The sequence below is a fragment of the Chroicocephalus ridibundus genome, chromosome 15, assembly GCF_963924245.1.
Source record: "Chroicocephalus ridibundus chromosome 15, bChrRid1.1, whole genome shotgun sequence".
Classification (NCBI taxonomy): domain Eukaryota; kingdom Metazoa; phylum Chordata; class Aves; order Charadriiformes; family Laridae; genus Chroicocephalus; species Chroicocephalus ridibundus.
In genome coordinates, this window is record NC_086298.1 from 9,726,825 (window position 1) to 10,006,298 (window position 279,474).

General features: G+C 49.6%; 10 protein-coding genes and 2 long non-coding RNA genes across 39 annotated transcripts in view; 6 read left to right on the top strand and 6 right to left on the bottom strand.

The window, feature by feature from the left end:
* The first annotated feature begins 10,317 nt into the window (after positions 1–10,317).
* On the top strand, positions 10,318–29,479 carry TRAF1 (TNF receptor associated factor 1). Its single transcript, XM_063352987.1, has 11 exons — positions 10,318–11,089; positions 12,573–12,794; positions 14,455–14,539; positions 17,348–17,446; positions 19,031–19,192; positions 22,708–22,779; positions 23,559–23,624; positions 24,342–24,779; positions 25,276–25,453; positions 26,035–26,183; positions 27,333–29,479. Exons 2-11 carry the CDS (start codon positions 12,586–12,588, stop codon positions 27,546–27,548), a joined length of 1,674 nt encoding a protein of 557 aa, XP_063209057.1. The 5' UTR covers positions 10,318–11,089; positions 12,573–12,585; the 3' UTR covers positions 27,549–29,479.
* A 1,430-nt stretch (positions 29,480–30,909) lies between these two features.
* Positions 30,910–33,364, bottom strand: LOC134523858 (uncharacterized). Its single transcript, XR_010073426.1, has 2 exons — positions 32,847–33,364; positions 30,910–31,158 (listed from the first exon to the last, which is right to left on the bottom strand). It is a non-coding gene; the product is annotated as an uncharacterized LOC134523858 (long non-coding RNA).
* Positions 33,365–37,187: 3,823 nt separating this feature from the next.
* Positions 37,188–44,005, top strand: LOC134523744 (PHD finger protein 19-like). Its single transcript, XM_063353070.1, has 14 exons — positions 37,188–37,319; positions 38,546–38,746; positions 39,005–39,086; positions 39,199–39,294; positions 39,392–39,492; positions 39,609–39,757; positions 40,073–40,168; positions 40,462–40,530; positions 41,532–41,652; positions 42,709–42,776; positions 42,869–43,039; positions 43,125–43,212; positions 43,665–43,750; positions 43,906–44,005. Exons 2-14 carry the CDS (start codon positions 38,555–38,557, stop codon positions 44,003–44,005), a joined length of 1,419 nt encoding a protein of 472 aa, XP_063209140.1. The 5' UTR covers positions 37,188–37,319; positions 38,546–38,554.
* A 105-nt stretch (positions 44,006–44,110) lies between these two features.
* LOC134523746 (PHD finger protein 19-like) lies at positions 44,111–44,833 on the top strand. Its single transcript, XM_063353076.1, has one exon. The coding sequence runs from the start codon at positions 44,111–44,113 to the stop codon at positions 44,690–44,692; it is 582 nt and encodes a 193-aa protein (XP_063209146.1). The 3' UTR covers positions 44,693–44,833.
* Positions 44,834–46,989: 2,156 nt separating this feature from the next.
* CUTA (cutA divalent cation tolerance homolog) lies at positions 46,990–57,587 on the bottom strand. Of its 5 annotated transcripts, XM_063353074.1 has the most exons (6): positions 57,377–57,587; positions 54,715–54,863; positions 51,040–51,099; positions 49,752–49,797; positions 49,359–49,408; positions 47,749–48,789 (listed from the first exon to the last, which is right to left on the bottom strand). In XM_063353074.1, the coding sequence occupies exons 1-6, from the start codon at positions 57,455–57,457 to the stop codon at positions 48,687–48,689; spliced, it is 489 nt and encodes a 162-aa protein (XP_063209144.1). In that variant the 5' UTR covers positions 57,458–57,587; the 3' UTR covers positions 47,749–48,686. The 5 variants fall into 5 exon arrangements, with proteins under 5 accessions (XP_063209145.1, XP_063209144.1, XP_063209141.1 ...); XM_063353075.1 differs by lacking the exon at positions 51,040–51,099 and having other exon boundaries at positions 46,990–48,789; XM_063353071.1 differs by having other exon boundaries at positions 48,693–48,789; positions 49,359–49,797.
* Positions 51,106–57,716, top strand: LOC134523747 (uncharacterized). Its single transcript, XR_010073389.1, has 3 exons — positions 51,106–52,910; positions 53,129–53,233; positions 57,580–57,716. It is a non-coding gene; the product is annotated as an uncharacterized LOC134523747 (long non-coding RNA).
* A 2,085-nt stretch (positions 57,717–59,801) lies between these two features.
* PSMD5 (proteasome 26S subunit, non-ATPase 5) lies at positions 59,802–68,023 on the top strand. The gene is made up of 10 exons (XM_063353295.1): positions 59,802–60,057; positions 60,279–60,423; positions 61,113–61,226; positions 61,678–61,806; positions 62,561–62,670; positions 63,133–63,275; positions 63,748–63,939; positions 64,766–64,875; positions 65,547–65,687; positions 66,185–68,023. Exons 1-10 carry the CDS (start codon positions 59,864–59,866, stop codon positions 66,440–66,442), a joined length of 1,536 nt encoding a protein of 511 aa, XP_063209365.1. The 5' UTR covers positions 59,802–59,863; the 3' UTR covers positions 66,443–68,023.
* An 865-nt stretch (positions 68,024–68,888) lies between these two features.
* B3GALT9 (beta-1,3-galactosyltransferase 9) lies at positions 68,889–71,166 on the bottom strand. Its single transcript, XM_063353427.1, has 2 exons — positions 71,161–71,166; positions 68,889–70,720 (listed from the first exon to the last, which is right to left on the bottom strand). The coding sequence occupies exons 1-2, from the start codon at positions 71,164–71,166 to the stop codon at positions 69,620–69,622; spliced, it is 1,107 nt and encodes a 368-aa protein (XP_063209497.1). The 3' UTR covers positions 68,889–69,619.
* A 9,271-nt stretch (positions 71,167–80,437) lies between these two features.
* KCNT1 (potassium sodium-activated channel subfamily T member 1) lies at positions 80,438–170,763 on the top strand. Of its 13 annotated transcripts, none has more exons than XM_063352841.1 (32): positions 80,438–81,014; positions 96,420–96,599; positions 143,163–143,242; positions 144,506–144,605; positions 145,822–145,878; positions 146,210–146,258; positions 146,769–146,828; positions 147,680–147,754; positions 148,099–148,182; positions 148,686–148,780; positions 150,522–150,702; positions 150,798–150,962; positions 151,794–151,930; positions 152,161–152,224; positions 152,599–152,707; positions 153,220–153,328; positions 154,249–154,398; positions 154,559–154,797; positions 155,936–156,152; positions 157,092–157,197; positions 157,314–157,486; positions 157,704–157,775; positions 158,062–158,196; positions 158,462–158,573; positions 159,234–159,335; positions 159,449–159,532; positions 159,923–160,051; positions 160,408–160,428; positions 161,205–161,508; positions 163,503–163,565; positions 166,590–166,674; positions 167,065–170,763. In XM_063352841.1, the coding sequence occupies exons 1-32, from the start codon at positions 80,869–80,871 to the stop codon at positions 167,183–167,185; spliced, it is 3,804 nt and encodes a 1,267-aa protein (XP_063208911.1). In that variant the 5' UTR covers positions 80,438–80,868; the 3' UTR covers positions 167,186–170,763. The 13 variants fall into 13 exon arrangements, with proteins under 13 accessions (XP_063208911.1, XP_063208912.1, XP_063208916.1 ...); XM_063352843.1 differs by lacking the exon at positions 80,438–81,014 and adding an exon at positions 95,999–96,213; XM_063352848.1 differs by lacking the exon at positions 80,438–81,014 and adding an exon at positions 96,000–96,274.
* Positions 170,764–177,923: 7,160 nt separating this feature from the next.
* CAMSAP1 (calmodulin regulated spectrin associated protein 1) lies at positions 177,924–214,904 on the bottom strand. Of its 5 annotated transcripts, none has more exons than XM_063352829.1 (19): positions 214,712–214,904; positions 205,319–205,481; positions 195,267–195,529; positions 194,910–195,071; positions 193,983–194,063; positions 192,960–192,992; positions 189,306–189,447; positions 188,224–188,363; positions 188,027–188,123; positions 187,426–187,603; positions 186,722–186,816; positions 185,834–185,918; positions 183,064–185,500; positions 181,795–181,931; positions 181,496–181,704; positions 181,306–181,408; positions 180,821–180,936; positions 180,451–180,569; positions 177,924–180,117 (listed from the first exon to the last, which is right to left on the bottom strand). In XM_063352829.1, exons 1-19 carry the CDS (start codon positions 214,778–214,780, stop codon positions 179,815–179,817), a joined length of 4,932 nt encoding a protein of 1,643 aa, XP_063208899.1. In that variant the 5' UTR covers positions 214,781–214,904; the 3' UTR covers positions 177,924–179,814. The 5 variants fall into 5 exon arrangements, with proteins under 5 accessions (XP_063208899.1, XP_063208903.1, XP_063208900.1 ...); XM_063352833.1 differs by lacking the exon at positions 214,712–214,904 and adding an exon at positions 206,286–206,420; XM_063352830.1 differs by lacking the exon at positions 214,712–214,904 and adding an exon at positions 205,963–206,043.
* A 4,639-nt stretch (positions 214,905–219,543) lies between these two features.
* On the bottom strand, positions 219,544–245,220 carry UBAC1 (UBA domain containing 1). Of its 2 annotated transcripts, none has more exons than XM_063352942.1 (10): positions 244,785–245,220; positions 238,063–238,183; positions 235,879–235,952; positions 234,517–234,624; positions 233,328–233,445; positions 232,505–232,613; positions 230,807–231,038; positions 229,601–229,687; positions 228,580–228,718; positions 219,544–226,002 (listed from the first exon to the last, which is right to left on the bottom strand). In XM_063352942.1, the coding sequence occupies exons 1-10, from the start codon at positions 244,920–244,922 to the stop codon at positions 225,887–225,889; spliced, it is 1,242 nt and encodes a 413-aa protein (XP_063209012.1). In that variant the 5' UTR covers positions 244,923–245,220; the 3' UTR covers positions 219,544–225,886. The 2 variants fall into 2 exon arrangements, with proteins under 2 accessions (XP_063209012.1, XP_063209013.1); XM_063352943.1 differs by having other exon boundaries at positions 233,328–233,430; positions 244,785–245,219.
* A 17,684-nt stretch (positions 245,221–262,904) lies between these two features.
* Positions 262,905–279,474, bottom strand: part of NACC2 (NACC family member 2) — a 63,136-nt gene continuing 46,566 nt past the window's right edge. For all 7 annotated transcript variants that reach the window (XM_063352903.1, XM_063352906.1, XM_063352905.1 and 4 more), the window contains 4 exons: positions 275,084–275,251; positions 272,018–272,123; positions 271,632–271,729; positions 262,905–268,518 (listed from right to left, as the gene is read on the bottom strand). In XM_063352903.1, coding sequence (XP_063208973.1) covers positions 268,019–268,518; positions 271,632–271,729; positions 272,018–272,123; positions 275,084–275,251 — 872 coding nt within the window. In that variant the 3' untranslated portion in view covers positions 262,905–268,018. The remainder of the gene's footprint in view (positions 268,519–271,631; positions 271,730–272,017; positions 272,124–275,083; positions 275,252–279,474) is intronic.

Sequence of the window (279,474 nt, forward strand, 5' to 3'; positions counted from 1 at the left end):
CAAGCTGGAAATGACATGGGATTGATTTTAGAATCTGCTGCCATGCTAACCTTAGTGACTTGTAGTCGGAGAGTTCTGAGGTACTAAGCAACTCTCAGGATTAATCCCAGCAAAAATGGAAATTCTTGGAATAATCACAGTTTAGATGACTCATCTGTATTATGAAATGGAAATTATTTCAAAACACATTCTGTACTTCCATGCTTACTGGGGATCCTGGACATCAGAAAGATCCTTTTATATGTGAATTGTACACAGTGTTTTTCTATTTCTTGGTTGTTTATATACATGGTGTGCAAGTCTCCAAACGTTCCAGGCTTTGAATCACAGGCTAATAGCTTCAGTGGTTGCAGAAAAACAGGCATTCGACTGCTACACTTTTGCAGTCTACCCAAAGGCCAGCCAGCCTCCGTATGTGGGATTACTGGTCTGCCTACATATTAATGCATTTGCCCAGAAAGCTGTGTACTTTACTCCAAATTTATTCTCGCATCTCCTAGAATAGAGATGAGTGGCCTCATCTGTCAGTTCTGGCAAGATGCCAAGGGCCATGTATAAACAGGATTTTTAATGTCATTTATTGGCATAATAGCGTATCATAGTCAAACTAGCCTCCGAGGTGAACTTCAGAGCTGCTCCTAGTGATATGCACAGATAATCTCTGAAAGCAGGACCTGCTAAAGTCAAATAAGTGAGTTTGGTCGTTATACTTTTATTCCTTTTTAATGTATTTCCCAGATCAGCCTTTGAATAAGAAAATTCGCCAGATGCCATTCTAATGTGATTCTCGTTGAATACTCTTGGCAGATATGTAAGACCTGAATTAGTTGGATTCCTGAGATAACAACAATTCTAAGGGTTAAAACAATGTAAACCTTTTAGTTATTTTTTAAAATACTTATTTCTGTAAGTTTCCACTTGTATTATACTGATTTTTAGATAGCTGAGTGCCATAAAACGAACTGATTTCTGTCTTCACTTCATTGCAACTAAAAATTAATCTATTGATTCAAGCCAGTAAGTGACTTGAATAGAACAAATTCCACCCTATTATGCATAGTGACACATGAAACTCGCACTCCTTTGGTCTGGTCATGAAAGCCGCTGTGCTGGATCTAACTACTGTGACTAATTTAGGAAGAGCGCCAAATGGTGCCGTTAGCTGGCCATTGCTTTACTAGCAGTGCAGAAATGATGCTGTGTGTATAATCATTCAGGATATGCCACAAGCTCTAAGTAGCCTTAGCCAGACGGGTGCTCTGTCAAATTTTTTTTTTAATTAGGAATATCCTACAATTTTAGAAGAGGAATGCTAAATCCCTGTAGCAGATTAAAATTCTTGCTTTTTAATACAGCCATACCTTTAAGTCACTGTCATAATTCTGTCTTGGCTGACCTGAAAATATATCATATTAAATACCAGGTGAAAGAGAAAATTGCTAACGTGAGCTGGTAGAATGCAAATGCAAGTCCCACTTACCACATCTTTTGTTATGATGGTACACTCAGAATCTGAAATCATCTGGAAACGGAGAAATATTCACTTCATCACACTGAGTTGTTTGTTCAGTGTATTTGGGAAAGGTAACCCCAGAATATCACACCAAAATGATTTTCTGTCTTTGTATAGTGACAAAAATATAGGCACAGCCACTCTTCTGAGTCAGCAGGTGGGATCCTGCATTGGGGCGAGCAATACGAAATCCTAGGATTGTATCCGTAGTAAGATTCCTTTCAAGTTCAAAAATCTTTTTTCATAAATAATCTCAAACTCTCATTTCCACAAAGAGTTGTGGAATCTACTGGCAGTGGTCAGTAGATTAATTTACAGTAGGGGTGTGGAAGAGATAAGTGAAAACATACTAAGGAAATCCATTTTTTCTTTTGAGTGAATATTATTTTGTAATGTAAAGAAATCACTCTCTCTCTGAGAGTGTTCATCCCTCAGGAGTTGTCTCACTTGACCCTACCTACAGAGGCTCATTTGCAGTCTATGTAAATGTTCATGTTTATGCATGTCTCCTAGCAAAATGTGTTCTTAATCTCCTGATGAATTCTTACATCAGAACACACTGAAATTTGGCATGGCCATCAGTTATTTTCCAGTAAAAAACCACCTTATAGGAGTTACATATGCTTCCAATTTTTAAGATATTTAATAATGTTTTCACCTCTAATTAGGAGAAATATCTGGGTTTGGCTCTTTCATTCTCCTGGGAACGAAGAGTTTGGTTTTGCCAGTTGCTGGGTCATTACAAAATTCCATTCTTCACGTTAAATTTTGCTTTTCAAGTTCTGAATGAACTTGGAATTTGGATACACATTAAGCAGCAACTGATTTCCTGGAAAATACAAAGCTGAATTAAACACCACAACTATCATAAAAAGAACATTCAAGGTTAGAAAACAATAGCAGGGAAATCTTGAGTGAAGGCTGCTGTACTCAACCCTGTCTTTTCTAACCCAAGAAATATTTGTTACACGCGGGTGGTTATTTATAAAATAGTTATAGTTACCCATGTTCATAGCCAGAAGTCATGAAATGTAGCTCATTCCTAAGGTGCTGCAGTTCACACTATGTTTCCTTTATTTATTTGCTACTTGACAACTACAATGGCAATTTCTTTTGCAAGTAAAACAAACAAAAAGTTATATTTGATGCACTTTGAATCAGCTGAGATATTAAACCACGAAAATTGGGGTTTACAATGGAAAATCAATTTTTTCTTAATGACAGCAGCCCCACTGGCGCCGGTTAAAAGTACTCCAAAAGAAACAGAGAGAGGTTCAGAGTCTGGGTTTTGTACGCTGCAAGCTGGTTTCAAGGAGCCCTGTCATGGGCTTGCATTGTCTAATTTGGCTTTACAAGAGTAACCTCAACAGTGCATTCTTTCCACTGGATATTATATGTTCTCTGCAGTTTATACTGTGAGGCCATGGAGCACATCCTCAGCTAATGCAAATCAGCGTTGTTGCAATTGTTGCGGAGGAGCTGTACTTTTTACACTTGATATCTACATCTGTAGATGCAGCATTCCTTTAACTGAATCACAAAAAGTAAATATCAGCATTTCTTTCCAAAGAGAAAATATTGTATAAACATCTCACGTATCCACAAACAAGGAAATTCACATCTCACTATGCCAGTTTATACCTGCTGAAATGTGATTTACAATACATAGACGTAAATGCTAGTGTTGGTGACAGACCGGGCATAAACTGCAGCTGTAACTGCAGACTCGCGCTTACTGCGTGCCTGCATTGTCTGTCTCTGCCAGAATCTGATTAGCCAGTGTTCCTTCATTATTTATAAAAAGCAATATGCCATAAAAATGTCATTTTCACTGCCCAAATCATAAAATTTTCCATAAAAGCCTACTGCTGTAAGTTCTTAGGGAATATTCAGCCCCAGGCTCTGACAGCTAGGTAGAAATAGGTATTAGTTTCCACCATTAGTGTAATTCCAAAAATTTGGAGTCACCAGGCTATGCAATATTACAAGGTGTTTTGTTTCTAGCCCCAGTTAGTTGGGATATCTTTGAATAGCATGTATTGAATAACTGTTTTAAGTAACATTTGCAGTTGCTTTTGGAGCAAAGGGGGTGAGCCAGAGACACAGTTATAAAGTGGAACTGTAAGTCAGGAGGTCTGTTTTGGTCCTGATTTTCACTAAACTTTCCCCTTCTTGCCAGGTTCAACGACGGTTTTGGGAGAACCCCCTTGGGTGATAATCACAGCATTAATCCCCAGAGTTTAATGTCTGCCGTCAGACAAGAGCTTTCAAAGCAGCCAATAAAAAACATTAGTTTGGTGAAATGTCGAACGGGGGGCAAGGACTCTTGTAAAGGCCTGTGCTCCCATTGACAAGAGAAGTCTGGAGATACGTTCACAACAGAGATTTCAGTTCCTGGGATAAATCTCTTTGTACATAGTGACTGAAAAGGCAGCACATGCGGGTTTTTTTTTTCCTGCACCAAGTACCCACACATAGTCAGAGATGTATTTTCATGCTAAAACTTTGAACTCCATGAAACTTGCCCAGCTTGTGGTTATGCACAATTACTCAACCCAGCCTGTCGGGGGAATCTTCTTTATGTCCCTGGTGTCATTTGTGGCTTCCTATCAAAGCTAAATAACTTCACCATTTCACAGTTTCCATGTGACACTGAAGCAGCCTGGCAGGATCAGCTAAACTTCTCTTTTGGTCAGGAATCTCAAAAATAAGCTGGGATCCAAAACTTCCCAGGGAAACATGAGGAGTCTAATTAATCCGTGATGTAATTTAACAGGTTTCCACGGACTCATACCAGAAACTGGGGGAATGTATCTAAACCCACATGAGTTCAAAGCAAATTCTTAGAAAGCCGTGCTCCTGCGTATCCCCCCTCTGTGTCCACTGGCCCCATGTCGGTGGTGGTCCTGCCGATCTCTATGCCCAGTCCCAAACTGCTCCGGGGCAAGTCCTGGCAGAGGGCAGTAGCCCAGAAACGCTCCCCAAGGCCCTGCCTGCCAGTCCTGGGCTTTGAAGCAAAATATTCACGATAAGGGAAAGCACTAGATGTGATTTTTAGATAACCAGATTAAAAAATGCTGAATTTCCTTCCTGCGCCTATCTTGCCACAAAGAAAATACAACCTTAGCTTGTGAAAACTTGCCACAATTCTGAACTCTTGCACTATGAAGCCAGTCTGTATTTTGATTTCTTCCAGGATGAGCCATTGTTACTGAACCTGAACAGATGGGAGCATTCATTTCCTAAGCGCTTTGTGCCCCATTTACTTGCTTTGGGGTTTCGACATCCAATTTGTGATGCAGATGTTCGACACGGAGTTACAAGTTTTGTTTTCTTGGCTGAATTCCAAGGACACTGCTAGGATTTTGTATGTGATGATGTGCTTTTGGAGTCCCATCACTGGCAATGCTGCCAAGATACTTGGCCTCATGAGAAGACTGTTTCTGTTCAGGAATTTAAACACTAAGTCTCCTTTCCTTGGTTCAGAATATAGACCTCTCTTTCTCTATGCCTGCTTTCTCCCACATCCTTTTCATACAGGCTTCTCCTATGTTTAAAATATATTTTCCTTTCTCCTTCAGATTTCTCCTTAAAAACATCTCTTTTTGTGAACGCTCGGGAGTTTCCTTTCTGTGGCAATGTTTTGATGGGGGCTTTGGTTTTCTTTACAATAGCATTTTCCTCCTGTGAAACCTTGGGTAACGCTCGGAATTTCTGTGCTCCCTGAGTTTGTTGCCCATAAAATACAGGTACAAATAGACATTGTCAGTCGTGTTGTGGAAATTATTTAGGTTTATGAACCATACTGAAAAATATTATTGGAAATATAAGCCCAATGCTATTAGTCACTCTACAATAGCAAAGTGAATTATGGTCTCAGTGGGAGAGAGATGCAAGTTAGTGCGTAGTCAGTCTCCTTCTGCTTCTATCACATGTAAAAGAACATCTAAACTTCTCAATTTTTTTTGCCCATTACTAAAATGAGTAACTTCTGAAAGGCTTGGTGGAAATTTACCATAGCCTTCACTCTCCCCTCAGTTCTTGTCATTAATGAGAATCAATGAAGATAATATTAAAGAAACCTGTTGTTTCCTTTTTCTGTTTCCACTAATTAGTCCTACTCAAATATACTGAGTTTTCTGATAATTACATGGGTTTCTATGGATAATTGTATGGGTTTCTATAGCACACCGGACAAGTGACCTGAGCTATCGATAGAATATCCGTATTTTGCCAGCTGTTTTACACTCAAAAGATGTTGAATCTGACCTTGTTTTTTCATGTTACATCCAGAGCTTTGGAAGAGTGTTTTGGCAGGCTTCCCGGTGGGCACAGCTCCCATTCCCAGCGTTCTCTCCAAAGGATTAAGAATGGAAATAAGCAGCTAAGAATTTTCCAGTTTAGATCAGGCTCTGTGTAGGTTAAGAGAAGCAGAAGCATAACCACAAGTACCAGCATAAGCCCTTAACGGAGACGGGCTGCAACAGAGCTTCATCTGGTGAAACTGTCATGAACTGCTCCGTGTCGGCTTTACACGTCTGTACCCTGTGTTTTGTCCTGACACGGAGACAGGGTGACCGAGACAGGTATGCCACCAAGAAGCTTCTTAATGTAAAGAAGATCTGCCTAGTTAGGTTGCCTGAAGTCAGAGGCAGGCTCAGTAATCTCTTACTGATATTTCACTCTGGAGTAGTGTTGCTTGTAGGAAACTATCAAGGCCACTATGGGAGAGAGAAACACTTTTCTCCAGACTCTTCTCTCGAGGGTTTCCTTGGCTTGTATTGTGGGAACTGCTTTAGTGAGTGACTGAAATAAGATAAATGGTATATAGTGTCCATTTTATGGGTGCTTTTTTTCTGACAAATGCTGAAGAGGTGCTCCAGAACATCTATTATTTGAAAAATAAATAAGTAACTAACTAGGAAGCTGAGGATACTACTATGTCACAGGGAACACACTCTGGAAAAAATCTTGAGGCAGAGCTGGGATGAAGAAAAAAAATAAAATTGATTCCTGATGTCTCTTTGAGGATTACAGTCCGACTCTTGTGGAAGTTAGTGGAAAACTTTCCAGCTCCTGTAATATGAGTTGGGCTGGGTCCTCGGGATATCACCATAACACAGCAGAGCTACAACTGGTAGTAGGCACAGGCAGATATAACAAAAACATTTCAAAAGATTTTATTGTAGACAAGAGACTGAATTTTGGCAAAGCTCTCAAGTTTGCTGAGAATAACAATATATCAAATTTCATGATTCTTCATGGTTTTTTTTTAATCCTGAAGATGAATTGATGAAATCTCACAGCTACTCTGTTGTACTCCTATTTCCTGCGGCGCTTAAGTCAGAAAAGAAGTTACAGCCTAGAGGTTAAAGAACTAATTAATATCAGAGCTATGACCAGGCACGAATCTTGACTTGGAGCACTCTGCTCCAGTTCCTAGAAGTACTGCATCTCATGGGGACTGGATCTTTTATTAACAAGTTTTCCTTCCTGTGTTTTACCAATTTTTCAGGGTTTCCTAGAACATGTGCGCATTTCCAGATAACTTATAATAACTGAAAATTATGTTTTCATAGAATGAGACATCCCTATCTCAAGGATCTCTCTGAAAAGAGATTCTGAGCCCTGGAAATACTACTTGCGCTTTGACTACAATCTTTAAAACACTTAGCATCTGAGCCTAAATTCCATATTTAAATGTACTAAGAAATCTGTTTCATTAAAAAAATCAAACTCTTGGATTATTTTGAAAAGATAATACTCATATTAAATATATTCCCTTATGAGCTTTTTTTCTTGGATGTAAAAATCATCATTCACCTTAAACAGTAAACCGGTGCACTGCAATGCTAAGCACTGGGGGAATGGCTCTACCATAAAGTTAAGCTTCACATTTTAATCTCTCTCTGAGCCACATCCTGTTTTCGGTTAACTGATCTCATATGGGGGAAATTTACCAGAGGAAATCTCTCTAGTTTGGAAAGTACCAAAAACTTATCTTTAGTTTCTTTGTGTAATTCAGCACCTTTTAAGACAGAGGTGTAATACTTTCGAGAAGTCTCAAAGCAAAAGAAAAGGAGCAAGATAACAGCACAGAGAGCAGGAGGCACATAGGTGCAGAACAGAAACTGACCCACTGGTGTAACACTGATCTTTCTGAAATTATTAACTTACATATCTTTATATTCTGAATGTTTAAAAAGCCATATCCAGAAATATTTTTAAAACTTTTTCAGACGTTAACTCACATCCTGGCAGAAACTGCTTGTGCCAGATTAACTTGCCATGAATTTTAATAACCCTAATCATAAAACACTGAAGCAAATGTGTCAGGCCATAAGGACTACTAAGACTGTATCCCACTTTCCCCATAGACCTTTAACTCTAGTTAATACATGGCCCTGATGACTCCGCACTTAGAGCACCTACAAATATATTTATAGCACAGAGAAGTAGAGAGAAGGAAGTGGAAACGAGGAGACTTTACATGTGATTCTGCAAGTACTGGTAGGGAACGTCTTCTCGCTCGCATAGGTGGATGTTGACATTTAAACTGGAAGCCTTAAAAAGAACTGTACTAATCATAGAATAGTTTGGGTTGGAAGGGACCTTAAAGGCCACCTAGTCTAACCCCCTGCCATGAGCACGGACATCTTCAACTAGATCAGGTTGCTCAGAGCCTCATCCAACCTGGCCTGGGATGTTTCCAGGGATGGGGCAGCCACCACCTCTCTGGGCAACCTGCGCCAGGGTTTCAGCACCCTTAGTGGTGAATAAAATAATAAATTTAATAAAACTGACATCCTTTTCCTCTTCCACAACTTTATCACCAAATCATATTAACAAACTAGCTCTTAGAAAAGGTTACACAGGCAGGTACCGTGGCTGTACACGATCAGATAACCGCACACCCCCATTGCTAAATTAGTCATTTTCTTGTGCTGTGACAGCGTTACTGAACTGCACACGATGCTTTTCATCTGGTGAGATCTAAGTGTTTTACAAAAGGAAGCAAATGTTATTCCCTCTTTACAGAGGAAGGTGGAAGCGTTTACTAGGTGAGCGGTTTATCCAGCAGCACTCCAGTGATGCATGGCAGTGAGCCAGATGGGGATACCTACCACTGACTCTGCAGTTGGCTCCATCAGCCTTATGTTTGCTTCCCTCTATAACCACACTTTCCTTTGCATCAGCATTTTTAAACTGTTAAAGCTTCAGAAGAAAATCCTGTCACTTGTCAAAAGCCTGTCTAATTCACGGGAAAGTACATAAAGGATTTTCTAACAAATTCTTCTTTTGGAAACGGTCTTGCATCCTGGTTCCCGTGGGACTACAGGGTGGAAAATAGCATTTGATGCACAGGTGAATTTTTAATAAAACAGTTAAAGAAATTGTGGACATAAATGTAGGAAACTTTTGGGATAAACTGCTTGCAAGAATGGGATTTTTATTATTAAAAATCCACCAGAAGATGATCATTATTTGGCTCCAAGTCCCACGAATAAAGTAGCGAACGGCTGCGACAAGCCATTGCCCGTGCAGCACAGCAGTGAAGTCTGTTCTGTTACAGACAGCAGAGCTGGCAAGGGCAGAGAAAGCTCCGCAGCCTTAACGAGACCAGGCACAGTCTTACTGTGTTGTGAGGATATTTCTAATACTTCCTGTTATTTTCAATTTACCGCAAAAATGATTGAAATTTGCAATCTCGATTATTTTGTATAAACATTTTTCATCCTGTTTTCTGGTAGCATTATGGGTTTCTTTAGCCTCTGTTCTGCAAACAGTGCCAGGCTTGGTGCTTTTAATATCCTCACAGTACTGTATACTGACAAGATTAATTTTTACTGTGTCTACAAAGACTTTGAGTATATCAGCTCTATAAAGGATAAATATATATCCTACCCATGGACCTGGCTATCTTTTTAGAGGTTTTTTCCTTAGGTGTATTTAGTTTTAAACTGAACTGCCCTTTTGAAGTCTAGAAAGATGTTTATTCCTGCTTTGTTTGACATTGTCCTTTATGAGCCAAAAAATTAGAAGTTTAATGGATATTTTTTTCTGGGAAATCATCAGTAAGCACAGTATGTGTGTAGCAGAGGGACGCATGAAAAAGAATGATGTTCTATCAGAGGCAAACAAAAGAGCTGAATCACACAAACAAACAGCTGCGTGAACAAAGTTTATGGATATTCTTTGCTTCTTCATGAAAACATGAACATAGCTGTTTATAACAATGTGAGGAGAAAAAAGTTCTGGAATTAATTCCAGCATTTCTCTTAGCAATGCAACAAAGCACTACAGCATATACTTCACTCACGTGAAGGAGGGCTATGTCTCCATCCCGGGCACTGCCCTCCTTCCCATCTATTATTCAATATAGCTGTAGTCTGTCTGGTGTTCTATTTGCTAATCTGTGATCACGTCGGGGTGCAGACACCCAGGGCAGCTGTTCCAGATGTGGAACTAGTATCTGTGCACACACAACGCAGGAATGTGTTGGACCTCAGGCAGACAGTGGTGAATAATAACCTCCTCGCCAACTTTCACGCAGTCACAAGGTGCCTGGATGTGAACACTCTTGTAAATGCAGCAGAGTAACAAGCCACGCGAACCATCTAGGGAACCACCTCCGCTTTTTATTTTTAATTTTCAGCTAGGACTCACCCCCAGTGGTATTCCCCAATTTTGTTTCACAAGGAAGAGCTAACAGATTTGCATCTGCAACTTTCTCTCTTCTGACCGAATCCTAGTAGACAAGGTTGCCGCATGTGATTTCATAGCGAATTTCTCAGGGGAAAAGAGGACCTTCTTCTGACAGTGAAACCTCCCTTTGTAGAAATCTTCACTGCTCTGCGAGCATCTTAAAAGGATTTGCATACATTACTTAACTTGCCTTGTGTTAGCTTTGGGTTGTAAATACGATCTGCGGCTGAGGGCAGCTGGAGCGGGAGGCAGAGGCTCACTGGAGGTTCCTGTAGGGCTCAGAAGGAAAATCAAGCCTCCCGCTGCTTTACCGGGGGTGGCGGGTTTCCCCGAGCAGGCAGAGGCGTGGAGGGGACATTTTTCATGGCCACAGTGCTCTGGGTAGGCAGGAGTTTCTGTCTGAGTTAAAGGGCCGCATAGCCATAATCACACCACTTTCAGGAACCAGCCACGCGCGCAGACTCTCCGTTTCAGCTGTCCTGGGGGGAATTTACTCCCTCGGGCCTTTCCTTAGTCAGTTCCCCATCCCTATCCCCCTGGGTCGGTGCCGGTCACCCCTCCCGGGGGCTGGGGACAGCCCGCGGCTGCCGCCCGGAGCCGGGCTGTGCTCCCGCGGCCCGCGCAGGCCGCATCGCCCGTGCCCCGGAGGCGCATTTCGGCTCTCCCGCTCCTCCCGGCCTGAGCGAGGCAGCAGTCGCCGAAATTCAGACGAGCCGCCCGGTTGCATTTCCTCTGCCGGCGGCACGCGCTCAGCACCGCCGCGGCCGCCCCGCTCCGCGCCCCGGGGCCGGCACCGCCCCGCTCACCCGTCACCCTCCCTCCGCTCCGCGCCGCGGGGCCCGGCGCGGCCTGGGCCGCCCCTGGGCTCAGGTAAGGGGAGCGGGAGGGAGAGCGGGCCCCGCCTCAGCCGCCCGCGGCCTGGGCGCCTCCCGCCCGCTGAGGGGGCACCGGCCGCGGCCCCTCTCGGCCTCCCCGCGCGCAGGGGCCCGGTCCCCGCAGCGCGGCCCGGGGAGCACCCGGAGGGCAGGGGGGGTGTGCGGCCCCGGGAACGGTGCTGCCTGCCCGGGGCTGAGACGGGGATGGAGGGTGCCGGGCCCGCTCCCTGCCCCAGGGCGGCCGTTTTACCGGGCGTTATGGGTGTCACCCGCGGGGGCGTCCAGCCCCACGGGAGCGACGGGCCCTGTCAGCGCGGCCAGCCGACACCGGCCGGCGGTTTCTCATCTGCCCCGTCCTCACCTGGGTACCAACCAACGACATCTCTGAGACGGCTTCATTAACCATCGGGTGCACATTGAGTGTACATTAGATTTTAATTTATGGTTCCTGGCAGGCTGAGCAGCCCCTGCGTTTGTTGCTAAGCTACCCGTCACATGCCTGGAGAAGCCAAGGAGTTGCTTAAGCCAGGCGGCAGAAAATGCTGTTTGTTCAAAGAGGGGTGTTGTAAATGCGGGGGATGCCCCGTGCCCCGTGTGGCAGTCACACCCCTGTCCCCATGCCTGGCCTGGCCCAGGCAGTCTGCCTTCGGTTTTTGAGAGACTAGGTAGCCATTGTCACTTTTGACAACACTGAGATAGGTTATTGTGTGTCAGTACTGTTATGGGAAAAAATAGATTTATAAAGGATCAAACCGCGCCAGGTCCCGGTGTGAAAACTTTTTTTGAACTTTACAAGCGACTGTGGAGACACCGGAATCAGTTTGGGTTGTATGTCCGAAAATATTCAACTGCACAGCTCTTAACCAAACCAATACTGAATGTGCACAACATCTTGGCGTGTGCGGCTCAAGGTGTATCTGGCTCGAGCACAAGCGTTAAGCTTTCTATGGACTTGAGTTTTCCGTTTTCATTTCGCCACTAGTTTTATGACTTCAGGAAAGCCACTGAAACATCTCGGTTGCTTAGTTTCTGCATCTATAAAGTGTAATCGTGAATTTTGGCTGCTGGGAATTGGAGGTGGTTGGGGATTTACCCTTCAGGAAATAATTCTCTGTGGTATGGACCACTGGGATTGTAACTCTGAGATGATGTCAGTATTTACTTCAACTTTCTACAAGCTAAAAAACTCTGGAAAGAAAACCCCAACCCTTCATTATAATATATTGTCCATTTTCATGTTGTGTTTGAGGGAAATTTTAAATCTGTACAGTAATTTCCTGCTGGTAATAGTCAAACCCCACTGTGACATTTAGTCAGGCATGTCAGCTACAGACTCAATTAAACAGATCACTAGGTTACTGCACAGGTTTGGAGCTGCTTGTGGACTTTGATGCCTGATATATGCTCTCAGATTAAGGTGAGCGTGTGCCTGCTTGTTTGAGCTCCTATTTATTATTTTTTTTTCTTATCTCTGACAGTAATTTACTTCAAATGGCTGAGAAAACAACCAGAGGCCCGCAGGACGTCCCCGGCTCTTCTCCTGATGAAAATGAATTTCCTTTCGGATATCCCACTAACATCTGTGAGGATGTGCCTGATCAGAAGTACCTGTGCAGCAACTGCAACAACATTCTGAAGAAAGCCCTGCAAACGCTCTGTGGGCATAGGTACTGCTCAGCCTGCCTCTCCTGGATCGTACGGTAGGTCCTTGCTACAGAGGGTCACACCCCTGTGGCTGCAAGCGCTCCTGAGGGCTGCGTTGTGCCACTGTGCTCAGTAGATGACTCTGTGGCTACCTGGCCCGCTGGATCACTGTCACTTTACCATCTGGTGGTACTTGCCTGTGGTGGACGGCAGGCTGCTCTCCACCTCCTTCTTGTTACTGGGTTTGACAGATGTCAGTCTTTCTATGTGTAAGTGTAAGATAATGATACGGATTTAACCTTGAAGAACTAGTGCAAGGCTGACTTGATACTTCCATGGGACTTTACAGTCCTTTGCTAAGTGATATAGGATTTTAATGAACATTATCTTAGAGTTTTATTTTTAATAACTCAGCTGGGTCACTACATGTTAAGGTGCTGCTGCCATTAGTGACAAACAATGACAGCCATTGTCCTGGAGAACCCCAAAACCAGGGGCTAGGTGGAAATTTGCTGTGATTGATTAGCTGCTTCTATCCTGCCTTTTCTTTCGACAATTATGCCTTGACCCAGAGCCTTTGGAAAAGGTTCTGTCTGCCCTGCAGGTGAGAGGTGAAACTGCAGTACACTGCCATGAATATGAGCTGACTTTAGCTGTGAAATTTTGGAAAACAGCAGCTGTCAAGATTCAGGGTCTGGGTTTTAGTACTGGCTAAGTAAGTCTAAAGCCTGTTAACTGCGCTTTCTCATGGGTGTTATTAGTAAGCTAGTTTGTGTAGTCCAGTTCACGTTATTAGTAAGCTAGTTTGTGCAGTCCCAGCTCTGATCACAGTGTGGGGCACCTGAAAAGCTGAGTCAATGCACTGGCCACTTGTGATTTGAAGATCAGTGTATATTAATGTAAAAATGTATTGAAATTTATGTATTTCACCAACTTACTGTAAATCTGTTACTGTAAATCTAGAAAAAGGCCCCTTAATGAAGCTCCATAAACTGTAAATTCAGAAAACTGTCAGCAGAACATAGCCAGAATTGTTACATCTTCCCACTAGAGTCTTATAGTTGGACTCAAACGAGTCTAATGGCTCAAACAAGCTAATTAGGACAGTTTGAAATTAGTTACGCTCTGGTTGGTTCGATGCTTTTCTGATGAACTTCTTGGTCTATTATTTGCCTGGATGCTAAACAGCACTGGGAATGAAATAACACCTCTAGTAAAGTTTTATTTTTTGCTTTTCCTATATAAAACTCTATGCTAAATGTTTTGAGAGTAGATCAAAACCTTTTTTAGGTGCAGTAGGATGTTAACTGTCTAGAACTCAATTCTGCACTGGTTCTACTAGATCTTTGTACTTTGAAGTCCATATATCTATCTTGGGAAAATGGGCATTTTCTGTGTTTTAAAAGACTTTAGTTTTCATGTTACCTTTCCTACATGGTGTTTTTGCATAATTCATGAGATAAATAGGTTCCCAGGCTGCTCTTATTTTGCTGCAATACAGATAAGATTTATGGGCCTAGTCCTACTCTTGAGGAATAGAACAGCGGGGTTTTTTTGACATCAGTGTGTTCAAGAATTGGCCCTTTAATGAACAAGGATTATGGATTCTGAGTGGAAATTACAATTTCCGTGTTTTTGTTTGTGTCAGTGTCTATACAAAGACATCCTAAACTACAGTACACCGATTGTCATTTCATTCTTCTTTCTTTTTGCCAGAACCAATAAAAATGCGATTTGCCAGAAATGTAAAGAGGAAGATCCCAGCACTTTAAGCGAGGGAAGCCTATTGGCAGAAGAAAGGGTAAGTTGTAGTTCACAGTTCATAAATTTATCATTAACCATTCTCTGGGCAACTCTATCATCCTTATTGGACTACAGTTTGGGAGGGAATAATATAAAATGTGATGGCAAGTGATAGTTACACATTCTAACTTATGCTTTAGTCATTTGGATTTCCCACAGTTTTTGATTTAAAAAAGTATAATGGCAGCCCGAGGACTTTCCAAGCCCATCAGGTTCTGCAGCATAAAATCCCGCAATCTTCCATATAATTATCTTTTTATTGTCTCAAAGTAACCAGTGCTTTCCTACTTGTAATAATTTGTCTTAGCTGTTACTTACTATCCTCAGTAAGTATCCTAGTGGATTTTCAAATCTCATGGTTCTCTCTAGCCTTGAAAGATGTTACCAAACTTACAGGTGGAGCAAAATGCTTAAAGCAAAAAAAAGAGTGTCGGCCGGCTAGCCAGCTGAACGGCCTAGAAAGTGTTGTGACAGCCAGGGTATCTGGAGGAAATCATGGAAGACATAGAGCTGAACATAATAATTGATAGAAACTATGCACTGGCAAACGTTTCATCTGTAATTCAGCAGTGTAGATCTCTTTTGATGTTGTGTGGTTTTCCAGACAGACCACTGCACTATTTTATATCCTGAATAAAACTGGACCGCAGGGCTCAGTCCCAGCTTGTCTTTTTCCCTCCTTTCTGACTACATGCATGAATACCAAGAGACACACATTCTGTCTAAATTTGTTAGGGAAAACCGAAACCCACTAGGCATCTGGCAGTGAGGTAAAAGGTGAAGTTTAGAAAGCAGCTGCAGCAAACTAATGAATCTGTAGTTGATGCTGAAATTGGTAATATCTCAGAAAAAAATCCTCAATTCTGCAAAAATTTCCCAGTAACAAGGTCATGCATCATGTAACCACAAATAGGTACAGCTAAAACCTTATGAACTTATTCTATGTTGACTGTCAGTTCTCTTATAACTTTGGGATTTCTCGGCTGTGGGATTCTCACTAAGTCTGCCGGGACTTTCTGCAAAATCTGTGGGTGGGTTGTTGCAAACAGGGCCCCGCTTCTGCAGCCTGGTCTGCCTGAGCAGGTTCTTGTGCCTGTTGGGAGTCCAGATGACCCAGAGCACTTTTATGTCAGTGAGAGTTATCCCACTTACTGTATGAGGGTCTGACTCGGGTCCCTAAAGAAGTTCTGTGCAACCTCAGGTTCCCAGGTAAGAAGGCAGAGGCGCAGGTGAAGATTTCGAAGCAGTGACCTGTGCAGATCAAAGAAGAGATGTGGATTTCCTGCCTTGTCTTTTATGGAGTAGTGTCCGTAATGATTTAGCAACTACAAATGTGAAACAAAAAGCACAGGGAATGCACATAGCAGTAAGAAACCCATGCTCTGCTGGGACTGTCCCTGTAGTTAAATGTATTTTAAATGATCTATTTTGTAACGTCAGGAAATTCCTGGAGTTTTTCTCTTATGACACAAGGGGAAAAAGCCACCATATGCCTGATAACTTGAATTTCTTTTTTCTTTGATTTTGCTCATAAATTAGACTAGAATGTTTTAGAGGATGGGGCTGGTATGCTTTCACTAATTGTACATTGATTGCTAGCTTTTTACATAAACTCTGCCATACATGCAGATGGAGCCATACATGGTTTTGTGCAACATACATGATTATTTCTTAATTCCTTGTTTGTGGAGTTGTTTGCAGTTTGTGTGCAAAGTTGTGGACTTTGCTTGCAGGCTGAGATTAGGAAATGAGTTTCTATGAGACTCTGCATACAGAAATCTGTCTCATTGTTCCCATTCGTAGAATTGGCTGTGCTTCTTTTGTGTGATTTAATGTGACAAATATAGGTAAGTACAAACATCTTGTATATAGATAAAAAAAAAAACAACCAGGAATGTTGATTCTGATAATTTTGTTTGCTTATTTTTTTAGCTCGTTGTGTAGAATTTCAGTAACTTTATTGAAATGTGGGCATCATTTGTAAATACGTTCCTCTCTCTATTTGTAAGGCTTCCCCCCACCCCGAGTTCTTGCCTTGCTCTGTGTTGTTGCGTGGGACACCTGCAGTCCTCTGGGATGAGTACTTACCAACAGAGTATCTAAAATCATGCTCTTAACTTTAGTAGGGCTTGTTCTTGTGTCAGTGTACCTATTTTGATTGTGCAAGATGTAATCTTAAAAAGTCTGTAGTGTTTCATAATTTACATAATAATAGTACAATTTTTCGTGGTTAACGTAATAAAAAAAATCTACGTACTGCAAAAAACCCCCGCTCACATATGGTTTACATTTCTTCAGCGCACAGTGCCATACTAAATAGAAACAGCCATGGTCTGAGAAATGTACTCTCACTGCAGAACAGTCTGGAGTCCTCTCTGCAGCACGTTTAGGAGGTGTTAATGACCCCAATAATGAAATGCAGTCATTAAGAGTGGCACATGGCAGCACCCTGTAGTCAGGGTCCTGTCAGCACGTTCATTGCATGTGACATATTTCAGGCTTCTGTGAAAAGAAACTTAAAATAATAGCTGTAGTTGGTTGACTAGGCATATTTTCAGTAAATTTATATCACATCAAATAGTTTATTTTTGAACCATAAGAAAGAAATTATTTAATAATTATTTGGGCTTCTGCTACACTAAGATTAACTTGCTAGGTTAGAGAGTCTTATGGCAGTACAGTAAATTTTAAAAAAAATAGGGATTTATCAAGATCTGAAATTTTGACACAGTCATTCCTATGTCAAAAATACATGCTGGAGTACTTTCTGACCAGTGTTTTTTTCCTTACTGTGTTTACTTTCCAGGCTTTTGGTGATGCTGCCATTAATAAAGAGATTTCTGAACTCAAAGTACACTGTGTGACCCTTGGATGCAGTTGGTCTGGTATCATGAAAAATTTTGAGGTACGTTTAAAGGCAGATTATTTAAATTAACGTGCTCTTAGTTGAATGGGGACAGAAAGACAATGAAACTAGGTTCTCAGCAAACACAAATTAATGTGTCATTAGAATCAGCAAAGGTATCGTGATTTATACCAACAGAGTCTCTAAAAACTTGCCATTAACTTTAGTAGGGCTTTGACCAAATCCAGAACATCCTGAATGACTGTGAAGTTCATGTTGCACAAATTTACATCAGCTATGCCTTTTTTTCCCTGTGGGTTTACTTATTTTTTAAGTGCAAGTAGATTTTGACAGACCAGAATACTTCAGTCTCCAGGACTTTGTTATAGGCAATATCCTTAGTGTGCTTTTATAGAAGAAATCATTTCCTCCCACGTAAATTACTCCTATTGATTGAATGTGTTCATCATTCTTTTCAGACTGATGTGAAGTGCCTCAGGTAAAATATTTAAATGAGCTAGGTCTGTGAATCTGCCATTCAAATTAGAATAATGAAGAAATGCAGATAATTCTGATACTAAAGCAGCTCTATTTTGGTCCCCTGGTGCAGGAACAGAGGGTCTTTCTGCATTTATAACAGGGAGTCTGCTATGTACCTTGTGTGACTGCGTATCTAATAAGCATCTGAGGTGCTGCTGCCTTTTCTTTGATAATTTTGCACAAATTTTTTATTTGAGTTTACTCCTCTGAGGAAAAATCTACTCAGTTTGCTTAGCTTCATAGTTTTGAGAATTGGAGCCCCTCTCAGCATGAATACACGGCAAAATTGATTTGAGAGTTGGGCGTGTGATTCAAATTGGCATTTCTGAGCCTGTTCTGTAGGGGACAGTCATCTCCCTTTAACGACAAAATCAGTTGTGACACAGTGCCCGCAGAAGCTTCGGTAAAGAGGTCTGTGTAAATAGTTTTTATTGAAATACTGTGTTTTTAAGAATCTGAAAGTAGACCCATTAGATGTAGTTATGAAAGAAGTAATGCTGAGATTTTTCTTTGTTGAGAAGAGAGGATGAAAATAGTGAAAAGGAAAAGTTTTAAAGTTATTTTGAATATAGGTAAGCGTTGCATCCTAATTGTTGCGTGGAAGTTGTCAGATGTCCATTCTTTTATGCTCTGCAGAGATGGCAGCAGGCGAACCGCATTCATCCTACCAGCCAGAGCAGGATGGTCTCGGGGCTCAAAAAAACCAACACAGAACCCCACAAAAAAAGTCAAAACCAAAAAACCACCCCAAAACCCCCCAGGCTAAAAGTTAGGGATCCTCTAAGACAAGGGAAAAAGCTGGGACCAGGATCGTGTTACTTTCAAACAAAAACACTAGAGAGAAACAGTTCAAGGGGGACCATATGTTTAAATTTATCAAAAGTTTTGTTTGTTGTTGGGGTTTTTTTAAGTTAAAAATTAAAAAAAAAGCCCCAGTAAAGTTGGTGAATTTTTCACCAGTAATCTCTGTAACACTGTGGAGTGGGACTTTACCTAAGCTTAGGAGAAATGCAAAGCGAAGATCTGGGCTGGCAGAATGGAGAGCATTGATAGATAAATGTGTATCTGCAGTTTACGTTGTGGTTTCTAACTTTTTACTTCCAGGAGCATCAGAGTTTATGTGAATATGCTTTAATCCCTTGTCACACTGGTTGTGGACACATGGTGATGAGAAAGAAACTTGCAGATCATTTGGAAAATGGATGTGCTAATAATGTGACAATGTGTCAGAAGTGTAAGCGGAGCTTATCCAGTAGTGAATACCAAGTAAGAACATTTCTCTGTTTCAAGTGAGGGCTTTATATTAATGGCTTAAATAATCTATCATGACATTTTTCATCCTGATTTCATGAATGCTAGTGCACTTGGAGAATATTTAGTTTTCCTGAGTTCGCGAATTTTTCCACACCTGTGTTGGAGGGGAAAATGAGCTGGATTTGATAGTCTGCTTGTGATGTTAAAACAGAGAGGGAGATACCTGTGTGCTCATCCAGGGCTTGGGCAGCCCAGGTTCTAGCTCCTTTCTCAAAGCATGTGTCCCAATATCAGGTAGGTAAGAAGCACAGACAGTGGCAGGGAAGAGATCTTGAAAGTGGATGGAGTTTTATTCAGACTAAAACTGCCCACAAATTTGTAAGGCATGCTTTTGTCAGATAGTATTTCTATTAGATCTGAGCAGGTATAACTCTCCAAATTAGCAGCAGTGTCCATATAGACCAGGAAGAGCATACTCCGAATCTGTCAGAAATTTCTCAGTGACTATTTAAACATATTTACTTTATATTTTTTTGTGTTAAGTTGTCTTTCCCACTGTTGGGACAGGGACTTGCAAAATGTATGTGCATATATACACACAGGGTAACACTGGGGTGTCCCCAGCATTTGCTCAAAATCCTCTTCAAAGCAACCTTTTTTGCCCCCAAGATTGTAGTTGATCATAAAACTTTGAAGTTTGTGTTACTAAACTTATTGCATTCTTCCTTGAAAGTAATGACTTTCTTGGTCAATGCTTGAAATTACGGTAGCAGAACAATGTTACGTGTTACTGACTTGCAGATTGTAAGTACCTTTATACGTTCATTTTAACTTATATAAGAGGTGCTCTTTATTTTTACCCATTTTTGTAGATGCAGCACGGTACAAATTCTGGGAGTGGTCTGAGGGCATAAAGTGAGCGAGTAGAAACTCTTCTGTGTTGCTGAAGGAGGAAGCGGTGTGGTGGGGCAGATGAGAAATGATAGAAAAATATCTGTTCTTATATGCAGAGATTACCAAAGATAGAGCTTCAGTGGCACCACTTCTCAGCCTCACGATGCAAGTGCCTCATCTGTTGTTTAGGACGTTTTGTGATTAAAAACCCCTGGACCAAAGCAATAGCCGCATGAATGAGAGACGCCCCACACCTGCTAACGCTGCTGTGCGTGTTTTCATTTGAAAGCTCTGAAACGTTCTCGTCCCAAACCCACATAACTTCTGACCCTGTGGGCTCTGTTAACACAGAAAATGTTGTTGGGGCAACACTCCTTTGGGGTGTAACCTAGTGAATATTGTTTCCTCCAGATGATTTAAAGAGAATAATTGCCAGCCTTGGAGTTTTGTCCTGGAATGGGGGCATAGTGATATAAGACCTATGTGGCAGGAGGGTTGTGAGTATCTCAAAAATCTAGCCTGAAGTAAGTGAGTCTAGCCTGAAGTAAGTAGTAGTGGATAGCTTTGCACGTCGTAACTGTCACAAATTTATGCCTTTCCAAATACTAAGCTGTAAGAGTGACTCAACATGGGGGTAACAGCCCCTCTGGGGTAAGAACAGGGCGCTCTTGCTAAAACACGCTTCTTGGGAAGCTTTTGCCTGTGCTTTTCGTATCTTACTAACTCTTACAGAGAGAAGAATATCTGGACCCAGGCACATTTTACCAGTGCTAAATTCAGCGTATGTTTCAGAGAGACTGTAAATACCAGAAGGTGGCAACACTTAATCTTTCAGCCTTCTGGAAGTGCTGTAGGGAGACTGGAGGAGGAAACCTGAGCTGCCTGAGCGTTCCCTGAGCACCTTTCTCTTTTCAGAGGTCTGTGATACGGCAGATCCACCTCAGCGGGCTCCATTTTCCTGCAATAAAGAACTGTTTTCCTCCCACTCATTCCGGCTAGCTATCATCTAATTAATTTTTTGGTTAGGAAACCTTGGCAACCAAGCAGGGGATTGGCCTTGAGATGTTGATCTTTCTCTGCCTGCCTTAGTTAGGATTTGTAAAATTGGAATTTTGCTGGTTACATGATCTGCTTTAGTAAATCTGCAGTTACGTGGCATAAAAATTTTGATTATTTGTGCGTGTTCCATGTATCCACAATCCTCTGGGAGCAAATAGTAAGTTTTGAGCACTGCTCTTGCTCTCTCCCTCTTAGCCAATCGGTTATTGGTCTTGTGATTTTTGTATTTCCATATTTTAAAGAAACTTCTTAGCAGCCCCTCTCCCCCCTCAAGAAATCAGCGATCTGAAGGAGTCAAATAGCAGAAAGGAAGAAAATAAAGGCATACTTTGTGCAATAGCTGAGGTACAGGCTATTAAAAATGAGTGAGAAAAACTTATGGCTGTATTTCTGAGGACGGAAAGAGAAACCTTAGGACTCTTTGCAGGGGAGACTTGAGGGTTGCTGCAACGGCTTTGTCAAAAAATTTCTAGACTGCTATAGGAAATGTACTGGCATGCAAAGGCGTTTGTAAAGATTAAAGACAGCTCCCCTGAACAGTATGAATTGAAAGCTGACAGTTGCTGTGTTACGTACACACATTACCGTTGTATGAACCAATGGCAGGAGGATTACTTTACCCTTCTTGGAGCCAGAAATGGCAGGAAGTCCCGTGTTAGCGGTAATGCATTTTGCATTAGCACATCATGATGGAAAATTTGGATTCCAGCCTTCAAAATATTAATAAGCAGGATGCAAGAAGGGTCTGCACATTAAGGAAACTATATGAAGTCAGTGCAAGAAGAGTTTATATTTGGGTTTCCTGTATATTTGCGTTCTGTTCTGTAATCCACCTGCACGTCATTGTGTATATATGTGTGTGTACATATGTGTGAGTGTGCGCGCATAACTATGGCTTGAACTGGGCAAGACTTGCACATTGCCAATCTCGTATCAGATTTCCCAGGGTGACCTTGCAGAGCATCTGTAAGTAGTTTCCAAAAGCTTTGGGCCCCATAAGCCAAAGATCACACTTTGTACTTTCACTTAACAGGTATTGCATCTGGAGATCCGTCACTGAACACGCCTGCTAGGCTGAGAAGGAGAGTAATCAGTTTAGAGGCTTAGCTTGAGAAACCTCCGAGTCTGCAATTCATTGTACAGGGGACAGCAGCACCTGCTTTTCGCAGATGTGCTTCAGTCCCAAATTTCGGAACATTATTTCCTCTAAAAAGAAGCCAGAGAACTCTGCAGCCCATTGTGTAGTGATGCCCAGAGCGGGCACTCTCTGGACAGGGGTACAGGATTTTGCACTGCGTGTTGTGGGGCTTGTAGCATTCCTGGGGAGGTTATCCTTCCTTCCTTGCTTTACTCGTCCTTAAATCCACACCTTCCAGGAAGAAAGCAGGAAACTTATTGTAAACTTTTTCTTCCATAACACAGAATTTCTTCTAGAAAAGCCTCCCAAACCCCCAAGTTTCTCTAAAATAGGAATAGCATTCTCAAACAAAAGCTTTGTTTCAAAGACTCCTAAATAAAGATGCTCAATGATTTTAATAATGTACTGAATTATTTTCTTCTTGTTTTAATGACAGGAACATTCATGCGAAGGCAATTTGTGTAAGGAACAAAAACGTGTGCAAACAGAAACACCATCAAAGGAAAAGGTAGGTAAAAGATGAGTGAATGCAATATGGCTTTATTTCAGGTCATAAAAGTATCACTTGTTCATTGAGATTAAATGAACATCCGAGAACATCTTCAGATATGGCAGTGTATCTGGATGCTTTTTACATCCCAGTATGGCTCTGCTGACTACCGTCTCTTCCCTGCTCCCACAATTAACTTTATTAAATCACCTTCTCAATTAATCTTACAAAAATGGGGAAATGTCTTTTTCCTTTCAAATATTCACGGAGACCCACAAGAAGACGCTGTATAGCAACATATTTGAAGAGACATGCTTTTTGTTGTGAAGGGGCCTAAATCTGAATATCACTCAGAGCATTTGGTCTGATAGATCCATTCATTCCCAGGACGTGCTGTACGACACAGCTCTTCTGTGGGTTCTGGAAGAGCAGGAAGAGGGTTGGAGTGGCTGTGTGCATGGTGTTGTCCACTGCGGCGGGACGCTTTGCTTATTGACGTCTTATTTATGAGAGGTTGTTACTAGGGGATCACTGTGGTTTGTGAGATCATTATGGAGTCTGTTAGATGGACACTTCACTGTCGGGCTGCATGCAAGAAACTTGCAATCAGCCACACTCTTGATTGATTTACTAATGAATTTTCAAGCTGGTTGGATACTGTAAGCAGCGGTAGTGCCTTGAGTTGAATTAACCTGATTTATAGCTGCTGGGATTGCAGCCTAGTTGTTTGCAGATAAATAAAAGAATCCTTTTCAATTGCTATTTGATTATCTTCTTTCCTTTTTTTTTCCCAACAGAACTGCCCCACACCCTTAATCAGCAAGGATGGATGTCGTTTTGCTGAAGCTGGCTGTTCATTTAGGGTGAGTGAAATGTCCGCCTTCAGGAAGGTCTCAGATGGTGTACAACTCCGCACTGTGCCCCTGGTCTAGCCAGCCGTTGTGTTCAAGGTAGTAGGCTTCCATCTAAATAGATCTTTAAGGAAAGAGAGAAAGTCTGCCCACTTTTAGTAGATCAGCAGAGGCAATGTTGGAACTGCCATGGTTACACAGCAGGTGTAAGGTGCAGTTCAGCCTGTGATACTCTTTATCTCGCACTGTGCATTCACTTCAGATAAAAATAGATGTTTATTACAATTCTGCTGGTTTATCAGATGTGCTGTTCTGCTCTGGTTTGGATATTCCCTCCAGGGTAAAGCCACTTAAAACAGTAACGGGTCTTTTCTGCATTTCAGTTGGCATCTGATGCCTTGTCTGGTGTATTAAATATTGGCTTATTTGAGAATCTTGCTGGGACTCTGCCTGGCACCCTGTTTAACACAGGAATTGTAGGCAGTTTTCTTTTTATGTAGCACGTGTACACGTGCTAACACGTAGCCTAGACTGATCGTTGGAGGGCTTGTTGGTTTTGCTCGCTCCGTGTCTCCTCTGAGAGTCGGCTGCTATGTAGCTGGACCTCTGTCTCGCAGTTCTTCCATCTCTGTCTCTCCCAAGAAGTGGACGGGAACGTTGCTTGATTTGGCCCCAGGCCCATTATGGTAGCTGTACGCAGAGTGTATTGACAGCGTCTTCTTCTTACAGGGAAGCAAAGAGAAGATAAAGGAGCATGAAAAAACTGCAGTTGGTGCCCACATGCTGCTTCTGCTGCAGCACATAAAGCAACTGAAGGCAAGCTTGTGCACTGCTGCCAAATCTGCAAACGGTTTCATCCCACGGTCAGACCTGAATGTGAATGGTGCCGGAAAAAGCGTCTCTGATCTGCAGATCCCGGGGGGGCTGGAAATCAATGGGGATCTGGAAGTAGACTGTTTTCCTGAATCTTCTGTTTCTGAGGATGAATCTGTTCTGCAACAACTTGTGAGGGAGAAAGTGATTTCTGAGCTAGAAAATAAGCTGCATGTGTTTGAGAATATTGTGGCAGTGCTCAATAAAGAGGTGGAGACCTCTAATTTGGAAATCACAGCCTTTCGGAGACAGAGTGAACTCGATCAAAATGTAATACGAGGCCTTGAACTGAAGGTAAATAGTTAAGATAAGCATTGTCTGTGTGCTTGTTCTATAGCTAACAACTATTTACACATATCAGAGAGAGGTGGTGTAGAGATCAGGACAGGGATGGGCACAGGAATTTGAGCTGTGAAGTGTTAAGTTCTGGACACATCTACAGGTCCTTTTGTTGTTTTGGATAGATGAGGATCTCTAATATTTGTTACCTAAATCTGTGTTTAGGTACCTAGATATTCCTGAGAGTTTTGAATGTTCACAATTTGCCATGATCGTACTGTGAGCCAGCGACAGTTGTTTAATTGACAAATCCTCTTCAAGCAGCATTATGCCTGGAGGACCAAACAACCATCTCTCCAGGTGTTTGCTTTATGTGTTGATATGTAACTGTCGCTTAAGAAGAAATCAAAGGAGACTCCCCAGAACGTGAGGTTTCCAGAACGATTCTGCTATTTCTGCAGCACAACAGCCTGGAGAGGGGGGTTGATTGAAAGCTATTTGTTTTTTCTAGATTGCAGAGTTGCACCGGTGCCTGACGCAGAAGGATGCAGGCCTGAGCAGTCTTCATAAGACTCTTCTGTTCTCTGAGCAAGCTTCCTATGATGGGGTCTTTCTGTGGAAAATAACGGATGTTGGCAGGAAGTTACAAGACTCTGTGACTGGAAGAGCAGTCAGTTTGTATTCACCAGGTAAAACAAGACATATGCATCTGTTAGCAAAACCCAGTCCTTTCGAAAACCTACTGATTTCCCTACAACGGTGCTCATGTGGACAGATCCTTTCAAATAGCACCTTAAACTAAGATGCTGCTTATGCAAAGCCCTCATGCTGTCCTGCCTGTATTTCAGGGCAGCTGTGGTGTGCTCTTCCACAGGGTTGTGTTCTGTTCCGGGCTTTCCTTTTGCAATTTGCCCTCCGCCACAGCTACTTGCAGTGACATCTGCTGGATCCGCCTCGTCTAACCCACGGCTTGGTGCCTGCGGTACCGAGTGGCTGTCTACCGCGGTAATCTCCCATGTGAGAAGTAATTTGATTAGGTAAAATATGCTTGTGTGGCTAATAACAGGTAATTTTCACTGAGGCGTGAGGCACTAAAAGTATTTCAACCACTGGATTTTCATTGCTTCTAATCTCCAGGGTGTGCTGATTTGCCTGTTCTCATCTCTGTGATAGCAAAACACCTCATACACTATCTTTTCCCATATGTCAGAACACTCATTAAGTCTTTTTTTCAAAGGAGGCTTTGCTAATGAAGAGTTCTGATTTTCAGCTTTCTACACTGCGAAGTATGGCTACAAGGTCTGTCTGAGGGTTTATCTGAACGGGGATGGGACGGGAAAAGGAACCCACGTGTCCCTGTTCTTTGTTGTCATGAAAGGAGACTACGATGCTCTGCTCCCGTGGCCTTTCAGACACAAGGTAAGGAGGACAACCTTCTGGTGTCTGATCCGAGCACAAACCCACCGCTTCTCCCACTGAACACAAGGGGACTTTTTCTCTGGAATTTAGTGGAAGTTGGAGCGTTTTCCCATTTTCCTCTCTGATGGCTATTAGCCATCTTGGGTAATAATTTTTCTCTGAATGGAGTGATCTACACCCAGGGAAAGCTGCTTTTACCGAGATTCCATGCTTTGCCTTGTAGGATTTTCAAGCACCAGAACACTGCTGTTTGATATCTCCCAACCTGCGTCCACCTGGGCTAAAGCCAGAGACACATTTTTTCCTGGCCCTTGCTATACATAGATAATCTCAGTTTATGAGGGAATTATGATTTGCTGCCTGAAGCACAGGTGTCAGAAACGTGAGGTTAGAGTTCTACTTACAAACGTGCCATAGATGTCTTACATGATCCTGGTCTTGTTTTTTCTCATCGTATAAGTGTAATCTGATAATGGCAACAATGGTTAAAAAAGCAGTGAAAGTACGCACGGGCTTCTGATCTCTGTTCTAGCACTTGCCTTCGTGTGGTAATAATTCCGTAAGCCTTTCATATAAATAGCCTTGCTAGCATTTAGCGGCCAAAAAAAATAGAAATCAAAGTCCCGAATCCTCAATGTATTAAAAATTATTACACGGATTTCACATTTAAACCTAAAGAACAGGGAGTTAATAAAAGTGGTAATGAGATGGGGAGATTCTATACCGATACTTAGGTTGTGTCTTTTACATATTTGCATACAGGCCACTGAGCTGTTTCTTTTGATTCCAAACCACAATAACAGAATGAACGTAATGACTGTAACCAAACTCGGGGCTTGTTTAAGTTGTCAGGAGAGAGAGGAAAAAAAGTCTTTGGATTGTGCAGTTCTCTACCAAGAAAGAATTCTTTATTTTATTTAATTTTATTTTATGGGTGGCGGAGTTCTAAATACTTCATCTGGGAACTGGTACAGTCCCCCTTGTTCACATTAACAGAACCTGCAGGTTGCAAAACATTGATTATAATTTGTACTTAATTATCAATAGAGCATCCAACTGCTTTTGCTGGAGGTTTGCACTTCTGTCTCTGATGTTTTCTGGTTTATTTTTCAGTTCAATAACTCATCATTGCCGTGTTCTGTTTTTCAGGTTACATTTATGTTGCTTGACCAAAATAACAGGGAACATATTATTGATGCGTTTCGCCCGGACTTGACTTCTGCTTCATTTCAGAGACCAGTGAATGAGATGAATGTTGCGAGTGGCTGCCCCATGTTCCTTCCTCTGTCCAAGTTACAGTCACCTAAATATGCCTATGTGAAAGAAGACACGCTTTTCCTTAAATGCATTATAGAAACAAATTAGTGAATCTTGAAATAGGAGTATCTGCTAAATCACCTACTGAGCTTCATCCGTCCACAAGAAAAAAACCCATCAGCTTGAGACCTTATATTAGTTTTCATGTGCACAAAATGCAGAGAGCCTGAGCCTGTGCTCCACCGAATCAGTTCACGTCAGCCGGGATCTGCCTGCTAGAGTTAGCTGCTGCCGAGCATGCCGAGTACGCTGTCTGCGCCCCGCCAGTCTGCTATTGCGAGCGAGAACTGTGGTTATTTCATCAAAACAGCCGATGCTCCCGGTGTAGATGCAGGTTGCAGTCACCCCCCTGCAGACGCTGTTCTTCCTAACGCCCGGCCCAGCTCCCTTCCAGCTCCCTTCCCTGGGTCGGTGTGTTTCTGGGGTGCAAGGGATGAAGCTGAGCTTTCCCCAGCAGCTGCCTTTCCCGGGAGGTGCGGGGCGAGCACCGGCGCGACGGCGCTGGCTGGCAGCCCTAACCGGGGACTTTGGCTGTTCCCCCACCAGGGACAAGGGCAGATTCCTTCCCCTGGAGCACCGATCGGGTGTCTCTGTTTGTGCTTATTGATGACCTTGAAAGCAGTGCGTTGTGGAAAGCATTTGTAGCTTGAATTCCTTATACCGGATGTTTTATTTCTTGCTATTTATTTTAGACCTATATTTATGTGCTCTGTAAAGAGATGTTCTGTTGCCTCAGGAATCGGTGACCAGATAACACTGTGCCTTGGGAAAATCGCCTCTGGTATTTCCAAAGGGGTCGTTTGACTTTCCCATTTCAGACCTGGAGCTCTGAGGGTCGTTAACCCTGGGAATTCCGGAGCTGCCAGTCCAAGCGGCGGTAAGGACCCCTCAGTAGCTTTGTTTTAAAGTGTTCGGTCACTTCCTGAACCTTCAAGGCAAGTGATTAGAAACTATTGATTTTTTTTTTCTTGCTTAATTCTTTTTATGTGCTCTGATATTTAAGTCTTTTCACACGCTAAAATAGAAGTAACTACTAGAAATCGTTTTGTCTTCTTTTAAAAATAGAGGTAAGGAATGATTTTATCTTTTTTTTTTTTTATAAGCCAGTCCAGCTTGCAAATGTCTGGATGCGTGCAAAGTTCAAATGCTACACTTTATCCCCAAAAGCAGCGAGCCTTGCCCCCTTCATTCCCCGCTTAACCACTGTTTGACAGAATCGGTGGAGATGAGCTTGGGTTGGGTGCAGCAGTTTCTGAATTTCCAGCGAACTCTCCGCGGTACAGCTCGTGTGTCCTGGGCTGCGAGCTGTTCCGCGGGCTGCAGCGTGCGAACCCAGGGCCTGATCTTGCAGAGAGAGGCAGGTGTGTATTTAAAGACCTTTCCACAATTACTTTATTCATTTTCCCCTTGCAATATTTCCCGTGGCTCAACTGAAAACACAAAGCCGACAGACAATATTGTGCCCGCTGTGCGAGGAGGGAGAGGAGAAACTGTTTGTCCACTTATATTTTGCAAACCATGGAAACCGCCGCCGTCTAACAGAGCTGGTGAAATGCCATGTGCTGGGACTAACCTCCAGCCTGACGGCTGGCCTACGAAGAGATTTTGCAAATCTCTCGTTTCTATCTTGACAGCATCCTTTAAAATAATTAGTTGTGATAAAGTATCAAATTTCAGAAAAACTCACCCCATAAACAAACATCTATCAAGGCTTGTTTGGGAAAGAACTGGATATTCTTTGCCATCGCACAGAAACAGTCTCTCTCTCTCTCTTTCTCTCTCTTTTTCTCTCTCCCATGTTTAGAATGTTTTTTCAGCGACAGAAACTTATTTTTCCAAAAATGTTCCAGACCCTGTAACCACACTGGAGTAATATGCCTAAAAATATTCTGCTTTTCATGGCTGTGTAATTTTGACAAGTGCTGTATTTATTACAATCATTCATATTTTCTTACAATTTTATTTATTTCCTAAATAAAGCTCACTAACTTAAAAAAAAAAAAAAAAGTTTGTGTGTTATTTTTCACTGCAAAATAGGCCATTGGGCGACTTGGAGGGCGGTTTGCTGTAGAAGCAGCTGAGCGGTGCCGCAGAACCCATTCATTTCTGCAGCACCCGGTGGTTCACCAGCGCGGGGGGGACCCGGCTGTGCTGGGCGCTGCTGCCCCCGAAATAACCCCCCTGCCCCGCAGGGCTGGCGGTGCCGGCGGGCAGGGGACGAGGCGCCTCACCTGGGTCCTGCAGGAAATCCCTGGAAACTTTGGGAAGGAACCCTAAAGCATCTCTTGTCGGTGCCACGGCGTCACCTTGTCGCTGCCTCTGGAAGCTGGTGTTTGTATGGCAGACGTAGCGCCCAATAAATGGGGGTTTGACCCGTAAAATTGAGCGAAGGGTTGTACGACTCCGACCCCCGTGGCTCTACCCCCCGCCGGCCGGGCTCAGCGCGTGGGGGGATGTGGGCACAGGGATGGTGGCACGGTCGGCACAGCGAGCTGCTTTCCACAGCCGCGTCTGGCTACTGCAGCCGGAGCAGGAGGGAGGCGGCGGCCGATTTTGGGAGAATTACTGGAGATTAAGCTAGCGCTGTGTGCTCTGCCTGGGTGCCAGGGGGGTGGGCGCTGCTCCACACCTGTGTGAGCTTTCCCTGCTCCTCGCTGGCCGTGGAGATGCTTTTCCACTGGGTGCTTTTAATTAGCTGCTTTTATCATAGTGGGCACTGACTGCCCAGGGCGGCTCGGCTGCCTCTTTCCTCCACTCTTACTTTTCCTGTGCAAAATCCTTTTCCACATAGAGCTGTTATTTCTTCAAAATAATTAGGAGGGTTTTCCTTGAGTGTGAGAGACAGAGAGAGAGAGAGAAGGTGTGGGAGAAAATGAGTAAAACTGTGCGTGGGTGGGAGCTGGGGAAAGAGAGAAAGTGTGTGGGAGGGAAGATGTGAATATGTGTGTGCGAGAGAGAATATTTCTGTTTAAGTGTCTGCACCGAGGGAAGCACAAATGTACGTGTGTGCGGATGTGCCTGCGCGGGGTGAGAGGTACATCCAGCGGAGAGTGAATGACCTGACGCCTTTGTGCTTTTCTCTAGCTGGATTCTACCGGGAACAATTACACTGATTTCCTTCAAATCCTGTGCCCAGCCGGGATTTCGCTGCGGCAGGAGCCCGGGGAGGTCAGGGCACAAGCCACAGGGGAGCAGAAGCCTCCACACTGGCCCGATGAATATCCCGGAGAAAGGATGCTCTGTCCATCCTGGTGTGGCCGATACCAGCCTGTGCCTGACCTGCCCCAGGCACCAGGACGGGGTGGGCTGGAGACCAGGGGGCAGTGGGGGGAGCCTGCGCAGCCCCCGCCGGGGCAGCCTCCTGGGAGGACAGGGCTGAGGATGGAAAAAGGGACCCGCTTGGTAAAAATCAATTATAAAAGTTTATTGGAAGCGCTGTAGTTCCCATTTTCTTTCTCCCACGGATTCCCAAAGGGGAAATCCCTGAGGGGACGCGATCCCGGGAGGAGAGCTGCGGGGCTGCAGGGTTTGCAGGACGCTGGGCTCATCGTCCCACCGCGCGGGGCTGGGGTGCCTCTGCCCGCTTCGGTTGGAAGTCGCCAGAGCAGCATCGCAGGGAGCCACATTTTGGGATCACTCAGGCCTGGATGGTGAATGTCTGCAAAGGGGGGACATGAATTACTGGCTGTGCTCGTGGGGCCGACAGTTTGTTGGTGTAAAACCATCCCCGGGACGGGATGTAGATGACGCGTTGCTCATTTCCAGCAGGTCGCAGAGGCAAGCTGAACTGCCGTGAAACTTGTGAAAGTTTCATTTATCGTGGGCTCTGTGTTGCGTGCAATTGATGGAAGAGTCTTGAGGTTACTCGAGGCCCCAGACAGCAGCGAGGCACCCTGGGGCCACAGCCTGAAACCACGGCACGGAGCCTGGAGGAGCACCATGGGCTGGAGGAGCAGCGGATGGAGCACCATGGGCTGGAGGAGCAGCGGATGGAGCACCGTGGGATGCCCCGGGGGCTCCTCCTGCCTCCCCGAGAGCAAAAGCAAGGAGTTGGAGCCTGTCATTGCCACGCTGCAGGCTGGGGGGCGGGTCGGGGACACCCTGCTAGAGGAAAGGGGGAGCAAAATCCCCCAAAGCAAGCGAGGGGCTACCAGAGCCACCCGTGGGGCCGTGCCCTGGACTCAGGGGTCTGGTGGCACAGGGGGTCCCTGTCTGCACAGCATCGCACCGCGCAGACACTGCCCAAATTCTTGAACACCAATAATTACAGTTGCCCTAAGAGGCATTTGCTTATTGCAGTTTTGTAGCTGGGTCAGCAATGCAAACACCCCCCCGTAAATACCGATCTTCACTCGCTGCTTTTCACTTTGCCCCACTTTCTCTTTCTTTCTTTTTCTTTCTTTCTTTCTTTCTTTCTTTCTTTCTTTCTTTCTTTCTTTCTTTCTTTCTTTCTTTCTTTCTTTCTTTCTTTCTTTCTTTCTTTCTTTCTTTCTTTCTTTCTTTCTTTCTTTCTCTCTTTCTCTCTTTCTCTCTTTCTCTCTTTCTCTCTTTCTTTCTCTCTTTCTTTCTCTCTTTCTTTCTCTTTTTCTCTTTCTCTCTTTCTCTCTCTCTTTCTTTCTTTCTTTCTCTCTTTCTCTCTTTTCTCTCTTTCTCTCTCTCTTTCTCTCTTTCTCTTTCTCTCTTTCTCCCTTTCTCTCTTTCTTTCATTTTCTCTTTCTTTCTTTCTTTCTTTCTTTCTTTCTTTCTTTCTTTCTTTCTTTCTTTCTCTCTTTCTTTCTTTCTCTCTTTCTTTCTCTCTTTCTCTCTTTCTTTCTTTCTTTTTCTTTCTCTCTTTCTCTCTTTCTTTCTCTTTCTCTCTTTCTTTCTTTCTCTCTTTCTCTCTTTCTTTCTCTCTTTCTTTCTTTCTCCCTTTCTTCCTTTCTCCCTTTCTTCCTTTCTTTCTCCCTTTCTTCCTTTCTTTCTTTTTCTCTTTCTTTCTCCCTTTCTCTCTTTTTTTCTTTCTCCCTTTCTTCCTTTCTTCGGGGGATGTCTTTTCTGAGCCGTGCTCAGGAACTGCAGACGTGTACATAACATATCTCTGTCAAAATTCTGTAAGGGCTCCATTAATATAAGACGTGCACAGCTGTGAGAACACTTACAAGCTCCTCACGTCTTATGCAATTGCATAGAAGCACGCAAAGAAAGTTACGTTAAAAAAAAAAAGAAGGATATGGATTAAATTCACGCTAAATAAACAATAAAAAGAAATGAAACCCAATGCCTAAATGCTCTTCCTTTTAAAGGCACAGCTGGCATAAAACTGCCAAATGTCAGATTTAACGACTCTGATGCTAATTACAACCATACCTTTGTTCGAATATGCCCTTTGGTATATCACTTTTCTCCGAAAGGGCTCGAAGAAGAGCGAACTCCCCCTGTGCCGCGGCGCAGGCGGCGCTGCCGGAGCATTACCGCGTCCGTGAGGAATGCGTCCAGCCGCCACACGTTCCAAACACGGGGCTCCGCGCCGGGCTCTGGCGTTCCTGGAACAGTCTCCCGATTTTCATCTCCAAAACCTTCAGCCACAAAACCGTCTTGATAAGGAAACGGATGACACTTACCGGGAAAGAAGCTGAAATCGGAGCGATAGCAAGAGTTCTCTAATCCCACAAATCATTTCTGTTGCAGAAATAAAGAGCTGAAGTGAATTTTTTTTTCTGGTCTGGACCGAATCAAATGATGCAGAAAAATCAAAGAGTTTTAGTGAGCTAAGTCAGGACCGCTTGCTCCGTGTTTAATGGCCAGGTTGGCAGAGAGTCATAGTGCTTCGGTAGCTACGAGCGTCTAAAATAATCAAGGACAAGGTTTGTAGGGAAAGATAATATTTTTTTTGAATCAACTAATAAAGCTGAAAAAATCCAGGCAAACTTTCAGGCTTATAAGCCCTTCTTCAGGGCAGGAAAAGAGCTCAGAACCTCGCACGCGGTTGCTTTGAGCTGAACCTGGTTGTGTTGGTCAGTCGGGTGGTTTCAGAGAAAAGGTGGCCGAGACCCGTGGAGCAGAGGGAAGCGTTGGCCAGGAGGGAGAAAATTGTGTCAAGGGCTGCAAGCTACTGCAGCTGTAGCTACTTTTATTGGCATGGATGTGTTGCATTTTACCAGCTGAATCCCCAGATGGAAATGGCACTCGCAACTTGTTCTGAGCAGCGTCCGAGAGCTGCCCCGGGTCCCGCGGTCCCTGCGCCGCAGCCCCGCGTCACTCGACCGCCGGAGGCTCCGGAGCAGGAGTCGTTCCTGCAGATCCTATCTCCACCTCGGGCCTGCAGCTCACAGGCAGCTTCATGTTTGGGTTTCCATTCAATATTCCTTGCCTTCGGTTTCCAAGACTACAAGCCAACATACAACCCCTCCTCCCACTCCTGTTTTCAAAGAAAGAAAAACACTGTGAAAAGAAGCCACCCGATTTCTGGGCGGTTTTCAAAGCAGAAAAGAAAGGCAGCGGCGGGAGCTGCTCACCCCGCGCTCGCCGCAGGCTCTGCTCCGGCCAGGGCTCCTGGCCCCGCTCTCCGGGGGCTCCTGCCAGCAGGGCAGGGAAGTGCCTTCCCCACCTTCACAAGCGCAGGGTGCGGAGGAGCAATGGGAAGTTTTTAAGGACCAAATGGGGATGTTGGGGTAGTGAGCTGCCCGGGGCTCCGTTCAAACAGCTTTGCAAATGCTGGTTTTGTTTGGAAATTCAATGGCGAGGAAGGAGCCCCAGGGACCAGCCCTGGGAGCCCGCGCTGGCCCCACTCCCCAGGCCGGGAGAGCGGAGGATCACCGGCACTCGGCTTTGCACTTCGCTTGGGGTCTCACTCATTGCTATTGATCTGGAACAGTGTGCTTCCAACGGCTTGATTGAAACAGGGCTTCCGTGCCTATCCAGCAGGGAGAGCAGGGCAGCATCTTCTGCCGGCTCTGCACCCCGGGCACCGGGGGCTCTTCAGACGGCGATGTGAGTGCGCCATGGAAATCTTAATGTTGGCATGGTCCCAGGTGGGTGCTCCTTCCCCAGCCCAGCGTGTCAGCCATCATTCCACCGAGGTCCCTGGAGTCCCACCGGAGTGAAACCAGTCCCTCAGCCGTGTCTGACCACTGGGCGCTGCCAGCAGCCCTGCACCAGCCTCTGCCAGAGGCCATGGGGCTCCGCACCGCGACAGAGAAATGGGGTCTCCAGCGGCTCCCCCGGCTCCCCAGGGGTGTGTGGGAACAGCTGGGCAGGTGTGCAGAGGAGGAGGAGGAGGAGAAGGAGGAGGAGGACGAGGAAAGAGAGGAGGAGGAGGAGAAGGAGGAGGAGGAGGAGGAGGAGGAGGAGGGCTGCACCCAGTAGCTCACTGCAGCAGGAGCTGGGGCCAGGCTCGATGGGGATGGCGTGGCAGGAGCACCCGCAAAGAAACCAGCGTTAAATGAGAATGTGCAGCTCTGTTTGTGTTAGGAAATAGAGGATGCATCTCAAATTCCTTTCTTTTTTTTCTTTTTGTTTGGGACTTTTGTTCCAGGGCGATGTTACTGTGCTCTTTCCATTGGCAGGTGCTGGGTTTGGGCTGCCCTCTCTGTGTCGGAGGGTTTTCTGTAAGGTTACCCCCGCTTACACCCATGGTGAACTTGATCCCAAGTTTGATTTACGTGTCGCGTCATCCGCATTCCCATATGGCAAATGACCAAGATGCTGCAAACATGAACGGTGGCGGCTGGGAGGAGGGTGTGGGGACGTCCCCGTGTGCTGCTCGGCCCCCCGCCGGGACAGGCTGGGACGGGAGAGCGGCTCCGCCATTCCAGCAAACGACTGGCTTTGGGTCAGACCCAGCACCAGCGACTGCGGCGAAGTGAGCAGCGGTGTTTGTCCAGGGGGAGAGTTATGGTGCAAGAGCTATTTTAGTCCTGCGGTGACTCACGGCTAAGACATCCTGACTCACCACAGAGTTTGGTCGTTCGGCTGTTTTGAAGATGCGTCAGGTTCCCGTGAAGGCGAAGGACGGTGTTTCACGCTGGGCAAATGAGCTGCCTTTTTTTTTTTTTTCAGCTGCCTAAACCTCTGCAAACGCGGGCTCGGGCTTGGGCAGTCAGGCAGAGGCACAGCCTGGCAGGGCTGGCACGGCGCGGCACGGCATGTTGGGCCCCTGCCCGCCACCGTCTTCACGTTGCGCTGGGCTTTGCCGTACACGCAGAGAGCTGGAAAGCAAAGAGGAGAAGAGCCTTACGGTGCCCATCGCTCAGGGAACCACATTTCCCATCGGGTTCACACGCGCGGCGTCGCCCTCGCACCACCAAGGGCCACTCGCAGTGCGGGGAACGCTCAGGCGCCGGTGTTTTATGAAAAAGTTTGATTAAAAAAAAAAGATTTCTGAGATTGCAGAATTACACAAAGTTGTTTAAAAGGCATTTGGCCCCATGCCATTCACTCCTGGTGACCAGGGGAGCCACTCATTTTTGCAGGTGCGCATGAACCCCAGCACGGGGGAAGCCGCCCCATGGTGCTGCACAGAGCTCATCGATTACGGGCAACAAAATTCATATCAACTCTGCTTGTGCTTGGCCCAGACCCAACACCAGGAATCAGATCCTCTGCTGCCTGAGCAGGCCTGAAAACATTTCATTTTTGGCAGCACTTTTCAACAAACAGCAAATCCTTAAGATTTCGTCTTGGCATCATCCGAAGCATTTTTGCAGGGATTGATTTTCTCTGTGGAGATTCGGAGAAAGGCTACCCCCGTTTCTAGGAATCCCGACGAGCACAGGTTGTTCCCTTGCGTGGGACAGTGCTGCACACGGGGGGCACCCCTGCCCGCACCCCGTCCTGGGGGACCCGGGGATGCCCCTGCCTGGCTGCAGCCACCAGCCAGGGGCAGGACAGGCAGGGCTGTCCCTGTGTGTGGCACACGCTGACGGTGCCCTCCCCACGGGCAGTGGGTGCAGGGACGGCCCTGGGTGACCCCAAGGGTCTTGAGGACCCCCAGGTGTGTGGGTGCAGACAGAGGGTGGGTGGGGTGATGCTGCATGTGGGGACATGGGGCGCCCCGGAGGGGCTCTGGGGTGTGATGGTACCTGCGTGGGGCAGTGGCAGATACCCCACAGGGGGGGTAGCAGGTACCCCATGGGGGGGGGGGATGTAACAGGTATGCCACAGTGGGTGTAGCCGATATCCCACGGGGGTGGGAGTAGCAGGTACCCCACAGGGGGGGTAGCAGGTACCCCATGGGGGTGGGGGGATGTAACAGGTATGCCACAGTGGGTGTAGCCGATATCCCACGGGGGTGGGAGTAGCAGGTACCCCACAGGGGGGGTAGCAGGTACCCCATGGGGGGGGGGGGATGTAACAGGTATGCCACAGTGGGTGTAGCCGATACCCCACGGGGGGGGGAGTAGCAGGTACCCCACAGGGGGGGTAGCAGGTACTCCATGGGGAGTTGGGGGAGGGAACACGTACCCCACGGAGGAGGGGCAGCAAGTACCCCACGGGTGGCAGTGGCAGGTACCCGACGGGAGCGGGGGGGGGTTGCAGGTACCCCCCGCCCCCGCGTGCGCTGTGCCCCGGCACCGGGGGTGCCGCCTGCGCCCCGCGGGGCTCCGGAGAGCTGCGCCCCCGGGGCCGTGCCCGGCCGTGCCGCTGCGCTGGGGGCGGCGGGAGGCGGCGGGGGCGGCCCCGCGTTAATTGCATAAGCGGGAACGTCAATGCCCGCGGGAGGCGCGGGGGGAAGCGCGGGAAGATGGCGCCCCGCGCCCTGCCCCCGCCGCTCCCCGCCGCTCCCCCCCGCGGCCCCCGGGCGGGCGGGCTCTGACCGGCCCCGCGGCGGCGGCGGCAGCGGTAAGGGCAGCGCCGCGGGGGGGGCCCGGGGCCGGGAGCGCGGGGGGCGGCGGGGCCGGGCGGGACGGCGGCGCAGCGCCTTTGAATGAGCCAATGGCGGCGGGGCCGGGGATGCCCGCGGCGGGGCGGGGGTGGGGGGGGACGGACCCGGCAGGTGCCGCCGGACCCCGGGGTTGGGGAGGGAAACGCGGCTCGGTGCCCCCCGCCGCCGGTTGCCGGCGGTTCCCGGCGGGGGATGCGGCGTGGGAGCGCCCGCCCGGGGCGGCGGGAGGTGCGTGTGTCCCGTGTGTGTCCCCCCCCGCCCCCGGCCTCGCCGGCGGCTCCCCGGGGCTGGGTGGGCGCGGAGCTGCCGCCGCTTTCATAACCGCTCCCCGGGCGGGGATCCGTGTGACATGTCGCAGCTCGCTGCCGCCGCTCCTGCCACCCCCCGGCCCGCGGCAGATCGCCCGGGGTTTTTTTTTTTTCGGTCGCACCCGGTTTACCGTAAGTTTAATTGCTGCCGCCCGTTCGGGGGAAGCGGCGGGGGGGGGGCGGTTATTAACAGCAGGGTCCGGGCAGAGGGAGTTTGTGTCGCCTCCGGCGCGGTGAGGTTTCGTGTTGCGATCGCGGCGTGGGGTCACGCGTGTCGCCGTGAGGGGAGCGCAAAGGAGGGAAAAAGAACTTTTTAAGTTGTTTTGCTGCTGGCCGTCGGGGTCGCGGGTGCAGGGACGGCGCTGCCGGCCGGGCACCGTCTCTTTGCCTTCTGCGCCTCGAACCCAACGGCAGCCAAACGCGGCTGCTCGGTTGCGCTCGCTGTGGGTCGCGCTGCCGCCTCCGTGGTTTGGGAGCCTGCAGAGCTGCCAGGAAGTTGTGAATTAAAAATCACGTTAAGTTTAAAACTGCTATCCCTCGCGGGCCCCTCCCCTGTGCAGGCCCGTGGCGTGTCCCCGTGCCCCACGGCCAGGTGGCTCCGTGCCGCGGGAGCCGAGGGCAGTTGGGGAATGAATCCGCTCTTGCTCAGCAGTAGCAAAGATTGCGGCTGCTCCCTTTGATTTCACGTAAATTACACGTGGATGGACCTGGCTCATCAGCACTTACTCTGTGGGTCCTGGGCACCCACTGGCGGGGCTGAACCATCCCCGCGCTCGGTGCTCCTGGGCAGAACCCTCCGGGATGCCGTGCTCGGTCGATGGGTGCGTTGTGTCGTGATGTGAGGGCAGGGTGACAGACGTGTGCATCCCCTCCAGGCTCTGCTGATGGAGACCGCCAAGCTCAACCCCATCATCCGGGATGTCTACGCGGCTGCCGGCCGTGTCCAGCAACCACCGGCTGCTGCCGTGGCGCGGAGGGGCAGCGGCTGCCGCGAGCTCATGGTCAAGCTGACGGAGGGGCAGTACGTGCTGTGCCGCTGGACCGATGGGCTCTACTACCTCGGAAAGATCAAAAGGGTAACGTGGGCACCCAAAAGGGTAACGTGGGCACCCAAAGTGTAGCTAGCGCCGTTCCCTGGGCCGGCTCACAGCTTGGACAGGTGCTGGCCTGGGCTGCATTGTGTGTTTGGTCAGCAGGGCATTTTGGATTGATGTCCTGTCCCTGGGTATCACACCCCAAACCCAACTTCCCGCAGCCCCGCAAGGTAGGGAATACAGGGAAGGGCTGGGAATGGGAGCTGATGCTTGGCGGTTCTTCCCACTCTCTCCCCGCAGGTGAGTGGCTCCAAGCAGAGCTGTCTTGTCACGTTTGAGGACAACTCCAAGTACTGGGTCCTCTGGAAGGACATCCAGCATGGTGAGTGCCGCCCCATCCTCCCTTCCCACGCCATGCTGGGGGGTCCTTCCTGGCACCGCGGAGATGTGGCTGTGCCTCGCACATCTCCGACACTGCTGTCCCCGTCCCGCAGCTGGCGTCCCCGGGGAGGAGCCCAAGTGCAATGTCTGCCTGGGAAAGACGTCAGGCCCCATGAACGAAATCCTCATCTGTGGGAAGTGCGGGCTGGGTGAGTTGCGGACGTGTCACCCCGGGATCTGCCGCATCCCACCCTGGGGATGAGAGTCCGGCCAGCCCAGCGGTGCTGACCCCGAGTCCTCCCGCAGGTTATCACCAGCAGTGCCACGTCCCGGTGGCGAGCGGTGGTGAGAGCCCGCTGGGGACGCCGTGGTTCTGCCGCCGTTGCATATTTGCCCTGGCCGTGCGGGTGAGTGGGGCTGCGGGGGGTCACCAGCTCCCTGTGCTGCCCGCCCTCGGCACGGCGGTGCAGGATGCGTCCCCCCCAGGCGGCTGTGCTCACCCCCATCCCGCTCGGTCCCGCAGAAGGGGGGTGCCCTGAAGAAGGGAGCCATCGCCAAGACGCTGCAAGCCGTCAAGATGGTGCTGTCCTACAACCCCGACCTGCTGGAGTGGGACTCCCCCCACCGCACCAACCAGCAGCAGTGCTACTGCTACTGCGGGGGCCCCGGAGAGTAAGGCCCTGCCTGCTGGGGGGGTTGTCGCGTTTGGTTTTGTGGGGAAAAGCATTCGCAAAAGGAAGATGGGATCGGGGTGGGGATTTTTTCCCCCCAGTTTGCAGGGCGTTGCCCTGGGGCCGGAGGCTTTCTGCCATCCGGGTCTCTGCTCGCTGCCGGAGGCACCGTTTGCACCCACCTCTGCATCTGTGGAAAATAGAAGTTAGGGCCAGACTTTCTGTCCCTGGCTGGGGGTCTGTGCGTGGGAGGGGGCCAGGGTGGTGGCTGCTGCACGCTGCTCTCGCCATCACCCGCCTCCTGTCCCCCACCCAGGTGGTACCTGAAGATGCTGCAGTGCTACCGCTGCCGGCAGTGGTTCCACGAAGCCTGCACCCAGTGCCTCAGCGACCCCATGATGTTCGGAGACCGGTACGTCCCCGCTGGACTTTGCTGGGCTGGTGCTGGATGTCGGAGCTGGCTTTCCGGGGGGCACTCGTGCACGGATGCATCCCCAGTCTGTATCTCCCTGATCCAGCTGTGGCACTGGTGTGGATCAGCCGCTCCGGGGACGAGCGGGTGGCCCCATCCTGCAAAGCCCTGCTCCTCCCAGCTGTGCCTGTCGGCACCCGGAGCACTCTCCTCACCCCAACCTGTCCCCAGGCCCTGCAGGTCTGCGGGGACAACCCCCACCCCCAGTGCTCTCCCTCCCTGCTGTTTTCCAGGTTCTATGTGTTCTTCTGCTCCGTATGCAACCAGGGACCTGAATACATCAAGCGCCTGCCCTTGAGATGGTAAGAAACGTGGCTGGCTCCTTTGGGACGTGCCGGGGTGGCTGTGGGGCACCAGGCTGGCCGGTGCCCGCTGCTGCCGAGCCCTGGCCTTGGGGCCAGCCCCAGAGCTGTTTTCAGCGGCATGAGTTCACGGAGCACCTTCTGCTCCTCCCGCCCGGCCCCGCGGGGCTCTTTCCCGGGGAAGCTGTTTCTCAATAAGCCCCAAACCGACTGTCCGGGAGCCGAGGCACACGTTTGCCAGAAGATAACTGCAAAAAGCAATCGGGTGACAAAGTCATCAAATTCTGAGTTTAAATACAAGTTTGCAAGTGGTACCTTCTAGTGTACCTCGATAGTCTGAAAGCACTTTATAAAGTGTATAAACAGTGCCAGCAGCCCAGCTTTTCCCTGCTGTGCCCCTCGTGCTCGGCCGTGTCAGACGTGCTACCGATGCTGGGCCGCGGCTGCCTCGGGGACATTGCACGGAGCAGCGTGGCAGGCTGGAAGAAGGGAAATCCTGCAGGATATGTTGCTTGGCTTTCATTTTCAGAGACAGAAGTGTAAAATCCCACTGGATAGCTTGGGTTGTTAAAATAGTCTGTGTATTTTCATGTGAGTAAGAGCCGTCCTGCTCCTGTACGTTACTGCAGCAGGAGCACACGGCTGGGGCTTATTAAAAAGGTGGAAAACTGGGCATTTGTCCTGGGAGCAGCATGTCCTCCAGCTCCTGGGCTTGGGGCTGTCGGTGTTTGGGGTTCCCCCTGGCTTCGGGCAGCGTCCCACCCCTCCCCAGAGCTCCGGGGATGCCATCCTGGCTGTGGCAGCATCCACTGGGATGTGTGTCCGGGCCAGGGCTGCTTCCCCCGTGGGTGTGGGAATGGTCCCAGCTTCCAGCGAGGTTTTGGGAGGGTTGTGCTGGGGGCTGCGCTCGGGTGGTGCTGGCAGAGCAGAGTGTCGTGGTGGGTGCCGTCCTGCCGGGGAAAGGGTGGGCTGCCGACCCGCTCACCCCTTTGCCCCCGCAGGGTGGATGTCGTCCATCTTGCCCTCTACAACCTGGGCGTACAGAGCAAGAAGAAGTACTTCGACTTCGAGGAGATCCTGGCCTTCGTGAACCACCACTGGGATCCGCTGCAGCTCGGGAAGGTAAAAACGCGCAGCCTGGGCTCGGGCTGGAGAGCAGCCGTGGGGAGGGAGAGGTGCTGCCGGGGACGTAAGTCATGTCCAGCTGTCCCCAGAGCCTCGGCTGGGAGGGAATGGATCCTCCTTCCCTTCCCCGCAGCAGCCGAGCCCCCGCGGATGGGGCAGGTTGGCCGGTGAAGGGTGGTGGTGGCAGTGAGATGGTGGGGCAGGGAGCTCTGCCCCTTGGCTGGGTTGGCTTCCCCTCTGGGCGGCCGCCGACCCCACGCTGTGTTTGCCTGTTGCTTGTTGGGAAGGGGTCGGAGCTTTGGGAGCGCCCGCTCGCCGCGGCCCGAGCTGGCAACTCCTCGGCCGGTCCCCTGCGGGGAAGGAGCTTTCAAACACCATCCTGGTTTCTCCGGGTGGGCAGGAGCACCCGGCCCACGGCGTTTGCACCCACTGGGAACACGTGGCATCTCCCGTGTGCTGTTCACCCACCCCTGGGATGGCAGCGGAGCGGGGCATCCCCAGCCGGCAGCGTGGAGGGTGCTGCTCCCTGAGCCGGGAATGGTGTCGGCCCCTGGGCAGAGCTGAGGGACCTTTCCTGGGGCTGGGGCAGGCAGAGGGTGGGTGGTGGAAAGGGACATGCCCGTGGGTTGGCAGTGCCCCCGCGCCAGCAGCCCGGCTGCATCGAGCATCTCGGCAAAACCCCGGTTCATGCAGCACTCGGTGCGGGCGGCTCCCGCTCCAAATGAGCCTAATCCCCTTCCTCTGTGCTGGGATTTCCCTTTTTTTGGGTGTTCTACGTGACAAGTTTCCCAGTTGGAGCTAGGGCTGGGAGAAGTGCTTAAAGCAAGGCGTGTTGGAAGCCTGTCACCGCCTTGGGACGGCTCCGTTCTCCGCAGCCGCCTCCGTCCCCTACACCGAGGGCGGCTGGTGCCAAACCTGGGCAGCTCCAGCGTCCCTCGCTCCCTGACCTTGGGCGGGAGCCGAAACCCGGAGTTCGGGTTCCCCCGTCTGTTTAGTTTTTGCATAACGGCAGCGGGCGCCGAGCCCAGCCTGACCTCCGCCGTCTCTCCGCAGCTGACGGGCACCCCCATCTCCGAGCGGGGTCCCCACCTCCTCAACGCGCTCAACAGCTATAAAAGCAGGTGAGCCCCGGGGCAAGGGACGGGACGGGATGCGGGATGCTCCTGTGCCCCCCGCCCCGGCTGAGGGTTGTTTCCTCCCCTCTGTCGCCCAGGTTTCTGTGTGGGAAGGAAATCAAAAAGAAGAAATGCATCTTTCGCCTGCGGATCCGCGTCCCGCCAAACCCCCCCAGCAAGGTGCTGCCAGAGAAAGCCCCCGGCGTGGGCGAGAGCAGCTCCTGCGAGCTGAAGAAGAGGGGAAAAAGCAAATACGTGCATAAAGACAGGTGAGTGGCCAAACTCACCCAGGCACCCCGCACTGCCGCATCCTCCTGGGGCGGCCCCGCAGCCTCACCCCACTTTGCTCCGCAGCCTGCTGCCGCGGCAGCTCCAGCAGCAGAAGCGGCGAGCGGCACGGCGCAAGAGGGCCAAATTCCTGCTGGAGGATGCCATTCCCAGCGTGAGTCCTTCGCCCCCTCCTCTGCATGACTGGCCTGGGCTTGGCACTGGGTGGGACCCCACAGCCCCCGTCCCTGGGGCTCCCCACGAGGTTCCCTGCTCCAGTGGGCATAGAATCACAGAATTGTCTCGGTTGGAAGGGACCTTTAAGATCATCAAGTCCAACGATCAACCTAATGCTGCCAAAACCACCACTAACCCATAACCCATGTCCCTTAGCACCACGTCTACCCATCGTTTAAATACCTCCAGGGATGGCGATTCCGCCACTTCCCTGGGCAAGGAGAGCCCCCATCCCTTGCCCTGGGGTTTGCAAATGTTCTGTTCCAAGCCCGCTTCCCGGGGGCCGTGGGAGGGAGCGTAGTGGTGCCGGGGCGGAGGGTGGCAATGCCGGGGCCACAGGCAGCACCACTGTGCTCAGCAGTGACGAGTGCCCTTGTTTTCATGGGGCAGAGTGACTTCACCTCCGCCTGGAGCACCAACCACCACCTCGCCAGCATCTTTGACTTCACACTGGATGAAATTCAGAGCCTGAAAAGGTCCGTGTGGCCAGGCCCGGGGGTGTGGGCAGTAAGGGTGGGCGTGTGGGGGGGCGGTTTAAACGCCGAAGTGTGCAGGCAGGGCTGGGGACACAGGGGACCAGCCGCCGTGCCCTTTGCGCTGGGCTGGGGTTGATGCTGCCTCCTGTCCCCAGTGCCAGCTCGGGACAGACTTTCCTATCGGACGTGGACTCCACGGATGCTGCCAGTACCTCGGGCTCGGCCACCACGAGCCTCTCCTACGAGTCCAGGTGAGGGCTGTGCCCGCTCGCCCCCTTCCAGAGGGGTCTTGGTGGCAGAGCCAGGGGGGCGAGGGGCTGCCCCTCTGCCCCCGCAGCACCCTCGTGTCCTGGCACAGGGATGTCCTGCACCAGGGACCCTTTCCTCCCTGCCTCCCAACATGGGCTGGTGGTCCCAAAGCGGCACTGCCGCGCTGGGCACACAGGGTCGGAGCCATCGGTCCTTGCTGGGCTCTCCCGGATTCCTGGCCAGCTCCTTCCCGGCTCGCAGGGCAGTGGGCACAGGCAGTGCGGTGCGGGGGCACCTCTTGGGTGCTGCTCTCACCCCCCGCTCTGTCCCCTCCCCGGCAGCCGGAGGACTGTGGGCAGCCGCAAGCGCAAGTTGGCAGCACCAGCCTATGCCTCGGCGGGGGCGAAGAGGAGAGGAGGGGAGGCGGGCGGGCGCCCGGCCGGGGGCACCCCCGAGGGCAGCGAGGCAGCCTGCGGCCCCGACCGCCCCGACGACGGCATCGACAGCCACACCTTCGAGAGCATCAGCGAGGACGACTCCTCGCTCTCCCACCTCAAGTCCTCCATCAGCAGCTACTTCGGGGCGGCGGGCAGGCTGGTCTGCGGCGAGAAGTACCAGGTGCTGGCGCGGCGGGTGACGCTGGAGGGGAAGGTGCAGTACCTGGTGGAGTGGGAAGGCACGACCCCCTACTGAGCCCCGCCAGCCCCCAAACCTCTCCCGGAGCCAAACCAGAGGAGATCAGGATGACGGGAAAACCCTCGCCACGAAGCGGAGGAGGGATGCTGGCCGGCGGGGAGGGCTGGGACCCCTCCGTGCTCAAGGGTCCCGGCTAGGACCGGCTCCCTGGGAACTGCCACGGGTGGAGGCAGTGTCACCAGTGCCATCAGCGGTGCTGCCCAGGGGTGAAACCCGCAGCCTTGCCGCTGTATTTTTTTAATTTAACAATTGTTATTTTATTGGCTGTGTGTATGCAGAGTGTGGCCCAGCCGCGCTTTCCTGATGGAGCCTTTGGCCGAGCCCGAGGCGCCATCACGGTGGTGGAAAGAGCAGTGAGCGGGTCTGGCCTTTCCAGAAGGGTCTCCCCGCCATGGCTGGGCAGACCACAGCCTGGTCGCGCAGATGGACGTCGTGCCGGTGCCTGGCGCACCCTGACTCATCCCCACGTCCAAGCCCTACAGAGCTGACTCGAGGGATTCCTGCTGCTAAGCAGAAAGGAGCTCCCTCACCTGAGCTTTCGCAGCCCGTCCCTCTGCCCGTAGGGAACAGTGGGCAACTCTCGCCAGAGCCGGTGTGCAAGGTTCTCCTCCTCCTCCCAAATCCGTTCATTAAAAGAATGTGGTTTGTTTTAAATGAGGGGAAGAAGCCCCGTAAACAGCCCACGTGTGGCCGGGTTTTGCGGCCACGGGGCAGACTTTATGTGGTTGCTCTTGTCCTGCGACCTGGATGGTGTGTGGTGATGCACCAGCTTCATCTCCCTGTTCTTCTGACAATCACGGTCTTAGAAGAGATCAGCCAAAAGCTACGCCCTTGCCTTAAAACCACTGTGGGCTTTTCACAGACTGGAGCCCGAGGCCTTTATTCCCGCAGGAATCCTCATCCTGAACGTGCCAAACAAGCAGACAAACCAAAAAGGCCAAAGAGGAGAGTGGGGCCAGAGGTCCCCGCGGCCATCCCCGTGGCCTCGTGGCTGTGTCTCGCTGGAGGGCAGACAGGCTTTCTGATACCGGGGTAACGTCAGTGTCTGCGAGAGCGTGGGGTCGGTTTGTCTGCAGAAGAGAAGGAGCAGCCCCTTTCTTTAACTAAAGCAATACTGCCAGGTTGTGCAGGAGCAAAGCAGTTGTCTTTTTAAAAAAAATTCTAGTATCATCAGACATATCAGACATATTTGTTAGATTTTTTTTTTTTTTTTCTAAGAGAGAGAGAGATATATATTTTTAATGTTGTCCTTCTCGTCTCTCCCCCATCACCACCGTGGCTGTCCCATGGGGACGGAGGGTGGGCGATGCTGGGGGGGCTGTGTGGTCCTGCTCTATCAGCACACCCCGTCCCTGTAGCCCTGTCGTTGTTCATACGTGTGTTTGCGGGACCTGCCGACCGGATGGTGAATTGAAAATGTTTCATTGAAAAAGTACCTAGGAAAATTTGGCGGTGTGATCGGCATGAGGGAGCAGGTGGTGTTTGCAAACCAGATGCCAAAGCATGGTCCTCAAAAACAAACTCCTCCTTCAGCTACGGCTAAAATCATGTAGTGGGACACCCACGGGGGGGTGTTACTGGTTGTTGTAATTCATCTAGCAGGCAGCAGGCCTTTGCGTGGCTTTGAGGTGCCGGTGGCAGCGACGACGCCTCGCACGGGGCCGTGGTGCAGAGCAGCAGCTTCTCTGCAGCCTCGGGATGTGCCCCGATGGTTTGGGCCAGCCGTGAGCTGCTTTGGTGCCCGCAGTAAGAGTGTGAATATTTGGCTCAGCAGGTAAAAGCATTTTAACTCCTGTCTGAGGAGTTGCCGGGTGCTGTGCAGCTGGTGGCGTGCGCGGTGGAGAAGCTGCTGGCGTGAGGTCTGGGAGAGGAGCCCCTGTCCAACCCCAACCACGAGATGGTCTGAGCCGAGCGGGGTCAGCCGCGCCTTGGGGAGAGGTGCGTGGCACCCTCGGGATCTGCATCCCGGCTCATCCGGAGGGGTCCCGTCCTTTTGGGAGATGTGCTGTAGGACTTCCAATCCTTGCAAAGAGGGATCAGCTCCTGCAGCCAGCCGGGTCACTCCCCATCCTGCCTTGGCTTGTCACCAAAGTATTTCCCTTTCACGAGTGCCTGTGAAGTCCGTGTTATTGTCCGAGTTGCTGCCTGGGGCTGGGGGGGGCTGCCAAGGGCCGCACCACAGCTGAGCAGGGTTATTCCCATGGGATGTGCCAATGGCCATTGCACTTGGAGCACCCGCACTGCGTGGCCCTGGTTCCCCTCCTCTCCCTCTCTTCTCCCTCTCCTCTCCTCTCCTGGCTTCTTGCAGAGAACTGAATGTGGAGCCTTTAAAAAATATTTTTGTTGCAGAGTATATTTTGCATTAGCTGTAATAGATGTTATAATGACTCTGTGCACCTTCTAAAGATCTATGAGTTCAGGTTGCTGCTTGTAATAACCAACTCTTGTTATACCCAAGTTGTAACTAATATGTCTGATGTACAATTAAAAAGCCTTGTTTTTTTAACATCACTGGTTCTTTGCAGCGTCAGGATGATTGAGTTTGGGTGCTGGGGGTCAGTGTGTGCTCCCAGGCAGGCGGCCGGTCCTCCCCGCGATGCAGCGGGTGCTGCTGGGTTGTGCTCCGTGCCAGGGTGACATGTGCCTTCGGCCGGAGAGATGCTGCCCCGAAGCACAAGAACAGCAGAAGGATGCGAAGGGGCAAGCAGGGGACAGGGACACCCCTTGCAACGATGGGTTTTGTAGAGAGGGGCTGCCCTCACTCACAGTCCTACCGACTGGTGAGGTCCCAAATGGCCCCATCCACTTAATCTTAGCCTAAAACTTGCCCGTTGCACAACGTAGCCCTGAGGGGACTGAACAAAGCTCAGCGTTGGGTGCGGTGCAGACCTCACCTGGGGGCACTGGTGCTCGCTTCACCTGCTTTTGTTCCGTTTTGCCAGACAAGGTGCATAGCTGGTACCCTCTTTCTTTGGACTTAGCACTGAAGTTTCCTACTCTCAGAGCTTGAAAGGGCCACAACAGGCCCTTCCCCCTGCCCAGCTCACTGCGGACTCTGCCCCAGCAACTGCCACAACACGTGAGCCTGCCCAGGTAAGAAACGCTCCTGTTTATTCCCTTCCCAGTCACATAAATAACTCAATATTGTTCCATAAGTTATATCCCATTGAACTATTAACATGAGCGTCTATTTACAAGGTTAAACTTGGCCTGGGTAGAAAGCCACCGTTCAGGCGTGGGTAGGGGTGCAGGGCCGGGGTGATGCCATACAGCCGGGCGATGCCCTGGTCCTGCCGGCACTTGATTTCCCGGAACTGGCAGTGGATGTTGCCCAGCTCTTCCCAGCTCGGCAGACTGGTCAGGGTCAGTGCGTGTGCTGCTTATGGCTCCTGGTAAATGCTTGTAGCGCCTGTTCAAGTTTGCTGTTTCCTTGGATTTTCTAAGTCTCGAATCAGCACGTTGCATGACAGCAGGAGAGGGCGTGAGCTGATGCATCGTGGGGTGCCCAGCCACATCCTGCTGCCTCGGGGCTGGGGAAGCAGGAGGCAGAGCAGGGCAGGATGCTGCAACAGCCACTGCGGGGGAGCAGGGGGGGCACGCAGGGGTTCAGGCGCTGGCTGTGGGGATGCACGGCACTGGAGGGGCTGCCGGGGGCTGCCAGGCCATGGCTACCAGCTGGCACTTGCTCCTGGGGGCCTGAGACAGCTGCCACGTGCTGCAGTGTTCTGATGAGCATCTCTGTGTACCCTCAACTGCAATGCTGCAACAGCCCTTGGTGCATGTAGCCCTTCGAGGGCAAGTATCCCCAAGGAGGGGATGTTTCAAGTGCAAATGAAATTCCCAATCCCAAGCTTCTGTGTTATAGCAAACCCGTGAAGACATCGGCTGCCTCCCCGCGTGTGCGTAACTCCTGCCCGCACGGGCAGACCACTGTGGCCCAGCATGTTTCACCTGGTCTCCCCAAAAGTGAGGTGCTTTCTGCACTTTTCAGTTAGTCCCGTGGGACATTTTCCTCTATCCATTTGAGGTAGAGAGGGTTTCCTTGGTCAATAGGCAGGCTGATGATTTCAGGAATTTCAAAGGGGTGGATGGATCTAAAGTGGAAACAGACACAGAGGAACAGTGTCACCAACAGTCCTGCGGCAGAACACACCCGCTCCCACTCGCAGGCGCAGGAAGCAGAGGTCTCTGCTCCCAGCCGTGCGCGCCAGCCCTGCCCCACGCTCTCCAATGACTTCAAAGCACCCGCATCGTCTTTCTGCCATGTGAGAATTTTGCTTGAGTTTAGGGTTTACCACAGCCAGCAGCTGACCGCCAGGGGCCCTGCCCCAAAGCTGGCTGCACTCACCACACGGTGCTTGGGAAACACAGGAAATCCTGCCAGGAGGCAGCCAGGGAATAACCTGTGTTCGGAGAAGGACAATCCCTCCTTGTACCCAGTACGGAGGGGCCGCTGAAGCCCAACAGTTGGTATTCCCACCGACACTTTTTTTTTTTTGCTGATACCATCTCTGGTTTTTGTGGCTCACAAGGTACATCAGGAGCACTTAAGCTCTCCCTGGGTAGGAAATGGCTCAAGGAATTTAACTCCCAAAGCCTGAGCAGGAGATGGCAGCGTACCTTGGATAGGAAACCCAGTGCTCCCATGGAGCCAGAGCCTCACCTGACGTAGTTGGACAATTCGCCTATTTTGGATGTTCTTGTTTTCACTATCTGCGGAGAGTGAAAAAACAAAACAAAAGCCAGGAGAGCAGTAAAGGGGACGGAGCAATCCTGTATTCACAGTTCTACTGCGCCCATCCAGCATGGCTGGTGCCTGGCAGCCCTTCCTGGGCCCTTTCCTATGGAATGCCCCCTGTGGTGGCAGGATGAGGGGAAGAGTCAGACTCCCACCCTCAGCCATCACTGCCATGCCTGCAGGTGGGTGCTCAGGGTCCCTGGATACTGTCCCAATCTCGGGCAGGTTGGTGCTATCCTCCCCAAACCACCCTGCAGCCCCTTTTGGCTGGGGCTGTCTGGGATGGGGATTTTCAGGACGTGGGGAATTGTCACTTACCAGTAGTATTTCAGTGGATTCTTCCAGTTGCCCTTTCCAGAAATACCTGGATTTAAAAGAAAAGAAGCATCAGCAAATACGGCCCTGTGTGCAGACATGGTGCTTCCCCTGCTTGATGCTTTCTGCACGTGGCCATTCCTTTACAAGAAGCATCACCGGCCCCCAAAGTCTGCTGTGCATGTGATTGAGCACCCTGGATTTACACACCAGAGCCTCCTTGGCTGTGCCAGGCTGGAGAGAGCTGCCCAGGGGGGATGGCAGAGCAAAGGGGCTGGGAATGGGGTGTCTGGGGGGCTCTGTGGTGGTGGCCCTGCTCCAAGCAGTGCCTGGGGGTTGGTGTCTGCAGGGACCACGGCATGGCTGCAGCTGGGAAGCTGAGCATGGCAGCATCATGATTTTTTCCTCCTCTTTTCCCCTGCAGGAGAGGAGATGTACTTCTCATGAGTCAGATATGACCTTTCAAAACATTTATGTTGACAGAAGGCCATCGTGATTTCATCTGTGCGCTGGGTTCCTGTGCCAGGAGGCATTTGTAAGCGTTGCGGTGTCTCCTGAGCGGGGCATGGAGGGGAAACCAGCTGGAGCGGGCAGGGCTGTGCATGAGCAACTCGGTTTCGGGCGTTGTGGCTCACAGGGGGCCAAGTATAAGGGGAAAATGGGTATTACTGGGTTTGCCCTGTCTCAGCAGCCTCAGCTGGACTATGGGAGAGCTGGGGGGGCTGTGCTGGGATGAAGGAGCCCCTCCTGCAAGGGAGGCTGTGATGTGGGGCCAGGCCAGGTGCTCTTGAGAGCAAACAGTTGTTCTGGGGATTTGTTCTGTAACCTCTCTAAAAAGTGCAATCCCTTCACGTAGATGGCTGAGGATACCTGCACAGCAGGGCTGGTCATATTTCAAGGTCAAAGATACTGTTCTTCCTTCCTGAAAGTGCTGCTTAATATTGTAAAGGCCTCTTCTGGTCCCTATCTTGGCTTCTTTTTACATCCTCTAAAAGCAGGCATCATGTCCTCAGGACCATAAATCACCTTGCTCTTTGCTTGATCTCCGTGTAGCTAAGTAACCAATAAATAAATGGTCCCCACCGGCAGTCAGAGCATCTGCACTCCTTAATGAGCTTAGCGCACTTTGCACGGGTCAGGATCATCTCTACCATCTGCAACAACAAACAGACCCAGCAGCCTTCTGGAAACTGCCTCCTCCCCCCGGGGCCGTGGGGTGTCCATCTCCTCCTTCCCCACTCTGGGAGCCTGGGTTTGCCTCCTCTGTTGGGGAATATTCAGCCCAACTTACAAGGCCGAGCTCTTTGGCAGGATGTTCACGTAGGCAGCCAGCTTCTTATCCATGATGGCCCTGGGTGAGACAGGAGGGGGAGTTAGTGCCTGTCCCCAGCTTGCTGCGGCTCAGCGCTTGCCCCCATCCACGGGGACATTCCCTCGTGCTGCCCCTGACTACCAGCACCGGCTTTGACATTGGAGATGGGGGAATTGGGGTTAATCATTACCCTCAGAAAGCAGAGACAAAGGTGACCTCCAGCTGGAGCTGCTTCAGCTCAGGTCCTCCTGGCACAGCTCTGGGACTGTCCTCACTGTCCACCCCCACCAAGCAGGAAGGTTTGGTGTTGCTCCTGTCCCAGAGCAGCACATGGGACCTGCGCCTCACATGGTACAAGGACTCTGCCCAGCGTCAGCCCCGTTGCCCATCTCGCTGCAGGGACACGAGGGCAGGGGCTGAGCTGCGGGGCTGTGAGAACCGGGGCTGCGACAGACACCAAGGGGTTTTTCTCCCAGTCCTGTATTTATGCTGTCAAACTGTGCCTCTTCCTCACACAGCAGACTAAATGTGAATCTTGTTAAATTAACAACATCAAGGTTTTTCTACCCAAAACGTCCTAGAAATCTGAAGCCCAAATAAATTCCTTCCCTCTGGCTGCCTCCTTCAGTTGTGGGCTGATTTGTTATTGCAGAGCGGCTTGGTCTGGGTCTGCCAGCAGAAGTGATATTTAAGTGATTAAAGAGTATCGAAACAATCTCAGGGTGGATTTTTAGAAGAACTAGGTCAAATGTTGTGTTTTCTGACCACAGCAATGTCTGGGCCCTTCTCATGGAAATGGCAGCCCTGTCCCTCTTGCCGGCAGCTGTGCTGGTGATTTTACCTTCGGATTTCTTTAACACTGGCATCACCAGGCTCTATTTTGTACCAAGTGCTTTGGCAATGCAAATGTTTAACTTCTAGCTGACCTTGAATTGCAGAGAAGGCAGGAGTTATTAGACGCTGGAAAGGTTGATTCAACAACTTGCAAAAATTAACCCTTAGTGAGCTAAAAAATTAAAACCATTCTGATTGACTACCACTCCACTCCAAAATGCTCTTGAGAATGCTTTTTAGCTCAGAGCAAGTTAAAAATTTATCATCCTTGCATCCAGGGTATGGTACAGACTGGAGGTGATTACAAAACAAACTGGCCGGTGTGACTCCAAAGACGAGCAGAAGGAGCACAAGAGGTGCCTCCCCCACGGCAGCGACCTGAAGATACCCCGGCCAAGGCGCTAATGTGCAACTGCATCATGCCTTGTGATCTGGCCTCTGACCCATAAGGAAAGATGTGCTCTTGTTTGAACGTGCATAAGCTCCTCTGCACATCTTCGTTATCAGCCCTGCTTTCTCTGTTTGTAGAGGTTTATACCTTGCGACTGTGAGTGCAAGGCAAATCTGTCCTCGTGCAGGGCAGGGAGGAATCCAGAGCAGCTTGGGCACTGGGAGGAAAGCAGCCATTCCTAACGATCCTACAACGTCTTGTCACTCCAGCAGTGCACTGGAGAACCAGTGCATGGACCCAGTTAACTCGCAAGATCCGGTTTAATGTTTAAGCACAGCAAGGCAATGAAGATGGACTTCTCTCTGCTCATGACTCTGAGGGACCATGGCCTGAGAAGACAGCCATCCAAGGAGGCTCTGAGTTCTTTACTCTCACCATGTGTAGCCAGTTCTAGGCATTTAACGCTTGTAGAGCATCTTGAGTTAATCTGTAGACCAACAAACTGCAGCAGCATGAGCGGAGATATCCCCGCTGTGTTTATCATGTCAAACACATGGCACAAATCATTTTGGTTTTGCTGCCTGCAACTTCCAAGTTGCTTTATCGCAGGAACCTTTTGATTTGGGTGAGTACCTTCTAATTGCTTCTGCTCTGTCCCAAACTGTGATCCTAACTGAGATCCTGAACTTTGTTCTGGCAAGCTGAGAGGAAACAAGCGGCCACCATGGGAACGGGAAACATTATAAGAAGTTGAACGTGATCTGTGGAAAAACGTCTGCATAATACATGATATCTTTGGGTTGGGTACTTAATGTGTGTTTCTTTGTCCTTGCCTCACAATAGGATCTGAATTGAGACAGATGAAATATTAATAAGCAGAAAAGCAAAGAAAATGATATGCAGAAATCTAAGGCAGAACTGGAGGCTGACAGGCCGCTCGCGTGTTAGGTAAGTTATATGAGGTGCAATTGGCAATACCATCCAGCCCAAAGGGGTCAACTTCTCACAGCAGGCACAGGGGAGAGACTAGATCTCCTGTGTCGACTTGGGGTTTCTTCTGTGTGTTTTTAAGTTAATAGTAATCCAGATAAACTGGGTTAGAAGTGATGCAATGAACAAGCCAGATGCTGAATTCTACATGCAGCTAATCTGCCCTGAACTCCTCTTCCTTAAAACCAGCAGAAAATTTCCTTGCAGTCTGATCCGTCAAAGTGAGTGCTCCACTGAGCAACGTAAAGGAAGAATAAACACGAGAGCACCAGGAAAACGGTGGGTGGGAAAATACGTGTAGAAGCCCTGTGTCATCTCTACAACCACAGCTTATTCATCCAAATTCTGAAACAAAGGAATAATTACTCCACCAGCAAAAATGCAATCAGAGTACATATATCTCAGCAATGGGGAGTGATTTATTTCCTCTCCCTTCCCTGCAAGATAAGGAACAAAGAGTGGAAAACACTTTCAAAGCTGTTAAAATGAAGCATTTTCAGGAACTGAGGCTCTTTTCACCGGCCATGTACAGTTACTCCTTTTTTCAGAAGACATCAAGTGGTACAGATATTATTCTATTTGAATTTCTTAATACAGTTGCAGTATTTAAGGTGACACAAGATCCCTTTCAGTAGCCTGTCAGTTCTTGAAAGACTGTTCAGGAACACGTTACAGAAGACGGAGAGTTTTTGGCAAGCAGCAGGGAAAAGAGTGTAAGAGGTGTTGCAGGAAACTTAATGGTCCATCATAAACATTTCCCCAGTCAACACGGTTTCAGTACTTTGAACAAACCATCTATTGAGTCAGGGACTGACGGATATGTGAAAAAAATCCTCTGCATGCAAAATATCACACAAAGTATTTCATACATTAAAAGAGGAAAAAAAAATCAAGGTAAAGCCCTCTTTCCCTGAAGTTTGTCTGGTGGGAAGGGTGCAGGCTCCCCGGTGGTATCCCCCAAGTGCCTGTTCTGTGTTTGCCGTGGACCGCTTTTATTTATTTTCATGGCAGTGTACTGTGCTTTGTCCCTCTCTATAAACACCTCTCCTGGCATTTGCTCTCTCTGTTGTTCTAGAGAAGAAGAAAGACTGTGGCAGATCAGAGAACATGGGCCTGGGGCTTAATCCGAGGACCCAGAGATTTAGGGCCATGGCTTTAAAATGGGCCTTGAAAATGAAAGGCAGGGGAATAAATTGAGAATTGGCTTGATGTTACTGTGGCATTGACTTCAGAGGCAATTGCCAGCCTTTTAGAAAGCACAGCTCTCGGTAAGTGGATGTGTGGTACAGAGAGAGTGTAAGAGAAAAGGAGCACCGTTAGGATAGAAGTGCAAAGTACAGAGAAGTACAGATCCTCTCGAGGGACAAGGAAAGGTTTTCGTGAACAAGAAGCTGCTTTTGAGCAATTCAAGCAGACAAGCAGGGGCTGTGTCTCTGTACCTTGCAATATCCTTGGCAATCTGCTCGTTGAGACAGTTGATGAAGGCAATGGAGTGGGTCCCGGAGACGTAGCTGCCGGTGATGGCAGAGTGCAGCTGAAGAGCGAGACTCCTCAGCACTGGGTACATCAGCAAAGACAGGGTCACCACCTAAAATGCAAAATATATGAGTGATGATGTTGGGTGAAATACTGCATTTTGTAAAACTAAGCATTTACATTATCTGTGGCTCAAGGGAAGTCTCCAGTCTTCTTTCTTTCTTTCAACATTACAGTAACACTCGTTGTAATTTCAGTGAAAACATGCTCCTAGGGAGATTCAGTCCCCTCCAATGTGGCCAATCTAGTACTGTGCCAAGTGCTCGGGGCAGGAAAGGGTCAGTTTTTGAGGCTGTATCAGCTCAGAGGTGCCCAGACCTCTGCTGCAGGAGCTCCCACCCCAGACTAACGGGGATTACAGACCCCACCACATGGCCTCAGCAGCCAGGGCTGGTTTGCCGAAGAAGAATAAGGAGGCAAGTCACTGGCTGCCTCTGTTAAAATACATTTCTATTGCAAAAAGGGGCGAGAAGGGAACCGCCAGGTGTGGCTCCTACACCAAGCGGATCTTCTTTCCCTCTGAGGACACATCTCGCAGCCATCCTTTGGCTGTGTGCCCAGGCGAGGCATGTCCACCCCTCTGGGAAATAGTGGGGAAGGACCCTCTGCCTCCCCACTGATGTGGAAAGGAGGAGAGCAGCAGGTCAGGTACGGGAAGGGATCTGACCATGGGAAACAGATTTGGGCTGGAGCCTGATGCAGGAGCGGAGCCCTGGGAAGCCTGGGGTAATACAGACTGTGCCGGGACCTGGAGAGCTTTTGTCCTGCCCTGCCAGCCCGGGACAATTATTCTCTTATGCTGACAGATGTTGAGCAGCCCCCCAGGCTACGATACAGACTCACATGGCAGGCAAGGGGGGATAAGACTCAGATGCAGGTTTTAAGTTCATTTCATCTTAATTATCTGATACTAATAGGACAGTGACATCGCATCCTTTCGGGCACAGAAATCCTAATGGACACAGCCCAGGTCTGTAGGGCTGTCTGTCCTGCGAGGCTGCAGAAAACAATAACACCCTCTCCATGGACTGGCAGCGCAGAGGCAACAAGTTGGTTTTGCTGTACATTAGACGCTATTCCTGGCAAGACCCTTAGCTGCTCTTTGTACTCACATGCCATAAACACAGTCACATAAAAATACATAATTATCTCAGCAGGGACATTGCTGGAATAGCAAGGTTAATTTGGCGTGCTGAGTAATAGGCGAAGGATGGTGCCCGTACCCGGGGCTGCAGTGCTTGCTCTGTCTGCACAGCTGCTCTTCTCTTTGTCTTTTGTCTTGTTTTAGAAATAAACAGCATCTGGCTCTTATTCAACCACAGTGATAAAAAAATGCTTATAAGACTAAGAATATATTTCTTTTGTTCCTTATTTCCACCCTACTTTGTCCTCTGAAAAACCTCCCATTACAGGGCCAATGTCAGAGGTTTGGGTTTTTTTTTAAAAAAAAAAATTCTTGTTGAATTGAATTAAATTGAATTAAAAATTCTTGTCACCACAAAGACAGGAGCTTCTTTCTGTTTGGAAAATGACTGATGTGCTATATTGGTTGTGTCCTCTTTTCCGATCCATTTGAGGAAATATTCTTTGTTATCACAAGGTTTCTCATCATAATTTTTAGAGCTTCTTTTGTGCTCTTTTTTTCCACTAAGCCATTTAGCAAATATTATGCAACAAATCCCAGAAGCTACCCAGATAGTTACAAGCCAAACAGAGATATGCTGGTGTATATACTTTTCCAGATTAGAATGTAATCATGCTGCCTGCTCAGGAAAAAAAAATCCAAACTGTTCAGCACAGCAATCATTAATCTTCTTGGAAGATGTATGTGCATGTGATGAGGAAATCCCTATGAACATTTGTGATTGAATATTAGTACAGAGTGACCACTCTCTTGTTTTTTTAGGGTCCCCTCCCCCCTTTTTTTTTAAAAGAAAGATAAAAGCCTCCTTTTTTTTTCAGAAGAATTGTACTTGCCAAGGGATGGTACAAAAGTGAAGGAGTGAAACTTCAGGATTCCCACCTGATAAACAGAATAAACTCATGACTGCCAAAATGTTAAAGTGAACAACATTTAAAAATCTGCTGTGAGATTTCAAGTATTTCACTGAAAAGCACTGACCAGCAAAATGATAGCTGAGTTTAGAGAGAATAAGATTTCTGCAAGATTTGTTTCTGTCTAAAAACAGCTTTAGGGTTTAAAATGACCACGTTAGGACTTTTTGCCTAGTTTTGATGAGGTTCTGAACAAAACAAAAAAAAGCCCAAAACAAACACCCCAAACACAACTCGTGGCAATTTTGAGTAGGCTGTGAGCTTCCTCAGCAGAAGTGGAAAAAAACTCCTAAGAAATTTGCTTTGCTCTGCAGAGACAGAGAGTACATTCCTCCTGCATCTTTTTCTTCCTTTTTATTTATTTTGCAGAGGTTCCCTTATGAAAGTATAGACAGAGGCATTTCCACGGTTGCCTGGGTTGGCACCCAGCGCAGTCCCCAGCAGGTCACCCACGTCCCCCCATCCCAAGAAGGCAGCCAGCCCTGGCAGCGCCAGAGGGCTCCCACTTACCAGCAGCAAGGTGCCACGGCCCGGCCGGGGGCAGCCCTGGGCAGCAGGCAGCAGCGGGCAACGCTGGCTCAGCCACTCCATCTCCTCGGCCGGGCGAGAGCCTGCGTCCTCTCCGTCCCTCCACCTGCTCTGCCCAAGCTGGGAAGGCTGCCTGGGAAGGCTGCCCACAACGAGCACTAACTCCTCCTCCTCTTCCTCCCCAGCTGCCTGCGGGCTGGTGTCCGGCTGCCTGCCCCAGCACGGGGATGAGGATGGGCCCGTGGGCCAGCGCGGCGTCCCCACGGCTCTCCTGCTGATGTCGAAAGAAAAGTTAAAATTTTATCAAGAAGTTTCAGTTGGGACATCGCAGAAAATACCTAACCTTGAATGGGATGTGAAACAGAACAATGTGCTTTTGCAGTTGCTGACTTAGACACAAGATAAGAAAGTCGAGCCAAAAGTATATCCCAAACTAACCTTGTGTAATTATAACGCTAAATCACTCACCTCTTTGTGAATAATAAGCATGCTAATCAGGTAACCTCCCTAATGTTTAAACATGAGCTTAGATGCATATGTATAGTTAGGAGTGGTGAATGAATCATTATTAACCAATCAGCTGTATTTTCTCGTTCTAAATATTGGGCGGTTGGAAACATGCGATGTGCTGGCTGTTGTTAAACGCCTGGCACCTGATTCTGTACAATTGAAATAAAAACAAAGATCTCGACTCAGCGTGTCGGCTGGCTCTCGCACAGGGGGTGAAGAACCCCTATTTAGGGACAGCACTGCCTCCCCCCAGCCCCTTCCCTGCCACCCCCAGCCCCAGCATCCCTCTCTGTCTGCCTGCAGCCTCCTCCTGCAGAGCTGGGGTGGGCAGATGCCCGGGCACGGCCAAAAGCAAGGACAAAGAAATCCTGCCAGCAGCATCGGTGTGCTTACCAACACCGGCTGCACCACTGTCTGCTGGAGAAATCTCTCCCTCCAGTGTAAGCACCGGGAGGACAAGTGCTCTGAGACACTTGCTGATACCCTTTGGCACTTTTGCTTCCATTTTCCCATCCATAAAAATAGTTCTTTTCTCAGACTTACTATTATTTGGGCTCTGTACTCTTTGGATCGAAACTCCTAGAAAGCTGGTAAGTCCTGTTGGGGTGTTTGGGCCTAAAAATGCTCCCGTAAGCACTCCAGCGCAAAGGAACAGAGAGCTCCATTCTGCCTCACACTGTAATTTTATTACATTACTGTCAGTTCTCATAAGCTATTAGGAAAATATAGAATAATAGAATAGTTTAGGTTGGAAAAGACTTTTACGATCACCAGGTCCACCGGTTAACATAGCACTGCTACAGCCACCACTAAACCATGTCCCTAAGTGCCACATCTACCTGTCTTTTAGATACTTTCCAGGGATAGTGACTCTACCACTTCCCTGGGCAGCCTGTTCCAATGCTTGACAACCCTTTGGGTGAAGAAATTTTTCCTTGTACTCAATCTAAGCCTCCCCTGGGGCAACTTGAGGCCGGTTCCTCTTTGTGGGAGATCAATGCCCCCTTGCTACAACCTCCTTTCAGGTAGTTGTAGAGTGTGATAAGGTCTCCCCTCAGTCTCCTTTTCCCCAGGCTAAACACTATATATTTATTGTCAGCCCGCAGAGTACAGCATTCTGGTGCAGCAGCCTGAGGCTGGGTTTAGCCGAGGGCTGGAAGGCTGCACCTCCCTGCACCGTCTGGGTGGGCAGGCACTGGAAGAAGCCAAAGACGCGCTGCCTGCTTGGAGGCCTCAGGGAGGCGTGAAACACCCCAGAGCTCTGCAGTACCGTAACAGCTGTGTTATTAGCTACACTGAATTGTTTCCCCTGTTGTTCATGGGATGAAAAAATGACATTTTGCTCTGCTGGCCTGAAGCAAACCCTGTGTTTCCTTGGAGCGTGCCCCACCGTGAAGCGGCCGAGCTGTCCCCACGGCCATCAGCAGGGACAAGAGGCAGCACATGGGGGTCCCGGCACTGTAGGCCCCTCCCAGACAGCGGGACCTGCCCCGGGGAGCAGCTCTGCCACCTCAGGCTCTCCAGGCCGAACTTCCACGTCCCATTTTGCAAGTATGACAGGCCCACCGGGCCTCCCGCTTATTTGGCCCTGGAGGGGGTCTGTTCTCTGGACCTCGCGGAGCACTGCTGCCGAGGCTCGCTCGGGGTGCGCATCAGGACGGCGGCTGGCCCTCCCGGTTGAGCCGGTTTCCATTCCCGCCTCCACACGAACCCAATCTTCCCCCGTTTCCCCCAACAGCGCCGCGCCCCACAGTCCCCCCGCCCTCCCCTCAGCCGCGGCCCCGCCCCCGCTCCACCCCGCCCCTAGCCCCGCCCCTGGCCCGTCTGTCCAATCAGAGCGAGAGGAGGGCGGAACCAAGAAGGGGCGGGGCGCGACCGCCATTTTCTTTACGGCGCGGCGGACGTGAAAGGGACCCTTAGCGACGGCGCGGCGGTTGTTAGGGGTAGTGAGCTCTCGCGATGCTTTCCGGCGGCGCCAAGATGGCGGAGGCGGTGGTGGAGCTGTTGGAGCGGGCGGCCAGGCGGGAGGTGCCGCTGGAGGAGCTGCGGGCCTTGCGGCTCGCCGTGCAGGCCGTGCCGCCCGCAGCCCTCCGCGCCCGCCTCAGCGACGACCACCTGGGAGCGCTCTTCGCCCTCCTCAGCGTCAATGACCGGTGAGCGGCGTCTCGGCTCTGCGGGCCTGACCCGGCTCTGCGGGCCTGACCCGGCAATGCCGCATCCCCTCTCCCTTTTCCCCGGAGCATGGTGACTCCTGCTGCTACCCCACCTCCTTCCCTGTCCCCCTTTGGGGTGGGGGCTGGTAGAGCTGGGGATCTGGGAGCACCCAGTGGCGTCCCTCTCCTGAAGGGCTTGGGTTTGTCTCTGTCCCGCCCAGGGAGCAGGTGTCTGCCTGTGTTTCCATCCTGGAGAGGCTCCTGCAGGCCCTGGACCCGGTCTACGTGATCCAGAACCTCAGAGAAGAGCTTCAGAAAGGGCTTTTCCACCCTGATGACTCCGTGAAAATCCTCACCATATCTCAGGTACAGGGTTTTGCCCCAGGAGAGGGGGACAGAGCTCTGTCTTGAGCCAGGCTGGGTTAGTCCTAATCTGTTACTGTTGTTTCATGTCCTAACTTGTGACAAAAGCACTACATTAAGTGCTATGTACAGGAATTGTGCTCCTCTTCCAAGAAGAGCCGTGCAATTTTGGATAAATGCTGTGCAATGTGTTGGTATATAATGCTTTATGACATGTCTGTTAAACATAATGTATAAAACTATGTCTTGACAGAAGTAAATTGTAAATGAATCTTCGGTCATGTGTTCTGGATAAAGCTTTAAAAGCCAGTGCTGACAGCAGGTGCCATAAGGATCAAGTGCAGCAACATTTTGATGTTCAGGATACTTTGAACAATATCATAGAAACATTGAAGAGGAATAGGCTGTAGTAGCTTGACACTTGTTGCGTTAATTTAGAAGAATAGAATTGTCAAACATTGTAGTTTTGAATGGACTTCTAGAGGTTTCAGGTCCAGCCCCCAGCTAAAAGCAGGGTAACCTTGCGGCAGGCTATGCAGGGTATTGTCCAGTTGAATTTTGAGTATCTGCGAAAATGGTGATTCTGTCTGTCTAGGTAGCTGTTCCAGTGCCTGAATGTCCTTATAGTAGAAAAAGTTTGTTTTAATGTTATTTTCTATAGTTATTTACAATTATTTTAATGATGTCTTTAGGTTGGGAGGATTGTTGAAAATTCAGATGCTGTTACACAAATTCTCAATAGTCCTGAACTATTACGGCAGATAATAAATTGCATTGGTGGAGAGAAAATAGCGGTGGCTAAAGAGGTAAGCATTGCTTTGTTTTTTTCTTCCTCTACAAGGTGATGTAGACGCTGCAGAAAATACCTTTTCTACTGTGTCTGTGATGACAGCCTCTGCTCTTCTTTTTTCCTCAAAAAGAGTTGCTTGAAAGGTGTTATAACCATGTAGGTGCCCTAAGCCTAGAAATTACTTAGATGTGATAGAGAATTTACTTAGAACTGTTATCTTCCAGTAGCTGTTGATGCCAAAGTGAACTCATAGATCTGAATTTAATGGCAGAGACTTGGATCACAGTAACCGTAACTAGCTCTTGTCAGTGATACAGTAATTCTTATTGAAAAGTGACTAGCAATTAGGATTTTAGATGTGTAACATGATTAATATGTCAGTAAAGAACAGTGAAACTAAGTCAGATTGTCTTGGATTTTCTTCTCTTTATGTTTTTCTTACAATGCATTGCTGTTTTTATTTCCAGGCCATCAAATCTCTCTCAAGAATAGCACAGACGCAAGATGGCTTAGAGGCTTTATTTGTGAGCAATTTGTTGAGTGACTTGAAAAATGTCATGGCAACAAATGATATTGTTCGATACAGAGTGTATGAGGTAGGAATGCGATCAGTGTTAGCATTTGGATGACGTGATACTGCATTTCTCTTGGACTGTAGTTCTGAATTACAATCTGCATTTTGTGGCTAAATTATTATTAAATTATTATTAGGATTCATCCCTGCATTACAAACTCTTCTTCCTGTCTGTGTTTTGTCAAGACAAGAAAGGAGCAGGAAAAGTACAGCAGTGTTGGTCCTCAATGTCATATGTTCTTAGTTTATGGTACAAAGGTGCAAAGTATTGTTTACATCTTTTATTTTCTAACTCATCGTCCCTAAGGCATTGGAAGGGCTACACAGAGTTACTAAAGATACAATAAAGTGTTTGCTCCCTTGAAATTAAAAGTCAAATAGCTGCTGAAGTCTCTCAACATTTGGATGTGAAGTGCTATTGAAACTTGTGGAAGGGGAAAGAGATCAGGAGAGAGCTGCCAAGTGCGTCAGTCTAGATATGTATGGCAAAGGAGAAATAAAACAATTTAGCCATTTTAGAGCTTAATGGGGATAGTAGTGATGATCCTCTGAAGAAAAGTTGACTGTGTGTAGAAATCAAATGCATGTGCTGTAAACTTGGAACTACTTATGAACTTGTTTCAAGCAAACATTTAGGTTAATTATGAAAACTTCATAAAGTTCTATATTTAATCTATATTGGGTTATTCAGCATTATAAGATGTATTTGGCCACTCCTGTGGATTGTTAACATTATAATATTTTCATAAACCAACACTTTTTCTTCTGCTTTTTAGTTAATTGTTGAGATTTCTTCGGTGTCGGCAGATTCGCTGAATTACTGTGCAAACAGTGGGTTAATATCAGAGTTAATTGGAGAGCTGACTGGAGATGATGTGCTGGTCAGGTATGTTGGTAGTGAGTTTGCCAGCGAGATTTCCCTTTCCCCTCTTTGTTAAAACTCTGATGTTCGGACTTAAAATAACAGTCTTTAAACACGTTTGTGTGTGTTTCTTGTCAAACCCTTTTCAGGAAAACGCTTTTATCTGCCTCCTCTTAAACAGCCTTGAGTGTAAAATACTGTATACTTAAATTTGAAAACCAGGTTGAAGTTTCCCCAGTATGCTGTGATAATTGTAATGCTGGGCTGCAATGTAAACACTTTAGAACTCTTTCCAACTGTACACCTAAAATAAGATAGCTGAGTGAGCTTGGAGGGGTGTTGGACAGTTGAGGTATTTTGGGTTTTGGTTTTTTTTTTGTTTGGTTGGTTTTTGTCCTAAGGGTAGCAAAACCTGTTTTTTTCTTAATCACTGAGTACTTGAAAACCCATCTGAAATAGGCTAAAATAACTGTCTGTCTGTTACAGAGCTACATGTATAGAGATGGTGACCTCACTGGCCCATACACCACATGGGCGTCAGTACCTTGCTCAACAAGGAATTATCGATAAAATTTCGAACATCATTGTTGGTGCGGAGTCTGATCCTTTCTCAGGCTTTTATTTACCAGGTTACATCATGCGTTTCTTGTTTCTGGTGTTTGCTTTTATTAATGAGTTAAATTGAGAGGACTTAAGCCTCTGTTTTGAAAGCTCATGTGAATTTTTGAATATTAGAACATGATGTGCACAAAAAGGACAGTCTAATACATGAATAATATTACTCATTAACAGTGGTAGTACAGGTAAAATCTGGCGAGACTGTACTAAAGGTTTGAAGTTTGTGTTACTGTAGTCTCCTGAGGTTTTTTCTTATGAATTCAAGAAGACAGCTGTTACTTCATTAATTAAGTAAATCCCAAAATACTGACTGGTTCCTTAGTTCTGTCCTTATTCTGATGCCTTTCACAAACAGTATTCAGATTTAATATCACTAGTTTAGCAGTGAAACAATCTTATGTTAGTTATCTTATTTAATTTTGACATTGCTAAAGTTACTGGTTTTCCACTCTGAATGCTTTTTTTTTTGTCTTGTTCTCTCAGGTTTTGTTAAATTTTTTGGAAATCTGGCTGTTGTAGACAGTCCACAGCAGATCTGTGAACGATACCCTGTCTTTATGGAAAAAGTCTTTGAAATGGCAGAAAGTCATGATCCAACCATGATTGGAGTGGCCGTGGACACGCTAGGAATCCTGGGATCAAATGTGGAAGGCAAACAGGTTTTACAGAAAACTAGTTAGTATTTTTTTTTTCTTTAATAAAACTTTCTCAGTATGTCATAATATACAGGAGTGAATTGGTTTGGTGTAGTACAGAAAGGAATTGAAAAATGTATTTATTTATCTGATAATCAAGGGTGTCTGAATAGCTGTGCTATAGCAGATAAGGTGTTTTTTAACCATCTTGCCAAGCATGGCCGTGTGAAATACCTGGCAGGTAGAATTCTGGTATCACAAGCGTGATTCAAACTATTCTTTTCTAGTGAGCTGCATCACTAGTAATCAGTAGTTGTACTTCAGATTCTTCTGTTTCTACTGATGCCATGACCTCCCTACCAGCGTTAGAAAAACATGAACTACCACATAATGATGCTTTCTGTAAAGACTGCATTGTTTCTTGTCTTATAAAACTATTCAGAGGATTCAAAGTAGGTGCTACGCTTCTTGCTGCTAGTCCAAACTTCGGGGTTTTTTTAAGTGGAAAGTTTGTATTGCAGATAGCTATTGGAGTGTTGCAGAATGGCATTGAAGACTTCTAATGACAAGTGTAGTAGGATCCACGCTTCCCAAGATAACTCAGTTATCTGTGATACACAACTTCCTTTTCAGAAATGTTTGGATAGTCTGGAGAATTCACGTAGAAATTTATCTTGGATCCATGTGAAGCAAAGAGTCTTACACTGTTTTTCTTATAGTAGATCAAGAAGCTGCCTTTCTCAGGTTTAATGTACAACACTCTCTTTCTAGCAGTTAATGTGGTATAATGTGACTGATGGGTAACTCTGTACTCCTGTAGAGGTCTGTCTGAATTAATTAAAAGCAATTTGTTTTTATTTTCAAAGGAAGTAGATTTCAAAGTCTGTTAAACAGAATAGGGCACCAAGCAAAGAATGCCCCCACAGAGTTACGACTTCGATGCTTGGATGCAATTTCATCTCTTCTTTACTTGCCTGTAAGTTTGTGGTTTGGATTGTTGTCTCTTTTCTCTTTTTCTTTTTTTTTTTTTTTTAATCTACAAGAATTAAATTATTGTGTGAAGACCTTTTGCAGCCTCTAGCTTAGGTAGAAGTGGTAGCTTTCTAGTATTCAGAATCATTAATTTTACTGTTTTGAGATTCCCTGATTTATTTGTTTGCTTAAAGTTTGAATTTGTTTGTAAGAAGCCAGGTGTTCTGAAATCTGTTTATAAAACACGAAGTCCAGAGATGATTGGCAAGGGAATGGGAGTGAACAGTTTAATATTCTTGTACTTTAAAGAGATAGTGGCAAACTGCTGTCATCCCTGTGTGTGTTCTTTAGATCCAGTCATCTGGTTTTAATAGTGTAGCTCTAAATGAGCAAGTAAGCCATTTTCATTTGTCTTGCAGGACTGCATTCCAGCACAGCACTTATCTCGTGTATCAAAATCAATTTATTTAAATCTGTCCTTCAAGCTAAATGAAATATAGAAGGCCACTTCTTCATTCATGAACATAAGTTAAAAATTTAAACTACTTCAGTTTAATCTCCTGGTGGTGTGTTTCAGATGACTTCCTTAACCGTTGAACGTATACTGAAAACTTGAAAGCTTTGCATAATCCTAATCAAACTTTTGTTTTTTGCACCTTTCTCTGATGCATGTAGCCAGAGCAGCAGACAGAAGACCTTTTGAGAATGACTGAATCGTGGTTCACATCCTTGTCTAGCCAGCCGTTGGAGCTCTTCAGGAGCATCAGTACTCAACCATTCCCTGATCTCCACTGTGGGGCTTTACGGGTGTTTACTGTAAGTGCTTCTTGTTCTTAAAGATCAAGTAGCGAATTGTGTTGCCATTCAGTCCCAGATTTTTTGAAGCGAATGCCACAGACTTCTTGTTGAAGCCCTGAAGTGGTCAGAAATAAGGCCTTTTTCGTTATGCCCCACTTGCATCCACCATTTGAGTAACGCAGCAGACATGTCATGTCTGTAATGCTTATTTTCTTACAAATTGGAGGGGGGGGGGAAGGCAACAGCTCTGCTTAGGGTGCTGCTTTGATATCAGAAGCACTGCTGTGATAATTCACTTAAAACTTTAAAGATAAGCACTGAACTGTACTTGTTTTCCAGTGTTAAACCCTGCTGCTTGATTTGAGTGGTGGTTGTGTAACTACCGTGTGGAATGAATATCCCATTTCATTTTTTCTATTCCTTGGCCGTTTGCATAACAGCCTACTGTGTAACTGGTTTTGGGGTTATTAAAATGAGGTGTTTCACCCGCTCCCCTCTTTTGTCTTTGTGTTTAGGCTATTGCAAATCAACCGTGGGCCCAGAAGTTGATGCTTGACACTCCAGGGTTTGTGGAGTACGTTGTTGACAGATCTGTGGAGCCTGACAAAGCTTCGAAGGATGCCAAATATGAACTTGTTAAGGCCCTTGTAAACTCCAAAACAATTGCGGAAATCTTTGGAAATCAGTATTACTTGAGGCTTAGGGCTTACTTGCGTGAAGGCCCTTATTATGTTAAGGCAGTTTCCACTACAGCAGTGGAAGGAGCAGAATAATGTCACTGATGTCTTGGTTCCCCTTCTTGCAAACCATGTTACTGAAATAGGTGTTAAGATATAAGGTGTAAAGACTCTCCACGCTGGAGTCTTTTGAGATTGTCTCTTTAAAGGAATGTGAAGCACTTCGACTCTATTTAAAATGAGGGTGATGAGAGCGAATCAAAACCTCTAGGGCACAGCATAATTTCCCATAGAATGTAATGGCAGAAGTTCTCTGTACTGTCGTGAGACAAGTAACCAAGGTAAGCACTCTGTCAGCTGCTGACTGTCTCTTATTTTGCAGAAAGTAATCAGTGTTTAGTTAAACTGTTCTTGGGTTTGGAGTTCCTGTAGTATTTTCTCAGTAGATCACAGTTCAATTAAAAAGAGAAAAAAAACAACAACAAAAAACCAAACACCAAAACACCTTGAGGTTTGTAACTTCAGATGCTGCCATAGTTTCTCTTTTTTTAAATTTTTTTTTTGTATCTGCCAAACTTGGCACTCACGTAACTCTCTTAGCCAGTTATATTCTGTCAGAAACCCTGTTGGTAAGAATAAGGTAGTAACATTCTGTCCACAGGAGGGAGTACGAACTGGATTCTCTTCTATTTTCCACTTGCTGGATGTGAATCTTGCTTGAATAAATAATCCTAAATATTGTTTACATTTTATGCTGAGGATGAAAAAAAGCTTTTAGCCCTTTTAAAAACAAAGAAATGCACGCTGTAGTGTGTAAAACCAAATTGGGAACTCTGTCTCCCTTGTTGACTGCGACATTGTGTGACAGCTCAGTTTACTTGCTCAAAAGGAGCATGAGCTATAGCACTACAAGTCTACTTCAGAACCAAATCTTAAATTGTTTACACTATTTTTTAACAGAAATCCATTTTTTAATTTTAAGTGTTATTTAAAAAAATGTATAATTTTAGTTGCCTGAATTAGAATAAAAAGGGTAAGAACATAAAGCTTTCATGTTTAAGGGCATGAACTGAGTTAGGGGTGTGGAAATGTAGTACCTTACAAAGTTGTAATCTTCTTTTGAAGATGGTCAGTATCTCAGTGGATGAGATGCGAGACTAGCTGGACGCTCTAGTGATGTGTCTTTGTCCACAAACAGAGACCACAATGTACTTTATACAAAAGGTTTATACTATTTTTGTTGAGGAGATAAGAAACTAATCTGAGGAATGGCTGGGGGGAGCATAATAAAACCATAGAATTACTACTTCTGGGCTTACTTTAGTAGCGTGTCAAGTCAGGAATACCTTTATGGAGAGTACTTGCTCTGTGCCCCCACTCTACGAAGGGGAGTGGGATGATATAGTTGTGCAGTAACTCTCCTCTTGCTCATAGCATTGAGCTGCAGCAGAGGTGATGGTATTGCCTGCCAAAAATTGCTGGCCAGGAGTCAAAGTGGGCTCAGAGGAGCCGGGTGGTTGGGGAAGATCCCTTCGTGTTTAATAAGCTGTCGGAATGCAGGTGATCTGCCTTGCTGCTTATGATCTAATATGTACAAAAGTTGTTGTCCAACGTTATACTGCTGCTGACGCTTTCACCCTAGATGTGCATAATAAACACCTGCTAGTGAGAAATGCAGTACACAGTGTCTCATTTGTGACCGGAAAGAGCATGGAAGCTTCATGAATCCCACATCCAGAAAAAACATAAAAGCACTAAAAAGGAAATGAAAAGAGTATAGAAGTCCAGAGTTTGCACCCATATTGGACAGTTCAGCTTTGTTGTTTTAGGTGGCTTTGTGTGCTGGTAGCTCTGTATGAGCCATATACTAAAATCTCAGTAAAAGAAATCAATATATAAACCTTTTCTGCAATTCATGAGCCTCTTCCATGTGTGTTTTCAGCTGTTGCTTTTGAAGGCCATTCTTTGTGCTAAGTCTTTAGCATCTGCTTTGCATGGTACGTTTGCCAAATACAATATTTTGGAATACACAGAGATGCCAAACAAGGAGATTTTTTTATATATGCACATATTCTTTATTTTGTTGAGCTTTGAGCTCAACATTCTGATGAATTGATCACACGCTTACTTGTTATTCACATGTAGTTCCCTACCCATCCTGTGTATTGCTGTATGGTTTACATGTTGCTGATGGTGTATCTTGTATGCAAAGGAAAAATTTAAGTGTGGTGTCACAGTCCTTTTCCCTGGAAAGTAGGAGATAATTGAGAATAAGACAGAAATGGAATAGCGGAGAATGAGAGTTGAGGTAACACACTAAACTTGATGAACTTGGTTTAAAAAAAAAAAAAAAAAACCAAACTCGCAACCCCAAATCATCATTTGACCCTGGTTAACTTGGTACTAAGTGTGGATCCTTCGGAGCACACCTGTGATTCCTTCCATCACAGTGGGAGGAGTAGTGGGGCTTTGAAGGTGCCCGTGTGTGTCCATCACAGCTGTAGAACCAATCTGTCCGGCTCGTCTTCCTGCTGCTGGAGGAGCTGATGTGGTTGAGTTAATCCAGAGGGTGTAGGCACAGCTGGGCTTGTGTTCTGTGGCTGGTTACCAATTTGGGGAGTTTTTACCTTGTGAATAAGGCTGGTGTTAGCAGTGTGCTGGTGAGTTTGTTCTGAGCGGGTTGCTGATGCGGTTCTCCAGCATGTTGTGGCGTTGAGGTGCTTGTGTTAGTGTTTCTCTGATATCGTGACTGACAGAAATACAAGATTCTTTAACAGGTAGGTTGGATTTCTTGCCTAGAATCTCCCTGGTCTGTTTACTGAAGCGATTCCTGCGATGGTTCAATGGCTGTTCCCACTCTAAGCTGCTCCCTGGTTTCACTGGTACTGTAAAACGGGCTGCTCAGAAGCAGCTCCCTTTTGTGGACGGAAAGATTCCGCTTTGTTCCAAAATACTTTGGAAATAGGTGATGCCTTGCTCAGATGAAAAATGTGGGAGTTTTGGCATAAGGTAGAGGACTTCAAAAGTGTGGAAAACACTGGATACAGACAAAATCTCTTGGAATAATCTCTTTTTTTTTTTTTTTTTTAAACTTGCATGCGCTTGTAGGTACTTTAGTAGCTGAGTACATCCAGTTGTGCTGCTGTCACACACTACAGCATTGAGGATTCGTTTGCTGTTGAAGAGAACTAACTTTGAGAGGAGATTGTTATTACTGAATGTTAACAGGATAAAAGAGCTGGTAATAGAAAATTCAGACTTTCTCCACAAATGTTAATCGGCAAAATGAAGAACCTCATTTTTAATTCTATCTAAGTTAAACTGCTTGAACTTATCAATATAGGTCAAAACCTTGCAGGACACCAGACCGTAGTAAGTTTCCAGTAAGGAGCAATCTTTGCCATTGCTTGTTTCCTTCCAGTCTTTAAATAACTCGTCCTCTTTCATGTTGGAAGAGGTGAAAATGAATTTATAGCAGCATCGATTGTAGCTGATGTGCTTTTCCCCGGAGAACCGAGAGCTGTGGATGGGAGCGATGCCAGCTCTTTTAGCACAGATTCCAACAAAGATGTCGGGGGGCACCGAGAGTGCCACCTCCTTGGCGGCCACGTAGACCTTGCGAGCGACGTCCTGGGACATGACAAAAGCGCTCCCTTCGCAGTAATCTGGGTAAAACTCTTCTGCGTATTGATGGATGGGAACAAACCCAGGGCTTCTGGGGTCTCTGTCAGGCGCTACTTGATGAACGACCCTCCCCATGTAAACGTCCTCTAGCTGCGTTAAGCTAAGCAAGTGCCCAACCAGACTTGGAATACTGACAAACAGGCCTTCATCTGCTTTAAGAATATACCTTGCATGGGGACAGAAAGTCACCGTCCACTCCACGCTCATCACCATCTTCTGTGTCTGCGCCGCGGGAGTATCGATGAAACTGCCTTCGATAATGTCTCTGTGCTTTTGAGACTCTTCATTGATCTCCAGCTGGGTGGTTACTGACGCCGCCTTTCCTAAAGCAAACAGAGTAAGGACAGCATAACCGCTGGCCTCTGTCACGTTGCCCCATGTCTGCCTGATCACGTTGCGCCTTGTCCTGTTTTCTGGGCTACTGCAGACAAGAACGAGTAAAAATATCTCTTGATCGGAGCATGTTGCTGCGCTGCTGACGGTGTAAGAGAGATTGGCCTTTAGAGGATCCATATCCAGCTTCCTGGCCCTCTCCCTGATTTCAAGAGTCTTTGCATCGGTGTAAGAAAGAGGTAATGACCGCAGGAAGTATTCCTCCAGTAAATCTGCTCCAAAAAGCAGCATGTGGAAAAGCAAGACATTAAAGAGGATGAAGCACCACTGGTGAGTCCGGAGCCTGCAGGGTGTCAGCTGGAGAAGAGAAGACACAGACACTGAATTCTCTTGCTACTAGAACAGAAAGGCTTTCCTTCATTTTATAATACATTCATGGAAAACAATCATGACTTTTAGACCGTGGTCTTTGTATTATTAGTGTAAGGCTCTTTTCCTGCTAGAAACTTAAGCAACCCTACTCCCTGTGGCACAGCGAGATCCCAAGCTGAGGACATTACCACGCTGTAGTTTAGAAGGCTCCTTTCCATGCATGGAAATAAGGAGGAATAACTCGCTATTAATATTTTCTGACTGTTTTTAAGCTGTTACCGAAGGCCTGAGATGCTAATGAGGACCTGTAATGTTAATATGTGTCCTCAAAGGAGAGCCTTTGGTGCTTGGCCTGACAACGCCGTATGAAAGCTGTCAGGGTAAGAAGCCAGAGGGAAAGGTGTTCGCCAGCCTCGAGCACTCACCTGCATGGCGGTGGGAGTTCTCCCTGCAGCAGGGTCTGGGTTAATGTGGGAGGCAGTTCCTCCTCGGCAGAGGCTTACGGGGCAGCGGCCGTATCTGGGTCTGCGGGATCCAGTTACTGCCCAGTACCCAGAGGCGACGGCTTCCACCTCACCTGCCTGCGGGGAGGAAAGATGATCCCAGGGGATGATCGTGTTGCAGCTGCGTAAAACACAGAGCAAACAAAACTCTAGCCTTTCCCTTTATTAATTTCTGACACTTGGGGTTGGGTCTCTGAGAAAGAAGTGAAGTAACTGCTAGAGTTTTGATAAAAGGGGTCCTCGGGGACCTTTGTGAAGCTGTGCTGCGTCTGCCAGTGTGGTTTTGACAGCCGTGTCATTTTGGTGGTGTTTCTCCTGTGCAGGGCAGTTGACCCCTGCGCTGAGCACTCTGCATCTCCCCAGATGGACGTTTGGTGCCTGAACTTGGTGGGTTTGCCTTGTGTGGGGTCGCCGTGGACGCGGAGGATGCGCGAAGGCGGTGGGCAGCGCTGGGCCAGGCTGTCTCCAGCGCGTGGGGCTGAGCAGGGAGAGGGGTACGGAGAGGCTTTCCCTGTGCTGGGGCCCTGCTCCGGGCCAGGCACCTCGCTTGGCTCCCTCCATGGCTCCTGCAGCCAGGTAAGCGCAGGACACTGTTTAGTACCAGGTGTGTTTTTGATGGGCACCTGGGAGCAAGACACAACTGAGGGGCTTTGCAGGGGGAGCTGATGGTGCTCAGCCGGAGGGCCCATGGCCAGGAGGCTGGGGATGTTTTGGTCTGTGCCCCCACCTCCTGCCCCTCCAGCATCCATTTACGGAAGCGGGGATATGAACACTAACGACCTGAGTTGATGGTCCTCTGCTTTCTGGCAGCACAACGTCATTCCGTGGTTTCAAATGACTGTATGGATTTATGATTTTGGGGTGGTTACGTGTCCTGGTAAAGAGCCGTGATGATCTACCCCTGGACACCCCTTCGGCATGGCCTCGGCTGCGCCGGATCCTCCGCGTGTTAATGTTGGCTGAGCGGCGGCTGCGCTGGGGCTGGGGAGCCGCAGGGGACTGGAAGTGCTGGAGGGGGGAGTGCCAAAGACACCACAAACAGGATGGAGGTGTCAGCAGGGGTGAGAGTTGGCTTTGGCAGCAGGTCCGCAAGCCTTGGGGCCTGTGGAGCACCGAGGGGGGAGAGAGGGGTTGCGGGTCCCCAGCAGCCCCCGGGGGAGAGCAGGTGGAGGAGGTGGGCAAATTGGGGTGGGAGGTGTCAGCCTTCATCAACACAAGTGTGGGAACTCCAGCCTCCATGTGAGAGCAGAGAGAGCGTGATTTTATTTTATTTATTTTTTTTGTTTGTTTTGAAAAGATTTCTCATAGTTAAGGGTGGATCTCTGATACGGCATCCCCGGGTGAAAGGGTGCAAGGAGAAGGCAGCGTCGCTGTGTTTTGCCGTGGCTGTGTGCCTTGTCAAGGCTCTGACCATTGCGATCCTCCCTGAAGCATCCTCTGGGGACTCTGCGTCAGCCAAATGTCCCAAGGAGATGGAGAAGAGCTTTGATTTCTGGCTTGGGGTGACCAAGGGCTAATCCCCCAGCTCTGGCTGAGCCCCTTGGCTCTCCCAGTGCCTGCCCCTGGGTCTGCGGCAGTGGGGGGAGGCCTTTGCCGTGTGTATTGGGAAATCTGTGTTGATACAGGTTGCAGCTAGAATTAACAGAAGAAACCAGGTCCCCACAATGTGGTCACAGCTGGGAAGTGCATCACGCCCCTCTGAAAGACAACCCAAACACACGCAGCGTGTGTGTCCCAGTGCAGACCTCGGCTTTAGGCTCTCCAAAATTGGGAAAAACGCCTTTCACAGAGCTTGTGTGTCAGCTGGGCTACAGCTTCATTGGGACCAGCCCCGCAGTCATTATAAATCCTTGCTGAAGTTGTGCTTTGAAGCTTGGCGAGCTGTCAGCATGGGAAATGTCAGTTAAATGTGTTCTCTGAAATAAAAAGCAAATACAGAAATATTTTTCATGTATAATAATATAGCACTATAGCCTCAGACACCCAATCTGGGAAAAAAATTCTTCCTTTGAAGATGCTCCGTCTCCAGCTAAACCATTTAATAAGCAAATAAATACTAGCATTTGAAACCACTTCCATTAAAAATATTGGCTTTCCCAATTGTGCGTTTTTAGAATAATAATAAAACCCACATGTGTATCATCCCTGTCGCAGTTACGCACAGCGTGGTGCTTGCAGCACTTCTGAAGTCATTTCTTTAGCACGGCTTTGTGGTGGCAGCAGGAACTTCAAACAGTCGCCGATATCACGTATATAAGTTTAACACTATACAACCGCAGTCGGGACACGGGGTTTTGTTTATCTGAAGAGCCTGGCTGAGTCCCGCGGGGGAAGGCTGAGGAGGAACAGGCAAGAAATGACTGCTGAAGGGTAAAATAACTGATCTGGAGTGACACAAACCCCTTGGCTTCGGGGACTTTGCCTGGGGGTGATCCCTCCATCCTTTGAAAGCCAGGCTCCAGGCAAAGGTACTGCACAGCCGCTTATGCGTGACCTTGTCTCACTTTTCAGATGGGTGAAGTCAAGCATGTTCTGGGAAAACCTCACTCCCAGTGAGATCCAAGAGCTTCCAGAAGAAGGGTGAATTCAGGATCCCCGGAGTGACTGAAGTCAGGTCGGTCTGGGGAACGGAGTGCTGTTCCTACGGCTTCACTTAAACCCTGAAAAATCTTGTGGGTGTAAATTAGGGAAACAACCAGGAAAGCAGGTTTTCCTGAGCCACACGGCTATAATTTGCTTGATGTAAGCTCTTTTCATGTTTTCCTTAAATTTTGCATCCAAGCAAAACTCATAATGGGAGCAGGGATGTACCGATAACGCTGTGGACGACCTACCGTATGAACACTGAGTGTTTAGACTGAAGGATGCTTGGGTTTGATTTTTTGGGGAGGACGGGGCCCTGAGCTCCTGTGGTACCCAAAGATAAAAGCAGAGGCATGTGGAGGGCGGTGGGAGATGCTGCTGAGCAGGACGAGCCCGGGGCTGCGGGGCGGGCAGCCGCGGTGCAACGTGCTGCAGGGGAGCAGCCGTACCCACAGCTCCTTAAAACGCCTTTTAAAGCCTCCTGGCTCCCCTCCCGATGCTGTGAACATTTGGAAGGGGGGAGCAGAGCCCGGTTTGTCTCAGTTCTGCTCGACTCCGCTTCATGAAAATGCGAAGGCTTTGGATGACGCACCGTTCTCAGGCGATGGTGCGGGCGGATGGGGTTTATTGGAGAAAACCAATGAAAATTGGTTTCTCCAATACAGAAACCCGAGCTCTGCCTGCCCCAGGTGTCCGTGCGGTCGCTCCGAGCCATGTGCTGCCCTTCCCTGCAGGGTGGACACCCCTCTCCATCCCCACCACGGTCCCCCCTACTCCCAGGCTCTTCCCAAAGCCGGATGGATTCCCGCAGGCAGGATTTCAGACCTTCACTCGACTGCAAACGGGCCAGACCCTGTTTGCGTAGCCCGCCTGTTGGCAGGCGATTTTCCTCGCACAACGGCCTCTTTCCCGAGGAATTCCCTGTGCAGCCGCTTGTCTTATTCTAAGGGTCAGAGCCGACCCCTGTGACAAGGCACCCTCCGCAGGGCTCTGCCAGGTCCCCAGCTGGGATCCTCCTGGGAGCACAAAGCACCTTCCGCCGTGTTTTGGACCCTGCCCAAAGTGTCCCCTCTATTTACAACCTGCCTTTTGCTGTGTTTCACCAGCGCACGCAGCCCCAAGAGCGCGAGGGGCTGGGAAGGGACTTGTCTGGTTTTTAATAACAGCATCAGTTGCAATAAATAAAGGGAGACAATTGTTTTGGTCTTAGTCACCTAATAGCTATGTTTTTGCTTAAAGATATGATTCAGCTCTCGCAGGCAATTCTTCGCCTTAAGTTCTCCATGAGGCTTGGGAGATGATGGAAGAGGAGGCTCTGTAAGAGTTACACAGTGTGCGTTTCGTTTGGGTTTTGATATTTAACATCCCTTCGGGTGTTACACATAAGTAGAAAACCTAAAAACAACGCGACAAACTGCAGTGCCGACACGCGAGACAAAAAGATTAGCCTCTCCTGGTACGCAAATGAGGATGTCTTTTCTTCCTATTTAATGGCTCAGTTGACTAGGTTAAAAACATGCTGTTATAGCCAAGTTCCTATAATTCATTTTTTCTTTGCATACATCAGTCTCAGAGTTACAGAGCTCAATCTTTTTGTATGGGTATGTTTGATTATTACTTCTTGAGTTTAACGACAGCTTTGACAACTAACTACCGCTGTATTTCTTGCTAAAGAGAGCTTAAACCCTCTGTGCGTTCTGCAAGTGCCGCATTCAGCCTCAGAAGGTTTGAGCTAAATGTAAACTGAATGGAGAAAGCATGAGCTTGTGAAAAATGTCGAGTTGCGAGGCCACAGGGCTCCAGCCCTTGGGCCAAGCTGGTTCCCGAAAGTTTGTTTCTCTGCCAAGATGTCAACTTTTCTGTAAAGTCACCTATTTTGCAGTTGACCAGAAGTTTTCCCCGTGTTATTAAATTTCACAGTGTGCCATGCAGGTTGCTTTGCCTTGCCCTTTCATTCCCTGGAGTTAGACGGAGGCTGTGTTTGTACCTGGCAAATCTGGATTTCACGTGAAAGTCGTTCGACACGCACAACATCCGAAGCGTTTGCAGCCTCGAACCAAGCTCAGCTTGGATTAAATTCAGTCCACGCTGACGATATTTGCAAGTGGGAGCAAGCCAGGCCTGACTCCACGGCCGCTCCGGGGCTGCGGCGACGCTGGGCAGCCAGTCGGGGCATTTCTTCCTTCTGGGGAGCTCCTTGCCCTGGGGCCGATGGGGGTGCGGGGGTGTGCGCGTGTATGTTGTACCCAAAAATGCAAAGCTAGTCTGAGGTCATGGAGGGAAACAGGAGCTGAGCGCAGCTTCTGGGGCTTGTGGAATGCTCCAGCCCATCCTCTCCGGGTCCCACGGTGCTGGATGGATCCAGCCGTGCTCCAGGCGCATGGACCTGGGGATGCCCCGGGGATGGGGCTACAGCCCCCAGCCATGGCCAAGGCTCCAGTTGGTGGGGCCATCCCCCATTGCCCTCCTGCCAGGGGGGTGTCAGGGAGCTCGAGCAGGACAAGGACACCCTCCGACACAAATCCTCACTTGGCTCTGGAGCACCGCAGCGTGCTGGGCTCGGGTAAGATGTCCCTCAGGAGGTGACTTGCTCTCCCTCTTGCCTCTGACTCATCCCCACTGTTGCCTCCCACAGATTTATTTATTGCTCTCCCAGACACAGGAACAGCAGAGTTGAGTCTCCGCTGCCCCATGCCATGTCCCTCCTTGGGCAGCCGGAGCCGTGATCTGCTGGGGGGAGTCGCAGACTGGGGGGTTGCCTTTCCCAGGAGCCTTGCACAAGCCGCCCCCGGCCATGCCGCTCCCCGAGCCTGGCTCTGGGATGGGAAACTCCCGTGTGTGCACATACAGCACGTGGCCGTGCAAATGGCTCTCGGCAGCCTGGGGTGTCCCTGTTCCCCAGCACTGCAGCCTCCACGCTCCCTGCCCACGCAAGAAATGGCCCCGTGGGCCTCGTGCTCTCGCCCGCTCCGGGGTGCGGAGGGGAACGCCGGGATGCTGCAGGGGCTCCCCAGCAGAGCTGTGGGACCTGTGGGAGTTGAGAGGAGGAGGCGCAGTGCCGCAGTAGGTATGTGAAATCCTGTTTAATTTATTTTTTTTAATATAAGACAACTGTTGGGAAACAAGGAATTGTAGCATTGATGGCATCTTGTTGAGCGCTGCAGCCGAGGGCAGGGAGGACCGGCTCAGCCAGACCCACATCCCCAAGATGCCGAATGGTGCCTTTGCCGGGAGCGCCTCCCTCCTTCCCCCTGCGGCTTTGGGAGCGCGGGGCAGGTGTGACAGCCCCAAGGCAGGTACCCGCTGCACCCTGCCCCACACCTGAGCCATCTGTGGGGCTGAGGGGCTGAGCACCTGTGATATATTAATGATTAAAGATGATGTTAAAGCATGGCAGCTGGGAAGAAAAAGGTCTTTATCACAAAGTAGTGCTGGCTGGGACATGAAAGGCCTAAAAGTGTTTCCAAAGAGAAGTGAAGTTTACTGCTATTGATCTTGGAAGTGAAGGGTCAGAGAGGAAGGGCAGCATCTCTGGTCGGTGCTCCATTGAGCCGGTGGAAACAGGAGATGTGAAGAGACCCCCAAGATTTCTGAAGGATGGAGAGATTGCCTTGGGGAGGAGGGAGAGCACTCAGCTTGCTTCGCTCTTCACGAAGAAAAGGAAGAGGTGTTTTGTGTTGCAATATGTTTTCATGGGGAGAAAGCGCAGGATAAAAGCAGACTCGATCTGGTGGGCAGAGGCAGGCTCTGCTGCGGCTGGAAACTGCAGTCAGACGAATCCTCGTTAGGAGGAGGGGGTGCGGCTGACTAATGAGCGAGGCGGCGTGCGGGGAAGCCAGGGGAAAGAAGTACCAAGGAAGGGAGACGTAGTGATCTCAGCATCCACAAATGCCTTCCCAGAGGTCAGACGGTCCCGGGGCTGGCGAGGGCGGGATGTCATCACCTCCGTGTGCTGGGGAAGGGACAGGAGGGCCAGATCAGCCCCTCTGGGCTCCGGCATGGCCAGTTATCCTCTGATGGGGGAGTGTGAAATGGTCTTGCCGGGTACTGTGAGGGAGTAGAAATCCAACACGGACCCTGACCGAATGTTCACCTTTCCCACAGGCACCCGACTCCCAAAAACATCCAACCATCCGGGCTCCTACCTTGAGTTTAGGACAAAATCAGACTGTGTTCTGCCAAATGGCAGAGGAAGAACAAGCAAGCTCAACCCTGGGAGCTGACACTGCTCCCCGATAGTCAATGTCAGAGCATAAATAAGCCCCCATCCTCTGGTTGTTCTTGGTTTTACAATACACATTATGCCCTGAAATACTTTCTGGAGTTAAATAATAGCAGGGCAAGAAAAAAATGACCAATGTGGAAGGAAGGAAAGTATTTTCCTTGTTATTCTGTTCACTACAGGTTGTAGAGTGGTTCGTTACGGAGGATCCTCTTGTACTTGTTTAGCAGGAGGGGAAGCAAAGGCTGCCAGTCCAGCGTGGCTGATCCGTGCCGGAGCGGGGAGCGGTTCCCAGGTAGGGGATCTCCTTTCTCAGGTAGGATCCCAGCAAGTGCCATCACCGGGACAGCTTGTCCCTGTGCCCAGCGGCTGGGCCTCTGCCTCAGCATCCCCCCGGCTCCATGCCAGGACCAGGGAGGCGCCAGCCCTTCCAGGCACCGCTCCACGGCTGGTCCATCGCTGGTGGCAGCGCCAGGGCGGAGACCAGGTGGGACCAGGGACCTCCCCGCTTGAGCTGCAGCATTTGGGTGGGGATGTCCTCATCTTCTGGCTCTTTCTCTTTCATTTTTCATTTCTCTTTTCTCACCGTCCACACCCCCACCGAAGCTGTTTTAAATAATTCCTCCTCCACGCCTGTGTTATCACCTAGCATGTGAATACGCTGCTGTGCCACCCACCCCTCTCCTCGCAGAGCTGCACGTTAACATTTTGCACCCGATAATGTGAGGCAATTAGTGAATGAAGAATAACTTTCCTACTTAAAAGCATGATGGGTCGGGAAGTATCACAGGGATGGATTGCATGGGGAGTATTGCTTTTCTCTCAAATGACTCCTAGTGTAGGAGAGTCCATATGGAGAGAGAGGAGGAGGAAGTGATGCTGCGGGAGAAACGAAGTCTCTGGTCCTAGCGAGAAGCGTAAACCCCAGTGCATCTGAGTGGGCACTTTCCTCTGGAGCTGGAGGCTGCGGCAGCGAACGGGCATGTAAAAAACACCATGTACCGATGCATCACGCGAGGGCCAGGGCTCCCAGGAGCAGCAACTGGGGCACGCAGGGGGTGGGGGGCGGCAGGGGGCAGGGGGCAGCAGGGGGCCAGTGGCTGCCTGGAGAGAAACCGTTACTCTGGAAGCAGCGAGTTCCTGGCCCAGGTGGCGTCACCCTCCCCTGGGGTCTGACTGAAGTGGGTTTTGGTGTTTCGGGTGGCTGAGCTGGCAGAGGAGCGTTGCACAAGGCATGGGGGTGTTTCCTTCGTAATAAACGGGCGTCACTGGGAATCTCTGCCCACCTGAGCAGCCCTGGGGTCCCACAGCGAACTCCCCAGCGCTCGTGCAAAAGCATGGTCTCTTGAAGACAAATCAAAAAAGAAGCAAAAGAGGAGAGGAGCGTGCCAGAGCTGGGGCGGAGCTGCTCCCCTGGGACTGTGCTGCCCCACAGGCTGCACGGCCGCCCCTGCCATGGGGCTGGCTCAGTCTCCCCTATGGCCCTGGGCCAGTGTGGGCCGTGGGAGCCTGTGAGGGGGCTGCTCTGTTTGCAGCCGCTTTCATCCAGCACCTCCGAGGGGGGACACAGCTTTGGGGCACTTTGGGTTTGGCCACATCATTACGGATGGCTCCTCCTGACTCCTGGCACAGGGCTAAACTTAATGGGAAGAGAAGGCACCTTGGACTCCCTCCCGTTAACCCTTTCCCAGAGGTGGCCAGCCCGTTTCCAGGCTGCCCCCGCTGTACCTGGGGCGGGGACGTGCCCGCAGCGGGGCCATGTTTTTGCAGCAGGGCCCCCCTGGAACATCAATGCTCCCCGGCCCGGCCAGCGCAGCACGGCACAGGAATTCCCCAGCAGGCTGGGGCTTGGCCGGCCTGTTTGCTTTCTGTACAACCCCAAGGCGCGGCAGCACTCAACACAAATATTTATATGACTAGTAGAAAATAAAATAAAATAAAAAATTTAAAAATTTTAAAAGAAAGAAAGGAAGAAAGAAAGGAAGAAAGAAAGAAAGAAAGAGGGAAAAAAGGGGAAAGAAGGAAAAAAGAAAAGGGGAAAGAAGGAAAAAAGGAAAAGAGAATAAAAGAATAAAGAACAAAAAGAAAAAAGAGAAAAGGAGAAAAGAAAAATAGAAATAAAAAAGGAAAAATAAAAATAGGAAAAAGGGGTGAATAAAAGGGGAAAAAAGAAAAAGCAAAATAAACCTCAAAAAGCAAGGGCCCAGGAAGGGGTGCGGGTGGCGGCCGGGGGGCGAGGGGTCCCGCCCGGTGCGGTGCCGGGGTGGGCTCACGGTCCGGGCGGGGGTCGCGGGGCCGGTGGGGGGGCGGCGCCGAGTGCGGGTGCGGTCGGCAGGGGGCGCCCTGGTGCAGCGGCGGGGCCGGGCGGGGGCCGGGGGGGCTCCGGCGGCGGCGGCGGCGGGGGGAGCAGCGAGGTGGCGGCTCCCGCGCCGCCGCTCCGCGCCATGGGCTGCCTCGGCGGGGGGCGAGCGGAGGAGGCGAGCGGGGCCACCGCCGCGCCGCTCCGCCGGTGCGCGTAGGGCAGGACTCCCGCCCCCGGCTCCCTCCCGCCCGGTGCCCCGCAACTTTCCGGCACCTGTTGCTGCCCGCCCCCCGCCGGGCTCCCCCGCGGCGGCCGCCTCCTCCCCGGTATGCGGAGCGCCCGGCCGGCCCGCGGGCTGCTGCGGCGGCGGCGGGGCGCGCCGTGATGGGCGGCCGGCAGCGGCAGCGGGACGGCGGCGCTGGCTCTGCCCGCGGCCGGCAGCCCCCGACCGGCGCCCTCGGCAGCGCGGGGGGCCCATGCTCTGCTCCGCCTCCCCTCTCCGGGCACCCGCGCCGCTTCGCCGATGCCTTTCTCGGGCGAGGAGCGGAGCCTGCAGGGGATCTACAAGCCGGCGGGGCCGGCGGAGGGCAGGGCGGCCGGCGGGGCTGCCGTCTGCACCGAGTGCTACACCAACCGCTCCTTCGTCTACGACGATGGCAGCGCCCACAGGTACCCGCCGGTGGGACGCGGGGGTCGGTCCGGGGGTGTCGGGGTCGGGTCCCCGGGGGCTGCCTGGGGAGCCGCGGGGCTGGGGGGGCGCGGAGACCCCTGCGCGGTGCCGAGGGGAGCCCCTTCCCTCCCGTCCCCCCGCCGCGACCCCGCGGGGGGAGCCGGGCCCGGCCCGGCAGGACCCTCGTCCCGTGTTCCCACCGCCCTTCCCATGCCCCGAGCCTGGAAGAAAGTTTCTGCGACACTTCCAGGCCTGGCTGGGGTCCCCTGCGATGGCCGGGGTCCCCTGCGAACGCCCCTCTGGGCAACATCACCTTGGGAATGGGTAGTTAGAGGCTGCCTGGGTACAGGGGATGCTTGGAGATCCACAAGTTGTTCCCGGCCATATCCTTTATGGGAAAAGGGTCGATGCTGCCCCTCTGTTGTGCCTGGCATGGATGGAGGCTGTCTGCCGTGGTGGGTGGGTCAGGCAGTGTTTTGGAGGAGCTGGTTTGGCTGAGCCCTGAAGCCACCCCAAAGCCAGAGGACTAAAATGCACGCAGGCAAAAAGGTGACATTTCCACAGGTGCGTCGCAGCCCACGCTCCAGCTTTAGGCTGTTTTTATGCCAAAGTTAAAATGCTCGGTACGAGGGAGGGGCTGTGGTGTAGAAGTGAGGAGCTGCTCAAAGGGTATCACAGGGACCCAATGCCACCGTCCTCTTGTGCCCAGCAACAGACGTGTCTCTCATGGAGATGAGTGCTTGTTGCTGAAGTATCCCAGCTTTTCCTGATAACTCCTTTATATTATCATTGATCTGATTATATTTATTAGCGTGGCTCTTCTGACTGTCACACTCATCAAATTTCAGCTTAAATGAGCAAATGAAATGTGTGTATCAATTCGTTCTTGGCAGATAAGGACCTTGGCTGGGTTTGTGCCCTGGGCTGGTCCGCTGGGGTTTTTTATGTTGACATCTGCTCGCTGTGAGTTAGGAGGACCATCTTTTATTCCTAAAAGCCATACGTGGAAGAAGAAGGAACAGCCTATTTGGTGAACTCTTTAATTTTCAGTACATTGCCACTGACTGGGTAATTGCTAAAATCCTTGAATATTGGTTCTTGGGATTAAGTCCCCCGTCCTTCCCCTGCCCTGTCCTCTCTGCCAGAGGCACGATGTCCGATGTGGCCAAGGCACCGCAGTGCCTCGGGAACGAGGAGCACCTGATGCCCGAGAACACCTGCCAGGGTGGCTGCAGAGCCACGGGGCCTTCACCAGACCCAGTTTCCTCATTTTGCAGCTGTACTTGGTGTGTTTGCAGAAATGGCATCCTTGAGGAGGTTATGGAACGCGTCTGTGTGTGTGTGGAGATCAGGGATCAGGCTGGAGACAGCAGATTGCCGAGGGTTTGGACTCCAACATTACGGGAAAACGATGAGTTGCTCCGCTCAGACAGCGGTTATTGCTCCTTATTACTTACACTGCAGTGCTGCTCGGGGTCATTTATCCTCATTTAATGCGCAACAACAAAATCCTTGTCCAAAGGTCTGCGCCTCTCTCTCTCTTGGTCTGAATAGAAGAGCTTTGCTTTCTAATTATTATTATACAGCTCAATGTGTTTCTCTAACCCCCTCTGGCTCCGGAGAGGTTGAAATGCCGTTACTTTCCGTGGCTTGTCTGGCCTGCCTCTGCGTTCAGCCCCTTTGCTGCCCTTCCAGAGATATCGAACGAGCTGGTTGGAGCCCTCAGGACTCGGCAGCTTTGCCCGTAGCTGCCTGTTTCTCCAGCTCGGAGCAGTCTGGATCTCTAATGTGCTTTTTTAGCGCTGTTCGGCTGAAGAAGCAGAAAATGATTGTTGTAAACAGGCTAAAGAGGAACGTGCAGGAGCAGGCAGAGCAACCACCCCCATCTCCCCCATTAGGAGATCCCGGGGGCCCACTGGCTACTCTGCTGTTTGGTTGCCTCTTCTGCAGCTCAGGCTGGGGGTGCGCATCCCCTTTGGGTGGATGATCGCATTTAACAACCTGCTACCACTCAATCTCTGCCTGCTACAAGAGTTTCTTCCTCACCTCCGGTGGGTTTTACCTCTGTTCAGCTGAAAGGGCCGTGAAGGCAGCACCCGGCCTGTGGCCAATGTGGGGTTTGTGCCCGGCGGGTGCGCAGTCCCCCGGGGCGACCAGGGCTTGGGTGTCCTATGCAGGCTCCTGCGCTTGTCTCTGCTCCGTGCTTCCAGGCATGTCCTCGTAGCTGTAGGTGTGATGGCAGAGAAGCAGACCTGTCACCAGAGGTGTGTGCGAAGGATGTGAGAGCCAGAACATATCTGAGCAGCAACGATGTACCACGCTTTCAATGTACCTTCTGCTAAATGTTCAAGGGGACTTCAGCTGGGCTGGCCCCAGTAAAATAAAAGGAAGCCTCAATTATCCCCTTAACAAATTTAGAGGTGGCTTAAAAACTGTTGAAGAGAAATTCCATCTTCTCAGGTGCCCGAGCATGGAGGCACGTGTGCAAATGTCTGTGTGCTTTCTCCTGGCCCTCTTTATAAGGGGACAATGGTCCTGAAAGTCCCTTCCAGTCAGAAAGCAAGGGGTTAACCTTAAAAGCACTTGAAAGTACGTTTGGAGAGCAAACACACATTTCTGGCACCCAGAGGGTACCAATAGCCTAAATTTTACTTTCCTGCCTCGTGGGAAATCAGGGTAAATGTTTGTACAAGGAGCTAGTCTGTCATTTAGGGGAATACAGGACTTCCTCCGGCCAGCAGCCCTGCTTCCTCTGCCTTGCCCATGTAAGGGCACTCTGGGAAGCAGCAGTGATGGATGAGCGGCCATATGGAAGGACTCATGCAAAAATATCCTGCACAAGTAAGGGGGCCTGCGGGAGAAGCAGGGACGTGCGAGAGGAGACTCGGTTTTTCCATCCGCTCCATCCTCCCGCTGCAATGGCTTATTTAAGAAGAAAAAGGTGAAAGAAGGCGGCACGCACCATGATACCTGGGGAAGCTGTGTAGGAAGATCGCATCTTTGCATTAGACGTATGTGGCTTTTCTCGTGTCTGTTTTTAATGTCCCTTACAGGACGTCTGTCTGTCTGCTAGACTGCTCCACTGCGGGTTCCCTGCTGCTCTTTATACTTGGAGTAAACAGTAGATGTCCTGTGCCATGCGGGGCCGGGGCGGGGGCGGGCGCCTTGCCATGGATTTGGGAGCGGAATGTGGAGGGAAGGTGGGTACGGGCTGGAGTGGCTGCTCCCGTGGAAGTGCTTGAGAAGCCGAGGCTGGGGGCTGGAGAGCAGCAACCAGAGACACCTGTGAGCAGGGCTGGCGTGGCAGCCCGGGACGTGGCGCCAGATAGAGGGGGCTCGGCTTGATAGGGGCTGTGGTGGGGTCTGTCCTCCCTCCCACCCGACTGGGCAGCCAGGACAGATTGTACTTTCTGGCCCTAGAAATCACAGCAAGATTTGGAGCAGTGGCAGAAAGCCTAGAAATGCCTATAGGCATCTTCTGCTGCTCTGGTCAAAGCCTCTGCATGCCAAGGCAGGTGTTTGCCTGCTGTCCTCGCTGAACCCGGGGTGATCGGTGAGTTCCCAGGGCTGTGTCTCTATGGGAGAGCTTGGGAAAGTTGATCTGAACCCATATCTGAAGGATATGAATGCAAAAAAAAAAGAAAAAAAAAAAGAGAGAGAAAAAAAAAAAAAGCACATTGATTAAACTGGATTCTTGCTCAGTGAACACTCTCATCCAGACTTGGGTCGACTCTCCCATGGCTTCTCGTGCTACGCTTCAGATGTATCAGATGGACTGTCTCAGCTTAGCACAAGGATGGTTCCTGCAGCTGAGAGCCTGTTGTTGTCTCTTAAGTTTTCCATTTTCTGGAAATGGATGGCAAGAGGCTTCTTTGGCAGAGCGTGCACTGAACCAGGCTCTGTAGCTAATTAATAACCAGTTCCTCCAGGCAAGATTACTAGCTTAGACATTTATCAGCTTCCAAAAAGTCAGCCTTGTGGATTGCAACAACTGTTGCTCTGGCTGCCTGTGGGGATCCTGGTCTCACTGTTCCTGGAGGAATTGCAATAGGGAGCCATAAAACTAGAGGGCCAAACACCCTGTATTTTCAGCGGGTTTATGTAGCAGGGACCAGCTGTTTTCCTCACCTGATTAGGAAAGGGCAGGAGTCTGCCTGCGGCCCCGGCAGCAATCTGAAATCCGGGGCTCGACAGGGCTGTCAGCAGGTTGTGCTGCAAAACCCTCCACGGGAGGGCACCCACCAGCACCTGGGTCACTGGGAAGAGGTTGTGGGAACCCCCCTGCTATTCCGTATAACGGAGGACCCCCGATATGCTGAACGTCCTCCTTAGAAGCTGCCGTTGGGTTCTGGCAGGGCTGTGTCACCCTTCGCTGGAGAGCAGCAAAGTAGGTCATTGCCTGTGCTCAAGGCGCTCTCTGCTCCGCAAAAATATTTACAGCATCTATTTGAATCCTCCCAATTCTCCATCAGCGACCTCTTCCTGACCTCCACGCCTGGTTCCCAAGCGCTGCCTGCAATTTGTTTTGGAGCTTATTAGCGTTTCTCTTGCATCCCTGCCAAACCGTGCTGGAGTGTGGAACAGCTCATTCATCCTTCTTATGAATAAAAACAAGCAAAGAGCCGAACGAGGGCTGAGCCCAGGTGCTTCTGGTGTTCTTTGACAGGGACAGGGGGCAGGCACAGAGCAGCCCTTCCCGGGGCTGTGCTGCTGCAGCCTGTCGGATCGGGATCCTGGGCTGGAGGGTGTACGCAGCAGTCGTGCTTGGAAGACAAGGATGGATGCTTCCCCCAGGGTTTACCTGGTTCCTCTTGAAGCCGTTGGTACTTTCTGCCTCCACAAGAGGATGTGACTTGTCCGATGCAGCTGCGCTGTGAGCAAACCTGCTGCTTTTCCTTTGAGCCTGCTGCCCTGTGATTTCCCTGGGTCCCCACAGCTCTTGTGATGTGCTTGCTCCCTGGTTGTCTGCTCGGATTTCACCTGCCTTTCATCGTGTCTCTTCCCAGGGTAAAAACTCCTCCTGATCTATTTAGTCTCTCCTTGTACAAACCACTTTATAACCCTGCACTTACCTCCGTTGCCCTTCTCTGTGCCGTATCCTCTCTGAAGAGGGGAACCAGAAGTGTGTGTGGCTCCGCAGTGGGTTTGTCTGTAGTATAACAGCCTCTCCTAACGTTTTGGGTTTTGACCAGCACTGACAGTCAGCTGTTGGCTTTGTGGTATTATCTGCTGTGACTTTGGTACTTTTCGGAGTGCTAATTTGCAGACCTTCTAGTGCCTGTGCAGGAAGGTGATATTTTTTTTCCTCCCCTTTAGGGCTGGTTGGCATTTATTGATGCTAATTTTTGTCTGGCATTTTATCATCGGGTGGCTCAGTGCTGCGAGATCCTCCAGCAGCTCTTTACAGTCAGGTTTAGGTTTGACCGTACTGGATAATTTGCAGTCATCACCATCCCTTCTGAATCCCTGGAATAGCAGAGCGCCTTGTGGGACCCCACAGAAGATGTTCGCTTCAATGTTCCCCTGCTGTTTGTCTCCCGTCTTCGAATCCAGGAGACATCCCCCTCTTCGTCCCGTCGCATCCTGGTCTGGCAGGTGGGCTGACAAGCCTCTCGGGGTTTATTTCTGTAAGTCTTTGTATCCTTGAACAGTGTGAAAAGACTCTTCCTCCTCCCACGTCTCTCTATTATTTTCTGCTTTCAATAGAAGGGAGTGTTCTGCAGGGGTCTGGAGCGCAGAGAAGTTTCTTCTCCATGCTTCATCCCTAGCTGCTTATAGCAGTTTGGGGCTGTGCAGAAGGGAGAATTTCCCCAGCAGATCATTAGCAAAAATTAGCCTTTTTTTTTTTTTTCTTTTTTTGACATGAACCTGAAAAATACTGGGCACTGGTAGATTTGGTAGCGGGTAAAACAGCTTGGGGTGAGGGGGAGTGAGACACCACCAAGATCGTGTGCCATGAGATACCGGGATACACCCCTGTGAATAATGATTCCGGAGAGTAACGAGCTCTGTCTTGGGAGCATCTCCTTGCTCATCCTGATGAGAGCTGGGCACAGATAGCATTGTCCTTCTTGCAACCGGTCATCTACCAAGATGAGGGTTTTGGCTGGTTCCCAAGGTGGAGAGGGTGACATGGGTCCCAGGTAAGCTCCGTGTGGGAGGGGAAGCCCCAGGAAAAAAATGGATTGGGCAAGAGCAAGAGGGCAAAGGACTTTTAAGCCTTGCTTTAGTTGGAGGAGAGCTTTTCTGTCCCCTGGGCCAGAGGAAGGGGAGCTGTCACTGCCTGCAGAAGGGTGCACTGGCAGGAGTGAAACTGATGGAGCGTTAGGATTTGTGGGGACTAAGGAGAGTCCTCGTGGGAGAATTATAACTGGCCAAGACCCACTTGCCTTTCTGGCCTTCCTCACGATGCCAGCTGCTGGAGCAGGGACCTGAGGCACAGCCGAGGGGTGAGTCTGGGTGGTGAGCGGAGCTGCACTGGGATAAGTGGTACCTAGTGGCTGCGAATGGAGGAGCAGCTAAGGTGTAGAGACTTGCTGTAGTGTCGGTGGGAATTATATTCCTCTTCTTGAGCAAGTAGGAGTAGAGGGTTGGCTATCGGCTCCAGGAGCAGAGCCGGAGGCTGTGACGAGTGAATTGCTCTTTTTTCTGTTTAATAATCTGTTTAGGTTTAAGGTTTTTTGCGGTTGGTTGACGTGAATCGTGAGCCTCGTGTTATCCCCGCGTGTGACAGCATCCTGTCGTTAAAGGCCGGGTGATGTCCCAGGGGACTCTGGTGTGCACAGCCTCTGAGATCCCCTGTGGGACTGATGGGGCCTCCCAGTGAAGGAACATTAGCAAGGGATCCTTTCTCACTTCCAGCAGCGGGAGTCCTGGTCACTTGATTTCTTGAGCATTGGGGATGATTCTGCTTTTAAATGTGCCTGTATGTGCTCTCAGGCCACCTTGCAAACCCAACACCGTGATAAGGAAAGAAGGGTCATGTCCTTGCTGGGGAAGGGCTGGGTACTCTGGGAAACTTGCTCCTCAGCATATAGCTCCTGTGAGGAAGACATAGTTTAATGTTGAAATCCATAAATAGCCCTGGAGATTGCTGGGTCAGGAATTTCCCAGCAGGGTTGGTGACCTTGGCTCAGCAGGCTAAGCGTGTTTTGGATTTGCCCCTCCTTCCGAGGATGTTCACAGCTGAGGTGCTGGTAAGAGTGTGTGGGTGCTCCGGAGCCTGTCCCTGGTGGGAAGGGACGGGCTGGATGGGTGGCTGCAGGCAGAGCTTGGCTGGAGTCTCGTGCCCGTCCTGTCCTTGGGTGCAGATGGCTGGTGTAAGTGGTTTGCTTCCAATGGGGAGTTGAATCTTCCCCTCTGGAGGAAGACAAGCGAGTGAGGTCCTGCTGGTCCTCCTGCGGCAGGAGCCCTCCCAGCTGCAGGAACAAGGTCCTTGGGGACCTCTGCCCAAGGGCGCTGGGATGGGGAGCAGAGCTGTGGCCTTAAGAAAGCCCAGGCTGGTTCCCTGCACTAGCCACTGCAAACGCTTTCTTCAGCTTTTTCTTTTGGTGCTACTTAATATTGCCGAGCAAAGAAGAGGAGATAAGTGCCTTGTCCTTCCAGGAAGCTCTTTGGGAGAGGCTGAAGCCTGTTTGCTGCCAGAAGCTGGGGGATGTGTTTTGAATTGCGGCATGTCTGCAACGCAGTCCTGCTAAAGGAGGGGGGTTTGGGGCTGCTCTGGGTGGCCCTTGGTGCATGTCTTCTCCCGCGCTCCTCATCCTCCCTGTCAGCCCTTCCCTGCAGTCTCCAGCCTGTTCTTTGTCCCACACGGTTACAACTCTCACAAACCTCTGCAAAAGGGAAGGATGGGACATGCAACGCCAAAAGTAAATTAGCAAGGGTTAAACTGGAAACTTGGTGCACATGTGGAAAGGGCTCCCAAGGCTGCGGGTGTCCCTTCTGTCGCCTCCCCACCATGCCATATACCTGCGCCTCTGGCAGAGGAACAGGGAGCGGGAGCGCAGGGGCTCGGCGGTCAGGAAGGCGCTGGGATGGAGTCAGAGCGCTGCAGAACGAGGTGCGTGTCAAGAGATGAACCTGGCCGTGTGCCGCCGTCTCGCTTCGCTGGCATGGCAGCCCCAGCCCCGGCTTGAGGAGCGGGAGCCGGTCCCCTCACCTGCCAGGAGCCGTGTCACGGGTGCCTGGGGTGGGCTTCCCCTCCCTCCTTTCTCCCAGGGTTATTTAGGCTTTGCAGTCACCCGGGACATCACCGTGGCTTGTTTACCTTTGCTTCTGCTGGGAACACCCCCAGCACTGCCCGGGCTCTCCTTGAGGATGCTCTTAAGGAACGGGCTGGCTGTGGCTCGCTCCTCCTGGCCCCCTCGGCTGGGCCACTGACGGATATCTTCACTGGCCTCCCAGCCGTCGGGTGGAGGAGCCGAGCTGCCGGCCTGTGCCGCTCCTGTGCTCCATGTGGAGAATGATCAAAGAAGATGATCAAAGAAGAGTGAAAAGACTCCTCAGCGGGGCTTTGCCTTCCCTGAGTTTTACCCCGTCGTACAAAGCGTACGTGTGGATCAGGCCAGAAGGGAATGGGGAGATGTGGGGCTGAATTGCTAATACGGGGTTGTCTAATAAGAAAAACGGCTCTGGACCTGGAAGGCACAATTTCTACTTTTATCTTCTAGAAAATAGCATTGCCAGCGGGGGAAAGGCTTGTGGAGCTTTGCACTGACTCACGCTTCCTGTTCATTTTCAACGTGAAATACACAAAATGCTAATTTTTCCATGAGGCCTGTGGTGCTAAATTGCCTCCGCACGTTGAAAGCGAAGCGATGGATGGATTTGTCACAGGGCTCAGCAGTTCTGGGGAAGTTTTGAGCAACAGCAGCCCCTGACGTGGACGGTCCAACTCTCCGTGGAGGTGCGAATTTGAGTGCAGCAGTTTCATCTGGAGACTGAGCACTTCATATATTGCGTGTAGACGTGTGGATGTGTGTTCTGCAGCTGGTGTACCCACAGAGCATGACTTGGGCCAAAGCTGCTCGGAGGATCTGGAAATCATGACTTGGGTGTTATTATGGGCCTGTTCGCAGCACTTGGAGCACTTTAAACTCTTGGAATCAAGAAGTATAAGATCCGTGACCATCGTACAAGTAACAAGAAGCTGACAAAACAATGAAATGAAATGGAAGGCAGTTGCTTGTGGATACACAAGGGTTTGCGAAGTAGAGAAAATGATCTTATTAAAGGAAATAGACCCCCTGTCTTTCCCTGATTCCCCTTTTCTGTACCAAACTCAGGGCGTTAGTGCCTGGGGCTTTAGCGCTGGTCTTTTTAGCTCTTGCTCATACATTATCAGAGAATAACTTTGCAAGTTCATTCGTTCATCATTCCTGTCCCCTTGGTTTGGTCTGTGGGGTTGCCTGCAATAAATGCTCCTTTCGCATGGCTGTTCCACGCAGGTGTGGCAGGGGCAGCTCCTGCTGGCAGCATTTGTGCTTCTTCTTGATTATGTTTAAGGGTGGGAGTCGTTCTGATTGCAATGATTTATCACTTGGTCGTGGGACTTGTGCTTAGAAAAATGAAGAGATGTTTTTGAGGTTGTATTTTTTGGGGGAAAGAACCCTGCCGCTTGGTCTGTGTGTGTGCTTGTCCCCACCATGGCCCCTCTCAGAAGGCTGGTCAGGCCACCTCTTGGTGTAGAAGATCCTCCTGTGGCTCTGGACACATCGCCTGGGTCCCAGGACTGCTGGTATCTATGAATGGCATCAATGAGTCGCCAGATGACCTCTGTGGAGGGAGAGGGGATGGTGGGATAACAATCAGGGGCTCATCCTCTGACAAACCGAGACATTACTATCAGTGACGTTAGCTGGTGCTCACAGAGATAAGGAAGACGTGCTGCTGAGGCGGTGGCAGAGAAAGCAGCTCTGGGCCTGAAATGAGCACCCCAACTCCTCCATGGGGATGCCCCTGCAGAGAAACCCTGCACCGAAAGGTGCTGAGGTTGGTGTCTGGGGAAGGGTGATGGTGATCTGGGGTGCAAGGCATGCCTGTGGTGGGACCTAGCCTACATGCATGGCTGCCCACGCCTGTGCAGGTCTGCTGCTTTCCTTCCCTGCCTGGTCTTTGCCCTCTCCTCCAGCGGGGCTGTGTTGCGCTGCCGTGCTGGCTCGCTGCCCCTCCTCGCCAGGAGAGCGGTGCCAACGTTGGCAGCAGCCGCGTGTCGTCGGTGCGGGAGGGGGGTGCTGCCTTCCAGCCCGGCTCTAGAGACGGAGCATGCGTCTCCCCACGCACTCGGGCCATTAGGAGACCCCACAGGGATGTCACTCAGAAGCAAAAAACAAAAAGAGAGGGGGGAACAACTGTAACCCGGTAACCATAAGAGCTGTGGGAGGAGAAGCAAATAGAAGATGATTGTATATACTTTAATAAATATAGAAAAAGAAAGGGCAGAATTTCCTGCATGGCTTTGTTCATCGCAGAGGCTCTGAGAGCCTGGCAGCGGCTGAGCTTGCCTTTGCTGATGGACCAGGGATGCAGGGCCAGGCTCTGCAGCCATGGCTGGTGAGACCCTGTGGCGGGGAGCAGAGGACGTGGCAGGGTCCTTGCTGTCCTGGGGCAGCCTGGCTCCAAGGGCCATCGTGAGAAGCGTCCCATCCCTTGAGTGCAATCTAGACACCGTTGCCCTGTGATGAGTCTGGGCCAGCAAAGAGCAGCTGGGGGCTGCTCCCGCCCCACCAGTGTGTGTTCGCTGCCCAAAAGGCTGGGTTTAGCCGAGCCACGGGGATGGCCAGGCTGGCTTTGCCTCTCTAACGACAGGTTGTGCTGCAGCCCCACGTGTCTGCCAACAGCAAGGGAAAGGTCAGACCCTGCATCTTGCTCCACCATTGCCAGGGATTGTCCTTCCCATCCCGGTAGAGGTGACAGGAGGCACAGCACCAGCTGGCTGCGGTGTCGCAGTATGTGCTGGGTACCAAAGCTTGAGGAAAGGTGGCTTTGCTCGGGGAGGGGATGTTGAGATTGGACATGAGGTACTTGCTTTCCTGGCTACGTATCCGGACTCCCCAGACATCTTCCTGGGGAAAGGATGGAGGTGGGACACAGAGCTGCCGGCAGGACCTCCTCCCTCCGTCTCCTTTTACAGCGTGGAGTAGTGGGAGAGGAGGGGGTTAGACTGTAGGTTATGCAAGAATCTGCCCCAGATGTAGGTTCAGCTATTTCTTCTGTTTGCGCACCCCAGCCCCTAGGAGGAGGAGAGGAAGAGCATTCTGGGAGGGTCTTCAATTATTTTTGGTGCTGACAGAGCAAGGGGTGTCACTGAGAGCTTTGGAGCTCCTGGTGGTGCCTGGCAGGTCCGAGCAGTTACATCATGCTGGTACCAGGATGTAGGATTATGGGATCTGTAAGTGACCCCAGGTAGTTTGGGATTGGTTCATGGTGGGAAGCAGGAGGGTGCTCTGTGGTTTCTGTGGTGCGTAGTGAGCAAAGAAGCAGAAGAGGAACTTGGCTTATGCCCTTCTTCTTTGATGCATAATAATCAAAAAGAATAATAAAAATCCTAAAATATATTGCAATGAGCTCCCATCCTGTGGAGTTTCCTCTGAGGCAGAGCCGTCTGTTGGGTGCTGGGAACCTGAGCAGCCTCTGATGAGCTCCGCAGGGCACGCGCGTTGCAGAGCCCCCGTGGCCAGGCGCAGGCGGACGTGTGGGCTGTCCCTGGTCTTCTGCCTGCGTTCCCAGTCTCGGGATGGTGCTGTCAGCAGCGTAACTTTCCTGGGTGCCCCAGGTGGAAATACAGCAAGGGAATAACGGGATTGTGGCCAGCCCACGCACGAGAAAGCTTACTGAAGAAACCCAAGGTTGGTGCAGCTCCGAGGCTTCTGCTAGAGCGTGCTCCAAGGGGCAGCTGTGTTTGCGAAACTGGGACGGTGGTTGTGTCTGGCTGCAATTTAACGGTAGGAGAGATCAACGGGGAGATCTGGTTGGGATCACACTCGCCTTGATCCCCGTTCCCATGTTCCCAAAAGGCTGAGCAGTAGGGTGTCCCCCTCCCGGCGTGCCGATCGCTGCCGGGGAGCTGGCCAAGCTGGGGGAGAGACGGTGTCGTAGCAAGAAAGTGGAATAGTGTTGAGGTTTCCATATGCTGATTACAGCGTGCATTTTTAGTGGTACATGGTTCTGGAGGAAGGAAGGAAAGGGAAGATAAAAATAAAGCTGCAGTCCTGTATTTAGCTGTAAACCACTTTGGGATTTTTTTTTTTTTTCAGTAGTATTTGAAGACTATGCAATAAACAAGCCTGTTCATGAATTTTTTATTTTATACCACTAGTGCTTTGAAGAAGTAGCCGGGTTGCTGTGGCTTTTCTATAGCTCAGAATCCTTATGTTTGTGGGGAGAGGAGGGTTGCAAATTCTCTGTGCCAATGTCAGGAGACGCGTGTGCAGCGCAGGAGCGCTTTTTTCTAAGACACTGATGTGCAACGTATCTGGAAGTCACTGTGTAATTGATAAAGACATCGTTATTAAGTAGGTGCATGCAATATTTGTTTTACTGAACCTCCATCCAGAATAAACAAATGCGCCAAATCTTAAAAATTCTGAATGATTTCATATGCGAGAATAAGAGAGAATATATTAAAAATGTAGCTGCGACTGCGGATGGAAGAAGAAACTCAGATGCAAATACATAGCAGAAATTGTGTTTCCAGAGATACTCATATAATTGGATTTTACTACAATTTCTTAACATTAATAAAGGATAGGGGTAAATATTTGCTTTGTTTTATGAATCTAACACACGATGTGGGGCCGAGAGAGATGGATTAACTTGGTTTTAAAAGAATCATGTGGAATTTAAAAAAGAAAACAACCCAAACCCCAAAAGATGAGCATTTGCCGTTTGAAGAGGATGGCTGTGTATAGACAGGAGTGTCTTTAGCTTTCGGTGGGTGCAGGGTAACGGTGGACCTGCCGTCCTGGACCTTGGGCGGTGGGAGCTGCGGGGGGGGTGTAGGGCAGGGCGGTAGCTCTGGGTAAAGGTGCCCTTTCCGCATGGCAGTCGGTGTGGCCGTGGTTGTGCAGCCGTAGCACTCGGCCTTTCCTCCCGGAAAGGAAACAACGTGCTCCTTTAACTTAACTGCTCCAACAGGCACTTAATAATCAGTGGAGATTACTGTGTGTGACAGTCTCCTTCAAATGCAATTATAATTGCCCATGTTTGGAGTTGGGCACCTGCGTCCCTACTTTAAAGTATGCATTATAAAACTTATAAATTTTTAAAATGTATTTTTTCTTTCCCTGAAAGTCCAGTTTTAGGATGCTCTCCTGGCCTCGCAGCAATAAGAAATCTCAACCAGGCCAGAACTTTGCTGGAGGTGGCCTGGAGAGAGTATGCTTTTGGCATAATTTATCATAGTTAAGCTCCAAGAGTAAAGACTTAATTGTGGCTTTTTTGTGATTAGATTAATGTTAGATCCTCCTTTGCAATGTGAGCTAGAGATGATCAACTAACTTCTGTGCTTATATCAGTTGATCCACAGGGAGTCCTTGAGCTGACAGGAGTTCAGCTTGATTTCTCTTAAAGACGAAGTTTTGGATCAATGCATATCGTAGAAGAGCCTCCCTGATGCCCAAGGCCCTGCACAGATGCATTACTCAGTGCAGAGCCTCGGTTGCAGTGTGCATATGGCAGCTAAAAGGAATTGAAAAGCTCTGAGGGTATAGAATTAAGTGGCAAATAACATCAGTGAAAATCATCTGAAGTGCTGAGAGTGAACTGTGTTGTCTTCTGGGGCTGTGTTCAGCAGAAATTTTGTATGCTGGTTGCTCTTCCAGAAACTTGGGAACAGCAACTGATCAGGAACCTGATCACCTGGGAACTTATTTACAGGGGTTTGAGTTGTTAGAGGTAAAAGATGGTCTGAGGAGCTTCAGATCACATCTCTGCAGCTAGCAGCAAAAACCCTAGATGTATGCTTATTGCCAAGTTAGTATTCAGCTGTTTGAAGCTCTTTTGCCTGTATATAGCTTATGCACTACGTACTGGAGGCAAAGCTGTGGGAAGGTGATAGGAGTGGGCTGGAGAGGCTTTGGGTGAGACCCTTGGAAGTACATCTGACAGGATTTTGAGCCTTTCGGCTGTTTGCCTGCCTTGCACTCCAAAGTTAAACATGAGGGACAAAGAATCAGCTCACTGCAGAGGCACTACGTCTCCTCTTCCAAGCTCTCTCTGTCCTTCCCACTTCCATGAAGGGTCTGTGAAATTGGAGTTCCTGCCATGGCACAGATAAATTTCACTGATGAAGCCAGAACCCAAAGGATTAGGACCTGTGATCTTGCCTTGTGTGTCTGTGCGCTGGCTTTACAGCATTACATGGCTTTGTTGCCTTGTGAAGGGAAGTTTCAGCTTAACCATGATCTGCTATAATTAGTAGCTCTAGCTGACATGGGGAGCAGTGTCATACCCGTGTTCTTGTTGGTAAACGTGGTTTGAAAAAGGAGACCAAAGGGAAGCTCTAAACCCTCTGAAATGATAGTTTGAGAGCTGGTTGAGCTTCATCTCTTTTCTGCGTGGCAGGGCAGACTGCATGTAGCTGGCCATACACAGCTCTTTGTCTGAGCAATCACCTTGGGTCTCTCCCAGGCATTGTGATCCCCCTGACCCTTGATCAGAGACATCAGCACGCCGAGGGATGGGTGATATATCCTCTCGGCCACGACACTTGGCAGCTGGACAGATGACTGACTCATCAGTGTTCGTGGTTTCTCATTTAATACTGGGGCTGTTCAGATGATTTAAGTGCTGGCAGTCCAGTGAGGAGGTTGTGCTGCTGCTTCCAGCACGGTTGCGGAGCCATCGCCTTGTCTGCCTCCCATCCATACTTTTCTTTGCGGGGGGGGTGGGGGGTGGTGGCTAGGGGGTGGATCTGGGTTTGGTTGTCAGCTGTAGATCTATCTTGTGAGCGGTTTTATTTCCTCCTGGCGATTGAGCTTTTCCATTGGCTCCTCTTGCTCTCTGTTGTTTGCCTGCTGAGGAGCAAATGTCCTGTGCACAGCGCTGCCCTGCGCAGCGGGCTGCGGGGCGCTGGGGGGGACGGCGCTGCGCACCCTGCTCACCCCACCGGCCCCTCGCCTGAGGCCGGCAGAGCCCCTGGCCACCCATGCCCCCGGGGGGAGCGCTCTGCAGGGGGGGCACCGCCGCCTGCCCCGCAATGTAATCGTGGACGCCAGCCTCTCCCGGGGCGGGGGGCGGCGGTTCGGGGCAGCGCCGGGCGGTGCGTGCCAGGGTGCGGGTTGCGCGGGGCCGGCCCCGGGGGAGGTGCCGGGGCGGGCGGCGGGGGCGGGCAGGGCAAGGCAAGGCAAGGCAGGGTGCCCCCCCCTCCCCCCCCGACATTGCCGCTGCCCCCTTCTCTCCCGCAGGCTCTCGTCGCCCAGCGGCTGCGGCGGCGGGGACGGCGGCGGGAGCCGCAAGAGCGGGGTCATTCTGGACATCGCCGCCCTGAAGATGACGGAGCTGGAGTCCGAGGTGCTGCCCCTGCCGCCCCGGTACCGCTTCCGCGATCTGCTGCTGGGGGACCAGTCCTTCCAGAGCGACGACAGGTTCGGGGCGTACCGGGAGCGGGGGGGGAGTGGAGTCGGGGGGCACGGGGACACAAACACTCCGGCAGGAGGGAAGGGAGGGGGACGCACACTGGGAACACACACTGGCCGGGCTTGGGGACGCATACCTGGGACACACGCGGACCCCCCCTCCGGGTGGGACACCCACGGGCCCCCCGCTCCGGGTGGGACACCCACGCAGCGGGGCCGGGGGGCACACGGAACTCTCGGCGGCTGAAGCCCGCCCGGTGCGGAGCTCTCCGCGGTGCTGAACGACGCGGGGCGCGGAGCTCTCCGCGGTGCTGACGGCCCGTTCCCGTCGCCGCGGGCGGGGGTAGGCACGGGCACCCTACGGCTGGCGGGCAGCGGGATGCGGGAGTATGTGGGAGCCCGCGGGCATTGGGACGTGTTTTCAGGAACCAGTGGTCATGCCAGAGCGTGGGTGTGCTGGGGATGGAGGCCATGGGACTGTGTGTGGGTATGCCTCAGAGAGCAGGCACCGGGGACCTGTGGGTATTCCAGGGCTCGTGGACATTCTGGAGCTTCTGGGTGTTGGGAGTTGTGGGTATACAGGGCCAGCAGACATTGAGATCTGTGGGTATGCTGGGCAGCTTGCTGTGTCTGGGAGTCCCATCGGGGTTGGCAAGGAGGAAAAGGGACCGCTGTTTGGAAGATGCATGGGATACAGTTGTTGAGGTGAGGGGCTGGTGAAACTCCCTGTTAAGACATATGCAGAGTTTGGGCTGAGTGCATACATTTATTTAGGAGGTAAGGCTCATCCAGGCTGTGCTCAGAGGCTGTCTCTGCAGCGGGGGATGCTGATGGGAACAGAGTAAGTCTAAAGAGCTGCTGTGGATGTGGCACAACTCTCCCTTTCTTCGTCTGTCTCGAGAAATGGCCTCTATGGGTTGAGCGCCAAGTCTGCTCTTCCTGTCTGGCTGACAGGGATTTATTACCAGGTTGAGTGAGCTAAAGCAAAAAGAAGAATGCCATGAGTGGCAAGTGAATTACATGAGCAGAGCAGTTAAATGAAGAGGAAGAACAGCCCTCCCTTCAACTCTGTTCCTATCATAAAAGTCAAGGAGCTACAGTGCTAATGGGGAGTCAGTAATATTGTCATCTTTTCCCACCAATTAACTGCATGATGTAAACAGAGAGAGATGTAATTCTGGTTGAAAAAAAACCTTAAATTGCTGGTGAGTTAGCCTTTGGCTAGCTGCTGTGTACACCTGCATCAAGGCTTTTGTGCATCTGTGTTAAAAGGTAATTTCATTTTTTTTTTGTGTACAAGTGCTGAGCAAAAAAAAAAGGTGAATTTGAGAATGTGGGAATATACAAATGTTCTAAATAAGCATTCCTAACTTTTATAGCTGCATAAGAATTGATCTGTCTTGAAAATGAGTCTGTGTTCCTCAAGATTTTAAAGCCCAGATTTCCTTAACAGGCACTTAAACATTAATATAGTTTTATGGCATAAGATGAGGGGTTGATAGGAAATTCCTGCTGCAGAAAATGTCTGGATTTCAGAATGTTTATGATATGACTCACTTGGATAAGTTTAAAGTTTAGAGTTTTACTAGTTTTCATATTTAAGTATTTGAGCGGATCTGAAATACAGGAGATGGCGGTTGCAGATTGTGTTTTTTCTGCATTTCATTGGTATACCCCTTAACCTTCATTTTCACCTTGATTTGAGTGTTTCTGATTCAGAATCTCTCTTTAATTTTAGTGTGGAGGTACTCTGGATTATTTTGTTACATTCATTAGCCTTGTTTCTCAAGATATCTTTGTTTCACTGGCTTTATGTGCTGCTATCCTTAGTTGTTTGACTTTCCCCTTCATCTAAAAAATATTGAGAGCTTCACAGTGTGTTTAGGAATCTAAATCTATGAGCAGACATTTGCTGTTCACATTTAGTCCTCTTGGCTTCACTGGGAGTTGAGGTGAGCCGCTGCCATAGGCTTTTGAAAATGTTGCTGTTAGGCCTCAGTTTCAGTCCAAGTTGTTAACGATACTGTGACCTTATAGATGAAGCAAGATCAGTGGAGTAATTATGAGTAGCAGATTAGTCTATTCCAAACCAACTGAGTAAGGAGCTGATTTAGGCTAGCAAAAGAAAAGCAGAAAGCCTTTTTGGCTTTGCTGTGCTTATAAATACTAAGCAGCTCAGAGATGTGCTTTGAAGTGCTTTGTTACAGCACTGACAGGAATGTGCTGAGGAAAATTCCCCCACGTAAACAGTATGGGGAACCGTGAATGGTAAAATAGACCTCGCTGGACTTAAAGACTTAGTGCTGAAGGAAAACACCCATATAACTAAATATCTCATTTATTTATAAAAGAAATGCTGAAAACATTAGCGTCTCAAATACCGGCTTTTGAAAAACTCCCCGTGAATGATAGTGTGCTGATGAAAGTATGGAGGTTTCTAGGGATAGCAGAAGACTAAAAGGATGGCAGGCTGTAAGGGGATCCAGGTTTTGCTGCTTCTGGGCAATTAGAACTGCTTCTGTTAGAGATGTATTAATCCATCCTCACCACAGAGGATGCTGAGGAGACACCAATGCTGGACTGAGGTAAGAGAATGAGGTAATGCTGGAGCTTGAGTCGTCAAGAGCTTGCTGGAACAAGTAGATAATTAGAGAGCTGTGGTGTAGCAGGAGGCGAGAGCATGTGCTGATAACCCACAGAACTGAAAGAACTAATCAGTGAAGATGAGGTGCAAAAGGTAAAATAGGCTGCTCTTAATTTCCTTTTCTTTTAAGAATGCGGAAGGTGAAGACAGCCAGTCTAACTAAGTAGGGCTTACTCTTTGGCAGGTAGACTGATTGACGTGAGAATTAAAATAATACTTGGAATGTTGTGTGGAGGATGGCAATAAATCATCCAGGAAGCAAATAGGAAAAGACCGACTAGAGGAGGAATGGGGGAGGTAAATGGATTTGTGCAACAGAGAGAGAAAAGCCTAATGACAAGCAAATCTAGAGTTGTCAAATGGAAGTGCTCTTTCCAAGATCTTATTCATCTTTGGAACTCGCCACCACAAGGCAACTGGAAGGCTTTGGGCTTAGCTATATTTCAATGCAGTGCAACTGTACTTAAATACTGTGCTTGACATTTTTGCAAGGCAGGTCTGTAGGTTATAGAAGCAGGATTAACTGTCATTCATCTCTAAATTTCCAGAGGATACAAACTGCTGGCTCAGGGCACAAATCTGACTGAGAGGGACTGGGAGGTAATCTCTCCTCTGGGGAGAGAAGGTTCTCTTTGCGAACCTTGCAGTTGCCTCAGCTGTCTGGCATAAGTCCTGTCTGGTTCAGAAGTTTCTTTCCCTCTTTTTGGAAGGTTCTGATGATATCAATACAAGGAGAAAAAGACATTTGTTCTGCTCTCTTATGGCAGTATTGCATTTCTTATCTCCCTGATGTTTTGTTGTCGTGAAAATATTCAGAGCCACTGTAATATAACAGTAAAGGCAGAGTTTAAGATGTTTTTATAACAAAAAGAAGGTGAAGAACTGAGGGCACGAACACTGCTTGTGCCTGGCTGCCCTTTCACCCGCTTGGCTCGTGACTCCTCTGGTTATGGGAATCCTCTGTGCAACAGTACCCGGGTGTGTAGGAGCAAAGCTGCTGCTGGAAGGGAGAAGGAGCTGAATGCAGCATCCCATCGCTGCTGCAAGTTTGGGCTCTGTAAGGAAGGCTTCTATTTTAAACTGATGTGGGTATTTGCTTATTAAAGGCAGCTGAGAAAGCACATCTGCTGAATTGATAAATATTGTTTTATACCACAAGCTGTGGCATCCCTGTGATCTTTGCTGTCCTGACTGTGGCAGTTTTTGATCTCCTGCATTCTCTTTTCTTGGGCAATGCTGACAACTGGGATGGGGCATGTATAAAAAAAGCCCATAAATAAAATTAAACTGTATCTCGGAGAAGTGCCATTAGGAGCTTATTTTTGCCTAATTTAAATAGTCTGAATACTTTCCAGAAAATCGTTGTCAGAAGTCACAGTCCTATTTACAGTAGCAAGAAGTAATGGATGTCACTTTGATTAAGTGCATTTTTCTGAGGCTAATTATCAGCAAAGAATCATTTTGATGGATGAGGATGTTTGGAAAAGCTGCTTGTGCAGAAGAATTCAGCAACGTCTCTATTAAAATTTTAACATCTCCTGTTTCAAATCAAAGATTTTTTCAGATGTTGCATAATCAAGAAAAGAGAGGCTTTTAACAACTGGGGCACATTCTGCTAAATTTATACTTCCAGGTTAGATAGATTTTGAAAACTTCTTTATCTCTTAACTGATGTCTGGTCTTTGTCTCTTAAATTTGTGTCCTGGTTTGAGGTATCACTAGGTGGTGGCTCTAAATCATAGGTTGGATTATACTCGGCACAAGCAAACTGGAGTGCTGAAATATCAGGCTGGTAGGATCTTGTTCTTGCAGTTTTCATGCTAACAGGCCCCGAGTGGCTTCCTCATCAAATGCATCATTACATTAATGGAGCCAAGCAATTTTCTGTCCCTCTGTCAGGTTCCTTGAATATGTCTGTGGCTGAATCCCCACTTCATTGTCATTTGATTTGATGGGCAATTTCTCTCATTTTATTTGGAAATGCAGATGCTAATTTGAAAATTCCAGTTTGTAGCCAGAAGTTAGAGACATCTGTTTCTGTGATGGAGAGGTAATGGCCAATATTTTAGGTTCTGGACCGCAATGTCTGTTCAGGCTGTACCATCTGCGCTTGTGAAGGTTTGTACCTGGGTTTAGGAGATCCAGCTCTGACGCCTGTGTGCCACAAAATCCCTCTGGCAAAGGCTCTTCATCTCCCAGCAGCTTGATCCCTTGTAAAAGCAGGATGAAGGTATTTATTCTCTGATACCCATTCCTCAAGAAGTGTGTTAAGACCTGGTCTCCCACCAGAGAATCTCATAAGGGGTGACTCAGTCTCAGTTGTGATGCCTGAGCCCAGCTCCAAATCACGCAATAAATAACACTGGGGAAGATGGTGGGATCCGAAACAGAAACGTAGGAGTGCCTGTGTGACCACTTGAATTGAATTGCTTTTTCTCTGCTTTTGCCACCTGGCAAAGCAAAATCAAAACATTTATTAATTGGATTAAGCCATTTTCCCGAGTCAACACTTTGTCAGAAAGTTTCTGTCTGACCGTACCCAAGCAAGTGTCCACCCCTGAACACCCAGCCAGCCTGCGGCAGTAACCCTGCTCCCGGCTGGCGCGATCGCTGCTCCCAGTGGGCTCCTGCTCCTGAACCGGGCAGCACAGCGAGTTGGGTGGGTGACACGTACTGGTGTAGCTTTTTCCAAAGCAGATGCCTCCAGCTCTGCTGTGTCAGCCGAGGCTGTGGACAAGACCGAATTCAGTCCCCAGGTACCATCTAAGGTGTTGGAGAAGCTGCCAGCTCTTTCTTGGTGGAGGGAGGCTAGGCACATGGGTCTTCTCCAACGGGGCTTGTTCCTGCTCTCTGAATGAGTGGGCAGGGGCATCCCAGGCCACCAGGTGTGGTGCCACCAGGCTCTGAAGCACGGTGCTTTAGGTCTAGACTAGCAGAGCTTATGGCGATGTAGAGAAAAAGCACCTGGGGCATGGTGCTGGTGCACTTAAATCAGTCGCCAGTCCCATTCACCAGCGTACATGGAAGAGTAACCAAGAAGCCTGCAGTCCTGGGTGGCCAGGTCCTCTCCCGTGAGGGTGGCTGTAGCGGGTCCTCTCCCTAACAGAGGCAAAATCAACATATATTGCCACTGGTTTCCTCAGCCTGGCTATAGGTGGCATACACCGGGTTGAAGAGCGTGTTGGAAGCTTGGGACAGCTTTATAAAAAGGATTTGGGTCTTCTTGTGTTTGTAGATTTTTTTTCTTTTAATGATAGACAGCATTCCTAATTGCGGATTGCTTTTTCAGTTGTTCTGAAAGGCTGCAGTGGTGATTACTAACGCGGTGTCTTAACTGATGCGCCGTTCAGCATTTTTTAAATGGATATTTCCTTGTAGCTATTGGTGTGCCTTTGAGTATTCATCTTAAGGCAGCAACCCCTGGACATCAGCAGGAATATTAGGAAAGTTATGAAAGTAATAGAGTAAGAGAAGATATGCACTTCTTTTATAATTATGTCTATTTTTTTTTTAAAGATGTTATTACTCTTTTCAGGGATATTGCTTTTACTGTCAGTAACGGACCCTTGCTGGTAATAAAAGTAAGTGCACGTAGCAGTCTGGTGGAATGAGCGGAGGTGTCCCTGGAGTGCTGCAGTACGGACAGTTGTGTCCTGATGAAAAAGGAAGAGCAACATTGATTTTCAGTTATTTAGCGCAATTTAACACTATGGGCTCAAGTTTCCTTCCCTCCCTGGTGTATTTTCTCGGTTTGTTTACTTTCACTTTGGTTTCTATTCAATTTATTGGGAGGATGGGCATGAAAGGGAAAACGCAGTGTTTCAAGTTACCTGAGAGTACGTGTCCAAGGGAAGGGGAAAGCATGAGCAAGGGCGGCAGAGGGCCATGTCCCTGCTGAGAGTGGTGGGGGCAGTCCCAGCAGGGACTTGTGCCAGCTGGTTTTTTGTCTCATGTTGGTGCAAGAGCAAAGGGGAAGGGCAGGGCCATGGGGAGGAGCGACAGCCCTCGCAGTCCAGCGGTGAGCGCGTGGTATCAGGAGCTTTCTGAGGTGGGTACGCTGTCAGGAGAGCCCCTGGGTGGCTGACATTCGCCTTACTGAGGGAAAATTAAACACGTTGGCAAAATGAAGATTTTTTACTCCCCTCGGCCAGTTGTACAGGACACGCAGAAAGTCCTAACTGAAAAGTTTCCTGCAGTGAAACTGAAGAAAAAGAGTGCAGAGTGGCATGAAAAATGTTGGAGTCTTGGGTCCTACCATGGTTAACTAGGGCAAATCTCCTTCCACGTGTCCTTGGATGAGACTGAAGCCCAGTGGGGACATGGCCAGTTGCTCCAGCTGTGCATGGGCCTGGTGCACCTTTCTGCCTGGGGCTTCTTGGAGCTCCTGTGTCGGATGGACGGCTGCCTGAACTTGCCAGTAAAGAGCAGAGAACAGAAATCACACGTGAGCCAGCGGAAGTAGCTTGGTTGCACGTAAGATCTTGGCACAGATCTACCAGAGACGTGGTCCCTTTTGCACCAGGGAGGTATCATGAATGTGAGTCTGTGTCCACAGATCTGGTGAAGAAATGATGATATTTGTCATCGCAGCAAAACCCTGTGTCTGCAGTGTTGCCGTTGGCTTGGATGAGGACGGAAGGTCAGGCTGAGAGCGAAGCTGTCACCGCTGCTGTAGTGACAGTATGAGAAACAACTTGGCAGCTGTAGCTGTAATTGCAGAGAATGCATTAAACTTTTCCGCTATGTTTTCCCACCGCTTTATCTCGTCACAGTTGCATCTTTGTTCCCAGGGGAAATAATTTATTGCTGTTCTGAAGGTGGTGCTCATTCCTTTTCCCCTGCACAACCTGTTTGGTGACTGACTGACGGCGTGTGGGGGGCTCCGGCTTCCCCCGCTCGCCGCCTCGGGGGAGACGGGGGCTCGGCTCCTGCCGCGCCGTCGCTGCCTTCTGCAGCCAGCCCTGTCCCGGTGCCAGTCCCAGTGCTCTGCTTGGGCGTCAGCTGCTCTCTCATAGAGCCCTCTGTGGTCACGGTAAAACAGACCACGAGCAGAGCCTAAATAAATTGGTTAGTAAATCCTCCGCGTACGTTCTCCTGTAAGGCATAGCATCTCAGACTTCATTTTGTGTTAGATAATGCAGCAGAGGGGCTTAGAGAGGAAAAGGCCTGAAATTTGAATCAAGAATTCACTGTTTCAGAGAAGTTCCATCAACAGAGAGGATTAATTCTTTATTGTCTACTATTTTCAGCTTTGCTTATCAAGAGCGACGTGAACGCATTGCCTGCTGAAACCCCGCAGCTAGTGCAGATTTCCTTGCCGTGCTGCATTTGCCTCTGGTCCGCTGGCACTTGCTTGGATCTGTAGCAGAGATGTAGGTATTAATTTGCAAAGAAAATACCTCGTATTCCTCCTTCTGACTGCCAGCTCAGTGAACGGGTCATAGGGGCCCCGGACAAATCTCTTGGCAGCTCCTTACAGAACTGTGCTGGCCGCAGTCTGCGCCCCAAGGGTTGGCAGCGCAAGGCTGAGCAGCACCAGCCTCCGAGTCCCCGAATCTGGAGATTTCTTCTATTATGAGCCTATTAATTTGCTACTTTGCCTAAAAAAAAAAAGAAAAAAGAAAAAAAAATTGTCTTCCATTCTTTCTTATCTTTCAGAGAGTTCAGAGTTTAGATTACGTTGCTGCGCCCCACTTTGTATAAAATTATATTGTTGGATTTCATCTGCCATCATGACCTTATTTCCTTCCTTTGTGGAGCATTCAGTTGCAATTTTAGCACATTCACGGCTGGCTGTTTTACTGCAGGGAGACGATCAAAGTCCAACCTGCTGGAGAACGCAGGTCCCTGGGGGTGGAGGTCTGTGGGGAACAGCAGTCTCTGCTCTCACGTCCTGTCCCAGCAACCTTGTTCTGGGTGTCTCACCATCTCCTCTGCGGAGTCAGAGGGCTGGGAGGAGGTTTCCAGGATTGTAGGTCCCCTGGGTAGGCTTCCCCCTTCAGTTATTCTAGACAATAAATAATTGATAATGAAGGAGTTTGTGGTGATAGAGTTGAAATGCAGGGCTTAAGTCTTGGTGGGACAGATAGGTTGTGGGCATTAGCACGTTACCGGCAGATTTAAGTAAAAAAAGGCATGTTTCCCAAATTTCTCAAACTCGGAACTTGTCAGTTCAAGCAGGAAGCCTGTAGTAGTGGGTGAAGCAACGCTTTGCAACAGTTACATTCACTTGCAGGCATTTTAAAGAGTTATTTTCTGTTCTAAAACGACATCAGACCTTTGTTGCAGGGGGGCAGGCGTGCTCTCCAAGGGCCATCCACAGCTTTCTGGAAGAACTCCAAGAGCTTTGGCTTGGTTTTGCCTCTTAGGGCTTGCACCGGGGCCACAGTCGTGTGCTCTTGCTTATGTCTTCTTCCTAAAGATAGATCACCCCGTTCTCTTCTGATCGTCTTTCTTCAAGAGACGGTCTGGGGCCGTGCTGCTTGCTGACAGCCGAACAGTGTTTTGTGAGCGGAAGCTATAAAACGAAGCCTACAGACGGGAGAAACACGTTGGGATCGTGACGTCTCCAAAGCAATCACTTTGTGGTCAATCCCAACGTGCTGGCTGCCAGCCCTCTATTTCGGGAGTGAAAGTTTCTGCAGTCAGATGGTATCTGCTGCGTGCGAGGGTACCTGTGGGCAGGCGCGTTTTCCCCTGTGCTTTTCTCTGGTATTTCCCCCATTGCATAGGATCCCTGTGCCATGGAGAGGGTGCAGCTTGCTCACGCTCTCTCCCATCCGATGCCATCATTGTTTTTTTCCTGCCTGCTTTTTTTGCAGCAGTTGTGTGGGTGTGCGTACACGCGCAGCACGATGTACAAGTAGCCACGGCCGCAGCCTTGGAGGGTTCAGAGCCGGGCCAGGACGTGGGCGCAGCCGGAGGGAAGGAAGGAAGGCAGGCAGGCAGGAAGGAGGAATTGTGCTGAAGGCTGAGGCCAACAGCATACGCTGAGCGAGCCCATTAGCCAGGGGGTGGGTAGCTCATGGGTCAACTGGGTAATGTAAATAGTGAAATGGCAATGAATTAAGTGGGTGAGTTGAGTGATTTGCTTCTAGGGTGAAAGACTGTAGTGGGGGGGGGGGAAACACACGCATAGCGAGGTGTCACCTCAGTGAAGCCCAGAGGTTCATTCACCTCTTCGCTTTGTAGGGTTACTGTTGCGATGTATTAAGGTATGTATAAAAATTAAAATTCTATGTATCAGTCTTGCTTGATGCGAGCTAAAAACCAGCGTCAGGGTTGGTCTTGTGCCGGAATGGGTTGGTTCAGTGATAACCCGCTTTTGCTCAGTGTGCAAAGTTGGGCACGGAGAGGTGCTGGCTGCCTCGTTGGCATGCCGTTGTGCTGTTGTGTCACTGTCCCGCTGTGCCGTTGCGCCTCTGTGCCGCTGTGCACCTCGGCACGCTCCGGCAGGCTGGAACTGAAGCTCCCCCAGCTCCCGGCTCTGGATCCGCTCCCAGCTGCGGATGAGGAGCAGCGCTGAGCCCTCGCCTCGTCCCTCAGGGGGCAGAGCAGCCTTCCACCGCCCGGGGAGGGGTTTGTGTCCCCCGACGGGGTGTCAGGTGTTGCAAGGAACTGATGGAGAACTGATGGAGAAGGGCGCAAGTGTTTGCTGTGGCCAATGCAAACCTCCTCCTGTTGCTCGAGGGTGTCCATCTCGGACACGAGCTGCTTTCTCACCTGCATGGCATCACTCCCCTGACCCGCGCGGGGCTGCCCGGTGTCTGACCCTCGCTCTGTGCACCGCCACGGCCGGTTGACTGAGCCAGGTTTCACGTCTACTGTTGTCAACAGTTTCTTTGTCACAGCTGATTGCTGCTGCTGCTCTTTCATAATACTGCGGTAGAGCCCTCTTGAGGCCAACACAGACATGACTTGTATCCAGCAAAACTCCCCAAGTCCAGGGCAAAATTGTGATTTTATTATTCTCTCCACGACTCCTTGCTGTTACCCATCTTCTAGCTTTTGACCGTAGCTTTGCATAAAGCTGACAGGTGTGGTGTGTTTGCATGTGAGATGCTGGATATGCTGTCTGTGGGGTGCAGGGGGGGGTTATGTCCGTGTCTCGAATGCAACAGCAGCTTAGCCAAGGCTGGAGGCTGGGATCCCCCTCCTCCTGGCCTGATCCTGCCTGGGGACGTGCGGGGGTCCTGGGGAAGGTGCTGTCATCCTCCTGTCTGCAGATCCTTAAACTCTGGGAGTTAAATGACGATCTGCAGGTTGTATCCCCCTTTCCTTGAGTGCTGCTTGGTCTTCTTCCTGGTCCTGGTTTGCAGAGGACAGTGACAAGTTCCTCGCCCCGGGCTGGGGCTTGCTGCCCTCCTGCAGCACTGGGAATGCACACGGACACTGTGTGTTGGTCAGCCTCTGCTATCTGGTACAACAGCAGGATTTTTTTTTTAAAAGTTTAATTTTAAGGTCGGGCAAAACCCACCACACCTTCTGTGATGGAGCTGTGATTGAGACCTGCTGGATTTTGTTAAGTTTGGGTGGTGATTTCCGCTGCATGGCGAACACCCCTGCTCTCTGCGTTGCAGGCAGCGGCTCCCGCGGGGCCTTTCGCAGCTTGTTGGGGCTCTGCGCTGCTCAGCCCCGGCCTCCGGCCCACGGGCTCGTGTGGCCACCATCCACAAGCTCTGGAGGTCGGCACGGCAGCGGGTCTGCGGCACCTTCGGGAAGGAGCCGTGGGGGAGTGCGTCGGGGAGGCTGCGGAGCGAGCGCCGGCAGCGCGGCGGCTGTGTTTGCATTAGTGACTCCGCCGCGCTTCCTCCAGCCCACGCAGGCTCCTGCAGGAGCGGGAGTGTTGCACTGCAAATTTAGCAGCTACCTTTAAGTGGGGAGCAATCACTTTTTGGGCCGTGGGTAGAGTCATCGAGCTTTTTTGCGTGTCTCATATCCGTTCCCGGTATGCCGGCGGTGACTATTAGCAAAGCCATCGCCTTGGCTGAGCTTTGCTGCAATCGGTTTCTGACTTCGGATCGATACAGGCAGATTTGTTTGGGAATTGGACTTTTCAAATGCCGTGCTGCTGCTGTGGCCTGGCCAGCCCTCTGTGAGCCTTGGCCATGGGTCAGCGCCCCGGTGAATCCAGCGCCCATTGCTGGGGTGCCAAGCAGCAGTCAGAGCACGAAGCACAAACGCCGCGGCTCAGTGGCAGAGGACGTGCTGGCTCCCCGGTGGCAGGAGCTGTCAAGAAAAACGTCTCCTCTGTCTAGGAGAGAAGAACGTTTCTGGAGAGCAGGTGGTGAAGATGTTTAGCAAATGTCAGCTTGAGACCTTGCCATCCTGTGGGCAGAAGTGACATCGCTGAGAAATGTGTTATCCTGTCAGAAAGCAGCAAAAAATCCACCAGCTAAATGTTTACGAGCAAGGCAGGCCTTTGCCAAAAGCGGGTGTTTTTCCACCCCTGAGACTCATGGAGTGAGAGCTCCTCGGAGCTGCGGGAATCCTGCTCCTGCACACGCAGAGCCGTCGGCACCGGGTGGGCAGGACATCGCCCTCCCTCCTGGGCAAAGGCTGCCAGCCTCTGCTCGCCCCCGGCCCGCGGCTCCTGCCTTCTCTTCTGGGGTGTTTTTTTTTTTTGCTCCCTTGGCTCCTCTCTGGGTTTTAGCAAGAAGCAGCCGCTGAGCTTCCCCCTGTGTCTGCTCGGGAGCCCGGAGCATCGCTCCGCGGGGGCGGCGGGAGGATCTCGCCTCCTTCCCCTCGGCGCTGAGCAGGGAGCAGGCAGGGCCACGCCAGACGAGCAGCTCTGGCGAGGCGCAGATGCCTCCGTCTGGTGAGTGGAGGCTTGGCCTCGCAACTCCTGTAACTTGGGTTTCGACGGAGCTCGGGTGGCTGGGGCTCAGCCAGCGCTGCCGTTTATCGCTGGTGCCGACGTCGTATCTCTATTTTTGCCGGAGAGATCAGGCAGCTTGTGCCCCGCTGCAGGCAGAGAGGAAGCGAACGCTCTCGCTTTAGAGATTGTCTCAAGTCTTCTGCTGGTTCAGCTGGGCTGGTCTTGTAACTGTTACCGTTAGGACATAAGCATCTGGCCAAGCCACGCTGCATTATTTCTGAATGCCTTAATCAATCCCCTAGAGCTATTTAATTTTAAAGTGGCCTCCTTACTGCACGCAGTGTGGTGTTTAGTATGTGAGCAAAAAAGCTTAAACAGAAAGGTTCAGCCGGGTGCTAAATACAGTTTTTCAAAGCTATAGCACCGTTTAAAACTTTTCCTTTCAGACCAACTATGGATGTGATTGCCTGACTGGGAGTGGGGAGAGCTGCAGAGACCGAAAGAAACTCCTTTGCCCAGTGTCAACGTGCGAAGCGCATAATTACGTCTGGGCTAATAGCTCCGTATGGGAGTATTGTTTGAAAAATTTCTAATTTAATAAAATGGGTAGTAATGGGTTATTAGGAGAGAGTTTAATTTAAATAATTGGCATGGACACTAGTGTGCTAATTTAGTTTGGTATTTATAATGCACAGTCACAGTGTTTGTTCAAGGACAGAGAAATGGTATTAGGTGGTGCCCGTATTTCTCAGCAAGAAGTTACAGCTGGTCTCTGGAAAGACATTTATTCGACGAAGCTATTTAGTCAGTGCTCTTGAGCTTGGATTTTGAAGATGGATTTGCTTTATTACAGTTGGATGCAATTACACCCACGCTGCTGAGAGTGAAGGCCTTCTCTGACATCTCAGTTCCCACTTCGGATGACTTGAGATTGGTCTTTCTAGTCATCCGGAGCAGCTCCACCTCTCTGGCACAGGGACATACCCTTTCCTGAGGCGCTCGCACACACATACGTGCATGAGTGTGCTCGCCCACGCGCCGGCATGCAAGCAAGAAAGGGGACGTTCGTCTTCTCTGTACACCCTTTCGTCCCTGCTTGTGTGAAGTTCCTCAAGACCTGTACACGTGGCATCCGTTCCCACTTGGTAGATCAGCACTGTGAGGTTTTCCCATGTGGAAAAAGACTTTATAGTCTCTTTCCAGGGTGAAGATCCCTCAGGTTGCCATCTCTGAGCTGTTGTACAGGGTTTGCCATGAGCTGGAAGGCTGCAGGAGCTAGTAATCTGTCGGGTCACTGAAAGTGTTACATGGTGAAGCGGTGGTGACACGAAGAGCCATTACATCTCATCAGCCTCTTCCAGAGCTGACATGCAGTGATTGTTCCTTTTCATCTCTCTCCAAAGTGCTTTTAAAGCTCAATATTGTCACTTGGTTTGGATTCTTCCCACACAGTATCTGCACTTAGAACTGCCCAGTGCTGATGGAGAGGTTTATTGCCAGCAGCTATTGTGCTAAAATTGAGAGGAAAAACAATTTCTAGTCAGCTCCTGTTATGGTCTCTAATGGGAGATATTTCTTTCTTGCTAAAGAACTTGTAAATGCATTTTAATGCCAGATGCAGTGCTCTGTGGCTAAGAAATGTTCAGCCTTCCAGGGTCCAGCAGTACAAATATTTCTGCTTACAGACATGTGCAAAATGCATTGCACGTGTACGAAGGACAGATGCCTTCCCAACGGTGCGAGTTAAAACAAAAAAAACCCCAACAACTATGAAAAAGAGCACAGCCCAGCTATGAAAGCCCAAATCTCGCTCCCCGAGGCCCAGGGACGGGCCTCGTACAGCTTCGTGAAGGAGTCTGGGCTGGCAGAGCTGTGCAGCAGGTTCAGGTGAAGCCCCAAAGGTTAATTAAGTAAATCCAAAGCCATTGTTTGCGTAGCAAGGCTGCGCTGCTGAAGGAAGCCCTGTGCTGGTATGTAGAGGAGGGAAAGTGTCTTCTACCAACAGGGTAGGTTTAGACTGGACATTAGGAAAAGATTCTTCACAGAAAGAGTGGTCAGACACTGGAATAGGCTGCCCAGGGCGGTGGTGGAGTCACCGTCCCTGAATGTGTTCAAGAGACGTTTAGATGTGGTGTTGGGGGATATGGTGTAGGGGAGAACTTTGTAGAGCGGGGTTGATGGTTGGACTCGATGATCCCAAGGGTCTTTTCCAACCTAAATGATTCCATGATTCTTTGATTCTGCTCTGTCGGTGACGTGCAGGTTTTTGCAGGAGAAGCTCCAGGAAGGCATCCAGCTTTGGATGCAAGGGGCAAACTTTGTTCACCGCGTAAGCGTGCTGAAGGAGGTGGCTCTATGCCAGGCGTGGCTTTGCCTTGCTGGATGAAGTTGGCATTCGCACCCCCGGGGATTGCTTTGCCATCGTTAGGTGTGTGACCGAGCTCCCAAAGGGCTGCGCTGCTTCGGAGGGAGCAAGTTTGGGGAACGCGGATTGGGCCTTTAGCGGGAGGGAGAAGGCAAAGGAGGGACATTCATCTCCGTTGCGGGGAATTGCGAGAGGCTGAGATGAAGCGCGTGTCTAGATGAGTCCCATGCCCTTTTCCAGCATTGTGGGTGCTTTTTTATGTGCTGGTGTGATCCCCCGTTCCCTTTTGAAGGAGGATGATTCACGAGAGGCACAGTGGGTGCTGCTCATCCGGCGGCTATTAGTGAGGAGCAGAAAGCGCTGAGATCCGCTTTAGGGCCCAATGGCTGCTTTTCTTGAGCAACTTTTGAGAGCCGGAACAATTATCCCACCTTTAAGGCCCTCTAAGCTGCCCCGCTTCCCACTGTCAGATCTTAGGGAGAGAAAGGAGTACAACTGAACCTGCTGGTGCAGATATTAACACAGTCATGATATAATTTAGTCTTGATCCCATTAAACACCCTTAATAATCAGAGAGTTTCTCACTTGGTTTAATGGACTCTTTTCCAGATGATGAGGCTGCAAGACCAGACCCTTGTTATAAATGTCTGTTTATTAAACAATCTTTCTTCCTAAAAGCTTCTGCCCGGCCAGAATGAATATAAATGGAGAGGATGGTGTTTGTACTTCAGTCTTTAAGGAGACACACTGCGTAAAATATGGGGCCTATTCCTTTTTATTTTTGTGTCTCTTTATATGAGAGATGAGAACAGGCCAAGATTTTTTTTTTTTTTTTTTTAAGTGTGCTTTTTACTTTAAATGTATGAGGCAGTCGAGACCCGGCATCCGTGAAATAGCATCTGCTGTCAGACCGACTCCTGGAGCGGATATTCCCTTCCCGACAGATGATTTGGTCATGGGTGTTGAACCAGAAGCTGACAGGCAGATTAAGACCAACGGTGTATAATAACCTGATTTAGAATCCTTTTCCATGGCTTTAGTTCACCTTTTGCTCTTGACCGGCCGTGCTCAGCAGAAGGCAGCGCGGCTCTTGTGCGTGCACTGCAGCGTTTGTCTCCTTTGGGGAGAATTTCAGGGCTTTTTGTGCAGAAGAGGCCTCTGGAACCTCTTACATCGGTGACATGTTGTTTAACACAGTTATCTGCACACTTTACTTATTTATTTCAGAGTACACAAAGTGTGTAGGTACCCAAGATGGTAGAAGACCTTCACCATTGCCTAAATGCTGCGTTAAGGCTATTGGGAACATGGTGCCTGGTCACGGTGACAATTTCCGTGGCCCGAGCAGTACACAAGAAACCTGTCTTTCCCTTTTAACGTCTCGATTTTGGCTGAATGTGGAAATGGAGAGACCCTGTTTGTCAGATCCCCTGCGGCACCTGGGCGCAGCGTGAGCTTTGCCTTGGGCACTGGGCATCACCTGGCTGGCAGGGACTCCTGTCGCACGGCACAACTCTCAGCGACAGCGCGCTATTGCCTGCTAAGCACGTTTTTTTCTCATTGAAGTTAAAATAAGAAACGTACTTGAAGACCAATGGTCTGGCACAACCCCTTGTTCCAGTCCTTCCCACACACCACGACGAGCCTGTCGGAGGCTCCGTGGAGTTTATGCCTCATTTCTGCAGCACGTTGCGAATTGCTCTTTATACGGACTTGTCATTTTCTCTATCGTATATAATGTATTACAAAATGAATGGTGTCAGAAACGGAAAGTGTACGGCAAACGGTACCTAGCCCGATCCGGCGACCCTGGGGAGGGAAGAAAATTTTATTACCGTGACACACAGTTGGCAGAGCTGATGGAGAGCCCCGAAGCCTGAGTTTCTCCTTTGGAGATTCATCTTTTAAAAAAAAAAAAAACAACAACAAAAAAAATGTTTTAAGGTCTTTAGATGCTAGAATTCCCCACATTTTAAGCAGAAACTCTTAGAGCCATTTAATAAGTAAATAGTTTTGCAGTTTAACAGAGCATTTCATTAGAATTTTAATACTTTAGTAACAAAGTTGCCACAAAAAGGTCATGCAGAAAAGGCTCGGAGTGCTTTAAAACTGCAAAGTAGGAATCACTTTGGCATTTTGGAAGTCTCTGTGATATTGCTTCCTGGCGAGCTGTGCCAGGGAGCTCTGCGAGGTGTTGTGCGGCAGCGCGCGAGCCGAGCCGCCTGTGCTCCCGGCTCATTTAACGCCGTCGCGTGTCTCCATCCGGAGCCTCACCGGCTCCTGACGGCATTTTGCCGTTGGGCTGGAAGTAGCGAGCACTCGAGGGGCTGGTGAGGGCTGCGTGGGGAGGCACAGGGCATCTTTCCAGCTCTTGCTGGCAGTCACATCCCCTGGGAAAAGCTGGGATCAGGGTGTCCCCCGGAGTGGAGGGTTGTTGGAGAATGGGCGGCAGGAGCTGGGGGTGGACGCGCTGCTGTACCCGTCCTGCCCTTGCTCAGAGCATCCCTCTCCTTCCTCTGGGTCTCGGCTCAGGCACCTGCACAAGGAGGGCAGCATGGGGAAGGTCCTGGCCTCAGAGGGGAGCCACGGGGCCGGAACCCTTGGAAAGGCTGGAGGGAAGTTAGAGAATCGCCATGGTAATTATGCCACGCGACGTGGGTTTGTTGCCTCCTGAGCGGCAGCTCGGGCACGGGGACCTCTCCTGCCCCGCTCCTCCTGTGGGAATCGCGAGCAGCACCCAGGGGTGTTTACAAGGTGTTTTCGGTTTCCCGGGGGGGAAAGTACTGCACAAATGCTTAGAGTAATAAACATTTATAGTGCAAAGATCATTACGCCTGGGAGGCAACAAATTGCGGTTGATGGCAGCGGAGGGCAGTCACCTGCCCCCCAGTCACCAGCCTGCTCAGCCCCGGCACGCAGCTCTGCCAGCCCCGAGCCCTGTGCCTGGGGGGGCCCAGGGGCCCCGGCTCCTCCCGGCTGGGTTTGGGTCCTGCCCTGCCGCCTGCTCTGAGCCTCGCTGCCTTCCTTTCCGCTCCCCGCAGCGCTCTGCCTCCCCGCACGGAGCCGGGGCTGACTCATGCTCTGGAAAGCGCTGCCCGTCCAGCTGCCAGCTCTGCCTGGGCCAGGACCCCGGCGCTGGGCTCATTAGATCTTGGGAAGTGGATAGTGACCCCGTTATGTACTCACCTGGAAAAGTGACTCGGCCGTGCCTGATTACTGTGCTCTGCCTGGAGACTTTTCGTGCTTCCCTTGCAGATATATTTTTAGATTTTACCCAAGAGCTTTTAATTTCCTCCCTGGCTTGAGCAACTGTGACAGGTATACAGATACTTTCCCTTTTTCCTCCAGCCATTTTAACCTGTCATCAACTTTGTTAAGAAGAAGTGAGAAGAGATTACAAGTCACTGTAAAGCTTCAGGGTCTCATTGCTCTGCTTGTACGCATGTAAAATGCACCACAGAAATAGGAAACTGTTGTTGGCGGTACCGTGGCGTCGTGGGGATATTGGTTGAGCATCTGCTCGAGTCTGCTCTATTTCTTCTTCTCCCTGCTAAGCAGTCCCAAGTTAACATACTGGGTTTGCAGCTTTCCTGTTCGTCGCTGATGAGCCACACTTAGAGAGGTAAAAATGGGTTTGCAAAGGCTGCGATGACAGTTCTGGGATTCGGCGCGCGAGGCTCTTGCGTCGCACTTACATAATGGCTCTCGCCGGCTCTCCGGGTGGCTGGGGAGTCACTTGGCGAAGGGGACCTGCCGTCCCCCTCTGGGGTAGGCAGTCCACCCCTGGGGGTCCAGCCGAGCCCCCCGGCAGTCGGAGCGGCAGGGAGCTGGGGCTGGCGCGGGCGCTGCTCGGTGCACCGGGCAGGGGGGAAGCCGCAGGGCACGACTGCCTATTTCTGGGCAGTTACTGAAGTCCTGGGTCTGGAAGGGCGATGCTTTCCCCCCTTCTAAACGCTAACGTTTTGAAATTGTTAACGTTTGAAATGTTAATGCAGAGAACTCGGGGAAGAGGAGAGAAATCAAAGGCTCTTCCACTATCAGACACACCGTCCCCCTCTGGGCTTGCAGCCTGCCTGCAAGCTCTGTATGTATTTTCTTATTTTACATAATTTTTCCATCTCTCTCCATCAGCCCAGCTCTTCAAAGGCTTCCTTCTGTTTCCAGCTCTCTTGCTGCTGCTAAATATCCCTCCTCCATGTTTTCTAAAATGTTCCTTCTTCCCTGAAACTCTAGTGCTCTGGTTTATTAGAGAAGTCTCCCAAGATGCCGGGCAAGGCAGGGAGCTGCTGCCAGGTGCCGTTGCCTGACTCAGCTGCCAAGACTAAAGAGGGGAAGTGAGGGAATAAAACGCAGCCAGTTAATTTCTGCCTGTGTCTTGCAAATCTTTGAGGCGCCTTCGAGTGCCTGGTGTCTGGCGTAGCACTGGTTGGCCAAAGATTTCCACAGCTGTGTGATGGGGTTGGTGGATGTTGGTGTTCCCTTGCTCCGGGCTCTCTCCTGTTGAGTTTCTTTGGTTTGCCGTGGTGCCGAGCGCCCTCCAGAAGCGCAGTGGGGATGGAGCAGCCCCCCAAGCCCACTATGGTGGGAGATGGCCCCACGGGGCGGTGCAGCTGGGAGGTCCTTGGAGGTGACACCCTTCCAGAGGTGGAGGTGGCTGCAGCGGTGGCACTGACTGCAGAGAATGGGACTCCTGAATGGGGACAGGACTTCAGCATGGTTGTGGTTTTGGCAGTAACCGCTCAGCCCAACTGCTGTCCCAGCCAGCCGCTGCGATGACAGAAATCCCTGCAGTTTGTGAACTTCTCCTGAAATGCTTTTAATGACAGTTTAATAATAACACTTAGCGCTTGGTACAGAGCTTCTCACCCCTGGAACTGAAACGCTTTACCGAGAAGGGTAAGGACCATTATCCCCCATATTCACAGGGGGGCAAATAGCTGGATTTTATTTGTGAGAATAATTATAACAAGTGGAATTAATCAACTTTTCACATGAATGGTGTTGCTTTTTAAAGACAGACTTTGGGAAAGAGTCCCAGATACAAAGGAGAACTCACAGTGGTGTAGATCCATCTGACGGCTTCTCGGGGAACTCGTCAGTGCCTGTGGTGCAAAGGCATTAACCCTGCCAAGGCAGCGTGCAGAGGGAACAGAAACCAGTGAAAATAAATGCAAGACAGGGCACAGTGTTTGACTGCTGGTGCCCTAGATCGTGGTGAGCGGGTGCTGCAGAGAGCTGCTGTTGCCCAAGTCCCAGTGTGTTTTGCTCCTGCTGCCCTTTGCCCCTCCATCCCCGCAAAGCCCCGTGGCTTGGGAAGACTCTCCCAACTCCTGAATGTCCCCTGGGTCTCGGTGTGCTCCGCGTAGTGCATGGAGAAATAATTGGTGTTTCTAGTTTCTTAGCTGGAGGGCTCGGAGCCATAACCTCTTACAAGCTCCTGTGAAGTCGCTGAGGATTAGGGCTTTTTTCCTCTCCTTTTCTGTCCTGCTTTACATCTCCCCCTTGCATCTTGGCCCCCTTCAGACTGCAGGCTTGCGGGGGAAAAGGGCTGGGTTCCTGTGCGGAGCCCAGGGAAACAGAGGCTTGTTGTGGCTGGGGCCTCTTGGCGTGACGGTAGTGCTCATGGTGAATGGTAATGCCTCTGTGCACCATGAACGCAGCTGGGAGTCGCTGAGATGCTTTCTCAAGTTGCTGCCCTGCTGCTTACAGCCTATTGCTGGTTCTGTTTGTGGAGATGCCAAGACACGGATTCACCTCAAAGAAAACCGAAATCCTGGGAAATCCTCCCATGATCTTTGGCAATCTGCTGCTGAGGGCCTCTGCTCGCAGGAGAGGGAAAGGCAGGAGCCACGGTCCATCAGATACAGAACGCTACGGGAGCTTAAATGCAGAGCACGTTTGCAAGTACTTTGAATTGCAAAGTGCTGCTGTGGACTTGCCTGGCCCTAACCTGGCACGGAGCAGCGGTCTGGCCGCACCGGGCCCCCGGCCACTCGGGGGATCCGCGTCTCTCTCGTGGGCAGCATGCCTCTGGGAAGCCCCAGCTCATCTGGATGCACGTCTCTGTGAACAGCAGGTAGGAGTCACCATCCATCACTGGCTTTCCCCCAGTGCCTTTCAAGAAGGATTTGGTGATCTGTGTCTTTTAAACCCTGATTTTCATTGCACACTCATCTCTGAGAAAGATCTGCTGGCACTCCTCAGCAGCTGAGTGCTGAGGTCCTGCTCCCGTGCTGGTGGCCATGTGCCAGAGAAGACCTTCCTCCCCAGGCTAATGGAACAAAAATGGAGAGAAGATTTTAAATTGCCTCTGGATCAATACAGGCGATATTTTCTAAGCATTTTTATTAATAAATACACACATCCTTGCTATCCAGAGAGGACTCCCAAGCATCTCCTCTATATTCTAATATCTCTGCAGTCTGAAGTACTCGGTGTATTGGTATCGTGTTTTTGACTGTAGAAGGAATTGAAACTCTTTGGACTTTCAACACTCATTAACTGCAACTCCAGCTACTGATTGACAGTCAAAAATATGGGCAGAAGGTCCTGCCTTGTTTGGAGAAGAGTTGCTTGGGCCAGTCTTGTGGGTGGTTCAGGGGAGAAGGCGAGGGGCTCGTGGGGGTCTCTGGGGTCTCTGAGTGTGTCCCTGTGCTTCCACCGTGTCCCTGTGCTCCCACCATATCCCTGTGCGGAGGCGCAGCGCTGGCACCCAATGGGGATGGAAGGGCCGAGTCCTGCGCAAAGAAAGACGACGGAGCATCAGCATATTTTTTTTTGCGTTTTTTTTTTTTCTTTTTGACAAATTTGTTATTTTAACTGAAACAAATGTCAGAGGAAAAAAATATTCTAGTGAGGAAACAGAAGCTCCATCTTCTGTGATTTTAACTTCCCGTTGGAAAACAGTACAATTACTAAGCAGAAAAAAAAAATTAAAAAAAAAAATATTAAAAAGCTTTACATTTCCTCAAAAATACTGACATTTCCAGCCAACTCTGTTGAAGAGGGGTGCTCTGCTGGTGCTTAAGCAACACTGCTTTATGCGGCTGGGCGCAAGGCTGGCTGCGGAAGCCTCGCGGTGGGGTGGGGAGATGTTTTTGCAGGGCTGTGCCTGAGCCTTGGCAACCTCGAAACGTTGGCAGCTTCTGAAAAGCTATTTTGCAAAAAGCATGGTGACAATGTAGGGCATTCCCCGGCGACTAAAGGGCAAAACTGGTGCATGTGCACTTCTTGAAAAACACTTCTGCAAATAGCCGGGCCAGAGAGGTTTGTAACCTTTGTCCAAGTATTAGTAGCGCTCTAAAGTTTATTAAGCCATTAATGTCATGTTATTACATTTGTTGGTGTCTTGAAATATAGGAAGTGTTTGTGGTGGTAATGAAATTGCGTTGGACCTTGCTTTTCCTTGGAGTTGTTAAATAAAGGGGAGGTCAGGGCTGCCCTGCAAAGGCAGCGCCAACACGAACCAGCCCACCGAGTGCAGGGCGCTGCTCCTTGGGAGCCGGGCTGTAGCCCGATGGAAAGGTGATTTTCCTAGAGCTGCTCCTCAGTGGGTCTATAGATAATGAACCTTAATGACTTTGCAGCTCGGGGTCCCTCGAATTATCGCTGTATTTGTATGAAGGCAGCCCCTCCTGTAGAGCAGCAGCTCTGCGGGGGCTGATAGAGTCTCCCGTGCGATGCTGACGTGCTCGTGAGCGCAGACGTTTTCTAGCAAAACGTGCTCCCCTACCCCAGTTACCTTTTGTGCTCGTTGGAAGTATCTTTACATAGTTGTTGCCTTTCAGGGTGGCTTTTCAAGATTTTTAAAGGTATTAAACCAGATTTTCTTACAGAAAGCCTTGCATACTAACAGTTGTGGGTTGTATCTCAACAGGTTTATTTGCCAGAAGAATTTGGGGAAAAAAACCCAACTCCTTCCTGTTTCATCAACTAGTTTTAATGGGCTAGGTCATGCTTTATTAATAAGTTGAATAGCTGCGGAAAAGTTTGGGCAGTTGGCGATGAAAGCTACCTAGATAAAAGGAGAATATTTAACAATGCAGTTGCTGTGGATTCAATTAAGACTAATGAAAAATCTGCTTCTTTCTAAATCTTATTTTCAGAAATATTATTACCACTGCAACTGCTGCTCAGCAATTCCCAGCCATCTCTCCAGCCCCCGGCGCAGCAGTGGTCTCTGCATAATGCAGATGCTGAAATGAGAAATCAGCAGTTTTTAATGGGCTCTCAAACTAAAATTAAACATTGATTTCCTGGCTTACGGTCAGATGGTTGGCATTCAGTTAGCCAGGCAAGTGTTTTTCGAACAGAGGGATTCTTATTCGGACTTTGATGTTAGCAAGGTTTTGTTTTGTTGTTTTTCATTCCTGGATTCCCTTGGAGAAGGCGCTGTACAAACAAGGTGTTCGACGTGTAGCTTACCCGGTATACCACGGGTGGAAGCACAGGCAGCGCGTCCCTGCAGAGCAGACTCACCGAGCTGTCCTTCAGGTTACATTTACAGCCATGGCTCTTTCTAGGAACACGCAGTTTCCCAGCAAGAATGAGCGTTGTGGATGCACCGAGTGATGCGTTTTGCCTGTTGCACTATTTGAGTTCTGGGTAGGCGTATAGCAGCCCTAAACAGGCACCACCAGCACAGGGCACCTGCAATTAGTCTTAAATGTCTTTTCGTCGAACAGCCCTTCGCTTTCAGAGTTACAGGAAAGCTGCTTTACCTATTCCATGGGACCCTTTACCCTTTGACAGACAGTGACGTGCTCCACTGACAACCCAACACTCCAGTACTTTTATTTTTCCTTTTTTCCTATCAGTGCCCAGGCTTCCCCTTTCCCAGCCAAGAGGAGCAGGGCGTTTTTCCTGCCTTGCTGGTGGCTCCGGGCTGCCTTTGCTCTGAGTTCCTGCCTTACTCCTCCTCCTTCAACTGCTCTTACCGACAGGACAGTGCTCGGAGCCTGTCTGGGAGGTGGCTTGGGAGGAGAGACGCTGCTGGGGCTGTAGGTCTTTAGGTGAAGAGCAGAACACATTGCGCTGCCTGAGAGAGGAGTATTTTTTGACAGAACTATGGCAAAGGCTTTGCCTCAGCACAGCCCAAGGCAGATCTGAGCAGCCTGGGTAGTTCTGTGGGATTCCCCAGCCTCGGAGAGGTTGTCCTCAGCATCAGGCGACCTCTCTTCTCCCTTGGAAGGGAAATGGCTATTGAAAGCAGCAGCCCTGTTTGCAGTTTCTCATGACCCTGCGTTGAATCACTCCCCTGTCATCTGTTGTTTGTGTCTTGGTTTGTGTTTAAGTGCTTAATAGAAAAGGCGTCTTCATATGGAGGCTCCCACAAGCGGGAACTGAGTTTCTTAAAAAGTTCTTTGATGTGTTTTTTATCATCTTCTGTTCAGCAAAAGTATGCCAGGAGAGTTTCCATTTTCTGTTAAAGTTCCCCAGGTGTTTTCCTAATACCTCTTCTGTTCAGTGCTGCTGATGCTTGATGGCATTAGTGCCGAATTATAATTTAAGCATAAACGACTTTTCACATCAAACCTCAATCCTGAAATGAATGTTCTTCTGGAATTAGGAGTACAATACAACGTAGAATTTGCAAATAGCTCCCTAAAAGAGAGACTTGATTGCCCCAGTCCCAGTGATTCCTGTTGTCCAGGAGGATTCATCGAGCCCTGAGGTGGGCACAGCCCAATTTGGAGGGCTGAGAGCAGGAATTATATTCGGGGCTTGAGAACAACACCCTGACGTAGACAGATACGGAGCAAAAAGTTCAAGAGGAGTCTGAAGCAAACCATGAAGCAGAAAGACTCTGTTAGAAAATGAATGCATTGAGCTAATGAATCATTTTGAGGCAAAAAGAGAAATTAAATGTATGCTGAAAGCTGGCACGTTAGTAAATGGGCTGTGGGTTTTTATCCATTTTGCGTTTCAAAATGCTGAAATAAAGTATGTCTTATGGTGAAATCCCATTAAGAAATAATACTCTAAGTAGGGAAACAAGGGTTTGGTTAACAGGAAATGGGGACTTGATTTCTTTTCCCAGATGAGCTGGGGATTGCCTTTGTGTCATGGGGTAAGTCACTTTTAGGTACCAACCTTAGGGGGAAGAACAGCCAGCAGAGCTGATGCCTGACACTTCACTGAAAGAGAGTAGAAGAAAAGGATTGGCCTTTTCTTCCCAGAGTTTGGCACAGGACAGTGGTGCCGGGTGCCCTGATAGCCCTGGGGGTACGGAAGTGTGCAGTGTGGTTAGGGCACACAGCTGGTGCTGGCGGAAAATGTCGGCTTTTCATTATGAAACTGAGGTACTTTGGATCCCAGGTTTCCCATTTCAGGGCAGCTTCTTCCCTCAAAGACAGCCCTCACACAGCTGGCCTTTCTCAGGCTTTAGGAAGACCTTTGCAGGTATCAGTATGTTGAGTTTTGTACATAATATTCATTTTAAAGAAATCCTGTTGTGGACTTCAGTTATTTGCGTTGTCTTTTCATGTCATGATGTCTTGCTGGTGACCAGTCAGTGAATTTAGTCTTAAAGTATGCAGTGGGACAGCATTGCCATGCAACGGTGGTGTGCAGTGGAGCAGCATCGGTACACCACGGGGCAGCATCGGTGCGCTGTGGGGTAGCGTTGACGCGCAGTGTTGGCGTGCTATGGATGGGGTGACGTTGGCATGCCGTGGGGTGGTGTTGGCATGTCATGGGATGGTGTTGGTATGCAGAGGGGTGATGTTGGCGTGTCATGGGGCGGTGGTGGCGTGGTGTTCGCATGTCATGGGGCGGTGCCGTGGGGCGGTGCCGGGCCTTCGCTGTCCGTGGTGCTGATCCCCGTCCCCTGGGGAGTGGCTCTAGCCCCGCGCGTCGCGGCACCCTCCTGAGCCTCTTGAAGATGCTCTGGGTTGAGGGCTGCCACCAAGCACGAGCAGGAGCAGCTATGGACTGGTGGCATCTCTAAAACAGGGCGGGATGCAGGACCACCCCACCCACCCCATTTCCAGTCCCACCTGTGCATTGGGGGCGACTCACAGGTTTATCCTCTGGCCACAGTGAATTCCCTTTCCTGTTTGATACCTTGAGAACTCGATGCCAAGCATGTTCAAGGAGCAGCAGCTTTTTTTCTTGCCTGAAGAGGGAATTCTGGGTTGTTCTTGGACAGGTAGTGTGCGCCTCTGCGGGCGCCGGTTTAGCCTGGCTAGGGGAGCAGTGGTCGAGCCCCTGTGGCCACTGGTAGCTCCGAGGGAACCAGCAGCGAGTTCCTCTCTGCTCAGTTCACAGCGGGTGTGTTTAGGAGGGGACCTTGTTCTGCTGCTTTGTGTCTGCGAGCCAAGCACGCTGAATCTATTCTCTGGCATGCAGTCCACACACTGCTCTTTACACAGAGGAATAAGATAAAATAGCTTCCTCCCCCTCACGTTGCTACTGAAAAACAGGGATGGGGAAAAAATAATCCCTCAGCCCCTGCCCTGCTTGCGGTGATAAGACCAATGCAATCATTTTTTTGAAGGAGGCAGCCAAGGCAATTACATTATTTACTGCACAAAGCCGTTTCAGAGATTTCTGCATTGTGGATGTTTTCTCGGTCGTTTTGCACCAAATTCGTTGCAGCAGCAAGGCCAGAGAGTTTGCCTTGACTCCCCTCACTACCAAAATAAATGTACAGGGCAGGATTGTTCCACTGAGCAGCCGCGAGTGGGGAGAGAGAAGAAGGAAGGAGATGGTACGTGCCGACAGCTCTAAACTGAATGCGGTGAGGATTGCTATGTATGAGAGAGTTCAGGGGGGAAAGAGGAGGAAGTCACAGAGGCAGCTGAAGCTCGCAGGATGGCGAGAGCCAAGCTGAAGAATTCCCCTTCAGAGAGCAATTCCCATGTAAAAACTGTCCCACCAGCGACGACAGAAGATGTCCACGGGGTGAGCCCCTTGTTACCGGCTCGGAGGATGGGATCCTTGGCGAGTGATGTCGGACAAAGGTATTGCAGGACTGCAGTGGTGCGTGGGGCTTTGTGGGTGGGGGAGGCAGCACCTTTTATCTTTTAAATGAGAGGGAAAGGATTAGTGCCACCACGGGCTGGAGGGGTGGTGGATCAAATCCTTCTAATAGCGATGTTAAAGAGCCACACCAGCTCCAAAGTTGTGTTATGAAATAGGTAGCCGGAGCAGAAGAAAGCCAGTTCCTTTAAATTTTTCATAAGTGCTTCTTGTTTTTTCATATGCCAAAAGCATGTCTGAATGGCAGCCCTGAGACTGTGGGGCTGCCACACAACACTGTTAACTTGCGTTGCGCCTTATCTGTGCAGTATAAGACTGAAGCTTATTTACACTGCTAACACCACAGTATGCACAGTACATAAGCACCATGTTTGCATGGAAGAAGAGATGCTCGATCCCCCATCTGAGGAATAATTTATTTGTAACTGCAAAAAAAAAAAAAAAAAAAAAAAAAAGGCTACCATACAAAATGCTGCAGCCTCTTTCTGCAAGCACACAGCTGATGTCTACAGAAAGAAATGAGCTGCTTTTCAGGAGGATAAAAACGCTTTACATTGCACTTGAATTACAGTGTTTCAGAAGAAGCCAGGTCCCCTAGTTATGATGAGGATGCATACATCATTAATTCAGTTCTTGTTCTGTTCATTCCATTTTCTGTTTCATTTTTTCCCCATCTATTCAGCCTTTCAGCCCATCCATGCTGTCTTCCTTCTCGGCAAAAATTGCCTCACCTGTGATTGTGTACTGTATATCTTCTAGGACGTAATTTGGTGCCGCTCGTAGCTCCCGTTTCCAGTGCAAATGAGAGCTGTAGGAAAGCTTCTGCTCATGGTGAATTTTACTTGTTTGGCTTTAGGTTGGAATGAATTAACGCCTCAGCTTCAGTATCTTGGTGTTATCTCACTGGTGGGCTGGGGGGAAGGTGGCAACAAGCCAGGATTAGCAGATGTGGTCTCCCCGGGGGAAGCCAAGGAGGGAGGTGTGCGTTGCGGGAGCCAGGCAGGAGCATTGGCGTGGTCCTTCCCCCGGTGCCGAGCTGTGCCGGGCACATGCTTTAGTCTCCAGGTCTGGGAAGCAGAGTCCTGGTGTACTTGCGGAACTGAGAGTGCACGTCTCGGTCTGATGTGTGGTGTGTCAACTCTCCAGATGGCACCGATGCTGGTTCTCTGGTGAACAGACACTTAGATCTTGTGGGTCGTTGCCTTCTGACTTCGTGAGGCAAGAGCTTACACATTTGTGTCGTTGCACTGGAGATAAATCCCTGAAGCTTTTGGGGTCTTGGCGCGTTTTGTCAAGCAATCTGAATCTGCTCCCAGCATTGATCAGGCTGCTTTCGCTCTGGTCTTGTGTCTTGCTTTCATTGCTTCAAAAAGACGTCGAAGATGGACCTGTTCTGGGGGTACCTGCATCTCTGGAGGCACATCCTGAACACTACCATTGGCAAAGCCTTTGGAGTGAGCTTGCTTCCTCTCTGTGCCCTTTCAGGTACTGTTGGTGTACCCTCATAACAGTGCCAGTGTTCAAATCCAGGTGCACTGGGGCTAGAAAAGGACTCATACTTGCAACTGGGGGACTCTTATAAACTCATCCCAACCACTGCTAATCAGCTGTGATGAGATGTGTAAGAGGGGCTTCTCCTCTCCTGTGCTCAGGGGCTTGGTGGGTTCCTGCCCAGGACCAGGGAGCCAAACCCTCATCTTCAGCTGACCCCCGTTGTCTCCTGGGGGGACAGTGGCACAAAGGAGGGATGCTGCAAGTCATGATTGGATCTGGGGGGTACAGGGGGCAACAGTTCCAAAAATCACGCAGCAACAGCTTTTTAGTGGACCCTTGCCAGCAGGCCAAGTGTGCAGAGCACAACGGGGTACCTCAAGGCTTTATAAAAGAACCCAATTCCCTGGGTTTCACTGGAATTGCAATCTGGTAGTAAGGAACTGATGCTGCTGAGAGGCAGAGGAGTTGATAGCAACACTTTTACACTCCTCTGCCAGCGGGCAGAGCCCTGCGAGCTGCCGCTTGCAGTGTCTGAATTCCGCCTGCTGGGCTTTCCTTCTTCTCTGTGTGCTGCTTCCCAACAATCGAGTTGGCAATTAAGATTAAGATTTGTGCACTTCTCTTTCACTGCGTATGTAAGCAACAAAGGCAGGAAGATTGCTTCAGAAACGATGAATAGCGTGTCTGAGATGCTTCATCTCCTCCAAAGCCAGACACAAGCAGCGTTATCAAGTTAGCAGTGACAATTGTCCCTGGGAGTTGGGAGTGAAATTACCAGGTGATGGTGGAAGAAGATGCTGTTACAGGATGTTCTCAGGGATGCAAATGAATTCTCTAGACGACTGAAGCCAGTGAAGTTTACTCTCACCTACTTTATTTACCTCCTTACTCTGTCTCTTAGTCATTGTAGCATCTCAAAGCTTTTAGGGATTCTCAGTCAAAACAGGAGGCAAGGATCTGAAGGAAAAACACTCCATAGCCATGCATTATTCCACACCTGGAGGCAAAAAGGGGGAGTTCAGGGCTGGCTCTGGGTATGCAGGACAGGGATGCTTTCCTGTGGCTGGGGAGCTGCGGGTGGGATGGGACAGGCTCAGGCTGCTGATGCGGAAGATGCTTGGAGCATCAGGGGCTGCTCTGAGAAGGGGATGCACCCAGGGCAGCATCCCAGGGAGGGCAGGCTCTGCTGCCAGACCTGCTGCCTGGGCACTGAAACTCTCTTTCCCCTACGAGCTGGGCTTTTCCTGGGGCAGGTTGGTCCCGTGTGGCTTGTGTTGAGGGGTGGAATTTGAAAGAGAAAGGTGTGATAGGGAACAAAGTCACAGAAAGAGCCCAATGCCGTGCTGTGCTCTCCATCGAGCGGCTCTGTGTTTGGGAGGAAGCTGCTGGCGGGCATGAGGATGTGTAAATATCTGTATTTGGATCCCATTACATGGGCTGGTGATCTCTCTGTAATACCGGGGATGTGGGTTTAAAAACACAAAGTTTTTTACAAGATAATCATGTCCTGTTTATGCAGCTCTGCTGGAAGTAGGGGAAACTCTGACCAATACCCGTCCTGGGGCAAACTGATACTCTTAAAGGATTGCAAACCTACCCGTAAGGTATCTGGTTTGGAAGCTCTGCCCTAAGCCCTGGGAGGGCCAGAGGCTGGCAGTGCTGCGTGTCCCCTCCCTGACCCACGTTTCCACCCTCTCCCCTTTGAGTCGTGTTTGCTGAGCTGCCAGTAGCTGAAATCTGAACTGCTGGGGCTTGGGGAAGAACATTAGCGTTGCAGAAGAGTTGGGGTTGGAGAGGACCTCTGGAGGGCTCTGCTCCAACCCCTTCTCAAAGCTGAGCTAACTTCAGTTGGCTTGGCTCGCTCAGGACCAGTCCCGCTGAGTTTTGAACATCTTCCAGGCTGGAGGTTTCTCAACTTCTCTGGGTGCCTGGTTCAGGGCTTGGTCACTCTCGGGATGAATAACTTTTCCCTTGCTGCATCTTGTGCCTCTGTTCCCTCGTGTCATTTTGCTGCGTGTATCCAAGAGAAGGCTGACTACACCTCATCCATCAGGTAGCTGAGGGCAGCGATTAGATCCTTCCTCCCTTTCTCTCCTTCAGACTGCACAGTCCCACCTCCCGCAGCCTCGCCTCGTCTCTCGGTTCGAGATATTTTTGGCAGGAATAAATGGGACTTTGCTTCAGCCATGTTACAGTCAACAAGGTGGCTGGAGTCTACTCAGTGAGAAGTAGCAGCACTCTGCTAGGGTGAGTTTAATGCAACGTTTTTTGGAGGTAAAGCACTTTGGAGAGTGAGGAAGTCACCCAAACGTGTCTGAAAAAGTAATTTCTGACCAATCGATGTTTGTCCCCTCAAGGGGCAGCCAGGCAGTAACAAACAGGTCTCGCTAAATGACTTTTCATTGCCTGACACTCGCACACAAGCAGACCGGTGGAAAGGTCCAGTCTCGCCATTGAAACCATTAGAACCTCTCTGTCCTAGCAGCCACATTTCCTGGTGATGGGCTCTGCAGCCGATCACAGCAGCAAATGCCTGGGTGCGACCCCCCTGCTGTCGAACCATTGCCGTGCCGTGTTGCTGAATCCCCTCCTGGGGGAACAATAGGTCAACAGCTAATTCATTTTTCTTTAACTAACGGTGTTTCCAACAAAGAGCTTTGGGAGACGTGTCTCTGTCTTCAGTGAATGACACGTGCTGGTTTGCCACTTCAGCTTTCGGTGAGGTGTTTTCGTGCAGGAGAAAGGCTGTGGCAGGGTGGGCAGGGACTTTCCCTGAGCAGGGTTTGCCCCCCCCGGCTTCTGCCAACACACACCGTCCAGCCTTGGTTCTTCTGCTGCTATTCTCGTGGCTGCCCACTGAGCCCCCGAAAGCAGCTCCCTTGGGCTGTGCCGCAGGGTCTGTGCCGGTCCGTGCCCAGCCACCTCCGAGCCCTGCTTTGCCAGGGGCATTCTCCGCTGGAAGGGCTGAAGCTCCTGTCCTCGAGCAGGGTTTCCACAAGAAATTGAGAAGTGCTGAGGCTGGGGTTGTCGGGATGGTTTGGTTACGGGAGGATTTCTGTGTCTGTGCCAGACCCAGCTCCTGCACGTGTCCTCTGAGCCGGGACCGTCTGTGCCACTTGGTGAAGGCAGCGCTGCCACATGTCCCCAGGGTGGGCAGGAACCGGCATTGCTGCAGGTAGGGTCCCTGCGGGAGCCTTTGCAGAGAGGACCTGGAAAAGACCCGGTTCCAGAGGGTTTTGCTTACAGGGTGCTTTGGCCTTGATCCGCTTTCCCTCTGGCTGGGCTGGGCAGCCCTTCGTGGGGATGTATTTCTGGTGGTGGGTATCTGAGCCCACGCCAGGGCTCGCTGCACCGCACGGCTCGTTGCTGACAGGGTGCTGATGCTCTGCCGCAGTTGCCCAGACGGGAACGTGGCATCTCCGAGCCTTTCCCCGGCAGTAACCCAACCGCCGGCTGCTCTTGTGGTCCAGGCGCCCAGCCTGCCTGCGGGTCCGTGCCCAGCGTCCCCGTGGGAAGGTGCCCGCTGAGCATCGCCTCTCGCAGCCTCGGGTGTAGTTCCCTTGGGTTGTTCTTCCAGGCACCATCATATGGCTCTGCGGGGGCGGCACCGCTCGTGTGACATTTAACCTGGGCATTTCTTTCCCACGTAGCCTCGGGCATCGCTGGGTGGTGCCGATCGTGGTTTCAGTGTAGGACCACTGCAAAAACAGGCAGGGTGCGCTCGATTGCTGAACTCCGTTACAAGGGCAATATGCAAATGCGCTGCTTGATCCCGATGAACAGGAAATGATCCCGGATCCCGGCTGCCGGCACAGCGAGCTGACAGCTGGCATCCTTCGCACCAAACAGAGCCGTTCGTAAACACAGCCAGAGATTTCATCCCGGGCTGCGGCGCTGGGGCTCAAACCCGGCTATTTCTTCTGTTTGTCTGGGAGCTGCACTGGAGTAGCCCCCAAACTCTGCTCATCCTCCCTGTTTTGTACCCACTCCTCTGCGCGGGGACAAGACCCACATCACCGTGTCCCAGCGGGAGCTCAGCTCTGAGCTCCCTCCTGCAGGTTTCAGATGTGTTTCGGTGGCAGGTCCCGTATTTGTGGTCCCCGTCCCTCAAATCCCTGTCCCTGTCCCCAGGCACGCTCTGGCAGAAAGCGTTTGTCCCCCCCGGGGGGCGCGGGGCGATGCTAACCCCCGAGCTGGCAGCGCTGCAGCCGGGCGCCTGAGGGGCACAGGCTGCGTTGTGGAAGCGCTGAGCTCTCCTCCCACGGCCGCTGCTGAGACGCCAGCGCCGCTGAAAATCTCGGTGCCCTATATAGACGCTGACATGCAGACGAGGCGCCTAACCCGAGGATGCCTGCACTCGAAACACGCACTCGGGCTTTTGCTCTGTTTATTTTAGGTCCCTCATTCCCATCAGGTCCCATCCGGGTGCGGGAATTGGCACGTTTCGCTTTCCTGCTTGCGGTGAGAGCGGGATGCCAGGCATGGCCGTCCCTCTGAGTGGGCACCAGCTGCCAGCCCGGCCGTCGGGGTCGGGACTGCGACACAGCGGGGTCTCGCAGTCCCCCTGCGAACTCGTGCCCAGTCATTCCTCCGCAAGCCACAAGGCTTGGCAGGACCGCAGGGACTCGATTAGCTCATTAGGAAAAGCGGGGAGGTGTGCGTTAGAGCAGCCTCAGCATCCACAGGGCCTTTTTGCCCAGCGGGCAGAGCCCAGTGCCCAGGTTTGGCAGCTCTCACCTGTTTGGGAGAGCCAAAACGTTCTGGAAGGTGATTGCTGGCAGCGCCGGGAGCTGCCGGGCATCGGGCTGGGAATGCCTTGCTTGGCTGCGGAGGGCGATGCTGCGGTTTTGGCACTGCACCTTGTTTGTTTCTAAACTTTTATGTATTTTAGTTGCGATGTGCGTTTTTGCAGACGAACGCCGAGAAATAACTGCTGCTGGGATTAAACAAGAGCCCCTCAAGGTGCCGCTCGGCTGGGGAGGAGGCAGCTGGGCTCGCGCTGCCGGCGTGGCTGCCCGCCTGCGTGGCGTGCGTTGCTGCCGGTGGCGGGAGGGCTCGTTCGCGTGGCACTTCCCAGCCATCAGACAGCTGTTCGGCGAGCGCCTGGAGCAGTCGGTGGCTTTTCCAGGTCCCTCCTGGAATCCCTTCCCTGGGATCATCCCTGCTCCGTCCCACAAGCGGGGAGCTGGGCTACCCTCCCGTGTTGGCGAGCAGGACGCTTGCATCTTCCTCTCCCTTTCCCCTTCCTCTTGCTCGTTCCTTCTCCCCCTCTTTCGCTTCCTTTCTTTCTTTCTTTCTTTTTTTTTTTTTTTTTTTTTGCGTCCTCCCATCTGTCCTCCTTCTCACGTCAGGCTATTTTTGGGGGCTGAGTTTTCTCACTGTCAATACGGTAGGAACCATGGGTGCAGCTCTCATGTCTTTAGAGGATGAACGCCGCGTCGGGAAGCCTTCCCAAGCAGTTACCTTGCTTGGTTCATCTTAACCCCCCTATCTTGGAGGCGTTTCGAGACCGGGGGCTAAAGGGGACTAAATCTGATGGCTCTCTCCTGCGGCTAAGCCGCAGGAGAGAGCCATCAGATTTAGTCCCCTTTAGCCCCCGGTCTCGAAACGCCTGTGAGCCTTGTAGGTGGTTATTAAGCAACCTGAATCTGTGTGGTGTTGGCAGGTCATTAGTTGTGCCTTTGTAACTTCCAGGGGCTTTTAGTCAAGGCAGAATCATTATTTTTTTTTTATTTATTATTTCTTTTTTTTTTATTTATTTAAAAGTAATAGGAACTGCAGGGCCCAAAGTGAATTTTTTAATACACCTTCGTTTACCGGAAAAATCAGGAGGCAGCGGCAAAGGCGCGCAGAGCTGGCGGGGGAGAGTTTGCTGGGAGGGAGCGGATCTTTCGGCTGAGCTGCCGCCGTGCTTTGCGGCTCCCTCCTCCGTCCGAGCATCTCCGAGCGCTTCAAACACAGGGAAAGTATTTAGCCTCGAATTATCTGCATGAGACGGATGAGCTAAATGCTGTCTGCATCCCGCAGCGCCCTGGTAGAGCTGGGAGGAGAGCTGGGGCGCGGGGCCGGCCCCTTTCCCCCCTCTCCGGAGCGAAGGGGATCGGTTCCGCAGCCCGAATCCCTGGGGGAGCGGGGCTTGGGGATGCTGCCCGCATCCCTGCCCGCATCCCTGCTCGGATCCAGGGAGGAGACCTGTCTTTGGCGGGGTGTGCGGAGCCAGAGCCGAGGAGGAGGAGGATGGGGGTGAAAAGGTGGCTGCTCAGCCCAGGAGCTGCTGCACAGCGTGGGCGGGCAGGTGATTGCTCTCTCTTATGCATATGCAAAGTTTATTAGTGACTTTTGTTGTAATAATAAATCATAGAATCACAGAATGGTTTGGGTTGGAAGGGACCTTACGGACGATCTAGTTCCAACCCCCCTGCCCTGGGCAGGGACACCTCCCACCAGCCCAGGTTGCTCCAAGCCCCGTCCAACCTGGCCTTGAACCCCTCCAGGGATGGGGCAGCCACAGCTTCTCTGGGCACCCTGGGCCAGGGGCGCACCACCCTCACAGCAAAGAATTCCTTCCTCAGATCTCACCTAAATCTCCCCTCTTTCAGTGTAAAACTGTTCCCCCTCACTCCCCTCCCTGCTCCAGAGTCCCTTCCCAGCTTTCCTGGAGCCCCTTTAGGGACTGGAAGGGGCTTCAAGGTCTCCCCGGAGCCTTCTCTCCAGTGGCACTGGATGATCTTTAAGGTCCCTTCCAACCCAAACCAGTCTGGGATTCCGTCCCCGACCCTGGGCTCTGGAGGGCAGTGAGGGTCGGGCTCGCTGCCTGCGTTGTTGTTACCTTCCATGGTAAGAATGAGATGAGTCAAGGTTCGTCTGCGCGGGGATGCTCAGGGAGGCTGATCTGGCTGAAATAAAAAGGTGAATTTAAATTAGATTATCTAAAACACATTAAAAGCCAGTGTCACCTTTCTGACTCAGTTAAATGGCTTTATTCTCTCTATTGTAAATCTGCTCTTTCCTTTCAAGGGAGACTGTGCACAAAAGGGTTTCTGCCGCTCTGCTAATCCCCTCGAGCAGTTGACCTGGATTAATTGTCAGATAAGTGACGCTGCAGAGTCCACAGTGGCCGGGGGGCGGTTTGTGAGGAGCAGCACCGGAGGGGGGGATGCTGCTGGGGTGGCAGCTCCGCTGGGGCCAGTGCGGGGCTGATCTCTGTCTGCAGCCAGGCTCGAAACCCAGGTGAGGGGCTGGTGCCTGGCAGAGCTCTGGGGGGAGCGGGGCCGGCTCGGCCATGGGGCAGTGCTGGGCATCCCATGGGTCTGTCCGTCCGTCCTTCTCCCTGCAGAAAGTGTGGCCTTTCCGTAATAAACCAAACTCTCTAAGCTGAAACTTTGTAAAAGTTTTTGGACTCTGGAAAACAACTGTTTTTTAAAGGAGAATTGGAGTGATTTCTAGTTTTCTTAGAAGTTTTTCTATGTTTTCTCAGCATTTAGAGTAGTTATGAGAATTCGTGTGCCTGCTGGGAAGGAGAAGTTTCAGTATGACATCTCAGGGTCGCTTCTTTCCCCTGGGATTGGCATGAAGGGGTTTGTTCATTTGGAAGCCAAGAGCAGCTTTTTGTTACTACTTTATCGCACGTGCTTTAACTGTGGCCCAGAGTGGGCAAAGCCACAGCTGGGGAGGTCTGTAGTCTGCCCATCACTTTGGAAAACCCTTTTATTCGTGGTGCCTTCTTGCGAGCAAGATGTTTATTTGCCTCTCTGGCCCGTCGCTTGCCTGTCTGGGGAAGGTGTCCTGGGAATTGTGTCAGCTCATCCCGGTGCTCCAGGACCCATCCCGGTGACGCCGGACCTTTGGGTTCTGCAGGATGCCACCAAGCTGAGTGATTAAATGTGCCATTGCTGTTTGGTTTTCAGGAACGTTCTTCTGCCTTGAGGAGCGGCAGCTGAAATAAGCCCCAATTTGTACAGTTTTCCCAGTTGCCAGCTGGCAGTATGTTAGGAGAAAACCAAATAATTTGCTGTTTCTTTCCCATAAATGTCTCTGCGAGGCATAAAAAGCTCCTGTGCAAAACCAAACGTGAGCGGAGGGGCTTGAACAGCCCCTGCTGTTAACGTGGGATAATCCAATTTGGCAGGAGGCAGGCTGAGCCGCTTGGGCTCCTGCCCGGGGCTGCGCTCGCCTCTGGTTTGCAGCTGGAGAAAGTCTGGGTTGTTCGTCATTAATAAACACCAGGGCTGTGCCGAGCGCCGGCGTAGCTGATAGACCGACCCACCACGGGGCTTGTGATCGCTGGGAGACGTGGCACGAGGGGCCGGCTGGGCATGAACTGACTTACTGCTCCGTAGCGGTCGCACCAGCAAGCTAAAATTAGCAGGGCAGGAGGGGAAGGTGGCATGGAAATGCTTTCTTTTTGCAATATGATTATTTGCGAGGGGCAAATATTGCAAAGGGCAAGGCTGGGTGCGCAGCCCCAGGGGCACAAACCCAGGCTGGGGGTGCTGGGCTGCCCACGGGAGTCCCCGTGGGGCGGTGGCAGAGGCTGGGCCAGGGCTGAGCCTGCGGAGCAGCGATGGGGTGGGAGCCCCCGGCACCTCCTGCCCCCCAAGCAGCTCCCTGGGGAGGGCTCTCCATGGGACTCGGTGGGAAGCGGGGCTGCGTGGGAGCCTCTTGTCTAGACAGAGCATCTCCTTGAGCCCCCGTGCTGGCTCCCCCGGCCCCCTCCCCTCAAGGCCCCCGGCATCTCTCCCAAATTGAGCATCTCTCCCAAGTTGAGCATCTCCCGCACACCTCTTGTGTCTGATACAGGGGGACATCGCTGTCGGTGTCACCCGGGACGGCGGCTCCGGTTGGCACAGCCTGCGCTCTGCTGGCATTTCGGCTCCGGGGCGATGAGCTCCTCCCTGCAGCCTTCGCACAGATAATGGAAGAAGAGTAGTGGCAAACTAAATCACGTCGCAGGGAAGCTGCTCAGTGTGCCTTGTAGCTGGGGGATGAATTAGCTTTCCTTCGGACTCGCGTTTTAATTGAAATGAGGATTTATTGCTTTTATTTAGTTTGAACTATGCTGGAGTGCTGTGGACTCATAAAGCGCAAAAGAAAAGAAAAGAAAAACCTTTATGAGCCGCAGCTGCCCCCTTTGCTTTGGTTATGTTTCTCGATTGCCCAGACTCACGTTAAATAAGGACAGGAAAGAGGGCAATGCTGGGCACTGGGCGGCAGGGAAGGGCTCTGGCTCAGGTGACAGGGACCCGTGGCCATCCGCGGGGACGGATGTGTCTTGAACAGGGTGTTGTTTTTGCAACGGGAATTTTTTTCTTTGCAGCTGCAATCGCTTTGTTTCATAGCACTGTGCTCCGGTGTCTGTCTGCGGGATGTACAGTACACGAGCACAGTCCCGTCGCCTCCCACCCGCTCCCGGACATCGCTGTCTTCTTCTTTCTGCCCCTGCCATAACCCCCCATGTTCCTGTCTGTTCCTTTCCTTTCTTTTCTTTTATTTTATTTTGTTTTCCCTTCTCTGGTCATCACCTGTGTCTGTAAAATCAACTCTGTGAAGGTGTGTGTAGGAGAAACACAATGTCAGGTTCCTAAAACTACCCCAACCAGCATCTTTCAAAATCTAATTGCTCTGTAGAAAGCGTGACACCGATTTGAGACAGAGCAGCGATGTCATTTGCAAGACTCATTAAAAAAAAACCAACAAAAAAAAAAGCATTAAAAATGTTATTATCTGTGGAGCTGAGTCCTTAAAGGGGCCATATGCTGGCAAAGCCACCAGAGCATCACCGGATCCCCAGTGTCCCCACCCTGGGGACCTCAGCAGGGACACGTCCCAGGTGTGGTGCAAGCCTCAGCCAAGCACTTGGGTGGCTCTTTGTCTCCCTGGCGCTGGCGTTCCCAGTGACACGGCTCCGGCTGTCGCGCCGGTTTCTGCCCGGCAGCTGTACGTTTCCCTCACCTCCTGTGATGCTCTCGCTCTGTAGGCCTCACGCCGAGGACTTCAGCGTGGATTCCTCCTTCTCGCAGTAAGTGCACCGCATGCATTTCCCTGCGGGGAGGGGGCGAGGGCGGCCGTGGCACCACCGGCCCCGGGGGCCATCACCCAGCCGCCGGGAAAAAGCCAACCGCGTTCTCCAGAGAGCAAAACCTCTTGAAATTTGGGGTGTTTGTGCAGCGCATGTGTGCATGGTGTCTTGCGAGTCAAGTATTTTGGGCAGTGCCAGCTGCCAGGAGCAGTGGTGAGTCTAGACTTTAAATTAGTGATAGATTGTTCTGCTTTTAAGGGAGCTGATAAGCACAAGGTTGGTCCTTTACTGCTCTTGGCACCGAGGAGTTGTGCACGGGACCAGCAAACCCTTCTGGGAAAGAGTGATGGTTCCCACCATGGGGAGGACTATCTGCGCTCAGAGACAGACAAGTTTCTTGGGGAAGAAGTGATATCCTTGGCAGCAAATTGATGATTACCCATTAGCGATGAGCGCCATGCGCAGACTCTAATTAAACAATCCAGATTCATCAGCAGAAGCAATTACAAGAGCAGACTCATGAGTGTCAATCTCCAATGTTGCAAAACAAATCAGCCAAACAAAACACAGCATGTTATTCTGTTGCATCTTCTCTTTCTGGGTTTTAATCTTTATTATTCTTATTTCATTAAGAGTGAGTGGTGCCAGTGCCCGGCCGCGAGCAGAGTGGGGCCAGGGCTGGGGCCGCTCTGTGCATCCGCGAGGCTGCCGAGACCTTGGATGGGAGATGCAGTGGGAAGGTGACTTGGGAGATGAGCGTGTCCTTGCCCAGGGCCCATGGCTGGGGATGTGTGTCCTTGGACAGTGCTGAGCGAGAGCCCCCTGCCCCCGCAGGGAGAGGTCTGGATCAGGCCCCCCCATAGCACACCCAGGGGCTCCCTGTCCTGCCAGGCTCAGCACCCAGCTTCGGGAGCAGGTTGTGGGCCAGGGTCCATTCCCGCTTGCTGCGGGTGTGTGGGTAGGTTTGCATGTGCTTATTCCAGTGGCTGGTTGTTCTCACTGTGAAAATTTTTCCTCTCGTGTCCAATCGGAATCTCCCCAGGAGTAACTTGTACCCGTTACCCCTCGTCTTTTCCATGGGACTCCTTGTAAGAAGGGAGTCTCCATCTTCTTTGTAGCCACCCTTTAAATAATGGGATGTGGTGATAAGGTCTCCCCTGAGCCTTCTTTTCTCAAGGCTGAACAAACCCAGTTCTCTCAGCCTTTCCCCATCCAGCAGGCTTTCCAGTCCTTTCATCATCTTTGTGACCCTTCTCTGGATCCTTTCCATCCTGTCTGTGACTTTTTTGTGTAGCGGGGACCAGAACTGAACGCAATATTCCAGGTGTGGCCTGACCAGTGCTGAGCAGAGTGGGATAATGACTTTGTCTCTGCTGGTGGTGCCCTTGGTGATGCAGCCCTGCGTCCCGTTGGCTTTCTTTGCTGCAACAACACACCGTTCACTCACATTGAGCTTCTTGTCCACCAGGATCCCCAGGTCCCTTTCCACAGAGCTGCTGGGTAGATCCCAGTCTGTGCTGCACTCCTGGATTATGTTTTCACAGGTGCAAGACCTTACGCTTGTCCTTGTTGAACTTCATAGGCTTCTTGTTAGCCCACTCTTCCAGCATATCCAGGTCTTCCTGCAGGGGGGCTCTCACTTTGAAGTTTCCATCTCCCCACTCAGTGTGGTGTCATCAGCAAACTTCACCAGGGTACACTTGATCCCATCATCCAGATCGCTTATGATGGTATGAAACCTTCCCATGGCGCATACATTTGCCGATAATCAGAGCAGTGTTGTCCCCCGGGAACAGCCCTGAGCTGGGGCTTCCCAGCCTGGCGGGGCACCGGAGCAGCCGTGTCTGTTGGTGTAGGACTCAATTTTGCTAATCATCGTCTGGTGCCGAGGTGGCTGTGATGGTGCCTGGGAGAGGCTGATGCGGGATGTGCTGAGCACCTCGGGGCTGGCCGGTGGGGACGCAGGGGACAGCGGGGCTGCGGCAGGAGATGCCACCTGCAGCCCCGTGTGGTTTTGAAGCCGTTTTCTTGCACACTCGCTGGCGCTGAGCCGGTGCAGCCTTGGTGAAACCCACAACCCTCCTCCTTTGAGTAATTGTTCAATTACTGCTTATTGAGCGTGGGGGCAGCCTGTTCCCTGGTTCTCACTTTGGCAGGTGCCCAGGTTTTCTATATGCACACAGCCATACATCTATTCCCCATTTCCATCTCAAAACGCTGTGCTGGGGGTGGCTCGTCGCGCCGGAGCTCCGGTGGGAAGGGCTGTAGCTGCCCCTCGTCCTCCGCTCGCCCCGGGATAGATGGAGGATGGCAGACGGGGATCACAGAGGTGGTGTTCAGTACGCAAAGCTCAGGGGGTGTCATCCGTCTTGCCGTAGCTTCTGTACCCGAATGGCTGTTACCATCGAGAAAACGGTGGAAAAAAGGAAAGAGCATCTCCAAAGGAAATCAGGAGGGGTGGCAGGTGCGGGAGATGTGTTTGTCTGGGTAGTTGGTGTGGTTGCCATCAGCAGGTATCCTAGCACCATGCTGGCTGGTCTGGTGGTTTATTTAGGAAGGACTTTGGCCGCTGCTCAGCTCCCCCCGATGCCCCGCGGGGTCCTGCTGGCAGTGGCTGCCCTGTGTGCCGGGCTGGTGGTTCAGCGCGGGACCGGAGGCCTCCCGGGGCCGCGGGGCCATTAGCAGCATCCTGCCTCTTGCACAGTGTCCTCTGTCACTTCTGGCTCTGCTGGGTGCTGAGGGAGGAAACGTTGCAGACCTGCCCGTCCAGCGCTGCTCCTGGCCTTCCTCTGCCCTGGGCTCAATCTGGTACCCGCAGCCCGTCCCCACTGAGTCCACCTGGGCCACCATCACCGTTCTCTCTTTAACTCCAGTCTTGGCCACAGCCACACTTCTTATGTATTTGGCCAGTGTGGTTTTGCATGGAGGATGGAGAGCTGCCCTCGGGGCTGAGCCGGAGCCGGGGGATAAAGCAGGGTCTCACACATGAGGCTGCGCTACCTTGGCAGAGGCGGGTGTTAGCAGCCATCAGATTGCAGAGATTTCTGGATTTTCTGTTGTGGCTTTGTGTGGGTTTTTTTTTCTCCCAAAATCTCTGAAGAGTCTCGTTTGCATCCCATTACACGATGGGGAAAGGTTCTTGAGAAATTTCCCGGGATGAGAGCATCCTTTCCCACCCAGCCAGAGTACGAGCGCAAGGATTGGAGCTGTAGAGAGATGCTGTGATTTTTTTTCTTGTCTTTCAAGAGACATTTTTATTTGAAGATGCACTTTTAACAGCAAGAATTCCCTATATGAAATAAAGCAAAAGCGTCCTGGGCACCTAAGCCCTTCTTTGGAAAGCAGCAGGGAGGCTTTGGGCAGTGTCCCGCGCAGGGGGTGGCCGTCTCAAATTTGGAGCGGTCTCAGTTTTCAGGCCATGCCGGGTGGCTGTCACATGCCGCAAGGACCAGAGGGGAGCTGCCTGCGCCCGACTGCCCATGTAAGTCCCCCGGGGACGCAGAGCTTGGGGACGCATCTCTGTCCCCTGTCCCTGCCTGTGCTGCCCATGCGGGTTTGCCCCGGCGTGGGACTGCACGTGAGTTGCTATTTTTCATGTTTTAGTTGTCTTTAAGGGGGGTGTGTTTATCCCCAGCTCTCTGGGGAAGGTACAAGTATGGAGCTGGGGCTGTGCTCCTCGGTGTCTATTTTAATGCTGGCAAGCCGGGCCGTGCTCATCCTGGTCCTGCATCCTGCACTTCTCTGAACAAACTGTTGTGTCTTTTTTGGGAGCTTATCAGCTTAGAACAAATTGTCTCTAATCTTAGATTAATAAAGTACAATAAATAACCAAGCAAAGAAAATGAAATTGCTCAGGCATTATGAAGTGCGTAATAGCGGTAATTACACTTGCAAGCAAAGGGCTTGTAACTAAACTTGTACCGTGATGATTATCTGTGCAGCCCGGGGAGGTTCAGCCGGGGCGAGGCGGGGGGAGCAGCATGCTGCCGGCTCCCTTCCCGCGGAGCGAGCTGCTGCCTGCGCCCCTCCATGCCGCCCAGGCTGGGCTGGCATCATGCTGCCCGCCCGGCGGGAGGGACGCCCGGCTGGAGGGAGGGATGCCCAGCCAGTGGGAGGGATGCTTGGCTGGCAGGTGGGATGCTCAGCCGGCGGGTGGGATGCCCAGCCAGTGAGAGGGATGCTCAGCTGGTGGGAGGGATGCCTGGCCAGCAGAAGGGACGCTTGGCTGGTGGGAGGGATACTCGGCCGGCGGGTGGGATGCTTGGCTGGCGGGTGGAATGTCCAACCAGTGGGATGGATGCTTGGCTGGTGGAAGGGATGCCTGGCCAGCAGAAGGGATGCTCGGCTGGTGGGAGGGATGCTCGGCTGGTGGGAGGGATGCCTGGCCATGGTAGCAGGGAGAGGTTGGTTCTGATGGACCAGCTTGGCTGAGCTGCTGTGAAGGCAGAGCCTGTCAGGGTGTTTTGAGGCGGTTAATGCAGTCAGAATTTAGCTTGATTTTTTTGTTTGAAGTTAACTCCTTGACAACAAAATTAAAGGGTGCGTTTTAGATGATATAATCTCCTTCCCTCAGCTGGAAATGGAGTAGGAGCTTTGATACTTTCTGATGGTTGCTGTTGCCTGGTAAAAGCTGTCAGTTGACCAGCCGTGGGTCGGCTCTGGCGTGTTGGTGCCGGTGCTGGAGCGGGCTGTCGGACCACGGCAGCGCCCTGGTCCCCGTCATGCCGAGCCCTTGTCGTGCCCTCCCTCCTCCTGGGGCCAGCAGCCCCAAGGGACCCTCACCCCGCGGGCACTGCCGGGGCTCAGCCGGGACATACGGCTCCAGGGGCGCAGCCCAGGAAGCAGCAAGGGCAGGTTGTCTCCACGGGAATATGTTCTTTCTACATGCTTTTATTTCTTCATCTCTTTGCAGTGATAAACACCCCTTTCCCCCGCTGAGATCCGCTTCAGTTGATTTCCCACTGTTTCTTCTTCCTGCAGCCATTATGACGGGTTAATACATGGGCTACTTTGTCATAAAAAGTTACATGTCTTCTAATCATTCAGTTCTTTTATCTGTCAGCGTTTATATTCATAGTCTCGAGGTGGGCTGCAACGCTATAGATCAGCAAACCATCTGTCTGGCGACAGAGATTTATGTTGCTGTTTGTTTCTTTGGTACGGAGGCAAATGTCTGGGAGAGGAATCGTGCTCCCTGAAATCTCCCTCTCCTCCATGCGCTTAATCCTCAGGAACTCTGATGAATGGGGTGCCCAGCGCCCACGACGGAGCTGACGGCCAGTTCCTAGCATTTCCTGGGCATTTTTAATAAGGAGAAGGAGCAATTAGCTTGTGTGCGCAGTTGATTTATGCCCTGACACAGATAAATCGTTTGCCAAGTCTGGCTTTGGAAACAATTAATTTTAACGCGTGTTAAAGCTGTGCTTACGAAGCTCTGCGTTTATGGCCGCTTGCTCCTGCGACATCGCGCAGGCTGAGACAGCGCTCGTAAATTCTCCTGCTCTCTCCCCAGCGCTGCCGTCCCCGCGGCAGGGTCCGTGGTTGCCCACCCCTCTCCCTGCCGCCTTCTCCTGCCAGCGATGCGGCTGGTGAACACGCGCCGGGTTCGGTGCAAAGCCACCCCTGGTCCCCTGCCCTGCCCTTGGGCTGCTGCTCCCCGCGAGCGCGGGGGCCCCGGGGAGATGCAGGGTCAGCTCCTCTCCCTGCCAGCTGGGCACGTTTGGGGTGAGGCACGATCTTGGTGAAACCCCGCAGCTGCCGCCACGGGTGCGTTTGCGTTTCAGCATTTTCTTCGCTTGATGCCATTCGACGTCCCGGTGAGGAGCGACGTGCTCGTGTCGCTGCCGATGGGTTTGCTGAGCGCTGCCAGCCGGACCTGGGCACCCTTCCCCTGGGTTTTGCAACCAGCACAGTGCCAAATGTCTTAACAGGGTTGGTGACTGCCCCACTGAGCCTGTTGGTTATTGTCACCTCTGTCACGGAGCTGCTCGGTGCATAACGTCCCGCCAAGGGACCTGGGCAGGACAGAGGGTTTGCAGGGTGGGCGATAGGAGCTCAGCGTTTGCTTCCTAGTTAAGGCTCCCGATTACTTTAATAGCTAAGGCTCACAATTTCTTTCCTCTCCGGCTACACGGATGGGGAGAAGATGACCCCGCAGCATGGAGCCCCTCGGCTCTGCCCGCAGCAGCTCCGTAGCCGGAGGGGCTCGGACGCGTGTGTCTCACCCACCCCCTGGTCCAGGCTGTGCTGCTCCGCGGCGTTAGGGAGATGCTGAAGGATGGGCTCTCGGGGCGGATCAGCCACCCCAAGCACATCACCTGGTCGCTGCCAGCCACCAGCCCAGGCAGCTGCCGGTGGGTTCCCACTGTGTCACTCCAAGGGAGGTTCAACCAGAGAGCAGATAGAGGCAGAAGCACGCAAAGTTTGACAGTCCCTATAAAATTTTTATCCCAGCTCTCGTGCCTGAGCAGAGGGCTTTGTTTCTGTGCATTTGCTTTTTGCACGTAAGAGCCTTGCGAATTAAAAATCTGACTTTTCAACCTCATAAGAGAGTCCACAAGAAGCCCCGAGGAGCTCTCAAGGGTGTGTGACGCTTTTTACATGTTGGGCAGTTTCCCCACAAGCGGTCAGGCCGGCTGGGAAATGCCAGCGGGTGCCGGTGGGTACCAGGATGGGGGACTCCCGAGCAATGAGGGTCTCATAAAACCCCTTCCCAGCTTGCTGCCTGATCAGCTCAGCACTAACGCTCGGTAAATATTTGTTTATCCCTCTGTTGTCAGAGCGAGTAGCAGCTGCTTTCCAATAAATCACGATTCGGTGGCGTGCGGCAGGCGGCACGCTGGGCTGGAGCCGGCACCGCGTGCGCAGGGGGGTCGCACGGGTGGAATAGAATGGGGTGGTGTGTTGAATGACTGACGCTGTGGATTTTGCTCACCTTGGTCTGTGCCTTGGCTTGGTAATGTGCCTGATTAACGAGATCTTGATGACCTCTTCCAAGCAGTTAAAAAGACAGTGATAATAGTAGCACTTACTTAAGAGACTTGTTGAATACAGTGAAATAGGAGAAACGGCTAATTCATTGCACTTAACTCCATTAGCAGCTGTAGCAGTAATGAGCAAACTTCGTCTTGCTCAGAGTCTAAAGCCGAGGCATCAGAAACCAATCCCTTTGAGCCTGCTCTTAGCAGGCGTGTGATTTATAACCCTGCCTGGTGTGAATAAGTAAGTTTGCAAAGGGCTGCGGGTGTTCGTAAGTAGGAGGAGAGGTGGGTGGCAGATGCGCTGAGCAGGGATCAGTCTTCCCTGCACACCCTTAGTCTGGGTGTGCTTGATCCCAGACCCCACTGACCCCCGTGGGGAGGAGCCTCCAGCCTTGACGAGGCTTTTCCCAGTCCACGCGGTCATGGGCATCCACCCGGCACGTGGGGACCGGCAGGAGGGCTGTGGGTGGGAGTCGGTGATGGAGACCAGAGCGACTGAAGATGAAGAGCCCGTGGTGGTCACGGCAGTGAACGGGGCAATTTCGGTTTCATCTGCGGCTCCTCCCGGCCGGTTTCTGGGAAGTGCCCCGGCGGGTGGCTCTCTGCCACAGCGCCTTGTCCCCGTGCCACAAGTCACCAGCGGCTCCGAATGCCAAGTGACGTTTGGAGTCGGTTGGCAGCTCCTGGGTTTTTCTGGAATGGCCAAGTGTGGTATCTTAGCAACAAAGGGAATTTTTCTCATTTTAGATCAGATTTGTTTCTTAACAGCTTCAATGCTGAATGTTGCTCCTACCCGGGCAGAACCAGGGCATGGGCGTACCGGGGCTGTCACCCTCGCTGGCTCCTCTCTGCTGCAGCCACGAGGGGTTGGAGCAGATAAAACATTGCTGGGGGACACTGCTCCAAGGCCACAACTTCTCAGAGAGGCTTTGGATGTTGCAAAGTGTGTGGGAAAGGAGAAGTTTGCAAGTCAGATGTCAACCGGTTGCACGTGAGTGAAAGCAGAGCCCTTAACCCGAAGTAGACGTGGCCCTGTGGGTCGCATCGGCTGCTTTGGTAGTCACCGGTGTGCCACGTCTTGGTGCTCACGCCTGGTGGTACTGGTGATTTCATATGGTGGGAGCATCTGGGAGCCCAGGGCTGAGCCCGGGGTCTGCTGTAGGCTGCTCTGGGGGGGTCACCCAGCCAGGACCGGGGGGACAGGGCTCCCGGGGGGCTCCGGGTCTGACCTCCCACCCTGCTGACGGGCTGCTCTGGGTGCTCTCCCCACAGGGTGCAGGTCGAGTTCTACGTGAATGAAAACACCTTCAAGGAGCGTCTGAAGCTCTTCTTCATCAAAAACCAGCGATCGAGTGAGTGCTCCGTGTGGGGAGGCCAAGTGTTTGCCAGGAGAAACCAAACCCTGCCCGAGCTCGAGAGCTGTGCTCCGTCCTCCTGGGACGAGAAGCCATTGCCATCTGCTGGTGGCTGTTTCCCCGCGTGTCCCCAGTGCTGGCCACCCAGCCCAGGGCTGCTGCTGCCTGTTGGCCTTTCTGTTGGGTGTTGGCCAACTTGGTTTGGGGGGACGTGGTTGCACGGGGAGGAGGGGATGCTGCCTGCCACCGCTGCTCGCTGGGGACAGACACAGCATGGGAGCCAGCTGGGAAGAACTGGCCAGGAGCAGGATGGGCATCAGGAGCTACCCAGGGGGCGGGGGGTTGGGGAGCAAATGTCCCTGCCACGGAGCCAGCGATGCTGGAGGTCAGTGGCTGTGGGGACGGCCGAGGCTGGCTGTGAGTTACCTGCTCCTGCTTCAGCCATCCGGATTAGCCTCCACTTGACTAATGGTGTTTTTATTTTCTTTCTCTGAGATGTCATTAGCTGTCTGGAGGGAATCCGCTCGTTAATTTATAAATTCACATTTTCTTTTCCTCCTTGCATCCTGTCGTCTTGTTAAAAAGCTGGAGCGCAGCACAACAGGGTGCCCACGGGGAAGTTTTTAATGAAAATGTGATGAATTTCTCACTTGTAATTTGAGTAATAACCCGATGAACTGGCTGGGGAGGGAGAGCGGACAAAGCAGCAGCTTTTGCTCGCCGTCCCTCCTCCCACAAGCTGTTTGCAGCGTGGCGAGCGGAGCGGGGCCCTGGCCCTGCCTGTCTGATGCTTTTTAAGGCATGCCTGCTAACGAGGGGGATACAGTCCAGCAGCTTGTTTGTCTCTCACATCTATTGGGGCCAGCAAGGAGCTGACTCATCGTTATTTATTTCTGTATTAGTCTCCTATATATCTGTCCCTGGGTAGGATGCGTAGAGCCCGGGGCAAAGCGTGAGCAGCGTTTGTGTGCTGCCCTGGGGCTTCTGCGGCTCGCCTGGGGCTCAGCGGCGTCCTGCGGTGCCCGGGGCCCTGCAAAGCTTGGGGGGGAACTGAAGAGGCTGTGCTGTGGGGCGCGGGGGGGTGCCCGGAGTGCATGGGGTGTCCAGGGTCCCTGGGGCACATGGGGTGCATGGGGTCCGTGGGGTCCCCAGCTGGGGGATATGGGGTGCCCAGGGTGCATGGGTTGCTTGGGGTCCCTGGGGGACATGGGGTCCCTGGTGCGCGCTGCCTGCCCCACGCCGTGTTCCCCTCTGCCACAGGCCTGAGGATCCGGCTCTTCAACTTCTCGCTGAAGCTGCTCACCTGCCTCCTGTACATCGTCCGCGTCCTGCTGGACAACCCGGAGGAGGGCATAGGCTGGTGAGTGCCGCTGCCGCCGGGCTCCCCACGCTGCCCCGTGCCACGGGAGCACAGAGGCAGTGGCAGCCGCTCGCGGCAGGTGTGAAGATGCACGACGGATGGTTTTTCTCACTCGCAACTGTTTGAATTGGTAGTTCTAGCCAAACCTGCCGGTCTGGTGGGCTTTGCTCCCTGCTCAAACCCCGTGGACAGGTGTTGGGCATCCACTGGCCCTGCACAGCGCATGGGGGGAAGGTGCCGGAAAAATTCAGCATCACATTCATTTCCAAAAGCTGTCTGGCTCTAACGGTCAGGGCGCAGCGTGGCCTTCAGACACAGGCAAGAGCTCACGATTACAGGGCATCACATGCAAGTATTTTCTGAATCCTGACGCCCTTGAAGACCCTTATGCTAAATCCCATTTGAGCATTTGGGAAGGAAATATGTTTTGCCATTTAGATCCCCCGGGTGACAGATGATTACATACATCAGCTTTGCTCTAGGTTTCAGTATAAACCTATTTTTAATATGTCCTTGCTTTGTTTAGCTCACGTACAGTGTGGGGGTTTTTTCAAGAACTAGGAGAATTAGCAATCTGATTTTCTCTTTGTAAAGGAGACTACCAAGTGGATCTGGTTTGTCCAAAAGTGGTTTCAAATCTGTAAGAATTAAGTGTGACTGGAACCAAGTGTATCCTGGTCAGGCTTAGCCCAGCTGCAGTTCAGGGCGTCCACTTCCCCGAGGATGTGGGGCAAAATAAAGGCTGGCCGGCGGGAACGCATCCCTCGCAGCATGGCAGGGGAGAGGTTGCCTTGTGCTGCCTGCCTGGATGGCTGCTGGGGGCCCAGCTAGCCTTGTCCCAGAAGCCGATGCTCGTCAGCTTTTGCTAATTGTAACCTGGTAATTCCCAGCTGCAGCCCTTTGCCTGAGCACTGGGCACAGGGATCCCATTCCCAGCGAGTCGCAGCATCTCTGGTACGGGTTGAAGTACCTGACTGGTCTTATTCTCCAGTAATAACGTGTTAAAAACTGCCCAGGTGACACAGTCTCCTGTGGAAAGCCCTGGCTGTAGGGACCCGTGTGTGTTTGGAGCTGTGGGAGTGTTGTCCGGGCGCCCCCAGCATCAGGACACAGCGGTGAGGGCACCCCATGAGCCTGGGGAGTCAATGCCGGCACCCCTTTTCCTTCCTCCCCCCCGCTGACTGCTTTCCCCTGCTTTGTCTTTCTCTTCTCCTAGCTGGGAATGCGAAAAGCAGAATTACACCACGTTCAACCAGTCCACGAAGATAAACTGGTGAGTCAGGAGTTGCTCCGGCGCTGGGGATGGGGGAATGCAGTGCTGGAGGTGGCTGGTGCTGGCAGCTGCCCGCGGCCATTTCCTGGTCGCGGGGCTGCTCGAGGGATGCGGAGCAGCATCCCAGGATCAAATCCATTGACAGGTGCCTGTGGCTGCACCCTTGGGAATGGCTCATTCCCAGTGCAGAAGCTGCCGGAACAAACTGTGCAGTAAGGAGCCAGCGCCAGTCCCGTGCTGCATCCTGCATCAGCGGTGCATTTGGTGGGGGGTAAGGGCACTGCTCGTTGGGCTACAGTTCAGATCCGTTTTTTTTTAATTTTCTTTGCAGGTCACACATCTTCTGGGTGGATAGAAAAATGCCGCTGTGGGCTGTGCAGGTGAGTGCCCAGAGCAGGAGCCCAGCAGGAGCTGGGGTTTGAGCTCTGCCGCCAGCGGGTCTCTGCATCCTCCGCCTGCGCCAGCCAGGGGCAACGGGTCCTCTTGGGCAACAGAAAATGAGCTGGGGCTCCTGCTGGGAGCAACAACATGGCCCTGGGTGAAAATCCTAGGGACCGATAGGAGGGGAGAAGCTGTAGGAAGATAAAATCCTGAGGCTGGCTCAGCTCCTGCCCAGCCTGGATGCAGCTGTACCAGTAACGGGCTATTTTCAGGCTGGGCGGCTGCCTGGGGAACGGCTCGTACGAGGGTTGAGCACCCGTCAAGGGCTGCCCGTACGCCTCTTGCTGACGCTCACATGTCTAACCCGAACGGGTGCAGGGAAAGCAAACAAACAGGCTTGTGTCTGCGGTACCCATGGGCTCCTCATCGCCCAGGGCTCGGCAAAGCTCTGGGCGACCCACGGTGCGTCGAAGGAGCCCTCGGCAGCCTTTGCCTGTCTGTCTCCGCAGGTCAGCATAGCTTTAATCAGCTTTCTGGAGACCATGCTGCTCATCTATCTCAGCTACAAGGTAGGTGCCCGGGGGCGGGCGGTGGACAGTGATGCGCGGTCTGGGTCCGATCCCCCGCTGTGAATTCATTTCTCTCTCTCTGAGCTGTCTGAAGCCTGCAGCGTCCTGAGAGGACGTTTGTCTCGGCGATGTCTGAGCTGGCTGTGGCTGTTTTCCTTTCTCATTCCCCCTCGGGCTGCTGGATAAGTGTTTGGCAGAGCGGAGCTGGGAGATCTCTTTTTTTTTTTTCCTGCCTTCCTTTAAATTCAGACCTGTTTTACAAAGGGTCGCTGCTTTTTTTTTAGGGGGGCCAGATTGAGACGCGCTGAGCTTCCTAAGGCTGAGGACCTGGAGCTGAGCTCAGCAGCGTGACCCCTGCTTGTGCCGAGGTCTGCTGCCTCCGGAGGCGGCCGGCACTGCTCCAAGCCAGACAGGGAAAGGCACAGGCTGGCTCCTTTGGATCGAAGGCCCTTAAAATGGCCAAGAAAAGTCACCTTAGCAAATGGCATCTTGTCAGGGTCCCTGGGACAGTTGGCAGAAAAGGCTCAGACCCTGTGTCACCCGCCTGGTTTGGGGCGATCACCAGCGATCTGTACTCGTCACTCTCATTCTCTGTCCTTGCACGAAGCGTTGATGTCCCCTGGCTTTGGGCAGCAGCGGTGATGGACAGGGGGACATCGTGGGAAGGACCCATGGCCATGGGAAGGTCGTTCCCACTCCAGCGTGTCTGCCACCGGCACTGCAGGCAAACCGGAGCATCTTCCTGGCTGTTCCGGCGTTACTTCCCCCATCTAGCAGGGTCTGGGAGCTTTTAATTGCCCTTTGGAAGATTTTAAAGCTTATTTAATTTTTATTTGTTTTCAATTCCTCAGGGGAACATCTGGGAACAGATCTTTCGCATTTCATTCATCCTTGAGATGATCAACACGGTGCCATTTATTATCACGGTGGGTGTTTCCCAGTGACATTTTAAAGCAAATTTAAGTTTAATTAGTACTGTAGTTTTGGTGGTGAAATAAAGAAAAATGGATGTCTGGCCAAGTAGTTTTTAAAGCTGGCAGTAAATTTTTTTCTTCAATATTTTCCAACATAATGACTTTCTCTGGAGATTTATCCCAAAAAACATCATCAGTTTTCTGCTGCTCCGCTGCAGCCGAGGGAGGGGGGCCACTTTTGGAGGTCGGTGCTTAGTTTGGAGATGGATCCTTCCCAACAGGGGCTGAATTGGCTGTTTATAGCTTTTTTTGTTGAAGAGCATGGCTTTTTCTCTGAGTAACTCTTGTTTTTGTAGATATTTTGGCCTCCTTTGCGGAATTTGTTCATCCCCGTGTTTCTGAACTGCTGGCTTGCCAAGTACGCCCTGGAGAACATGATTGTGAGTGACCGGACGTGTCCCACCCCTGTCGCCCTGCGTCCCTCTGCCCTGGGGACGCCGAGGGCGGTGTGGCCGGGAGGGGGGACCCTCACCTGCCGCCGGCTCTGGGGCAGGTTTTGGGTGCTCGGTGGGTGCAGCCGTGCCGGGGCTGGTGGGAGGTGAGGCTTGGCCAGCTGGTGATGCTGGGCTGTGGACCTGAGCAGGAGGCCTTCGGTGTCTGAGCCGTGTTGACTCCGTTGGCTGTGTATTGACAGGGACAGCCTCTGGCTGTCCCCGGGATGTGGTATCACAGCAGGATGAGCTATTCCAGCCATTCCCACGTGCCCACTCGAGCTGTCTCTGCCGGCAGCAGAGCCCAGGCCCGCTCACAGAAATGTGCATCTCTTTTCAATGGCCAAATTCTGGCCTGACCTTCATCTGGGGGGGCATTGCTGGAGCAGCAAGACGGCAGTTGGTACCCTCAGCCTCCCTGAGCTGGTGGGAGCCCTCTCCTCTCTTCCCAGAACGACCTGCACCGAGCCATACAAAGGACACAGTCTGCGATGTTTAACCAGGTGCTCATTCTGATCTGCACCCTCCTGTGTCTCGTTTTCACGGGGTGAGTGTTGCTTTTCATTTCACTAAACCATCTTCACCCAGGGGAACCAGCTTTGCACGTCCCGGGGGTGACTGGCGGAGCCGGGCTCTCGTGGGACTTCCAGGAGAAGGAGGTGGGGTGGGACCTTCCCAGCTGTGGTGGGGTGGCATTGCCAGGACATAACGTGGTGATTTGGGAAGGCAGAGGAGTTTCTGCCTTTAGGCAGGGTCTTCTAGCCCAATTTTTCAGCCTGGGAGGTCTGTGCACACTGAGGACAGCATAACTATTCAGGGCTGCTGATTGGATCGAGCTCCCACATCTCTGCCATCTTTCCTTCGCTAATGGGGCAGTCCCAGTTCCTTGGGATGAGTTTTGGAACTGGGGGAGCCATGGCAAGGAGTGTGGCCCAGGTTTCCATGTGTGTCCATGGGCTTTGGCTTGGGCGCAGCTACGTCTGCTGGAGCTTTGGGAGGACCCCCTGCACCACCAGCCCCCGGCGCCGGGCTCCTCCCTGCCTTGCTTCGTTCCCCGGCGCACTGAACACTGGGAAGATCAATTCCTATTTTAGAAACTAATTATCCTCCCTAATTATATGATTTTAACAGAAACATTTTAACGGGCGCGTATGCGGATGAGGGCGTTGTCGGAGGGAGACGGGTGATGGGGACACGAGCCTCAGAGCGGGGCTGCGAGTGCTGCGGGGTCGAGGGCAGGGACGGCAGCTTCCCGCTGGGACGTGTGTGGTGGCCCCTTCACCGGGATCCATTGCACCCGCTGGCTCCGACCGCGCTCTTCCTCCCCACCAAGTTACATGGCTGCTGAGCTCGTTTGTGTAACAGGCCACTGGAGCTCCCGCTAATTAACTGGGCCCTTTACCCCGCGCGTTGCCAACAGCAAGGGCATCTCTTTTTGTAAAGGAGTCAGTTCTCATCGCCAGGTAACTTAGCTTTGAATTAGGCTTCTTGAATCTTCCTCTGGCTCCCTTGGTCTGGATTTGAAGCACGTAATACCATTAAGTTGCTGAACGACAGGAAATGAAGCTTTTAGGCTCATGAGTCTTTGGCAATAAAGACGATTCTCTGATGTGAGTGACTAATGCAATTTCGGAGCTCATCAGTGCTCCCTGCCCGTGGCACCTCCTGCCCGCGGGGCCGTGGATGTGTTTCTTGGTGGATGCGGCAGGGCTAAAATTCAGGTCCAGGACAACTTAGATGAGACTTGTGTTTAGCAAGATGACTTTGAAACTGCAGCGATGGGGAGTTACGCTGCCTGCCTTATCTTGGGGAGCGAGGCAGCAAGGCGGCACGGCTTTGCAAGAGCAGCGGCACAGGGCCGGGAGCAAGTGCTGGGATCTGCCTCCCGCATCCCCCCTTCTCATGGGCTGAGTCCCCCCAGAGCCTTACTGGGACAGCTGCTTGCTTCCACATTTTGGTTTTTAGCAACGCAAGGGCAGCCCCCAGGTGATGCTGTCCGTGGCACGGCCTTATCATGACCCATCACCCGGGACCTAGACTTCCCCGTGCTGCTTTGGTGAGCAGCCACATCAAACTCACTCCTGCATCTGTAAGCGCCGTTAGCTGTATCACTTCTGTTGGTGACATAAATCCACTGCTGATGCTGACAGCGTGTTACAGGCAAATTTCCTCCACGGACATGGGTGTAAGTCACCTTCTAGGGTTCCCCACTGACCAGCAGGAGCTACGGGCGCTGCCCGTCCCCCAGGCAGGGAATTGCTCACTGTGACGTGTGCTTTTCCCTGCAGGACCTGTGGCATCCAGCACTTAGAAAGAGCAGGTGAGAAGCTCTCCCTCTTCAAGTCCTTCTATTTCTGCATCGTCACTTTTTCCACCGTGGGCTACGGAGACGTGACACCAAAGATCTGGCCTTCCCAGCTCCTCGTCGTGATAATGATTTGCGTCGCCCTGGTTGTGCTGCCGCTGCAGGTTAGACCCACGTGGCCGAGGATGGAGAGGGATGCAGAGCCTGCAGCCGGACAGCCCCACCGATGGGGACGTCAGCTCTCTGCTTTCGTTTGCAGTTTGAGGAGCTCGTCTACCTGTGGATGGAGCGGCAGAAGTCGGGGGGCAATTACAGCCGTCACCGTGCCCAGACAGAGAAACACGTTGTCCTTTGTGTCAGCTCCCTCAAGATTGATCTCCTCATGGACTTCCTCAATGAGTTTTACGCCCACCCGCGCCTGCAGGTGAGGACCAGGCGTGTTCTCATGCGTTCGGCCAACGCTTGCCCTTGCTGGGCACGGCCGGGTGGCTGCTGGTGGCGAGTGCCCTGCCCGGCTACAGTGGCTGTCACAAAGAATGAGGTAAAAACCATCCAGCCCAGCACCAGGCAAGGAGAGGCGACAAGTGGTACCCGAGGGCCACCTCACTTTCTCGTCTCAGTGGTGGGGCGCTCTCTGCCCCGTTTTCTGGCCAGGCCTGTCACAGCACTGCGTCAGCACATGGAGAGGGACCAGAGGGACTTTTCTAAATGTAATGATGTCTTTACTGAATGAAGAATCTCAGACCGAACAGAACATGTAATTGCGAAACCTCCGTGGATTTACCCAGCTCTAACTGGAGTATCTCCACGCAATAAGTGATCTTCAAGCAAGTGACTGTGCCTTTCCATCTCCCCGGGACGAGAGCATCACGGTCGTGTTTCAGATTTGCATTTCGTTCCCACACTCACTTATGCTTTGTTACCATCGCCCGGCCTCGATTCCACACGTTCAAGCTTTAAAATCCTGCTTCTTTCTGTAATTGCAAGAGGCTCCACTTTGCCGTGGGCATGCAGAGGTGCCTGCGTTGGCTGTGTTATGCAGAACGGAGTGGGGAAACTGCTGATGTGTTTTCCACGACCCTTGCAGGGCCCTGGGGCGGGGGCAGGGGGTGTCACACATGGGAACAAATACCAGAAGCCCCAGAGAGCTGTTTGCTCAGGCAGCAAAGCCCCGTTTCTCAGCTGGCTGCGGCAGACGTGCGCGGGACGCCCGGGATGCCCAGCCTGCCCACCCACGCGAGCCTCTCTCTTTCAGGATTACTACGTGGTGATACTTTGCCCGACAGAGATGGACATCCAGGTGCGGCGGGTCCTGCAGATCCCTCTGTGGTCGCAGCGAGTGATCTACCTCCAGGGCTCTGCGCTGAAGGACCAGGACCTCATGAGAGCCAAGTGAGCAGAGGGACATGCTGCACATCCACGGCGAGGCCGGTCCTGCCGCGCTGCCCTCGGAGCCGCAGAGAAGGGTCCCCACTAATGCCAGCCCAGATGCATGATGATGGGCGTCCCTGTGTGCCTTCGCTGGGGTCTCGGAGGGGGCTGGCAGTGCTCTAGCTGGTACACGCAGATGCTCGGCTTCGCTGGCCCATGCAATTGATGGGGTCACTGCTCTCTGTTTGCAGGATGGACAACGGAGAAGCCTGCTTCATTCTCAGCAGCCGGAATGAGGTGGACCGCACCGCGGCGGTAAGCCAGGGCTGGGGGATAGCACAGTCAGAGATTATTCATTTCTCAGGCTGGAAGGGACCGGGGTGATCACTGCATCTTGCCTCTGCAAGGGTCCCGGTGGGCAGGCAGTGACCGCAGAGAAACACAGAGGTGGCATGGGGACCGCACGGGGACACGCGGCAGCATGTTGCTGGTTGAGCCCCTGCGGACTCACCTTTCCTCTGCTGTTACAGTTTCCCATCGGTGCTGGGTTTTGGGGAGCAGGGAGGGAGGCTGTCCCCCGTTAGCAGTGGGTGTTGGAGGAGCTCTTGCCGTACAGTTTATCCTGGGTGGAGAAGCATGGGAGAAAATAAGCCATCAGACAAGTACTTCTTGCGCTTCTCCTTGGCTAGGACCACCAGACCATCCTGAGAGCCTGGGCTGTGAAAGATTTTGCTCCAAACTGTCCTCTCTACGTTCAGATCCTAAAGCCTGAAAACAAGTTTCACGTGAAGTTCGCCGGTGAGTCAGAGGGGCTGCATGGCCTTCGCTGGTCTGGACTGTCTTACCTGCCATCGCAGACCTTTCCAGCGGTGTTTCCATCCCGGAGGAGTCCGTGACCTGGTGCTGAGACTCCTCCCGATTGCTGGAAGATATTTTAGGGCCGTCAGCCCCTTTATTGTGCTGCACACTGAAGCCTGCAGCAATGTGGATGGGGCTGGGGTAGGGCTGGCTCCGGGCTGCCCCAGTGTGGGCTGCGTGTGGGCGCACCAGTCCCATGTGTGACTGCGTGTGTGTCCCCACAGCGGTGGTGGCCTCAGTGGGCTGGTGTCCACCTGGCTGGTTTCCAGCCTTCATCCCTGTTTTCCTGCCTGCATTAATCCCATTCGTGGTGTTCCCTGTGGGCTGTTGATCAGCTGAAAACCCTCCTGGACTGGCAGGAGGAGGAAGCACCCAGTCCCCGCCACCATCCCAAAATTACCGGGTCCCTCGGCATCCCCCTCCCTGCCGTGACGCTCCCCTCTGCCTTTCAGATCACGTCGTCTGCGAAGAGGAGTGCAAATACGCCATGCTGGCGTTGAACTGCGTCTGCCCCGCCACCTCCACCCTCATCACGCTGCTGGTGCACACCTCCCGCGGCCAGTGAGTCCTGTCCTGCCTGCCCCTGCCTCTCCTGCCTCTCCTGCCTGCCCCTGCCTCCCCTGCCAGTCCCTGCCTGCCCCTGCCTCCCCTGCCTGCCCCTGCCTGCCCCTGCCTGCCCTCTCCTCCGCCACCCCAGCCTGAGCATGGAGGGACAGCAGAGCTGGTGGTGGGGGCTCCGGGTGGAGGAGGGTGGGAGTCTGGTGGGGGTCTCGGGGAGCACGCTGGGACCTGGGATCCCCCAGCCAGGTGGGGAGCAACAGCCAATATCATAGGGGGGAAACACCAGTGCAGGTGGGCTGCCCAACACCGCCTTTCCAGAGACTGGTGATAAAAATGTCTTTATCCTGGCGTGGTCCCGCTGGAGGGAAGATTCATTCACAGCCCGTGCGAACGCTGCAGGGCATTTGGCAGGTTTATATAAAGCACAGCTGGAAGGAGCTCCGCTGGCCCAGTAAAGTGGTGGCGTGGGTCCTGTGCCCCTTGACTAGTCAGAAATATCTGAATTTTGGGTAATGTCACATCAAAAAGTTATGAAACATCCTTCCCAGGTGACTCCCGCCCCAAGCTCAGAGATATTTGCCAACACGGGCTCTGAACCCTGCCTCTGTGCCCCTCCGGGAGCCCTCATTAAATAAAAAGGCCCTTAAAATCAGAAATGAAAACGAGCTCATCCTCAGCCTGTGAACACCGACAGCTTGTGGGAATGTGTCGCTGTAACCTCACCCCCCTGGGTCTAAATGGCAGCTTCGGGGTTTATTAGCATCCCGCCGTGCGGCTCTGGCCCGGGAGCTGGCTGTCTGTGCCGGCACCGGGGGGATCCTCTCCTTGCACCCAGGGGGTTCCTGTCCCAGCACAATGGAGGGGTCTTCTCCCATCACCATGGGGGGTCCCGTCCCGGCACGCTGCTGCTGTCGTTGCAGGGAGGGCCAGGAGTCGCCGGAGCAGTGGCAGCGGATGTACGGGCGCTGCTCGGGCAATGAGGTCTACCACATCCGGATGGGCGACAGCAAGTTCTTCATGGAGTACGAGGGGAAGAGCTTCACCTACGCCGCCTTCCACGCGCACAAGAAGTGAGGGCGGGAGGGGCGACGGGCAGGGTGTATCCGCCAGTCTGCGTCCCTGGGGGCTCGGGGCTGGGGCTGGAGGGTGCTGTGGGGTCCTTCGTGCAGGGACAAAGCCCCGAAGGGGTTTTTTCCAGCTGTGAATGCCCACGTTGTGCTCCTGGCACAGGTACGGCGTCTGCCTGATCGGCATCCGGAGGGAGGAGAACAAGAGCATCCTGCTGAACCCTGGCCCGCGGCACATCATGGCAGCGTCCGACACCTGCTTCTACATCAACATCACCAAGGAGGAGAACTCCGCCTTCATCTTCAAGCAGGAGGAGAAGCAGAAGAAGAAGGGCTTTGCGGGGAGGGGCACCTACGACGGCCCGTCCCGCCTGCCCGTGCACAGCATCATCGCCAGCATGGGTGAGTCGGGGGGGCCTCAGCGGGGCTGGGGGCAGGGTAAGGTCCTTCACACACCGCTCCAGCTCTCTCCACGGGTCTGGTTTCATCTCCTTCCCCAGGTTTGGTTTTATTTTACAAACTCCTTGCCATGCCCCCCCACCTGGATGTTGCTGGGAGCCACTGAAAATCCCTTTCCGTTCCCTGTCCCGGTCGTCTCACCAGTTAAACCCACGCTGCTCCTTCTACCCTGGGTGCTCTCAGCAAGCTCAAAGATCATTACTAAAGCTCGTGATGTCCATTATCATTAACAGCATTTGCATAAATCCCCCAAGCCCTGGCTGGAAGAATAAATGCTGTTGGCCACATCCTAAATCCCGTTTATGATTCACAACCCGACGAAGGGCGTAGTTTGCTCTGCAGCGAGTGGTGCATTTTTGCAAATAAAAAAATACCATGAGTCATTACTTCCAGCTTGTATCTGGGGAGAGCGAGTTTCGGGGCTGCCTGGAGAGGCTGCGCTACACGAGCAGATTATATTTCAGGGAAATAATTTATGCGTTTGTACTCATGAGCAGCAATTTGCATAGATTATCCCCCAGCAGGCCACAAAGCACTTCGCTGAAGAGCGTTTGTCAGTGTTCTCGTTACGTGGCTCGTTCGCAGCGGGACCTTTGGCAAAGAGTAACGAGAGGGAGGGAAATCGCGGGAATGCAAGCAGGGCAGCGGTTCCCGGCGAGCCCGGCACCTGGGCTTTGCTTGCTGGGAAGCTCCCCGTGATCCTGACCATCTGACAATCACCGTTTGGCCAAGACTCAGATGAGACCCTCTGCAGGAGGTGGCTGGGGGACAGGTGGGGTGATGCTCCCCGGGGCCAGCAGCCTGCATCCACCATGGGAGCGCGGTGCCCCCGGGGAGATGCTCCACAGCAATGCCCAGGTGGAAGTCGCTGGTGGGTGCCGTGCCAGCACTCCCCGTGCCCACGACCGGGTTAGCTTCATACGGGCTGTACTTGACAGGCAGGATGCACAGTCCCGCACGCTCCACCTCGTCCCCGCGCAGGACCGCCTGGGCACGGTGCTTTTCCGTGCTGCTTTGCCGACGCAGCTCTTTTCACCTCCTTATAGCGTGTTCGCTGTGCTTCCTTCCCCATCGGGTCCAGGTACAGTAGCCATGGACCTGCAAAACACGGAGTGCCGCCCCGCTAACAGCAGCAAGCTGACGTTGCCGGCGGAGAACGGCTCGGGCAACCGCCGGCCCAGCATCGCGCCCGTCCTCGAGCTGGCCGACACCTCATCCCTGCTGCCCTGCGACCTGCTCAGCGACCAGTCGGAAGACGAAATGACGCAGTCGGACGAGGAGGGCTCGGCCGTTGTGGAGTGAGTCGCCCGCCTTCGGTTGAGCCGTCCCGCCTTTCCGAGGGATGGGGACCATTGCACACGACGGGCGTTCAATGGTGCCTGAGGGATGCTCAAGTTCAGCCCCTCTCGGCTTTTTCTGAGCACACCAACATCTGTAACACGGGCAATCCCTGCCTTTCCTGCTCTTTTGGAGGAGTCTCCTCTGGGTATCAGCGAATTTGCGCTGAGCCAGACACCGCTGGGGATGGGCAGGGTTGTTCCATCAGTCCTCTCGCCTCCCGTCACTCACCAACGGGACGAGGATCCTACTCTCCATTGCACAGAAAGAAAAAAATGCAAAATAAATATTTACTCCAGCTTTAAAGCTGTTAGTTTATGGCAGTCAGCTAGGCACTTGCTTTACTGGTTACCTGTGTGGAAGCTGCCGGAGTGATGTGAGGAGCTCACCGACTATCTGCAGACTCACAAACTGGCTTTTAATTCATGCCCACGTGTAGCTGCTCTTTAAATGAAAATTTCTGCTTCTGGGGCCATCAAAAATACAAATGGTGATTTTTTTTATTTTACTTTTTTTTTTAAATATCTGCCCACCAAAACAAACTCTAAAAATGGACCGTGGGTTTTTTTTGCTTTTTTCTATGGCTCAGCATCACCCCCCTCTCCTGGAGCGCTCTGCTCTGTCCCCCTTCAGCTGTGCTCAGTGCTCCTACCTGCTCCTCTGCCCACGCTGGGGACACTGCACATTTACAATCTCATGACCCTTTGCATAGCAAAAGAGATTCCTAAATATGTGTATTTTGTAAAATTTCCGACTACTGCGGGAAAGTTTTGCAAGGCATTTGCCAGGGATGTGCTTGACCCCTGGGTCTGCTGCTTTTAACTGTTTTTCCCGGCGTCTGAGTGTCGTGGGAAGCTCTCCCCGTGTCCTCACGCTGCTGGGTTTTCTCTCCGCGGCAGGTACGTGAAGGGCTACCCACCGAACTCCCCCTACATTGGGAGCTCCCCGACTCTGTGCCACCTTTTACCGGAGAAAGCCCCTTTCTGCTGCCTGAGGCTGGACAAGGTACGATGGGGCTGTCTGGTGGCTGCATCCCCCCCTGGAGCAGGACGACTCCGTGCGTGGTGGGTGGGTGGCCGAGAGCCCCGCGCTGAGTCCCTGCGCTGCCTTCCACCGCACAGGGCTGCAAGCACAACAGCTTTGAAGACGCCAAAGCCTACGGGTTTAAGAACAAACTGATTATCGTTTCGGCGGAGACGGCTGGGAACGGACTGTATAACTTCATCGTCCCCCTTCGTGCGTACTATCGGTCCCGCAAAGAGTTGAATCCAATTGTGTTGCTGCTGGACAACAAGCAAGTACTTTTCCGCGCATGTTTTCCATCGCACCGAGCCCTCCCCTGTGTTTTCATGGGCATCTCATTCCGTGGGGATGGGAGCGTGGGGCAATGGCGGTGCCACTGCTGGGTACCTCAGCTGATGTTGGCCCTGGGGACTCCTGAGTGGGTTTTGTGTCTGTCTTTGCCCCATGGACTTGGTGAACCACCTTGTTCTCTGTTGCTCTTCCTCCAGGCCCGAGCACCACTTTCTGGAAGCCATCTGTTGTTTCCCCATGGTTTACTACATGGAGGGCACGATCGACAAGTAAGTGTTTCCATGTGTGGCTGTACAGCAATGCTTAAATGTGTTACATTTACCCCAGCCTAGACTTTTGGGTCATCCCGTGAGAAGCCCCCGGGTTGGTACCGTAGAGTTGAGCCCACCCTTGGCTTCTCGGTTTGTTGAACATCCCCCAGTAGATGGGAGCAGGGGAAGAGCTGGTGGATGGGAGCAGCCTGGGCTTGCTGTAGCGCTGCGCGTCGCAGCGTGCTGCTTCCCTGTGTCGTTTCCAAGGGCTGACCCTGCGCTCTTCTCTTTGGGAACTGCCCAGCCTGGACAGCTTGCTGCAGTGCGGCATCATCTACGCTGACAACCTGGTGGTTGTGGACAAGGAGAGCACGATGAGCGCTGAGGAGGACTACATGGCGGATGCAAAGACGATTGTCAATGTCCAGACCATGTTCAGGTGAGGGGTGACCACTCTTCTGGCTTGGTCATAGCCACTTACCTCTGCTGGAGGTAAGACCAGGAAGGGTGGTGATGGCTGGGGTGGTGGCTATGGGCAGTGGAACACACCTGTGGTTGGGCTCGCTCTAGGAAACAACGTCTAATCTGCTATTTCTGACCTCAGAGAGGCACAGGGATGGTTTTGATCTTCCTCAGGCTTTAAATGCAGGGAGCGCTCTCACTTCTGAGTGAGCTGCAGGACAACAGGTCTCTTTCCATTGCAGGCTCTTCCCCAGCCTCAGCATTATCACGGAGCTGACCCACCCCTCCAACATGAGGTTCATGCAGTTCAGAGCAAAGGACAGTTACTCTCTTGCCCTTTCCAAGCTAGAAAAGGTAAGAGAAGGTCTTCTCCTGTGCATGGGGCTTGGGAAATCAATGCTGAGAGCAGCTACCTTTGAGCTCCTCAAAGTCCTGTGCTCTTCTGCGTGCTGCAGCTACTGTAGTTGGTGTGCATCTACCTGAGGTAACCTGCAGCAAGCAAATACATGGGCAGCCAATCTTTGGACCAGCTACCTCTTTCTAAATATTTATGTATTTATTTGGTCGTTGGCGTTTGGGCTGCTTTGCCTACCGCTGTGCTGGGCACACTGGACGTCTGAATCAGGTTTAATGCTGTGACTGCAGCGAGGGGGGCAGTGGGGTCACTGTGCTGAGACAGAGCTTCTGACAAGGGGGAAAGTACCCCTGAACCAGACACTGGGGCATGTGAAAGGGCCCCATCCAGCCCGTGTCAAAAACCCCAACCATGTCTCACATGTTTCCATGGAGGAAAAAACCTTCTTTCACCCAGTGTAAGGATGCTGCCCTGGTTCCCTGCTGGCACAGCCACCAGAAATGCTATGCTGGTGTCCTCCCATTTTCGTGAGTCTTCTAGTTGCTGTGCACGGGGGAGGCTGCGTGGTTTTGCTTTGCTGAAGGCCCTGGAAGGTTGTGAACAAGCCCCTGCCAACAGCGTTTGCCTGTGAGTGCTCACGTCTCCCCTTCGTCTTCCAGAAAGAGCGAGAGAATGGCTCCAACCTGGCCTTCATGTTCCGGCTGCCCTTCGCGGCCGGGAGGGTCTTCAGCATCAGCATGCTGGACACGCTGCTCTACCAGGTGAGAGCCCAGTGGGCTCTGGGTGATGCACCCCTGCAACTCTGGCCGCCCCTTTGCATCTCGCAGTGAATAACCGAGCAAACCTTTCTTCCTGCCCAAATGTCTCCCCCCAGTCGTTCGTGAAGGACTACATGATCACCATCACGCGGTTGCTGCTGGGCCTCGACACCACGCCGGGCTCCGGCTACCTCTGTGCGGTGGGTGCCAAGTCCCTCTGGGTTGAAACCATGGGGCCAAATTGTCGTGGATCTGGTGGGATCTGTCACAGGGGTGGAGGGTCCCCCTCTTCTGGGGAGTCGGGGGGAAGGCAACATTGGGCAGAACATGCCAGGTCATCACTCCCCTCCATCGCGTGAGGGGAACCTCAGCACTACCAAGAGCCCAAAAGTCCAAGAGCTGCCAAGGACCAAAGTCCCCGTTCTGAAGGCTGAGGTTGGAAATTGCCCCTGGTCTTTTTGTGGAGTCCAGCTCGCTTTTGGGATTGACATTGCTGAGCTGGGGTGAAGCTCAGGAGCAGCCCTGGGGTGCTCCTCAGCAGGCTTCTCTGCACGGCACAGGGTGGTTGATGTTTGTCCTCTGTTGCTCAGATGAAGATCACTGAAGATGACCTGTGGATCCGGACGTACGGCCGCCTCTTCCAGAAGCTCTGCTCCTCCAGTGCGGAGATTCCCATTGGGATTTACAGGACAGAGTCGCACATGTTCGCAACCTCTGAGGTAGGGGCTGCTGGTGGTCCCAGCCGAGCATCGCCGCCCGGCAGAGATGTGGTCCATGAGGCTGGCTGGGTCCATGAGACCCCTCGGACCTGGTTGCAGGTGGGGAGGTGAGAAGGAGCGAGGGGAGGGGAAGCTCTGCCTTCACTTCGTTAGCGACCCCACATCTGCATTACGCTGATGGTGTCCTGGTTTCCCAGCGGGTGGGTGGAAATGCCCGATCCCGCGGGCAGCAGCCTGGCTGTGGGCAGGCGGCGGGATTTTCTCGGCACAGCACGGAGTCCCCGGGGAGCGGGGGGATGTGGCTGCCCGTTTGCTGGACTAACGCTTTATTTTTCCTTCCTTTTTCCCCGCCGCAGCCCCACGACATCCGAGCGCAGGTGAGTGCCGCTTGCATCTAGCCCCGGGCGCGTGGCCGGTGTCGGGCATTGCCCTGGCTGCCCGCGCTGCCTCCTGCTCCCCTCCCTGACCCAGAGGCCGACCTGTAGGCAAGCGGCTGGGCTGGCTTGCCCAGTGGTCCTCTGGCTACCAAGAGCCGCTGCATGCCTTGTCCTGGCTGTCACCTGCCAGCACGGTGCTGCCTGTCCCCGTGGAAGGGCGATGCCAGCTGAGCCGCAGTGGTCCGGGAAGAGAAAAGTCCTCGGTGCCTTGAAGTGTAATTAACTGGGATAAGGAGCTGGAGAGTGAGCCAGGCTCCCTTTTAAATACCTTCAGTTTTCAGCTTCGTAGGAAGCAGCTACAGGGAGCCGAAAGTTGACATTTAATTAAATGCAATCCACCTCTTTCTTAGAGATGCTTTCAACCGCTTTATTAATAAATTCCTGCTCACCAGTGGGGATTGCTGTGTCGGAGATGCGGCAGCACGTCTGCCGTGAGATGATGGAGAGGGAGACAAGGGCACGGCTGTCCCTTGGGCAGCCCAGGGATAATCGCGTGAGAAATGTCAGGCGTCCATTAGACTCCACTCGACAGTGCTTATCCCAGATCTGCCGGCCAGGTAGTTTTAGGAGTACAGGGATGATGTGCTGGGAAAGCACGTGTGGGTCAGAGGAAGGATCCCATCCCATGGGAGAGATCCCACCCCATCAGGGACAGGACAGACCCCTTTTGCCCCATCCCCCGTCGTCCCCCCCTCCGTGACCTGCTGGGCTTCCAGTCACAGATCTCAATCAATGTTGAGGACTGCGAGGACACGAAGGATGTCAAGGAGCACTGGGGCATCAAGACCAGCCACCACAGGAACTCGTGCTCCAGCGACCAGTCCGAGCACCCGCTGCTGCGGCGCAAGAGCATGCAGTGGGCTCGCCGCCTGAGCAGGAAGGGCAACAAGCACTCCAGCAAGACGGCCGAGTGGATCAGCCAGCAGCGCCTCAGCCTCTACCGGCGCTCCGAGAGGCAGGAGCTTTCCGAGCTGGTCAAAAACCGTATGAAGCACCTGGGCTTGCCCACGACCGGGTACGGTAAGTGCCGTTCGGTTGCACTTCTCTGCGGTGGTGCATCCCGCTGGTGGGCTCCTCAGGTAACCCTGTGCCGAGCCGAACCCCAAGCTGATCCGAACCCCAAGCTGATCCGAACCCCAAGCCGAACCTAACCCCAGGCTGAGCCGAACCCTGCGCCAAGCCAAACCCCAAGCCCAGCCTAACCCCACAGGCGCTGCCGGGCCCGGCATTCCCCAGCTTGCTTGTGCTTCTGCAGACGAGTGCGTTCGAGGCTGAGGTCCCGCAGCGCAGACACCCCCTGCCCTTGCCTGCCACCCCCGTTCTGGGGCTCTGGGACGGGGCCAGGCAGGAGTTTGCGGCGGCAGAGTAACTCTCTCCCTTCTGCCTGCAGCTGCCGTGCAGCCTTCGGGCGTGATGCCCCGCTTGCCCCCCCCGCTTTCTGGCCGTCCAGGAATAAATGGTGGTTCAGGACACACTGCCTCCAAGTCAGCAAAACCCGTCTGCCCGAGAGCCCCCCCAGTGCGGCAGGGAGAGGTGATGCCCCGTCAGCTGGCGCAGACCCCTTTTGTTATAGACTTTAATCCTTCATAAAGCTCTTCCATGGAAGACATTTCGGTAGCTGCAGGGCTGAGTGGTTTGCTCCATTGTGTGTGAAACCGGTGTCTCCGGCCGCGATGAGCCCGCGCGGCCCCGGGCGCCCGCAGCGCTCAGGGTCCCTCTGTGCAGCCGTGTTTCTCGTCAAGCTTCTCACCCGCCCGTTGGTGCTGGCGTCTGTGTCCCCCCCACCGGACAATCCCCCACCCCTTGGTTACGACAAAGTCTGTAGCCCACAGCTTCCTTGGTTGGTTTGGTTTGGTTTTTTTGGTCCTTTTTTTTTTTTTTTCCCCCCCTTTCTTTCTTTTAAGCCATCCTGTGCTGCTGCCTGTTTGCTCCATCCTCGAAGAGCATCCGTCTGCCCTGCGCTGGCCCCTGCCCGCACGCAGGCTGGCACTGTGCCCCGGCCGGGACGGGAGCTGATTTGGGGAGGGGTGTGGGGGGGAATTCCTCCTCTCCCATCTTGGCTTCTCCCTCACAGCCCTTTAGGGAGGAGAAAATGTGAAGAAACTCAGCGCAGGAGGGGCTTTGGAGCGGAGGGCAAACGGGCTGGCTGTGGGCATCGCCAGCCTCCTGGGGGAGGGAGGCAGGAGAGCCGGCTTCCAGCGGGGCAGAGGGGACACAGGGCACGCCAGGCGAGGGCTTGCAGCCGTGCATCACCCCCGGCTCTCTTTTTTTCCAGCATTACTAGTCCCAGAAGTTTCTGCTGCTTTTTCTGGGGGGCTTCCAGCTCCCTGCAGCTCTGTTGCAGAGTCCGGAGCGTGGCTGATGGCATTCCCTGCCTTAAAAAAAGCTGGTTTTACGCAGGTGCTGGGCGTGGGAAGCTGGGGAACAGGGTGCACCCGAAGCAAGAGCTGACGCAGCTCTTGGGTGCTGCTGAGGACAGGCCATGGCATCCCAGCACCGGCGGAGGTTAAGGCAGAGGCGGCTTCTCCCCCCGTACGGCCTCGGCTGAGCATCCCGAGGGGCCGCCCCACAGCCAGCGCTGCCGGGATGCTCGGGGCACCCTTGGCTGGGTTAGCGTCAGGGTTCTCACCCTTCTCCTGGCCGATCCGGCAACTCTTGGCTGGAGCAAACCGGGGGAGCTCCGGCAAGCGAGGAGGCAGCGGGGGGTGCAGGACCCGTCGGGGCGGGAGGGCGATGCCTGGCAGGGACGGGGGTGTTGGGGACCGGCAGCTCCCTGGCCCCTGCGGCCGGCTGTGCTGGGACTGTGCGTTGTCACCATGTGTCACCCTCAGTGTCTGGACACCCATGGCGTTTTGGAAGAACACGTTGCTCTGCCTTCTCCCCATTTCCTTTTTCTTTTGCTCATTTTATTGCTGCAGTGCAGGAGCTCGTCTCTGATATTTGCCGAATCATGGCTTGCTGACCTCTCTCTCTCTCTCTGTTTATGTCTGTGCCTTTCCCTGTATGTTCTGTAGAGGATGTAGCAAATTTAACAGCCAGTGATGTGATGAATCGGGTAAACCTGGGATATTTGCAAGGTAATTCCCTTTCCCTGGGAGTCCCGCGTGACTCATGGTGTGCAGCGTACAACAAGATCATGCCAGCTAAGCCCAATCCACACCCTTGCCGGTTTTCACCTTAGATACCCGAACCTTTCAAGCACTGATTAGTTGGGTGGCGTTGGAAAAATAAAAGACCGTCCTGCAGCGGCAGCGGAAACGCAGGGCTCCGCAAAATCATGGAGATAAAAACCTCAGGGACCCCTTTCTAGCTGAATTCTTACAGGGAAATCACAGCCCTCAGCTGTCATTAAAATAAATCATCCCTCCACTGCTCTGCAAGTCGGTTTTGGTCTGCAAAGCCAGTGGCAGTTCGAGGAGGGGGCTCGGGGGGGACAAGCAGAGCGGAGCTGCTGGTGTGTGCTGCGGTGAGATGCTGGAGCTCCTGCCCCGGCCCTGGGTCAGCCAGAGCTCGGGGGCAAGGCAGCCCTTGGAAAGCCCTTCCCAATCCTTGGTTTGCATTCCTGGACATCTCTCTAGCATTAGGAGACCCTGTTTTCTAACCGGGGGGTGCTGGGCTGGGTGCGAGGCAGCAGCCGCAAGTGCTGCCTGTGCTGCAGACCCCCCCAGGGCACCTTGTCGGCATCCGCGGGAGCTGTGGGGTTATTGCACCATTTACCCCTTTACACACGGGTGTAAAGTGCCCTGGAAAGGCCCCTTTTTACTGCAGCAGCCTAGAGGTTAGCAATTGCCCAACCTAGCTGTATTTTAGGCATCACTAGCCCTTGCTTAAGGTGAAAAGTTGGCATTTTTCCTATAAACTGTGTCCTTCATCCGAGAAGCAGCCCCAGCTGGGGCTTATGGAAGCCCCGGGCCAGCAGAGTATATTGCCGGCTGGCCGGCGGGTGCTGGGCAGAGCTCAGACCCGGCTGGTTTCTCCCCCTCCCGCGGAAGCGCCGGGGCTGAGCGAGAGCCCGTGTCCTGCTGCAGAGGGGCCCAGCACCGCGAATGCCCCCACCCCGGCCGCCTGCTGAGCCAGGAGACCCCAGAGGTGAACCTCCGACAGGGTGGCATCGCTGCCGGAGGCTGCGTGTGTCTCTTTCCCCCCCGAAAAAAACTTGCTGGAGGATGTGGAGGAAAAAAACTATGCCGTAGGGGACAATATGGCAATATACTTGGGTTTAGCAGTGCCTGGCTCGGCTGCATGGGGGGGGTCAGGAAAAGGAGCTTCCATGGAGCAGGGAGACCTGCCGCGAGTCAGGGCCCTTCCCCGCCTCCCCCGTCATGGCAAACCCCGTGTCTCCCGTTGGGTCCCAGGGTCCGTGTGCCACCCGCGCCCCAGCATTGCCACCCCCTGTCCCCGCCTCGCTGTAAGGCTGAGCACTGGGACGGCCGAAGATCTCCGGCAGCTCGAGGGACCTGCCGGCACCTGGGGGTGGGCACCCCAGCACAGGACGGGGAGGGGGAGGTGTCCTGCACAGCACCTCCCCCACGCAGAGGTGCCAGGGAGGCGTCTGAGCAGCAAAACAAGGGTCTCACGTCTGCCAGTGAGTGCCACTGCGTGCGGTACCGATGCGGTCCAGCCGCAGGGATGCCCTGGGGCCCACCTGGACGTGCACTGGCCAAATGCGAAGGCAGCCTTGGGGCGGCGGGGGGGGGATGACACCTGTTTGCATCCCTGTGGGGGGTGCCAGACCAGGTGGCTATGGTGGCTGGAGGTGCTGTGGCTCGTCTCACAGCTGGAGAAAAGCCCCACTTCAGAGGTTTCACATCCCTCCTGAGGCTGAAGAGCAGCCGTACTCCTCACCCATGGGCTGGCTTGGCCACCCGCCCCCCATGCCTGGGGTCATCCTGCATCTCCAGGTGCTTTTATGGCTGGGGGGCTCGGTGGGACAGCCTTTCAATGGGGACCTGCTCCGGATCGATGCCGGGGCAGGGGAGCACAGGGACGGGGTGGTGGCAGTGGCAGCACAGGTGGCAGGGAGGAGCCCCCAGCCCGAGCTACCGCCTGTCCCAGTGGCCGGTCCCTGGTCCCACTGCCCATCAGACCAAGCTCCATTTGCCCGAGGTGGGCAAACATCTGGTGTGTGGCGACGCTGCTCAGAGGGAACTTTCTGATAGCCCGGAGAGGCGTCCCAGTGACGAGCCTTGCAGCGAGCTGGTGTCCCGCCGCGCTCATCACGCTGCCCCTGCCGTCCGTCTGTCCATCCCCCTCTCCATCCTGTCCATCCCCACCCCGTCACTCCGTCTGTAAATGGTGTTATCTGTCGCAGCTTCCACCCCCCTCCCCGGCCGCCCGCAGCCTTGCACCCCCCCCCCCGCCATTCATTTCACCCATGATCTTGTTCTCAGCTATTTCGGAAAGCACAGGGCCGCCCCCGGCCTCGAGGCCCCCGTTCGCCCTGTGCAGCACCCATGGGTGCAGCTCTCGGTGGCCCCGAGCCTCCCCGGGGAGGTCACCGTAGTTCAGAGCCGTCCCCGAATACCATCGATGGCTCTGAAACTCCACGGAGGTGGTTTCCCTTGGGCTGGAGAAAGAAGCAATCGTTGAGCTAAATCCTGTTGCTGGATGATGCTAAATTAAGTCATGCAAGAAAGGGAGAAGTGGGCAGAGCGGCCTGGGGAGGGGGGGTTTGGCTGCCCTGACCCAGTGCTGTACCTAACGCGGCAAGACTAACCTCTTCCCTTTTTTGTGCTAAACCAAGGTAAGACATCTTACTTTTTTTGGGATGGGAAGCGGGGACTTTTACAAAAGTTACATCCGCCAGTCCCCTGGGCTGTGCCGTGGCGGGGAGCGGCCGGGGAGGCACGGAGGGAGGTGGCAGAGATGTTCTTGGTGCTCTCCTGGCGGCAAAGCCATTGCCCGTGGCTTCCCTCAGTGAAGGGACCCATTTACTGTCCTGGGGGACGAGCTGTGGCCCCTCGGAGCCGGATGCCTGGGGACGCTGCAGTGGGGCTGTGGGAGCGAGGGCCGCTGGGGGGGGGTGTGTGTTTGTCTGTCGGAGCGTCCGTTGGGGCATCTTTTGGGCTGTCCCTCACCAGCCCTTTCCCCTCCTCTCGCAGACGAGATGAATGACCACCAGAACACGTTGTCCTACGTCCTGATCAATCCCCCCCCGGACACGCGGCTGGAGCTCAACGACATCGTGTAAGTGCTGCCCCCACCCACCCCCTGTGCCCCCAGACCTGCCCCAGCACCACGGGCTGCCCCCGTCACATTGCTTTCCATGATTTCTCATAAAGACCGGCATTTTTTGCCTCCTTCCCAGGCGATTCCCACTCCCCCTGTTCCTGTGCGGTGCCCAAATCTCTCCCCCAGGCAGCGCAGAGGTTTTCCCTCGGCTTTGGCCACTGCGCAGCACCAGGAGAAATAATCACAATTATTTCAGCAACAGCTCCCAGCCCCCCATGGGGCATCCTCACGTGTCCCGGCCTTGAGGATGGGCCAGACTCCACTTTAGGGTTTGCCCCACTCCCTCCTGCCATCGTGGTGGTGGTGGTGGGGGCCCCAGTGGCGTAACCAGGCTGTGCCCCGCAGGTACCTGATCCGCTCCGACCCGCTGGCCCACGTGGCCAATGATGGCCACAGTCGCAAGAGCAGCTGCAGCAACAAGCTGGGCCCCTGCAACCCTGAAACACGCGACGAGACCCAGCTGTGAGCAGCGTCCCCCCCCAACCCCATGCCCCGTGTCCCTGCCGGGGCTGGCGGGCTCCGGGGGGAGGCGGTGAAGAAGAGGATGGCCAGGCAGAGGGGAAGGCTGCTGCCGCCTGCGGGTGCCTGTTGTGCTGGGGGAAGGCGATGCCCAGCCTGGCTTTGGGCCACCAAAGGGGTGCCCGGACCCCCAGCGGGACGGGACAGCCGGACAGACCGACGGTCGTACGCCCCGTGGCTTTTAACCTTTTATACGAATACCGCAACTAGTGAGAAATTCTTCGCTGGTGCTGGTGGGACGTGGCTGAGAGCAGCCGCCAAATGACCCTGTGCGAGCAGGAGGACGGTGGTTAATATTGCCCCCCCCATGATGCACGTTGGTTGCATTTGATGGGGCTTGTCCATGCAAGAGCAAAACTGCACCGACACCCTCCTCCTTCACTGGGTGTCCCCGGGGGTACCCAAACTTCTGCTCTTTCACCCAACCCGTGTTCTTCATCCTCCATTGGTTTTCCATTATGGGTGTTGATGTGAGAGCGCGTGGAGCTGCACGGGATGGATGGGACAGGGTGGCACAGCCCCCCCCCCCGGGTGCCATGGCAGGGGCTGTGCTGCCTCCAGCACATCTTGGCATCTCACAACCCAAAACCCACCAACCCCAGGTGATGGAAAGCCGTGCCATCCCTCCTCACACGTGCCCGGCTCTGTCTGGGGCACGGTGCCCCTGGGTTTGCGGCCCCCGCCGGGCTCGTCCCCCATCACTGCTGCTGCGGGAGCTGCCGGGGGGCGACGAGGGATGATGTGGCGGTCCCTGTACCGGGGGTGGGACGGGACAGGCTGGCAGGGTCCTGCCGCCGGCAGCTCCATCTGTCTACGCCGGCCACACACTCCCCTCTGCATGGGCCACCCCGCAGGGAGCGTTCCACAGCCGGAGCACGAGATGTATTTTCCACCTATTTTTGCACACTTTGCAACCTTGATGTGTAAAGGTTTTATTTGACTGCCAAGTGAATAACCGAGTTGTTAACTTTATATACTTCTACGTTCATATATTAAAACTCTAATGTGATTTTTTTTTTTTAAATGAGAAGCCTGTAAAGCACAAAGTTGCCATGAAACCCCGTCTGCCATCCCAGACCTGCTGCTGCTGAACAGTTTCTTGCCATTAAAATTCACCATCCCCAATAAAAGTTGTTTACAAGAAAAAAAAAAAGAACCAAACCTGTTTAAAATTGCGGTTTTAAACAGTTGGTGAGATGCCCCCGTGGGGACCTGCTGCCCGTGCTGTGGGAAAAGCAGCGATGGGGGGAACCGTGGGTGTGGGATGCCCGAGGATGCCGGGGTAGGACCCGCACCGAGCCCCGCATCACCTGGAGATGGGGTTGAGAAAGCCCTTCTGTGCCTGGATGGGGTTTGGGGGTGAATATGTTGTTTGGGTTTTTTTTAAATTGTTATTTTTTTTGCCTGATGTGCTGGCCCCAGGGCCCTGGGTGACCTGCCCAGGCACCGCCAGCCGAGGGGACATCACGGGCTCGGGGAGGTGCCGCAAGGAAAAAGCTGTAAGCTTGACCCTTCCCAGCACGAACAGCAATGTCTCTGAGGCTTTTTTGGGGTTGTTTTGGATTATTTTTTTTTTTACTTATTAATTTTTTATCTCTCTGGTTAAGGCAGATAGATAGATGTTTTATTTATTTCCAATTGTAACTTAGCTTGCCAAAAATATCATTGAAATGAATAAAAGCAGGAAGGTCTTGCAGGCTAACAAGCGAGCGCGGCTGAAGTACAAGAGCACACGATGGGTCCGTGCCACCTTTTAGAGCCTCAAGATGCTGAGATACCTCCAGAAATGCCAAGGGTTAATAGATTTAATTGCCTAGGTTTCAGACAGATGATGTTCTAATCCCCACTTAGCTGTCAAGGGAGAGCGGAACAAAGCAGTGGTACAAGTTAAAAAAAAAAAAAAAAAAAAAAAAAAAATTAAACCAAACCCCAAGCAGTGTGCGCGATGGGATTATCTGCACGTGTTTCGCTGCGCAGTACATAACAGGTTTTAATATATATTTTTTTTGCATTTGCCTGGCTGCGGGGGCTGCGGGCGCCGAGCAGCTCCGTGGTTCTCGGCCCCTTCTTTCCATGTGCCAAATGCCCCGGGGCAGCCCCGGCGCCCTGTGCCACCGTCCCCGACAGCGGCTGCCACCGCCGGAGCTTTGGGCGCTGCCTGGGCACTCGGAATTCTTAATTCCAGGCGATAATTAACGTAAGAGGAAACCCGCCTACCAAAAGGAGTACAGACTAGCCGTGGTTTGCGATACTATGAAAATAACGAGCCTCGCAATTACTGTATTTTGACAACGCTTCTGTTTGTTTAATGTATAAATATATGTATTTAAAAGGAGAGCTGTGTGTATAAACCATCCGCGTTTTTGCATACATCCTTTCTATGGTGTAAATTTATAGCAGACATTCTAATGGGATGTTGAAATAAATACTGTAGATACTTACCTGTGGTCAACGCAAGTCTAAGAACAAACCGTTAATTATTTTTTTTTTTTTTCTAATGCTTTAGACTCAGTTACGATACTAATGTAAAAACAAAAGCCTTTTATTTTTGTAACGGCCCTGGGAAGGTTGATGCGCCGAGGAGGGGTGTCTCTGCTGGGGAGGACCCCCCCCGGGAGCCGGCCTGGCACAAACCCCTCTCCGGCACGTTTCAGGGGAGGGAAACAACCGCTGACAAGAAACTTCTTAGAAAAATACGATTTTTTTTTTTTTTTTTGGAAGGAAAAAAAAGTCGTGTTCCAAGGCAGAGACATGACAGGCCCTGGGGGAAGCGCGGAAACGAGGATGGCTGCGATATTTTCAGGTTTACCAGCAAACGGCCCCATCGCATGTGAGGTGCCCACGACCGGTTTCGTACACTAAATACGGACTAAACCCCTATAGCGTGCATTAAAGTAAAAAAATCAAATATTCAAACAAATGTTAAGAGTATATTTATTACCCTTTTTTTACTTCAACCTATAGAGAACATGACAGTTTTATTTCCCTGGAGAGGGAGGGAGACCTGCCATCTCTCGCGCCCGGCTCGCGCAGGGGTTTGGATCAGCGAGAGCGGAGGATCCCCCCCTTTCTCCCCGGAGCCGAGTGCGCCGGGCGCTGGGGACAGCCCACCCGAGGCGGTTTTCTACAACTCTTGTGAAAATGAAAATAAAAGAGCTGCATGCAGCAAGAGTAGAGACTGCTGTCTGGGGTTTTGTGTTGTGTTGTTTTTTTTTTTCTGGGAACAAAACTTTTATTTTAAAACCCACGGCAAAACGTGGCTTTAGAGCAACTTCTGAGCCCGCATTTCCATCTTCCAGCATCTTCCAAAGCTGGGGCACATGAAAACTACTTTTTTTTTTTAACCTCAGTTGTCAAAAAACGGGACACGTTAGATTTGCTGTTGTGCTACAATAACAGCGTAACTCCAACATTGTGTTTAACGGCCATTCGTTTGATTTATTTAATCCTTATTTTCTATGATTCAACAAATGTATTAAATTTCGCGGCTATTTAATTGGAATTTTTTTTTTTTTTTAAACTGACGTTTACTTAAGTTACTCAGTACGTGTTCGTCTGCCTCTAAACACCAGAATTTTTCCCCGCCTCTCCGGTTCGCAGCCACAGCCCGAGATTTCCAGGAAGAGACCCCATTTCTCGAGCACGCCGCACACACGTACGCACAGATTTCTAACTTTGTGATCAAACACAAACAGCGGAGCAACGAGAGGTTGTTTTTATTCGACGCTTCAAGAAAATACTATTAAGAAAATAGAAATATATTTATTTGAAATCGTGCAGATGGATACATATATATACCTTTTTTATATATATATATCTTTTTTATATATATATATACACACACCTTAAATGGTGCAGATAATTCCAGGCTTACCGTCCGTGTACAAGCCCTCACCTCATTTTGCTGTGAATTTACCCAAGGCGAGGGGGACGGCAGGACGCTCCCTATTAAAATTATTTTTCAACTATTGTCTTTAAAGCAGACAAATGTGTACATGGAGAACGAATGCCTTCCAATTTCCCGGTACAGCTGAATTATAACGATTACCGCCAGAAGAACGGCAGGTGGCCGAAGGTAATTTCAACACCACCAGTGACGGCCCTCCCTGGCACGAAAAGCCACCGAAGGCTGCGGGACGGGATTTCATACTCTGTTCCAGCAGCCCCGGATAACGGCTCCTTGGGAACGAGCAATTCTAGTTGCTGGACGTGGTTAAAAAAAAAATAAAATAAAAAATATATATATAAAAAAACTGACTGTGATGTTTCTAGTAAAGTGAAAGCTCGTCCACGTCCCCACACGGCAGCGCTCTTCGTGTCTTAAGGGGGCTTGGGTTTTTGTTGCCTCCAGTCTCCGAGATCCCTGGTTGGGAGATCGCCCCCCAGCTCTCTCAGTCTCCCCGGAACCCCAGCCGTCCTGCGGTAGGATCGCCAGGGTTGTGCCTGTCTCTCTCTTTGCGTCACTGTCACCAGACGCTGTTTCTCGGTTGCTTTGTCACCACGCCAAGAGGACTTCAGCCCTTCTCAGCAGTGGGGTCTTCGCCTGCTTGCGCCGGCTTTTTCTCTCGCTCCACCTTCCACGGCGAGGGAAGCGGTAAAAGAGGAGGAAATAATAATGCTGCAAAATGAACCAAAATTCATTTAAAACTTCGCCCCAGTTGAGAAAAAATTAGCTTCCAACGCTTAAAACTTCTTTTAAAGGAGAAAAATCTAGAGCACTAAAATATACATTACAAGGGGAAAAAAAATGGTATTGATGCGGCTGGGAAACAAAAAGGAAACCCAACCCATGAAGGATTTTTTTATTTTACTGTAAATTCAGTTTTTTATAATTATCGTCTGAAAGACATGCATTCAAAGGAAGCAATTTTTTTCTTTGGTAAGATTTGCATGTAATGCCATGGTAATTCTGGGAGGTTTATACGCTTCAAACCGTTCTTTCAAGTGCCTCATTTGAATTTTAACAAACGCTGTATATTGAATATTTAATCATTCCTGCTGCACACATCGGTTTAAGACGCTTTCCTCAGAGCTTTTTCCCCCCCCCGTATAATAAATATATGTTCTTTCTGAACCAGTTCAGAGGGATGCATCAGAAAAACGTGACAGTATTTCAGGACGAAGATGTAACTTGAAAGGGGGTTTATATTTAGCACAGGCAAGCAAATAAATCCATCCTGTAATTCTGCGGCAGGAACGGGACGGCGTTGTTCAGCATTCGCTGTGCGCACCAGGGTTCCACGGAGACGGCGGGCTGGGGCTGGAGGGAAGGTGGCCTGCTTTGAGGTAAAAACAGAACCGATTCTCCGTCTTGTAATTTTACTTTTTGGCTGGGCCTCTTCCAACCGCCTCGGCTCGACATTAACGGCATATTGTTCAGAAAGCGTTCGCTCGCAGAGTGGGAAGACCTGGTTATGCCAAGGAATGGTGCGCAGAGAGGCTCTTGCTTATACTTATTGCTTTTTTTTATTTACTTAACAGCCCCCGGCAGCCAGCTCCGTTGTTTGCCCCGTTGGAGGGCGGGAAGCGGAGCAGCGCAGAGGGGTCCCACCTGCGGGGAGTAGCGGAGGGAACAGGTGACCCCAAAGCCACCAACAGGGAATTCCATCCCGTCTGCCCCATGCTCAGTGTCAAAGCTGAGGGATCAAAAGGTCTTCTCTCTTCCTCGAATGGCCGACGTCCCAGGAGGACGCTGTCTGTTCATCTGCTTTTGACCCCGATCCGAGCATTCCTGACTCCAGATCCAGAATCCAGCCCCTGTCCATCACTGACTCTGATGGGACTTTCCCTGTGCCTGCTGGTGACGCGATCGTCCTCCTGGGAGCTGGATACGGTTTTGTATATATTGTATACTTTAAAAAAAAATTTAAAATTATTATTTATTATTTCATTATTTATTAATATTTTCATTGAAGTAGTTTAGTTCTTTTTCTAAACTCGTAAATCTCCTTCTCTCTTCCTCTCCTCTCTTTGGAGAGGGAGGGAAGGGCCATCTGTCATTCCGATTGGCCAAGCCGGCCAAAACCATGACAGAAGGTTCACAAAACGTCACAGCGACCCTCGCTGTCACAAATCGGGCTTTTTTGAGAAGCACAATGTGCAATAACGTACTAAACCTTCAAGGAAACGGTCCAGGAGTGGGCGGCCTCTCGCCCCGGGGCAGCTGGAACTGGGAAACGTTCCCAAGAGCCGCTCCGTCCACCGCCGCCGGGCTCCCAGGTCCGACAGCCTCGGCCAGGGGGAGGCGTTCGGCAGCGCGGTGAAACCAGAAAGCGCATCCCTAAGAAAATCTGTCACTTAAATGCCTAAGTGTGCTCTCGATAACGGCCGCAGAACAATCCTCCAACGTGAAGCAGAGGGCGAGGGACAACCCAGCAGAATAGAAGGGGAATAGACTAAAACTACCTCACGTTTCAGTTCACGTTTCTATCATAACGAGCCTTTCAATTTCTGGAATTAACCCTTTTGCCATACAGACTGTATTTAATGTCCTAGCTTATTTTTGTCATTTATTCCACCCAAACATTGAGACAAGAACAGCTGATTGTAAGATTTGGGATCATTTATGATCTGGAAAAAAAAAAAAAAAAAAAAAAAAAAAAAAAAAAAAAAGCGCAGCATTTTAATTAGGCAATCTTTTCAGTTAATTTGACCTTCATCCAGAAGGGACATTCCATTTCCTTCATACGAAGATCCACAGTTACAACAGCAGTTTTCTTTGGATGATTTCATATTACGGACTTTTGAAAAGTCCGACCATCAATGTAAAAAAGAAGAAACAGGCCTTTTGCTGAGCTTTTTACAGTCACATCCTCCTCTTACTCGTCAATATTACCCCAGGCAACGCGCTTAGTACGGAAGTACATCTATACTACGGTACCTAGAATATATCGCTATCTTTAACGCTCGGTACTATACACGGAAATGACTTAAAATGATACAAGGCGTTAATAATGCACGTTGCAATCTTGAGATCCTCAAAACCCCTAACACCAAAATAAGCCTTAATACACCTGCGAGACAGAAAGCTCAGAACCACGAGGGAAATATTCTGCTTATATAATAATTTTATACTGACAACGTATCCAAAATAAATTTTAAAAAAATATATATATTCTTTCGCTCACTACATGAAAATAGCACTCCATAGTCTGAACAGTGCTCTCAAGTTAATTGCAAAATTTTAAATGCAACGTGGGCAATTTACTTAACATTTCACGACGTGCAATGTTCCTCTAGTGCTGGTGCTTCTGTCCTGACAATTTGGCCGAGACGAAGGACTACCACAAGGCATGTCATCGCCTTTTGTCGAAAAACAAGTCAAGATTTACTGTTTTCTTCTCTTAGTTTCTAAAGTGTGTGACAGAGGGGGATGAAACCCACCTTTCTGCTGTGAGGGCTCACGACGACCTGGGGAGGATTCCCTTGGTTCCTCGGTTGCTGCAACAACGTGTTACAGCTAAAGTCACCATCAGACTCGCCACCCATCGCCATTTTAAGTATATCATAATATACGCATAACACCAAAAAAAAGTTAGAGGTAAGGTGAAGTCAACTTTTTCTCATGTTTTTAATACTCAGTCTTCATATATAAACAATAGAACATATGATTGGACAAGAATTCAAGGTTTTTTTGGCTTTAATGTGTTGAAAGATGTATTTTAGACATCTAAAAAAAATGTACTCAAGTTGACCACACAAATATCTCCATTTCAAACTGTCCTGAAGAATATTATATAAAAGTTTTCACGGATCAGAAGCGCACACAGAACACCTCCCCCACGAAACGCTTCGCAGATGTCTCCAGTTCTGCGTGTGGAACGTAGCAGTAAAAACGGGTACAAAAATCAGTCCTCCGAAGTTGGGAGAATTCCGCTCCCGTTTGGCGGCCAAACCACCAACCCCGCGGCAGAAACTGTCCCACCACTGCCATCCTCAGCCACACCAGAACGTGGCATCTGCATCTTGCTCCACTGCTTAAAATGAGTTGCATTCAAAACCCTAATTAACTGAAAGCTATTTAATTGGATGGGCATAGCATGGCTAATAGCCTAATACCCAAGGAAGGCCGGCTATACCAGTGCACGACTGAAGAAAAAGGCCAGGTGTGACCCTGCCGTCACAGCGCACACCAGACACCAGCCTCCAAGGAGCAGCAGCCCAGAGCCAGGATGACGCATCTTGTTTGTTGCTGTATTTAGGAAAAAAAAAAAAAAAAAAAAGGCAAAACAAACCAACAAAAAACCAACAAAGTGAGAGGGTTTTGAGCGTTCTGACACTGCCTCTAGTGATCAGTTCTGAAGGCTTGTGGGGAAAAAAAGCAAAAGGAATGGAAAATTCAAGTCCTGACAACTCATTCACGTTACTTTTACACTACAACCCCAAACCCTTGGTCGCACTAAGTGAAAACCCCCCAGTGATCACCACTTTCAACGGTCCCAGCTGCCCAGCACGGAGTGTTGAACTGCATTAGGGTTTTCACAGTCAGTCAGTATTTTCCTAACTCAGATTATTCGCACTTGAACTCTCACCCTAGAGAGGATGATGAAAACGAGACAAGACACGTTAACTACAAATGCAAACAGCACGTGTAAATACACAGCAGACTGATGGATGAAAGTTTGAGGAAAAGAAATTGCATTTAAAAGCACTTTAAAGATGTACATTCTTGTATTTATTATGTGTAAGAAATTGAGAGAGGTCAGAAATCGAGATCTACTTTCATACTCCTCTATATGGGAAACTAATTCTCCAGCCCAGAGCGAACACAGCGACCGCGCTGCGGTCCCTTCCCAGGGAACGCGACAAAAGGCTTACACAGAAAATTCAGTGGGGGAAAAAAAGAAAATCCCTTGTTTTGAGACAGCTATTACAGTTTATTTCCCTTCTGCAGTCAGCAGGAAAAGCTGATACTGTGGCTGTCGCTAAAGCTCCCGCTCTCTCCTGCTGCCCCAGCTCCCAGGAAGCAGACCGAGAACCTCTGTGAGCAGCTGACGGTTTTTGTTAGCCAAAGCCCGTTCTGCTTCCCTTTACACGCCTCCAGTTAATCCTGGGGAAAACCAAACTAAACAATCAGCTTAAGCTGCAGAAATACACAATTTCTATTTATCTACAGGAGGCACCCAGAAGGATAGCATAGTACCACACTACTGAAACAACCGATAACTTGCCATGCATTTCAGCTGTAAGGGTATGTACAGAGTGCTCTCAAGTGGCTGTGGAAAGGACAAAATTTCATATTTTAAACAGTGATTTTTAGAAGAAGTGACACCAGCAAAGAAGATGTTGGCACCACTCTTCCATAACCGTTGTCAGGGTACAGATCACCTAACTGTTCCTACGCATAATGATTTTCAGTCACTGAAAGCAAAGCATTAAGCACGATCTCACTGAGACCACAGTTAGAAATCCTGTGTGTTCAGAATTCGATAAACTTAAAACAAAAACCAACGCTAACAAAGGTATGTAGTCACGGTCCCACGACCACATCTTACCCTCGCCTGACAGGGTGTGAACACATTTAAGTTGACATTTTGGGCTATACAAAACCTATTTAAGTAAATGAATTATTCTGCCTTCTACAAAACACTGCCTGCATTTACCTACACACGTCTAGAGTATTCCTACATTCCTCTGCACATTCACCCACAAATTCTATCTTATGTTCTTTACAAACAAGCTTCTCTTCCTGCTTTTCCAGACTCAATTAATACACCATATTCCTTGCCAAGGTGTTTGAGATGAACCGTTTTTTTGATAACTAAAACTCAAGACTATTAGTTTTTCAGAGAATTTAATCTCTTAGAGAATGACTTACTCCTCTACTTCCTCTATGATCCTCAACCTGGGACTTGGGACTACCTGCTCCCTACGGATGAAGAACGCCCAGCCTCATCTCCCTCTCCCATGGGATGTCACCTCCTATTGCTTCCAGCAGTAAATGAAGCCACGTTGCAGCAGGAACAGCAAGGCCCTGATCTAGCACAGTGAGATCCAGGAGGACACGGAAGGTGCCATCACCTTCTTTCAGTCCAGTCCTTTCTACGGGCAGCAATATTCCAGCCCGAATGAAATACAGAAAAATACAAATCACTGGATTCACTGATTATTATTTTCTTTTAATCTCTACAAACAAGGACTACCTTCTTTGAAAAATTTACTGTCCAGTCACAGAAAGTTATTTCTGCAGTGGAAAAGGCTGTAGTTTTGAGAATGTAAATTTCACTTGTGTAACCAATATGGATTCGTTATGATGCTTAAAACAACCAGCTTATTTCTAAATTCTAGAGGCAGCTTGTCTTTACAAACCACAAGCAAGCTAATACTGGAGAGCCCAACAAAAGAAATTCTCCTGGTGCTTCCAAAATTCTGTCACTAACTGAATATACAGACCAAAGAAAACCCACCAGCCAGACTGAAGAGTCTGAAGACTGGTGAAATAAAGCCTTAAAGAGACCGTTAAATTACTTTCCAATTTTCTGAAAGCCTTTTGCTCGACATCCTGGACAATGCAGTCAGGGTTAGGAGAACGAAGCTCTTGTCATAAAGTTATTACAGCTACTTACAGGTGAAGCTTCCTAAGAGCACAACTGAACACAGAATAGCACATCTTTAAAGCATATTAGTTTTTTGAGGGGATGAAGTGTCACAACAACAACAAAAGTACACATGAAATAAAAAGGAAATCAGTTAATGATTTTTATTAAATTTCAGTGTTTCATAAAATAAATATGGTATATAATATCAAACAGTGAGAAATAAAGCACAAGCATGAAAAGCATGGTAACAAAAGTTACACTCATGACGGTGTTTAATACTTCGCACTTTAGAAACCATAAAGCCTTTAATTATTTACAAGCAGCAAACTATCTAACATAATTTACAAAGTTGCAGCAGCCTAGTCAAGGAGTACTGGAAGGGGAAAAAAAAAAAAACAACGGAGAGACCGCAATGGAAGACCTTCACTTGGCTCTATCTAGTTAGCACTTTATTCCGTACCCTATTTTCCCCTTATGTACATAATTCTTTGTAACCTCCATTATTCTCCAAGTTTAATAATTACACTGTACTGTACTTCAGAGCTCAGTTCATCTCTAGGGTGGTGTAGTGCCTTTTGCACTTCAGAGATACATATTCAAGTAACACTTCAAATAAAAGTAAACATGTGCAAACCGAAGTTATGAGCCTACATGACCCTCAGGTAGTAGTGTCAAACCGGATGTAGCAGGCGCTCGTTAGCAGACTAATTAGGCAATAGCTACAGAAACCTACTCGGAAGTCTAGCCGGGGCCAAAAATGAGAACCAGGAATATTTTAAAAAAAAAAAAAAAATGGAACTGAACTGCAAATATACCCTGTTACCACAGACAAAAATTTAATCTGCTGAAACACAAAGACTTTTAAGGTCATAACTCAAGGTTTAATATTTCAACATGAAAAGAAATCCAAGCCATTCGACTTATTTGGGCTTTTGAAACAAATGCAAATGTCTCTGTTTAAAAATTGCTTTTAAATGAGAAAAACAAATCAATATATATTAATATATCACCCAAAATAAAAAACATAACACACTCTTCATTTTAGAGCATGCTGCTCATTCAGAATAAAGACAGGACAAAGAAAGTAGAATTACATTTCATGATGTAATAAAAACATTAAAATTAGTGATCATTAAGTGCACCGTTGTACAGGAGTAGCGTGCTCAGAGTGGAAATGTTCTATACCTACCAGAATCCATCTTTATTAAAGCAAACAAATCTTTAGGACACTACCTGAAACTGAAATCAGTAATAACTGTGCTCCATCCAGCTTGCCGTAAATTTCAGTCAGGCATATTCCAGCCAGTAGCACCTGTATGCCTCTTCATGATTGTATTCCAGAAACCTTTACATTTGCGAACAATTTTTTATTTTTTTGTTTAAAAAAAAGAGACTGGCTTTTGCAATCCTTGCAATGCTTATCCTAAACAGATACTGCAAGTAAACTCTGTTCTGAGCAGCACAAGTTGGGGCTTTTTTTCAGAAATCTGAGAGCTGGACTTACGTTGGCAGTAGATACAGTACAACAATTTGATGTACTAAACAGTTCCTCAAAAAAGTCTGAAAGGAAGATTTCCCTAAAGACTGTTTAAAAAACCAAACCAAACCCAAAACACTTCACCCAAGATCTGTTCAATCCTTCTACTGAAGTTCGGAGCTTGCCAACTTTAAGAATGACAGGAAAAAGGAGGGAATGAGGCAGAGAGGAAACAGCACTAAATTATTCCCAATTTGTACCGATGAAAAGCTTCAAGTAAAAGGAAATCCACTTGTTAAAGATCTTGCTACATGCACAGTCCCTCTTCAGTTGAAAGCCACAGTAGTTAGCATTGGGTGTAACAGCAGATTTATTATCCATAAAAAAAAACACTGGCAACGTTCCTTCATTCTTAATAACTTGCATCCACGGTTTCTGTTTAGAAGCTTCTTAAAAAATGTTTATGGTTCTGCGCATTTCATACCAAACTGGAGGAAAATGGTAAACGTGTCTTCTTTCAATGCAATCCCATTCAGCAACCTTCTCCCCAAGAGCTCAGTGTCATTTACGAGTCTGAGTCTTCTTTGGCACTGCAGGTCGCTTGGCTTGCCACAAGTGGTTATGAATAGTAAGAGCATCCACGCTGACAGACATGGTTTTGGCTGGAATCACGTTAAACTGTTTTCTGTCCGAACTGTACTTATAAAGTTTGTCAATCATTTTCTTGGTGATGCTCTTTGGCCCCGTTCCAGTCAGCTTGTAGATTTCTTCAGTGTCAGGATAGTAGCAATAAAGTGCTCTAAACTGGCAGCCAGCATCACGGAACAAAATGATGTAGTGGTTGGCATCACATTTTTCTAGTTCCTGCATTAAAAATAAACAAGCAAACACATACATCGATTGTTCACAGCGAAAAATCTCGTATTACGCCAACCTTGAAGCTTTCACATAGAGCTAAGTAAGCGTTTAAAGCTTTTTGAAACACTAGATCAGTAACTGGCATTTTCAGTCTTTCTATAAACGTACGGGTTTAACTCTGAATACAGGATCGTGTATTCCCCAAGTCCCTACAGTCAGGGAAATAAAGGAGTCTCACTACAGGTACGTTCACTGCCCTGCATCAGCAGCATTATGAAACGAGCACTACAGATACATTTTATTGTGAGTGCATTAATGATTTTGAATTTTAATGTTTACCTCTAATATTGAAATCTTATGTGGTTCGTTCACTTTTCCAGCAAGACAGCAATGAGATATAGCATTGTGAATAATGGGTTTGTTTGATTTGCTGCTGGGTTCCTTAAATAATTTTGGACCTAAGGAAAAAAAAAAAAAAAAGAAGTAAAAATTATTTGCCCTACATTTATAAACATTAAGATTTTCATTCATCAAAGTGAAAAAAACCAACCCTTAACTATTTTTCTACAATAACTTACTTTTAGAGATATCAACCAGAACAAAATACACCTGACAACTTCTCAAAAGTAACAACGTGTCACATCAAATATACCACAGCTTTTTACGACCTGCTATTCATAACAAACGCTCGAACTAAAACAAGAGTCACCTGTGTATTCTGCCACTGAAGCAATGGAAGATGCTGTTGAAGCGTTCTCCCAATCTCTTTCTGTGTTTCTGCTAGGATTTCTGCTCAGTATTGGTAAGGACTCCATTGATTCAACTCTGTTGGGGAAAAAGAAATAAATAAATAAAGGTACGCCAAGATTCTGGGTTTTTTCCCCTCCAACCTTAAATTCACCAGTTGTTGGCCCTGAATGGAACAGGATATTGACCCTTCTCCAACTCCAAACCAGCCAGATTTTCCCTGCTAGATTATCAAAGCAAAATTCTATTATTCCTTTGTGAGAAAACAAAACAAACCCACAAGTTTGTACAGAACACTGGAGTTGGTAGCCTCATGAAACAGAAGACGACTTCACTCATTACTGTTGCGCCTCTATGCCAGCGAACTGAAGCAAACAGTACTGAATCCCAACACTATTTCATAACATAGTAGAAAAAACCAAAAATTTAAAGTGAGCTTATCTCTACCTCTGAGATGGCGTGCCACCAGAGTGTACACTTTCAGGTTCAGTTGTTGCTGCTGAGGCCAAAGAAAGACTGGAGCCAGACTGAGCACTGCTCAAATTATCAGCTACAAAACAAAAGAGAAAAACGTGAAACACGTTTTGTTAAAGCAGGTTTGCAGACTCAGTGAGAGCAAACAAATCAAAGTTCTTACGTGTGGAAGAACACTTTGTGCCTGAATCACTGTAAGATTCTTCACGATGGACCGACTTTGGCCTGGGTTTTTTGGGCTTGGATTTGGGCTTTCCAAGCCCTTGCTCCTCTAAAATTTGCTGCTGTTTTTTCCTTAGATATTCTTGCTTGATAAGTTCTCTTCGAGCCTTCTCTTCTTCTTTCCGTATTCGGTCCTCCTCAGCTTTGCGACTGAAAAGCAAACACAGCATTACATTCAACATATAATAATTTTCCCCATGTTAAAGACAAAAAGCAGCATTCTTTTCCACATGTTATTACCGAGCTTCGTCTCTTTTCTGTTCAACTTCAGCCTCCAACTGCTGTTTCCGAATCCGAGCCTCCTCCGCTTTGCGCTGCTGTTTCAAAAGGAACGCTGCGCGTTTTTTTGCGAGCTCGTCTTCTGCTTTCTGTTCATCCTGCAAAATTCATAGAGATAGAGAGTTTGAATGAATAAAAGAAAATATTTTAAGCTGGACATCACCAGATTGCTGAAGATTACAGGAAGATTTTAAGAAAACATAAGCTATTACTTTTGGAAATCTTTACATTTTTAGAATTAACAAGTGTAAAGTAGAACTGAACTTTTTGTTGCTCAAGAATTATTTAAGAGACAGTTTTAGTGTTCTCTTAAATCTGTGAGGTCCCTTAAGACCCGTGCGGAGGTCTCACCTTACTCTAACTTGGTTTTTAAGTACGCCCAACTAGCACAAAACCTTCTAGAACTGCAAAGTACAATGCAACTACCTGTGTGGGGTAGGATGGACAGCACAAATAACCCCAGCATAATGATAACTATTTGGAGTTTGAGTCAATATTCCTCATACTATACAAAAGCAGAAGTCAAATTCACTGAGATTGAGATAGCCTAGCTCAACTTTCTTGAAACAGGAATTATTTACAATAATCACTGCTAAGCACCAATGAAGAGAGCGTATGTTCTGGTGGCAGTTCTGAACTTCACTAGAAGTAGACACACTCGCATCTACAGCCATACAACTAAACTTGCCAGTAGAGCTCTTGACTTTTAGGCTGTTACGCTGCTCAAAATCAGAGAAATTTGGGTGCAAGTGCCAAAAAAAGCCAGTTAAGACTCTCAGCTCCCTGACAAGCTTTAAAACCTGTTCAGCAGGCTTTTATTAGATACCTGTGTTCCATTGGAATTTTTTCTTTCAGTTGATAAAGGTTCACAGAAAGCTGGGATTACAAAACAGTAATTTCTTCCCATTTTATTCTGTGATTCTTTTGTGCTAAGTCTTTACAACACGTTTGTTTGTCTGTTTCTCAGATAGAAAAAAACACAGGGAAAGAGAAGAAAATCAAGGTTAATCCTGGTTCCTAGTAAAGTTAGCAAGGGCCAGGATTTCATATATTAAGTCAAGAAGTTTTTCTCCACCAGCAATTCTTTTCCAATGCAGTTTATTAAAATCCTAATATTGCAACCAGAACACACTGCTTTCCATCAGAAGACTGAAAAATGAAGTGGAAAAAAGAAGTTCTAACACTGGGCAAATGCGTACAATAACCAATATACAAAGGTAATATATTTACCTTGAAGAAAAAACCCACACCAGACTTCTGATCACCTTCACTAATTATATCCGTAGAGCTATCCTGGTTTTCAAGTTCTCCTTCCTCTGGAGCTTTTAAGTCAGACAAGTCTACTTCAATGAGATTAGCCTTGCTTCTCAGTGGCTCGTCCACTGGGACATTTTCTTTTCCTGAGCCATCAGAAGAATTCAACCCCATTTCCTTGAAGCTGTTATTCACCTCTTTGCTCATTTCAGAAATAATATTTGCATCTTTGGAGGTGGAGAGTACAAGCGACCGTTGATTGCTCTCATCGTGAAGCCTATAGGTATCAAAGAAACACTTTTCTTGAGAACCACTTCCATGATCAGGACTATTTTCCAAGGCGATTTCTGTTGGTGTCTTTGACAAGCTATTGGGTGGAAACGGTCTTAAGTGTGGTAAGGTTTCTAGACTCTGTGTTGGGGTTTTAACACGTGCTGAATTTTGTTGTCTGTCTTTAGGGACTTTCAGATCAGCTGGTCTTCCCGATCGAGGACTCCTTCCTTGACCAAATCGAGGTGGTTTACGAAGACTGTTCATTCCAGTTGGAGATAGGGGCTCAACAAAATGAATTGATGGTTTTACCTTTTGGTCCTGAGAGTTACTTCTGGTTCCTGGTGATGGCACTGTTGGAGATTTCATGAGTAGTTCCTGTTGCTGAGAAATCTTTAATATAGCCTGCTGAAGCGTACTGATTGTTTCATTTAGTTTTTCAATAGAAAGATCACATTCATTTATATCCACTTCCGTAACATTGTCTTCTAGGAGGGCAACAGAAATAATTTTACTTTTTTCCAAATCATGTATAGCAGCAGAGTCTTTTGGTTTATGTTGCTCAGCAAAAGCTAGGCTTTCTTGCATTTTTACTGTTGTTACGTCTTGAGAATCATTAAGCATTTCTTCTCTCTCCTCCTCTTTCACAAGAAACTCCTCAGATTTAGAACCCAAAGACACTTCATCCAAATCTTCACCATTGTGCCGAGAATATTCTTTTGCAAAATGTTCTGGTTTAAGTGGTTGCGGAACATCAGGAGATTTCCCTTTTTTAACAACATGCAAGAAAGCAGCCTTGCCCAATTTTAGTCGCTGCCTTGCTGACAAGGCTTCCATCTTCTTCTTCTGAGCCTCTATTGCTCTTCGTTTCTCTTCCAACTGCATATGAAGCTGCACCAATTCAGAAGCTAAAAGATTAACGTTATCTTTATTTTGTCTGTTGGGGCTTTGCTCTCGCTTTTGTTTCCATGTGGTCAGTGGTGCTGGGCAGCTTTCTGATCCATCTGGTGTGGTCTTTTGGGAACTACTTGTGCTGGACTTTGTTTCATAGCTATTAAGTCTCTGAAGCTTTCGTTCTGCGAAATTGGTCATTCGGACACTCCCACTAGTCATTGACACGCTGCTCACTTGAGAAATTGTACTCAAACATGGGCTGGAACGTCCGCTAGCATCATCCTTATCTTCATGTTCTTTTACCTTCATGTCTTCTTGCAATTTTGCAGATTCTTCCTCTCCAATGTATTTAGCAACTATGGGATGGTCATCTATGACTACCAAATCCTGTTCAGCGTCTTCTATGTCTAAGAGATCTGAATCAGAGTCCTGCCTCACCATAGTCCACGTAGTATCTGGAACATGCGAATTGAGACTTTTCACATAACTCACATTGACTTTACTTGCTATGTCATCATCAGATTTAGCAGCATGAAGAAAAAATCCTCCAGTGGATAGCTCCTGAGTGGAAGGATCTAAACTGCTACTAGCCAAAGGTCTGGAAGCTTCTAAACCTGCCTCCGCCAGTGCCATTGAATCTGCAGTACTAGGGTCTGCAACTGGAGTGAAATCAGAACTAGAAATTGGAGTAAAAGTCCTATTGAGGTCATGCTCACCATGACTGCTGGTTGTTTTCTTGCGGATCAAAGGCAAGTGTCCTTCATTTAATCTCTTTGTTATAAAACTCCTTTGTTTCCCCTCCCCACATTCATCCTCTTTATTGATTATCTGTTTTTCCTTTGCTGGTTTTAGAACGGCAGGCATTAAAGGCTCCAAGTAAAAACTGTCTGGTTTGCTTTCTGAAGTCTCGCTATTTGTTTTTGGGGACCACGCAGTCGCAACTATGCTGGGCACCCTGGCTGACGCATTCTGCAATTCAAGATCACCACGGTTTGGCCTTTCTTCAGATCTGATTATTGCAATAAGCTCTTCATCTTCATCCTCCATTTCAACATTGTTCAGCAAGCTCTTCCCGTTCGTTTTCATTGACGGAGGATGGGGCTGATTTTTTGGCGTTACATTAACAATGTTTGAAGCAAGACTGTCTTTGCTGATTGATCTAGCCAGACTAATGCTATCACCAGACCCAGGGTCCACATCACTGCTGGCAGAATGATGAAGAGCAAATGGTGTCGGCTGAGACAGAGGCCTGGAAAAGATAAGAACAGGCTGCTGATGCTTAAGCACAAAAGGTTACTATTTGTTGCACTAAGGACCATGACATAGAGAGTTGAAATTTTTGCTCCATTTGAAAAATGTATTCTGTATCAAAAGTGAGCAGCAACACTAAATAGCAACTTCAGATACTTAAATTTTTAACAGTGCTTACTGAAAATCCTCATCTCTGAAAATGTACCTTAAAGAAAATAAAATTAAGTGACTCTCGGTCCAGTTCTAAGGAAGTGATACCACATTACTACAGTGAAATTGTCCCAGTATCCTTTCATTAAACAGTATTGTAATACTTAAATGCATTTGTTACCTGGGTTTCCTCTCTGGCCATGCAAGAACTGAACCTCGTGGCTGCCCGTCAACACGGGTCAGAGAATTAGAACGATGCCGATGACCTAAAATATTTTTTAAATTGTTAACAGTTTAGAAGTGGTCTTTAAACTGGCACTTTTACTTTATTTAATTGCAAACATAATAAACTCTTTCACCAAGAGATGGCAGCAAAAAATAGATCTGCTGAAATATTAACCTTTTGGCAGACAGACAGGTAAAGCCTGAAAAAAATTACAATGAAAAGTGACCACACATATGTATCTGACTTCTGGATTTCCAAACATGAAACCATTCAATTTGCTTTCCCTGTCAGCCCCTCAACCTTAACAAAAAAAAGTCCTCAGTGCACGTTGTTAGAGCCCAAGCAGTTGGAATGTTGGGTTGGTACCTTAGCTAATAAAAGAAAAGAAATTCTGAACATCTCTGTGTGAGTATAAAACCTAGGTTTTCAGGAGTTAGAAAAAAATCTTTAGGCAAAATATGTCAAGTGTTAGAGTGAGTTTGACAATCTTAATTCTTAAGACTTTTGCTAGTTTTATGAACATTTGACATGTGGCTTTTTCCTTTCTTTTCACAGAATTGACCCTATTAGCCTTAATTTCTTGATTTCTTGCACTTGAGATTCTGAGAAAGATGTTCATTTGTGAGAGAGAAAAAAAATAAAATGCAGTAACTTCCTCAAAAGATCTTTAAAATCTTTTAACACAACAGATGATTTACTCAAACTAAACATATTTACCACTCATCTGACTGCAGTTTATTTCAATTTTAGATCATTCACATATATGACCTTCTGTCTTTATTCATTACTGTATTGACATCGATGGTCACTGCCTGTTGAAATGCAAATTCAAGGTAGACTTACCAGGGCTGTCTTCTCCCTGTAACGATTTTTGTTGCTTTTGTCTCAAAGGGAGCAGTGGATGGGAAGGGCTAAAGGCAGGGCTTCCTCCTTTGCCACTAATTCAGAAACGTAAAAGTTCATTAGTATTATGAATAAGAATTATTTTTTTTCTTTAATGACAGAAATCATATAGTTGTGAAGTTACGCTGGTAATAGTTACCCCTGTCCTCTTTAAAACACAATAATATATCATTAATATTAAAGAAGTTACTTAAAGAGAAGAAAAGGTTTTCACATGAAACAATTCAAAAGTAAATCTATTACCTGAAATCAATCTGTTTAAGTTTCTACATACAGCAGATTTAAAATGTAGCTTATGTAAATAGCATATTAGAGACAAAGTAAAGGATGAGATAACTTATTGGTTACGGCTAGTGAAGATGAACCGCTTGGGCAGTTTTCACATCTCGCATTTGTTTCAAAATAGAAGTTAGAGTAACTTTTTTTTTATCATGCATGGTGACATTTACCACACATTTGCCAAACAAAGATCAAACGTAACAGTGCAAAGTGTTTCTCTGAACTTGAGAATAGTTTAGAGACTGACGGCACACAACTCAAATTCACTCCGCTTGTAGCAAAATCAGAAGCAGCAGAAATTGCTAGGTTATCCAAATGGAAGTATGAATTGAAGAATAATCTAAACAACATGAGAACAGACTTACAGATAGTCGGGCTCCTCAGGGTGCAGGTAGTATCTGCTACACGCTTCAGGGCCTGCTTGAGCCGAGGGCTGCAAGTCTGCTGGACTCGTACTAGCAGGGCTGGCCATGAAACTCCGCTTAGTTGCATTGGAAATAGGAACGGGCGGACGACTGCTCTTCTGCTGCAACACTGTTTTAACTGTGCATATATTTATAACATTAACACAACTTATACTAGCCATTAAAATAACTAAAACAGAACTGGAAGCTTTCAGATTGCAGTACATTAGAATGAAAACTTTACGACATGACACTAAAACGAAACCTTACGTATCAGTCTATTTAAAATATGTATCTTATGGTGACTTTAATGGAAAGAAAGTTACAAGTAAATAATTAGTGCTTTTAGGGAAAAAATTACCTATTTCATTCAAAAAATTAGAACTCAAGTGGATCTAGGACTAAATTTCCTTCCGTTTTACTGCTTTCAAAGATCTCCAGCAAGCAGAAAGTTTGGGTAGAAACAAAACTCCAAAGGAAACACTGCTGTGCAACAGTTTCATTGTAACGTTAATTATTTTTTAAATAACATGCTAAGATTTATCACGAGCTAAAAACTTACCATCTTTTATCTCCTGAATATCTCTTGGTTGTACAAAGTCTGGTTTGACATTCTCAAACCACCAGAAGAGTTCCGCAATGAATACCATGACGTTAGGCTAAAATGGGTAAAAAAAAGAAAAAACACACCTCAATAACAAAACACTTATGATTTACCCTCATTTTATTTAAAAATATAGCCTTCATTCTGTTTCTTACCTTTAAAACCAAAGGAGCATATAACATGTCCTCCAATGTGAGGTAAAAGCATTTGTTTAGATATTCATTTGAGAATTCTCTCAAAAGTTGAATATTATAGAGGCTGTCTGCAATTGATGTTACCTCCTTCAAACAAATATCTAGAAAGGGGAGAAAGATAAGCCAGTTACAACACTATCACGACGTATTAGCCTTCCATCCACAACTAACAGAAAAGCTACAAACAGGAACTTCACAGACTGCTTATACACCATCATTTAATATTTATTGGCTACCAGTGACATTTCTCTACCTGTTAAATACCAGAGGGACAGAAAAAGGAGGAAGAAAAACACAAATAAGAGAGTATCAATTTTGCATTCATTTTATAATCCATATAGGATTTTGCCTATCACAGCAACAGAAAAGGTAAGCAGGCTACAAAGAACACACATAATGACAAAATACAAAAGCAATTAAAAACACACATCTTGATTTGCAAATAATAAAAGGTTACTCCTAGGATTCACAGTGCTGGTTCCTTCTGAAAACATTCAGGAGCTCTGCAAGGTACAACATATCTGAGAATTTAAAAACCAATACAAAATGTTGATTTGTAGAAGTTAAATGCAACAAGGACATTGAATTATTAAGAAAAACATTTTATGGGAAAAAGAACTCATGTTTGCAATGCTGAAGACTGGGAGAAAAATATCTTAAAATCTAGATTTTAAATGTCAAATTATGTACTACTACAGAAGAACACGAGAATTATCAGCTAACAGTAGTGGACATGTATTCCTTTTTTATGGCGTATTGAAACCAGGCTCGGTTATTTGAACAAAGAAAGCCATATCATCTAGATCTATAAAAGAAAGGATTATTTTGTAGTTCATAATATACAGAGCAGATCCTTCTAAATACAGCAAGTAAAAAAACCCCAAACCAGAGAGGTTACTTTTTGAATACACTGACGCAGAATCCATATGTGACCTGACTCTACACTACCTATTACATGTGTTGCATTTTTATTTGATAATGTATTTCTAGTTCAACTTTCAAAGACTAAATTTTTTTTTTTTTAAGAAATCTTTATTACATACCATCTAGTTTCATTTGCTCTGGACAATAATAGTGTATCACAGCTAGAAGAGCAGCACCATCGCTACCATCCTTCATCAAATCTTCAAGCAAAGGAAAGTACGGTAATTGCCTGCTTGAAAGATGGTCTCTTCGGTAACGCACCTAACAACAGAAAACAATGTTCATATGATGCTAACAAAAAGGAAAAAAAAAAAAGAAAAAAGAAAAAAAAAGGATTGTTTGTTAAGCACTGAAAACTCTTTACGGTGGATCCTTTATCGCATTCTGCTCTAAGTCAAAAACAATTTACAAGGTTATACTTTCCTCTCAATGGAAGCCAATTCTGAAGACCACGGTGCTTCCCTTTTAATCATTCTCCTCATATCTGGAAGCAATCGTGCTGCTGAATTTCTAGCTTCGTTCACACATTTTAACTTATTACGAGCAATTTAAGTCAAAATCCTTCCACACAGATGCATGAATGCAGCAGATCCAAAGAAAGAGACATGGATAACTACATGAAAACACTGAAAGCTTGGAAAAACAAAACAAAACACAGCAAAAAAATAATTCAGATGAGCTAGTGATTTCTCATACGTTACCTACATCCACAGACTTGCCATCATGTCCGCAGATAGCAAAGTTCTCTCAGAGAGATTGAGAACATCGTATGTCTGGCAAGCCAGTACACAATATTAATGTCATGCAAAAGAAAAAAACACGGCCTTTTCCAAAAGCAGTCAGCAAAAGGAGCAAGTAGGGCCTTTTAAATCAATGGCAAAACTCTCCTTGATTTCACGATGGATCAACATCAAACTCTTCTGCAAACCACCCCCGAGCCCTCAGGTAATTTGGAGCAGAGCTGAAGAGCAGCTAAAGCCAGTCAACTAAAGAACAAATCTTGGCATTGCTTCTTGCAGTTTTTTTGCAAGAAAAGTTTTAGTGTTGGTATTTACTAAGCACCCACATGCCAGCTAGGCGAGAAAGCTGTACCTAAGCTTGAGTGGCAAAGCGATTGGGCAAGGAAAAGAACAATTCACAGCAGAGCCTAGCAGAAATACCGTTCAGTGCTGGAGAAAGACTCCTTTGACACTTTAGCGCATTACTATCACTTAGCATCTAACAAACTATCTTGACTGATGTGCTGGCCTAACGTGCAGATACACAGTGAATGTATTCAACCATCAGAGGAAAGCTGGGTTTTACCAACAGTATCATACACTTTCCAAGATGACCTGGGAAAGCGCTCTCTACACACACAACAGATTCATACGTGTCAATTTAAGATGGCACAGGCTGAGAAAAAATCTGTTCAACGGAATGAAGATCACTTACAATCAAGAGTAATAAGAACCTGTTTCATTTATTTTGCACAAATATAAACATGCTACGTTAAGTTTCTCTGGCAAAGGCAAGTAACTCAAGGCTATGTCTATATGCTACTGCTATTCTTCCCGTCCTTTTACCAGGTCTAAATTATTTTTTCCCCAGCCTGGAGCACTCCACAACTATGTAATGGAATGTGAATCATACTGTACCACACGAGCATATTCCACTGGTTCCAGCATGCAGTGCGATATGGCATGCATCAGATCAGGCTTACACAAAAAGAAACAGTGAGATATACGAGGGTGATTATTCAAATGAGAAACAAATCAAATGCATTAGCAACATCCATTAATGCACTGGAAATGTGGTCATTAAGTCTGGTAAAATAAGTATGCACACTAAGGTGAACTGGTTAGCTTAAAAGGTTCGTCGTTTATCCACTTAGTCAAACCAAGCACGTTAAAGACAAACTTCAGAAATTTCTTTTTAAGCTTTAATTCCTCCTGTATGTAAAGTAGATACGAATACTTCCTTTCCAATAGGCTTAAAAGGAACTTAAGCCAACTACAGTCAATCCTGAGAACTAAAATCTATAAAAATTCCTTGTTTTAGCATTGGTGAAAAAACTCAAATTTATCATCAAGGAAGTTTTTTTTATGGACTTAATTTAATTCCTTATTTTTTGCTCAACTATTCTTCTCTTAACTATTCCAGTCTTTTATACTGAATAATCTGAATTTTTTCTTATATTCTAAGCAGAGTTTTGTGGTTTGTTCCCCCACCATGTATAAAATTAATGAGATTTGTATGCATTAAAGTGCAGAAATGGGTGCTACTGAAATAGAGATAACTCTATATTTAAAAAAAAAAAATCACAAAAGATGAAAGAAATACAGAAGTGACACAGTATGACAACTACTACGGAGACTGCAAAATCTGTCAGTAAACCAGTATAATCTAAGTGGCACTGGACTAGCAGTAAGACAACCTCTATTTACTCCTTCCTTTACCAGCCACTTGCTCAGTGGTATCCTGCAAGTCCTGCAGTTCCTTCTACTCTCACCCAGCTGTCTCTAAATGAAACATAAACCTGCTCAACTTCCTTGAAAGGCTATCAAATGTATGCCACAAATACAGATGCGACCTTTAAACACACCAGAAGGTAAGCGATAAGCGCTATGTCAATACTTCCTTACATACTGGCACAGGTCATTAAAAGAGGCTGGAAGACAGGGCTCTGTCACAGATTTTATCAGTCTGCAGGTTCCCATTCGAATTTCCTGTATTGCACATTATTTAAAGTTTTTACTCTGGTCCGTACGTTTGGTTCAAACAAATAAAGGATTATAAGGCAGAGGAGTGGGACTGAGCTCTCTGTGCTGGCAGAGAGATTGTGGGGAGAGGTGACTCCCACATCACACCTGCCTTCTCCAAGCACCGCTCTTTGCAATTTGCAACCGAGACAACAGCTCTCATCTTCCCAGAGAGAACATGGAAACCACCAAATCTGGCAAGTGCAGGAGAAAGGGTATCGAGGCAAGGAAAGCAGAGGAACAAAGAAAAATCTCTGCAAGTTGAAACAAAACCAGGAAACTCAGCCAAAAGAAAGTAGCCTTGTATACCAGAAGTACAATTTTATTACTTTTGTATATATAGTGGAACTGATATTCCATTTTCACACTTCATCATAAAGAAAATAAGTATTTTGTTCTGATATGTAAACTCTCTTTCCTCCCACTATGCCAGCTTCAGCCTCATTAATTTAGCATACAATTCCAGCAACTGTCGTAACGGGTCCAAACTCGTTTGTCAAATCTTCTAACCCCATCTCAACGAATAACGGTGTTCTGGTTTTGACAGATTTACAAGTGTGTGCAAGAGCAGGCACAAGAGCAGTGCAAGAGTTATTTAATGAGCTATGGCAAACATCTGGGTATCTTAACTATGGATTCAGAGATTAAATAGCCATTTAAACCGACCAGCTTTTATGTCACCTTAGTGCTGTGATCAATTGCCTACTTACAACAAAAAAAGTAAATGCAACCATTTCAACTCTGTTCATTTTCTAGTTTTTTTGCTGCTACTCCACTCCATATCCCTCACTCCTGCACTGTGGAAACAATTTTGAAATGCTGTAAAGTGATTATGCTGTATGCTGTACAGTATGCAAAAATCACGTTATGAAAACTAGGCCTTATGACCCAGAAGCTTACACAGGTGGTTTTTTGTTTTGTTTTTTTTTCAAAGACCATCTAAGAAGCATTGTAATGGAAGCAAACACTCTGAAGAAATTTAAAAAGCCATGGTTTTGTGGATGACAACTGGTGTAAAAGTAGTTCACTTACAGGTACTAATTTCCAATACCATTTGGAAGGAGACTGCTCAGGAAGCAAGGAAAGGAACGTAGGAATAGGAAAGGAACATCAGCAATGCAAGTTAAAAGCAGTAACACTTAAATGCACTTCAGCAATAAACACTTTCATATTTTAGAGGGGTTGTAGCCTAGAAATTTAGATTTAAAAATATTAAAATGAGACCCAAAAGTCAATACAGAGTCAAATAGTTAGAGGGATCCTTCAGACCACACACCAACTTGTAAATTAAACAGCTCTTTATCCCTTTATCATTGAAGCATATTATTTTACATAAAAAGCACACAAACCTTTGCCACTAACGTGAAAATTAAACATTTGTGCCTTGTTCATAAGTCACACTTTTACGTCCTTTGCACAGCAAGGCCAATTTGAGGAAAGAACATAGCATTTTTTCTTAACATTTTATCAAATCATAAATTAGGAGCTCAGATAGCCGATACACATTACGTTTGAGGAAGATCTATTTTACGTTCTCCAGAAATGAAAGTGTACTATATTTTGCAATGTTAGTGCATTGTGATATAATTTCAAGGGAAAAACGTGGAAAAAAACTACAAACACACACATATAACATCTGAATGCCAAGAGTATGCTTACTAGATAGAACCTGAATAAGCCTCTGAATAAACATTAAACAATTAACCCATGCAAAATGAATATGCCCCAAGAGCTTTCAAAATATATTACATATATTTTGTGCTGTGAAAGTTGAGTCATATTTACCCATGTAAAGTTGACACAAGTTATTTTAAGTTGGAACATGTTATTTTAGTCCAACTGAAACTTAAAGGAAAGTCAGAAGATACCACTGGGCTTGAAAGATAAGGAAGGGCACTGATGATAAGACACACAAAAATTGCATGCACAAAATCTCAGGATTTTCAAGGACTGGATGCCTCACATTTCCCTGACAAAGAAAATACTGAGAAGTTTATATTTAAACCCATTAATCACCAATACACAAAATCACAACTAAAGACAAATTTGTTTTACCTTTTGGTGTCCTGGACTTTCCATTAGTTGCTGTTTTAATTTAATCTCTTTCTCTGTTATCTCTCTCATTTTAAGGTTCACCTAAAAGGGCATAGCATAGAAAAGATATTAAAATACATCTGAGTATATGTTTCCACAAGTTTTCTTCTTCCTCCACTTAATGGTCAATCCATTCTACAAACATAAAAAGTTCACAGAATAATGTGTTACAACAGTTTTCAAGAGCAACTATCTTATTAGCAGTAGCTATAATCACAGCAAGGGAATGCTGGGTTTGCAAAGGAGACATTCTCTTTGGAATGTGACACTGTTGTCACTTGAAAGGGTTTCAGTAACTTAACCTCTGCCCTTTGACAAGTTTCAGTAATTCTGTTAGCTGCATTCAAGCCAGTCAGGATTAAGCCTATCCTGTTATTTAACATGAAACAATGCTTCACCTAAAAAAACCCCCAACCCCTCATGGCAGCTCGTCTGAAAATAAAGAACCCAATTTCCATAGTTTTCCTAATTTAGCTCTTAATTATATTCTTTATTTTAAAATTTGCCTTGAAAAATTTACCAGCCTTATTACAGCACCCTTAAGAAAAATAAATTGCATTTTGCTGCTAGTCTGATTCTCTTCCCCAATGCACATGGAAACCTTGGGAAGTCAAGCAAGAAGATGAAATTAGAATACGTTTCAGTAATAAGGGAATCAAATACCATTAATAATAATCTGTATTAGGAGGATATTATACCCAACTACCATTGCACTTAAGGTAACATGTAAAACCACAGTAATTAAAGTAGTTCTCTTCATCTGAAGTGGAAAAGATGATAGAAATGCGCAGGTAAGAAAGATGGAGGGAATACACTCATCAGAACCTTTTGAAAAATCTGCAAAGTGAAAATAAGAAAGAGGCACGCTTTTCTCAAAGTAAATTTTACCTTGTTAATCCAGAAAACCATCGCATCCTCCAAATCATAGGGCAGTTCTTTTGAGGCACTGAATGTAGAGAAACGCTTGACACTAGCGACAACCTTTTCGATGCTGATCATTTCTACAGTGTAGGCCATCATAAGGGCGTCAATCATTGCCATATGAGAACTCTAAAAGCAGAAAACAATGAGTACTGAAAAATAAAATTCTTTAAGAAAAAAAAATCACTTGTATATTCTAACTGTATTTAAAATGAAAAATTCCTGAGGTTAGTAACCTAGAAATTAAGAGCTCTTCATTCCATTAACTATTTTAAATAGTGTTAAATAAAAAGAAGATCATTAGGTGGATTTAATTAAGCTAACCATTTTGATTGGTGCGCAGCCCAGATCAGATTCAGACACAGGTGTATCATCACTCTCCATGACGTAAATCCCTTTTCGAGACAGAGCCTGGATCACTGACTGGTGTCCCTGCAGAGAAGCCACCTGATCCCCCTTCAGAATCAGGCTGCAGACGCGGCAGTACAGCTCGCTGGACAGCAGCAGCTTGATGACGGGTGGCTTAATATGTTCTTGCTCATATTGATCTATGTAAAACGGGTCCTTCAGCTCCTCTGGGACATTATCTGAAACAACGAAGAAAAGTTGCAACAAGTGGCACCAGTTACAAGCGAAAAGTTACTTTAATTCACAGATAGCATATGAAAGAACAAAACAAAAAATCAAGCACAAAAAATAACGATTGTAATTAAGTCTGTGCTTTCATATTGCAAATGGCTTTCAATAGGTCTTTGTGCTTAAATTCTAATTAAGTAAAGCATACATAATTGGCTCCTGCCCAGTAACAATCTATACTAGTTGGGTCTCAAGATGCTAGAGACCCTTTCAGGAAAGCACTTCAACATGGACTGAAGTCCCCTACACTTCTCTGTTTCCTTGAATAAGACCCACCTTAATCAGAATAATACACTGTCACCTCTACGGATTAGGGCATATTATTAGTATTTTAATTTTATTTTGAAATAAAAATCATTTACTTACATCACAGGCTAAAACGCTCTGTGTATCAGATGAGCAAAGTATACATCTTCAAAGCAAAATTTACAGCTACTTTAAGCTTTAATCCCAAAACATTGGCACAGAGCAATTAACTAACTGCAACGCCCAGTCACTAAGAGGGGCGAGCCAAACATTCTCAAACTGAAAAAGAAAAGCAAGCCACCTATTTGTTGGTTCTAAACTGACAAAGTTCATAGAAAGACCAAACTATCTGACTAAAACCGTTTTACAAATGGTTTGCAAAACAACTGAGTCTCCCATGAGCTGATTGTCTGTATTTTTGAAGACAAGAGTATCGCAGCAGACTACTGCAGCTTTTCAGCCTTTAAATAAAAATTAAAGCCTATGAAGCAAAACCGCTCCACTTGGATTTGGATTCAACATGAATTTTAAACCAAGTCTAAAATTAACTTCTTTCGGAATGGCACAGTTTCCACAAGTTGAGTTATTTTATCAAGCTGAACACAGATCCCGAGTGTAGTATAATTTACACGCAAGTTAAAATTAACAACACAGAAGTCTTCATCCTTGCGCACCGCTTCTTCCCCACCGGTTTCCAACCCTCAGAAAGGCTTCCACTTTTGCTATGCTTCAGCACAGCTTCATAGCTGGCAGGAAAGAAAGGCACTAACACCAATTAATACTCTGATCACTCTAAACACATCTAAGCCATCTCAAATCCACGCGTTGCTTGCTGAAGTCCTGCCACTGTTACAGCCTGTAACACTGCAACACAAGGCAAATGTCAACTCATTATGACAGCTGAAAGTGGAAAGAAATGCTGTTGTAAGCAATATTTCTTGATATTATTGAAAAGACATAAAACAAGTTAAAAATAGATATATCCCCAAATAAATACTTCTAGTCACATTCAGTAATCAGACTAGAAGCTATTGATCTTTGTAACAGCCTAGCACTAATAAGGAGTCTTCAACTTTTTAGCCTCAAGTGTATTGTCTTAATAGAAGCCAAACGTTTCATAATTTTCAAACACAGAATTCTATCTTATGCTATCCAGTGACTGAAGATCTTCCCCCGAAGCCACTTCAACAGTTCATCTTAAATACGTACATCTAGAGTTAAAAGAATTATTAATTTGGCAGCATATTTACTTTTCATTCAGCTCATTTCCACGATAATTTAATTTCCCCATTCAAAAAAACCTCCCACCCATAGCATATCTTTGAACTGCAAAATAAGCTGCAGAGTATAGAGTATTTGTATACTGCAGAACACTTAATGTTCATAAAGAAGAGAAACTGAGACAGAATGTTATCAATTACACGAGCCAGAAATATATCTCACTTAAATAAAAATATGTAGTAAACCAGTGTTGTTGTAACAGCTTTAACAGCTCCTCAGTTAGTCATACAGTACTGCCCCTGTTTTCCAAAATGGAAAGCTTTTTGAAATTCTTAAAAATTAAGATCATTGTTTTTCCTTTATGTGACATTGAATGCTGTAATATACGGAACTACACACTGAAAACGGTTGGAAGAGACAATAAAACCCCACTGGCACTATTTAAATAGTATTTGCTAAGATGGGTGTCCATTTTTAGTGAAATAGATAATAAATTCAAATATTTTAATCTTCTTAACATTAGCCAACCTGACCTAAAATCAAAGGCTCTTGAAAGCTAATTCCATTTAATGGTCATTGCCATTTCCAGAAAGAGTATCGAAGCTTCCATTTCTAAAGACCAGGGAAAGATCCAAAAATCAAAACATAAAGCGGCTCAAATAATTCAACATTTGAGTTTCATTACAAGCAGCTACACCTTTAACAATCAAAGATACATTGCTTTTTACTAAAATTATTTGTGAAAGGAAATAATAGAGTACTAGCTCATAAAATATCCATCAAGAAGTACATTTCTGGTAAGAGCATTAGCACCACTCCAAGTTTTGAAGGCTTTTTTTAAAACAACAACAACAAAAATATGCAAATTCAGGATGTCTGAAATCTGAAGTACTTAGATGAGGGGTTTAGCAAGAACATCTGCCCTCCACCAGCTCCCCGGACCCCCGCAGGGCCGGGTAACCGAGGTGACTGTCTGAAACCGCGCTGTGAGTAATGGCTGGACAAAGAGCCCCCAGTGCCCCCCCAGCAGCCCACCGCCTGCCTCCTCTCAAAGCCCCCCAGCAGGCCACCGCCCGCCTCGGCACAGGCAGCTCACCACAGTGCTCCCTAGCTCCCTTTCCACAGGGCAGGATGTGATTATTTTATAGACTGTTACTACAGAAAGCAAAAAACATTCCTTTCAACACTAACACACCCACAGGGGATACAATGGATGTACAGCATTGGGGGTCTTTACACCAATTATTAAAACAGAAGTGACTACTGGAACATGATGCCCCCCTTCCTGTGTGACAGGGGCAGTAAGTCCTCCCACATTAATTTTCGTTTAAACTAGCAACATTTTAATGATTTTTAAAAGCCTAGCAATAAATGGATCTAGTTCTTAGTGATGAGATTCCATGTCACAGAAATCGATATATTAAAAAAAAAAACCAGACACAACTTTTAACTTGGCTACTGTTCTTTAGTTTGAACGTTCAATCAAGAGATCCGAAATCTTTTTCTTCTATATTGAAGACCCCTCTAACTTCATGTTTCTGATCTCCATAGAATAGCTTAAGGACTGAATGGATTTGGATTGACCAGGATTAAAGGTATGGAGGGGAGGGGGTGAAGAACTTCTAGTACCAGGATTAGTAATTTGAATACTATCATAAGAAGTTACTCATAAACGTTAATCCTCCCATAATCGAAACTTATTTCACTTGCACAGTTTTATTTTCTACATTAGTGTATACCACACTTCTGCCAGCTAAATTTGCCTGTGACAGGAAGGAACCGTTTTGTAACTAATTTGATGTTCTCACTGAAGGCCCACAGAAATTTTAAGGTGTAAAAACCACACCAAAGCTCAAGAGCTGCAATATTTACTCTTCAATTCAAATGTATTTCATACTGGACATAATCATACTATCCATCTGGCGGGCACGAATAAATGAAAAACAAATGGCAGGAAAAATCGTAATGCAAAAAGGATGCTATGTAAGTATATAACTCTGAGTTGAGAGCCTTCCAAATACCATAGTTGTAGAAGTGGCATCTCACACAGCCTTCCTGGACAGCCACAGACACTAGAAGTGCTCTAATTGTGAGATATCTTCAATATTTGAAAGTTGCACTTTCAGATGCGGATTAAGAGACTTATCTTATCTTTCACATCTCTGCTAATTATTCTTATCTGCAGTATAACGACACATAAACCACTTGCAGCACCCAGGACTGCTCATTCTCCAAAACCCCCTTAAAAATGTCAAAATTCCACATTGCTGAACATCTCAGAAATACAATTTTAGAACAATTATACACCATCACAGTTAACCCAATGCTAATTTAAATAACACACTATGGATACACAAGTAGCCACTGGTATTATGGATAGCTTTTCTCACCAATTTTTGTGGATCTGGCAAACTCCAAACGTGTCACACGCTTTTTGCTTGCCTCACTACATACAGAATGTGTCAATGCTCTGTTTGAAGTCTTTGTCCCAGTCTTTCCAAGTCCCAGTTTCTATAAGCATCTTTTTCAACACCTTACTTTCATGACCTATAACTGAACTTAGATGTTAGAAAAATTCTGTTTATTAAAAGTTGTATTTTCACACATTTATGCTCTGGAAATTTGGAAAAATCAACAAGAAAAATTAACTTCTGAGCAATTAGCTTCTAAGCTATAGCTACAAAAATTTCCGCTTGAGCAGTTTAACAAATCATACCAAAGCACACCAAACCCAATTAAACCATGTCCTTTTTTTTGTTTATAAAAAAAGTCTCCAATACCTTAATTTCAAAAGGAAGTCACTTTCATGTTACTATTGAATGTTATCGAAAACTTTGCAAACACCTTCTGTTTCCCTAATGTGCTTTCCAAGTTGTTACCCCAGAAAAAGTTAGCATCAACTTCAACCCAAGCTTTACAGTTGCCAGTTTTAGACAAACTGAGGTGTTCAAAAGACATAAAGCTTAAAAACTACCAATGTTTTTTATAGTAACTTAAAAACAATGACATATAACCTGATAATCAGATCTGTGAAGGCAAACATCATTAATGCAGTCCAAAGTTTGCTATCAAGAATTGTCAAAGAATTGATGTGTACCACGCTACACTCAGTATCAGAGTCGACAGAATCTCTTTCACGCACAGATTTTATGTACATTACATACCACTTTACTTAGTTGCATGCAGTCAGCTTATCATAGAGCAAAAATACTCATTTTTCCTGTTTCCCACACTTACAAAAAAACTAAGTAATAACACCTTTTTTCCAAGTTTCAGCAGCAGAAACTCTAAAGTGTTCTTGGCCCACCGAGCCTACTGGAGAGAGACCTCTACCAGCTATTTTTATAAGAGATGAAGCGCTCGACAACAAACTATCATAATTTCTCATGGAGCAATTCTTTTGGTTTGTTCAATCATATCAATGAGTTCTAATCTCTCAAAGAACTGTCATTTCCAAGTATAAATCATTGTGTACAACGTAATTTAAAAGATTACAAAAATAACTTCACTTGTAACAGCTACCAGAGAGACAATTATTGCCAGACTCTCCTCGCTTTAGGGTAGGAACCATTTCTTTATCATCCCACTTAAAAAACCTGTTCAAAGACAACTACCTGATTATGATTTGATAAGGAAAAATAGAGCAATCTGAACAAATTTCACTTATCCCTTGAACTGGAGAAGTGGATACACCCCAGATCTTATTTTACCTCCAGAAGCACGAAGAACTGGTTTCACATGGAAAGAGAGCCAAAGCATCACGGTAAACAGAACAAAGCTTACTCAAATTCTGAGTAGGATTTCATTAGTATCAGTATCTGTTCACAGAATTATTTAGTACAGTATGGATGTCCTCTAAGCTGCAGATCATGTGCAGAAGCTACATGTTCTCAGCAACTAAGACCACCTGCATTATAATAAAAACATTCTTTGTGGGCTCTTACTACAGAACTGTATTACGAACTCCGTAAGTGTTCTATAATACTACACATGAAAATTTACATACAACAGGCAGAAAAAACACAAGCAAAAGACTTTGTATACTGCTGGTGAGAGTGACCGCACTCTCATTATCATATCTTTTGATCAAGCATAAGCCACAAACCTGAATGAAGCAGAAGAGACAAAATAATAATTATGGAGTTCTTCACCTCTGTAAACTTCACACAAGTAATATTCAGTGTTTATTAAACTGGCATTATTAAATAAACAAAGGTTTAACTACTGAATATTTGCAAAACACAACAGCTTGCTTAAAAATATTTTTATTATGGACCTGAAAAGGAAGCTGGCAAAGAATATAAGCAAGGAACTCAGGGATTTAGGCTATTTAGCCCAGGAAACATGCTCACACTGCCTCTATCAACCTGCAACTGTGGGTAGCTATTGCAGTACTATAAAACCTTATTTAACAGGTAAGTATTAAGTACTTCAAAGGCCAAAAAAAGCCACAACTTAGATTTCCCCTACAATGCATTACATTAGTGCTTGGCTTTCCTGCCTGTATCTTGCCAAAGGTCTCAGGCTAATGTTAGCATGAAGTCTGGAAATTATGTAAAGCTCCTAGCCCTAATAAAAAAGCAAAACCCACCAAGTTCATTTTGAAAAATCTGCATTTTAGGAACTGTTTCAAAGAAGCAACAACATTTGTTATGGAAAAGGCTGCAAACCCACTTGCTCACAGCAAGCTGCAACCCTGAAAAACTTCCGTGCATTCTTTCCTTATCTAAATTTTAACATATGACGGAAAACATAATTTCTACACATAAATTGATGCTGTACCAAGTCTGCTGAGAAATCAAAATTTTTCATTTCCATTGTCTATTTTACCAAGTCATACCAAATGAAAATGTATGAGTTGTGTTCACTCTGACCGCTCAGAGCCCGAGGGGGCAGTGGCACTTAGGGACCAGGTCCATTTCCCCCTGCTCAGCCCTGGGCAGCGCCTGGCTCTGTCACTGCTCGGCAATCTGGTTCATTCCGCTGCCTGTGAAAAAGCAATCTCTCCCACGGACAGCTTGCCAAGCCTCTCCAAACCTCCCACACTCGCCTCCTGTGAACCGAAGTTCCACAAACTCAGCGGCACCCTTGCTCCTCGGCCACTTAAACGTTATGAATTGTATTTTCACACTGCCAGCAGAATTCCTTAAAGCGCACATTTGGTTCTAATCAAAGTTTGCTGATGAAAAAGATAATTCTGTTCTAATCAAATTCCATTCCCTCAAACCACTGTCTCAGCTAAATGGACTTTATCATCTCTCAAGTGTATAGAGGGGTTTCCAGATGTTTGTGCACAGACTTTTAGAATGATCCATCACAGGACCCCCAGATTCATTTGGGGAGACAGGTGATATCAAATGAAGAAACACTTTCCTTCACAACATGCCCCCCCCCGCCTTCTGGAATTCGGACAAACAGTTGTAAGACCTCCCTCTGGAGTCCATCTGTGACAACCGGGCAGCCACCACAGACAGACAGGAGGAGCTACGGACTTCAGAAACAAACCATTCAGCCCAATTCCCATGCAAGAAGAGGGGCTGTCTCTCTAGCAGCGTTTGTGCTGAAGAGACGAGGGAGCTGCGCTCAGTTGTTTGGCTACCAAAATTCTCTCTTTTCATGGCCAGAAGGGAAAAAAGGAAGAATGCATCATCAAATGAAACAAAGCCCAAATTAGGACTTCAACTTCAAATTATGTCTCGTGCATGCTCTCAGTAATTTGTCCTTGTGGAAAAAAAAAAGAAAGGATGAAGAATTTTCCTACTTAAAGGCCAGCTGAGATGTGGAGAATTCAAATATCCTGTAACAGTAAATAGAAAACACAGTTTCAGGTAAAACCTGCAGCCATGAATGACTTTTAGTAACAGTCTACACTGGAATGAAATCCCTGTTCACGACCATTTCCACACTTCAGCATGAGCTTAGCCTTACTCAGATGAAAATGAAATCCAGGCTACACACCAGCATTTGAAGGGCACAAATTTATGTCAATTCATATGTCAGTTGCAGATCTAACATTTCCAAAAAACACTCCTAACTTTGCCACTTGAAGGGAAACCCTATCAGATACCCTTCAGGACATAAGACAGCGTTTTAATATTATAAACAGAGAAGCATTTTTTTCCCCACCAAATTGACCAGAACTAAGTCTAAAATAAGAAAAAAGCCCGCCCCCAACTTTCACCTTCCTAGTGAGATTTTATATAACAATTTCACAATTCCATGACAGCTGCCCACTGAACAACATCCAATATCTTAACACAGCAAAAAAAACCTCAAGAGGTGACAAGTAATGCATTAAGTTCAAATATTATTCAAAATGATAATCACATAGGAAACCTTTTTAAACCCATCTCTCTATGAATTAAAGAGGCTTATAAATTTCTAAGTATTTTGCAATGCTATTCCATAAGTAATGGTTACTATGTGACAATGCCTTGCAGGAGCCATTTCAAAAATCAAACTAAATTTCATGGGCCATGGTCCTGCAAAGATACACACACACACACACACACAAACTTATGCACTGCAGCTAACCAACAATGCAACACCCAAAGCCCCAGCAAAAATATTTTTCTTACTACTCATGATTTAACTTCTATTAAAATGTAATCTGAACAAGCCCCAATACAAGCAGAAAAAATGGCAAACGCTACCACAGCCTTCTCTACACTAGAGATCACATCATTGTCATTATGAAGGGTGGGTTTCTTTTCCAAAATTTTTAGTCCAAAGAAAGCCAAATACTTATTCAACGTAAGTCTGCACCGTCAAGTACATAAATAGACTTGCTGTTAACCCCTTATCTGGTCCAAGATGTATAGACACAACCCCGAGTTCTGGAGCCCCAGAGGACACTACAAAGAGACACGAGGCCAAAAACTTTCTCTGCAGCGTAGGAGCCATACCAGTCAATTCTAATTTAGGATTAGCTTTCTTTCGAAACAAAGTCATAATATAAATACTGCGCCCCCATGTCTGGAATATCCATTTTATCTCTGATCACTAAAAAGTCTTCAGAAAACATTACAAACAATTCCAGCTACCGAAAAATTTTTACATGAGGAAATGTTCTTTAGAGTTATCAATGTTTTACTAACACCCCCCCAAAATTCCCACATTTTTTTCAAACATCATCTGATAAATAGGGGGGGGTTTGTCTCTTGTTGCTTGTAAAGAAATATTTCACTAATATTAACCATAAAGGCATGATTTTCTGTTTTCCCCATAAACATTAAGATGATGAGAACACTGACAGAGCCAGAAATATTAAAAAATAAAAATAATTGAGAAAAATATTCCAACAAGGATTAATATTTAACTACAGGAATGGACTGCTTTTCTTCAGCCTTGTCACAAAGTAAGCTAGTGCTAATCCATTAAGCATATTATGAGTTTGGCGAATTAGACTTAGATTAACAGGGCTACCTCATTTTCCAAAACAAGATTCTGTACGTTTTTATTATATGTTTTATTCTGGATAAACAAAAATGTAAGTATTCCTTCATATTTCTTCATAATGATGCCACTTAAACTCAAGATATGTCTAATAACAATAATTCAGAATGGACAGATAGATCTAGTTCAAAACAAAACAGCAAATTTCAGTAGATGTCAGGAAAATACTGCACAAATGATACTCCAAGAATCTTTATTTTTCTGCCTTTGATTGTAAAGGTTGATGACTACTATCACCTACAACTTGCTGTTTAATGTCAGAGAACACAGACAAACTGTACCTGTTCACTCAACATTTCTTTTACATAAAAGAACGTTGCTGATCATAAATTGATTATTTTTTAGTTAATTTTGAAACCAAAACCACAATCTGACAAAAAACCCCACAACCTCCTGAGAATACAAAGAGTATCAAGGTCCTAGCATCCGTTGGCCAAGATGACTAGACAAGGAAGCACGCTAAAGCCTTCACAGCCTGGAAGGGACTCAGGGCCTGCAAGCAGTGACATACAGTTCTGTGCTGGAAAACCCACCTAGCTAAAATGAGGATTTAAACATTTTGAGGTATGCATTCTTCGCAAACACGATCTGTGAGCATTCACCATTAAGGTTTGCTGATTCAGGGTATCTCATATAGTTCCATTATTCCTGTCGAAGGTACCAGGAAACATACAATATTACAGGAAAACAGATGGTCATATTATCGATATTTAAAACAAAGGTGACTTAAGCCAAATTTAGCTACTTCTGGAATGGCAAGGGAGACACAGAAAGCAAGAACAAAACCAAGAATGACTCCCTGATAAAAGTGATCTTACCTATTCCGTAGGCTTTAGCACAGATCCATTGTAGATTAGCAGCTATTTTTGCTCTGGCTGAATCATAGAGCTCCAAAGGGACAATCTCAACTGCACTATCTGTCAGGGCATCCATTTTTCTTCTGGTACTATCTCCACCCACACAAACATCAACATCCACCATCTAAAACAAAAACAAAAGACAGCGGACTTTTACACAGGCATTTTTAAAACCATTGCATTTTTAAAACGGCAGAGGAGAGGAGCTGGCTGAAGGGATGGCCAGCCTGCATCATGCCAGGCACAATACAGCGGGCGGAACACCAACAGGCCCGACATCCTTCAGCATTTACATTAGAAGGGCTTATTTAGCAATTTAAAATCCACTCGGAAATCAAAAGACATCCGAGCCCAGGGCGAGCATCCCTTTTATTGCAAGCCGCGGATTTGCCCACAAAAAGCCCTTTGCCAAGGCTACGGGCGGGCGCTGGCCAAAGAAGAAAGGAGCAGCCCATCACCTGCCGCCCGCTAGAATAAAGGCAGGCCGGGGCGCTCCCGCACCGCCGTCCCCCCCCGTCCGCCGAACAATGCGGGCAGGTACGGCGGCCCCCGCCCGCACCGCCCCCACCCCGCGGGGCCGCGCCGGGGCCGGCCCGGGGCAGCACCTGGGGCTCCTTCCCTCGCCTCGCCCGGGAGGAGAAGCAGCAGAGGTTTCTCGCCCGCACCCCCATCCCCGCTGGCCCCGCCGGGCGGCGGGAAGCCGCGGAGGAGGGCAGGGGGGACGGCGGCTCCCCCTCCCCGCCGCGGCCCAGCCCGCATCCCCGCCCCCACCCGGGAGGAGGAGAGGAGGGAGGAGGAGGAGGAGGAGGGAGAGGGGCGCAGCCCACCCGGCGCCGGCAGGCAGCTCCGCACACGGCAGCCGCCGAGCCCCCGCCGCCGCTCCCCCCTCACGCCCGCCCGCCGCGGCCTACAGGCCCCGCCGCCTCACCTTGCCGCGCTACCGCTGCCTCATCCCCGGGGGCGGGGAGGGTGTTAAGGAAAGAGGGGGGGGGGGCACCTCCGCGGCGCCCGGGGCCCCGGCGGCGCGCCGAGAGGCGGGGGAGGCTCGGTGGGGCCGGGCCCGTTGCCGGTACAGGAGGGCGGCGGGGAGGGAGGGACGGAGCCGCCGCCGCCGCCGTCGGGCCGCGGCTGCCGACGCTCGGGGCCGCGCGCGCGCGCATGCGCCCGCCACTCACGCGCGCGCGCGCGCCTTCCCCCCCCCCCCCCCCAGCTCCCCTCCTCTGCCGGCCGCGCCGGGGCGGCGCGCGCGCTCGGCGGGAAAGGAGGCGGGGCTCGCTCCCGCGCGCGCCGCCAGGCCCCGGCTCCCGGCACCGCGCAGGCGCGGCCCGGCCGCCCGCCGCCCTCGCTAGGCAACGGTTGCCAAGGGAACGGGGACCGGGCCCGCGCGGCGCAGGGCGCCCCGCTGCCCTCAGCGCCCCGCCGGGCCTGGGCCAGCGGCCCCGGCTGCGGTAGCCCTGCCCCAGGACCGGGGTAGCCCTGCCGCGGGGCTGGGGTGGCCCTGCCCCGGCCCATGTGGGAGCCGGGCGAGCCTCACACCCTCAGCGCCCCGCCACGCCCCGCGGGAGGCGCGGAGACCCCGGGTCTGAGCAGGCCGCAGAGTGTTTTTCCCCTTGTGAGGGAAGGAGGGAGGCCAGCCGCCTCCCCGCGGGGTGACACTGTGGCTTCCTGGCCCTGGCTGCCGTTCCTGAGCGGCGGGGTCCACTGTGGAGTCAGGACGGTGACGGAGAAGGAGCCCTTCTGGTTAAAAGGGGTGAGCAGCGAGAGTGGCTTGGGCCGCTTCCCCATCCATATTGCACAGCAGCCCTGGCAGGCGAGTCCTGCTCCTCGAAACACACAGTGCGGGAGAGATGCGGGGTTTGCGCGGGTTTAGGGAACCAGCTTGCAGGCAGACTGTCGGGGTCAGGGGCTCCCAGTGACTGGTGTATGGCTGAGCGCCGCCACCGCCAGCCCCGTGTTCCTTCCTCGCCCTGGCAGCCCGGTGTGCCTCTTCCACAGCAGCGTCACAACTCGGTGTCATCTTCACTTGGTCTTCCGTATGGATGCAAGGAAGCACAGGAATGCCAAAAAAACTTTGTCTTGACAAAAATCACTAGCTGTGGAAACCTTTAGGTACACGATAGATTCCACCGTACATGTTTGCTTAATCACAGGAAGGATTAAAATCTTGCTCTGCTGCCAACCACACTTGACAAAACATTGGTTTATAATCAGCAATACTTTTCTTCAGGTTATTACAAATAATTTCCCCCGAGACTCGATGTGTTAGTATCTGCCCGTCATCAAAGGATGTCAAAGATGGTTTTCAGGCAAAAGCTTCTGCATTTATGTGTTTCTTAGCAGATAGGGAATTTCTTCACCTGTTTTATGTCCTGATCCACAGATAACAGCAAGAAATGTTTCACAGGTGTAAGGTGTTGATTGTTGTTCTTTGCTGGGTGCAGTTAGACTGTCAAAATCACCTGAGGGCCATTCTGCTGGGTGCAGTTAGATGCTGCTCTGCGCTGCCTTGGTGATCGGCACTAGATCCTGCAGAATAACTCGCTTGACAAGTGAATTTCAGGGCTCATCTGAAAAGTGAAGCTGCATGATTGAGTAGAGGTTTGAGCCTTTAATGCCTCTGCTAGATGGATGAATTATCTTAACATCCAGCCACTGAAAATGTGATTATAAGTTTAGCTGCACAACAGGGATAGCAGACTGACCTTATTCTACCTAATTTTCTTTGTTATGATTCTCATAAATTATTTTTTGCCGCATGTAACTGGTAGATTACATAAATGTTTCAAAATCATTAAAGATTAATTTGTGTCTGTCTTAGGATTCCACATTTATTTCCTTATATCTTCTCAAAGTGCAAGCAGAGGGCATTCTGGTTTGTGGCATCAGGAAATACGATCTGGCGTTCAAAGGTTATTCCAGCCTCTATCAGTCTTCCACGTTGCAAGACTGTGGGCAATTAAAGTAGATGTCCTTTGCAAACAACTTGTTAGTTGTTTTATAATCTCTGTTTGAAGAGTTCGGTTTTCAATACGGTTTTTTCCAGGCTGTCGTTTCGTGACGTTATCATTATAACAAGCTGCTCTTGTTTTTAGATTAAGTATTAAGGCCCAAACCAAATCCCCTTAAACTCAAGAAGAATGTTTTCTTTTACGTGGTGGATCGGGCATTAAAGGGATTGCAGAAAGAAAATGGCCCTTTGACTCTCGGAGCAGGTGACCTGTATGCGAGGGTGAAGGTGCATCCGGGAGAAAACTGACCTGCTTTTTCCTCTGACATATTTTTGCTATAGGTAAAGAATGGATCCAGTTGTCAAACTCGTCAGAACCACTTAGAAATATGTTTTAAGAGCGTGGCAGACCACCCCTGCAAAGCCAAACCAGTATTACCCGGACCCCTCAAACTCTCTGAATAAAAAAAGTGGAAAAGTTTGGCTCAAGAAAATGAACATTGTGGAGAAAAAGCATCGGGGGAAGTCTGGCAGTAAGGAGAATGCTCTCCTTTCACAGGCTTCTGCTGCACTTAGGATCCTGGCCTTACAATTACCTCTTGTCCTACCCCTTTCACTCATACAGCGCTGTCCTCCAGAGCTGCCTTCATGTTCCAGTCCGATGTGAAATGAGCTGCCACTTCTTCCTCTGTGGTAATACCCTGAAATCCTCCGTGGTAATACCCTGAAACCCTGTTACTGAGGGCATGCATTTGCCTGTCCTTAAGTGGATGCTGAAACTGATGTTTTGGGAAACTTTGTAGCTGATGATGAAGTGGTTTGTCAAGAACTCGGCACCAGCGTCCTCAAAATCGTCCTGGAGATAAAAAGCCTGCGTTTAAAATGGGAGGGCCATCAGTGGATTGCTAAACGTGTTTGCTTTTTCCATGAGAAAATAAATGACTCTCCCTTATTCAGTAGCAGCAAATTCATCTGCAATTTGCGTACCGCGTGTTTCTTTCCTGTACGCCTCTATTAAACATGCTTCAAGGCTTTTCTTCTGGAAAATGTTAATACATTGCTTTTCTATATGAAATAATTTTCCTATTGGTCTCCTGGATTCCTTAACCATTCAGAGTGGGCGTACACGTGAACTGACAAACACTGCGCAACTTGTCTTCCAGCAGAACTCTGAGATTAATTACTAGGAGGTAATACCTTTGAGAAATTACCATATTCAAACACGACACCTGTTGCATGGAACACAGCTAAAGCCGCGTGCTTGTTTTCTGCCGTACTGGAAGAACGCCTGGGATTTCGGTTTCTTCCACCATGTTCCATTTATCAGCCTGGGGACCACATGTAGAACAAGAATATCAGTCCCTTGTCATCCCAAGGACTTCTGATCTACATTTATATCGTAGTCTGTAGAAATATCAACATGCTGTGCACTGGGATCCTATAGGGTGGAGATACTTCCTGGGTACATAGAGAAAGCGAGAGAGGACCCGGCAGCGGCACCAATTGGCACCTTCCAGTCAGAAAGGCCAGCGGGGAACTGGGGTGTGCCCTAAGCTTTACAAAAAGCACCTTCAGATGAAGGAAAACGAGTATCTGCCGGAGAATGCATGAAAGCCCGTGCTTCACTGTCTCCCCGTAGCTGTTTATGGAGGGGGAGGACTCCATGCGATGTCTCTACCCATGACATAATGCTCTTAGTGCTAAAATCAGCAAAAAAAGCAGAGCAAAGGGCTGTGACCCAGGAATTTTGTCGCGCTGGGTAGCCTGATTTCTGCTTCGTTTCCTTTCCTCCATGAGGACTCACCACACTTTCCAAAGTGGTGATTTCCCATCTTTCGCCTCCTTTCTTCCTTTCCCCAGGACAAGAACAGGAGAGAGACTTTCCCTCACCACCCGCTCAGGCACTGCCCGGGGGCAGGCAAGGGTTACCCTGCCCCGCTCCCGCGGCACAAACGCTGCACAGCGAGAGAAGATGGTTGAGTGAATCAACAGGATTTTTGTCCTGTTATCCTTGCAAAATATCCATGATGGACACAAGTGCTGAGGATGGCCGTGGCAGAGCAGCGAGGAGCCGCTCGTGCATGCCTGCAGCCCTCTCCTTACGGCTCTATTTTCAGCCCTGGACTAATTTTGAACACCGCTGTAGCTGCTTCCCCGCGCTTAGTTCTGCAGGGCCTCGTTTGCCCTGGTGCTGAGCACTTAATATCCCTGGCTGGGATCGACTTAGAGCCCGGGCGCTTCTGGAGGTCACTGCATGGGCTGAGGCTGGCACCACCACCACAGGAGGTGAGGGGAAGCAGGAGGAGGAGAAGTCGGCCTTCTCGGTGCCGGTGGGCTTTAGCATCCCCCAGCACAAAGTTCAAAAAAAAAAAAAAAGTTAGGTCTTCCTAGAAATTCACTAAGGAAAAAGAGATGTGGTCAAAAAGACATTTAAAATATTGCCCGGCTGAATGGAGCTGGGCTCCTCATCCAGTTGCCCCTCTGACAGCTTCAAAATGTCTTTTTCTCCCTCGTACAATATAGTTTCCCATGACAGTTCGTCATACAGCCAGCCTTAAGGAGAGCAGAACATTAGTCTTTGTAATAGACCAGTCACTTCAGCGCGATTACCAACACCACGGGAACAGTTTCTACAGCATGATGTTGTCGGTAATTCCTTATACCCAGCTCTGTAACTCGTGAGGAATATGCAGTGGCATGGCCTTGTGCACCGGGGAACCGCATGCAACAAGCAATGTTTTTCATGTAAATAAAGAAAACAAATTAAACACGGATAGTAGGACTCTATTTCATTCATGCATGCATTCGTATTATTTTAAAGGTAATGTGCGTGCAATTTGGCTATTATGCTGATGAGCACAACAAGTTATTCAGATTTATTTCTTTTCCCCTTTCTTAAAACGTTTGATATGTATGAAATGATGCCAGGGGAGGTGCTGCTTCACACCTCCGCTGCATGGGCTCCCCCCGGCAGTCCCCGGGGCTGCTTCTGCCCCTGGGGACCCCGGGGCTGCACAGCTCCAGGAACAAACACCCCAGGAAGGGACCTCGGCAGCTCCGCTCCTGGCAGAGAGGGGCTGCGCGCAGAGTGGGGACGGTGATCCCCATCGCGTCTGAAATAATCACAGAATGACAGAATGGTAGGGGTTGGAAGGGACCTCTGGAGACCATCCAGTCCCACCCCCTGCCAGAGCAGGGTCACCCAGAGCAGGCGGCACAGGAACGCGTCCAGGCGGGGTTGGGATGTCTCCAGAGACGGAGACTCCCCCACCTCTCTGGGCAGCCTGTGCCAGGGCTCTGCCACCCTCAGGGTAAAGAAGTTCCTCCTCGTGTTGAGATGGAACTTCCCATGGTCAAGTTTGTGCCCGTTGCCCCTTGTCCTGTCACTGGGCACCACTGAGAAGAGCCTGGCCCCATCCTCCTGACACCCCCCCTTTCAGTATTTATAAGCGTTGATAAGGTCCCCCCTCAGTCATCTTTTTTCCAGACTGAAGAGACCCAAATCCCCCAGCCTTTCTTCATCAGAGAGATGTTCCAGTCCCCTCATCATCTTGGTAGCCCTTTGCTGTCCCCTCTCCAGCAGTTCCCTGTCCTTCTGGAGCCGGGGAGCCCACACTAAATACTTCTATTTAGCACTTAGCTCCGAAGTGCTGTGCAAACATTAATTAATGACTCCGTTCTTGCCAGGGGCAAGAGCTGGCGGAGGGAGGGGGCACAGCTCGCCCTGCCTGGCTCTCCCGCTGGAAGCCAGACTTGCCTTTGCCGGCTGCGGGGTGCGGGATGCTCCCACTCCGGGCTCGCGGTTCTCTGCAGCAATTACAGCTCTGGAGGCACTGGCAGTGGGTTTTAAGTGCCTGCATTAATCATAGGAGGGGTTTTAGCACATAAGATATTTTTATCTATGAGATTATTTACTTTTGAAGTCCCTAGGCTCTGTTTAGGAGGATGACGGGTCAATAGCACTTACAGCCCACCAGGTTTTCCAGAGAGATTTCTGTACCAAGAGGGCTGGTCCCAGCCTTCCCTCCGCCTCGTCCTTCCTGGAGCAACCCCAACCGACGAGACCCCAGGGACCAGCTGGGCGAGCGCCGAAAGGTTTTTGAGTGGTGCCACGATCTAATTAATGAGAAAATGAGATTTCTCTTTATTTCCATGTATCTTTATATACATTAAACCCTTTTTAGCAGGCATATTTGGGTAGTGTTCAGACAGAAATCACTTTCTATAGGAACTGCTGATTTGCGTTACCCAGGTGATTCCCTTTTAAAAACTCGCTTTTTTCCTAAGGACACTTTGGAAAGTAAAACTATATTTACCACAAATGTATAACTACACGAAGAAAGAATGACTTTTCTCTAACTTTTTCACCACTATTTAAACATTATTGGAAAGCAGTGAATAACTGAAAGGTAAAAGACATGAATAAGAAAAAAAAACCCCAACTAATTGAATTCCAAAATGCAACACCTGCCCCCCGCTCCTGGCTGCGCTTTGCGAGGTGCATTGGCCAAGAGCAAGGTTGGACGTTCTCAGCATCTTCATCCCCAAAAATGCCGTGGGGTTTGCGGTTGGAGCTGTACAAAGCCCTGGCGCCCCGATAACCTGATTTCCAGCAAAACAGTGTGTAACCCTCCTTTCTCCCCATGAGCCGGCGCGTGGCTTTGTCTCAAAAACAACGTCCTGAACCTCTGCTAAGCGTCACCTTTGGGATTTCACAGCAGACTCCAGCCAACCTTTTCCAAAACTGCGTTACAACATCGTTATTTCACCGAAACGTTTCACATTCGCTGCGCAGAGGGAGGTGTTTGCGTGGGAACAAAACCGGGGCCGCCTTGTTCCAGGTCCCCTGGGGACGCACGAAGGCAAAAGCTGCTGCTGGCTCCTGGAAAACTGCCTCTCCCATCCCAGGCACGGGAGGGATGTACCTGGCCCAGGCATTTCGCCTTCCCTACAGCACGTTTGAATTCTGGTCTGGAGATACAGAGGATATTTTGAGGAAAGGGCTGCCGTTTCTGTATTTTAAGGCTTTCCCCTCCATAAATACAACCCACGCGGCCCCAGGTGGGGAGGACGGCACCGCAACGCGCTCCGGGTGATTTCCACGCGTGAAGGTTCAGCCCACATTGTTTCTAAAGAGCAGAAACTGCCTCAAAAAACAAATTACAGCTCCTCTAATTCTACCACCAGCAGGGTCCGGCGGGGGCGGGCGGCGGCTTCCCGCTGCATTTTGCCTCATACCCTGTTTGGTATTTTTAGCTCCTGCCATTCCGGTGGGACGCGGCTCCTGGCTCACCTCGCTGCCGGCGCCGCACCGCAGCCGAGCCCTTGCCCTGGCAGCCCTGTCCCCTCTCGCCCGGCCTCCAGAGAGGTGCCAAAACAAACCACGGCCTTCCTCACCCCCTGGGGTCCCTGCCAGCTCCCACACGCCGCCGCGTCTGCACGCTCTTAAATCTGCAGCCAGAGAAACGCGTTAAAGTACAAATTAGTCAAGAGTAATTGAAACATCTCAATCCGGCTTGGCCGGGTCCTATTTACGGCGAGAACTTGACTGTAAAGCTCAGATGCCGGGCAGGAACCCCAGCCATGCCGGCAGCTCCGAGCCGCCGGCAGCGAACCCCAGCTGATGGACCTCGGCGCAGACGCCTGGGCCAGGCAGGGGGTGGGCAGGGGGTGGGCATCCTGGTCCCCACGCTCCCAGTGGGGATGCTGCCATCCTGGGTGCGCCTCCCGTCCCTCCCTGCCGCAGGGGTTGGCACACAGGGGTCCCTGCGCGCCCCGGGGTGCCCGGGGCAGGGTGTCCCCTGCAATCCCTTCCAGAGGCTTCGGCGCATGCCGGGGTTGGCAGGGGCAGGCTCTCGGCGTGGGCAGGACACAGCCCTGCGCCAGGACGGGTCTGAGAGGGGCCGAGGCACCACAAGCAGCACCCACAGCTGAAACGCAACACGGCTCATGAGGGTGCCATTGCGCTGAGACGGGGTGACCACGCTGTCCCAGTCGAAGCGGGCACAGTGCTGGTGACCTGGGCCATTGGGCATGGACGCTACCCACACATGGGGGGCTGTACGGCCCTGGTCCCCCATGTGCAGTGCCGTACCACCCAGGTCCCCACGTCTGCCGAGGCTGATTCCTGCCCAGCACCGCTCTGCCCCAGGCTCCCCTTGCTCCCCGGGGTTCAGGGCTGGCTGAGAGCAGCCCGTACCCCCCCGGCTGGCCCTGGGAACTGGGGTGACGAGGCCCCCAGGGCTGCCAGGAGCACACGGAGGAGGGGATGCTGCAAAGGACACCCATATCCATGGGGCTGGGACATCGTGTGCTGCTGCCTGTCCTGCTGGGCAAGACACACGGATGCTATAAGACCCCCAGCAGAAGCCCCCCGGACAGGCAAATCCCTGACAGCGCTGACTTACCGGTGGCAGCCGCCGGCATCTTCGCAGCCTGAGGGGTCGCCGGGGGCTCTGGGCAGCAGCCCGTGGCATGGGAGCCCGTGGCACGTCCCAGGGGCTCAGCGCTGGGGGGCTTGGTCCCCTCCGCTCCCCAGGAAGAGCCGGGGGGAGCAGGGCAGCGCTGCGCTCCCCAGCATCACTGGCGTCGCCACGGCAACGGCTGAATGACTCATTTATGAGTGACATCAGAGATGCGGAGGAGGGGGCCGGGGGCTGGAGGGGCTGAGGGTGATGCTGGGAGCAGATATTCCCGATTTGGGTTTGCTGGTTAAAGCCGGAAGGTTTTGTGCAGGGAAAACATCCAGAGCCAGCCCCGCAGCACACCCTGGGCTGCGTCTCGCCGGGGTCCTGGCGTTATTGTGCTGGAGACCCACGGATTCGGCAGGGCAGGAGATGCCGGAGCCCCTCCACACATTGGCTCGGTGCTGGGGCAGGGCAGGAGGGACACCCCGGACAGATGGGGCCCCGCCTGCCCTCGTGACTTCAAAACGCAGCCAGAATAAGGAAACCAGTTTAGAAATCACTTGCCTTGACTGGCTTCGCCTTCGCGCTGGGCACAGGGGCAGGGGAGGCTGCCTTCAGGGGGTTGTTTGGCTCCTTGTCTCCGGTGATGCTGCGGCCGCGCACCTTCCCCGGGGGACCCTGCCTGCACCCAGGGGCCGATGGCAGGTCCCCAGCGCCTGCCCGGCACCGTCACACCGCGGGAGCCGAAATGGGGCCTCGCTCGGAAACTCATCAAGAAGAGAGAGAAGCGTCAGCTGGACACACACACACACACACACAGGGGGCTCAGGCACCACCACGGGCAAACACCCCATTTTTCAGAGCATTTTGGCAGCACTTCTGCCCGCAGCTGTGCTGTGGGGGGCTGTCAGGCACCGTCAGATAATCACAGCCAGAAGTGCCGATGCTCCCTCCCCTCTCGCTCACAGGCTCCGTTAGTCTCTGATGAGACAAAATGAAGTATTTTAGTAGGACGGGAGTCCTGCACAAGGCTCTGCACGGAGCCAGAGCAGTGCCAGGTCAGACAGCGATGCAGCAGCTACACGATCTCCAAGAAATAAACTTTCCTCCATGGGATCAGCATCACTCAATCCCTTCCCCAGACACCCTTCGGGGCTCCCGGGCATCCCTCCTTACGTGAGGCTGGGATCAGGGAACCCAACACTGGAGGCTTTTATTTTTAGCCCAGCAAGCTATAAATACAGCCCATGGTAACCTGTGGAAATCTGAGCGACGGCTCAGCGCGGGAAGTGACGGCACCGGGGAAGCCCGCGGCGGCCAGCGCTGCACCGATGGGTCTCCGGCAGGGAAAGGCACCATCCCGCTTCCAAACACCCGGGCTGGACGAAAATACGAAGCATTTCAAAACGCTTATGGGCTCAGCTCGGGCACGATGCTCCTGCAAAAGGGGGAAGAGGGGGCTGGCAGGAGAAGCGGGCTGCTGCCGTTCCTGCCTGCGCTGGGGGAAGCGGGGAGAGGAATGGGGAAGAGGGATGGGGAAGGATGGCTTGGGGGCCAGAGCCCAGATCGCAGGGAGGATTGTGCATTTTTTTTTTTTTTCCTTGATGAGATTTGCGTGTGGGAGCAGGGGAGGAAGGTGCCTGGCTGCGAGGAAGCTGGGCGAAGGGGGGTGAATGTGGAGAGCACCCCGTGATTCATCGCACGCAGCCTGGCAACGAGCTGCTGTGTAGGGGAAAACACAGATGGAAGAGGGCTGCTGCGCTGCCGAGCCAGCAGCACGGAAATAGTCGACTGGTGTCCTTTTAAGGATGGTTTAAAAGGGTCCAAACTATTTTCCTTCTCTTGCATACTTCACGGAGGAACTATGGGGGTCCAGCATCCCACACTGCCTGGCTCGCCCCGGCTGGGGCTGTGCGGATCACGTGGGAACAGAGCAAAAAAATAAAATTCTGGGTGCCAGGAAACCCAGAGAAATGCCCCAACCCCCCCCTACTCCGTCCCTCACGCTGCGGGAAGGGGTCGATGCTGGAGGCAGCGGGTTCAGTGTGGCACCGGGGCTGTGCTCTCCCCAGGGCTGCCCTGCACGGCAGCGCCGCGGAGCTGAACAGTTCAAGCACCCTCTGGGTGCTGCCGCGGGTACGGGACGCCTGGGCACAGATTCCCTGCGGAGCAGCCCTTCCTCAGAGGACAAATAGAGGTTCACTTCAACATAAATGTGGTTCATGCCCAAGCTATGGCTCGTAAAAGCCAAGTAACCGCATCATGCATAAGCGCTCCAAGTCTTCCATGAATAATTTCTTTTTCAGGGTGCACAGGCAGCTGCTGACACCTGCACAGCCCGGCACCGAGGTGTTCACACACCTCTCACCAAGAATTAAGCACAAAGCCACCGTGGCCGCCACGCACGCAGAGCCCTGGCGCGGAACCAGCTGGACCAGCTCAGCGCTCCGGGCATGCCGCTTCCCAGAGCGGGAGAGCTCGTTACGCAACTAACGATGGCATCCTTAACGAAACCTGTTGGAGAGCTGCAGCTCTTCCCTGTGACAGCCGCGGGGAAGCGGCAGTACTGACCTCATCCCGGGGTGCAGGACCCCAAGACGTGGGGTTTGCTGGGGGTTCGCATCCTCCCAGCTGCTGCACCCACCACCCGCAGCCAAGACCCGGCGCAGGGGTGGCAGCGGCGGCGGTGCTGGAGCCCAGGGGGACTCCCCCCACAGCCCTGGGCACTCACAGACCCTCAGCTCAGGCCCTTTTATTTGGGCAGCAGCTCCTCGGCCAGCCATCTGATTTACACCCCTGGGTCCGAGAGAGCTGGCCACCTCTCCAGGTTTATTTTGGTCCGGCGTGGTCTGGTCCAGCACATCTCGAGTTACCGATGTCCCTCCCCCAGCTCCACCAGTGACCAGATTCCTGGTGACACTGGATACAGAGGGCTCGGGCACTGCCGTCCCTTCTCGGGTCACCCTCACTGGCAGTCGTACCAACGCTGCTCACACATGGACGCTACAGACCTGCCCAATCCCAAGCCATTTTTCATGATCAAACCACGGGAGCGATGGCCCAGCTCACAACTGCGAGTCTCGCACTTGAAGTGAAGGCTTTGACCGGCAAGAGAAAAGAATCTGCTCCGTTAATTCTGCCCCAAACCCACTTTCCCTGTAGCAAAGCATCCCTGCAGCTTCCTGGGCCCAATTCTGCTCTTGTAGTAAAACCACCATTAAAAAAATAGAAAAGAGAGTGAACGGTTGGGTTGTCCCAGCGGGGACTGCAGCCTTGATCCGAGCGCATTGGGCTGCCAGAGTGCAGCAGCTCCCAGTGGCAGCATCCGCCGTTTCCACTGAAACCCACTCCAGGCAGACGCCACAGAGGAGCCGCCAGGGAATTGTACAAGATTCTACTCCTTTTTATGGGTTGGTGCCACTAGTGACCTCCGATCTGTGGGAGAAGAGGGAGTGCATGGAAGGAGAACGCCCAGCCCCTGCGCCGCTTGCTGGGAGAGGCCGCGGTAACGCCCCACGGCGGGGACGGGCACGACTCCTGCCACAGCGTTTGTGCCATTGCTGATGTCTCACCTCGCCAACGCCGAGCTGGATTTTCACAGCCAGGTGTGACCTGCACTTACCTCCCGCACCCTCCGCAGCACGGGCACGGGCTTTGCTGGAGGCAGCTCCCAGGACGCAGCAGCATGAGCGTCTCTCCTTATCCCGGTGGGAGAACGCCAGCGCCACGTCTCCACACCGAGAGCCGAGAAACACCGCGGCAATTACAACCCTTCCTGTCACTCCGATAGCAGCACTTTTTAATTTTTAAGGTGTGGATTTCTGCCTAGACCTGCTGTACCAGTTTAGGTTGAGAAGCACCATTATCTAATGATACACCATAAGCTGCTTTAAGGGTTGGGGTTGTCTTTTTTCTGTGTGTGTTCTGTTTTAATTTTACATTAGTGGAAAGCTGGCCCTTTGAACCGTCCTGCAGCCTACTGCTACCCTGTGCATGAAAGGAAATGTGAGTTAGGGGCCAGCAAGAGAACACCTGCACTGAATGCCACCAGATTTAAAAGCCTGCGCTGAACAAGCAGCGTTTAGACGTCTCACAGGCTAACGCTCCACCTTTCACGGGATGCAATGAAAATTACTCTGAACTCCTCACCAGTTGCTGTTAACGTGCGCCTAAATAAACAGGCTGCTGGCAGGTGCCCTTCCTCGCCCTGAACATTGTGTGAAAATGCTAACGACCCCACCTCTTCTTTAGAGAAATAAACCTCCCGCCTTTACGCCCTTACTCAGTTGCCTCCAAGGCAACCACACGCCCCTGGGCAAGGCCTGGAGCTGCCCGGCTCGTTGCCAAACAGCCAGCGGCAGCACCAGCGCTGCCCAAGCCGGGGGACACACACACGACATCCTGGCTTTGTCACGTCGCTGCATCCCACCACGCCGCCAGCTGCCGTCGCTCAAGCGACTTCCCCTTCCGAGGGTTCCCCGGCCACGGAAGAAAAGGCTTCCAACTTATCAGCCAACCACCGTCAAAGATAAAGCCCTCTTAAATGGCATCAGTTCGTCCCAGGGCATCACCAAATCTTGTTTCGCATGGCCCTCGCAACGCATCTTTCCAACGCAACTTCCCAAAGAAAAAAAAATAAACAAACAACTTCCAGGTGCAGACCCAGCTACTGAACCAGGATTTTCTACACAATTTCTGGTTTCTTGACCAGCTATCGAAATATCTGGCTTTCTGCCAAACAATTCCAAGCAGTCTGCAGATACAAGGAACGCTGAACGATGGGGATTCATAAGCCTCTGCTGCTCCTGAAAATGATGTTTCAGAACACCTCGTAATAAATCCAAAAACTTTATTTTTAAGATATATTATAAATTTACAGCACACACAACGTCAGTGTCTTCAGTGTGTATGTGTGAGCAGGTTTAAAGACTCAGCGTTCATTCTAGCCTCACCCGCGGGTACGGCTTCTCCACACGCTAAAGAGACGCGACCGTTTCAGTTCGAACAGGTCTGGCTTCGCCAACAACCTCCGTAGCTTCCAGGAATATTTCAGCAGACAACGACGACTGCTGAGAAGGATAACAAATTAGTAGCATTTCTTACGTTTTGCCTCGAGGCTGCTGCGCAGGAGCAAAGCCTGCTGCTTCTCCCACTCGGGGGGAGGGCAGTGACCCACGGGAGCGTGTCCAGAATGAACCCTGAATTCCACAGGCTCAGTGACGTCCGCCCTAATTAAGCTTCATAAAAGTAAGGTTACATCTTAGAAACAGCTGTGCATGCCACACGTCAGTGCCAGTGCCAGATCAAAATTATCATATGCTGTACCTAATTATTTTATACACAGGTGAAATGAAAAAACATGTTAAGTCAGTACCTTGCAATAAAGTTTTACTGATGCTGCCTGGTGCTAAGTGCTGGATAGCAAATCACATTCTCGTACAGTTCATTAAACTATGATAAAAATATGCAAATTAAAAATCTCTACAGGCCTCTGTTACCTGCTGCAACAAAGACACTTTGTTTTGTGGGGCTTAGTTCAAAACGTGATCCAATTTCTTCCCTCTCCCCTGAGCACGATATAAAACTATACCCAAATTCAGTAAGAATTTAATGCATTTACATTTATTGAAGTTCACATGCTGCGAACGGGATCTGCATTAAGGATCTTCAAGTCTAGGGGGGTCCTTAAAAACCCCTTTTTGCTACACCTCAGCGTGAGGATGCAGGTGAGAAGAACCACCACGAGAGCACACTCACCCGACGCAATACGCCGCTCGCCGTGTCCTGCGCAGCAAGGTGGGGGTCAGCCTGGCCGAGCCCCCCCCGTCCCACCCCCGAGAACCAGCACAAATCCTTCAGAAGGAGAATCGGTCCAGAGAGGAGGCTACACTCAGTGGTTTGCTTATGCCTCGAAGCAAAAGGACTTGTGATCGGATGGAAAGACCCAGCTGCAAGCGCCGCTATTCCGCTAGTTAATAAAAACGCTATTTATTAAAAGTAGAAAACCGGGGTATTTACTTTGGATGAAACGCTCGCTGCCCTGTGCGCGCTACTCCCGTAGCATTGCCGCTGCAGCAGAGATGAGCGGTGACCTCTGAACCCCTTCCACAGGCAATACTTGCTGACGGTGTCACTATACATTCGTTTGGTGCAATGCTTATTTCAACAACTTTCAAAATATATTAAAAGATCCTCAGCCCGTGAATCACAACACCTAAAAAAAAAAAAAAATTGTAACAGTCCCAACTAAAAAGGATTTCAATAACCACTCAAGTGTTTCTTGGATATGAAGATCAATCACCAAAAGACAAGTTTGGTTCCAGAAGAGTGAGGAAAGAAATTGGGGGTCAAGGTTCTGGGACGCACCTGCGACAGGGGCCAAAAAGCAGCCAAAAAGCAGCATTAGCTGAAGGTTTCCCACCTCTTGCAGGATGGAACCTTGCAGCACCCCAGGAGAGCAGGAGCGCGCTGACATCTGCTTTAGAAACCGTGCAAGTTCATTTTCCAGCTGCACGGAGAGCAGAAGCATCCTTGAAACGGTTGTACGGATCAGCAAAGCGTGAAGTTTCGGGGCAACCTTGTGTGACCATTTCCAGAGAGCGATGCAGCAACGTGAAAGGAAGACTCACGTCGCTGCTCACAGGGAGAGAGAGACCGGCAGATTCTTTGGACTGGACCAGACAGGAGAGGTTCGGTAGGAGGGGGACACTAGCTCAGGCTCACAGGTCAAGACAATCAAGGTCCAAGTTGTAAAGTGGCCGAATTTTCCAAATACATCCCTTTAAATGCATCCCCCTATAAAGAGAGTATAAATACGAAGCCCTGAGAACAAACTTCCGTATAGTACATTTCTATTAAAGATATCAGTGTTCTGATGACAAAATTATAAGTTATATATATTTAAATAAATAGCTAGCTTTCAAGAGTCACGTAATATCAAAAGGTAGAAGATTGTCCGTATCAACCAACGGGGCAAAGAGCTACAACTGTAAGACTTGTATTAGCCACCTACCAGCCCATTGCCTTACTTCTTGACTCCACAGGCTTCCAAATATTCCCACGACCGTGTGATGAGACACTTAAATATGACATGTCCTTGCTGGTTATAACTTGAACACCGGAGATGCAAGCACAGGACCTGAACCTGTAAATCCTTACTCCTGTGAGTAGTTCTTCTCACAAAAATGTCTTTTTTTTTTTTTTTTTAAAACCTGAACCTCCTGTTCCCACGTGCTTAGGGACCTCTCGCTGGCTCCCAGACAGATCGCCCTGTCCTCTGCCCTTCAGCCACCGAACAGGACAGTTTAACACCGACAGGCTGAGAGAGCTGGGGGGGTTCAGCCTGGAGAAGAGAAGGCTCCAGGGAGACCTTCCAGCCCCTTCCAGTCCCTGAAGGGGCTCCAGGAAAGCTGGGGAGGGGCTGTCTGCAAGGGCATGTGGCAATAGGATGAGGGGCGATGGTTTAAACTAGAGCAGGGCAGGTTTAGATTAGACGTGAGGAAGAAGTTCTTCACACTGAGGGTGGTGAGACACTGGCCCAGGTTGCCCAGAGAGGTGGTGGAGGCCCCATCCCTGGGGACATTCAGGACCAGGCTGGATGAGGCTCTGAGCGACCTGATCTAGTTACAGATGTCCCTGCTGACTGCAGGGGGTTGGACTAGGTGGCCTTTAGAGGTCCCTTCCAACCCAACACATTCTATGATTCTATGATTACCAGGCAAAGCTCTTACTGCACACATCCTGCTTGTGCCTGGAGACCCGTCCGCACATTCTGACTCAATAGCAGAGATCTATCATTTTTTTTGCAGATTTTGTAAAAATCGGGACAATCAATGCCTTTGCAAGCACAGTGGACTTAACTCCCCCCTCCATTTACTGTGCTGAAGCAGGAACGGACCCAACAGGCAGCTCCCTCGTCTGCTACCAGTTCCTACCCTAACACCACCACTGATGTCTTCATCAATTCAGCAAGTGTTCCTTCAACCTCAAGGGTAGTTTTGCTTGTTTTAGATCAACTCCTATGCCTTGCTGCAAACATCATGCCTCCTAAGTTCTGGCCTCTTTCAGCTATTGGCCACTGGAAACTGTAGGTTTTTGAAAGACAAGCAGGGCCATGGACGTTAAAGCCATACCAAGCAAGAGAATGGTTTGGCAGATGAAGAACACACTCTCCAACGCTTCAGCTGTTTTAAGTGCTGAGCTCTGGAATAATGAAATCCAGAAATAACCACATATTCTCAAAGCCTTCAAGCATTTTAAAGATGCAGTATTCCTTTATCCCTAAGATCTCTAACCGCTTATTAGGTTGTGTTGTTGAACCTGGGCATTCCTACCTTTTTCTATTACCTAAGCATGATTTGGTTTACTGATGCTTCCCCCCCCCCCTTACTTTATATAAGTTTCAGTGGCAGCAATTGCGTTTTGGCATACCAAGGGAGGCAGCTCTGCTAGCTTTTATCACCCTGATCAAACTGACACTGACGAACACGCACAATTCGTTAGCAGGTCCTGGCAGCATCACACTCTGACCCCGTTGCTGTGGGGTTGAAGCAGAGATACACAAGCAGCAGAATCTTTACCCTTCGAAGCGAGCCACTCTGCTCCTCCCAAGTGGGTCAGACACGGCATACCAGGAATGTGCCCAGCTTCAGCCCCCTCAAAGCCGGGAGCTGGTACAAGTTCATCATCCACATTGCCCTGGAAGCAGTAAGAGACAGCCCTGGGGCAGCTCCTCCCGTGCCGGTACGGGCAAGATGTGCTGCTCGCTCCTGCCATATGGCCAGGCCCCTGGGTTCCGCCAGCAAACCGGATGCCAAACTTTTAAATTACTCTAAAGTTGACAGATGATCCTCGCCTGGTCTGTCTGGAAGCTCTACAGCCACTTCAGAGTCTGATAAACGTATTACTGAAATCAAAAGCATTTCAACAAGCCTTCACGTTCTTCAAAGACCACGACTGCTACCAAAGTATCCGTTCGATAAGTCTGGACCTGCACTTACTCGGAAGCCAAAAAACTCCCATCAAACTACAGGGTAGTTTTTCCCAGCTTTGTCTTCTAAAAACACTCATTAAAAGGAATATTTACAAGAATCCTGACTGGTAGAGAAGGACTTGTGCCTCTAAGAGTTTCAAGTAATAGTGTCTTCTGGTAGTATTACAGGCAAAAAGCTACAGGGAGTAAGAAAAAAATGGACAAAATAATCAAAAGCTTTCATAACACTACAATACTCAGGCACAGCTACTCACGAGTAGTTGTGCTCAGTTCACGGGGCTGCAGGATCGGGTTCCCAGCTTTTACGGTTCTAGGACACGTTGACAATTTAATGTCATCCTGTCAATCTGTTATTAGCAAGAGGCCGGGAAAATGGTTTTACCGTTCAATTTGAACAGAAGCAGTACCTCTATAAAGCGTGGAATTTCTAACTGTAGAAGTAAATATTTCAGCAGTCATGAACTGTAAAGCTTAACATGAGCTTACAAATAACAAAAAAAAAAAAAACACTGGGATAGTAAGTCAAGATAAAATCTCAAGCTGTCTTTATTTCCCCACCCTTCATATTAATTATGTGAAATTGGCAACTCCAGTGCCTCAACTGAGTAACAGCAGAGATTAGATGCCAAGTTCAGGCCAAAACTTGTTGTAGGGTTTCGGGTTGTGTCTTGTTACATTTTTGTTTAAAAAAAACCAACCGCACCAAAAAAACCCAGGCAAACCCACACTTAAAGAAAAAAAAAAAAGAAAAAATAAAAGACTTGCAGAGCTTTTTGGGATGTCTCTGTTTGAGAGCAGCCCTTTGTGCTACTTAAGGACAGGGTCTCCATCTGGTTACTCTGCATTTTGGAGGGGCAGGGCTTGCTGAGCCTTCCTTTCCAAAAAAAAAAGCTGTGAAAACACAAGACATGGCAGGGATTATGACAGACATCAATCATGTTTCACTAATTCGACAACAAAACCCCATTTTTGTTCAGATTGTTAAAAAAGTAACACCTGCAGAGCCCAATCCTAAAAACTAGCTGGATATTTACCAGTGAGTTCTGCTCTTAAGAGCTCACAACTCCTGTCTGAAATCTCAAGTCAGTTTTCTGACAAAAGAGGAAAGACACCGCCTGACATTCTTGGTATTTCCAAGGTAAAAATAAGTGTCAAGAAACACCACTTCTATCTCAAAGAAGATAATAATTTCAAGCGTGCTCTTAAATACGTTAAACAAGATAAAAACCTAAGCAGTTCTGCTTCTTTACAGATCACCAGTGAAAAACCCATGCAAATTAGCTGCTTTTTTGTAAACAGTTTGAAGCAAAGTCATAAACCACAAGTCTCCCTTTCCAAAACCATGCACACAGAAATGGAAAAACCCCATTCCATGAATACATCCTCGCGTTAGGATATGGCAGAGTACGAACGTATGAACTGTAGCCAACTTGAGAATCCAAGCCTTGGTGTAGCGAGTTCTGCCGTGAAAGAGATACTGCATCTTTGACATAGCTGACAGAGAACCTCCTACAAGTACAACCACTGTGGGACTGGAACAACACTAACGCAGAAAATAAATAGGAAAAAGTAATGCTATTTATTAAAAGAATTCCATCTCTGAATTACTCTGTTTAAATTATAACGTACGATAAACAAGTTTGGATAGAAATGTGCTTGCTCTCCCAATATTTGGACTTTTAAAAAACATTTCCTAAGAATCAATTTAAAAAAGCATTTTATAATTTGATATAGCCATAAATTAATACTGTATGGAGATGATTAATATCCTATGCTAGTGGTCAGTGACCTTTTGTAAACACTAGCCAGATGCTAGCAAAACTGGCTAGAAAACTATTGTCACAGGCCTTTTTAACAAGCAATATCGTATTTCTTTCCAACAATCAGATTCATAATCGTTTTCACAAAACCTTTTCCTATTTTTTGATATACTTTATTTTAAGCCTAATACCTGAAAACATAAACAAGTCTTCAAACCTCTTCCACTAACACTAAATCCACAAGGCAATTAACTGCAGTTGGCTGTAACTACATAAGCTCTCGTGCGAGAGACCCATTCAGACGGGATCGCCCCCCCTGCCCTTCCAGCCGCCCCCCTCCCCAGACAATCCAAGCACCCTCCCGGTGAGGAGAAGGTGACGCGAGGGACAGTAGGAAGTGGCACAGTGGACTGGCATTCCCCTCTACGTGCGATTCAGCGTCTGGAAGATTCGGGAGATCTGTAGCATGACAGGCCCAGTTTCTGGATCGTTCATCCACTGAGTGCTGTTCAAGGGGTTTTCAAGCATATCCTCGAAGGCTGCCGAGAGATGGAAATTGCAACACTCAGTCCTTCAGTCAGCAAAGGCTTCCGCGTTCGGGATGCTTCAACAACAGGACAGTTAGAAATAGCTGCAACTCAAAGGCAGTGGGCAAGCATCACCCAAAAACGGTGGGGATAATACATTTACCATTTGCGCTCCTAAGTCTCCACAGCCTGGGATGCTACAGGCTGTTACGCTTCCCCCATTCCCCAGCATCAGATTCACTGCAGACAGAGGCTGATTAAGTACTCAGCCTGGATTATGGTCCATCTCACAAAACCTCAAGGACACAGGTTTGAAGAGCTAAAGCCTTAGAAGTGTCCACCTGCAGGAGCAGGGAACCTGCCGTGCAATTCACCCATTTATGAATGCCCATCGTAGAACTGGGTCATTCGCTGCCAATACTCCTGGGGGAAGAGTCTTCTGCAACTCCACTCTTGCGATCGAAGATCTTCCATGTCCCAGCCTAGATTTCTTAATGGCTAGTTCTTGCACCAGTATCTTTTTCCTCTTTGGTACTTAACCAAGACAGTTCATAGAAAGCCCTGTCCCCCCTTGCCTCTGTCACCTTTGCTTTCCTGTGCCGCACTTCAGTTGTCCTGTGGCTACTCTCTCATAACACCTCAGAAGAGAAAACTAAGCCAGCAAAATAAGAAGCAGGTAAGCAAAAGGCTACCCAGGAATGAGCAGCAGAGCCAGCAAAACCGTAGCCCCTTGAGCCTCAAATCTCAGAGTGCTCTCTTTTCATAGAGGCCCCTGGAGCCAGAAGGGAAGCAGCATCTTCCCTCGGAGCAGCGTGTGCTTTCTCCTTCCCGGGATCTGGAGAGTAGAGGGTGGCAGGGAGGCAGCCAGTTCCACCTGGCTAGACCCAGGCAGAAGGGGAAAGGCTGGCTGTGCAGATCAATCACCTCCCTTTCTGAACCGTGACAGCGATCCAAATATTTAAAAGCAGTAGTTTCTTTCTATACACAGCTGTCTTTACAATAAGCTTTGTTGTTTTGTTTGTTTGTTTTTTTAAAATGTGTTAATTTTCACTCTTCTAGTTATGTTGAAGGAACCAGACAGCCACTGGAAGAGCTAAGCTGCAAATTTGGCAGAAGATCAGTCCAGGCAATAATTTATAAGCCTTGTGACAGACACTGAGCTGGGCTACCAGACATGTGGAGCCGTCATTTCGGAACAGGACAAAAAAAGCACTTGCACATCTGACCTATGCAGAAGTCACCCAAATGTCAGTGTTCGGACTCTGGCAGAGCGGCACCAAGGTCAGTGTCTTAATTTTGCCAGGAGCGTGAGTGTACAATGCTCCAAGTGACTTTAGTGGGAGCTCTAAGTACCCAGCACCTCTGAAAGGCTCATCATTAATACCTTGCTCAAGGTCATGCAGCATGCCTACAGAAAAGCCCAGAATCAAGTACTGATCTCGCTTCTCACCACTTTAACTATATTCTTTTACACAGACTCAAAAGCTTAAAACTAAAGACTTATCAGCATTCTGTAAGCATCTAATTAGTTGCAAACATTCATTATTAAATTCTGTGACACAAGCAATTTGCAGATGTATCATTAGGAATATGTTCTCAGATGTTCATCCAAGCTTTACAAGCGCATATAATGGCATTTCATTTTCTATTTATATTCTGAGCTGCAGCATGGAACCCTGGTTGGAAATGGAGACCATTTGTTCAGAAATCAGGGTGGGAAGGTCTTGCTCTTGAATTATTTAAAGGCTTGCAAACTCTCCTAATTACATTTAAAGTAGTATTTTTAAAAGCTCTCTCAAAAGAGTTGTGCATACACCCTTTATTTAAAAGCAAGTCTTCAACTACATTTTGAAGCCAAAGACTAAATGCAAGACTTTTTATATGCATCACAGAGCCAATGTCATTCTTCTGTATCTCCAGCGTCAGACACCAATTCATCCGAGATCTGTGTTTCACTGTCGGGCTCATCAGTTGGAAACTTGCTGTGCTCACAGCCTTTCTGGCCGCGAACAGAGACTTTACCACGGAGCTGAAACTCAAGTAGGGCAAAGTGTATTTTCACGTACGTTATCTCAGCTTTGATAGGCAAGCCCTGAGCTCAGACTTCTTGTTTGGTTACCCTTCCACAAGTTATCTCCCATCCCAATGATCAGGCCGCAGCACACAGTAAGCTGTACAGCAGGAGACAGCCTTGTTTTTTCTGTGAAATAACCAGCGTTCTAGACAGACATTCCTGATTTTTCCCCTCATGGCCAAAGGGTGCACACAAAAGGTCTCCTAAATCCACAAAAGCACTGCAGCCAGCAGCTATTAAAGTTCTGAGTTCAGCAAGTGTAATCCAGTAGCCTGGGGAATTAGCAGCATTTCTGGGACAGCCCCAAGTTCTGTTCTGGGTTTAGCTGAGTTGCAGTATGAAGCAAACAAACAATACAGTTGCTGAAAGAGAGGAAAAGGGTACAGAGCTGCACCTATCCCACAAAGTGTGCCGTCATCATCCAGTCTCTATTCTTATTTGCTAGCAACTACAGAGACAGGGTGTATGTATATATACACACACACACATATATAAGGAACCCAAGCAGGACTTACCTAGTAGAGTTTTAGGGTTGGTCAGCCCTAACTGTACCACTGGGTTTTCTAAGATGGCTTGGAAGAGAGGGCTATTGGTGTCAATTCCCTTATCTAAGTCCTCTGGAGAAGGCTTTCTGTCTCCCAGCAGCCATTCACACTGAAAGAAATCACCAGGCACAACAGATTTCATGATCGATTCCATCAGAATGAAAGCGTCTCAGAAGTTCAGATAATGTGGCATGTTAAAAATATTTTTTCCTCTCACGGTTAAAGACAGAGCTATATGTTTCTTTTCACACTAGATTACTATTAATTTCTGTGTTGCTCCCACACCTTTATTTCAATGGGAACAGCAGCTGTGCTGGGAAGATGTGTGTTATCCTACTTATGTACTGCCTCAAAAGGAGCCCCATCAACACGGTTACAATGCGGCAGCCTGAAGTACCATCCAGGCCAATATCTTCTCTCCAAGAGGAGCCAGCACTGGATGCTTAAGAAGAGAAGACGCCTTGGCTGTCAGCTGTGCCCACGTAATTTTCCTTAACATATCTTCCACTAGGAGGGGACTAGTTGATCTTTGTACACCTTCATATTTTTTGATCCCATAAACTGCAGAATGCATTGCTGCAACATGGTAATTTACATGCTCCATGGCTTGAATCTCTTGCTTGATCATTTAGTCCTGTACTTTAATCTGTTATTAATTATTGGGAATACCTTTTCCTTTCTCATGACAGCATAATCTCTTTTGCAGACTCTATCGAGGGAGTTTCTCAAAAGCTTTTTGAAAATCCACACACGCTATCCCAACCCGATCAGCCTCGGCCTCACGCATGCCGAGTTCCTCCTAAGAAGTCTAAAACCTTTTTATTCTAGTTGTGCATCTAATTTGAAAGAGGCACAGACTATATAGTGCTCATTTCATCTCCAGTAACAGTTGGGCTTTATGACAGATCAAAACATCACCAATTCAATGATGAAAAGAATCAGTTGAACCGCATATTACAGCAATAAGGAACAGAAGTGACATTGTACTCACAGCCGCATTTTGCTGGTTGTTGTTTACTCTGAGTGCATCTACCACTTCTTTTTCATCAAATCCCATCTCCATCAGGGCAATGACAGCCTGTAGCAGATTTGCACAGCTTAATAATGTACCATTTAAAACAGAAATGAGAACAATCATATCCTTTCACCTTCTGTGCAGGAGCTTTTTGTGGGCTAAAACCCCCCATCGTTTCCATGTGTAGACCACTAAGTGATTTATCTATGAAGTTTCCAAATACCCTATATTAAAAGTGCCTTTATTACGGAAGAAGAATAAATCTTAAGAGTGACGGTAGTTCCTATCCTCAGCCCTGAAAGCTGAATGCAAAGCGAAACGCAAGTGTACCTGGGGCAGAAAGGAGAGGAGCAGGACTGAAACACCTTATTTTAGAACTTCTCTCACATCATAAAGCTTTTGTGCACATCTCGCTGACAGATCAAGCTCGCACGCATTTGCAGTTCTATTCACTCAATTTAATTTCACTTCCTGGATTTATTATATTGCTAGTGAGTGTTATGTATTTAGACAAGCGCACCTAGATACTGTTATGAGAATGTTTAATCGTTTAGAAATTGTACCCAGGTCATCAAATACATTTGCAGCTTTTAACCAAAAATCTCAAGAAACAGCTAGTTGTAAAAACAAAGTGCTAGATTCTAAAGAGCACCTCCTGGTGAGTTTACAGTGTGATAACAGCACGTATTTTCACTTCAGCTAATACTGTGTTCTGAAAAAAAAAGATTAACTTCTGCATTTGCTGCAAGACTTAAATCTGCTGGTGATAATTTTCCTTGCCCTCTAGATACAACAAAGCCCTTCCGTCCTTTTCCACAGCAAAAGGACCTACTCCTGTCCTGCAACCCTTCCTTCCTAGACAGCAGTCATAGAAAGCAATGCCAGGAGTCTGGCAGCTCATTTCAGTCCCACCAGTTAATTTTCAGGTGCAGAAGTAACAGTGCCAGTAATGTAGATACTGCTATCTGAGACAGCGATGCATTAATTAGGTAATATCGCTTTCAGCAACCTGAATTTAAACAGTCCCTAAAGACTTCCACTAAAATACTGTCAAGCCAGCATAATATACGTCTACCCAGATGGCCCATTTCATTTATTAACTAAACATTTATTTGGATTTCATGGTGCCCGCAGAGTCCCTTCCAATCCTAACAGTTATATAGCGAAACAAACAGCACGTACTCGTGGGTCTGGACGAAACTCTCTTTTCCTCCGGATCTTCTTAAATATTTCTGTCAGCTCATCCTTGGCCTCTTCCGCACTCGCTTCTGAACTAGGACCTGCAGTCGCTTCAGCGGAGGATGCGCCAGCTTCAGCTGTGGTTTCTGCTGGAGTCTGACCTGGGAGCGGTGCATCCACTGTAGGGTCATCTGCGTGTTCTATCAACCACTCCATGGCCTGTGTCACTGACATACTGAAACGCAAATCCAAAAACAGGGGTGAGAAACACTCCAGATGCACAGTAGTGTTCCACATACATTTGCCTTTGCATTTATCCCCATGGTATATTGACTTGCAGGTTAATTAGTATCTGAAAAATCATAAATAACAAAGTTTTGGAGCAAGTCTCAGAGCACCTTAATTCTCTGTGCATTTGGGACACCACAATCTTCTCTGAAGCCAGAGGAATGAAGTCCAACTTGGACAGCTGCAACCCAGATTTTATAAGGCATTTCTGAGGGAGTCACCTAATTCCCCACGTCATCTGCTTTACTTCACAACAGACAAACACTGCCTAATTGCAACTGTTGACAAAACTGCAAACAAAGCGTGTTCCAAATTTACATGGAACCACATCTCAGATGCAAGCTGCTTTGTTGCTTCTTAAGGAGATCTCTCTGACATCCATCCAGCAACCAAGGAATGCCATTAACACCATAAGAAAAAGAAAAAAGAGAGTGAAAAACATTACGCGTGCACAATATGCCTTGAGCAAGAACAAAATTCAACACAGGCAACTGCACTTGGACATGTACCACTCTGTTCTTCCTCCACTGTGACTTAAGCAACCTGTGATGCCTCGAAGGAGAGGCCAGCCCCAGGGAACAGAACATCACGACCGTAACAGGGTGACTTGCTATCCAGTGCAAGTGCTCAAGCTTAGGGATCTTGACAGCACCCCAACACATCTCTTCCCAATGAATACAGAGGAGGCAAAGTAATGATAGGGCAACTGAACATGTAATTTCATTTGACACACGGGAATTACTACATATTCACAGAAAGGAAAGGAAAACCTTTGCCTATTTGGCTTTTCAGTTACAACGTGAAAGATTGAGGACATCAGGGGAGAAAGTCTTTCTGGGCCACAAGGCAGAGATACTGGCAAAGAGTGACTGGAATATATCGTGGATTCTCTATCACTAGAAATTTGAGAATGGCCTAACAAAGCCCTCTCAGGAGGGAGGCAGCACAGCTGATTCTTCTTAGGGCAGGAGGTAATGTAGTAGTTCTTGTATTTTCCTACAGTTGCTATCTGGACTTCACAATATTCTTGGAATGTTTTTAAAAGATCAGCACAAAATATTTTTCTACAGTTGAAAGACTAACGTGGATGGGCTAGGTTTGCTTTTTTCCCCCTCTGTAAAATCTGAATTCTAAAAGCAGAAGAAAACGTGAGTTTAATACTGGAAACAGTGCGAGCCCGGCAGCCTTGTGAACCACAGACCAGCTATTCTTTCCAGAGCAAGTACAGCACTGTTTCCCCTTCCCTGTGCCACCCGCACCTGCGCACTGCCTGCGGCAGCACTGTTCTTTGAGTTAGTGCTTCTTCCAACCTAGTTTTAGGTGACCCACATAAGGAGACTTCAGAAAAAAAATATGCAAGTTTTTTTTTAACCATATCAAGTAATTTACAGGCAGTGTGCTGAGTACACTTACTGATTTAATCGAAGGGCTTTGACAGCTCTGCTTTCTGGAAACCCCATTTCTGTAAGCTGTCGCAGAGCTATCTCATCCACTCTGTCTTCCTCATCCTCATCCAGCATGGCTACACATACACAAACAAAACAACGTTCAGATTGACTTCAAGCTAAAATAACCCCCTTTCTCAATGGAATGGCATGTGTTAAGTTCAAACCCCATTCTTCTCTTCCATCCCTTCTTTTGTTTCTGCCCCGAATTTGCTATCTCATCATTTAATTTGTTGCACTCAGCTTGGTCTGGCTCAGATAGATTCTTCCAGGACAAAGACTTTGTCCAGATGTGTTCAAGATCTCAAATTAAAGACAGCCAACTCTCACATGACCATGGTATTTCCACATAAGTAAATATATATGAGATTCATTGAATATCTATTTATCATTTACCTAGAACGTAAGTTGCATTTGGTCATGGCAAATCTCAAGGGCATTTCCCACAAACTGAATTTAACAGCTACACTTTCTCCTCATTTTACTATCTCATTGTGCGTTTTCAACTATTCTTTACCATCCTTAAAGCGCAACTTGTGAAGTTTTCCAATTTTTTCAGTACCAATGATTTTATTTTTAAATTGAACTTCTCACCTGTCCCAAAGGGACCTTATGAATTCCCAAGTTTTATACAATCTATATCCACAAGGTGAAATCTTTGCCACAAAGTTTGTAGTAGCTTTGCTATTACATCAAGGTCTGGACTTCACTCCGCGAGCCCTCTCTTCTGCTATGGAAGCAAACAAGTTCCCAGGATTGAACTAGTAACTATAAAGATATATGGTTCATACCATTTGCCTTCTTAAAGAGTTCAACCGCATCTGGGTTCAGTGCTAGCAATTTCTGCGCAACTTCTATGAGAGACACTAAGATCTTCCGGAGCTCTGTCTGGAACTGCAAGAAAGGAAACTGTCAAAACATCGAGACAGGAAGTTACCAGACATCATTAAATCTTAATATCTCTATTGTTAGTATCTCAGCAGCAGCCTGGCCCCCTGTACAGATGGTTGCTTTATTAGGGCTTTATTTTCGTTCTTTAGTCTCTCAAGAAGCACCAGGCCTTTCCTGTGAAGTGCTCCACGTAGAGTAAAAGCTACCGGGCAGAAAAGTCCTTTTATTTCTACCACAGCTCGTTGCCCAGTACCACCACAAGATGTGCAGTGTTCAAGAAAACTCATTGCTTCACAGAAACACTTTGACTCTCACCTTGCACAAACGCTGTAAGACGACAGTCACGGTAGCTCCGTACCAGCGCTACTCGCTTCTGTGAACCAGTGAGTCTTCCTGGACTACCATTTGCTTTCTAGTAATCAAAATTTGAATAGCAGAGATCAAAGCTATTTTCTAAACTGAAGCATTGCAAATTCCTTTCAGTTGGACGTTTGTTTTTTAAAACGCCATGCTCAGTAGGTCATGTTGGACATTAAAGAGCTTAAATGCCAGTTGTCCCCTTTAGGTTACTAGGGCACTCTGAGAGCATGAAATATGTAGGTAGGTTCGCTGCTTTGTACTCCTACTAGTACAGAAGGGTAAAAGCAATCCCCACGCTGCTGAAGACACAGTTAGAGGCACTGCAGACTATCAGCAAGTGATTACTGAAGGCAACATTTATGCCTAATTTCTCTTTTCAAAACCACGGAAGAGAAAAACACCACTGCAAACACATGAACTATTTAAGACTCAAGAAATAAAAACCCCTAACTTCACATTTGCCAGGTCTTGAATACACTTACTGAGGCTTTCCCAGGGACAAACAAAACATTTAAAAATCATAATTTAGAGCAGAGTGTTTTATTATCACTAAATAGCTTAAGATTTAGACACAGGTCATACTATCTGCTTTAAAATATGTTATATACATCTGAATTTCTCTTACAGAGAAAAGAGAATCACATTCGCATGGAAGAGAAAAGGTTATACAAGACAAAGGCCTATTTGGACATTAGTGTGCGAGTTAAAGAAGTCAAGTCTAATACTTACATCCCTCATGTTATGATGGGCCACAGTGCGATCTACATTGCGAGAGGGCAGATTTGCAGTTGCTTTGAGAATAGCATCCTTATCAGGAGCTTTCTGCTCTTGTTTCCTCTGAAGGATAGGAAACACGATCAGGTTTCATAACCCATTATCCACAGAACAGAGAACACAGCATAGCGGAGAGCAGTTTCATATTCTTCACCAAGGCATCAAGCAGTGCTCTGTAACTTGCAACTAAGAGAAACAGCAGTCTAGCAATACAAGAGATTAACAGCACCACTATCATTTTGCAAATATAGAGCAAAACTGGACCTGTAGGGTCCTTGTACCTATTTCTGTTACCTAACCACACAGGGAAACTCCAGCATAAAGAGGGAAAGTGATGTATCAAACACGGAGAGAACTCAGAGGCCTCCGTGCCCCGACCATATTCTGCTCCACATGGCCTGCTCTCTTCAAACCCGTGGTTTATTGAGAGATGTACCAATACTGTGCACAGACTAACACTTAACTACTTAATATTGGAAGTGCTTCGCTGCTTGCAAGTATCATGCAGAGATATACAGTGCCTTGGATTTTCAGTACATGCTTATAGTCCAGGACAAGACATAGGGTACAAACCATAAATATTTCCCAGTCTTATAACTTATGCTCTTACAGTGACATTCTGTACAGCAAGACCATACTGAAGAGAGAGACATACACCAATACCTACAGGAAGGGATACAGAGACATACAGCAATACCTACAGGAAGCAAGAAGAAACAAAGCTGTGCAAGGACGAAGTAGAGACACCTAGAAATTCACAGTGTCAAGCACAAGCATCGCTTGAAGCATTTATGCGATAACATCAACTGCAGTACCACTCGTGCATAAGCATCCTCATGGGCATCACTGACCCTCAGTAACAATTACATTCCAATAAAACAAAGCAAGAAGAACAGTAGGGGGCCAACACTTCAGCTCTAGAGACCTGGTTAGAGGGCGACAAGCCACACACAGAAAAGACAGAAAACGGCCTGACAGCAAATCAACACATTTCTACTGGGTTTTCAAACCGAAAGCAAGGCACTTGCTGAACTATGCTTATACAGTTACTAGACATTTGTTCAAAGATTAAATCTATACCGCTTCCATAGAGCATATCTGCATGTCTTATTCTAAGGCAAATGTTCTCACAACCAAAGTTAAAAATGGAAAATCAGCTTCCTCAAAGTTTGGAAGACATGTGAAATAATTTCCCTAGAATTTAACTGACAGCATTCGCCTCTACAAACAAAAAGAATACACCACAGTAAACCTTCTGCAGCTCACTAATAAAGCAGTTAATCAAAAAGGCCAAGTCAAGAAGTCACTCAAACTCACCTTCTCCTCTGCTGACACATCTGCCATTTTGGGGAGCGGAGGTGGCGCACGCTTCTTTATTAAAAGTAAGACATCTAGAAAGAGAATGACAATGAAATAAACCAGAAAGTAACGTGAAAACAGTTCTTGTAAGATACTTCACAAATTCAGTTTTTCCTGGAGATTGATTCTGTATTAATTCCACTGTAGCATCAGACCTTTTTCACACTTTAAAACTTGCATGGCTTTACACACTCCCCTTCGGTATTTGCAATTCCTTAGTGCACACTGAATTAAAAACACGGTCCGTTATTAGTTACACTTTGACTGTTCCTGGTTTCTTCTCCTCACACAACATCACTAAAGAAAGGGTATTACAGGCTCCAGTTGTCTTGTACATTAATAATACATCAATTGACTCATCATAATAAGAAAGCGTGGCACTTTCAGTGAGAAGGAAGCAGTAGAGACAGGCTGCGGATGGGTTTGGTCTATGCTGGGCCCTTCCTTCAACTGCGGCAAGGTAAGTGCCAAGCCGCAACGAGAGCTTCCAGTACCAGGCTGAAGCTCACCTTTGTGCGCAAACGGCAGCAGCAGAGCAATTCAAGGTCTACAGCAGGGATGCATCACTAGTAGCCCATCGGGGCAACTCTCGAGGGCAAACAAGTCTTCAGTCTCAGATATCCCACATGATCCGGCATGAGCTTGATTTGGGCTTTTAAGACTAATACTTTCCCCTTACAAGGCACCCTTTTTCTAAACTTCACACAATGCTTTACGAGTTTCTAGCACCTCAGTTACTACCACATACATTCTAAGGGTGGAAAGATGCAGACACACTAGTTAGAGCCCAAAATGGGCCTGTGCAGCACCTGCAGTCCTTCAGCCAGATACAGCTTGACAGGCAGCTTTTAGTCCACTGCAATAAGCAGGTGAAAAGCAAACAAAGCATGCTTTGCACAAGTTCCCTTGGTCAGGCTCAGCACATAACAGCCAAGAGCAACAGCTGGTGAAGGCTCTTAACCCTCATTTGTCCAGCTGATCAGAACGCGAAAGGATCCACATGCTGACTCTTGGCTGCTCTGCGCAGTCAGCCGGTGGCAATCAGCTGTTGGCCGCGATCTCGTCTCCCTGACAAGGCACGTGAAAGGGAGAGGAGATGGCAGAGGGAAAGGAGCAAAAAGGCATTTGCACAACAGCTTACTATGACTAAACAGTGAATACTGCCTAGCTGCTGCAAACTGCAATTCAAAACTCTGTAGGAGCCGGCACCTCGCCTAGAAATAATACACCACCAATCGGCAAAAATGCTGTCCCTTGCCTTTGCCTATGATGGCACCTCTCAGCTCCTGTTCAGCTCTGAAGGTGGTAAGTGACACTGCCTTGGAAGAGACACCAAACTGCTCATGTTCACGGCAGCAGTTCTCCAGCCTGCATGGACTCAGGCAAAAACCCAGGCATTTTACTCCTGCTGCGTTTCTGGTTCAGACAATATTTCAGTCTACAGCAGTTCTGCTTCTCTCATTTTCTGCACCACTGCCCTTTACCTCCAGAAGGGGCCATTAGCTTAAGCTGCCTAGTAAAAACTGACTCCAGCTCTCATCTTTACATCTTCTTTTGTTTCACATTAATCCTTTACCTTAATCCTAAACCTTTAAAGTTCAGGAGCAAATACATACCACCTCCCATACTCTACTGTAGTCAGTGATACTGTAGTGTGATGGATTCTGACCTATGTTTGCAGAGGACAGAACGAGATCTAAACTGCAGGAACTCGGATAGACTCCAGCAACCACCCTTCTGCTTGGCCTGGAGACCTCAAGAAACACCCCAAAGCCCCCCTGTCATGGAATACTCAGCCATGATAACTAATTTTGTATAATTTTGAGGGATAAATACTGCCCTGGAGGTTTTAAAAAAAATCCTTGAAAATGAGATAAAAATAATCTGTTTAACTTATTGACTTAATGAACTCTTAATTCCCTTCCAGCTCTTAAACAAAGAGTGAACAGAAGCAAACTGCTCAAGCTACTTTCTCTGGGGGGCAAAAAAAATAATTTTTTCCTCTTCCTTTTTTGCCACCTTATTAGTTTCCTATGTGAAAGCACAGCTGATATTAAAAAGGTTACTATTTGGAGCTCGCCAAATAGTGAAACACAATCTCATGTTTTGAGGCTGATAGGATTAATAACCAGACAATCTTACCTCTATCTTGAATGTTTTCCTCCAACACTGTTTTTGTGTCTGTCAGCACCTTCTCAGAAGTAGCATGTATCAACTTATGATGTGTCACGGTTTTTGGATCCTCCAAGCTCCCAGGTACACACTGCAGAAGATAATAAATGTTGAAGATCAGAAGACCGAAGGCTTAACTGCATGAATCACTTCACCTTGCACTTAGGACTGTCCACATACAAACTGTGCCATCAATTACTGGCTTCTAAATAGCTTAAGCTAGAGGCCAGTGCACAGAATGTATTTTATTACAGAAACCAAGGCTTGAATTGTGCTATAACAATACTGACTACCTGCATGTCCAAGGCTCCTGGATAGGAAGAATAATCAAAAGGAAGGATTCTAGCCTTCCTTCTTGATGCTGTTAAATTAACAGCTACCTCAGGAAGCTGCACTCGATGATCCTCAAGGGTCCCTTCCAACTTAAGATATTCTATGATTTAATTGCCAACTGGTTACCAATGCTCTAAAGAACTTGTTTGAGCAGACAGTTTCAAAGACCTAACATTACAGCCCAATCGCCCCAAATGATCCCTTCAAGGGCACCAGCCTCTGTCAGTGGATTTACACTTTTGCAGTACAGTACATCTCTATGACACTTAATTCCGAGTGCTTGGTCCTATAGTCGGGCCTACGGAGGTTTGGAGCAAAGCAAGGATGCTCTAGGACCCACAGCTATGTTAATTCTGCACTAGATCACTCCTAGTGAACAGCGTGCTGCAGTGCAAAGAAAGCCAACGGGATGCAGGGCTGCATCACCAAGGGCACCACCAGCAGAGACAAAGTCATTATCCCACTCTGCTCGGGCCACACCTGGAATACTGCATTCAGTTCTGGTCCCTGCTACACAAAAAAAGTCACGGACAGGATGGAAAGGATCCAGAGAAGGGTCACAAAGATGATGAAAGGACTGGAAAGCCTGCTGGATGGGGAAAGGCTGAGAGAACTGGGTTTGTTCAGCCTTGAGAAAAGAAGGCTCAGGGGAGACCTTATCACCACATCCCATTATTTAAAGGGTGGCTACAAAGAAGATGGAGACTCCCTTCTTACAAGTAGCCCCATGGAAGAGACAAGGGGCAATGGGTACAAGTTACTCCTGGGGAGATTCCAACTGGACACAAGAGGAAAATTTTTCACAGTGTAAACCATCAACCATTGGAATAATCTCTCCAGGGAAGTGGTGGATTCCCCATCATCGGGCATCTTTAAGATTCAGCAGAACAGGGTGCTGGCCATCTTGTTTAGACCATCTTTTGCCAAGAAAGGTTGGACCAGATGATCCTTGAGGTACCTTCCAACCTGGCATTCTGTGATTCTATGAGAAGTCTGGGGTAGCAATTAGTATTATGAACTAAAAATGCAAATCTACAAAGAGCATCCAGTGGTTTGGCAGAAGGGAAGACTATAATAACGCAGTATGTTTCTCATTTGTAACTAGTGTCAAAATAGAGGAGACAGAGACTCTCTGCTTCATCTAATAATTATTATTTACGCATGCTGTCAGACTAAACAAGCAACTGCCAGCAGTGATTTTGGTATACTTGACCTTAAACTGGGAAGGAAAGAGCAGTTTCTACACCTCATTTCAAGCTGTAATCAACAGATTTGGCTGCCAGAGCCCTAACCTGATGAAAGTGCTGAACAAAAGTTACATCCACAACTTTTCTTCCCAACCATAAATAACCAGCATACAGTCGATGTTTTTCATATATGAATGTTGTACTCAATTCCTTATTACAAATCTAAATTGTATGTCAATTAATTCACGAGGAAATCAAGTTCAAATCCTAAAAAAGAGCGTGCACACACAGAGGTCTTGAATTGACTCATCTTTACACCAGAGTGACTCCCAGATCCACAGTGATAGATTTCAAGAACATTACATCAATGCATCTGGAGGCTCACAATTTGTTTGAGTGGAAAAAGAAAGCACAGTAGTTGCAATTCCAGAAGGGCAAAATTAAAAACAACCTACAAAATTGATGCTGCTGTTCTCACCACAAAATAGGACACTTAATACTGACCTCACCTGCTCTGCTCACGGAAAAAAGCTTTTAATGACACTTCTTTCAATACATGTTTCTGACAAGCCACTTTTACAGTGTTTGCAGGAGAGTGCATTCACCCTTCACGTAACTGCGACGTTTCCAGAAAACCCCACTGAAGTCAGTGCTTCGCTTTGATGTAGCATTTAGTCATATTCATCATAATATCCATCACCAGCCTCCTTCAAAGGAATCCTTTTAGCCCATCATCACCTTTTCTGTTGTGACTGCAACTGACAGAAAACTCAGCTACCTGCTCTTTTCCCAAACTTAACGCCCTTGTTTTCAACACAGTCAGATCTTCAGTTCCTCATCTGAACTTCTGTACAGTTCTGATGCCTCAATAAGATTGAGGTGAGAATGTTTGAGTCCTGCTTTGTATAACAGAAGCTTCTTACTAATCCTTCAGCATATTAACTGCTGAACAAAAGCCAAAGAATGCATTAAAGCCTAGAAGCAGCTGGGAGTACCTCCTATAATGGATCTGACAAGTTACCCAAAATGTGTAAGAGTACATCAGTGGAACATCTCCTCTCCAAACACCTCAAAATATTACTGTTATAGATCCTTAGAGTCAGATCCCAAGAGGAAGAACTTGAAAATAGGAGCTGGGAGGTGTATGTTTGGGGCAGGACAGGATGGGACATGACACAGACCTATCACCCATTTTTTTTCCCTAGCACTTATAAAGGGGGGCATGCGTGCAATTATAATACTTACTAATAAGGGGAAAGTCTAAGTGAAAAAAGAGAGGTGACTGTTTTAAAAGAAATTCCTGTGGACACCTATTCTTACTTCTTGTTCCTCTAGCCACTTTGTTAACAACTGCGTGGAACAATAAGGGATGTATAGACAAACACGTATCTCAAAGAGACTGCTCAGTGAAATAATTAGCGTATCTTAACATTTTAAGATGTCCTGGAAATAGAAAGGCCATCTTAACAGGCAATGCCTCTAATAGCTCTCAACAGCCCACCAGGAACCACCACCACTAATCATCAGGTCTCACTGCGGAATCTTGCTTCATGAGAACCCTATCTGCCAAAACACAGCGCTTTTGTATTAAATACAATGCTTTAAAGCGTAACTGAAAACATTTTTCTGCCCAGAGAGAGAGCAGCACTGACAATCCACAGGGAGAGCAGTGAGGAGGAGAAGAATCCCATGCACAGTGCAGAGGAAGTGTGTGTCACACAAGCAAAAGGAAGACAACAACTCAGGGTGCACCCCGACGCAGAGAAATCAGGGTGCACTTGGCTGCCCCAGGGCACTGCGGGGCACAGCTAGGGACAACGAGCACCGTTCCTCTGCTCTGCCAGCCATCAGAGGTGCAGCATGCTGGGGAAGATGAGCTCTCTCACATCTTTTTGTACAGAAGGATTGTAAGAAGATCTCCTGTTTCATGGTTTTGCTTCCAGCATAAATATTTGCATTTCTTTTCAAAACTGAGTTTACAGGAGGCTGCTTTGCCAGGCAGGTGAGAAACTTCTGTTCACAGGTGCCTGAGCAACTGCTGAAACTGTAAGCCCTGGTGATGCTAAATGCTGTTTGCAAAGCTTGGAATGCTGATAAACCACAAGGCTTTCTGTTTGTTTTTAAAATAAGAAAAAGCATTGTTTTGTTTGCCTTTATTAACAGAAACATTTGAAAATAGTACTGACACTCCCTACTACTAAGCTTGGGTGGCTTAAACTATCCGCATCCCTCAAAGTATCCAAAACGCCCAAGGGCATGAACCTACCTTATCTTTGTACTCTGAGAACTAGCACCTTGCATCTCCGTTCCACAGATACTCCTTATCATACCTTAAAACCCAGGCGAGTATCACTGAGACAGCTTAAGAAAAAGGGAAGCAGAAGCACAGAAGCATTAAAAGCTTGCCCCACGCTGCCAGGAAAATTAGAGGTAGAGCTTACGTACGCATACAGCCCACGTTTGTGCATCCCGAGTGCATGACCACAATTTACATCAGTATTTTAGAAATACTCCTGAGCCTCAGCAAGAAGCAACAGTCTCTTGCGATGGGAGTATCAGAACCAGGACCGCCTACGGCACCGCTGGCCAATGCAGTGCTCTACTTGGCCTGTCAGCGCTGGGCACAAGAATTATGGACCATAAAAATATTTAAGTCAAGCTTGAGTTTCCATGGTTAAGCTGACCCTTCTCAATTCTGGTTCCGAAAGGGACAGTTGCTTTTTAAGGAAACCACAGGAGAGCTCAGGGCCTGCTCCTGCCAGTCGTGCTCCCGCTGAGGCGGTGGGGCCTTGTGCAGGGACAAGTGACTGTTCCAAGAGAACACTTTGATGACGAAACTTCAGTTCAAAAATAACTAGAAGGGAAACAACTTATCAGATATTTGTTCACAGACTACATAAACAACATAACTAAAGGTGGCAGTTTAACAACAATCAGCACTAAATTGTTACAGGTCAAGAGATAAAACCAGCAGAAGGGTTGTTTAGTTTGGTTTTTTGTTTGGTTTTTTTTTTTTGCTTTATCTGTAACAAAAAAAACAAAACACAAAATTCAGGGGAAAAAAAACAACATCAAGAATGACACTTCAGAGATCAGCAAGCATTTGAATGTTATGGAGGGAAAAGTGGCCACCTTCCTAGTTCAAATCCCTCACAAGTATCATCTTCCTCTGCTGATTGATTTCAAGAATAATTTCAAAGACTTTTGGGAACATAATAATCAGCATCTTACAGTAGACAGCTGCATAAATTATCTCAAGGTGCTATCAAGATTCATTGCAACATACCCATGATCAGGAGTCATGATTTTTCCATTTCTACTTTTCCCCTCCATAAAACTATATATTATCCATAATGGTTATGCAAATCCATACCATTAGTACAAAGCAGCAGAGAGAATGAAATCAAACATCACGCCAAGTTATCAATTGTCTTCTGCCCTGACTCACACTGCAATACAAGCATCTATTCAATTAAGCTTCCTGATAATTAAAGGCCTTTCAGCTCCGTACATATGCATGTAATCGTTACCCCTCCCTGTTTGGGCACCACTCTTCTGCTTAATCACTCAGCTGTGCTGAAGGGGGACAGACGGGGAGCACTAGGCTTCTTTCAGGAACAGAACAGCGTGGGGAGCCCTGTGCCCCCACTGTCCCTCAAGAAGGATCGCACCTACTTCAGGCAAGAAAACCCAAATGTAGCCCTTCTCATCCCGACATCAAAAAGCACTTGCAAAGGCTACGGGACAAGAAAAAACAGTGTGTGCTGTGACCTGTAGTTTCCAGGGGTTCTAGTTGAAAGCAAGTAACTAGCAGGGCCAAGGTAGAGGGCACCTGGGCTGCTGGCCACCTGTACTTCATGGCACCCTCATTCAGAAAATAAAAGCTTTTACCCTTCAAATGGGGATTAAATAATTGTATATTACAGGTACCTTCTCCTATTGCAACTGTGTTTTATGGAAAAAAATAATCTTTGCAAGACTTTGAAGACAAAACCCCACTACTAAATGCAGTTTAGTAAATTTGGCTTACAGAGATGGGAGTAAAGGCTCTTGCTTTTCACACTGAAAAGTTATATGGCTCTCAGCAAGAAATTCAGCAGGTTACGACTCGAGCTGCCAGACCATGCTGTGTTGCTTCCAGAATGAGAGACTTTAGGACAGTCCTGGTCATGGGTCACAACCTTAAACGCTGTTGTTGTCAATCACGTTTTTGCTTTAACGTAAAACATTCTCATGGCAGATGTTCAAAATTCAGTCCAATAGTTTTGAAATGACTGGTTTTAACATTTAACACCCACAAACACACCAGTGGTAATCGAGCATGTTGAGTACAAAGAGCCTGTGCATTTTTATGCATTTTTTCTTCCAGTGATTAGTAATTTGTGCTTTGGACATGTCCATTAAGACCTTACTGCTTAGAGCACTGGGAGAGCATTAGACGAGCCAACCACCTCCCCACCGAACACGCTACTGGCTACTGTGCCAACACAGGGTGAGGCTGTACTAGGACTTTTTCAAAAAAAGGGAAGTTCTCCTCCGCAGTTTTTAATTTCATTGTCTGCTCTTAAATATAAAGAAGAAACAAATCAGGCTATAATTTGTGAGGGGAAATCATCAGAAGCCAGTTCACCAGTCTCTTGCAACGCATGGTGACCAGTTCGTAAAGTGCACGGAGGAGCTGGTGGTCTCTAACTCTACCGCAAAACGCATGCCAAATTCTGTAACTCAAGGTTGCAAAGTAATTTTCCCAAAAATCCTCCTTTACCAACACGCAAAGCTCTTGAAAGGGGCATTTGCTTTCTATATAGAACAGTTACGTGTAATCTGGGGGGGTGGCAGACAGAGCAAACCAGAAAACCAGAACACAAACCCACTTGTTTACTTGTGCTACTTTTTTTTCTTTTTTTTAATATATATAAAAAAAAGACACTTACAGGGCGTTGGAAAAATCAGCTTTCATCACACGGGGCCCTGCCTGCCCTCCCTCCGGACCGTGATTTTCAGCCCCAGCCCGGAACCCTCCCCATACGGCCGAAAGCGCAGAGATTTGGGCGCTATCTCTGCCTCACACCCGACCCGGCCTCGCCGCTCCCTCCCAGCGCACCGCACGGCCCGGGAGCCGTCGAGGCGAGCTCCAGGCCCCGGGGGACGGGCCGGGACACCGCTCCTTACGTGCTTCAGGCATCGCTCCTTCAGCTTCTCCACCGTGGTGTCCTCGGGGACCTCCTCCAGCCACTCCGCGCCCTCCATGGTGCACACATGGAGCCTCAGCACCTTCCCCGCGAAGATCTTCTCCTCCTGCACGAACATGGCCCCGGCCCCCACCGCCGGCCCCGGGCCCCGCTCTCTCCCGCCGACGCCTCCTCAACCAGGCCCCGGGCACCGCCGTGCGCCGGGCCCCGCGCTACCGCCCGCCCATGAAGGTGACCCCGCCAGGCCCGAGGGGAGCGGCGAGCCCGGCCGGGCCGCGCTAGGAGAGGGGGAGCTCGGTGGGCCCCCGGCGGCGCTGCCCCCGCCCCGCCGCGCTGCCCCGGCCCCGCCGCCGCCGCTCCTGTCACCGCCTGGGCCCGCCGGTCCCTCCCAGGGGACGGGGGCGCTCCCGCCGCGATCGGAACCGGAAGAGTAGCCAGCACCGCAGGGCATGCTGGGAGATGTAGTTTTCTGGCGGCTGCGCCGGAAGTGAAGACCGCGAGGGCGCCGGGCGGGAATAAAGCCCTCTGCCCCTGGGCGCACAAGGGAGGGTTTTTTTCACCGTTTGTTAACGGCCCCGCGGCGGGAGGGGCGGCCCGGAATATAAAAATAAAAAGAATTTTTTTAAAAAAGTGTTTTTGCAGCGCATTATGGGAATGGCGGTCTATGCTGCCGCCGCCGCCGCCCCGGGGCACTGTGGGAGGTGTAGTCCGCGGCGCTGAGGCGTCGCCCGCCGGCCTCGGGCGGTCGGCGGCCGGCAGCGCTCGGTCCGCGGGCAGCGCTCGGGGAGCCGGCTGCCCCGCCGACACCGCCGGGAGGGCCCTGGGGGACCCGGCGGGACTCTGCCCTCCGCGCCCGGGCAGGAGGGGACGGCGGGGGGACGCGGCGTTCTCCCTCCCGCCGTTAGAGGGGGACCGCGAGCTGCCGGCGGCGCCGCCTGTCCGGGGACGCCTCTGCGCCGCGGGGACCCGGGCCCAGCCCCGGCGGGCGGGCGGGCGGCGGCCCTGGGGACGGGAAGAGGCTAAAGCCGCCCTCGGGGACGTACCGAGCGGGGCGGCCCCACGGCCGCGGAGGAGCGGACGATGGGGGCTGCACCGGGGCCTGTGTGTCTGCCTGTCCCAGGCCTGTCCGTCTGTCCGGGGCTTATCTGTCTGCCCCAGGGCCGTTTCCCGGGCCTGTCTGTCCGAGCCCAGCCCGTCCTGTCCAGCTCTGCAGTTCCCTGCCCGTCTCCCATCCTTTTCACGTGTCCGTGGGTGCCACCGGCTGCGGTGACTCCTTCCCCGGGGAGCAAGTGATAGAAATTGAAGACTAATCCATAGGAAAAGGCTGCCCCCGCGCTTTCTACACGCTCCCTATGCTACGGCTTGTTTTCCCTGTCCAGATTATTGCCGGCCGCCTGTGTCCAAAGCCTTTTGGTGTTAAATACACTCTTAAAGGGAACTTGAAATTAAACAGGCACTGCAGCTATAGCTGCTGGATTTTTATGTATTTACTAAACAGAGCTGTGCTTGTCTAGAAAATATGAGGACTGTTGCATCGTTCCGTGTCTGAGAGTGAGCGCTGTAGCATTCATGTTACACGCAGTCGGGAGTTGGTTGAACGGCAGCTAAAGCTCTCTGGAAGAAATAAATCCAGACAGAATTAGCAGACCCAGAGACAATAAAGGCAATAAAGTGTTATGTGAGAAGGAGCTGAGAGCTCCGGAGAGCCAAAATTCGATCTCATCAAAAAAGCAGGTTTAGTTTTAGGCTGACAGAAGCAGTAGGTGCCGCTGAACCCTAACCCACGAGTGCGTTTCTGGGGGGTCTTTACGCTTAAATTGCGCTGGGCCGGCAGCTCCCCAGGGCCAAATGGGAGATTTTTCTTTCCCATTTTCCAAGATACGGAGAAATCCCATCCCTTTCCACGACCCTTGATGGAGACACCAGCTCCCGGAGCCCACGAGAGGGAGCAAATTCCCCCTCAGCAAGCTCCCCGCCAGCAGCGGCTCCTTTTGGGGTCAGCCCGCACCAGTTTTGTCCCCCACGAGGGTGGCCCTGGATCCATGAGGTGTCCCCCGGGGCTGAGCCGAGGGGAAGGCGCAGGTCTGGGGGACAGCGGTGGGGTGACCCCAAGTCCTGCCCTTGCCAAGGGCCCAGCCGGGAGCTTTGGCTCCATCCATCCGCTGCTTGAGGCCACGTCCTGGCCACCAAATCCACCCTGGAGAACCGCTCTTTTCTTCTGATCACCCACGTTATTTTCTCCCTGCAACTTTTCCTGCTTCATGGGGAGAGCTGGGAGTCTGGATGCCAACTCGGGAAGGCGACTCTCGGTGACCCCAGCAGCCGCTCTCTCTGTAGGGGAGAGGAACGATAACATTTTGCTGGGAGATATTATAAAGCAGCAAAGAAACATGGGGTAATTTCGCGGCAGACTACATCCAGTCGTGAGCTCTGAGTGTGGGGGGGCTGCGTGGATGTTACGCAGCCATAAAGGGGGCTCTTAGCAGTTGCTGCTGCAAGTAGAAGCAATATTTGGAGATGAATCTGGAGCTGAGGCAGGAAAAAAGGAGATTTCTGCTTTCTAGCTGTATTTTGCATCAAAACAGTGCTTGCCTAACACAAGTGGAATACTTTATTTTCATGCTTTGAATGCAGCTCCTGTGTGCTTGATAAAATGTAGCCATAAAATTGCAAATACAAGGCAATTTGACTACTGATGGCTAATGCATCATAACGGCTAAGGAAATGCGGGCATTTAAAAATACCCCATTTAAACGTCGGGCATTACCTCCGTTACTTGCACTGTAGCAGAATAAATAAACAATATGTGTGTATTATGTTAATATTGTCCAAAGCAAAAAGAATGAGTGCACAATGTGTTACTTGCTTTTTATGACTGATCCATTATGGCCAGCGACCAACTACCAACGTGTGAATGAGAAAAGAGGGAAATCAAGAGCTCTTTTCCTTGGAGAAATGGCTCCTTTTGTTTTATGTCTCCAGGTGAATTATTTTCAGTGATTGCATCTAGCAGCAGGAACCTCCCGCGTTCCTGAGAATGATACGGGTCCCAGGGAAGAGGGTTGTGAAACTCCTCTGTGGATTTGATGATTGCCAGCGTTGGCCTGGGGCTGCCCCATGTTCTGGGAGGGGGGAAAGCAGACCGGGGAGGGGGGATGGAGGGGGGATGTCAAACACCCCCGTGTAGCGCAGGGGGCTGGCTGGGCTGTACCTGGGGAGCAGAGAACCATTAGTGTTGACTCCTGCAGGAACCAGAGAGGGGCGTGGGAGAAGGTGCTGCTGCCCAGCACCTCCTTTGGTGCAAATTGGAGCAGTTTGGGACTGCTCTAATGTCTGCAAGTTGCCTGTCACCCTCTTGGGAGGACACGGGTCCGAGGACTCCTCGACTTGCACGGGGCGCTGGCTGTGCCTCTCCTGGGCTGATCTCTTCTCTTGCAGGGACTCCCAGGAGCTTGTTCCAGACCAGCCAGTGCAGGCAGAGTGGGGACATCCAGCTCAGGGAAATCCACACCAACAAACCCAGAATCTCTTTTAAATTGTCTGAGAGTGGGAGGAATAAAAGTGAGTGAAATTACGCCCCCCCCCCCTCCCTGCTTTTCCTGGGCAATCTCAGAATTTATTGAGACAACTCCTGTGGGATGCTCCATCACGTCATCCAGGACTTGTGTATCGACTCTCTTTTCCTCCTGCTGCTGAGTGAAGAAATATGATAGCAGGAGGGATAATGAAGCAGACGTGTTTTCTTCAAATCAAACCCATTCTCTCTTAAGGTGGGATAAAAGGGTAAAGAACTTTCCCTCCGCGATATTTTTCTTGGTAATGTGTTTTGACAATTTAATTTAGAAGTCATAGAGTAGCGAAGACAAAGTCACCCGGTGGGTGGACATCGGAGAGTTCGGTTGCCTTTGTGATGAATTGGTGATAGTACAGAGATGACAAAACAACACAGGGGGACAAGAGGGAGGCTGGCAGCACTGTCGGCAACAGGCACAGGATAAATTGAACACTACACTTCATCCAGGATCTTCAATAGTCCCAGGCATCCCCATATAATTTATGAATTGCAATTAGCATTTTATTACAGCTCGTGCTCGAGCTCCGTACCTGTCGCTTGGGTTCGGGTTTTGCTGGAGTTGCAGAGTGAAGTTTTCATAAGTTCAAAGTACCTATATATTTAAATTAAAGCAATAAATATGCTCAAGAGGTTCCTTTCCTGTTCTGAAGCTGCAGAGGTTGCGAGTGTGGATTTCTTGCAGAGTGCTGGCTCATGTCCCGATGCTCCTGTCCCGATCAGGACAGGAGCCCCATCCTGATGCTTCGAGGCCGATGGATCCCAGATTCATTTCTCTTTTTCTGAGACATGAAAACTTCTGTCTCTTGCCCCTTGGCAGCTCCCCCAGGCAGACGGAGGAGGAGGAAGCACCTCTTCTGCTCCCCTCTCCATCCCAGCTGGAAGCCCCTCTGCTTCCCCCTCCCTGCAAACAGAGGATCATCTTAAAAAAAAAATGCTAAAGAGAGCGTCTTAAGTTGGAAATTGGAAAAATTTGTGGGCAATATCGGTCAGGCTGTCGTTGCTGGCACTGGTTCAGCACCTCGGGGCCGAGGTCGGGCAGGGGGTGCCCAGCTGGGGGTGTCCCGCTCCCCCCGTCAGCACCCCGGCACCTCTCTGCCCCGTCCAGCTTCTCCTCCAGCGTCTGCGCCTGATACCCCAGTGCAGAGACACCCAGATCTCTCCTACAATTTACCTCCAGAATCACTCTGAAAGGCCTCTGACTGTGTTCCGAACGACTGTGTAGGTTGTTATAAATATACAAAGCTTTTTGTGGGGATATTCATGAAATTCTATCACCGCTTACCCTGGCTGGTAATGGCCTTGTTTATGTATGGGCTCTATACCTGGCTTTGCAGCCTCTCCAAACACAATTCTATTACCGTGTGTAAGTGCTCTATCAGTGTAGTACTTAGCGCGCTCTGCTTTCCAGCACAGCTCCTTAATGGCCGGGGAAGGTATTAGGCTCTGCAGTTTGTGAGTATTCAAAAGAAAGTTCAAACCTCACTACGTCTTTATTTTAAAATTCATGGAATTTCTAAGTACCAACTTCTAAGCTATGACCAAACAGTTCATTTCTTTCTTAAACAGCCTTTTATTTTTCTCCCCACCAGGTAACTTGTTCTCGCCAGCTGTGCGGGTCCCTGCCTGTCCCACCGCAGGGGTCCCCGCCACCATCCGGGTCCCCACCAGCACTTTTCTGCCCGGGAGCAGCCACGGTGCGGCTCTTCCCATATCGACCCGGGGAGCATCTCTAGGGGGTAACTGGGGGGGTCACTTTGGGGGTTTGCCGGCGGCATGGGATCCCCCAAGCCTTCCCTGAGGAGTGCCAGGGTGGGCAGCAGCCAGGGGAGCAGAGACACAGGGGGAAAGAGAATTAGAAACCAGGGGGGTATTTAAAAGGCTGTGGGGGTACCTGTGCGGGAAGGGCGGCAGAACCAGGCCACTGGCGGTGCTGGGAATCATCCTTCGAGTCCTTCCTTATAATCAGCATTTTGCTTTTTTTGGTACTGCATGGATCCAGGTCACAGATTTCTTTCCTAAAAGGGAAAGAAAAACCTTTCAACTTCATATTTAATGTCCCGCTTCCCACGCCTGCCGGCAGAGAACGATGAATTCCCACGTCCGCCCGCCGCTGCTTCTTCCATCAGGTGCTGTTTTACCCACGACCATCACCGCCGCGTCTGGGTGGCAGGAGGCAGCCGGGAGGGTTTGCCGCCTCTTTCCAGCTGATCGTGAGCGTTTTCTAATTTCCTCGTATGTTTTGGCAGAATGTCACCATTTAATTGTTGGAAACAAGAGCAGGAAATATTAGCAGCACCGGCACAATAGGATTTTAATTTAGCTTCAGGACAGAAATGGGTCTCTAGCAGAGTGCCAGGCTCCAGGATTGCCTGCGAGTACCGGGAGCCTGGAGTTTGCCTAATAGTTTGCACAACTGGGGTAATTCTGGAGGGATGCGAGGGACTTAATTGGGCTCATGCTTAAACATCCTCGTAATGCGAGGCGCACTGCGTGCTCTGAGCATTATTATTAAACAGCCCATTTCACTTTTTAATGATCATCTTGGATCACCGTAGCAGTGATCAGCAAATAATCCTGGACAAATAAACATCTGTCTTTGGCGGTTCCACAACCGGGGCTGCCGCTGGGCTCCAAGCCTGGCCGGGGCGATGGCCGTGCCCCCAGCCCCACAGGAGCCCCCCGTGTCCCCCTCCACCCCGCACCCTCCATCAGGATGGGGGGCTGGGAGATCGGCGTTAGTCCTCAGCACCTCGTACCCCTTGGGACATCAATGCCTGCCCCAAACGCCGCCGGGCTGCCCGCGCAGGAGGCGTGTCGCCGCCTGCCTTGACATTGAGGTAAAATATGGGGCATCACTAAATTATTCAGTTGGTGAGAGGGGCTCTCAGGGTGGTGTGTTGCTCTTCTGCAGTGTAATTAATAGTCTTTAGATTAAATATGAAATCATTCCTAGTCATTAATAATTTAGCCGCAGCGTGGCGATCTTTAGAGAGCAGCAGCACTTCATATTCTTCTCAAGTATGTTGCCTGAAATGCTTTGGGGGAAGCCAGCTGCCCTTTCATCCATCTCAATTACAATTGCTGGCTGCTCATTTCCTTCTTGAACATTGTTTTGCGAAGGTGTAAAACTCTTCCGCTCCCGCTTTTCCTAAGCCGGTGTTTAAAGCATCGGTGCCTCCTGGAGAGGAGATGCCCGAGCTCTGCCGTGGCGGGGAGGTGCAGCCTGTGGCGCTCCCCGAGACGTGCGTGCCGGAGCCCTGGCAGGTGCCGTGAGAGTTTCTGGGTTGGATTTAACTCGAACGCAACTTCCACCGTCCTCACCGTGGGACAGAGCAGCCACTGTCCCCGAGAGGGGTCTGAGCGTGCTGCCGGTTCTTGCCGGCATTGCAGAGGGATTGGAGGGATGGAGAAGAGCTTCCCGTGGTCGCGGTGCCCGCGCTGCCGCCCTGGCATTTGCTGTGGTGCCGGTGATCCCAGCCATGGCCGACACACCAGCATCAGTCCCAGCTCCGCAGCACAATAACCCGGTCCCTATAATTTCCAGAAAACAGGAGCTGACCCACCTCTCCTCTGTCTCTTCCAGCCCCCAGGCCCCACCGCCATGCTTTTTACAGGCAGGATGGAGGTGATGGTTTTTGCTAATGCTGACAACTACCATAATTTAGCTTTACACCGGCACTAAAACTGGAGAAAAAATTCACATCCTGGGACATCTGTGACACAGTTGCGGCTGACGGTGGATTTATGTGCAACCCCAGCAAGGAAAGCACCCCAGGGCACATGGAGAGGTGCAACAGCCCCGCTCCTCTGCCCCTGAACCGGCTTCCACACATGAGATCAGCCATCCTCATGCAGCTCCCTGTTCAGATCCTTCCCTGTGGGGACAAACCCCTGCTTTCCCTTAGCCCAGTGCAATCAGTGGGAAAGGAGGAGGGGAAAAGCCGCATCCTTCTGCGACGCTGCTGGGCTCCCGCCAAGGTGCCGGACCAGGCTGCACCGGTGGGTGCAGGGGTGTGAGGATGCCCTGGAGAGAGCAGGGATGCTCAAAAGCAGGAAAAAGCAGCCATCTGGGCAGAAGCCTGGCTAAATCCCCCCGCAGCCAGGCTCCTGCTCCCCGGCGTGTGATCACAGCTCGGCTGCTAAAGGCCACCCGTAGCAGGAGGAACATTTTGGAGTGCCGGAGCCCTGGGGTGCTGGGCTGCGACTGTGCCGGCTGCCAGCAGCGGCCCCAGAGGGACCCTGCCTTTTGCCGAGCGCCGTAATTCCTGTTTCCAAACAGCAAATAAATGTTAAACAGCTGCTGCAGTAAAATTTGAAATCAAAGCCAAGTCCCCCGGGGGTGCCAGCAGCGGCTGGGGCAAGGAGAGGCGAAGGGGCAGGATGATGCCGACCCCGGCATGGGGGAGGGAAACACAGCCCTGGGCTCCATGGGGTGACAACAGCGGCTCCAGGGGTCCCAGCAAGTCCCACAGCCCCAGCAAACACAAGCACTAAATGTCACACCTCCCAGGGAACCCTAAATAACCACGTGGCTGCTGTAACCTTTATAGAGCCCCCCTTGATTCACTCGTTAGCTGTTACAATAGGATAAACTTGTTTGCACACCTGGCTGTCTTTTAAATAGGTTTAATTCCTTTGTGCCTCTCCACAGCTTCCTCTGATGACTAAGTGGCTTGTCAGCTGTCGAAGGCTGAGTGCTGACGGCTTCAACTTGCCCCCGCACCGGTGTGTGCGTCCCCCGGCAGCATCCCCTGTCACAGCCCGGAGGCACCTGGGCATGGCGGCGCTTGGCCAAAAGTGCGGTGTTGGCCCCAAAGTGCAGCTTTCCGTAGGGTGGGAGGACGTGAGGTGATGGGGACAAAGGGGCAGAGACAGGTCAGAGACACTGTAGGGGGTGAAACAGCCTCTGGCAGAGCCCCCCAGCGTTGGGCACTCTCCCAGGAGGGGCTGACCCCAAATCCCACGTGGGTCCCTCTGACAGAGAACGGGATCCCCACGTCCTATGGGGAGAGGAGCCGGGGCAATGGGCAAAGGCACTGGGCAAGGAGGGGATGAAGGTCACCCTGGGGCTGGAGCCCCTCTGCTGTGAGGACAGGCTGGGAGAGCTGGGGGGGTTCAGCCTGGAGCAGAGAAGGCTCCAGGGAGACCTTGGAGCCCCTTCCAGTCCCTAAAGGGGCTCCAGGAAAGCTGGGGAGGGACTCTGGATCAGGGAGGGGAGCCATGGGACGAGGTGGAACGGTTTTACACTGAAAGAGGGGAGATTTAGATGAGAGATGGGGAAGAAATTGGTTGCTGTGAGGGGGGTGAGCCCCTGGCCCAGGTTGCCCAGAGAAGCTGTGGCTGCCCCATCCCTGGAGGGGTTCAAGGCCAGGTTGGACGGGGCTTGGAGCAACCTGGGCCTGTGGGAGGTGTCCCTGCCCAGGGCAGGGGGTGGCACCGGGTGGGCTTTAAGGTCCCTTCCCACCCAAACCAGTCTATGATATGATATGATATGATATGATATGATATGATATGATATGATATGATATGATATGATATGATATATGATGCTGGGGCCGGATCCGTCCCCAAATCACCCCAGAGATCCTGGTGTCCCCCCGCTGCCAACAGAGGTGTGAGGAGGGCTGGGGGAGCCGGGGCTGGGGAGCCCCCCACATCCTCCCCGCCGGGGCTGGCAGGTGGCACCCGAGCGGGGATTCCTAATTAAATCGGACACAAAACCAGGCAGGGATTACAGAGCGGATTACCGAGACCTGTTTCATTTTGGGGACCAAGTTAGTGCTAGTCCTTCTGCACGGTGCAGCGGGATGTAAAAATAGGACCATAAGGGAGCATATTAATGAATATGGAAACCTTCTTTTCTGGTATTGCGCACTCATAAATGAATCCACTTTATAGAGCCATAGCAGAGAGGAAATGACTATTCGGAGCCTGATTTATCTGCTCAAATGCTTTGTAGTACTTCAGATTAATAAAAATATTTAATAAAGAATCAAGATGGTTTATCTGTAATGCAAAGAGAATCACATCCCCTGTATTTTTATTACTGAAAAATTGGAAGCGGGAAGAAATAATGATATAAGCTACTGTATAAATGACAAAAATACCCATTCTAGTTATATGCATTGCTGTACAATCTTTTTCTATCCTATAAACATAATATATTCTTATGCCTATTTCAACTGATTCAGTAGTCATATGCTGCATTGTGCAGTTTAATACCATCCCGTCCTCAACAGCTCTGGCAAGTGATTAAATAAGAAATAAATTTTGCTGTCATTGCATTTAAAATCAAATCAAGGATCATTTGTTACCCCAAACGAACCAGTTATCCTTCTCTGCTCGTAAGTAGGCTGCTGTTTGCTGAAGCATTTAGAAATGTATATATAGTAAACTCTTTGCATAATGGCTTGTACTGTAATATGATCTTTATGAGCCTGCCGCTCCGGAGACACTTGGAAGAACCAATAAACAGTACATTGCTTTTTTAATTTAAAGTTATAGGTATGAGACATTTCATATTCTCCTTATATTCATCTGAACCTCGTTGGCCGTGCCGCGGAGCTGGGGCCAAAACCTCGCTTCCCACCAGTGCCCCCCGCAAGACGCCCCACGGCACCGCGGGGCAGCACAGCGATAAACCCCCCCGGTGCCGGCGGCACCGTCCGTGCCCCCACAGCCCTCCCCAACACCCCCCCGGGGGTCCCCGGCACCGCTGCCCCCCGGCACCACTGCCCTCCTGGGGAGAACCACCGCAGCCCCGAACCCCAACCGTCCGCCCAGAAACCCGCCCAGGAGGGAGAGACAAACCGTCCCGTTCCCCGGGTACATTAAATTTAATGTCACCGCCTCGTTAATGGCCCCTCGCGTTGTAATGTGTAATATAAACTCACAAATTAATTGCGATACCTTCTAAAGCTTCTTTAACTGCCGCTGAAATGAAACCTGGCTAATAACCATAATTTTAAAGTCCATTCTTGTTAGAAGATGGTGTCTGACCGAATTTCTTTTGTTGGCTCATTGTTTTAATTCCTCTCCTCCCCCCGAGACTTGCCACTTTTCGACCACCTCCCCGTCGCTGGGCTTTACCCAGGAGCAGCCGCTAATCCCGATGGGCCTCCTCGGCCACGGACGGCCCGACAAAACTTTGATGAACTATCTGCCTCGTGCTCCAGCTGGGTGACAAAGCCCATGATGGGAACCTCTTTTCTTAGAAAGAAAAAAAAAAAAAAACCCACAAAAGAATTTTCATTTAAAAAATGACCATTGTAAGAAAAAGGAGGTTGCCCGGGGTGCCCCACGCAGGGTCGGGCATCGCCGCTGGCTCCTGGCCCCTCGCCATCAGCCCCGTGTCTGCCACGGACCCCGCCAAATCCAGTGGGTAAATTATTTGTTGCAAATTATTTGCTCAGCTTTAATTATCAAGTTTTGGCACCCATTAGTTAAACCGGTTAATTTTATTACAGAGAAAACAACAAATCACAAGGCTGACAATAATGAGGATGAACAGGCATTTAATTATCCTTGTTCTAGACAGAACAATTATTAATTTTAAATTGCAAAAACTCATTTGAAAAGTTTGGAGTCTGGAGAATTATCACGGGGAGCGTAATATTGCTGCGGGAGATCTACGGTCAGCTGTGCCATTAATACCAGTAAATCAGGCAAATCAATTCCTTCACCAGCCTCTTGCTCCCTCTTGTAAGATGCAGGAATAAAACTAACAAACTTTTGTGCTGGGGCCTTTGTTAGAAGGGGTCTGGTGGCCCCGGAACAAGGCTGGTTTTGAGTCCCCCTCCCAAAGCCGTGCGGGACCCGGAGCCATCTGCAGCCCCTCTCTGCAACCGCGTTTTATCCTAGATCAAGGGAAAGGACCCCCCTGCGCAGGGCACCCGCCGGCCGGTGGGCAATCCAGGCTCAACGGGCACCCATGGGTGCCCTTCGGGGTGAGCTCTGGTCCCGGCTGCAGGGAGCACTGCTCAGCCTGAGCACGATGTCCCCAGGTGAGGATGAGGAAGGTGCGATGCCCCTAGGTATGATGTCCCCAGGTGAGGGAGGGTGAGGAAGGTGCCACGTCCCTAGATATGATGACCTTAGGTGAGGATGAGGAAGATGCGATGTCCCTAGATGTGATGTCCCCAGGTGAGGATGAGGAAGGTGCGATGTCCCTAAGTATGATGTCCCCAGGTGAGGGAGGATGAGGAAGGTGTGATGCCCCTAGGTATGATGTCCCCAGGTGAGGGAGGATGAGGAAGGTTCCATGTCCCTAGGTAGGATGTCCCCAAGCGGGGATGAGGAAGATGCGATGTCCCCAGCTATGATGTCCCCAGGGGAGGATGAGGAAGGTGTGATGTCCCTAGCTATGATGTCTCCAGGTGAGGGAGGATGAGGAAGGTGCGATGTCCCTAGGCATGATGCCCCCAGGTGAGGGAGGGTGAGGAAGGTGCGCTGCACCCAGAGGGGACAGGAGCAGAGGGATGGCACTCGCTCTCACCAGGGCACAGTGTGGAGGATCCCCATGGCTTTGGGACACTTCAGTTCCCTTCCCGGGGTCCCTCTGAGACCGCGACTGCCCTGAGCAGCTCAGTGTCGAGCCAACCTACAGGCAAAAGGGAAAAAAAAACCAAAACCCCAACCGAAAAAAGTCATGAAGAAGAATCTGAAGCTTGAAGAAACAAATGAAACCTCATCATTTATCCCCAGTGGTCAGTGGCACAGATAACATTTTTCAAAGTGTAATTGCAGTCAATTGTACTTTCCCCCCAGTGCCCGTCAGCTCATCGTAGCTGGCGTGATAAATGTTAGCTTTTAAGCAAGAATGGATTGATTATTAATAGCTTAGATACCAGTTACAGGAACTGCAATAAAACTAGATTTTAATTTCCCTCTCTATTAAGAAATCTCATGTTTCATTCAATGTAGAGAGAAAATAGGGGTTTTTTTGCAAAGATATTAGACTTACTGCCACTATAAAAGATCATTGATGCACCTGACGCTGGGTTCTATCTGACCGGTTTTCCCACAGAAGGCAGCCCGGTGGGTCGCCGAGTCCGCCCTGCGCCCAGCTCGGCCCCCGCCGGTGGAAAGGGGCCGGGAGGGGATGCTCTGGCCCGCGTCAAGGCATTACCTTTAAAAAACCCCAGTGCCTCAGGCGAACGGTCCTCTCCTGCGCCGGGGAGCTGGCTGTCGGGGTGGGGGGGACGCAGCACCCCGGGGTGCCCCGCGCCCGTCACCTCTCCCCACCCCGGGCAGCGCTCGGGGCCCCGAACCTCCCCGGCATCGATAAGGAGAGGGTTTCAAAGCGTCTTCGGTGGCAGCGGAGCCAGGCACCTGCTCCTGCTCTAAACTCCCTCCCGCGCTCCTGCTCGCCATTAAAACAAAAATCCCTGCGGAAAATCACTTAATCAGGGTAGGGATGTTTCGGCTGTGATTTGTGTCTAAATCAGGAGAAAAAGCGTAAAAGCTGCCTTGACTGAAGAACAGAGTTGTGCATTTTAATCTCTTATAACTTACTTTTATGATGTAATTCTGAATTATGTTATTGCATTTGTATTTAGAGAGCACACCAGATGGTGCATGCAGTAACACTTTAAATTAGGGTTTCCCAAATACACATTAAATTTAGATTTAATAAGACAGTTATCACGTGGGAATTAAATACCAATTGATTATTTGTAAAATATCACAGCTCAGCAAAGTGTGCGACTCAGGCGTCGTCTTGCACCGCAGCTGACGCAGGGGAAACGCACCTTTGGGCAGCGACTGGGGGTCCTGCCCTGGCTCCTGCCGGGCACTGATGGCCACTGGCCTCCTTGCCTTCTCGCCACCTTGTCGGCCTCTTTGGCACCTTTTTTTTGGTAGTGTAGGATGGACACAAAGGGAGGGACGCTGACATCCTCCCCGCAGCCAGGCCAGCGCCCCGGCGTGCTCTGCCAAGTGTCACCAAAATGGGAGCGGTGACACCCGGTGCGGTGGCCAGAGGGGGACGGTGTCTCGGCCGATGGTGCGGCATCGCCCCTGGGCACGTAAAATCATGCCCTGAAGTCGCCTCCAGCCACGCAAAGCCACGCACAGCCGTGACCGTGCCCATCGGGCAGGGAGGTGCTGCTGGTGGGCACGAAGGGGCTCGTCCCCTCTGGAGGGTCCCGCTGGCAGGGGGGTCCCTGGGGACACAGGGCAGCTCTGCCCCGGGATGCCCAGGAGCAGGGACCCGGCCCCGGCTCCGTGTGGGGCAGTGACCACAGCTCCGCCACTGCCCGAGTGGCTCGGCTCCGTGAAAACATTTAAGATCCTTTTGCTGCCACAGATTTATTTTTTTATTATTATTATTATTATTATTCAGAACTGCAATATGCTGCTCATATACTCTGGGTAATTTACTTTTCTAATCAAATTGATTTCCATTCAAATGAATTCTCTTGTCCGTCTCTATTCCAGTAATGTTATTTTAAGCATAAGCTGTGTCTTGGTACAAATGTATAATCAAACGGGTAGATGCAGAGGGCATTGTGGTACTTTATGGTGAATCAAATAGAAGTGAAATTATAGAAGCTTTTAGGCGCAATAATTTATGTATTGTAACTTCTGGTTGGGCCCAGCGAGTGAGATTACATTCCCCTCCTGGATTTATCTCTCGTCCTGGTTTATGGCTCAGCATTTCTTCCTTTTTTTATTTTTTTTTTTTTTTTTTTTGTCCTTGCATTGAATTAGGCTGATCTAATTCCTCTCGCAGAGGGAGCAGAGCGCTGGGGGGGATGAGGGCTGATGGCCCCGTGGGACCCCCACCACCAAGGGTTTGGGTACCCAGCCCCAGCCCACACAGCACCAGCCGGGGCCAAAAAATCGAGTGCCTGGCTCCCTCAGCCGCCCTCCCGCAACGCATCCTCCGTTAGCTGCTCGGGGAACGGCCGCACGTTCATTACCTGCGCACCTGTGCGAGCTTTCCTGTAGGAACGTGTTAATTGCTGCCACTCCGCTGCCACCGTTGCTGGCTGTCACCGTCCCGGCGTGACCCTGAGGACGTGGCCAGTCACTGCCCCACCCTCCAACCCATCCCTGCCACCCCCTCCCCATCCCTCCCCCAAACCCGGGGCATTACCATCATAATTTTTATTATTACCCTTAAGCTGCCCTACAATAACACTCCCAAGACCCTGCCTGCAGCCCTGCTTGCCGGGGCTGATTTATGTGCCGGTGGCAATCTTAATTCAGCCCCGGTGCACCCAAGTCAGCGCCGCAGAGCAAGGCGGGCATGGCGGCGCACGTCGGGAATGATGCAGTTCCTACCCTTCACCCTTTATTTGTATTTTCTGTCCTGCACGATATATATCAGCCATCGCCGGTGCTGGAGTGCCGCTCCACACTCTATTATAAAATGGCTTGGTGCAAAAGATGCATATAAATAAGAGAAGCCGTGAAGTGTTCCTCAGCCGCTGGTGCAGGGAGCGCTCGCAGCTGTGATTTATAGCATCTGCTCGATGGGCCTCGCTGACATAAATCTCACGCTTCATTCATATGTACGGAGTTAGGGAGAGGGAGCGGTGGCACCCCCAGCACCCGCGGGCGTGTGACTTCCCCATCGTCCCCCCTGTGCCACCCTCCCGGGTGGGGAGGGGACTCGGGATGGATCCAGCCATACCTGGCGTCTCAGCTCGGCCCAGCCCCAGCTCTGCCTCTCTCTTCTTTCCCATGGGCCTGAGAGAAGCGACGGTGCTGGGCTCACGCAGGTCCCCAGTGTTGGTGGAGCACCTCAGCACTGGGATGCTGCAGACCCCGGTGTCCACTGACCACCCACAAGCATCCCCCGGCTGCAAAGGCAAGGACCAACAGGTTCTGCAATGGCCAACAGGTTCTGCAATGGCCAACGCCCCCTGGAATGGCCAACGGCCCCTGGAATGGCCAACGACCCCTGGAATGGCCAACACCTTCTGCGATGACCAACACCTTCTGCAACAGCCAAGGCCATCTGCAATGGCCAACAGCTTTCGTTGTGGCCAACACCATCTGCACTGGCCAATGCCTTTTGCACTAGCCAACGCAGGTATGCCTCCTGGGGCCGTGCATGGCAGACATGGTCCTGGCCAGCCCAGAGCCTCCTGCTTTCCCCTGTCTACAGCTCACATTACGGGACCCCTCCAGGCATCCAGGAGCAGGTTCCTGGCCCTTTTGGCTTGGCCACGTTTGGTTGCAGCCAGACGGCCTCACCTCCTCTGCCGTGGTGGCTAACGAGTTCCCCTTCGCCCTCCTGCGGGGGTACGTCATCAGGAGCCAGTGCAAAAAGCAGCCTAAATCTGCAGCCCAGCGGGGACTGCAGCAGGTGGAGCAGCTTTCACTCCATTTGGGCTTGTTTTCTGCTGGAGAAGGAAGGAGCCGCCGGGCCCTGTGAGAGACCTGGAGGTATGTTGCCCCCGGCCACGCGGGATGGTGCAGTGTCCCTGCTGCCCTGGGGCTGGCGGTCCCCGACCCCAGCGCCCACCTGGCTGCGTCCTTGGGGGACCATGAGGGGACAATCTGCCCCCAGGGCAGCCCTGTAACACCCCGGGGGGGCAAAAACCAGCAGGGGTGCAGGTAAAGAGCCAAATCCAGAGTTTGAGGGGGTGCAGTGCTCCAGCACCTCTCCCTCCGGAGCAGATCCTGAGAAAACGAAGACAGGTCGAGCCTTTAACACCCAGAGCTGCCTCCCAGAAACCAGCTGTGACCCAAGACACCACCACCAAATAGTCATTTTCTAATGCCCAGGGGAAAAGCGCACCCATGGGTGCACCCGTCGCCCCGCGGCTCAGCCTCCTCCCTCGCTGGGCACTGCCGAAATCACGGCCCCGCGCTGGGCAGAGGGAGACCGGCCGTTTTATAACAACGGCGATAAAAATAATAACATTCACCCGAAGAGAAAACCTTTCTCCATCCGCCCTGCCGCTGGCTCCGGCGGTTTCCCGGTGCGCGGTGCCGGCCCCTCTCGGCTGCCGCAATGCGAGAGGCGCGTTACAGCGCGGTCCTGTCCCCCCCCCACCCCCTTCCCCTCTGCACATTTCTACGGCAACGTCGTTTACTTGGTTAAATAACTCATTTGTCTTTTTATACTCTCTGCAGATCATAATACACCCACTCTGACAATACCGCACACCAAAGACCTAATTTTAGAAATGGTGTTTATAAGTAATCAGTTTGAAATATTGGAGCGGTCGTATGATGGTGGGTTGGTTTTTTTTGTGGTTTTTTTTTTTTTTTCCGAAATACTGACGTTTGCAAGAAAGCTGCTCATAAGGAAAATTCTGATTATAACAACTCATTTAGAATAAATCAGTTTGAAATGGTTTATATAACACGGCGGTATGTGCCGTACACGAGCATCCAAGTTTCTGTGTTTTTCCTTTCAGTAATACAAGATTAAATGAAACCCCAAATGCAAGTGGTTTTGGGCACTTTGGGTTGGTTTTTTTTTTTTTTTTTTTTTTGCTAAGCAGAGGAAATGCAGCTTCTCAGCAATTTTATGGCCAATTGGGTTGGGAAAAAAAAGAAAGACAAAAATTACGGAGAGCAGAATTACCACCCTCACAGCGCCCCCCCCCCACTCCTGCTCGCCCCGACACCCCCAGCTCTCCCTTCCAGCTGGGGGGGCCCCTCACCACCCGCTCCTGGATTTTGACAGGGGTTTTGCAACCCTTTTCCCCCCTCCCCATCCCAAAGATTCCATCAATCCCCGTAACAGCCCCATCCCTGGGCACAGCCCGACCCCAGCGCCCGGAGCAGGGCTCGGACCCCCCTCAGTGCTCCCCTCCGGGACCATCTTCCTGGTCCCCGCCGGTACCGCCTCCCCCGGCAGCAGGGATGGCAGATGCAGCATCTCAGGGAGCATCCTCACCCTGTGCCGGGACCAGCCTCGAGCCACCCGCTGCCCGAGGCCCGGCAAACTCATCACAGGTGCCCGTGGGCTGGGGGCTGACTCCCAGCCTGGACGCGGGGGCTGCCCGGCCGGGGCGCGGGTGGAACCCATCCCTACAAGGATAATTTACCTGCCCGTATTTGCGGAGCCCCGTTAAGGTTTTCTCTTGACGAAGAGGCAGAAAGGGCCCGGCGGAGCGAGTCTCGGCCCACGCTGCGTCCTGGGCCCCGGGGAAGCGCCCGAGCGGCGCAGCGGGGGGCTGGGGAGTCCATTTTAAAAAATAGTAATAAACAAAGCGAGTGCGGGAATGTCCTGGACACGTCCCACGAGGGAGCGTGTGATGTCTTCAGGGAAAAAAGCCAAAAGGTGCCCAGGGCAGCCAAGGTGAGGTGGGAGGAGAGCCCAGGGCAGGGACCTCCAAAAAGCCCCGAATTTGGGCAAACCCATCCATTTGGCCAAGGCTGGGGTCCCTCTCACAGCCCCCAGCGGACCCCGGGGACGCGGAGCCCCTCCAGCACCTACGAACAAACCACTTCTGCTGAACCGACATCCACGACCCAGAAAGAACGAAAACAAGAGCAAAAGAAAAGCTTTTAATTGTAATTTACTTTTATTATTTTGTAAATGTGAATTTTACAAAGCGTTTTACAATTAATGATCACATTGGGTTGTTTTTTTGTTTTTTTTTGTTTGTTTTTTTTTTTTTTGTTTTTTTTTTTAAAGGGATTTTTCATCATATGAAAACAGCTGTGAGCACAGTTCCAACTCGGGGGTCTTAATCTTTTCTCGTTTTTCGTTTTTCTTTTCTTTTAGTTACTGATACATCGTGTCAGCCATGGCTACAAAATAACAGTCTTAACTATACAGAGTAAGAGCACATAAATACTAGTGAATAATGCACGATAAAAATAAAAAATAAAACAAACAAAAAAAAAGAAGCTAGCATCGTTCGTGGCTGAGACAGTTGAGGAACATAATTCAGTGGTACTGTGAGACTTCCTTACAGCACAGAAAGTATTTTTAACAGTCATGAATTACAGTACTACTTAATACCCTATGAAGACGCTTTAAAAACAACCTTGTACTTTTAAGTCCTTTTTTTCCCCAAACATTCTGTCCAAAGGATTAATGTTCTATTTGAATCAAGTGCCATCCAAATGTTCAAGTCAAAAATATTTATACATTTATACTCAGTTGTTTTTTATTTATTTATTATTATTTTTTATTTTTTTATTTTTTTTATTTTTGTCTGCTAAAAATAGTATTGCAAGTTTTGGCTTTTACCTTGACATAAAAATCACAATTTAGTGTGCAAAACGCTTTAACAGTGGAAGAAACTCATCGGAGGAGTCGAGGGGTGTCCGATGGGAGCACGTTAGGGGTCAGCACCGTCCCCCCCCCCCCCCCCCAGCACCACCACCCCAGGGCGCGCGGGGCCGGGGGGCTCCCCGCTCGCTTGCCTCCCGCCCCGCGTGCTGGGGGCTCGCTCGCCGCCCCCGCGGGGGATTCAGACAGCAGGAACACTTGGAGCAGCAGCTGAAGCCCGGGATGGCCGCGGACTGGCAACGTGGCGGCGGGGGATTCGCCGCCGGGGGCTCGTCCCGGTTTCCCCGTTGACCCTTCTCCACTCGCAGCGAGCTTTTTCCAGAAAAACAAACGATCTGAACAAAACCACCGGGGCGGGGGTTGGGGGGGACACGAATGGCTGGGAGGAGGCATTGGCCCCGCACACAACCCCGCGGCAAGGATGCTCCGCTCCCTCCAACGCCGGTTAAGCCACGGGCAATTCCAGTTTTGGGTGGCGGCTGGGGTTGAACCCCTCGCCCGGCCGGAGGAGGGGACCCCCGGTACTTGCCACCCCCGGCCGGGCTCCCCGCCACCCCCGGGGGGAATTTTCTAGGGTGAAACCACGGTTAGAAGAACTAAACCATCAAGGCGGCAAAAAGGACCCGCTCCCCATCGTCTGCCGGCAGCACGGCAATGCCGGCACCATCCCTCCCCTCCCAAGCCCCATCCCGCCGGTGTCACCGCGGCCAAACCAGCGCTGGGAAGGTCACCGGCCCGGGGGACAACCGGGGGGTTCACCGCCAGCCTTGGCCAAAGCTGGACCCGCAGGACGCCGAGAGGGCGGCGCGGGACAAGGTGACGCAGCCCTTCTGCAAAGCAGCAGCTCCCGGGATGGTGGTGTTAATTGGCGCTAACGAGGAGGAGAGGGGCTGGCTTCTACACTATATGGCAGCTGCAGGTAACTTGTATGCTTACACTCCGTTTTCTTTAAAGGTGCTTGGTATAACTTTAGATATAGAATATACATGTAATATTGCTAATAGTCAAGCATAAGAATAAAGGTGCAGACATACCATAAATACTGATGCTTTGATTTTACACTATCAGACCTAGATGAATGCAGTTTCCTATTCACATTATAAAGCAGCCCCAAATTCTATAATTTAAAATAGTGTCGTAAACAAAGAGGAGGAAGGAGTCGGTTATGATCTGATCTTCTTAATCTGTTTTCCTTGGAAAAAAATGATCAAAAAATTCTAAGGCACTCAGGAAAGCCGCATACAATCGATGGACTGCTCTGTTCTCACCTTACATTCAATATTTTAAAGGGGTTACTTTTTTTTTTTTTTCATTTTTTTTTTTTCGGAAGAATACAATCATTACCATATAACATTTTCAAACACATCATTAATCCTCCACACACAGGAAACATTAGTGCAAAATGCTTGCCCTCATCTACCAGATAAGGAAAAAAAACCCAACGCCCTTCACATTTTAGAAGTTTGCCTTCCTAATAATAATAATTAATAAAACAAACAAACTCAAATTTAAAAAGAAAAAAAAAATGAAAGGAAAAAAAAAAAAAGAAAGAAAAAAACCCCAAAAATATACAGGAAGTTGTGCTAGGTATAAAAATATATATTTTCACTGTGCAACTTGACTCTCTTCAGACTCTCTGTCCTAAGCCGTTCAAGTACTTCTGCTGCTGCCCCCCCGCTGGCCCCGCCGGCCGGGGCCATCTCTCTGGGCGCGGGTTTGGTCCGGAATTAACACCTTAACTAATGGCCTGCTCACCAAACCCCAGCAAGTGCCAAAAAGGAGGAGGAACCCTTTGCAACGTCTTTAAAATATACACATATATATGCACACAGACACACACAGAAGGGACGATTTTTGATCTCCGGCGCCCGGATCCGCTCCCAGCTTGCCTCAAATTTTTGGGGAGGTGATTGGGGCGGGGGGGAGGGGGTCCTCAGCCAAACCTGACCCTCTGAGCCCCACCAGTCTGCCCTAGAGCTGCCCCCGGGGGGACGGGGACACCCCCAGGGCCAAGGAACTGCCCCCTCTCCATCTCCTGGGGGACGGCCGGGGAAGAAGCCCACCCCAAGCTCAGCTCTCTGGTCCCCCCTGCTCAGGTCTGTCCTCCTCCCGCGGGCCGGGGATGAGCCGTGCCAGCTCTGGGCTTCGCCAAGAGTGTGAATTTTCTTTGCTGATGTGGGTAAAGTGCAAATAGAGCCCCCGGCCCTGCTCGTCCCCGCTCCCCGGAGCATCACGTGCCCCGCGCCGGCCCATCGCCGTCACCCGAGCCACGCCGTGCCAAAAACCGCAGAGCTGTGCAAGACGTGAGGCAAAACCATCCCATCACTGATTATTAATTTTTTTTTTTTTTTCTCAAGGAGCAGTGGGACAGGCGAAGCGCCGGACAGCTTTGTTATTCCCATGCAAAAAAAAAAAAAAAAAAAAAAAAAAGCTTCAAGTATCAAAGAAAAAAAAAAATGGCCGAAAAAGTTGGGTTATCCTCTCCCCCTTTCCCCCTTTCCCAACGGAAATACAAAGAAGGAAGAAAACCCTGAGCAAAGCGCTGTCTGCATTGGGGACCAAAGCAGGGAAGAAAAGCGGCGCAGGCGCTTTCAGAAGCGACTCCCGATGCGCCTCGCGCTTGTTCTTCGCCCCAAACTCGTCAAAGAACAACCGGTAAAGATCATTAAAGCAGGCCATTTAGTCACAGTAAAAATAATAATTAAAAAAGAAAAAAAAAAAAGCTATTCTTGGCTTTCTCCTCGCTGCCCCCTTCCCTCGGGGGCATCCCGGCCTCGGCATCCCCCTGCCCGGCGGCGGCGCCCAGCGGGAGCCGGGGCTGCGGGAGGGTGACGGTCCCTTTGGGGGATTTCTGCGGGGATTTCTGCCCTCCGCGGGCAAGAGGCAGCGAGCGGGGGGTGAGACGGTACCCCCCACCCCGCCAGGCTCCAGGGGCACCTGCGGGTCCCATCCTGCGCCCGCACCACCGAGCTGAGGCCAACCGGGGCCACCAAAGCCAACACAGCCTGGGGACATCTGCTTTCAACAGAATAACCCAACAAATAACTCACACCGGGCTTTTCCCCAGGAGGGCCTGTCTGGAAGGATAAGCAAGAGGCGAAACGCTTCCTCCTCCCCAAACACCTCTTTCACAGAAGGGCACAAAGCTAATTTTTTTTTTTTTTTTTACTTTTTTTTAAATACATTTTTGCATCCAATAAGCTCTGAATTATTAAACGGTGGTAGCCCGGCTGGCCGGGGCGGAGAGAGGGGGCGGTGGGTGAGCCCCACACGCCAGCGGATGCTCCTGGTGTGGATGCTGCCGGGAGCCAACACCGAGAGCTCCTGGCTCCGTGCCCTTCGGAGCAAGGCTAACCTGCTTTCCGTGCTCAGACTCCTCTCCAAAGCCCTTCCCAGGAGGCCAAGGGGGGCTACTCCTCTCCACAGGAGTAGCCAGGCTTGGCCACCTGCCTGGATGCCCCGTTGCCCCGAGGCGATGGAGTGCAGCGGGGCGACAGCAGCCCCTTTGCCCAAGAAGCGGGTGACGTGGAGGTGCAAGCGAGGAGAAGGAAAAGAAAAGGAGTCACTGGGAGGGAGAGGGAGAGAGAGAGAGAGAAACCAAGCCCAAAACCCAGCCGTATTGGGCCAAAAACCAACCCGACAACAACCACTGCACCGGCCAGGGTCTCCACCTGCATCCCACGCAGTCCTCCTGACACCTGCACGCCTGAACTCCCACGGAACCATCCCTGCTCCGGCCGACCGGAGAAAACTCCCCGAGACAACGGCACCGAGCCCCCCGCCAGCCGCCGCAGCAGCCTGCCCCACGGCAGCCCTGCCCCACGGCAGCCACAGCACGGGGCTGCCTCCCACACCAGAAGCCTTTGACGATTTCCCCCACCCTGTCCCACTTGGCTACAAGCCCTTCTGCTCGAGACACACGTCGCCAGTCACAGCACCTCTTCCCTAACACACCTCGCTTTCCTGTTAAGTGACGGTAAAACTTTCTGTAGAGGAACAAGGTTAACGATGGCTTTACTTCTGAGCTGAGTAATGGATGGGGTGGTGATGACGTGGGGGGTGGTGGTGGTTGGGGGGGGGGGTGGCTAGCTTTTCTCCTCCCCTTCTTAAAATTAAAAAAAAAAAAAAAAAGAAGAAAAAAAAAAGAAAAAGCTACAATCTTAGAGACTAACCTCAGGAATATCAAAAAAGGAGCCCAATATTTTTTTTTTAAGTAGGTCGCCACAGACCTAGTCGTTTACAGTATAACGAATGCGATTATTTCCTTCATAAATTTTAAATACAAGCAGAATAAAAATCACATTTTTTTCAGGCAACAGTAGCAGTTCAGTAGGTAAGTGGCTTGATCACATTTTTTTGTTTTGTATTAGTAATGCATGCAAGCAGCTTTAGTATTACAGATCCCTTATAGGTCACGAAACGTTTGCTCTCTTTATAAAGTCCCTCCGTAAGTACCATCTTGTCTTCTCACGGGAGTTTCGGGCCGGCTGGAGGAGCCGGAACCTTGTTCAAAAGGTTGCGGAGTGCTTTGGGTATCCGATGCCACAGCATCTGCGGCAGCTGCCTCCTGTATCACAGAGCCAGCCCCTTCGGCATCCTCGCTCTGTTCGAAGGACTGGTTGGATCCATTGCTTAGCTCTACGTTCACCGTGTTAGTTCTCAAGGCTACTATAGTTCCCGAATCGCTCCTCCTTTCTGCATAGATTCGCTGCTCAAAGACCTGAGCAGTGGTGGGCTGGAATTCAGGATCCAGGGGGACACTGTTTGTGGTGGAGCCCATGACCGTGCGGTACATCTCCATCCCTTCCGGCAGCATGGACTTAATCTTCGGCAGCCAGCGCTTGCGGACCCGGCGGGCGTTGGTGCACATATCGGCTGCTATGACATTCATCTCGCTTTCCTTAAAGCTCGGGGCAAAATTCTGACAATACACTGCAAAGACAGGGATACACAGAGCTGAGGATTCAGAGAAAGCAATAGGAAGGTGGCTGCGTCACCGCAGCCTCTGCCCCGGCGTAGAGACCTGCTGCAAGGCTTAGTGCGCGCTGATGCCATGGAGCGGAGGTTCAACCATGGGCCAGAGCTCTCACGAGGAGACACTTACAGGCAAGGACCCACAGAATGACAGAATGGTAGGGGTTGGAAGGGACCTCTGGAGACCATCCAGTCCCACCCCCTGCCAGAGCAGGGTCACCCAGAGCAGGCGGCACAGGAACGCGTCCAGGCGGGGTTGGGATGTCTCCAGAGACGGAGACTCCCCCACCTCTCTGGGCAGCCTGTGCCAGGGCTCTGCCGCCCTCAGGGTAAAGAAGTTCCTCCTCATGTTGAGATGGAACTTCCCACGGTCAAGTTTGTGCCCATTACCCCTTGTCCTGTCACTGGGGACCACTGAAAAGAGCCTGGCCCCATCCTCCTGACACCCCCCCTTTCAGTATTTATAAGCGTTGAAAAGATCCCCCCTCAGTTGTCTTTTTTCCAGACTGAAAAGACCCAAATCCCTCAGTCTTTCTTCATCAGAGAGATGTTCCAGTCCCCTCATCTTCTTGGTAGCCCTTTGCTGTCCCCTCTCCAGCAGTTCCTTGTCCTTCTGGAGCCGGGGAGCCCAGAACTGGACCCAACGCTCCAGATGTGGCCTCCCCAGGGCAGAGCAGAGGGGGAGGATGACCTCCCTCCACCTGCTGGCCAGTTTGGCTTCTCATCTCAAGACAGACACCACCAAGAAGAGATAAAACCAGAAGGCATAAAATCCCAGGAGGCACAGGGAAGGGGCTGGAGAAGGACCACTCGCTCCCCGGGGACCCAGCGAGCCCCAGAGGACCCAGCCTCCAGCCAGAGCGCAGCACCCACAGCCACAGCACGTGGGGATGGCCAAAAGCAGAGATGGACACAGAAAAGGTCAACACAAACTCCTCAACAGCAGAGCCACAAATGGCTCTTAAAACCACAGTGGTGCAGGCACAGCTGCGGGGCTGGAGAACGTCAGAGCTGCTCATGACCAAGCAGACATTGCCCAAAGGACTGTCCTCTGCCTGTCCCATGCCTCATGCTGGCCACCACAGCGCCAACCAGCGCCGCATGGACCACCAGCCTGGCCAGCGCGGCTGCTCCAGTGTCCCACCACCAGCACATCAGCTGGCACGTACCCTGCGGAAGCCCAGCAACACCTCGGCTGCAGCCCGGCTCCTCCACGGGGCCAAGCACCTGATGTTATGGAGCAACAACCAAGGAACTGCCACCGTGAACAATCACCAACTAAAGCTTGTGCACGGGGTAAAATTCAGGCAGTAAGGAGTCATCCTACGTCCTGACACACGACAGCGTGTTGTAGGCACTGTCACCGGACAGTGATGCCTTTCCAGCCTCTGAAACTCTTGGCAAGCCTCAGCAAGGACCACGGCTGGAAGGTCCAGACCAGGGCTCTCCAGGGTGAAGCTGCTAACAGGGAGGGCTCAGGAGAGCACCACGCACAAGCTACGGGCAAGCACCAACAGCACCATTCAGTGATTTTGCCTTTATGTATTGAACATCTGCCACCTTATCCCTTTTCTCCGCATGCTACGGATCTCAGAGGGTGGCTGGAAGGCCCCTGGAGTTCAGCAGCACAGCAACAATTAGGGAGAGAAAAGATTTATCTTCTTAAAAAAAAAAAAAAAATTGCTTAGAGTTTCATTTCCCAGCGCAACAATATTTACATAAAGATTTACTGTCCAGAATCCAGGGAGGGCAAGAGAACACATTGCTTTCCACTGTGTATTCAAGCTCACAGTGAAGGGACTTCGCGGCACATCAGGGTTTCCTACACCACCCAGGTCCTCCCTCCCCAGCAGGCACCTTCTGTCCCACAGCACGTCCCTTGTATTCAAGGGTGACTGCAAGAGCCAAATATTTAACCGTTTCTTTCTGGTGCCTGCCACAAGTAATTAAACTGCTGTGATGGAAGCAGCAAAACTCTCCTTTTCTTGTATAAACCCCCGGCGCTGGGCACAAACACGTGCAGTGGAGCAGGCGGCACTGCCTGTCCCAGACCGGGGTGAAGTCTGGGTGCCGGGTGACCCTGCAAACACAGGGGATCTTACCTGCGGGACAGCAGAAGGGGCATTAAACAGCGGGACCTGTTGTAGCCCCAGCTCTGAGACCGAGCCCAGCGGCTCTACAGACCGACCGAGCGACCGACCGACGCGCTGAGCCGCGCGGCACGACACAGAACTTTGTGTGGACTTCAGACGTTAAAAACAAAAACTCCTGTTGCTTTATGCAGTCTTTTAAAAAGGCAGTTACTTGCAACAGGGCTCCCATTTTACTTTTTTTTTCTTTTTTAAAAGTCTACAAAATACACTCAAGGCAATAGACTGTAGACCTAACAGACAGGCTGCCAGCGAGATGGAGCAGACCCTCCCACGCTACCAGGGCTGAAGCAGCCAGTGGATTCCCTGGTTCCTGGGGGACCATTTACTGCTGAAGTTTGGGGCATTTCCCTGCCCCAAAAGCCCGGGGGCACGACACAGCACGGCTGCTCCCGGGCACCGCAGGGCCAGCGCCTCCAGAGATGCGCGGAGGGCATCACCAGGAGACGGATGGGGCTGGACGCTCTGTTCCTGCAAATCAGGGGATTCGGCAGAGCTCTGCACTGGGATGAATCCGAGTGCCAGCTGGAACCCGGGGGCATTAAAGCCAGCACACAGAGATGTGCTATTTCGGTGGCTTCAAGCTCTGAATGTTGCCAAAACCATAATTTTGATTTCTTTCTTAGAGCACCTATCAATAAAATAATTAACTGCGAAATTAGTGCTTTAAAATATAGCAAAACAGTCAAGTAGCAATGATGTCTTATATTAAGATACTACCAAACAAATAAAAACACCCCAGACATTCACCTTAGCTCCCCCAAAAATGATGCAAACCAAAAATAAATTAATTTTCCTATAACCTAATTTCACCACATATAGTTCCCATATTACGCAACAGAGATGGCCTTCCCTGCTTAGGTTTCGGCTTTGCTCTCGGCATGCTCTTCCAACAGAGCAGCAATAAATCTCTCTCCTTACATTTGACTGCATTAAGAACCCGGCTGTCCAGGGGCTTCCTGCTGGGATCGCTGGTGGAGGACCGGATTCCAGTTCCGCAGCTGTTGGCAAGCGTGTTCCTGCAAGAGAGGCAAAGGAAGCTCCTTACATCGGGGGCTCCAGGGGACAGCCGCTGCCCCGGCCTCTTCCCTCTGGGTTCTTACGGAGGCATCACCACGTTACACGATTTTGAGGCAAAGAATTGGAAAACCCGGTGCTCAGTTCAAGCATCATTGAGAAAAAGCCCAGAAATCAGCGCAGCATACACAGAGGATGAAGCGCTCGTGACACATTATCTATTAACGTGGTTAAAACACCAGAAAATAAACGTAATCCCTTGGGAAAGCACAGAGAGCAAGCGGACATACCGATCAAAGAAGGTGGCCAGAAGACGTCTCAGGAGGACCTTGTGTTTGACACCGGCACATAGGTGGCAATTCATCAGCTGTCCCCGGGTGATGTACACCCCCGAGCCTGGAAGGGTCGGAGAGGGAGAACTCAGAATCACGCCCTGGCCTCGCCGCCTGCGAGCCAGCTCCGCGCCGGGGGCACGCAGGAGGCAGCGTCTTCCTCGCGTGCTGCTATTGGAAGCCCAACAAGGACGGCAGGATTTTTGGACAAGCCCAGCAGGGGCTGTTACCGCAGACCCTTGGGGTCTTGGCAAGTCCCAGCTAATAATAATTCCCAATTTTGTTATTACAGAAAGGAAGTCTATGGAAATCAAATGAAAGGACTAAATTTTTTTTTTATTATTTTTTCTTTTTTGCAAAGACACAGACTGCAAGGCTTTGTTCTGTGATTTTATATTCTTTGTATTCTAATGCAGATTATTTATTCTTTCTGAAGGAAGAAAACCCCAATCCATTTGGCCTTTTCTTTTCTCAAGGGAAGGATCCCAGAACATATCACTAGAAAGAAAGGAAAAAAAAAAACCCTCTAGCCCAGGAAAGGTCCTCGCTCACACTACACATCTGTTTCCAAAAATCCCAGCCCATCACCTCTTCATACTGCTGGTGAGCAGGGAATTTTCCTTCTAATGCACAGGAACTGCTGACTTTGAGATACCCTGCCTTTAAGGATGTTCTCGGGAAGAAAAAGGAGCCCCCGCCAAAGCGGCTTTACACGTCCAGGGGTTTGGCAGCGCTTTACCGCACGTTCCTTATCAAACCCTTTTACTTTGCACGGAGCTCTCGCAGAACCAACCGCTCCTGCCTCGGCGTCGGCTTGCAGGGGAAGGTTATCCTGGTTTTCAAGCGTACCGTTATACGAGAGGGTTTTGGTATTTGCTTTTAATTAAGATTAAAAAATGGGTTGTATCTGGATCCAGAACACGCTCTGCTCTCAAGATAGAGAAATATCTATTCCTGAAATAAAATTACCTCCTGGATTTCCAGGAAACCCTACAGATGCTGGGAGGGCTGGAGCCCCTCTGCTGTGGGGAGAGGCTGGGAGAGCTGGGGGGGTTCAGCCTGGAGAAGAGAAGGCTCCAGGGAGACCTTCCAGCCCCTGCCAGTCCCTAAAGGGGCTCCAGGAAAGCTGGGGAGGGACTCTGGAGCAGGGAGGGGAGCCATGGGACGAGGTGGAACGGTTTTACACTGAAAGAGGGGAGATTTAGGTGAGATCTGAGGAAGAAATTGTTTGCTGTGAGGGTGGTGAGCCCCTGGCCCAGGTTGCCCAGAGAAGCTGTGGCTGCCCCATCCCTGGAGGGGTTCAAGGCCAGGTTGGACGGGGCTTGGAGCAACCTGGGCTGGTGGGAGGTGTCCCTGCCCAGGGCAGGGGTGGCACTGGGTGGGCTTTAAGGTCCCTTCCAACCCAAACCATTCTATGGTTCTATGATTGTTCCTGATCTCCCGGATGAAGACAGAGCTGCCGGTGGGCAGCAGCATCCTGAGCCCGACCCCCTCCCTGGGGACGGCAGCTGCCCGCACCCTTCCAGACACCGTGGGCAGCCCAGGCCACCGGTCCTGCCCCAGGAAACAGCAATTATCGCTCCAGATCCGAGCGGTCCCGCTTCTCGCCATGCTCCACACACAGCAGATTTATTACGACGACTGTGAGACTTGTTGAAGACCCTCTCGGAGCTGCTGAAGTTTGCAGAATCCATTACGGCATGAAAAATCCGAGACAAAAGGAGAACACTCCCAGTGGAGAGCTGAGGAAAACTTCTGCCGCAGGATCCTCCTGCGTCAAGCCCTGGTCAAGCCCCCCTTGAGGTCTCACCAGGTTTGAGACAGGAATTAGCTTTCTTCATCAGCAGTATTTTAAAAGATAAGCCATCAGAGGGAACGCCAGACGCTAGCGAGGGTAACTTCACTTTAATAAATAAAAAATAACCGAGGCAGCCACTATCTGTTAGAGATATTAATCTACTTTTTTTTCCAGATTGAAAAATGTAAATCAAGCAGAGCTGCCTCGAGCCAATTTGCAGCTCTCACTGTGAAAATAACCTGCACCACTTGATGGTTTTTAAGAAGTCTCACATAAAATGTAAATGGGCACAAAATGAATATTCCAGATACAAAATAAATACTTGTGGTTGTGCGCTGTGCTACAGCGTGTGCGTTTTACTCCTGCCTTCCATCAAAGAGCCATCCTCCATCAGACGGAAACCTTCCTGGGCTTCCCCTGAAATTCAGATTCCTTCTACAGACTGAAAATAAAATCACGCTACTCACCAAGAGATAAATGACCAGAAAGAAAGGACAATTTGGACTGACTGTGCTGCCACATGTCCTTTTTGTACCGAGGGCGTTACAGGTATTAATTAACCCTCCCCGCCTGGGCAGCGGGTACGGGCTGTCATGCAAAGATCGCTTCATCTAAGCACATCTCAACATCGCATCTTGCCCCTCAAGTTGGCCATAAATCCTTTACAGAGCAGTGAATTCTCCTGATATTGTAAATACCCCCAAAACCGAAAATAAAGAGAGAAGAAAGGACCCAAACCGATTCCTTCCCTTCCTTCCTACTGCAGCATCTCACGGTTTAGTAACACCCCCAATTTTTAAAAAAACTTTTACAGGTTTTTCAAAGCTTGTTCAGTGACATAAATTTTATCTCCATTGCTCTGTAAATCTTACAATGCAATGGGATTTTTCATTTGTGGGTTTTTTTTTTTTAAGATCTGTGCATCTAAATCAAAACACAATTGCGATGCAGCCCACACCAATCAGGAAGAACACAAGCTGGAGAATTCAATTAAAATGCTAAATTAATTCAATTGAATAAATCCTGTTAATGACACATTTTTCTATCAGCAAATTAAAGGAAACTCGGAACTTTTAAAAAGATGATTGGTGATGAATAATCCAGAAAGACACAGCAAGGGCACACAAGATGCTCGACTCCAGCAATGGTGCAAACGAGATGAAGAACCCATTTCCAGGAGGAAAACGCCAGTGATCCCCAGGCAAAGAAATCTACCCCCTCGTTACCTGCAACGAGCTCAAGTTTTTCTCCAGGATCTCCCTCTGAGTAGAGTTTTGGGTGGCAACGGTATCCGATCTGACTGATAAGACTGGCTGGGAGAGCAACTAGATCCCGTCGTATGAGGACACAGGAGCGGTTCTCCAGTGGGATCTGCTCTGGCTTCTCTTGAGCAACTTAAAAATTAAAAGGGGAAACCATTAAAACAGTTTATTACGCAGGCGCAACATTAACAGAAGGTCAGATTTTGACTTTTTCCCATAGCTCTCGGAAATATTCCTCCCTCCAGAAGTAAACCGTTCACCAGGGCTCTCGGCTGCAGGGCAGATGCCACCTGACAGCATGGAAAGATCCCCCGGTCTCCCCCACCATCTACCACGGCCATCTCACATGTGCGTTTGGATTCTGCAGGAGGGAATCTTGGAATCTAATTACGCTTTAACTTTTCCTAAGTTAATCATTTATGAAAGCAGGCAACTCTGCACAGCTGGCATCATTCTCGAAGTGCAGCATACGGAGCTGGCTTCCCCAAACACTCCCAGAAGAACGGCAGGTTCCTTCACCAGGGGGTTCTAAAACAGGCAATAAATTGCCCAAGTTTGATAAATACCTGTATCAGCACCATAACTACGTCTCTTGATGTTTTTTTCCTGCAGAAGTTAAAAGTCAGACCCCGCAGATACCCCCTGCACCAAGAAAGGCCACCGTAGCCTCCCCCAAGGACGGCACCCAGCAGCCACCTCCCATGAGCTCCAACTCACCTTCTCTTACTCTGCCTTTTGCGGGCTAATGTTTCCTCTCAATAACAAGAGAGACCCCAACCAGCAAGCCAAAAAACGTTATTAAGCTGTGGCTTCAAAACCAAATTACTGGGTTTTGCCAGGACGCAGCTGTGACTTGCCCCGACGTTCCATCCCCGGCGCCCACCACTGCCCACCAGCCACCATTAACATTGAACAGCTGGAAGTTCTGAGCTGTACCAGCACCGCGCAGGGTCTTGTGGGCAGACAGACAATTTGCCTTCTAAAGCACATTTACAGTGCAAGTCCACAGGTTTGCCTAAAATTGCAATTTTTGACAGCAAAAGAGGGCTGACACGGGTGTACATCAACTCCAGCTGCACTGGGACGCAGTGGGAGCAGTTAAAAATCCTGACTTGCAGCCCAGCTCTACAATGATCCTTCTCTTTCCCCAAAACTGTCTAACGTGGCAAGTGCCACGCATAATATCAAACCCTTCTCTGTGCTTCAACATCTGCGAACACAGAGCGAAGGAAAAAATCCCAGCAATTAGTGTTTCTGAACCCAAAATGTCTCGTACCGGAGAGGTGTCTTTTCCTGCAATTATTTGGGTGTTCTTGGGGGACACTTTTCCACTCTCAAGATAAAATAACAAGTTTTGCAGACTTGTTGCTGCAGTAACCGCAGGGCGACGGCTCCGGCACAATGGGAGCAGTGTTCTAACTAGGACATGCCCCGCGGCGGTGCCATGGCATCCTATCGCAGGCACGGGGCTGGAAGCATCCCCACCCCATCGCTCCCTCCTTCCCTACAAAGTCGGAATACCAGGAGGATGCCCCTTGCTCGCGGAGCCGCACCGCGGCAGGGCAGCGTTTCCTTCACTGATTAAGGACCAAACAGCAGCAGAACAATTCACATGACGTTTTAAAACTAACTTCTCTTGCCAGCACGGCGCGGTTATCCGTGCAAAGCGGCAGGGCTTTGTCATCCTGATGTGCAGTCCCATTGACACGCAGAAATTTCACCAACTGAAATATTTCCCTGTTTAATCGCGCTCCCAAGCATCCAAACACCTTCTCCTTGGAGATGGGAGTCATCTGCTTACACAGAGGAAGCATCTCACAGACCTGCTGTACTGCTGATGCTCTCAAAGAGCGATAAGCACAGTACGTCCAATTAAATACTAGGATTTTCTCCAGCTTAAACAAATCAAAGGCAGATGAGCATTAGGTATGGTGGACCCACCACCCAGGGAGGACCCGCTCTGCTGTTCTTCCCAGGCTTTCTGGCCCTGGCAACGCTCACCGAGACAGGCTACAGCACAGGGGCCACCGCAAAGTAAATGCAAATCTCCAGGGGAGAGGAAGGAGCAGGAATGGGGGACACCACCGTCAGCTCGCACCTGGAGTCCCCTGCACGTCACACACAGGCTGAACCAAAAGATAAAATTATATACACCACGTATGAGCTATCGTTCTGCTGGTAAACCCCAGCAACCAGACTGGGATGTCCTCTCCTGTCCTGCTCTACCCTACGGTCTTCAATAGCGGCAGTGAAAGGCAGGTGCATGATGCTATTAGGGGTAAAACAGAATTTAGCATGAGTTTTTTGTGCCAAACGCACGTCCCTGAACTTTCAGGTGACAGGACAGGTGAGGACAAGGCCGTGCCTGTGCATGGGGCTCCTGCTAATTGCAGGCAGCTTGGCAGCGCCGGGCTCTCCATGGAGCCACCGCTTCAGCTGCCCGCCAGGAGCAGGAAAACCATCGCAAGCCCTCGCAAGCACAACACGCCACCCAGGCTGTGTAAAACTGCATTTTTAATATTTCATTTTTACTTTTAACTAATGACTGAGGTCAAAAGCACCCACGATATTCGTCACCACCTAAAAACGGGCAGACATTAAGCTGCTGAAGGAAAGCTGGGCAGACTGGTACGGATTCTCAGAAACTGTCTTAGAAGCCTCCAGTTATTTTTTTAAGCGATATAAAGGCTGTGGGTCTCCAGGGAAAGCAGCTGCAGTCAATAACCTCAATGAGGTTCAGAGCAGGAGAAGGTCCTCGCAGCTCGTGACGCGGCATTGCTGTATTGGGAGCAGAAGAGAAGCCAGCCTGGAAGGGCCACCAGCCGTGCCCTCCTCCTGCCCGCTTCTTCAGCAAGGCCACTGTCATTGAAGAAATTAAACACCTCCAACACCCAAGTGGCCAACAGCTACAGCAGACAAGGACAAATCTACCTGCTCTACCACTTTCCATAGGCAAACATTCAGTAAAAAACAATTTTTGGGCCAAAGAGATCCCAAGGTAGCAATAATGAGGCAGGGAAGAGGAAGATCAGCACAAGCTCCGTGTTCTACGCCACCTTCCTGGAGAAATTTTGAAGGATTTTGTGTCAAACCTATTTCCTGAAAGCAAAGCAGCTTTTCAGGAAGACAACGCTGCCACGCTGGTTGGTGACAATCCTGCCTTGAAGAAATTCTTTGCTTTTGAAAACATTTCATTTTCTACACATGGAGCCATCGAGAAGTTTACGTTTCTTCCCGTGAAATCAAACGCTTCATAAAACAGGCTAAAATTTGGGCTAAAAAGCCCAAGTGTAAATCAACCCACTCCTCTATTTTGGTTACATCTGTCCTGCTGGCTCGCTGTCTATAAATCTCTTATTAAACATGGGCATGAATCATTTTTTGGACTTTGTTTCCATTGAAGCATTAGCACAAATTCAACGATACTAAACAAAAACGACTGAAGATTTAGGCCTTTCAGTGCCACCTCAATTCAGCAGATAGCAATCGGTTATGTAAAGAAGCAGGATACAAGAGACACTTTGGTCCCATGTTCTCAAAGAAAGCCCGTCTGTTTGGCCTTTATGCTCTGAAGAACAGGATAGTATTCGCTTCTAATTAATTTGTATCTTCAGAGGGCAGCAGCTCCTTCCCCTTGAATGAAAGGCCAAACAATGTGAAGTATTGTTTAATACAGTTTTGTTCTCGACCAAGAAAGGAGCCTACCAGCCAGTGGAGAGGGGCAGGAAATCATTACAGAGGGAGCAATGAGAGCTGCCAGCCAGACGCTGGTATGTTTTATTTATCCAGATATATGCTTTCACCTCAAACTTCTACGGATAGCAACAAGTGGTCCAGAATGGGAAATATCCTGTTTTTCCTGGCTGAAGAAGCAACCTCAAACCAACTCACCGGTCTGTGCTCGGAGGAAAGAGAGATTCTGTGATTTTGTGAAAGCTGGAGTCACGGGAATTACCGGTGCTCCACGGCTCCAGGCTTTGCGTGACGCTGGGGGCACGTGTCCTCCTTGTCCCTAAAACCTACCATGCGGCTCAGAGGTCCATTACACCACCTTCTTGCTGAGCCCACGATGGTTTTGGTCATGCCAGGACGGTTGCACATCCCGCCTGAGGTGCCTGGGACCAGAGATGCTGAGCCCACCCAGCTCCTGCTGACCCTCATCCATGATGGGCTCCAAGCTGCTCGGGTGAGTGCCCGGGCTCTGGCAGCGCTGGGAATTGCTGGCCGTATACTTGGTGCCACTTTTCACTTATTTCCTTAGTTCCTGACAAGCCAAACTCCAGGATTTCAAAGTTATTCATGAACCCCCAATTCCCACCAGTGCTCCTCTTGACCATTTACTGCATATAAACTTC

Excerpts from the sequence above, each read along its gene's own strand:
- LOC134523746 (XM_063353076.1), top strand. The coding sequence starts at position 44,111 with ATGTCCTGCACCAGGGACCCTTTCCTCCCTGCCTCCCAACATGGGCTG.
- UBAC1 (XM_063352942.1), bottom strand. The coding sequence starts at position 244,922 with ATGTTCGTGCAGGAGGAGAAGATCTTCGCGGGGAAGGTGCTGAGGCTC. Across the intron at positions 235,953-238,062 it reads GGAAAACATTCAAGATAGAG|ATGTCTTACTTTTAATAAAG; the intron begins GTAAGATTGTCT and ends TTCTCTTTCTAG. Across the intron at positions 233,446-234,516 it reads CCCATCATAACATGAGGGAT|TTTCCTTTCTTGCAGTTCCA; the intron begins GTAAGTATTAGA and ends ATGTTTTGACAG.
- TRAF1 (XM_063352987.1), top strand. The coding sequence starts at position 12,586 with ATGGCTGAGAAAACAACCAGAGGCCCGCAGGACGTCCCCGGCTCTTCT. Across the intron at positions 22,780-23,558 it reads AAACACCATCAAAGGAAAAG|AACTGCCCCACACCCTTAAT; the intron begins GTAGGTAAAAGA and ends TTTTCCCAACAG. Across the intron at positions 24,780-25,275 it reads TACGAGGCCTTGAACTGAAG|ATTGCAGAGTTGCACCGGTG; the intron begins GTAAATAGTTAA and ends TGTTTTTTCTAG.
- CUTA (XM_063353071.1), bottom strand. The coding sequence starts at position 57,457 with ATGGAGTGGCTGAGCCAGCGTTGCCCGCTGCTGCCTGCTGCCCAGGGC. Across the intron at positions 54,864-57,376 it reads GCCGTGGCACCTTGCTGCTG|GTGGTGACCCTGTCTTTGCT; the intron begins GTAAGTGGGAGC and ends TTTGCATTTTAG. Across the intron at positions 49,798-51,039 it reads CTGCCAAAGAGCTCGGCCTT|GTATTTCTGGAAAGGGCAAC; the intron begins GTAAGTTGGGCT and ends TTTTAAATCCAG.
- PSMD5 (XM_063353295.1), top strand. The coding sequence starts at position 59,864 with ATGCTTTCCGGCGGCGCCAAGATGGCGGAGGCGGTGGTGGAGCTGTTG. Across the intron at positions 60,424-61,112 it reads AAATCCTCACCATATCTCAG|GTTGGGAGGATTGTTGAAAA; the intron begins GTACAGGGTTTT and ends TGATGTCTTTAG. Across the intron at positions 62,671-63,132 it reads GGAGATGATGTGCTGGTCAG|AGCTACATGTATAGAGATGG; the intron begins GTATGTTGGTAG and ends TGTCTGTTACAG.
- CAMSAP1 (XM_063352829.1), bottom strand. The coding sequence starts at position 214,780 with ATGCCACGGGCTGCTGCCCAGAGCCCCCGGCGACCCCTCAGGCTGCGA. Across the intron at positions 181,705-181,794 it reads CAGAAAAGAGACGAAGCTCG|TCGCAAAGCTGAGGAGGACC; the intron begins GTAATAACATGT and ends TTTGCTTTTCAG. Across the intron at positions 180,570-180,820 it reads TTCAGTGGCAGAATACACAG|GTCCAAAATTATTTAAGGAA; the intron begins GTGACTCTTGTT and ends TTTTTTCCTTAG.
- LOC134523744 (XM_063353070.1), top strand. The coding sequence starts at position 38,555 with ATGGAGACCGCCAAGCTCAACCCCATCATCCGGGATGTCTACGCGGCT. Across the intron at positions 39,087-39,198 it reads CTGGAAGGACATCCAGCATG|CTGGCGTCCCCGGGGAGGAG; the intron begins GTGAGTGCCGCC and ends CCCGTCCCGCAG. Across the intron at positions 43,040-43,124 it reads AAATACGTGCATAAAGACAG|CCTGCTGCCGCGGCAGCTCC; the intron begins GTGAGTGGCCAA and ends TTTGCTCCGCAG.
- KCNT1 (XM_063352834.1), top strand. The coding sequence starts at position 142,313 with ATGGGCATCCACCCGGCACGTGGGGACCGGCAGGAGGGCTGTGGGTGG. Across the intron at positions 148,183-148,685 it reads ACGCCCTGGAGAACATGATT|AACGACCTGCACCGAGCCAT; the intron begins GTGAGTGACCGG and ends CTCTCTTCCCAG. Across the intron at positions 151,931-152,160 it reads CAGGACCTCATGAGAGCCAA|GATGGACAACGGAGAAGCCT; the intron begins GTGAGCAGAGGG and ends CTCTGTTTGCAG.